Source organism: Corythoichthys intestinalis, chromosome 6, assembly GCF_030265065.1.
Source record: "Corythoichthys intestinalis isolate RoL2023-P3 chromosome 6, ASM3026506v1, whole genome shotgun sequence".
NCBI classification, from domain to species: domain Eukaryota; kingdom Metazoa; phylum Chordata; class Actinopteri; order Syngnathiformes; family Syngnathidae; genus Corythoichthys; species Corythoichthys intestinalis.
Genome location: NC_080400.1, coordinates 41,769,878 through 41,974,849, shown reverse-complemented (window position 1 = coordinate 41,974,849; position 204,972 = coordinate 41,769,878). Strand labels below are relative to the sequence as shown.

The window sequence follows — 204,972 nt, the reverse complement described above, 5'->3', positions numbered from 1 at the left end:
ATTCACATTCACAGCCAGCCTTCCCGGTTTAAATGAATTGGACGTATATCGGCATTAATGACATGCAATGACGTATATAATATGAAACAAAACGGGTGTGTTCATTTTAGTTTCAACATCTGAGTTTTTATCAATATTACATTACATACATACATTATATATATATATATATATATATATATATATATATATATATATATATATATATATATATATATATATATCATTAATGTATATATAAACTAAAATGAACACACCAGTTTTGTTTTCAAAAATACAATAATTCTGAATAGTTAAAAAATATATTTACTTATTTTGAAATAATAACAGTCACTTGCCTTATAAAAGGGTTAAAGATTTTAATTGCCAACTGTCAAATAGCTGTCCACTTTAGTGACCAGCATCCATGAACGTGTTAACTCGTGCGAGGAATCTTCCATTTTCGAGGTACTATGAAGGCAACATTAACAGGCAGACGCGCTGTAGCTTACATACAATTTTGAAATTCCAAATGTTTTGAGGAGAAATGGATGCTGACCCACTAGCTAACATGCAATCTTCTCGAGGAGGTTGCTTTCCCAACGACCGCAACACAGTTTCGACAAAAAATTCTGGATATGTTTTGTAAGTAAGAAATTTACTTTTCAAAGCGCTAATTAGAAGCGGGTAAGCTAGGCATTGACAGTTAGACACAGCATCATTGTCCTTGCTAAACGTTTAGCATACACCAGTAAACCATCATAAAGTGAATATCTTTCATTACTTTACATTAAATATACAAATTTAGTGGTTATAAAAGTGCTTCGGGGTTCACTCTCTAAGCAAGGTTTAGGAATGAGGTTTAGCTTCCAGTCTGACAAGTCAGATTGTGCTAAGGAATTAAAAACAAGCTAAAGTATTCTTTTAATCCTTACAGTAACATGTCACAAGAAGGCCTCAAACACAATACAGGCCCCAAATATACAACAGCCCAGGAGGTAGGTGGCATCCTCAGTTGAATGGATTAAAGTGACATGTACAGTGTTTAAATTTTAGTTTTTATATTTATTTGAAACAGATGGAAATGTGTGGGGATGCAGCTCAAACACCACAACTAAAGAAGAAACATGAATCTAAAACTTCAGTGGATTCTTTTGAAACTACAGCTGCCGGTACACAATCTAAATCTAATATAGTTTACCATATCAAAAGCGATATGTTATTATCAGTGTTGTTAATCTTACTGAAAAAAAGTAATTATAGTTACAAATTACTTCTCCCGAAAAGTAATTGCGTTACTAACTCAATTACCTGAATGTAAGAGTAATCAGTTACTTGGCAAAGTAATTGGTGATAATTACTTTTTTTTTTTTTCCCTCAAAAAAAAAAAAAAAAAAAAAAACATTGGCCACACTATGTGAAGTTTTTTGTGGAGGTTTTTGGTACAATTGGCCCGAGCCCAATTCTTTACCCTAATTTACCCTTTACCCTGAATCAACTGTTAAAAGTTGTTAAAATTGCTCCCATTATTGCATTAGTTCCCTTCTCTCTACTTTCGACATATGAAAGTTTTAAAACTGTTTCATCATTTAAAGATAGATTCAAGTCAAGATTTTGCCGATTTAGAAGTATTTTAGATAAAAAGTTACTTAGATTCTCGAGGAAGGTTCTCTACAACAGAGCCGTCCTAAAAAGCCTACTGCTTTAAGATGGCGGCTGTCATTTTGCATCTAGTTATATCTATATACAGTACATGGATATCTACCATGTCTACCATATCTACCATAACATGCGGGCGTAGTTTGTCAGAGTACACCGGCTATCGGCTACAACATGTATTATTGGAGCTACCTAGCATCGCGTTTGCTCGGCGTCACAACTTTCTTGCCTCCTCCCCGCTCCTGCTCTGCTCTGTCGTCTCGGTGAGTCTGTCTCCCTCAGACTTTTCGACCAATATAGTAACGCATAGTAACGCATGCCTTTCCGTCCTCAGTAACGGTAACGGCGTTGCCAAGATGAGAAAAGTAATTAATTAGATTACCCACTACTGAAAAAAATAACGCCGTTAGTAACGCCGTTATATTGTAACGCCGTTATTAACAACACTGGTTATTATATAATATTATATAAGCCACTGATTCTGAAAATCTCAAGTACAAGATCATTTCAACATGTGACTGCTATATGTCAAAATGACTAAATCCTGGGTCCATTTACCAAATTGGTATGGCATCTCAGCTGGATCCACAATGAAATATTCCTTAATATATAATGGCAAGATACAAGTTCTAAAACTTTTTGTGTTATCTGAGCAGTCTTGCCCCAGTTACTTTGGAAAAGTAAGTTTGGTAGAGCTAATCAATATAGCTTAATAGTAACTATTAGTTGCTTTTTAAAACATATTTTATTGACTTTTTTGTTTACAATTTGTTTTATTTTCAAAAGTGAAATTAGGCACCAAGTTTTGCTTGCTTTGTGATTATTTTTCAACACTATGACTAGAATTTCCGATATTTAATTCTTTTATACCAGTTTATTGATGTAAAATAGTATTTAATTGTAATTGTTTGCAAAGTTATTTGGCACTGCACAACTAATAACAACAAGAAAATCAGGATTTGTATTAATTTTTTGTTGGTTTAAATCCCTACTACACTAAACCTTCAGAGTATGTCATCATGCAAGTTGTGGTATTTAGGCCTTGAGAACAACGCATACTTTTAACAATATCTAACTGTCTTTTAACTCCTCCAAGTACTTTCTACCACCAATAAAAGACTAAATTAATGTTAATTTTAAAGGGGATGTCCTGAAAGCAGTTTACGAGGCCAGATATTTGTGTTAGAAAAGGGTTAACCCAGGATTGTAATGGGGGTTTTTGAATACTGGAACATGAGCATATTCAGGTTTTTGAACATTTTAATGAGCTTTCACCTACTGTAACTACTACTAAATATTAACCCAATAAATGTTATTCATGTCATATTGTGGCCTTGTCTTGTAGGTGCAGGTCGAGACCTCAGCATGCTTTTTTCAAAGTTTGCAGATATGTTCACGTAGGTTGCATTTAAACAACTTTTCCTGCTTCTTTTTTCCCATTTATAGATGTATTTATTTTTTACAGTTACTTCAAAGTAAATTGAGGAATATAGACATCTAAATCCACAACCAGTATGGCTGCCATCCCTTTATCAGATTTCTGATAGGCTGAACAGCCCTTTTTCATGTTGGCGAAGATTTTTTTTATATATTATATATTATCTTTATTCCGGAATCTCACAGTGGGTCCATAGCACACACACACCAACAAAGAAAAAAAAAAAAAAAAAAAAAAAAAAGAATACCGTACATACGGAGACATAATAATAAAGTGACTTGAAAGGAAAAAAAAAAAAACAGAACAACGAGGAAGCACTGGCAATCAGTGCACAACAAACAGGCTTTTGTGCCAATGGCACCACAGGCTCGAACTAAATCTAAAGCTCATTGTAGGGTCTGTTAAATTCATTATAATATTATTTCCAGACTCATTTAGCCGACACATGAAGCTGTACATCAATTTTCTTAAAAGCGCTTTAAATGTGGGTAATCCAGAGCTAACAAATAATTGACTGGCGCTGTACCATCTAGGCACACGCAGTAACAGCCTCAGGGCATCATTGTAGGCTACATTTAGCCTCTGCATTTTTGTCTCTGCATGTCAATGTTTTTCCTCCTATTGACAATGTTCTAATACTTTTCTCTCAAAGGCATACTGCAATTGCTCTGTGTTTCTCAAACTTTTTCTCTTGAGTAAAGGCACATATTTTAGTTTTGAAAAAACTCAAGCTACACCACCAAACAAAAGTGTCTTAATATTACCGGTTACCAGGAAACGTCACGATATGCATCGAGTTTGAAGAAAATGTATGATGATTTACAGACTAGCTGCAATGTTGCAGAAAGGGGAAATTTCACAGCAAAACTAATGCCCAGATTTGAAAAATATACAATAAAATAATCCATTATCAAAACTAGGGCTGTCAAAATTATTGCGTTAACGGGCGTTAATTAATTTTTTAAATTAATCACGTTAAAATATTTGACGCAATTAACGCACATGGCCCGCTCAAACAGATTAAAATGACAGCAGTGTAATGTCCGCTTTTTACTTGTTTTTGGGTGTTTGGCGCCCTCTGCTAGCGCTTGGGTCCAAATGATTTTATGGGTTTAAGCACAATGAGTGAGCATGGTGTAATTATTGACATCAACAATGGCGAACTACTAGTTTATTTTTTGATTGAAAATTTTACAAATTTTAATAAAACGAAAACATTAAGAGGGGTTTTAATATAACATTTCTATAACTTGTACTAACATTTATCTTTTAAGAACTACAAGTGTTTCTTTCCATGGATCGCGTTTAGAGAATGTCAATAATGTTAATGCCATCTTGTTGATTTATTGTTATAATAAACAAATACAGTACTTATGTACCGCATGTTGAATGTATATATCTGTCTTGTGTCTTATCTTTCCATTCCAACAATAATGTACAGAAAAATATGGCATATTTTATAGATGGTTTGAATTGCGATTAATTACGATTAATTAATTTTTAAGCTGTAATTAACTCGATTAAAAATTTTAATCGTTTGACAGCCCTAATCAAAACCTGTTTTGAAATAATAGAGCGCCAAAGATTTTTTCAGTCTCACAGGTCGTCACCGAGAAATAAAAATTCAAATGGCGCGATGGGGTACTTTCGGTAATTTCAGGCGATGTTGTCAACTAGTGGAGACAAATGTCTGCCATTTACGATCAGCATCAATGTGAAAACTGTCCGCTACAAAAAGAAGAACTATTGCGTTGTCGGTGGATTTAGGTATATAAACGTATGGATTTTTCAAAGAATGCACTAAGATGAGGGAGGGTAGGATTTGTGCAGCAAACGCAGATCAATTGTTGTGAACCTGGCTCGGGGGCTGTGGTGAAGCTAGACGAGGGGACATACAGGCGAATGGAGCTTTTCTCTCATCAATGACCACATCTTGAATATTAAGAGTTTTTAGGTGATACTAACCAATTTTCCAGAATGTTGACTGGGATTTCTTCAACTTCTCTCTCCCAGATCTGTCAGCGATCGCGTCATCTGCTAGAGGTTCTGACTCTAATAATATCCATCGTCATCACCATGTATCATATCATCCTCAAAACCATCTTCTGCGTTAACGAAAACATTTTCATCTGACTTAATGTGTGAATTGCTGAAGAAAGATGAGTTGTCCGACCATTGTGCCGTATTAAGTGGGGTTAAAATATCTGTGCGGTGTCGATATAACTTTGGAAATATGCACCTGCCTTTGTCCATTGCTAAGTTTAACAGCGAAGCCAAAAAGCCGGGCACAGCCTGGTCATAGGTGCACTGTATCGTGAGTTTAAGTGTATTGTCCCATCCCTAGTTAAAAGTAGGGGGGATTAGTAGCGATTTACTGTAGCTAAAAAAATTACGGTATATACCTTCTTCGATTTACTGAAAGCGCATCTAATTTAGGGCTGCAGCTATCGAATATTTTAGTAGTCGATTAATCGATTGACTAGTTAGTTCGAATAATCGAGTAATCGGATAAGGAACATGAAAAATAAAATACCTGAGCTGAGCCTCAAACGGTATAATTTTGTTTTTCTCTAAATGAGGATCTGTGTACAACAAAAGAACAATTGGCTAACTTACATAGAAAAAGTTCGCTAGCTTAAATGCTATAAAATGCCAAAGTTTTTTTTACAATGCTCTTAACAAATGGTCAGACACATTCCAACAAAAAAACGGCTAAGTATACCATTAACTAAATTGTGAATGCATTAAAAAACATTAGCTCAAACAAAAACTTAGCTTACATTGGTCTTAACGGGGAGCAGTTGGATTCAGCCATGTGAAAAGAGGCAGACCAGGGGGCAGTGTATCCACCCTAATCAATAAAACTAAATGCAAACACTTTCAAAATAAACCATTACAACGCCACTTTAATTAAACGAATACTCGAAGCAACAAAATTTAATTCTAATATTTTTTTTCCGAATCGAATACTCGAGTTAATCGATTAATAGTTGCAGCAGTAATGTAATTGTTCTGCTTTTGATGATCTGGCACTGGCATAAATAGTTAAACATACATATTATTATGAATCAAAAATCTCCAGACAAATGCAGCAAGTTTGGACGAGAAACACTCTGAAGATGATTATGCTGGCCTTCTATCCATGTTCGACTGCTCATCCTGCTCCTAGCAGGCAACTACTTTCACAGCTCAAAACACAGGATTGTCTGTTACACTTAAGAATAAAAACACACAAAAAAATGTTTAATAATCAAATGCAACAATAAAATGTGTGTTTTTTTTTTTTTTGCTGTGCAATCATTTACTGTATTTTTCAATTCTTTTTTACCACCCAAAGTTGACACTGGCCTTATTTAATCCAGTTCACCTGATGTATGTCTTCTGGTTGTGCTAAATGATCTCAAATGTATTTTGTTAAAGCATAACTGTATTTATAATGCTCCAGGAAGGTGCTGATATCAAACCCACGAGTAATACAACAAAACAAACAATAAATAAAACAATAATTTCAATGTTAACATATAAAGAAAGAATTGCCTCTGCAGTACATTGATGCACTAATGTGCCCTATAATCAGTGTGCCTTATGCATGAAAATAAACTAATTCATTAATGTTGCACCTTATATTCTGGTTTGCCATTATAGTCCGAAAAATATGGTACTAAGCATTTCTACTTGACAGTTGTGTTTTTAATTTCAGTGAGATAACAGCAGTGGATACTGCTCACAGAAAGGAGCTGGAGAACCTTTTGCAAGAAGCTCAAAACCTGCAATCTTCCCTAAAAGAAAAGAAGAATATGCTCAAGCAGACACTGGTTCAAATTTCTGAAACTTTGTAAAGATGTGTTTTTTGCATGAATCGTAATAGATAACATGTTTCATTTAACTGAAAAATTTCGTGATTTCAATGTAATTGTGTGTTCTTGTGTTATGTGTTGGCATGTTTAAGTAGTTAACAATAAACTAAATTCATTCAACCAGTTGTTTAAATCATTACAACGTTACTACCACAAGGTGACGACAAACTCTTGGAGCCGAAGTGTTCATGTGAGTATGTGAACCTGCCTGCGCTTTCAGTCTGAACACTAGAATGAATGCTGTGTAGTTGGCAATATATTTATTTGTTAATTGATTTTAAATACAAGTACACTAGTGCATGTTTATAAACATAACATCAAGTCCAAATTATATATACACGCACTGTATATAACTTGGGTCAAAAGTAAACAATATTGTCATCCATCCATGCTAGATACCAATTAGCCTCACCATGGTTCAGTAAGCTTGAGCCTTCTGACTCGGGCTTCAAGGTGGGGAACACCCTGAACTAGTCACCACACAAATCGCAAGGCACCACTAAACCATTCATTCTGCTTAGATATAATGACATTTTTAAAAAGGGTAAATATTCATATTTGATCAGAGTAAGTAGTTTTTGGACACTAGTATAGTTACACTGTGGCATGAAATGTTCCATGGAAGCCATATGGGATATTAACTGGCACCTCAGCCCTTCCCAACTCTTCGAACGTTTTGGCATCCAAAGCCAAGAGGAATGTACTCTTGTCCTATAAAACACAAAATATATAGAGATGATAAATAATAATTTGGGATTTGCAGACCATTGTGTCACCCTGTGCGTCTCGGTGACTTTCAAGTTCCATTTTTAATATATCAAATTATGTATTATCTCATTTTATGGATAACACAGAGTGTGTGCATTATCATAGTTCCTACTCATTTATTTTATAATGATTATGTATAAATAAACTGACTGTACTTAAAGATCTAATCTACAAAATGACAATGGACCAACCTTATGTGGCGTAATGACCACAGACAAAATAACACCATCATCCTCCTCTATGGCATCAGGAGAGGGTATGAAGACAGGTTCCGAGGGATATAGACCAGGTTTTTCCCAAACCTTTAAGGTAAAAGTGGTGGAAATGTATTAAATTAATAACGGCGGACTGATTTATGGATTTTCACTTGATATCAATATTTATCCAAAGCTGAATTTGCGATTTTTTGCACTGCTACTGTAAAAAAACATTTACCCACCTTCATGTGTTTATCTTTCAGGTCCATCTTGATCAGCGAGTCCCCAACAAGGTGTCTGAAACCGCAGCCGTAGAAGTAGCGGTAGGCGCGGGTGTTGTACTTTCCATAGTTGATCTGAGGAAACTCCAGACCACCGTACTCATGAAGGTCTTCCCCGTGGAGATCCTCATGTGTGCAGAATATCTACACCAATGCAAAAGGTAATTGATTCATAAAACTGAGGAAATAATCTGAAATGCCGTGGCATGTAGGTTATCACTTGAGATCCTGGGGAAAAAAAACTGGAAAGGGAAAACAAGGACAACTTTTTGCGCTGTTAGACAATGAATGCAAACAGGACAAATTTCATCTAGATCAGGTAAATATGCAAGTTTTTGTGGAGAGGCTATTTTTAATGTGGTAAAATGATTGTTTAAGCAGCCTACCTTGTTCTTGCCAATCCTTAACGAAGTGGCTGAGCTGTTGGGCAAGCTGTTCAAGTTGTGGTTGAACGGTGTTTTTTTGTCAACATTGAGCGGTAGAACAAAACGGCGTGGAAATACTCGACACAGTGTGTTATACACCTGAGGAAAAATATGCGTAGTCATGTCATCATCCAGAGAAATATTTTTACTTGTCATTGTAAACAGTAGGACGTCAACTCACTAATGCTCACTGGTGATTTGTTTTTGTACTGTGTTACCAGTTACAACAAATCACTAATACTGCTTGTGCACTCACCCTGCCCCGTCACACCCTGATTTGACCTATCTTTTCTCTACTATCCTATTTGTTACTAGGTGTATCAACTCCCCAAGTCCTTTTGTTAAGAGAGTGGTAAATAGCTTGCAACACTACTTACGGCTGAGTGGCCTATATAGACCCTACTCACCTACGTCACAAAATGGGCGTGTCGCTGTTTCCGGCCGCCATATTGTACCTCTTTTTCAGACCTATTCTCATTGTTTTCAATTAGTCGAGCAAGTTATAGAGCAATTCATGGAAGCCCCGGTGTTATCTGACGCTGTAAACTCATTGGATCCGTTGCATAAAAGGCGTTACGTGGAAAAGCTTCAGTTTATCCATTCGCCAGATCCGTATTTGATGCCTAAATCGATGTTTTTCGACCCGCTGGCTTCGCCTGACATCTGATATCCTGATATTTACAACTATCTTGTCCACACAAAATCAGCCTATTCTCACGAAAGTTTGAAAAACTTTAAGAGCTTGGAGGCTTATAAATGCTACGTTGCTGGTTGGGTGAAACATGTCCTCGTACACGAAAATTCGGCAGGAATCTTGTGCTCGGAAGGTGAGTTACGAAATGTTCAATTCAAAATCTTTTGTTCTTGCTAACATCCACTGTCAAGTCTAATGTATTTCATATCATTTGTCAATGGAGCTAGGGCTTTTAATGTTTATATGGTTTAGCGATAGCACTCTCACTATATACATATATAATACGTAATAAATATGAAGTGCGATAGCACTACTCCAGATTGTCCCTAGTTGAATTTATTTTTTGGCTTTTGACCTCAATAGTGAAATTGTAAATTAATTGTATGACAACTGTCTGATTATCCCCTTATAATTATATATTTTCAGGTAGTTCATTCACAACGTCTGAGTGTATGTTGTCGGCGATTAGCCTAGCAATGATCTTAATTGTGGTTGTCAGCCCAAAACCCTCTAAATATATATTAAATGCATCTTACCAGATATAAAATGACTACTACATAATCTGTGGTAGTCGTTTGGAGCCCAGTTTTCTCGTCGAATTGCAGCAGTCAATCTCTGTCTCCTCTTCGGGTCTCTCGGAATACGGTAAAAATTCAAGTCTCTCCGTCTATCTTCTCTGTTTTTGCAACCGACCGCCACACACGACTTCACCATTTTGATTATTAATGTTAACGAGCAGAAAAACACGCCATAATAGGAGGAATTTACAAATCGCTAATGCATTAACATGACTAGTATCCGGACAACATGGCGCGGGGGCGTGGCTGTGACGTCACGTGAGTAGGGTCTATACGCAATCATGTTTGTGTATAACTATTTCTCTGTTTCAATTAAACTTTCTTCTGTCCAGCTACATTTTCTGAATAAACAACACAAAATAAACAACAAAGGGCATATACCAAACTCCTTTGTGGCACATTAAAACTGTTTCAGCCATTGAAAACACTTTGATATACCATTCTGTGTATCCAAGCAGCTGAATGGGACAGTTAAAAAAAGAAGAAAAAAAATACTTTACCCAGCTTTTGAATTGGTTATATAGCAATGTAGCATCCTGTATTTTTGACACACTTACCTCATCAAGATCCTCTCCAGACTTGCGAAGGTTCTGGACATTGTAGTTTGAAATTGCCTGGCCATCATCTGATGCACACATATCTAAGATTATATAACCATCTTCCTCAAAGGCATTGATTTGATGGAAGACTGACAGTGGTTGAGCAAGGTACTTTATGGCGCTCACCTGGAATTAACAAGGAGTTAAAGAGTGAGAAACCGTATGCTAATTGAAAAGAGTTGATTTAATTTGTTTCAAGCCTACCTTCCCTGTTTTTTTGTGAATCAGATGGAAGATGGTTTTGAGTTTGGGGTCCCAAGAGAAACTGTCGCTAATACTCTTTCCTTTCAACTTGCCTGTAATAATCTTCAACAGGTCCATCTTAATGGGCTGCTCAATGAATACCACGTAGTTCTCCGACATTGCTACAGTGGAAAAATAGGTTTGATTTTAATTTGATCACCAAGACTAGAGCTGCATGAGTTCAGAAAAAAATGGAATAGAGGTTTTGAATATATTGATATTACCGCAATCTGCCCCCAAAGAGATAATAGGCCTACTTTGTATTTTTTTTTTCCTAATCTGAGAAAATATTTACATTTTAACACTGCGATAGAGGCATGATATAAATGAAATAAATAATGAATAATAAATGCCAGTACTGTTCTTTATTGACGTTACCTACCGTCAAAGGTGGGTAGTAAATTATACATTTATTCAGTTACATTTACTTGAGTAACAATTTGAGAAAAATGTACTTCAGGGAGTAGTTTTACTGCACCATACTTTTTACTTTTACTGGAGTAGATTTGTGAAGAAGAAACTATACTCTTACTCCACTACCATGGGTTGTAGTAGAATTGTAAAATTTTTCCTCTTAATTCTACATAATAGATTTTTAACTTTATTTTTGCCATAAATGCCCACAGTGGCTCTACCAGTTTCACCAACGAGACGTCGCAACAATAATCACAGGACTCCATTATACCAATCAGGCGTAACAATACGGTCACATCATCACAAGCTTGCAGTTGGAAGTCATAATTACGCTGGCCTGTTAGATCACATTGTGTCTTTAAAGCAGAGTTCACTAAATCTGGACCTCAGTGCCACTTTTCCTGTCGTGTTTTCCACGTCTCTCTCCCCTAACACACCTGAATCAAAAGACGCAAGCTGTCCAGAAGCCTGATAATGATCCTAATTATTTTGATTCAGGTGTGTTGGAGGAGGGAGACATGGAGAACACGACAGGAAAAGTGGAACCGAGGTCCGGATTTAGTGAACCCTGCTGTAAACTGTCGTAAAACAAACTATTTGTACTGTCATTAACATTACTCAAAAGCGCAGATTTCAATTTCCCTCCCAGTTTTATGTGGCACCGATAGTCTAAGAAAAACAGGCAATATGATTTGAATTTCATTGTAGAAATCTGTTTTCTATGCTAGAGGGCACTCATGGTCTTTGAACGGGTGATGTTTTATTTCTGTAGATTTTTATTGTTGTAATTTGGTTTTTGTGTAATTTTTTTTGGGTTATAGTACAATATTATAATAAAAGACAGTTCATATAGATGACGCTTCGCTGAGCAAAAATGATATACCATATAAAAAATTTTGAAAAAAGGAATCAGACATCATAAGCAGTTGCTCATTAATTGAGTATTCTTTTCACCAAACACGTTTTACTTGAATACATTTTTTGGATGACTACTATTACTTTACTTATTTAGTAATATTATTTTGATGTAATGCATCTCGAGATTTTGTCTACTCTACCCACTTACAGTATGATGCCACACAAATTGACTACAGCAGACCCACTTCACTTAATAAATAGTATAATAATAAACATTCATTAAGGTGACATTATACTGAAGAAAAATAATATACCATTGTTCATCAGAAGATTCCATATCCATTGAACACAAGGTGGCACTGAACAGTAATGGTGGATGATTCAAAGCAGTAGGTTCAATAACTTCTGGGGGCACTAGAAATGTACTTAATCAATGAGGACGCACGTCACATTCTGCCCGCCCATTCGTTATCTTTGTGTCAAAAATCGAAACGACAAAAACGGGGTGTGAGAGAAACCCGTTTCGCAAGCAAAAAGATAGGTAGCACAAGCAAGAAAGCTTGACATCGGCAGCAAAAGTCTGGGCAGCGAGAACAAAAAAGTGAGAATTGTTTTGTAGAAAATTATAAAAACTAATTGTTTAGTTTTACTTTTCAGATGCATTTGTTCGCCTTGGTTCAATTATTTTGTTTAAAGTCTTTAATTTTTCGCTAGCAATTAAGGAGGTTTTGTTTGATGACAGAAGCTTTGTCTGAATCTTTTTTGACACAAATCTAATTCCATATAATTTATGGTAATATAACCTCCGAATATTGTGATGACACATGTGGAATCCCACAGGGATCATTTCTTGGCTGTATATTGTATTGCGTTCCTATGTTGCTGCTAGGCTGTATTGTTCACAAATATGACATTAGCTTTATTTTTTATGCTGATGATACCCAAATATACATGCCCTTAAACCAAAATACCCTGCTCAGCGATATTACAGCGAGGATATACGGATTTTCATTATATTGTGAAGAAGTAACAATGACATTGGTCATTTGTTAACTCAAGATTTTCTTTGAGATATAGCCTCTTCACCATAATGAAAAATATTGTTGCTGTAACAGCAACTTGAATAGAATGATCTTTGAGTTTCGTTAGCATGAAAAGGCGTTATTAAGAATTGACCCCAAGCTCAACTCGAATATTTAGGGAAACCTTTTCTATGTTTAAATGCATACAGTATCTACAGTGGGGCAAATAAGTATTTAGTCAACCACTAATTGTGCAAGTTCTCCCACTTGAAAATATTAGATAGGCCTGTAATTGTCAACATGGGTAAACCTCAACCATGAGAGACAGAATGTGGAAAAAAAAAACAGAAAATCACATTGTTTGAGTTTTAAAGAATTTATTTGCAAATCATGGTGGAAAATAGCTATTTGGTCAATACCAACAAGTTCATCTCAATATGTTCTTATGTACACTTTGTTGGCAATAACGGAGGCCAAACGTTTTCTGTAACTCTTCACAAGCTTTTCACAGACTGTTGCTGGTATTTTGGCCCATTCCTCCATGCAGATCTTTGGGAGAGTTTTAGCAGAGTTTTGAGGCTGTCACAAGTTCACAACACGGGCTTTCAACTCCCTCCACAGATTTTCTATGGGGTTGAGATCTGGAGACTGGCTAGGCCACTCCAGGACCTTGAAATGCTTCTTACGAGGCCACTCCTTTGTTGCCCTGGTTGTGTGTTTGGGATCATCGTCATGCTGAAAGACCCAGCCACGTCTCATCTTCAATGCCCTTGCTGATAGAAGGAGATTCATTCATTCATTCTTTCCTTTACACAGATCAGTCGTCCTGGTCCCTTTGCAGAAAAATAGCCCCAAAGCATGATGTTTCCACCCCCATGTTTCACAGTGGGTATGATGTTGTTCGAATGCAACTGAGTATTCTTTCTCCTCCAAACACGAGAACCTGTGTTTCTACCAAAAAGTTCTATTTTGGTTTCATCTGATCATAACATATTCTCCCAGTCCTCTTCTGGATCATCCAAATGCTCTCTAGCGAACCACAGACTGGCCTGGACGTGTACTGGCTTCAGCAGGGGGACACGTCTGGCAGTGCAGGATTTGAGTCCCTGGTGGCGCATTGTGTTACTGATAGTAGCCTTTGTTACTGTGGTCCCCCAGTGTGGTTCTGGAAATTTTTGCTCATTGTTCTTGTTATCATTTTGACGCCACGGGGTGAGATCTTGCATGGAGCCCCAGATCGAGGGAGATTATCAGTGGCCTTGTATGTCTTCCATTTTCTAATAATTGCTCCCACGATTGATTTCATTACACCAAGCGAAGAGTTACAGAAAACGTTTGGCCTCTGTTATTGCCAACAAAGGGTACATAACAAAGTATTGAGATGAACTTTTGGTATTGACCAAATACGTATTTTCCACCATGATTTGCAAACAAATTCTTTAAAAATCAAACAATGTGATTTTCTGTTTTTTTTTCCACATTCTGTCCCTCATGGTTGAGGTTTACCCATGTTGACAATTACAGGCCTCTCTAATCTTTTCAAGTAGGAGAACTTACACAATTGGTGGTTGACTAAATACTTATTTGCCCCACTGTATTAGGGCTGGGACGATCCGCTTTTGTCACGATCCAGTCCGTATCCCGATACCTGTGAGGCGATTCGATACGTATTGCGAAACTTCAACTATGGCAACATATTACCTTTTAATATTTATAAATACACAGAGACATGTATCTCTGTTTAAACTAGATGCAATTTGACATTATATCTTTCTTTTCTTTTTTTTTTTACATAGAGAAGTGCATGAACTGTTGCAGCAATTGTTCCTGTGCAAAATAGAACAAAAACTATTCAAAACACTTCACATTTTTTACCGAGTTCTGATCCGATACTGAAAAAAATTTCTTCCAATAAATAAATCGTTTTAAACATGTTACTGTCCTACTGAATTATTTTTAAACAACAATAACATTGAAAAATACTTGTCTTTATAAATGCCTCATTGAGTCAGTCAACTCAAATCTGCTCATGCTTTTGAGAACACTTAAGGCCGAGTTATGCTTCAGCGTCAGACCTGCACAGTCAAGGAAGACCCGATTTACGACACAGGGTCGTAAATCGGGTCTTCCTGACATGTGCCTATTGAATTTTCAAACCTTAGCGTCACATCGACGCATATGACGTGGCGGAAATGGACTGCGATTGGTCCGCTCGGGCCGTTGTTTCCGGTTCAGCGCGAAATCTCCGCCATTGTAGAATAGAATCAAACATTATATCTCTACACGCAAAAATGGACCAGGCCGACGGGCGTATTATCGAAGAGCAAGTCTTGTCAAGACATCATAAAGATTGCCAAATGGCAAGTTCAGCGATTGAATAAAAAAATGGAAGAACCACCGAGACGTGTGTGTTCGGAATCGAGTGGCCACACGAAGCGGTGACCCAGTCGCCAAAAACTGCCAGCTTTTTAGCACTTTATGTCAGATTTTTGGTTGGTGCACCTCATCATTTATTGCGTGCATATGTTTGCTGTGAGTCTGTGACTTATTTACGTGTCACACTTCAAGTATCTGAAGAGTAAAGCACACGTTTGGCGCCAAAAGAGTTGTTTTGTTGTGTTATTTTCAACAACAGACAGTTCACGCACGATACATCATCGCTGATTGAGAGTGCTTTTATGATAACGTTAACATCAAGGCTTCCAACGCAGTTTGGGAAGTTCCATAGACGCCAGAAATCTGCTATGGCTTTCCACTGGCTGGTTGTAAAACACGGCAAACAAATCGAGCTGGAGGGCTTTGCAGACCTCGGACAAAACACTGGATTCCATTCTCGATGCCAGTTTGAAGCTAGTAGCCACAGCTACCTGGTTTCCACCCGAGGCTAGAACTTTCTATGGGGCATCAAAAGTTGGACTAACCGCCTCGAAACCGTCTTCTGCGTCGCCTGCTCCTCAACATTTGTAAGATCAACATTTATTCAATGTTGATGAGCTGAAGATCCACATTCAAGCGTTCGATCTTGCATTGTTTATTTTTTTCTCCGTTAAACTAGACAAGAGGAAGTCAACAAGCATGCCCCAAAACCGTACAACCATAACGACACACCCCTCTAGTGGCTTGGCGGTGAATTACAGACCAATGCGTCACCTGGCCGGAGAACCATTGAATGTCGAATGACCCCGTAGTTGCTGCGCCGTCACCACAACGCGGGAGCATAACTCTGGGGCCGTTTACATTGTGACTCTCCGAGAATACGAAAAATTTCAAATTTGCATTTGCATTTGCGTCTCCATTTGAACAATGCCGCAATTCCGCATGAAAATGATGTAGCATTCATGCCAGGCCCTAGGGGGCAGTGCAGATTTACAGGGCAACAGGGAATGATGCACTTTGACCCCACCAAGCTCCCTCAGCCCGGAAAAAAATATGCCCACCCACTCGAAGCAATGGCATTTTTCTTTTGTTCAAAAAGGCACAAAAATTGAAACATTCAACATATTTAATTTAAAAATATTATTAAAAAAGTAAATTAAAGCCGACATTCTGCCATATTTGCTGTTTTTAATGTTTAGTAGCACCGCTGCGCACGCCCAATGTGACGTGTACGAGTGCTGACGTTAACTGCGCGGGCTCACGCCGCGGGAGCCTTTGATACGCATGCCGAGGAAGCCCCCCTTAATCCTCGGCAATCGGATTCTTCCACTTTGGAGGCAGGAGTCAGAATTTTTCGTCTTCGCCGACACCATATGCACGTGAAGCGACTCAGCTACTCAGTTATTGCGTCTTTGTGTCGCAGAGTCGCCATGTAAACTGCTCCTCAGGCTTTAAACAAATAATTAATGTCCACTCACAGTACCGCTAACAAGCTCAACGATGTGTCAATCATCTTCGAGCTTGTTAAACATGCAGCCTCTTTTAAGTATAGCACCCCCAGGCTTCTCTGGCAACATCAAAACCCAAACAGCTGTCACTCATTGTTAACTTTAAAAATCGATCTCACAGCGCACTGCGACAAAGAAAATCTATAGTTTGTTGGCTTGTGGCCGACGCTGCATTGGTGCAGCACATTAGAAGTATCTGAAGTATCGATACTCAAAAAAAAAATGTCGATACTCGGATCGTGACATCGCCAAACAATATTTTTTCCCAGCTCTAGTATTTAATTCTCAAACCTTTTTGTGAAATTTGTTGTGACATGACATGTTATAATTTCAGTTACTTATATGTTGAAGCACAACACTTGGTGGATCAGTTCCTTACCAAAACTGTGGTAGTAGGAGGGTTTGGCACTGTCTGCTGAGGGAATAGAACAGAGCACCTTGGCTCCCTCCAGAGTTTCTTCACTGTTGCCTTTGTTTTGAGGCACTTGGATAATGTTGTAGTATGATCCTGAAAGTACATGCACAAATTATTTTTCAGTTATTTTCACCAAGTCAGGAAGACTTAGTCCAAAAGAAAACACTTATGTATTTGCCTATAAACTGAATTAGTGTACCTTTACAGGAGAATGAATTCCCCATGTTGTATGTTGTGCCATCAAGATCAGTGTGAGGGTGTGCTGTGGCTCCATTAACAGCAATGAAATTGCTCCAGTTCACCTAACCAATACAGATTCAAGAGGGAAAAGGTGTGACGTAACTTTTAAAATCCTCTTGATATTGGAGCTGGATATGTTATAGTTGAACCGTTAATATTTTGTGTAAATTGTATTTTTCTATAAACCCATGCAAAAGTGTAATTTGATAAGATTCACAAATAGCTCAAATTCTTAATAATCATATGAAAGTGTGATTTCAATATGTGATTAGTTAGTTTAAATATTTTTCTCCCAAAAAGATGTAATCACGGAAAAAAATTCTCGCAATATTAAACCTGGCCTCTGGTTAAAAAAAAAAAAATCCTTCTTGTACCAAGAACTTTATTCCCCTAAAATGTCATGTTTTTTAATAGTGTGGCAACTTTATTATAGAAATACAACTTTTATTACTTGTGAAAGTTCTGTGCATGTTTACGGATGAAAATAGCTGCACTCCACTGTTGAACGTTGCATAAATTTGTTATAAAAGTTTTACATTTTTATAAAGACATTCATCAGTACCTTTTGGGTCGTCTCCAGTGTCTCAGGGTCTATCTTGTGCATCATATTTGTTTCAGTGCTTACATAGTAATCGCCTTTGTAGGTCACCACACTCACGTTGGCATTATCTGTGGGCTCTAGCGGAGATACAAGCAGTTTCCAAATTACGACAGATATAATTTCTTAACCGGTAATTTGTGTGAGTTCAATCTTAACTATGTCAAAGTGTGAAATTAAATCAGTTCTTCTGTTCTGCTGTTAGACAGGGTACTTACTTGGTAATTCAAATCTTGAGAGAAAGCGTTGGAAAATGTTTTTGCAAGGGTCTGGTACAGTGACCGTTCCAAATTCAGAAACAGTAATGCGGTTGTTTTCTTTGTTGGCCAGGTAACTGTCACTGGAGAGGAAACGGCTTTTGTATGTCACCTGTCCCTTGGAAATTTTGAACTGGTGAAGTAGAGCCATGCCATCAAACCAGTGGTTGAACCTGTGGAAGAAGACAGTTAAGCCTTGACAGGTGGGTCCTTCATTATCTGCATATTATATATTTTTCGCAAGACATTATACTTACTTATGGTTTCCAATTTCAAACTTCCCAGGGCCATTCCTCAAGAAACTGCCATTGACCCATTCTGGGAATTTGCCTGTGATATTTGTTTGGATTGGGCGTGGAGTGTCCTCCACGGTGCACACAATCTTCTCTATGCAAGGTAGACCGTGCATATCGGTGAAATGGTTGATGTTCTTCTTTGACTTAGGTCTTTTTAGGGCTTGGGAAAGTATTGAACCATAAGTAAGAATTAATACACCAAGTCATGCATTACAAGCAAATCATTTACCTGTCTTGTTGTTTTGATCATCTTGAATGATATTATTCATGGCTGTAGTTTTGTATCTGTCAGTGTCAAGATCCTGCATGCTCTTCTGTCGTGCATTGTTTGGAAGACCACTGTTCTGTTTTATATGGTTGGTACAGTTCCCGCAGTAGTGACGTACTTCAGAACAGATAAGTTAAACACAACAGTGATTGCATGAGGCTCAATAAACCGTTAAAGCATTCATCCAATACATGTGGATAGTCTGCCCCAAAAATATGCACTGGTAAATCAATAACTTGTTCAAATAGTGGCTAAATTTGTGCCATGGTGGTGATTGTATTGTGGTTATCTTATTTCACTGTAACAAGTAAGTCAAAAAAAAGTTATTTTCACATTACATATGAGGTTTAGGGTTCAAACATGGGTTCTGACCTTACTATATGGAGTCAGATCAGATAGGTTGCTGCACCTCCACAGCTGTTGTGAGGATAAGCAGTGCAGGTAACTGATGGATATCATTTTAAGGCTTGTCTGGCATACAGGTGTGGATAAATTCATAGTATTTTTTTCCACCCAGAAACTGTTCTGAAATATTATCAGTGGTTTCTTGTCTTTACAACCTCACTTACGAACATGGCATGAAGTCATGCTCTGACTTTCGCCACAAATTTTGTTTTCTGTTTTGCTCGGTTCTTATCGAAGGAACGGATTGTTTCAGATAAAAGAAGGTGTACTATCAAAATATTTGGTGCAGGGTTTCACCAAGGACATGAATTAATTATTTGAGCTGTGCTAAAGAACATCAGTGAGGAAATTTGGAGAATACCTCTTGAGATGTGTGACAATGTCATCACAAACTTCAATGTGTGTTTCTCACCTGTAATCCTCAGAATACGAGCATGGATTGAATTTGTCATTAATGATTGAACTGTGGCGAAAACAAAAAATAAGTGAGAAACCTTTGGTATCAAATATTAATTTGATATTTATGTTGCAAATCTGTAAAAAAAAATTGTATATGATTAAAATGTGGTAACATTTTAATGCCCCACCCTGTATATTCTATATAAGCAATAAAATTCAAGGAAAACAATGTAATGTATGACCTGCACCTTTCATATCCATAACATTTTATATTTACTGGACATTCCTTTTTTCTGTATTCATCTGGAGTGGTCACTCCTGAAAGACAATTGGCCTGTTTTGAATTTTACAATTCATTGTGGGTCACAGTGGATATTCACCACAATTCGATGAATTCTTTTTTTTTTTTTTTTCTTTTTTTTTTTTTAAGTCGTAAGCTACATTTATCGGGATGTGAAACATTCATTTGTGCATCCACCTTGAGGCAAGGGAAGAACTGCTGTGTCATACAAGGTATCTGACACAAGAAATAATTAATGTATTTCTTGTACAATGGCCTTTATGTGACATGAAATTTAATGATTGACACATTGTTTGATAGAGATAGAAGAATGCGATCTCAACTTTCAATTTAAGGGATTGAAAAAAGAACAAATGAGAAGGGTTTTTTGTTGTCTTTTTTAAAACTTCTCTCTCAAAGTTGCCTCAGAGTTGATCCATGCACTGCTGTGGTTGCTACTTTATCAAGCTTCATACAGTATTTGTTCTCATTTAAGATGAGGATCATCATCTTAGTAGGAGTTGTAGGGGTAAAAATGTCAACAAGTCAATCTTAAATCTGTCTTGACAAAAAGGATGCAAGGTGGGAATTCATTCATGTCATACATATACTTTAAAAAAATCTTACAGTAAAGTAAGATAACTATTTAACCTTAAAAAACCTGAATCGATGTTCCTCACCTCACAATACATCCTAATCAGGTTCATTGTGCAAACTCAAACTTTGAGCTGACATAAATGCAAATGTGTCCTTTAAGAGGCAACCGTCATATGCGGCGATTGAGGGGAGGCAGACGGGTTAATGCTCCCCTAGTGGCCAGAAAATGTGTCTGCATGTAATTGATTTTCCTATACAGTGGTACCTCTACATACGATCACTTCGACACACGATCTTTTCGACATCCGACGTAAAATTTGAGCCGCCATTTGTTTCTACATCCGACGAGTTGCTCGAAATACGACGACATGACAGCACTGCAAACGAACGCACGGTGGATTTTCTTGTGTGAGAAATCAACAAAGTTTTTAAAAAAAAGTTGATACAGTTGGAGAAACAAGGAAAAAAGTGATGCTTACCTTTGGAATGAAGATGCAAGTTATAGAAAAATATGAGCTTGGGGTGCGCGTCCCTGAACTGGCTCAACAATACAGCTCCATGGTCCTCTTCCGACCACCGTTCACCACTATTTATAAGTTAAGGTGACAATTATTATTGTGGTAACATTGTCAAGGAAATCGCCAGCTTCGTCACGTTTTTATCATTTATTTAAGAACTTATCCAACACAAAACGCCCATTGTCTTAAGCAGTTGACCGCTCTCAAGAAAACGAAAGTATTATCTCTACCGCACCGACCTATCTCACTGAGACGTCACCTTCGCGCTGCGTTCAGGGACAGTAAAAAGTGTCCGCCATATTAGAATCCGATTCGTTACATTATTTACAGGAATAATTATTAATTATTCTTATTATTATTATATTCTGAATTATTTATTTATAACTTATTTGTTTTTCTATGTTTAATTGCCATTTGTAACAGTGCCAGCAGTATTTATTAAGAATTTAGTGTATGTTTTTAGGCTTTGGAACGAATTAATGGAATTATAATGTATTCCTATGGGAAAATCCTGCTCGACATACGACCATTTCGACTTACAAACAAGGTCCTGGAACGAATTAAATTCGTATGTAGAGGTACCACTGTATATGAATTTAAATTAAAGACCTAAAATCTTGTCTGTTAAAATTTTAAAGCAATAAAAACAACAAAAATGAATGAAATGAACAAGAATCCTACAGAGTGTTTCATAATGGGTCAAAAAAAAAATCTCGAACAGATAATGTGACTAGCACCTTAGATTGTCCTTTGCTTTGCTTGAACTACACCCGAGGAGGCAAGATAGATATGCGTATTTTTTTCTTTTCATGTGCCTACTGCCCGTAGTTAGCTGGGATAGGCACCTCCGCGACCCTCGTGAGGAAAAAGCGGCATGGAAAATGAATGAATGAATGAATGTTTTGCCTATGGCAGTAGTAGGTCATTGCAGTTATTTTTTGAACATGCTTTCCTGTTTGATGTAATTTTAAATAGATTATTCTGTGGTTACAATTACTGAACCTCATATACAGTAGTTCAAGTTTAGGTTGATACGTGTACTCCTTATGCCATTAAATATGACCTGTTCTTCACTCTGTATTTGCTCTTTTGACATTCTATTGACTGACTTTATGGTTCTTATCACCCGTGACTTAGGTCAAACAGAGTTCCAATAGTGTTAGACAATTCTATTAACATGTTGATATGATTAAGAGAACTGACCACAGCAGAAAAATCTACAGTATGTACAGTAATTCTGTTCATCTTTTATCAGTTATCTTTCTATTACTTCTGAAATTAGGCAACAACAGCAGAAAGATAGCATTGTGTAACAATAAAAATTCATACAGGAATATCAAAGCATGCTTCTTTTATCCTTCAAACAAATAAAAGGTGAAGCGTTTTAATTTTCTTTCTAACTTACTGGTATATGGCGAAAAACACTCAGGTAACTTGAAGTTCCGCTCTGAGACCCCAATTTAGCCAACTTTCAAAATCGTCCGATATGCACGTGTCATTGGAAAGGTTAAAATCTCAATTTTCTGGGGGAAGAACATTTTTGAGCAGGAGGGCATTTAAAATTTTTTTTTTTTTTTTTTTAAACAGCAAAACCCTATCTGGAGGCGAGAGCACGCGAGAGCAGAATTACAGACGCAATGACTTTAACTAGATATTATCGCATACTTACTTTGTTTTGATCCATAAACTCCATGTAGCATGTATCACTGAGTGTCAAGACACAGCTGTGAATGGCCACAGCTGGATTTTTGGGGGGATTTTATGGGTGAAACATGCTAATATAACAAGGGTTGCGATGCAGAAATCGCAGACATCAAGGAGTGGTCGAGATTTTCTTTTTCATATATTTACACTTTTAAACATTTTTTTTTTTTTTTTTACTTTTTTTTGTTTGGATCAATCATTTATCATCTAGCATATCGGATAAAATGCGACAGTAACAAAAAAAATACAATTAAGCGATAGCTGTGAAGTAGATATCTGTGACTTTTTTTTACAGATGCCATTTTTTTCAATGTGACATAATTTGTTTAAAAGTTTAAAATATGTGAGTAAATATTTTTTTTAAGTGTTTTTTTTTTTTTTTTTTTTAACCGAAATATGAGACATCAATGAATGATTCTAAGCTAAAAACGACAGACATTTTGAATAAAAAATATAATTAATTACCTTTGTTTTATGGCTGGGTTGAAACAAACGCGGTTGCGCGACGTCTGTAAACGGGGGTTTTCAGGGTAAAACAGACAAATTAAAAATAGTTCGGGGGCTTCATGTGCCATGAATCTGCTATGGCAGCATATAGACATATTTTTCTATCAAACACAACAGTTGTTTTATCTTAAAATTCAGCAGTTTCTTTTAAAGAGGGGTGCAAGAGCAGAAACTGCTTTTTCAGTCTTGGCTGTGTTTTCCGCCATATCTAACGTCGTCCAATGTTTCTAAGCAGACAGTGAGTGGAGAAATGCGGAAGTATTCATGCATAGAGTCCATTCATTTTTAGTTTTGGACTTGTGTGTAATATTTCCTGTCTAGACACATTTTAAAACAATTTAACCAATAATTTGTCAGTTCATTGTTGGTTACTTTTTCCATAACCAGGTTCAGGACAGATTTCAGTGAAAAGTCTACTGTGGCAATCAAGTACATATAGTGTTTCGCAATAACATTTTACTGATACCTAAAGCTTAGCAGTTGGGATAATTTCTTAGTCACACCTCATCTTACTTTTGTATTAATGATTCTTGACAGTAGTGTAGCCTATGGGTACTGGTTTATTGATGTTTCTTTACCACGCTAGTTATAGCTCGCTACAGTTGCAGACAGAGCTGGGTGAGCTGCGTGAAATGTAGTCCGGTGTTTTTTTTAGCCATTTTCACACTGAGACAGATCCAGTGACATCAGCTGCAAACCTTGTTGCGATTAGTTGATATTGTCCAAGTCTATACATTCCCCAAAATTCATGACATCTCCAGAAAATGACGGAAATCCCATGCACCACAATAGCTGTTGATTTCATCATGTTCCTATAGGAAATTTGTACTTACGTGACCAACTGTAAGGTGCAGAGTGGGCTGACTGTGGACTTTTAATGTCAAACTCCACAATCTGTAAATTTTAAGTAGAGAGATGGTTTGATTTATTAATTTATTTATTTAAACAATCGATGCGTTTGCAACTTTATGGCTCAACTAGCAGTATGGCTTGGGTTTGTGTAACGTGAACGCAATAAAACCGAATGGCAGATGAAACATACTTTCTTTAGGGATCCAGTTGTAATGTAGTAATAGTAAAAGAGCACCATAAAGCGGTTAATGTGCAATCGTTTTTCCCATCACTGTGTACAGTATTGTGGGGAGCGACATGCAGATGAACGTGGGACAGTTTTTCTGTTTCACACTTGCTGCTCTTGTGCCCCATACACCACACAACCCCAAGAGACAGCGCCTTTATTGAACAGAAAATAACAACGGCAACCATTACTCTTAAGTCATGTTTGTCACAACTACCTATGAACCACTGCGACCGTGAAACAAAAATTACTGTCGATGACAGTATGAATGTCCAGCTGAAATGAACCACTTTGTAATATTCTGGAAAACTGGAAAAATCAAATCCAGCGTCTTGTTGTGGAATACTTGAAGCCACAACGTATCATCACAGCACATTTAAATTTGTACATGAAACCGTAAAGTTTGAAAGCCAACTGCGGCATTGCAATCGCAATGAGGAAGACCAAAAGACGGGACTGTCGCCTCCACAATCAGGGATTTTCTATGCCAATTTTTGGAGTTTCGAATTAATTTTCCATACTACAGAGATCAAACCTATCTAAGAACTCACCCAAAAACATAAAGAACAATTGTGTAACATTTCTTCAAATTATGCCAAGCCATTTCAGAGTCCATAGGGAACAAACACACACACTCAAGTAATGTTCCATTTATGTATAAGTATAGATAAATTACACACACTGAAAGTTATGAGACTTTTTGAGACAGAAAGTCTCACAAGTTCCTATTATTCACGATACCGTATGTATATACTGCTTTTGTTGGGACTCAAGCACTGACCATTGTTTGGGAGGCTCCCGCTTACTTTACGTGAACACAGACACCCTGTGATGGTGTAAAATTAGCTATATCCACATTAGTTAACTACATTTTCTACAATTTTACACTTTTTGAAAATTGTAAACAAAATCCCTTATTGGCTAAAAATATCCCTTGCCAAGTCAGCATTATTATTGTAACTTGTTTATTCGGGACACCAACACAGCGCAGTTAAAAATAACTTGTGTGGTTGTCATGATCTGTTTCTGGATTGTTATAGTGAGAATCAATAAAAACTAAACCAAAAAAAAAAAAAAAAAAAAAAAAAGTAAAATCTGTGTTTTTTGGGGGGTTTATTTTTTTCCTGAAATTCCAAGTTCACCCTACTTTTATTTATTATTTTACAGTGCAGATGTGTATCTCCCTACTCAACTGATTATATTCATAACGTAAAATGAAGGGTTATTGAAAAAAGAATGAAGCAATTTCATTACAAAATATATTAAATAGGTAAGGTAATATCCAGGCAAATCACAAATATGATCAACTTTTCAATCAATCGACTTTAATTTTCTGTTTTATAGGTGCTCAGTGTGCCCACAACTTGCAGCATCTGAACCATCAATGCAATGAAAGGCACATATTCAAATTAATATTAGAGGCAGAAGATGATCTTTTTTAATTATAATTTTAAAAAAATATTCAACTGTCAGGTCATAAAGACAGTTTTGACTTGAAACAAAGGGGTTTTTTTTTCCAATCAATGGGACCTTTAAATTATTGCACATTTCTGTGTTCTTTATCTTTAATATTCTGCTTATCTGTTCAGTCTGATATGTTCAGATAGAGTAGGAACTGGTTTCATGAAACTGTTATCTCTGTAGACATGCCACCCGGCAGTTGAACTCTATGTGACTTTTCTCATATGTAACAAAAACATTCATTCCAGTTGGCAAAAAACCAACATGATTTGTTGAAAGAAATGTTGGGAGAAATGTTTTGTATTCATAAATGTGTCCTCAGTTGATGTGGAAATGATGTTCCTATTGCATGGTGTTGTTGTTGACATATTGTATTTTTGCCACAAGTAGCAGGATGGGACTTGGTTGTCTAGAGTGCTACTTGTAATACGTCATTTTTGTTTGACTTTGATTATTTTGATTTGTGGGATTGCCTGTGAAGACAGCATGAGAGATGGATGTAATGGTAAATGGTGTTATACTTATATAGCGCTTTTCCACCTTTATCCGCATGTCGGTGGAAATTAAACACACCGAGTTTTGGCTGAAAGAAAACTTATTCTCCGTCAATTATTCCTACGAATGCAACGTTAAGCTTCAACCACCTCAACATGATTGACAAGTAGTACTAAAAAGAGTTTAACGGAATTATAAACTAATGAGAACAATATACTAGAGCTACCGAAACTTTACCGTTACCGAGATGGTTCACGATGTCCGACGTAATTTTGACCATATCGGAAAATTCGTTTTTTTTTTAATGAAACGAAAAAACAAAAGTATTTTCAGACTGCTTTGATGATGTGTTGTTTGGCTATGCTCATTCCCCTTTAAGAACGGAGCCAGTGTGCTTACTAGAGCTGGGAATCTTTGGGCACCTAACGATTCGATTACGATTACGATTCAGAGGCTCTGATTCGATTATAAAACGATTATTGATGCACCCCCACCCTTTTTTTTTTTTTTTAATGTTTTGTACATTAGTTCCAAAATTATTCAAAAATACTCTCAGTCTAAACCAAACTACTATTTCAGTATCAAGTTAACATATAGCAGTAAACAAATATACAAAAATAACAGTAAATAAAAAACTCCAGTCCCCATTCTGTGTCAGCAGCTTTAAACTACATTCAATTAATTTAATATTGTGAATCAACCATTAAATTTGTTAAAATTGCTCCCGTTATTCCATAATTTCCCTTTTGTCTACTTTCGACATGTGAAAGTTTTAAAACTATTTTAAAGATAGATTCAAGTCAATATTTTACCGATTTAGGAGTATTTTAGATAAAAAGTTCATTAGGTTTGCTTGGAAGGTTCGCTACAACAGCCTTGCAGGGAAGTGTACTGCTTTAAGATGGCGGCCGTTTATAACACCCGCATCTAGCTTTTTGTAGATGTGCTGCTAACACTACCAAAGCTATATTGCAACTAGTCCTATATAAATGATATCCACCGTAACATTATATGGATGTACTTTGGAGCAGCTTTTCGGCAGCAGTCAGGTATGTTGTTGTGTTTTTTTATCTCGTTGCATGAGTTGAGCTAGAGCCGTGAGTTGCACATTGGCATTACCCGAGGGGCCGGGTAATGGGAAGCATGATGTTTCGCTACTCTCGCTCCGTTCCGTCCCGAAGACCGCGCGGCGCGCTGAGTGTTGTGTACTTCCGCTTTACTTCGCATATTTCAATAATCGGAATTTGGATGTTTGTGAATCGTTCTCGAATCTTCAACGGCCGAATCGCAAATAATCTGAGAATCGGAAATTTTGCACACCTCTAGTGCTTACGTGTGAAGTCACGTGGCTGTCAGGAAATCAAACAAACAGATGCCTGGTACGCTATTGCTAGCGGCTAATGCTGAAAGTAAACGTGATAGTCGGATAATAGTGAAACGGCTACTGGTAGCCATGCCACAGGCATTCCGAGTATAGCGTTAGTTGACACTCATAGTGTGGTTTTGGTGCCAAGAAAGAGCTCAACGTCGGATGTCTGAAAAATTTTGGATTCGAAAACGATGAAGTGGCCATAACCACCTATGACAGCGGTTCTAACCTTGTCAAACGGCTGAACTTAATAAGTGGATTGGGCACAGACTGCATCTAGTAATCAGTGTGTGTGTGTGTGTGATTTCCCTGATAGCTGATATGATGGTACAGCATTCAGCATAAAGTATAATCCAAAAGTGTAGCCTATAATATGACCGTTTAATGGCCACAGCTATTTTTTCGGTATGTACTTGCTTTATTTTGTGTCATTACTGCCAGCATAAAATCTTAAATGTTTCACTGGCATAAGAGTTAGAGCAGTATAGCTTAATGTGTCTGTGTGTGGGGGATGGGTGTGTGTGCGTGAGTGTATTTCAGAAAATGCTCTGGGGAAAAAAACCTGAAACCTTGAAGTAAACACTTGTGTTGAGTAATCATGTCACAGCAGCCATTGACAATAAGTTGTCTGATACTTTGTCCTCTGTTTGAAGTGTACTATTCAAGCTGTAAATCATTTGTGTTACAATGACATTTTTGTAAAGTGGCCAATGGCCATATTGATATTTACTAGAGCTGGGAATCTTTGGGCACCTAACGATTCGATTACGATTACGATTCAGAGGCTCTGATTCGATTATAAAACGATTATTGATGCACCCCCCCCCCCTTTTTTTTTTTTTTTTTTTTTTTTAATGTTTTGTACATTAGTTCCAAAATTATTCAAAAATACTCTCAGTCTAAACCAAACTACTATTTCAGTATCAAGTTAACATATAGCAGTAAACAAATATATAAAAATAACAGTAAATAAAAAACTCCAGTCCCCATTCTGTATCAGCAGCTTTAAACTAAGTTCAATTAATTTAATGTTGTGAATCAACCGTTAAAGTTGTTAAAATTGCTCCCGTTATTCCATAATTTCCCTTTTGTCTACTTTCGACATGTGAAAGTTTTAAAACTATTTTAAGATAGATTCAAGTCAATATTTTACCGATTTAGGAGTATTTTAGATAAAAAGTTAATTAGGTTTGCTTGGAAGGTTCACTACAACAGCCTTGCAGGGAAGTGTACTGCTTTAAGATGGTGGCCGTTTACTAACGCCCACATCTAGCTTTTTGTAGATGTGCTGCTAAGGCTACCGAATCTATAATGCATCTAGTCCTGTAGAAATGATATCTACCGTAACATTATGTGGATGTACTTTGTAGCAGCTTTTCGGCAGCAGTCAGGTATGTTGTTGTGTTTTTTTTATCTCGTGGCATGAGTTGAGCTAGAGCCGTGGGTTGAGCATTGGCATTACCCAAGGGGCCGGGTAATGAGAAGCATGATGTTTCGCTACTCTCGCTCCATTCCTTATTCCGAAGACCGCGCGGCACGCTGAGTGTGTTGTACTTCCGCTTTACTTGGCATATTTCAATAATCGGAATTTGGATGTTTGTGAATCGTTGTCGAATCTTCCACGGCCGAATCGCGAATAATCTAAGAATCGGAAATTTTGCACACCTCTAATATTTACTATGTTGTACATTGTTCAAGTCATACAAGGTGTTATCAATGTTCATACGTGAATGCTTCTTGTTTACAAGATATTTTTATATGCTTATATACTTAAAAGTATACATAAGTACTATATACTTATATACTTTTATATTTATTCATGCATTGATTCAGGTTTTCGAATTATATAGCAGTCCGCTTGGGAGAATTTATCGTTGTTTATGGTTTTTGAGGTAAATGTTCTCAATTTACAGTGATACGTACTTAGGGCCATATTGCCCAGCCCAACAATATACTAATTTTTGCAAATGTTACATATATTCTGTGATTTACAATATGACAATATGGTGTTACTGTTCGATATTAGAAAACTGTTTTTTTCCTTTTTTTTTTTTTTATTTTTCAATACATTTTCCATTCCATCCACCACTCATATTCCATCACAGCCAGATATGTGTACAAAGGATAATGCCAGGTGTGCGGATGTGAGTGTCCAGGTAAATCAAAATGGTTATAATACCTGTGATTGGCTAGCAACCAATTTAGCGTGTACCCCGCCTACTGCCCAGGTTCTGGGATAGGCTCCAGCACCCCGCGACCCTCACAAGGATAAGTGGAATGAAAGATGGATGAATGTTTATAACACGAAAATACACTCACCGGCCACTTTATTAGGTACACCATGCTCGTAACGGGTTGGACCCCCTTTTGCCTTCAGAACTGCCTCAATTCTTCGTGGCATAGATTCGACGAGGTGCTGGAAGCATTCCTCAGAGAGTTTGGTCAATATTGACGTGATGGCATCACACAGTTGGTGCAGATTTGTCGGCTGCACATCCATGATGCGAATCTCCTGTTCCACCACATCCCAAAGATGCTCTATTGGATTGAGATCTGGTGACTGTGGAGGCCATTTGGGTACAGTGAACTCATTGTCATGTTCAAGAAACCAGTCTGAGATGATTCCAGCTTTATGACATGGCGCATTATCCTGCTGAAAGTAGCCATCAGAAGTTGGGTACATTGTAGTGATGCCCGATAATACATTTTTCAACCGATATCGATAACCGATAATTTCCTGCCCCTTCCACCCGATAACCGATAATGTCACGCGGATAATTCTATTCAAATATGTATGTAAAATGTTAAAGTATACAAAGATCAAATGTTACTGTGCAAAAATGTAATTTAGTGCTATTTTTTTCCACATCAAATGTGAACAAGTAGTAAATTCCAACATCTAAACAATGGCAAGGACATTGTGTAATGGTAAGCTTTTGGCAACAATTACTTAGAGAGTAAACACCCAAGTTGCACAAAAATGTTTTTAAAAGTAAGCCATTCCTAACATATAACACATTACTACACTGCAAAAACACCTCCTTAAAACTAGCAGAATTGGACAAAACTGTCGATTGCGCACATTTGGAGGCTAAATCAAGTATATAATTATCGGATTGCATTATCGGTTGAATTTCATTTTATCTGGATTATCTGTGTGACTTCATTATTGCCATTATCGGCCGATAATTATCGGTGACCGATATTATCGTGCACCTCTAGTACATTGCGGTCATAAAGGGATGGACATGGTCAGCAACAATACTCAGGTAGGCTGTGGCGTTCCAACGATGCTCAATTGGTACCAAGGGGCTCAAAGAGTGCCAAGACAATATTCCCCACACCATTACACCACCACCACCGGCCTGAACCGTTGATACAAGGCAGGTTGGACCCATGCTTTCATGTTGTTGACGCCAAATTCTGACCCTAGCATCCAAATGTCGCAGCAGAAATCGAGACTCATCAGACCAGGCAACATTTTTCCAATCTTCTATTGTCCAATTTCGATGAGCTTGTGCAAATTGTAGCCTCAGTTTCGGGTTCTTAGCTGAAAGGAGTGGCACCCGGCGTGGTCTTCTGCTGCTGTAGCCCATCTGCCACAAAGTTCGACGTACTGTGCGTTCAGAGATGCTCTTCTGCCTACCTTGGTTGTAACGGGTGGTTATTTGAGTCACGGTTGCCTTTCTATCAGCTCAAACCAGTCTGGCTATTCTCCTCTGACCTCTGGCATCAACAAGGCATTTCCGCCCATAGAACTGGCGCTCACTGGATATTTTTTCTTTTTCGGACCATTCTCTGTAAACCCTAGAGATGGTTGTGTGTGAAAATCCCAGTAGATCAGCAGTTTCTGAAATACTCAGACCAGCCCTTCTAGCACCAACAACCACGCCACGTTCAAAGTCACTCAAATCACCTTTCTTCCCCATACTGATGCTTGGTTTGAACTGCAGGAGATTGTCTTAAACCATGTCTACATGCCTAAATGCACTGAGTTGCCACCATGTGATTGGCTGATTAGAAATTACGTGTGAACGAGCAGTTGGACAGGTGTACCTAATAAAGTGGCCGGTGAGTGTATACTGTACATAGAGTTGCATATGGGAAATATTTTCTTGAACAGCAGGTTGTAATTTGGGCTGAGTTTTATTTGGCCAGGTTTTATGGTGTGATTGGGCTCGAGACTGTCTTTCTGATGTGACGACCTTGTTGAACGCCACTTCTAGGTGGAGTCCTGGTTCTCGGTCAACTTTTTGTTTTTCTATGACCTATTTCTGAAGACTGCTCCATGGAATGAGCTCCAACTCTTTGACGCGTCGTGTTAGTGTTTCAGGGTACAGTGATTGAATGTTTTATTATGAGAGTAAGCATTCACTTTCACGTCACTTTCAGAGTTACTCAGAGAAATTGCGAACTAGTTGGCTAGTAATATAATGCTTTTACCCCAGCCTGAGTGAGGATTTCAGCAGCAGTGTTTTTTTGATTAGATGTGTTCTAGAAGTTTACCTAACAGTTCATGGACGCTACCAAGTGCTAGCACAGCTAGCCAGACTCCACGATCCATCCAGCTAATCACTTAACTGTGATTATGTATGTGATTATCGTGTTATGTATTTAACTGGAAGCACATGCTTCATTGTGCTGGAAAACGACATAATGAAATAAAAAGGCCATTGTGGAAAAAAGACAATGTAGAAAATGACTTTGTGAAAAACGTGTAAAGGTGTACAAAATGACATTTTGAAATAAAAAGGTATTGTGGAAAAAGGCATTATGAAATAAATAAAATACATTGTGAAAAATGTCTTTTATCATCAGTTTTTTTTATATATATTATTACCTCATTTTCCAATTTAAGGCCCATATTGTACAATTTTATTTACAAAAAATAAAAAGGTATTGTGGAAAAAGACTATGAATATGAATAAAAAGCGTTTTTCATAATGTTTTGTTAATGTTACCTCATTTTCCAATTTGAGGCCCATATTACACAATTCGTTATTCATCAAAGGGTATTTATTTCCATTTTTATTTATTTAATTGAAACCCTCTTGGGGTGCCATACCAACCCACCAATGGGGATGGTTATCACGCAGTGTCATAATAATCACTGTAAATAAATAAATAAAATGAAAAATATTTGAAAAACGAAAAGGTTGTCATATCCAAGCCAAGATGTTGAGTTTCTCTTTAAGAAATGAATGACTGCTGTGTTAATTGGAATTTACTCAAAAGAGTGCAACATACCTAACATATAAAGAGGGCTAGATGTCTGATGTGCGGTAAGAGTCAAAGGGGATGGGTGTCGTCGCTTTCTGTGAATTTTCCGTCAGGACCGTTCGACAAAGCAACATTACAGTCATAAGAGCGTCTACTTTAACAAAGCTATTAATTGCACAATTTTCACCCATTCTCAAACGGCTTGGTTAGATCGTAATTGGCAGAGATGCCGCCAGCGACTTACACCGCCGGCTACGCATATAGACTTCCAGCCTTATATGATATCCATATGGCTGCATGCTGTGCCGTCGTGCTGTTTTTCCCCCATTACGTGTGTGCCCTCTTGTGGTAGAAAATATTAACGCGTTGCAAACATGGATGTAAAAGTAAATACAGTAAATTTGTACGAATGTCTAAAAAGAAAATATTCAATCCATCTAGTCCCTAGATTCTAGTGAAAATTTTACTGTGGCTTTAATCCCTCTCAGACAAATTTACATATTTATTTTTTTTGTTTTTTGCGTATTCGGAAGAATAAATGACATTTCCCGCGCTGAACCGTCATGCAGTGTTACGCAATACATCCTGTTTGCCACGGCACGAATTTCGACAGCGAACCTCCATCTTCATTCGACGAAGGTGATCTTAACAAGGTACGGCTCATCGGGTTTCCCTGTAAAATTAACATAAACTATTTTTTTCCCCTTCAGCAACCGGTGGTTTGAGCCATGAGCTGCAGCACAGCATTCATGTCGGTATGTTACGCAATTTATAACTTCGCTTTCAACGTGAACTGGTTTGCTAGTTAAGCCTTTACAGGGCATTTTCCTAAATAATATAAACAAAAAACAATGAAAGTGTCATTGGGGACTTTTACCAGTGCGTGTTCCTGTTTAAAGTAAATTAAAAAATGTTTTTCTTTCCCCTTTTTTTAAATTAACATTTTATACATTTCTAATTACATTAGTTCCTTGAAGAATTATATATAAAAAAATAGTGATTAAATAAAAAAATAAATAAAAAATAAAGTATATACTGTAAGTTTAGAGCTGGCGTACACATACATATACATATCATTTTGGGTGCCCCACTTACACTGAATGTTAATATTGTGGCCACAGTACTTAATTCGTAAATCGTAACGTGCCGGAATGCAAACTTGCAATGTATATATGATATCCCAGGAATGCAAGGTGAGCACAAGTACCGGTGTTCTGCAATTCTTTCCCACGCGGCGAGACGTCTACACAATGCTCAATGCGCTTGCGCAAGCATCCAGATTCCACTCGCATGAGCACATCGGTTAAAAGCAGAGAGTACTCACTATTTTTGTTTTTATTGAGTATTTTATTACCTTTTCATTGCCCCCAAAATACTTTTTGCATGTTGTATGTCCCTCTCATACTTTTAACCATTGTGTTTTCTTATGTTAGCTTATAAGCAGTGCTGTTCCATTAGTCACGTAGCGTATTTAAACCTTCCTTATTTGATATAACTACATTTAAGTATTTTCTTAAGGCAGTTTTTGGTACGTTCTGCCTGTATGCCTCTAAACAAAACAAGTTGAAAGCGTGCGGTAGTACTTTGGGTGTCAAATTCGCGTCATACCATTTTGCCGATGTAGCACATTTTGGCAGAACACCGGAACACATACAGATTGGGCCGTAATTCAACATGCAAATGCCTGCTTGCCTTTAGATAATATACATGGTAAGTGTTGATGACAACCAGTAAGTAACATTTATACAAAATATAAGTGTGAGTTCTGGGACAAAAAATACATTTATTGGCACATGGAACACATACTTGTGAGGAGAATTTCTCATTTAGAGACTAGGATGGGCATCTTGATTCGGTAGTCTTTCTTCACATGAAACACATACTTGTGAGCAGAATTTCTCATTTAGAGACTGAGATGGGCATCTTGATTCGGTAGTCTTTCTTCAACGAACAACACCTCATGCCAGAAGTCAACAAAATCCTGTTCCGGCACGACTCGGCACAAATTGAGCCCTGTGTGCCCTACATGATCCAAATTTGTGATGTCCATCTACAGGTATGTGTACGCCAGGTCTTAATGGGGTTATTCAAAATTTTCTAAATTACTAAAAATAGTCACTTGCCCTATGAAGGGTTAAATAAAGCACTTTAATTCAAACAGAAATACTGACAAGATATTTTCAGGTAGAGATAGACCAATTATCAGCGGGCCATTTATTGATGGCAATATTTGGAAAATGTATGTATATTTTATCGGCCTTTTTTAAAATCCGACCGGCCAATATAGAAAAATCATTTCAAAACTGGTTTATTTTGGCTCAGATGCAGCCACACTCCTCACTCCAGCCTGCTGTCTCCTGCATTAGTGTTCACCCGGTCTGCTGATTGGTTAAGTGGTAACGGTAAATAAAGTTACACTTGTATTGGGCTTTTCCATCTTTTTAAGACCATGAAAGAACTTCACACTATATATCCTCATTTACCTACTGGTGACGCAGCACCACGGGCAACGTGGGGTTGTATGTCTTGCTCAAGGATACTTAGACGAGGTCATTACCAGGGCTTTCTTTTCTGTGGATAATTTTCAGAGAACTATTTAACCTTTAATACAACTTTATAAGAAATGATTCTAGGAGTCTAGGAAATTCAGGCACATCTGGAGCTATTATTTTCTATTTGTGTGACTCAATAAACATGCTTTTTGCATTTCAATGAAGTTCAATGTTTGCATTATTCCTTTTTTTTTAACGCCAATTTTTACACTTACTGCAAATTAATATTGGCTCCAAAAATCGGTTACTGGCCTCTCTAACTCCTAATTATCGATATGGGCCCCGAAAAACCCATTAGGTCGATCTCTAATATACATCTCTACAGTAGAATGAAAAAGTATCTGAACCTTTTGGAATTTCTCACATTTCTGCATAAAATCACCATCAAATTTGATCTGATCTTTGTCAAAATCACACAAATGAAAAAACAGTGTCTGCTTTAACTAAAACCAGCCAAACATTTATAGGTTTTCATATTTTAATGAGGATAGCATGCAAACAATGACAGAAGGGGGAAAAATAAGTATGAGAACCATCACACATCAATATTTTGTGCCCCCCTCCCCTCCTTGTTTCATCAGTCCACAAAATATTTTGGCAAAACCTCTATAGAGTGTCCAAATGCCTTTTTGCGAACATTAAACGAGCAACAATGAGGTTTTTTTTAGACAGCAGTGGTTTCCTCTGTGGAGTCCTCCCATGAACACCATTCTTGGTCATAGTTTTACATATAGTTGATGTGTGCAAAGAGATATTGGACTCTCCCAGTGTTTTCTGTAAGTCTTTAGCAGACACTCTAGGGTTCTTTTTTACCTCTCTGAGTATTCTGCGCTGAACTATTGGCGTCATTTTTTGTGGACGGCCACTCCTTGGGAGAAAAGCAACAGTGCCAAATTCTCTCCATTTGTAGACAACTTCTCTGACTGTCGATTGATGAACTGTCACGAGGTGCGTACCCAAATGCAGGGAAAGTGAGGCGAGGCAGGTAGATGGTGCAAAAACGTTTTAATCAATGCCAACAAAAAACAAAGTATCAACAAAACGACCGGGGAATCCAAAAAGTCTTAACACTGAGGCAAACAAAAGTATCACTAATAAAAGACTGCTTTTCAAAAACTTACACGGAACACGAGGGCTTGGAAGATCTTGGCTTTGACACGGACGTAGACGCTGACATTGACAATGACGCAACAAGGGGTGACAAGAAACTGGATCATTATATACACACGCAGACAAGGGGTAACGAGACGAGGAACAGCTGGGTAACACAGGATGCAGATTGCAGGACACTAGAAGGCACAACAGGTGAAATCAATGGGCAATCACAGAGACAAGTCACACAAGGAGAAAACTAACACAAAACCTAACAGTACCCCCCCCTCAAGGGACGGATCCCAGACGTCCCGAGGAAACAAAAAGTCATAAGGTTGCTCGGAGGAGGGAGCAACACCAGCCCGTTAGGGCCAGTCAGGCGGGCGTCCAGGACGCCAGACATGGGCTGACCGCAAGGGTCGATCTGGAGGGCGTCCAGGGCGCCAGACGTTTGGCGACCGCACGGGCCGATCAGGCGGGCGTCCCAGACGAGGCAGTGTTCGATCCTTCATGCCGCCAAGCCGTGGCAAGAAGCGGGGAGCAGCATCGTCGGGGCGAGGGCCAGGAACTTCGGCGTCTGCTGGCGGGACAGCAGCGGTGTCGTCTGCTGGCGGGACAGCAGCGTGGTCGTCTGCTGGCGGGACAGCAGCGTGGTCGTCTGCTGGCGGGACAGCAGCGTGGTCGTCTGCTGGCGGGACAGCAGCTTGGTCGTCTGCTGGCGGGACAGCACTGCGGGGAGCCGGCGCGGGAGGAACTTGACTGCGGGGAGCTGGCGCGGGAGGAACTTGACTGCGGGGAGCCGGCGCGGGAGGAACTTGACTGCGGGGAGCCGGCGCGGGAGGAACTTGACTGCGGGGAGCCGGCGCGGGAGGAACTTGACTGCGGGGAGCCGGCGCGGGGGGAACTTGACTGCGGGGAGCCGGCGCGGGGGGAACTTGACTGCGTGGAGCCGGCGCGGGGGGAACTTGACTGCGTGGAGCCGGCGCGGGGGGAACTTGACTGCGTGGAACCGGCGCGGGGGGAACTTGACTGCGTGGAGCCGGCGCGGGGGGAACTTGACTGCGTGGAGCCGGCGCGGGAGGAACTTGACTGCGGGGAGCCGGCGCGGGCCCATGCCGTCGGCGCGGACGAGCACGCCGAGGCTTCCATACGGTGTTGGATGGCAGACTGTGTGGCACATTACTTGGTGGGATTGAAGGAGGGGTGAAGGAACTACGGCCCTTACCTGGGCGCCCCCGCTGGCCGCCACGCGGAGGTCCAGGGTAGATGGCCAAACGGGAACCCAGGTAAGGGTCCAGGGAAAAAGGCTGGGAAGGGGACGTGTAATGAGGTAGGCCTGAAAAAAACCGAGAGGGTGAAAAAAAAAGGCATGAACTCAAAATCTGGGTCGGGATCGCTGTCGGAAAGAATGTTAATTAAGTCAGGGCCTTCTTCACAATCGGAGAAATCTGAATCCAGAAACAGGTGAGGAGCAAGGCTGGGGGGTCGGAGGTTTCCCGCTGGGTCCATATTTGGTTGCGTCATTCTGTCACGAGGTGCGTGGGCAGGCAGGGGGTGTGTGGACCCAAATGCAGGGAAAGTGAGGCGAGGCAGGTAGATGGTGCAAAAACGTTTTAATCAATGCCAACAAAAAACAAAGTATCAACAAAACGACCGGGGAATCCAAAAAGTCTTAACACTGAGGCAAACAAAAGTATCACTAACAAAAGACTGCTTTTCAAAAACTTAGACGGAACACGAGGGCTTGGAAGATCTTGGCTTTGACACGGACGTAGACGCTGACATTGACAATGACGCAACAAGGGGTGACAAGAAACTGGGTCATTATATACACACGCAGACAAGGGGTAACGAGACGAGGAACAGCTGGGTAACACAGGATGCAGATTGCAGGACACTAGAAGGCACAACAGGTGAAATCAATGGGCAATCACAGAGACAAGTCACACAAGGAGAAAACTAACACAAAACCTAACATGAACATCCTGATTTTTAGAAAATGGTTTTGTAACCTTTCCCATCTTTATACAAGTCAACAATCGCTGATCGCAGTTCTTCAGACAGCTCTTTTGACCGAGCCATGATGCACATCGGACAATGCTTCTCATCAAGACAATTCTTACCAGGTGTGTGTTTTATAGTGGGCAGGGCAGCTTTAAACCACTCATCAGTGATTGTGCAATGTGCGCACACACCTGACTGTTTGGTAAAAATTGGATTCAATTGCTCTTTAAGTCTCCTTAGGCAGAGGGTTAACTTATTTTTCCCGCTTCTGTCATTGTTTGCATCCTATCCTCATTAAAATATAAAAACTTATAAATGTTTGGGTGGTTTTAGTTAAAGCAGACAGTTTTTTCATCTGTGTGATTTTGACAAAGATTAGATGACATTTGATGTGGATTTTATGCAGAAATGTGAGAAATTACAAAAGGTTCACATACTTTTTCGTACTACTGTAGAATTTACCAACCAAATTTCACTGATCCACAAATAACATATGAGTATCAATTCTAATTGTGCAAATAATTCATCTAATTATTCAGCCCTGAGAAAACAAAATCGCTCCCCTAAGATCAGTGCATAACCATCCTTAAACAATGGAGGAGTAGCAATTTTAGTCAGCCTCCACCTCCACATATTTACAAATAATTAACTGATAAATTTAGTTGTAATTATTTTAAAATTAAAAAGTACAATAATTATTAATAATCCAAAAAATAGAAAATGGTTTTAATTCCATCCACCCAGCCATTATCTGCGGGGTCGGGTCGCACAGAGTAAAGCATAGCATACAATAAAATAGTTTGGTTTAGAGTTTTATAATAGTACATAGTAGTACACATTTTGTGGTAAAAACTGGACATCAATACATCTCCTCTTCCTAAAAATTGAATGACCAATATAAAGTACAAATTTTCACAGTAGCAAATATTTCCGTCAACAGGAAGTGCAGTGTCTCACTCAAGAAACGCCACTGCACATATGTTTTTTTTTTGTTTTGCAACAGCAAAACAGCCTAGTTGTACTGAAAGGGCATTCACAGTTCTTTCTCAAGGTTTCTTATTTTTCCCCCAAATGTTTTTTTTTTTCCCCATTAAAAAAAAAAAAATCATATACAAATATGTTTATTCTTATATTCTTATTTTTCTTAGTATTTATTTAACAATGTAACTACAGATTATAATTAACTAAATAATAAATTATAAATAATTGTGAATGGCTGGCAATCAATTCAGGGTGTACCCCGCCTACTGCCCATCTTTAGCTTGGATGGGCTTCCAGACCTTCTGGGAACCTCGTGAGGATAAGTGGCAGGGAAGATGAATGCATGAATTATTATCAATTTTAATGTCAGCCGTTTGTATTTGAAGCCCTTTGGGATCTCTGTAGCTTTGCAAGCAAGACGGTACTTCCTGATTCATCATGCACTTGAGGTCTTGCAAACCTCAAGTCCCCAGCCATCTGATGTTCGAGCCATTCAAGAGAAAGAGGTGGGAGTTGCAGACGTGACCAATAAGTGACTATCTGCTTGACAACTACTGCGAAATGCAAAGCGATTTTAGTAGATAGATCAATTTCCGAAGTTTTGTCTGAAATACGCTCCATATTCTCATTAAAAGAGGGACATCGATGTCACCAAAAGCTTTTTTTGACAGGAAACAATGTTTTTGTGAGTGTGAGCCATCGTTCAGTCTGAAACTGTATATATTCTAAAAGGTCCTCCCATAAAACAGGTCTCAATTGGATCTTTCCTAGATTAACATGTGGAATATACTTTATTTGTAGCGGATCCATGGAACAATCCATTTTGATCTAGGATCTTTGGTGATTTAGCATGAAATTTTTTTCACCTGACTTGACAAAGCTACTTTTCATGAACAGAAAAGGGGTGCATAAAATGGGAGTTCACAGATTGTTCATCTGAGCATAACTCTTCTGTGATTAGTCATACATTTGAAGTGGGTGTCTCGGGACCCAAATGTGCATTTATTTCAGCCTCCAAGAAGGTATCAATAATTGGTGCCGTGTGATATTTGTGGGTCCAAGTTTTAGGTCAATCGCAGTATACCTTCAAGTTGAGATCAACCGATATGATTTTTTTTTTCAGGACCGATACCGATTATTAGTAGTTAGAGGGGCCGATAACCGATTTTTGAAGCCAATATTCATTTGCAGTAAAGGTGTAAAAATTGCCATAAAAAATATTCAATAGTGCAAGCGCTGAACTTCATTGAAATGCCCGAAGTATGTTTATTGAATCACACAAACAGAAAATAATAGCTCCAGAAGTGCCTGAATTTCCTAGATTCAGAAACATTTCTTATGAAGTCGAATAAAAGGTTAAATAAATAGCTCTCTGAAATTTTTCCACAGAAAAGAAAGCCCTGATGACCTCGTCTCAGTATGCTTGAGCAAGATACCAAACCCCAAATTGCTCCTGGTGCTGCATCACTCGTAGGTGTTTGAGCATACAGTGTGAAGCACTTTGAGGACCTTAAAAAGGTGGAAAGGCACAATTCAAGTGTAACTCAATTTACTATTACCATTTAACCAATCAGAGAACGGGGTGAATACTATTGCAGGAGACAGCAGGCAGGAGAGAGGCGCGGCTGCATCATAGCCGAAATAACCAAGTTTTAAATAGATTTTTTTCATATCAGCCGTTCGGTTAAAAAAAAAATGCCGATACCAATATACGTCAAATTTCTAAATATCGGCGCCGATAACCGGTCTGTCTCTGCTTTTAAGTAACTGCCTATGCTAGCAACCAAATGCAGTCTAGATCAGCTTTGTAAAGCAGTTTTACTATCTTTATTTGTGGGTGTGATTTATGATTTTTTTTTTTTTGCAGGTCAACTTGATGTCTAACAATGAAATATCCTATGTTGAGTTTCTTCATGAATGTGAAGGCAGATTCTATTTTCAAGGTCAAATCAGTCCCTTACATTTTTACTATAAGTTTTTACAGTAGGTGTTCTGCTCACAATTATGGTCATCTAACTTTACAATATGTTCAGTTGCTGCTAGTATTTACTTTTATTAATGAATAGTCAAATGATTACCTTACTGTACAGTTGGATGTGTATGTAAGTATATGCAGTATTGTATAGGCTATATAGCGCACAGTAAACTAAATTTGGTTAACAATGTCATAAAACCTATTCAGTGTTTGTGGAAGGCTGTCCACCAGTATTCTAAACATTATTGAAAAATATTCAGCCTTATTAACTATTGGTTAATTACTTTCCTTTTTATATTTTTTTCCCAGTGAAAAGTCTAAAATCTTACCTTTCTCTCTTGCATTCACAGTTCTCGTGGATGAAACAGGTAATTAAATTGAAAGTGCAATACATATGGCCTTCTATTATGTAAATATTATATCAGGTGTATTAACAAATGAGAATATATAAATATATATATGTATATATTGTATTCCAGATGGGAATCTGAGAACCGACTGTTTCAAAAAGTCTTCAAAATGTCTTACTTCTTTGATCCAAGTTCAGAACCAATACCTGCTTTTAAAAGATGACAACCAATTTGGAATCCAGACGTTAACTATTGCTCAGCAAGACTCGCCAAGTAAGAAATCAATTATGTTTTTGCAAGGATATTTCGATTTCAGGTTTTCAAGTTTTTCTTTTGAAATGGCATTTTACAGTGCAACCTCACAACTGACATTTCATAACCTATTATGATTGGAGAACATCCCTTAAATTTTTTAAATTAACAATCAATAATGTGTAAAATAAAAATAAGAGCAATATTTATTAATCACAAGTGACCATTTATCTTGCTGCTAGACACAGTAGCAGAAGCTTTCAGCATACACATCCAGGCATGAAAATCTCTCACCTTTTGGCGATATTCACCGTTTTGAAGTCAAAAAGGGTGAATTGTGTAGACCCGAGGACAACATTTTTAAAAGGGGGGGGCAGGAGATTTTTAATGTCGGACGCTTGGTATGCAAGCGGGGAAAGCGGCACAAAGCCAAAAAAGCGCACCAGAGTGACCAAAACATTGACTTATTTCAACGAAACAATGAGGGTACACTGTTGTGTCCTGTCTGTTCAATGCCAAGCTTGGATGAACGGCGGCTGTGAATGAACACTTAATGCGCCTTCACCCAGTTGTAATTTTGGAAGACGACAGAAGACAATTACAACCTGGCAGATCGTAAGTCCATTTTAACTAACTAACTAACTAACTAACTAACTAACTAACTAACTAACTAACGACATGTTTTATTAAAGGTGCTAAGCCTGTCACTATTTGCAATGACTCCATTTATCGCACGTTAGATAAAATTGAGGGCGGTAATTTTCACGGCTGCTTTTTATCGCCGTGCGTGCATACATTTGTGCATGCGCGCTGATGGCATATGAGACAACAGTTCCTTTCACAGATGTTTATTGGTCATCAACACGCCGTAGAATTAAAGTTCAGACATCCAAAATAAGGAAACATATCTATATTCAACACTGTAGACGTTAGCATTGCTACATTGAGGCTAATGGGGAAAACAGTAAAAAGTAATTAATTACAGTTACAAATAACTTCTCCCAAAAAGAGTTAGTTACTCATTTACCTGAATGTAAGAGTAATTAGTTACTTGGCAAAGTAACTGGTGTTACTTTTCAAAAAAATAAAATAAAAAACAGGTCACACTATGAGAAGTTGAACGTTTTTGGGACAGTTCTTTACCCTACACTTAACTAGACACAGGGGTATTGCGGATATTGCGATGACTAGATAGTAACATTTACAATGTTTGGAAGTCATTTCTTGTTGTGAATCAACTGTTAAAAGTTGTCAAAATTGCTCCCGTTATTGCATTAGTTCCCTTCTGTCTACTTTCGGCATGTGAAAGTTTTAAAACTGTTTCATCATTTAAAGATAGATTCAAGTCAAAAGTTTGCCGATTTTGGAGTATTTTAGATAAAAAAGTTACTTTGGTTCGCTAGGAAGGTTCTTTACAACAGAGCATTCCTGATAAGTCTACTGCTTTAAGATGGCGGCTGTTTACGAACGCCGGCGAGTCTGTCATTTCGCATCTTGTTCTCTATACATGTGATATTTACCATAGCATCATGTGGGCGTAGTTTGGAGGCTATCTGTCACATAGCGTCGCGTTGGCAACGGCGTCACAACTCCCTTCCCTCCGAGAGAGCTCTCGTCTCGGTGAGTCAGTGTCTCTCAGACTTTTCTCGCGTCATTCAACCAATGTAGTGACGCATAGTAACGCACACCTTTACATCCTCAGTAACGGTAACGGCGTTGCCAAGATGAGAAAATTAATTAGATTACTCACTATAGAAAAAAAATAACGCTGTTATTTACGCCGTTATACTCTCACGCCGTTATTAACAACACTGAAAGTGACACTTCAAAAATGAAAAATTGCTGGTTTACAGCATTTGCAAACGAAAAACATGAAAAAAATGATTACTTAAACCACATGCAATGACAAAAAGAGCTTTTTTTGCGGAGTGTAAAGCTTAGGGTTAGTGGTTTAGCAAACGTACTTCCGGTAACATTTCAAAATAAAAGCACGTCATATAAATAACAATATCTGGATTAATCCCACATACTTCAGAATCCTGATTCTACCTCAGTATTCATTCTACATAACAATAGCTTTAAAATGACACCCTTTATGAAAAATCTGATTGGCAATGAATATTATACTACACGTACTATTATATAGAGTAGTATACTATAATATTAATGCTAGATAAGTATTGTTTTGAATCTTGTTGGAAAGGCGAAGTTCTGAATCTGTTTACATTCCATACTTTTGCACTATTTAATGCTATCAGCATTTGACCTCATTGTTTATTTGTGATTTATTGTTGTTATTTACGTGTTTATTTGTACTTTAATAAAGGATTTAAGTGTTCCAAAAAGTTTTTGGGAATTATTAAGCGTCATCAAAAATGTCATTGCTAAATTAGTAAAATTTAAAAAAAAAAGAGGGGGGGGGGGTATTAGATTAGTCGAGTAATCGTAAAAATAGTTGGCTGACTAATCGTGAGAAAATTAGTCATTTGGGACAGCCCTAGTTATAGTGTACCGGAAAATATTCCCTTCACACCCTTCTCACCTTTTTAACCCCTGACCCATTTTCATGCCTGTCACTTCACTTTTAGCAATACACACATTTCTAGAGTATTGGCTAGTCCTTTTTTTTTTTTTTTTCAAAATGTGTTGCACAATTGACAACAAAAATAACCATGATGTAATGTTTTATAGCCGAGAAGCTGGCTGAGACATCAACCATGACTTGTCGAACACTAAGGTTTTATTTGTTTGTTTTGGGGCAGGGGTGTTAATTATTTACTTTTGAGGTGGTAAATTGTTGAGGCTAAACTGTTCCCTGCTTCTGCACATACAATCTTCATTTATAATTATCAGCAGGACAGTCCAAAAACTGTGGAGCTGCTAGTTATTCCATTTGAAAAGTGCGGTAGTGAGTCATCCTCAACAGTGCAAAAGCGTCCAGCCCTTTTTTGACTGGGCAGTGGATTCCCTTCCCTTTTCCTGCATATGCAACCGAGTAGAAAATGAGATCTCGGTCAGCTGTACAAACAAAGCAAAAAAACATCATTTGTTAGATTTACAGTGCTGCTCAAAAGTTTGTGAACCCCCTCAACATTTTGGAATTTTCTATTATTTCAACCTGATTTCCTAATCAATCAATTCAGTAGTTTTTTTTTGTTTTTTTAACAGTTGTGTTGTCGAGACTAAATTAAAAAGAGTTTTCATCAACTGATGTAGGTGCAAAATTGAACTGTTTGGTCACAACCAAAACCGCCATGTCTGGCGAAAAGTCAACACTGCATACCACCAAAAGAACCTTCTCCCAACAGTGAAGCATGGAGGTGGGAATGTCAAGATCTGGGCTTGCTTTTCATCCTCAGGACCTGGACAACTCCACATAGTCCAGGGAATCATGAATTCTGAGGAATATTGTCAAATCCTAGAACATAACCTGACGCCATCTGTTTTGAAGTTAAAGCTTGGCAGAAGGTGGATCATGCAACATGATAATGATCCAAAGCATTCCAGCAATACAACCAAGGAATGGCTGAAAAAGAAGAAGATTCATGTTCTGGACTGGCCCAGTCAAAGTCCTGACCTAAATCCCATTGAAATGCTGTGGCGGGACCTGAAGCGAGCAGTTCATGCCAGACGCCCATCAAACCTCTCTCAACTGACTGCGTTCTGCAAGGAAGAATGGGCAAAAATCCCCCAAAGTAGATGTGAGAGGCTGATTAGTCACTACAGAAACCGTTTGGTTGAGGTAATCTCTGCAAAAGGAGGCGCAATATCCTATTAACTGAAGGGGTTCACATACTTTTGCACACATGATATCTGAGTTTTTCTTAAATCAACCACTTTTGTTAAATAAAGAATGACAATATAACTATTTCTTTTGTTTCAGTCCATTATTTGGAATGTCAGTATTGTGGATTTGGGTATAACTTAACATTTAATAAGGTTATTTTAGTTTTTTTTTTTACAAAAAATCTGACCATCGCTGTGGGGTTCACAAACTTTCGAGCAGCACTGTATGTTTCATCTCCAATGGGATGTCATAGGGAAATACAATGCAATGTACAAAACAAAACCAAGCAAAAAAAAAAATTTTTTTTTTAAATGTTTCATTCTGTCTGCACAAAAATTTATTTAGTGTGCAATCAAAAATAAATATGGAAACAAATGTTGGATTAAATAAAATATTGAAATGATTAAACATAAATACATAAATGTTGAAATAAATAAGAATATATTAAAATATATCTTACAATAAAAATGGAAATAAGCCTTGAAAAGCAAATGGAAATATAAACACATTTTGATGATACATTAAATTGATTAGTTGTGTATTTATTTAAATTTTGCCCTCCTTTTTCTCCGTATCCCACAGCCCTTGCGGCTTATGTTTACGAAACTGAAATTAATTTTTCAGCCTAATAAAAGGCGCGAATGGCCCCTAGGGTTAAGAATCACTGATATAGTGTAAAATAATTATACCTAAACTAAAAAATAATTTGGTTTTTTCCCCTCTTTTGTCTTCAGATTGCAAATTCAGGATTCACTATTACAATGAATCTGATAAGAAGAAAAGGAAGGGCCGTCCTGTCATGCTGTATGTTAAAAAAAGCAATTGTATCGCAGTGGTTTGCTGTCGTAACGCACAAGAAATTTACACAAAGGAGAAAACTGTAAGTGCTGACAATTTCTCGAAGTATTTTAGGTCTTTACTCTAGAAAAGATTCACCAACCACATTGATTATTATAACCCATTTTGTGTTTTAACCGCAGGCTCTTCCAGAGAATATTGACGAAGACATAGATGAAGCTTTGTTCTACATGAGTCAACTCCCTGACAAAACAAACACATACATGTTAGAGTCCTGTCTTTATCATAGTAATTTCTTGGGTTTTAAGCCTTTAAAGGATAATCCGTGTAAGCTGACTTTGGCCTTGTATCGTAAAGTTGATGAAGTGGATGAAAGCGTCGAAGTGACACTTTTAAGGAAATAGGGAATAAGGTACACAATAGTAGTCTTTTAGCATCCAGTATATCATTGTAAGAATTTTACTAAGTTAGCAGTTGCAAAATTTATTTTTTTATTTTACAACGTTATATGAACTTTGCTCGCTTCATTTCGCTGTCCTCTCACATTGTAGCACCACATAACTGGCAAAAAGGATGCATTTCTCATGGCAGGAGATTACTGACAATATCTAGACCCAACATTGTAAAAGTTGCTAACCTGCTGGTATTCGAACTGTCTTCTTACATGCATTTTTTTTTTCTTAAATTGTTTATTCATTCTAAAGTGCTTGTCCTGTCTCATCTATTCAGGCTTAACATTTTTCCTCATGTATAAATGCAATGTCTTATATTTCATTTGTGTACAAACCCAATCACAAATAGACCAATTTGTTTCTCTATTTACTGATAAACCATTGAATCCCGAATTTAAAAAATAGCTAAATTTGATACTGAAGTTTATACAATAAAAATATAAAGAATAAATTGTCCAATAATTTATGAAAATGTAAGATTTTAAGTAAGGAAAACTGAAATTTTAGAGTTTTCTTCAGTAATTTATTTGGAATATTTGTAACTCATCACGTTAACACACTTGATAAAATGAGTTCAGTTTTGTAAACTTGAATTTCCAATTTTTGGGCAAAACATACACTTCTGAGGAAGCATAACTTCCTAAGACAAATTGTGCTAATTTGAAATGATAAATTGTGTGAACCTAGCCCTAGCCTCACTCCAGATACCTTTAATAGAGTGTGATGGCAAGAGCATAGTCAGCCAGACTGTCTCCGCAGTTTACACATAGTGCTGTCATCGAGGTTTAAATTGCATTTGGATTACCTTGATATATGCGTACTTAAACTTCAATCAAGTTTCAGTACTGCTTATTTAACATAGCTCCAGTGTAGTTAAAATGTTGGGTTTTTATTCACTTAACATGAATCCATCTTAGTTAAAAATGAGATTTTTGGGAAATCATTGCATCTGAGCGAAATAAGTTGACTTGGAATTTCAAGGTCTGATAGGTTTTTATTGTTGCTATGATGCATTGGTAAGAGATGTCCCAATCACGCTATTTTTCCAGAGGATCGGAATCTAAAAACGGTCAGGTTTTTATTATAAGAAATATATTTCTCTGCTTCATGCGCGTACAGCCTTCACTCTCCCTCCTGCTGCTTTTCCTGCTCACTAGTGCACTGCAGTTTGCTTGTTAAAGTTAACAATGAGTGGCAGCCTTTGAAGCTTTGATGTTGCCAGAGAAGCCTGGGGGGCGCTACCTTGAAATACGCCACATGTGTTAATCATGTTTGAACTTGTTAAACACTAGCGGTAGTGTGCTGTGACAACTCATTGTGTAAGTGTTGATGAGCAGTGTGAGAGGATTTAAGTGGACTTAATGAAGCATTTAATAAATTATTTTTTCTTCTATGTTATTCTTGTTTAAAAATAATTCAGTGGGACAGTAACGCATTAAATTTTTTTTTTTTTTTTTTAAACAATTTTTTCCCGGGTGCAGACTGGGACTTGGGATCGGCAGATTTTCAAAATCGGGTGACTTGGACTTGGGTGCAAAAGTACGCGTCTTTGTTAAACTACATTGCATTCAGAAAGTATTCTTAAACGTCACTTTTTCACATTGTTAGATTTCTTAAAATACTGTTGCCCAAAAAAAAAATCTGTGTAGACTTCCATTAATGAAAATGTATCCACTTTGGAAAAAAGTTATGAAATGCCAAAAAGGTGAAATGGTGTGAATATTTTCCAGATACACTGTAGAATTTTTTTTGCAGCAATGACAAATGTTAGTGACAATTTCTGTTGAGAATGCAAGCTGCTAGGTGTGTCTTGGAATGCTCATTCAGCAGATGTTTGTGACATCCAAGATCACTTCTGCTGCGTACCATACACTGAAGCCAAGTTTTCCCACACCAAACAGATTCAGGAATGCGTTTTTGTGTTTGCAATTACACTGCATCTCAAAAAGGGACTTCCCCCAAAGCTTTCCGACAAGTTATACCCTTATTTTAGAGTCGGGTGAATTCATTTATGGTATGTCCTGGTGGTTACTTGTTAATGTAGTGCATTAATTATTCAATATTTGCATTCATTATTCAATATTGTGATTAACATCAGAGCGGCCACTCTGACAAAGACAAAAAAAAAAAAAAAAAAAAAAACAGGGTTCAAATAAAGGCCACTGAACTAAAGGATTGGCCATTTACACAAGACACAAAGGTACATCAGCTATATTTTAAAGCTGCGTGGCTCACAGTAAAAGACAGGTACGAATACAGGCTTTCATCTTTTTAGGTGGCAATAAACCTTCGATCAATATGAGGCATCTCGACTGCACCATTAAAATACAACAATAGCATATCTGAAGGTGGGTTAAAGATCAATTCTTCCGTATGACTGAGTAATCGAAACAAAACATTTTTGAAAATCATCCCCCCCCCCCAAAAAAAAAAAAAATAGCTGTCAAACAAGACTTCTGGTCTGTACAATGTAAAAACGCTTTGTGGAAAAATATGTGGACTAAGTGATATGGCATAGTAAAGACATGGGCCAACTTCTCAACTGCACACAAATTGACAAACTGCCCACACTGATCAGAGACAGGCAATTCCCTTCTATGCAGGTACAAGAATTGGCTAAAAGTCATTTTGCTGTCAAAAGAGAGTAGAACTAATTAACATGAAATACAATTACACACTTGTGAATCACTGGAAATATTGCCAAAGCTGTATATTTATAGGAATTTACATTAAACACATTTGGGTCATTGTTCAGAGCTTGCCAGTTCATGTTAATGTTTATTTGCTCCAAAGCAGTGCGACGGCTTTGCAGATGCCCACGTCATTGTAGTTGAAGTAGCAAAGACCAGCAAATGTGACTGATGACAGAAGGAAGAGACCGGCATTGGCTATCTTGATCTTGGTGTCCCCGTGAACGTAATCTGTTAACACCTGGCCTAAACCCCTAAAAGACAAAAATGTGAAAGAAAAAGTTATAACTGGACTTGAAAAGTTACTGTGTCTCAATCACTTGTCAGTCTTAGGCCCTGTTTACACGGTGATGCTCGACCGAAACAGAAAATGACCCATTACAGGTTTGCAGGCACAAAACAATGATCCCTGTTCGAATAACGCCGTAATTCTGCAAGGGAACGATGCAGTATATGCAGTATTCTTGCTTTACAATAGGGGGCAATATAGTTTTACAACACTACAGTTGTTGCACAAACTTCTTTGACAACATCCTCATCAGCTCAGGTTACGTGCCGAGAACAGACCTTGGCTGCGTTACAATTGCGGTTTAAAATTGCCCTCGCTCATTTGCCCCAGACACTCCCCCCTGGGGGAATCCCCGCCGCCATCTTAAGGGCTGTTCCATTTCCCTAAACAGCGAAGTGAACTTGGTGAAATCGACCCTTAGAGGGCTAATGATCAAGTCAACAACGACGGTCACTGCAGAGCTCCCTATATGCCACAATGCATTGCAGCGGTGCACGGAAAATATGTCCATGTGGTGGTGATAATGAAGCTCAAACACCGTTGGCTAGGAATGTGACAAAACATCGAAATGGTGATATATCGTGATACTTTGTATCCCAAAAGGTTATCGATATGCTTCTGCCAAGAATCAAGAAAGGTTATCGATATATTCCAGCCAAGAATCGAGATGTCGTTTTAAAAAGGTTTCGATGGCTTAAAAAAAAAAAAAAAATCTTCCACCATAATAGTGTCTCAGGTAACTAACGCTGCCATTGACTGTGCTCGACGCCCAATCCATTTAGACTGAGAACGTTCGTTCATTCGAAATAGGGCTGCAGCTATCAATTATTTTAGTAGCCGATTAATCGATGAACTGTTTATTTCGAATAATCGAGTAATCGGATAAGGAACATAAAATTAAAACAGCTGAGCTGAGCCTCACACGGTATATAAAAACAAAAAGATCTATGTAAAACAAAACAATTGGCTAACTTCCATACCAAAAGTCCGCTAGCTTAAATGCTATAAAATGCTAACGGTTTTTACAATGCTCTTAACAAATGGCTCAGACACATATATTCCCACAAAAAAATGGCTAAGTATACCTTTAAACTAAATTACGAATGCATTAAAAAAAATCATTAGCTCAAACAAAAACTTAGCTTATGTTGGTCTTAACAGGGAGCAGATGAGTTCAGCCATGTGAAATGAGGTAGACTAGAGGGCAGTGTATCCACCCAAATCAATGAAATAAAAGCAAACACTTTCAAAACAAACCATTACAACGCCACTTTAATTAAACGAATACTCGAAGCAGCAAAATGTAATTTGAATCTTTTTTTCTAATCGAATACCAGAGTTAATCGATTAATCGTTGCAGCACTAATTCGACACCAGAGCATTCGCAGTCATTCTGTCCGATTTTTCGGGGCATTTACAGGTCACTTGCTGTTCATTTACAGGTCATTTTCTGTTGAGTTTGAGTCACTGCGTATTCATTCGGGTGATACCCAGGTCACTTCTTGTTCTGTAACTCAAAATAAACAGGAAGTGACCCATAAAATACCACCAAATCAACAGGAAGAAACTGATAATCAACAGGTAAATGTCCTTAAATGGCCCAAAATTACCTCGTTGCCTGGCATTGGCTGCAACAACCTTGCCTGGTACGGCCAGACTGTTCTCCCTGTATTTTTCAAACACTGAGAGAAAAGTCTGGGACCCAGCCCATTAACGGCCTCTCGAGCAGGTACAAAATCAATCGACAAATCAGATTCGTTTATTTGCGTGACGTGTTCTTAACGAGCAACGTCACTCTTGCGCGTCGGAAGTCGTCTCCACAACAACACGGATGGTGAACAGGAGAGCCGAGAATATGTTCCAATCCACGGTAAAATCAGTTTTAAATTACCAAAAACACATCGACACGAGTCATTGACAACAGTCTGTCTCGCGCTAGCCATGTTGGATAAACTGCGCTCTCCTCGTATGTTTACGTCTGCGCGCAAGTCCCTCCTCCTGCTCTCGTCGCTTTACTAACGTCACGTCTGCCCGTCGCTGATTGGTCCACTCCGCTGTCTGTTTGCTGTGGCTTGCTCCGCCCTGGAAATTGCATCCACTGAATGGTGGCCAGACTCAATAGCTGGAACAGCGGTGAGTCTGGTGTACTAGGCAAGCAACTACCGGCCATAGATTCATTCATTCACTGACATCCCTCCCACTTGAAATGGATTGGATGTCTACTAGTGATAAACTCATTCCAATTCACAGCAGAAGCTTGTTTTTCTGTTCACTGGTTGTTTGTAGAATATCCTAGAATGATTTCCTGACCAATGTATCGAAAATCGTTGTATCGTCTGATCATCGTTATCGTGAGCTTTGTATCGCAAATCATATCGTATCATGAAGTAACAAGTGGTTCCCACTCCTACTGTTGGCTGCTGTATATATACCACCAAAAAGGAAGAAAATGAATTAAGCTGCCAGCACGGTGTTTGAATGATATACCAAACTGCCTTTCGAATTTATAAAAATTCATCATTTCTGTTAAAAATTTTAAAAAATTAGACTGTACGTGGCAGTTATGACAGAACATATGGAATTTCACTGGAGTACCAAAATTAAAAAACATGAATAAATATAAAAAGAAATGAATAAATAAAAAGTAAAAACTTTTTTATTGACTTTCACTTTTGTCATTAAAAAAAGGAAAAAAACTGACAATTTTTGTCATTGATTTTTATATTTCGCTTGCCTTTTCTATTTTGCTTTTAACGAAAGGAATGGTCTGTCAATCAAATGGCGTTGGGAGGGACTGAAACTAAATTTCAAATAGGTTAAAATGTGTTTAAACAACAAATCTGTCTACAAATTATAAGGTATAGACAAAAAAATAATGAATTGCCCAAATAAAATTTGATACAAAACTAATAATTTAGATAATTCCCAGGTACCGACGTATTGCCATCCAGCGCGGAATACGTCTCCATCTGATTATTATTGACCTGAGTCGCCGTATATTTTGTGTGTTTTAGAACAATGGTGCCACCAGGGGGTGGCCAGGCCTGGCCAAGGCTCCCCCCAATGAATCTTTGAGTTCCGCAGCTTCTACAATCTGACATTATATCGGCGAGTGGGGTGATCAGTGGGGTGGCCAAAAGATTCATTGGGGGGAGCCTTATCTGAGACAGTCCTGGACTGTCTCAGATAATTAGAATATTGTGATAAAGTTCTTATTCTAATTTCCTGAGACAGTCCTGTATACAGGACTGTCTCAGATAATTAGAATATTGTGATAAAGTTCTTATTCTAATTTCCTGAGACAGTCCTGTAATGGTATGCAATATACAATATATAACACAATCAACTAAAGTATATCAGTAGGCGTGTCCTGAAGTCTTCCTGACAGTTTTTTACTGGCTTGTTTATTACTACAACATAGTAAAAACCTCAAATTATGGCTTTTACTTTTTGGTGTGCCACCCCAAGGTTTGAAGTGGCCCCATTTGGCCACCCCTATGAAGAATTTTTGAAGGCGCCACTGATTTGGAATAGACAGTATAGCGCTACTACAACACCTTGTGGTTGTTCCATGATTTTCTTGCCTGTGAGTGAGCGAGGGCAGGTGTGTTCCATTTACGTCTTTCGCTCCCCCTCCGCCCACTTTCCTTCCGCCCTCCAAGTGGCCTCCGTGTGACGTCATAGTAAGTGCTTAGTGCAAGTGAGTGAGGGCAACTCAAACCGCGATCGGAACTCTTGTTTTTCAATACTTCTTGCAGCAAAATGGTGATTGCAGTCTGGCGATCTATTTGGACGGATGCACGGAAAGTTAGAATTACTGCTTCGCGTTACACTGGACTACAAAGCGTCGAAATATTAATGCAACGTAAACTGGGAGCCATGCCAACTTAACTGTACAAATACCCAAGAAGGAAATTGTAGTTGTTTTTTTCTTGCACTAGTTGTAAGAAAAGTGATACTTTTGTCTTTAATGGCATCTAAGAGTGTTTGTGTATGTGTTAAAAGAGAATAAAAGAAACGTAAGATGTGCAACCAAGTTTTTTTTTCAACATACCACAAAACAAAAGTGACAATTAAATGAATATTTTGTATTTGTTGACAAGGCTCCTGAGTAGGAGTGGGAACCTCTTGGTACCTCACGATACAATACAATTTGCAATACAAAGCTCACGAAAACGATGATCTGGCGATACGACAATTATCAATACATTGGTCAGGAAATCATTCTAGGATATTCTACAAACAACTAAAAACAGGAAAACAAGCTTCTGCTGTGAATTGGAATGAGGTTATCATTAGTAGAGGTCTAATCCATTTAAAATGGGCGGGTTCATTCGCTGCCACCCCTCCCACTTCAAACAGATTGAACGTCTATGGCCAGTAGTGGCAGCTAATGTCAGGCAATGAGGTAATTTGGGCCATTTAAGGTCATTTACTTGTTCATTTTCAGTTACTTCCTGTTGATTTTGGGGTATTTTATGGATCTTTTCCTGTTTATTTTGAGTTACAGAACAGGAAATGACCTGGGAATCACCCAAATGAATAGGCAGTGACTCAAACGCAACAGAAAATGACCTGTAAATGCCCTAAAATGAACAGCAAGTGACCTGTAAATGCCCTGAAAATCGGACAGAATGACTGTGAATGCTCTGGTTTCGAATGAACGAACATTCTCAGTCTAAATGGATTGGGCGTCGAACACCGTCAATGTAGCCTTAGAGTTAACTGAGACACAATCATGGTGGAAGATTTTCGTAGCAATTTTTTTTTTTAAGACATTGAAACCTTTTTAAAAGGACATCTCGATTCTTGGCAGGAGCATATCGATAACTTTTTGGGATACAAAGTATCACAATATATCTCCATTTCGATATTTTGTCACACCCTAATCCTGAGTGAGCCACTAAATATCTGTAGACATTCAAAACCTGTCTCCCCTCATCATATTTGATTCAACATTGTTTAACTGCTTGCCATCAGCTTTCAAAAGTGGACATTTTATCAGAAAAGTAGCCGCTTTTTGAAGTAAAAGAGGATGTCTTTGCGTTGCGTTTGCATTGTCACCGCGTAAAGGCGAAGCCAATCCGCAACGCAATCGTTGTGGATGGATGTCGCTATCGCACAGTGTAAACTGGCCATTATACAGCAAAAATAATGTCACCTAGGGCTGTCCCAAACGACTAATTTTCTCCCGATTAGTCAGCCGACTATTTTTACGATTAGTCGACTAATCTAATAATTTAAAAAAAAAAAAAAAAATGTTCGTTTTTGTTTACTAATTTAGCAATGAAATTTTTGTTGACGCTTATCAATTCACAAAAAACATATCGGAACACTTAAATTATTTATTAAAGTACAAATAAACACATAAATAATAATAAATCACAAATAAACAATGAGTTCAAATGCTGACAGAATTAACTAGTGTAGCATCCCGATTGAAAAGGTGGTCTCTTAAACTGATGGTTTACAACTTTTATTCCATCCTTGATGTAATCACACCGTAAGAGCTATGGTGCACACAAATAAAACAACACAATTAGAAATTAACAAAACCTTTTCACCTTTTTCCTTTTAAACCTTGTTTATATCAATGAATTGCCTTTACCTTAATTTATTACCTTATCATTGACAATCTGTCCCTTGAGTGCAATCACTGTATATACTGTATATATTTATGACCTTTTAACCTTATATAATTTTCTTTACCATAAAATAAACCATAACATGAAATAAACCTTTCAGTTAGCATTAAGGACAATACTAATAGCACTTATAGGCCCATTGTCAATGAAACATTATTATTCAGTAAGGCGACAGCACCCTCTGGTGTACAAAACATGAAAAAAAAATTACAAACGGTGACGGCGCTTGAGGTGTTTATTCACGGCCGACGTGCAGCCAAGCTTGGCATTGAAGAGACAGGACAGAAGAGTGAACCCTCCGTTGTTTCTTTGAAATAAGTCAATGTTATGGACACTGGTGCGCTTTTTTTTTTTTGGCTTTGTGCCGCTTTCCACGCTTGCATACAGAGCATCCGACATTCTTAACTTTCCACGCATATATATTTTTTTTAACCCTTCATTAACCGTCGACGGGATGTTGTGCTCGTCGACGGATTTACGTCATCGATGACGTCGACTATGTCGACTAGTCGGGACAGCTCTAATGTCACCCAATGATTAGAGTGGATAAACATCTTTCTGTCAATCTATTTGACACCTATGCCAATTTATATGACAAGTTTCATTGGGTTCACTCAGTGCCCACATTCTTGGAGCTATATAATCCAATCAGGCACAGACTAAATGCGAGAAACTTTCTAGCCTTCATGTTACACCTCGTTGCACCGCTGCCGCCACCAAATGACATCAGGCTATTTGTCTCAATGGTTCTGGTAAAAGAGAACGCAAGCCGGTATCCTAAGATACTCACCTGGCCTAAAAGCCTTGGCTTAGGAGGATTTATCACCACTCATGACTAGGATTTGTGGCCCGCACCTGCCAGGATGTCTCGCTTTTGCACTAAGTGATGGACAGGCACATTGCTCCGACATAAGCTGAAGCCACCTTATGGGTCTGCAACCAGCTGGAACTAAGACTTCGTCCATATCTGCTGACAGCAGTAAGGTGAGTGTGTAGTTTTTTTCCCTTTCTTTCAATCTTTGCTAAAAAGACCTGAGCAAGGCTCAAGGATGCATTTAACCCATTCGCTGCCAGTTGATCACTCAATGCTAAACTTCCAGCTGTTAAAGAGCATTTTGACTGATTTTTGAAGACCTATTGAAAATTGGATTCTATGAACAAATCTGCAAATCTAAAGACTTCTTTAAGATGGAAAAACATTTGACGCTAGCTTTTCCTTTGTAAATAAACTGTAGGATATAAGACAGCCGACATTGCAGCCGCTTCTCACAAAAAAAAAAAAAAGGAGATAATTAGCTTTTTGTGAGTAGAAAAGTGACTGATGCTAATATATCTATTTTTTTGCTTTTGTGACACCTTTCAGGTCTGAACAGTGGTTCATGTCAGGCATGGGCAAGTTTTGTTTTGTAGTCCTATTCTTGTGACGAGCCCCAATTAAAGACGTCTGAGCTGCTTTCAGACATAATGTACCAGATACCGTGAAATGGAATCTACCCGGCTTTCAGACATGAAGATATACCGGTACTTTACCAGCTCGGCTCTGTTTATACTAAAGGTAAATATAGCGGTAGTTACCAGGCACACTGTAGTCACATGAAAGCTACGCCATCAACCTCTGAGCTTTGAAGCGGAACATTACCTGCTGAAATCAGACATAGCGATAGCCAGTAATGTTCCAGATTTGTGACTAGTTTGCCTGGCGGTAATGTTCGAGCTAATGTCTGTGTCAACTCAGCCAGCAAATTGTGTTTACACTTGAAGCGTGCCAGATAAATTCTGGCACATGTCAGGACTTCACCGCATGTCTGAAAGAGGCTACATCTGTTGTGCTACACAACATTTATCACACCCCTTGTCTAACTACCAAACCACATATTCTATGAATACTAGAGATATATTAACACACAAGGTGCCTTCCATGTTCTGATTGACAATGAGCAGTGAAAGTATGACTGTATGTATTGTATAAATTTGTAATGTTAGACAATACATACAGTGGGGCAAATAAGTATTTAGTCAACCACTAATTGTGCAAGCTCTTCCACTTGAAAATATTAGAGAGGCCTGTAATTGTCAACATGGGTAAACCTCAACCATGAGAGACAATGTGGGGGAAAAAAAAAAAAGAAAATCACATTGTTTGATTTTTAAAGAATTTATTTGCAAATCATGGTGGAAAATAAGTATTTGGTCAATACCAAAAGTTCATCTCAATACTTTATGTACACTTGTTGGCAATAACGGAGGCCAAACATCTTCTGTAAGTCTTTACAAGCTTTTCACACACTGTTGCTGGTATTTTGGCCCATTCCTCCATGCAGATCTCCTCCAGCGCAGTGATGTTTTGGGGCTGTCGTTGGGGAACACGGACTTTCAACTACCTCCACAGATTTTCTATGGGGTTGAGATCTGGAGACTGGCTAGACCACTCCAGGACCTTGAAATGCTTCTTACGAAGCCGCTCCTTTGTTGCCCTGGCTGTGTGTTTGGGATCATTGTCATGCTGAAAGACCTTGCCACGTCTCATCTTCAATGCCCTTGCTGATGGAAGGAGATTTTCACTCAAAATCTCTCGATACATGGCCCCATTCATTCTTTCCTTTCCACAGATCAGTCGTCCTGGTCCCTCTGCAAAAAAAACAGCCCCAAAGCATGATGTTTCCACCCCCATGCGTCACAGTGGGTATGGTGTTCTTCGGATGCAATTCAGTATTCTTTCTCCTTTCTTTCTCAGTCCTCTTCTGGATCATAATGCTCTCTAGCGAACCACAGACTGGTCCGTCTGGTAGTGCAGGATTTGAGTCCCTGGCAGCGCATTGTGTTACTGATAGTAAGTAGCATTTGTTACTGTGGTCCCAGCTCTCTGTAGGGCATTCACTAGGTCCCCCGTGTGGTTCTGGGATTTTTGCTCACCGTTCTTGTTATTATTCTGACGCCACGGGGTGAGATTTTGCATGGAGCCCCAGATTGAGGGAGATTATCAGTCATCTTGTATGTCTTCCTTTTTCTAATAATTGCTCAAACAGTTGATTTCTTTACACCAAGCGTTTTACCTATTGCAGATTCAGTCTTCCCAGCCTGGTGCAGGTCTACAATTTTGTCTCTGATGTCCTTCGACAGCTCTATGGTCTTGGCCATAGTGGAGTTTGGAGTGTGACTAGGTGTCTTTTATACCAATATTGAGTAAAACAGGTGCCGTTAATACAGGTAATGAGTGGAGCTTCGTTAGACCTCGTTAGAAGAAGTTAGACCTCTTTGACAGCCAGAAATCTTGTTTGTAGATGACCAAATACTTATTTTCCACTCTAATTTGGAAATCAATTCTTTATAAACCAAACAATGTGATTTTCTGGGTTTTTTTCCCACATTCTGTCTCTCATGGTTGAGGTTTACCCATGTTGACAATTACAGGCCTCTCTAATCTTTTCAAGTAGGAAAACTTGCACAATTTTTTTTTTTGCCCCACTCTATAATGTTTGAATCTTAAGTACACCTGTGTCATAGTCCCAACTTACAGAATGTAGAAGTGCATCAAATCACCAATGACTTGAAATGAACTAATGCACCACTAGTTTGATGAGTTTATATAAAAATTATATGGCAAAATTATATTAACTGCAAGTTAATAATTGTCAGAATCCGCTAAATTTCAACATCTCAAAATGAAAGATTCTCAGATTTTAAGCGGCTTCCATGAAAGCACACTGATACTCTTTGTTTAATCAAAATACAACATTGAAAAAAAATCTGTTTTTCATACTAGAATAACAATGGATACAATTTGTACTTATTTTGTCATGTTACAGAAAACAGTAACTTAATCAGAATTTAACAGCATTTTCTGCACTGTCAATTTCAAATTGATTATGAATCAAGGGATGGAAATTAATGATTTTTTTGTAGCTGATTCATGAGAAAAAAATATTTGACAGAATAATAATTACTCTAATAATTACACTATTTAAACTAGACTAGTCTTATTCATCTGGAACAGTTTTGTAATCAGGACTGCTGGTTAATTCATAATCTTTGTGCTTGTCTTATCTGCAACTACAGGAAATACGGTAATAAGTTGAGGTTGCGCAACGGTGCCCCCACCGTTTCCTCTTCGTGTACTGTGACTATTTGCTTTATTTTCAATAAAATATGAAAACATAATTGTGCAGCATCACCGGTAGCTTAAGTCGACTGTTTATTCTTATGATTTTGAAGATCATACCATACTTTATCCATCAATTCATCATCTACTCACAGAATCTGGATTGGTCTAATGAAATGCAACCAGTAGGAACAAGTTTGTTGCAAAATGAATCGCAACTGTTCGGTTATATTGTTGAATTTACAAGTTAATAGGTAAAATTTATTAGTAAAATGTGTCAAATCCTTCTGCTATTTGAATTTGTAATAAATTTAAGGATGCTATTTCAGCAATGTGTTTGGCCTGAAGCTTTGCTTACCAGTGTCCATGTAGGGTGAGTGCAGCAGCGAGTGAGTAATCTATAGCAGGAACGGGGTGAAAATAGGCAACAGGCCCCATGGCCAAAAGCAGGATGCTCAATACTCGCTCAGCTGTCCAATGCAGAGAGGCGGCTTTGGAGCCAGAGCTCGCTTTAAAAATATAACAAACAAGCATTGTATTCATTCATTTAAACAAAATATCATGTATAACTTGAAACGGTCACAATCATAGGCTAGTTACAGCGAGGCAAACTAAAAACTGTGGAGAAGTACCGAAATTGGACCTTTTCAAGTTAGAAACAGTATGCTCACGAACACTAGCATTTGAACAGGAGTGAGTGGGTGGGTATTTTATGGTCATTGCTAATGCTACGATTACTGCAACTAGGCCTGTCGCCATAACAAATTTTAGTGTGCGATAATTTATTTCATAAATTATTGCGATATGCGATATTATTGCACCCCCCCTCATTTTTAAAACCAATTTACAATAACAGTGAGAATACAGTATATATTAATAGATCAAGTACACCCATTTAAACGCAATAGGAAATCACAACTAAAAACAATAGACCATGTCTCTTAAGTAAAAGACAACAATATTAATACCGCACAGAACCACAGAATAAATGTGTTTTTCAAGAAAAAAATATACAATTGCAGTTAATAATTATTTAGGCAAATGAAAACTTTTCCCCTCATAGCTTCTGCAATGGTGTTCCATAGGGATGCAACGATACAGTTAAGTCACGGTTCGGTATGATTTTCGATGCGGGGGACACGATTTTCGATTTGATTCAATACATTTAATGCTCTGAAGAAAAAAAAAATAACTATTTTTTGTTTAATTTTTTTTTTTTTTTTTTTTTTTTTGCAAACGAGCAAAGATTACCATCATATAAACATGCATTTTAGTCCATAATATCTATGTGCTTCTTACTGATCTGAAGAAATTTAGTATAAAAGTGCTGAGAACAATCTTTACTGTTTGTAAAGTGAGGCGGGGCACACTGTTGATTGCTACAGCTCTCTTAGCAGCTAGGTTTACTACATGAGCAAAACATCCTATTTGTGATCCAAATCCATCTGTGTCACGTACTGAATTAACAATATTTGCAGCATTATCTATAGTCACTGGTATGGATTGATTTGGCCTGCTTGACTACATGTCCTATAATCACTCTGGGCTCACGTAGCCAATGGCATGGGACGTAGCACATCTAGTTTGCTATTTCAATATATCAATTTTGCGCGCATAAAAAAAGTTGGCAAACGACACAGAAGTGACGTCTGCTCATTACTGCACAACGCCAGCATATGACAATCGACTTTCATAAACAGGACGAGTTTGAAGCACAGCGCTCTTAATTTGCCACTCAAATATCCGGTGTTGTGCCGAAAAATAGCCGTCCCGCGTGAAATGTCACCCCTGATGAGAGCCCCCACACGTCAGCAACAACGGCACGCCGGAGATGGTCCGCAGTCAATCCAGAGCACTGACGCGGCCGGTATACGTTGAACAATAGGACATAATGGGAACGACTGTCTCCGGCGCTATTTTTTGCAGGACCTGGAACGAAGATGCATTTTGCGCTGTTGGTAACAAGGAATCCGAACTTTTAACAGCATGTCTGCCGCATGCGCACAGGCACGCACGTGCACGCGAGGCGATAAATCGCAGCGGAAAAATTACCGCCTTCATTTTTATTTATCGTGCGATAAATGGAATTATGCTTGCATTGAACACGGCTTTAAAAAAAAAAAAAAAAAAAAAAAAAAAAGGTTGAGGATAAGCCTGAGAATGATCGGTTTTCTCTCTGCTCAATATGAGCAATATTTCAACACTGCTTACACGGCCGAGAGTCGGGGCAAACTGCCCGTATGTGTGTGACATGCACGGACAGTGCGTGCATGCTATCGATCCATATAAACTTTGAATATAAGCCTAAACGGGGATTATTTATTTCTGTTATTTGGGTCCTCTTTTTGAAAAGCAAAATATGAAATCCCTGGAATGACGGATGACAGCCAGCATGTGGGGTCATTTGTTTTGATGCTTCTGCGCATGCGGGTCTTCTTGCTCAGCGCGTGTCAGACTGCTAATTAGTGTGCATGCGTAATACTTAAACGGTCTCAATGGACAAAGGCAGTCTGAAAGGGCACGCCAAAAAAACCGATATAACAAAAAATTGGATTTGCGCATTAAGACCTGTAGTATGAACCTGGCCAAATTTGCAGAGAACAAAAATAGCATCAGGTTTCTCACCTATTTCATATTCTTAACTAGCTTTCAAATGACTCGTTCTGCATTGTGTGTGTTTTTCATTAAAATATTTATTATTTTTAATATAGTTTGTTTTATTTAAGGATAACAATTTATTGCATTTGAATGGGTGAATTATTAGGATGTATTGTCATTATATTAGTGGTTAAATTAGTTTTTAAAAATTACAACAGTATCGCAGATCGGCAATAATTTATAGGACAATGTATCGCCTTCCAAAATTTGTTATCGCAACAGGCCCACCAACCACAACCATAGAGCTTATATGCTCAAACTGGAGAAGATATAATACAAATTTCCACCCTTGAACAGACAATATCAGTTACAGTTCGCAGGTTTACACTGACCATTTAGAGCGTGGGATGAATGAATCCTTGCAGTGAACAGGGGAGTCTTCTCTTGATGTTTGTGTGATACAACCAAAGGTCTTGCCAGCAAGGTGCTTTGGTAGACCAGAGCTAGGGGAAAACAAAACGGAAAGTCAATAAAAGAAACAGTGTATTAAAATAGGACACAGAGACAAATATTCAGTTAAAGAAGGATAAAACAAACGTAATATATTATAGAATTTAATTCGATTACCATAGTTTCAAGTAATATGTACCTAATTCAGAAGAAAATGTAGATTTGTTAAAACCAGGAAGATGATAATGATTTATCAATATACAACCAAGATAAATGTGTGTAAAATCACACCTTACATTTCCTAGGAATCGTGCCTACTGAATCGAGTTCTTCGTTTATATATGAATAACAATAGTTAAATACCGTTCGTTTATTTAGTTCTAAAGCGAGGTCGTATACCATGTGGCGCAAAATACATTTAAGTAAACTGGCTTGGCAAATGTCGTGATCTTGAGAACAGCGCCACTGTTTTCTACGTAGCACGCCTTACACATAGACAGTAAAAACCTTTTCGAACCTCCACCCTTACAAACGGCATTGCTGACAAAAGATCCGCCTAAATTGCGAGCATATCGAAAACAGACACAACCGATGCAAGATAGATGTAGAATTCTTACGGTGAAATCCTCTGCGACAAACGGAACTCAACCGAACTATAGCCGCCATGATGAGTAACCAACCAAGGTCACACCAGTTCACCCGGAAGTTGATAATGAACATCAGTGTACAAAGATGATTTATCTCAGATAGGATAATTTAAGATAAATGATCACCTAAAATAATTAAAATTGACCCTGTACAGAAGAAAAGATGAAAAAATAGTGTTTAAAAAGATATTTATTTGCCTTAGGTAAAACATTTTACGTTATGAATACGCTCTAAAAAGAAATTTTATTTAATCTGAAAACGTCGGGTTACTTTCTAGAAGGAGTATTTCTTGACACATGTAACAACCTTTGAAAGCGTCAAATTGCGTCATCAGAAATAACCTGATTTACAAACACCAGTGTCCTGGCGCCAGTGTTGTAAGAGATACATCCAGCAGTTTTTATATCTGCGGTTGTCTGGCACCGTACGCACGCACGCGCTGCCAGTATTACGGAAGGTCACTTTTCATCGCTTTCTTATAACAGGCTGGTGAAAGTATAACTGTCTTTTTGGGATCAATTTTTAATAATCGTAATGGACAGTTTTGATAATCTAAGTGCGTCAGAGAAAGCGGAAGCGACAGAGCTCCAAAGGCTGATTGCAATAGAGCAGCAGAAAGCGCAGTTCCAGGCCCAGGTTAGTAATCTGAGACAATGTTCAGTTTATGGGATACCACATGGACTGCATCGGGATCATTTTGACTGAGACAGGTTGGCAGCAAATATTATGTGTAATAATTTTTCCATTCAATTAACACATTTTTATTATTATTTCTTTTTTTTTTTTTTTTTTTTTTTTTTTTTTTATGGTTGCAACATCTCGATCTGAAATCTTACTTTTATAGCGGGAAACATGAAGTTGATGAAAATGTTTTCCTGTCGCAGGCCACAAAAAAATAAAAACGTGGCAAACAAGATCCAGCCCGCAGACCTTATATTTGACGCAAGCAGTAACAATAATAATATTATCCTTGCAATTTAATTTTCAATGAAAATGTCAGTATTTCGTCACCATGCCAACTTCCATCACATGCCATGTTTTTTCTCCTTTCAGGTGCACAACTTCACAGATGTGTGCTGGGACAAGTGTGTGGACAGCCCAGGCTCAAAATTAGACTACAGGACAGAGACTTGCCTTGTGAGCTGCGTGGAGCGATTCATAGACACCACCTTGGCCATCACCAATCGCTTCACGCAGATGGTGCAGAAAGGCACTCATTGAATTATGGACTGCATAGACTGTCTGAGTATATGAATTAATGTTTCGTATTCTTCACATGTGTATGGTCCCTGAACATATGAAGATGGCATTTCTGTGATTTTGTTGCTACACGATGAAGTGAGCATTTCATGTTTGAATGGAGTCACACAGTTTGGGCCCTAGTAAACTGGCTGGAAGAGAATTTTTCTTGTCTGGATTCACTGAAAACACATTTACAGAAGGAGACAAAAGGTAAACATACCTTTACCATCTAAAACATTAGGTACCGGGCATTGAACAAAACCGTGGTTAACCACATTGCATCATCACTTGGGATGTCCCGATCACATATTTTTACCGAAACGAGTCTTTTAAATTTCTTTCATTTCAACTAAAGTTCCAAACATGTTACAGAACTGTACTATTTTTCCAGGAGTGTTAGGAACCATAAAACATAAAGTACTGTGCAAAAGTTTTAGGCAGGACACCTGCCTAAAACTTTTGCACAGTACTGTATATTTTTTATTATATTATGTATATACAGGATATACTGTATGTATATATTTTCCTCAAGTGGAAGCTTCCATGATTCTAATAAATTTAATAATTAAAAAATATATATATACAGTACTGTGCAAAAGTTTTAGGCAGGTGTCCTGCCTAAAACATTTGCACAGTACTGTATATTTTAGTTTATTTTGGCAATGCTATGATATTCCTGGATTATTTTGTTTCTTTATAACCCCTTAAAAAATGTTTTTTTTTTTAATGAAAAATCCGATCCCTTTCACCTGATTCTGATACTCTGGAAAATGGCGCGATTGGCCCAATTTCTGATCTCGTGATCTGATTGGGACATCCCTAAACATCACAGTCTGGATTGTGACCACTAGCATATGATAAGATACATGTGTTATAATCATAAATGCATTGATTTTAGCTCAGAAGCACTGCAAACTGTAACTTGAGTATAATTATAATTATTTTTAAAACACTACCACTGTAACCATCAAATTGATTTACAGTATATTGCCTTAACATAAACCCCCCACATGATTTTATGCCTTTATTTGCTCAAAAAAATATTAACGAATTGATAGGTGCAAATATTACTTTGATACCTTTTCCTAGAAATCTTTAAAGTACAATGGAAATGGAATCACAGTATATCATTTGTTTTAACACAGTCACATAAATGTATCATGTTAAAGAGATAGAGCAAGGACTCTTATTTCTAATTTTTTTTTGCTTATGGGCAAGTCTTAAGCATGACATTGGAAATTTCAGTCTTTGCATTGTACTGTAACGGCACAACATGTATTTAACACACTTATTACAAATACTAGTGTTGACAAAAAGTCAACGATAATGATGAATATTGAGTTATCGTGTTCACGTAATACAAAAATTCCAATAATCTATGACAATGCAAATAAGCCTTTTTTAACACAAAAAAAAAGTTGATTGTGAAACTGATTCATTCTTTGCATAAACTTAATCTTCTCAACCATAGCACATACGTACAGCATAAGTAACCATAGCACTTAGTCAAAATGATTACTGTTGTACAGTATATAAATTAGAACAAACAGGATGTTGTATAAAAATATAAATATTAAAACTTTACAGGCATTAAAACTGACAGCCCTACCCAAACACACACATTTGTTTAGCTGTTGATTTTTTCCTCTCATGAGGAAAGACAACACCTAGGATAAAAGCGTGAATGACCTTCATGTGGAACGCATTGGCTGAAAGTATGCAAGTTGCTTATTTCTTGAAATTCTGTTAATGGAGAAAATTATGTTATAATGCAAAACATGACACCGCTTACGAGCGCAGCGATCATGTGACGACTGTGACGTAGTTAAATGCAGGTTTGGAGAGCACCTGTATCTTGAAAACTTGAACACAGGTATAAAGAAGCATTTAAAAAAAAAATCAGGATACACTCTTTGCTGTCTTTCTCTTTTCTTAGAGAAAGATGAAGCCTATTTCACTGTTTGGGTGTCCCTACATCTTGCAAGCCATTTTCTCAAAAAGTGTCCTTCCTGTTCATACAATGCAAACACTGTTATCCCAAACCATTTATCTAGTTTATAACTATGGTTGTATCAGTCAAATGTCTTTATTTAGTTGACTGAGCTATAACGTTTTGAGCTCTAAAAAAAATACATATTCTATTCTTAATTTGTGTAGTAAAAAATGCAGTAACCATACAATACATCACAAAAATATTTCTGGACAATCGCTAATATGAAGATTTTTTTTTTTTTATATACTTCTGTAAATGTATTGGGGTTTATTGTACTACTGAAAGCCAAACACTATGGCAGGCTGACAAAGGATTTTCCTTATCTTTCTTTCGAACGAAATCCATTAAAAATTATTATTAAAATGATGACTCACAGGTAAACGGTGTCAATTCTGTATATCGGCGCATCGAACATTTCCAGATGTAATGAGTGATGGCAGACAATGTGGGATATTTGGATTTGATTGACTCAAATAGTACAACTGGGATATAAAAACTTCCGCCACCACTTATGAGAAACACTCATTTTAATTGACGTTTTTCTCCACTGCTACAAATAACAAAAATGAAATTAAGTTTTTTTTCCCAATTTATTAAACAAGATTATTTCCGCTGGTATGCACATAATAAAGGTGTTGTCTTTCCCTTTAAGTTGTGAGACTATTGATATTTTTAGCTGCTCTGAGAGCGGATTTCATGGAGGTTTCTATCCATCCATGAGGTAGAGCTGTGTGTTCTCCTGCAAAGTGCACACGTCCTTCACTCTGGAATAGTTCTCTGGCATAGAGGCCTTGATATGGTGTGAACAGGGCAAAGGCTCCCAGGCTGTAAGGGTCCAAGCCCCACTTCTTCACCAGTCCACCAGTAAATGAAGACTTGATATCCTCGCCGTGGATCTTAACCAAATCGTCCAGGACCACAGCCATCAGCTCCTCTTCGCTCACACCTTGAAAGAGTGTGGAGTCATCAGAGCAAGTGTACGATGCGAGCAGGGCCCCTGCATCTGTTCCTGGGAAACTGTGGCTGGGGTAATAAATAAAGCGAGATGGTCGGTCTGTAATGCTCTTCCCTCCCCTGATACCCTCTTTCTCCCAAAAGCGTTCCCTAAAACTGAGTATGACTTTAGTTGAGCTTGCGTAGTGAACTGAGCGCAGGGCTTCCATTTTGTCCCCAGAAAGCGGTGGCTGGAAGTCAATGAAGAGTGTAGCTTTGGCTGTGGCTGTGACCAGAGCATAGTCCACCGTCAGGTTTGTCAGAGAACCTGGAGTACGCTGGTCCTGGTATGTTACTGTCACATTTCTGCCTCCTAGTTGGTTGATGAGTTTTACTTTTGAATTGAGGAAGGTTGTGGCATTCAACATACTGTAGAAAGCTGTTGTGAGACGGTCAAAGCCATCAATCACTTCAAAGTACCTGCAAAAGCATCCAGATTAGAAAAACAAGAACATTTTTGACGTCCTTCTAAATGCTACTGTTTTCATAATCTACAATGGATATAAAAAGTCAGGTTTGTGGTGTTAAGAAACGAGACTTAATCTGCTCTTCTTTTACTATTAATTTGTCCTGTAGCCTCTAGTATATGGAAATTTTACTATTACAGTGGGGCAAATAAGTATTTAGTCAACCACCAATTGTGCAAGTTCTCCTACTTGAAAAGATTGGAGAGGCCTGTAATTGTCAACATGGGTAAACCTCAACCATAAGAGACAGAATGTGGAAAAAGAACAGAAAATCACATTGTTTGATTTTTAATGAATTTATTTCCAAATTAGACTGGAAAATAAGTATTTGGTCCCCTACAAACAAGCAAGATTTCTGGCTGTCAAAGAGGTCTAACTTCTTCTAACGAGGCTCAACTCGTTACTTGGATTAATGGCACCTGTTTTAACTCATTATCGATATAAAAGACACCTGTCCACAAACTCAGTCAGTCACACTCCAAACTCCACTATGGCCAAGACCAAAGAGCTGTCGAAGGACACCAGAGACAAAATTGTAGACCTGCATCAGGCTGGGAAGACTGAATCTGCAATAGGTAAAACGCTTGGTGTAAAGAAATCAACTGTGGGAGCAATTATTAGAAAATGGAAGACATACAAGACCACTGATAAGCTCCCTCGATCTGGGGCTCTATGCAAGATCTCACCCCGTGGCATCAAAATGATAACAAGAACGGTGAGCAAAAATCCCAGAACCACACAGGGGGACCAAGTGAATGACCTACAGAGAGCTGGGACCACAGTAACAAAGGCTACTATCAGTAACACAATGCGCCGCCAGGGACTCAAATCCTGCACTGCCAGACGTGTCCCCCTGCTGAAGAAAGTACACGTCCAGGCCCGTCTGCGGTTCGCTAGAGAGCATTTGGATGATCCAGAAGAGGACTGGGAGAATGTGTTATGCTCAGATGAAACCAAAACAGAATTTTTTGGCAGAAACACAGGTTCTCGTGTTTGGAGGAGAAAGAATACTGAATTGTATCCGAAGAACACCATACCCTCTGTGAAGCATAGGGGTGGAAACATCATGCTTTGGGGCTGTTTTTCTGCAAAGGGACCAGAACGACTGATCTGTGTAAAGGAAAGAATGAATGGGGACATGTATCGAGAGATTTTGAGTGAAAATCTCCTTCCATCAGCAAGGGCATTGAAGATGAGACGTGGCTGGGTCTTTCAGCATGGCAATGATCCCAAACACACAGCCAGGGCAACAAAAGAGTGGCTTCGTAAGAAGCATTTCAAAGTCCTGGAGTGGCCTAGCCAGTCTCCAGATCTCAACCCCATAGAAAATCTGTGGAGGGAGTTGAAAGTCCGTGTTGCCCAACGACAGCCCCAAAATATCACTGCTCTGGAGGAGATCTGCATGGAGGATGGGGGCCAAAATTCCAGCAACAGTGTGTGAAAAGCTTCTGAAGTTTTACAGAAAACGTTTGGCTTCTGTTATTGCCAACAAAGGGTACATAACAAAGTATTGAGATTAACTTTTGGTATTGACCAAATACTTATTTTCCACTCGAATTTGGAAATAAATTCTTTAAAAATCAAACAATGTGATTTTCTGTTTTTTTTTTCCTCCACATTTTGTCTCTCATGGTTGAGGTTTACCCATGTTGACAATTACAACCCTCTCTAATTAATGTTCATGTGGGAGAACTTGCACAATCAGTGGTTGACTAAATACTTATTTGCCCCACTGTAGATATAAATTATTGTCTTACTCAGTGTTGTCATTGATGTCCGACTGAACATATAACATCTCAAGCATGGATGTGTAAAAGAGGCTGTTTTCATTTAGGATGTCTCCGATCATCCGCAGAGCACCACGACTCAGATTACCCTCTTTCACCAAGTATTCCTATTGACAAATGATTATCATAAAAACTAAATAATAATAACAATCATTATATTCAGAATTTTGTTTGTTGACCTAGGTAGCACATATTCCTTACTTTGACTGTGTAGGAGTCATACTTGTCCAACATTGCATTGCAGCCACTTGTCTCAAGATCATCTCGAACCTGGGCAAATATTGTAACATTGGCAACTAAACACAAATTCTCATCTATATATATAATATATTAAATCACGCTTTTGTAGAAAGATATGTGAAGTTCAATTGTTTTTGGTTGGCTATTTCATTGTTTCAGCCTTGTGCTGGAGTGGTGAGCAATCACCCCACATCAAGTTGGGGAGACTCCAGTTTTACGAACATCCTGTGATAGATAAGTGCTATAGAAAAATAAAAATAATGATGGGATTGATTCTAACAGAGCTTGGAAGGTCTACAAACCTTCCACAGAGTCTCACTGAAGAGTTGTGCAGCCGACTTCCCCCTCTCTTTTTCATTCAGTGTGTAGTTGAGCACATCATAGTTGTTTTCCACTGCAAAGTTTTTATGAAGTTTTCCATTTAGCAAAAAATAGGTGTTCAAGTCATCTTGGATAAAACGATTCAAAGGAATTTGTAATTTGGAGGCAAAGGATAGCAGAATCCTGTAGAAAAATACAGCATGTTAAAGTAAAGCAGAATGGTATGTGAATAGATTAAATGTAAATATACATTGTTTTATGTTTTCAGCTTTTCTTAAAATAAAAAGTAAAGTTAAAGCCAATGTTTGAGAAATGTCAATTAATAGTTTATAATGAGCTACAGAATAACAACGACAATCTTAATGACAATTGGACTAAAAATAATGAAAGAACTTTAAAACGGCATGAGTCTTAAGAAAAGACAGTTCTCACTTAGCACTCACTTATGAAAGCTGGGGATCCGCATGGCGCCCACTTCTGCATACCAGCCTTCCCTTGTGTTCCTGAAGGTCTCAACACGTCCTCCTATCCGGTGACTGGCTTCTATTATGGTCACCTTGTAGTGCATCAGGTCATCATCAGTCTTCTCCCAACAGCTTTTGTCCAAAACAGAGCTGAGTCACTTTACCTTATGGCCGGCGTCTTTCAAAAACTTGGCAGCAGTTAGCCCTGCAATGCCCCCACCAATAATTGCAACATGTTGAGGTGTCTTTGCAGCAGGGAGCCCTTTATCCACAATATCTAGGAGCTCGCTGTAGTCTGTGTCTTGAAGGCATTCATACAGCGGGTCACCAGTGATCCCGGTCACTACAAACACCACCACTCCCACGAGAACTAATGGAACTGAACAAAGGCAGAATGCAATTTTTGTTGAAGGTAATACAGTCATACACAATGTTCCCTCTAAGCTGCGCGCGTGCGCAATCGCGCACTGCTGGCACCTACTCTGCGCACAAGAAATTCAATGCTGCGCACAAAAAAAAAAAATCCACAGAAACATATGTTGAACTCGGTGAGTGACAGGTGTCCAGCAAATGATACGATAAGGTTCACTTCCGCTACGCAGCCAATCATAGCATTGACATTGCTTGTGTATTGCCCAGCCTACACGCGTGGTGTAGGTTAGCAAGCTGACAACAGTGCGTGAGTGCGGCGGAGTTGAGAGACGTAAAGGCCAACCCCTTATCATGGCGAAACGGACGGGCAGCGACACATCCACTCACCAAGCCAAAGTAAAAATGAAATGCGGTCCATATAAGAAGGAGCGGCTGTCGGAGCATGTGCAAATAGACGAACAAGCGGTGAAACTGAAGCCAAAGTACCAAGTGAGTTTTCAGAGGGGAAAAATGTGGACTGAATGGAAGTTGGACTACCTCAAGCGTCATATTCAGCAGAAAAGTCATTTGAAAGCTGTTGAAAATTACAAAGACTCAAGATGCGATAGGGGATTGGTACATTATTGCGGGAGAATGCAAAAGACCGACAGAAGAGAAAGGAGCTGTCCCACAAAACAAAATCTGACCCAGAGCAAGTTGAAGTTCTCATTGACAATATTTTACTCACCGTCGAAATGAATGCGTCAATGGTGTCAGTTCAACAAATCCACAATCACATGGCAAAGTTTGTGAGTATACCAGAAAGCTGGCGAAGTAAAAACTATGCCATTGAATTTGTAAACTCTGTAAAACTGTAAAATCAATGATATAGTGGAGAACGAGACTATGTGCAGTGTTAAAAATGCACCCTGGCATACACTGATAGTAGATGAGAGCACTGACATATCAGTACACCAAATGCAAGTCCTATATATTAAGACGTGAAAAATAAGGTACAATTTAAGTCAGATTGGTGTGTATTCCAGTGACATTTATTGAGATATTTTAATCATGGATATTAATCATTAAATGCTCTTACTACTGGATAATTTACGGGCAGTAGAAATGCTAATAGGCGTGAAAAGGCATGATACTGGTGTGTGGCCGCTATGTACCGTATTTTTCGGACTATAAATCGCAGTTTTTTTCTTAGTTTGGCAGAGGGTGCGTCTTATTTTGTGGAGCGACTTACATGTGAACTTATTCACACATTATTATATCATTGTTGCTAGTTAGCATGTTCTTTATGCTATAGTTATCTGAATAACTCTAAATAGCTATGTTACATTGACATACCAGGCATGTTCTCAGTTCGTTGTTTATGAGTCATGTAATGTTATCATACCGTACACTTATTCAGCCTGTTGTTCTCTATTGTATTTTTATTCTAAATTGCCTTTCAAAATGACATGTCTGTTTTTGGTGGTGGGTTATACCAAATAAATTCCCCCTCAAAATGCAACTTATACGCTGGTGCGACATATATGTTTTTAACTTTTCATTGCGCATTTTTTGGCTGGTGCGACCTATAGTCCAAAAAATACGGTACACATCTGATGTTGCTCACCGTGGGCCGCAGTGTGCTCAGGGAGATTATGTGTTTGCTCAGACACATGAAAAATTAGAGGGAACATTGGTCATACATATTGTAGATATGGCACACAATCACAACTAAAAAGGTTAATTTACAGCATTACAAGTATTAATACATCATCCATGTGTAAGTAATGAATTAGATGTTAAAAAAAAAAAAAAAAAAAAAACATACACAGCAATACAAAATGTAACTTTAAAAAAAATAAAATAAAATTGCAGTACTCACTAAATTTGCACAGTGACATATGAGCGATTATCTTGAAAATGGAACTCCACTGTCTGGTCCTTCTAGTTCTTTTGATACTGTCAGAGGAAAATGAAGCCTGTAGATACAAGCACATTTAGTTTACAGGTAAATAACAAATATTCAATGACAGAAAGTTCACAAGTCACCCTTGAAATTCAGAAACACGAGCTAAAGTTGTCATGAAGACAAATTATCATTTAGATTTAGATTTCACTCACCTTTAACAAAGGTACAGTCTCGCAAGATGTCTTCTGCCTAGTCATGACCAAGGGTGCAAGTGTATCTGCTGCGCTTACCTCTTAACGCAATTAAACTTTAAATGAAGGCCAGTTGGAAAACCTAGATGTTTGGCCTGTATGAATTTGCGTAAATTAATGGGAGTCCTTGTGGCTCCAGAGGTCTTCCTGAAAAATGTTCCCACACCAGCTCAAGAGTCAATCACACTGAACAAATAAGATTAGTGAGGTTATACTAGTCGGCACAGCTCATTTCCTCCATCTTCACTCATTTTAATACCTGAAATTGCTCATTTGGTATTAATTAAAATCCTCCACACTGGCAGGTCAAATACCAGTAATTAACTCAGTGCACATAAACCACAAGATTGATTTAATTCAATATTCTATTGTTTTCTTTCAGCAGTCATCGTTATGATTGTTTATGTAATACAAACAATGATAAAATTCCCTGATCCAAACAATACAACTCATCATACAAAAGCAAGAAATTAAAATGATTTACCTTACTAGGAGACCTGCTGAATTTTACGGTCCTATACACCGTGGTTGCTTGTGCAGCAGAAAATCCAAAGAGGCACCTACAGTATCTGTATATGACATGGTTATAGTGTTGTGGACAACAAAGACTTATGAACCTGTCTTGCAAATGTAAGGTAGATCCAGTGCTGAGCAAGCACTGTTTGAGGTCAAAGGCAATGTTTTACTGTACATTTTTTTCAGTAAATGAAGAACACATATTGCAGGGGTTAAATAGTTTGTTAATGTATAATACGGATGCTGTGAGCTGACTTTAACTAAAACTGAGTTCGATAATTCTCTTGGTGATTGGATTTAGAGTGGGTTAGAGTTACTGAGTGCAATAATAAAAGTACACTGATCATAAGATACCCCAGGAATCCGTTGGGCTTGATGCCTGGATGCAGCACCTTATCATAGGCAAGGTACATACCGCAGGTCTTAATGCACAATTCCGATTTTTTGTCATATCTGTTTTTTTGGCATGCCCGTTCAGACTGCCTTTGTCCATTGAGCACGTTGAAGTATTACACATGTGCATTAAGTCGCAGTCCGGCAGGCACTGAGCGAACTGACCCGCATGCGCAGAAGCATCAAGACATCAAAACAAATGACCACACATGCTGGCTGTACATCATTCTTGGGTGATCATATTTTGATTTCCAAAAAGAGGACACAAATAACAGACATAAATATTCATGTTTAGTGTTTGTCCCAGCTGTCTCAGTGTCCTGCTAGCACCCTGGTGCCCTACACTCTGCCCTGCGCTGAGCGGTTGATGGGCCGTCGTGCTCCCGGGTGATCGTTAATCTCTCGCTAGGTCTCAGAGGCCCCAATAGAGACAGCAACACTTATTGTATTTGGTAGAACAGAACACCCTGCGATTTTGCAAGTGCTCCCACTTAGAAATGATGGGCGGGTTTGAAATTTTTATGGTAGGTGCTTGTCAACTGTGAGAGACAATCTAAAAAAAAAATCCTGAAATCACAGTGTATGATTTTTCAATAATTTATTGGTATTATACTACTGCAAATAAGTATTTCAACATCTGAGAAGATCAATGTTAATATTTGGTACAGTAGCTTTCGATTACAATTGCAGAGGTGTTTTCTGTAAATTTTCACCAGGTTTGCACCAAGTGCAGCAGGGATTTTGCACCAGTGCCCCACACAGAGCTTCTCTAGATCAATCAGGTTTCTGGGCCGTCACTGAGAAACACGGTGTTTGAGCTTCCTCCAAAGATCTTCTATTGGGTTTGGGTCTGGAGACTGGCTAGGCCCCTCCAGAACCTTGATATGCTTTTTACGAAGCCACTCCTTGGTAATTGTGGCTGTCTGCTTTGGGCCATTGTCATCTTGGAAGATCCCGTCTCGACCCATTTTCAATGCTCTAACTGAGAGAAGGAGGTTATTTCCCCAAATCTCACGATACATGCCCCTGGTTATCCTCTCCCTAAAATAACGCAGTCCTCCAGTCGCATGTGCAGAAAAATACTCCCAAAGCATGATGCTACCACCCCCATGCTTCACAGTAGGGAGGGTGTTCTTGGGATGGTACTCATCATTCTTATTCCTCCAAACACTATGAGTGAAATTAGGACCAAAATGTTCATTTGTAATCTCACATGACTTTCTCCCATGATTCCTCTGGATCATCCAAATGGTCATTGGCAACCTTAAAATAGGCCTAGACATGTGCTGGTTTAAGCAGGGGAGCCCTTCCTTCCATGCATGATTTTAAAGAATGACATCTTAGTGTATTACCAAAAGTAACCTTAGAAATGGGGGTCCCAGCTACTTTCAGGTCATTGACCAGCTCCTCCTGTACAGTTCTTGGCTGTTTCCTCACCATTCCAAAGATCAGTGAGACTCTACTAGATAGATCTTGCATGGAACCCCAGTCCGAGAGAGATTGACAGTCATGTTTGTATACAATTCTGTCTCCAGTGTCTTTGGAAAGCTCTTTGGTCTTGACCAAGTTAGTAATTGGAGTATTCCTGATTGTATGGGGTGGACAGGTGTTTATATGCAGCTAATTGCCTCAAACAGGTCAAAAAGTCAGACTCAAAAAGTCTACCTCCACTCCACTTATTCGTTGGACTTGTTAAAGGCGACTAACAGGCTCACAATTGTAACCCATAGACAGGCGTTCAACTACTTTTTTTGCAGCAGTATAATACAAATAAATTGTTAAAACATTATACAGTGATTTCTGAATTTTGTTTTTCTATAGATTGTTGCTCACAGTGGACAAGCACCTTCCACGAAAATTTCAAACCCGTCCATCATTTCTAAGTGGGAGAACATGCAAAATCGTTGGATGTTCAAATACTTATTTTCCTCACTGTATATACTGTATATTTAATTATGTTTTCACTATTCTTCTGTCTTTTCTTCCTTCCTCTCTGCCTCCCTGAAACCATTTTCTGTCCAACTGCTTTCTCTGAATAAACAACACAATATAAACAACCACAATGGTAGTACACCAAACTCCCATGTAGCACATTAAAACTGTTCAGTTTATAAAGACACTCAGATTTACATTCTCGGTGTCGAAGTAGCTGAACAGGACAAATTACACACATAAAAAAAAAGACCCTGCATTTTTTAACATGATCATGGAAGACCATTCCTCCATGGAGGATGAACATGATTTGGACTAAGAAATCCATACATTTATTTTCAACATCAGATGTAGGAAAGGGATCCTGCTATTGTTATGGCCAGTCTAGTATCTTTTACCCGTGGAGAACATTTGGTTCATCATAAAGGGAAAGGTGCGACACAGAAGACCCACGACAATTGAACAATTACAGGCCTGATTAAAGACACAAATGGGACAGCGTTTCTATTTATAAACTTGAGAAACTTGTGTTCTTGGTCCCCAGACGTTTGCATACTTGTAAGAGGAGGAGATGCCTCACAATAGTAAAAATACAAACTTGCTTTTGCGTGCATGGTGGAAGCCCTGGCTTTTTCTTTGACTTTTATTACATGAAAAAAAATCTTCTAGTTCAATTATACTGTAGTTCTGTAATTGATCTGGCATATTATAAAAAACAAAAGTCCACTAGAGTAGACTGTCTCAGTGCGGGAGAGGCGTTTCTCCTTTAAAATGACGTCACGATCCCGGAAGTAAACAGCTCACGTGACGTTTTGTTGATAGAAATCTTGAAAAAACTCGGGTGGGAATTGATCGATTTTATTGATGCTACCACTTACCAAGGTAATGTTTCTTTATCCTATTCGGACCCATGAACCTAGGAAACCACATTATTCTCATATCTTTTTACTCCCGACGATGTCGTCGTTTTGACTCCTCGACAACGCGAATATGAATATGAATGTGTATATGAATGAAGTATAAACCTTAGATTTGCAAATTTGCGACGAGTGGATTCGTAATCCAGATTTTTCAATGTAATTTGTAGCAAAACGCGTCGCTGCTTGTACGTTGGACGAAATGTCGCATTTGTATTTGTTATAGGGACACCTCATATTCAAAGTGTCAAATCAATGGAACAACTGTTTTAAAACTGCATGTCAAACATATTCGGTGGTTGAAGAAAAAGACAACCTATTGAATTCAAACAGTTAAAAGGTCAAGACGACTGGTCCGTGGCACTAAATCCTCGGCATTCATCTTGATGGTTGGGGAGTTAAAGATGCACAAAGTACTTGTACTTGTTGACCACATTATGAATTAAACCCTTTCCGTGACAATGAACAGCTATTCAAAGTTGACACTTTCTCAGACCAACACCTATTTTTTGGTGTTTTTTATTTTTATTTTTTTAAATTCAGTCATTAACAATATACATTTGTAAAATTATTAATCATTTTTGTATTTTTCATAGAATTTGGTTTATTATAAATTGACAATTTTTTTTCTCATAGTTCTTAACTCATTGCATGCCATTGATGGCGATAGATAGATAGATAGATAGATAGATAGATAGATAGATAGATAGATAGATAGATAGATAGATAGATAAAATAGATTGATTGATTGATTGATTGATTTTAACCAAGAAAAGTGGCTGTGAAAGCTCATGTGTGAGTGCCATTGAAAGCGCTAGGTCCAATCCATTTAGACCGGGAGGGGTGAATGAACAACTGCGCTTTCAATGAGTTTTAAATGAGTGCCCTGTAAGTGTTAAAAAAAAAAAAAAAATCACATATCGTGCATGAAAGGCCTGAAAATCATGTGTTTTGTGTAAAATCAAGTGCATGAAAATCACTGAGCTGAACGGGACGTGAATATATTCCTATAAAATTTTGACCCACTGGAATCTAAAATACAGCCTTTAATGAACTCACTGTGCCTTTTGCTTTATAGGTCTAATGCATGTGTGACTAGCCCTCTCACAGTGTCATGGCAGAGGTGCTGGGACAGTGGTGTTTATTTGGCCTTGGTGTCTTGTTGGCTTGGCTTGTTCTTTTCCATCTGCTTGTCAACATCTGGCTGTTGTGCGTGTTTACCAGCCTCCTGGTTGTACTTGGGGGCTGGTTGGGCTCACAGGCCATCTTGGAATCCAACAGTGTAATTCACCTGGAGCGATTTATCACTCTGGGACAGGTAAGTCATTGTTTATATTGGCATTTAAAAGTTTAGGTAAACCCAGGGTCCCCAATACTTTGCATATTGCTTACAATATACTAGAATAGGAGACCAATGAGAACAAACTGTTAGGCTTTCAAAACTCTGGTTTTTCCTTCAAAGTGGCCTTTTTAATGTTTACTATGGTGATCTGTGTTTGATGTTTCCATTTGTTTGATTGAAACATTGAAGAGGGGGCAAACTGTCCAAAAACAAAACGATTGAGAAGGGGGTAAATAGTTTATCATGGCACTGAGCAGTTTGACACCAGGTTTAATGATTAGTTTGAGCTCAACTATACTGCACCATCAATGTCATTGTGCTTTTTTTCAGATTTCTTCCTCCATGAAGGATGAACATGATTTGGACCAAGAAATCCACAATTCAGTGAGAAAGATTATCAGGGATTTTGTTTCCTCTTGGTACTCGGCTGTGTCCTCCGAAAGTGGCTTTGAAAAAGAAGTTCAAGAGGCCATGATTTCCATGGGCATGGAGTTAAAGATGCGTGCAAAGCAATTGGACAGAAAGGTACACATTTTGTAAGACATGCAGAATACATACATACATGCACTTTGCATATGTGCAAAAATGTGCATTTTTCATTTATTAAGAGTATGTACTGTATTTCCATTACTTAATTTATGGCTTTTCCCCCCTTGTCCTTAATGTAATCCACAGCAATAGATATATAATATAGACATTGACAACTCTAGTTCCAATTAAGTTGGGATGTTGTGTTACACATAAATGATCTGAACTGTCAAGTCTCCCAAATCTGAATTTATTCAGCTCTTACATCAGCAAAGAGCGAGAGAGCATAGTGTAGAGATGAGCGTTAGCGCCTAGCCTGAACTCTGCTTTTAGGGAAGAGGCGGGCTTGGCAACAGTCATAAAATCGGAGAAAAAAAACATAAAATCGGAGAAAAAAGGATAAGCCTGAGAAGGCTCGGATTTTTTTCTGTGCGCCAAATAATAATTTAAGCAATATCCATATTACATAAATGGCCGAGAGTCGGGGCAAACTGACCGTGTGCGCGCATGCCGTACACACATACAGTCGGTGCATGCGATCTATCAATCCATGTAAACTTTGAATATCAGACTAAGCTAAACGCTGATTATTTTTGTCTGTTATTTGTGTCCGCCTTTTGGAAATCAAACTATGATCACCCCAGAACGACGTAGAGCCACCATGTGTAGTCATTTGTTTCGATGCTTTTTTGTATGCGGGTAAGTTTGCTCAGCGTGTGTCAGACTGCGAATTAGTGTGCATGCGTAATACTTGAACAGGCTCAGTGAACAAAGGCAGTCTGAACGGGCACGCCAAACATCAGATATGACACAAATGGAATTGTGCATTAAGATCTGCGGTCTGAACCTAGCATAATTTTCAAAGTTTGTAGGTGGAATTCTTTCCCAATCTTGTTCGATGTACAGCTTCAGCTATTTTCCATTGCCGTATTTTACCCTTTTTAATGCGCTACACATTTTCCATGGGAGACAGGTCTGCACTATAGCAGATCACTATAGTACCTGCACTCTTTCACTACAAATGTGCAAAATGTAGTTTGGATTTGTGTTGCTGATATAAGCAGGGGCATCCATGAGAAAGACGTTGCTTGGATGGGAGCATACAGTGCTGCTCGAAAGTTTGTGAACCCCACAGCGATGGTCAGATTTTTTGTAAAAAAAACTAAAATAACCTTATTAAATGTTAAGTTATACCCAAATCCACAATACTGACATTCCAAATAATGGACTGAAACAAAAGAAATAGTTATATTGTCATTCTTTATTTAACAAAAGTGGTTGATTTAAGAAAAACTCAGATATCATGTGTGCAAAAGTATGTGAACCCCTTCAGTTAATAGGATATTGCGCCTCCTTTTGCAGAGATTACCTCAACCAAACGGTTTCTGTAGTGACTAATCAGCCTCTCACATCTACTTTGGGGGATTTTTGCCCATTCTTCCTTGCAGAACGCAGTCAGTTGAGAGAGGTTTGATGGGCGTCTGGCATGAACTGCTCGCTTCAGGTCCCGCCACAGCATTTCAATGGGATTTAGGTCAGGACTTTGACTGGGCCAGTCCAGAACACGAATCTTCTTCTTTTTCAGCCATTCCTTGGTTGTATTGCTGGAATGCTTTGGATCATTATCATGTTGCATGATCCACCTTCTGCCAAGCTTTAACTTCAAAACAGATGGCGTCAGGTTATGTTCTAGGATTTGACAATATTCCTCAGAATTCATGATTCCCTGGACTATGTGGAGTTGTCCAGGTCCTGAGGATGAAAAGCAAGCCCAGATCTTGACATTCCCACCTCCATGCTTCACTGTTGGGAGAAGGTTCTTTTGGTGGTATGCAGTGTTGACTTTTCGCCAGACATGGCGGTTTTGGTTGTGACCAAACAGTTCAATTTTGCACCTACATCAGTTGATGAAAACTCTTTTTAATTTAGTCTCGACAACACAACTGTTAAAAAAACAAAAAAAAACTACTGAATTGATTGATTAGGAAATCAGGTTGAAATAATAGAAAATTCCAAAATGTTGAGGGGGTTCACAAACTTTTGAGCAGCACTGTATGTTTCTCCAAAACCTGTATTTATCTTTCAGCATTAATCGTGCCTTCACAGATGTGTAACTTAACCATGCCTTCGACACTAACATAGCCCCATAACATCACATACTGTATGCTGGCTTTTGAACGCTCTTGACAACTTGGGTTGGGTTTTTGTCCTCTTTAATCCAAGTAACATAGCATTGCAGTTTTCCATAAAGAACTTAAAATCCTGATTTGTGTGACGACAAAGCAGTTTTCAGTAGGGTTGTTCCGATCATGTTTTTTTGTTCCCGATCGTTTTGGTTTGAGTATCTGCCGATCCCGATATTTCCCGATCCGATTGCTTTTTTTTTGCTCCCGATTCAATTCCAATCATTCCCAAAAAATGTTCCCGATCATATACATTTTGGCAATGCATTAAGAAAAAAAATGAATAAAACTCAATTCAATTGCTCCGAGTATCTTTTTTTATTGTCCAACATGACATTGTTCCACTGCTTTGGTTCAAAACAAAGCTTATCAGCACTGTGCCATAAAATATGTAAACAATAAACATGTTAAATAAACAGTTTTTTTTCGGTGCCACACTTTGTGAGTGCGACAATAAATGGCAGGGGAGGATGTTTGTTGTTATTATGAATCTTTAAACCAAAACTAAGTATAAGACATTTTGTCTGTAACGTTAAATACAATTAGAAAACGATTTAATTACAAAATATATATATACTAAAAAAAGGCATGTCCGATATTTTTTTGCCGATACCGATACTTTGAAAATGACGTGATCGGACCCGATCGCATCCCGATCGATCGGGACATCTCTAGTTTTCAGTGGTGGATGCCACCAAGGAATGTGTTAGCTGACAATGGTCTTTGGAAGTATTTTTGAGCATGTTCTGTGATTTCCATCACAGTAGCATTGTTCCACAAACGGGTACAGTGCAGTTTTATGGACCTTAAAATCAAGGGCATCCAATATATTTTTTCCAGCCGTGCCGCTTACATGCAGTGATTTATCCAGATTCTTTGAATCTTTTGATAATATTATGGACTCTAGATAAGTAAATTCCTTAATCCATTACAACTGTACGTTGAGGAACATTGACCTTAAACTGTTTGACTATTTTCTCATGCACTTGTTCACAAAGAGGTGAACCTCACCCAGCTTCGCCTGTGAATGACTGAGCAAATCATTGAAGCTCCTTTTACACCGAATCATCGCACCCCCTATTATCAATTATCCTGTTCATCTGTGAGATGTTCCAAATAGGTGTTTGATGAGCATTCCTCAACTTTCTCAGTCTTTTTTGCCACCTGTCCCAGCTCTGTTTGGAATGTGTTGCAGTCATAAAATTCAAAGTTAATGATTATTTGCTAAACACAATACAGTTTTTCAATATGAACATTAAATATCATGCCTTGTAGCATATTCAATTAAGTATAGATTTAACATAAGTTGCTTCTCATTGTACTGTGTTCTTTTTTATGTTTAACAGAGCATCCCAAATTCATTGGAATTGGGGTTGTAGATGGCAATGTTATTGTTGGTTATACTTTTTGGTACATATTATTACTCAATTACTCAAATTGCATTCTGGGTACAACCACAAATTAAAAACAAAACATCAAATTGTGTAAATATTTTTCCGAAAGATTTTTTTTTTTCTAGCAGACAACTTGGCCGATGAATGATGTGGAAGTGTATGGATTAAATTTGCCTCACGCATTTGTTGGCTTTTTGTTGTACTACTGCAGAAACTAACCCAGAGGATCTTGGAAATGTTTGGCTGCCATCTGCAGGACTACCTTCGAGCCAAGGAGCTTGTTGCCCAGCAGCAAATGTCTCCAACTACAAAAGGGAATAATGAGAGGGGAAAGTTGTGGTTGGCATATTCCAGAGTTACTACACCTCACTGTGTTATGACCAGTGAGACAGTGGAAGTCAATTACACTAGATCACTAGTGGACTTATTGCTGCACGTTTTGGTTCCCGCGCCTCACTTAGAAACGGACACCGGGCGATTTGTTGTGAGAGAGCTAATCACCTGCAATGTCCTACTCCCTCTTTTTGATAAAATATCTGACCCTGATTGGCTGAATCTTTTCTTAATAGACATAATTGACAGTTCTAATAAAGCCGACGAACTGAGTGGAGAAGATATTCTGGATTTGTCCTTACCACTTCCCCGTGCGGAACTGGACTTTAGTCTGGCCCAAGAGACCACATTCAAGCACCAAAACAATGCTGACGCCCCTCATCCAACAGCTCAAATAGAAAGAGACAATTATGTTGAGATGGTCACTCCTCAACACTCAACGCAGGATGTGGAACATTCAGAGGTTGACTGTCAACAGAATAATATCGAAGAAGAAACCCTGAAAAATTCTGTACGTGGAATCACCTCGAATCCGTTTTACCAAGAAAATGATTCTGACTTGGACTCTCCATTAGCGGACAACAGAGGGAGTTCCGTTGACTCTCTGGTCATGATAGGACAAGAGGATGATTTGTATGACCAACAGAAAGAATTTGGAACTGAGAGCAGTAATGGTAACGACTTGGAGGGTCTTTGCCCTGATCAACTAGATGCCTTCTGTCCTAGAGTCTTAGTACATTCAGAGACATATGAGCCTACAAATGGCTCACTGGAAAGAACAACAAGGAACATTCCCATCAGGAGCCAGCAGAACTTGGAGAGTGATGTCAGCTTCTCTTCAACAAACCAAGCAAGGGGGCTTCCTTTGGTTGTTGAACCCATCGGGAATGCAAATGATTTGACTGTCATGAGCCCATTGCATGGTTCTTCCCCATTGCCTTCATTCAGTTTTGAGCCACTAAGTAGCCCCGATGGACCAATCATTATCCAAAACCTTCGTATCACCGGCACTATTACAGCTAAGGAACACCGAGGCACCGGCTCACACCCTTACACTCTTTACACAATCAAGGTAAGATCTGTATGCCTTTTTTTTTTTTTGTCAACTTTTTTTTCTCTCAACCATAAATGTTCCTAAGATAAGGAAAAATAATACAGGTAGATGTTCATTATGCTTCAAATATAGCATTAAAAGCTCTGAAGTATCGTTTTGTATGTAATTAAAACAAAAAAAAAAACAAAAAACAAAAAAATATATATATATATACATTTTTTATATATATTTCTCTTTCTATGGCTCATTCAGCTTCCATTCTCATTCTTGTGCATCCAACACATGCTGTGACTATACAAAAATATAAACTTGTGTTTTTTTATTTTCTCAGAATCCAGACACCTTTATTTTACAATTTGTATAAAAAGTGCTGGGAGCACCAAATCCAGACATCGTTATCTTAGAATTCGTATAAAAGTGCTGGGAGCACCAATGTTCCCAACACTATTTTTTTTTAATGAACTCAATGCTAACTGTAGAGGCACTGATGCAGCTAAGCCAAAAATAAATTTCTTAATAAATCTAAAATTAAATCCCTTAGCATCATTTAGCCAAAACCACCGCTTATGTATATATGCATATTTATCAACTCCAAAATACATATACTGTATGTATGTGTAACATTGAGTGCTTATTTGATTTGTGCCTATTTGATTTGAATGTATTAAACGTTGGGTATTTGTGTATGATAAATATTAAAAAAAAAAAAAAAGAAACAAGTATTTTTTTTAGGGTAATGTAATAAAAAACAAAAAGGGAGATCCAGGCCTTGTCGTCAAAATCAGTGTTTCAACTCATATATGCGCTTCTGAAGGAATGAACAAAAGTTCTTATAAACATACTCCTAATCCATGTGAAAAGTTTTCACAGAAGAGTTGAGGTTCTTACAGCTGCAGAAGGTGAACAACTTTTGTAATAAACCCTATGAATTATGTTACTTAAATTCAAAAGTGACTCACGACCTGTGGGTGAAATCTTTAGGCAATATAGTGTATATACAGTAGGGCTGTCCCAAACAATTATTTTTCTCCCGATTAGTCTGCAGACTTTTTTAACGATTAGTCGACTAGTCTAATCATTTTTTTCAGTGATTTTCTTTCTTTCTTTTTTTTTTTTAACTAATCTTGCAATTAATTTTTTGTTGACTATTATTAATGAACAAAAACATTTTGGAACACTTGAATTATTTATTAAAGCACAAATAAACACATAAATAACAATAATAAATCACTAACAATTAGGTGAAATGCTGATGGCATTAACTAGTGCAAAAGAATGTAATGTCAACTCATTTACAATACTGTGACTTCACTTTTCCAACAGTATTCAAAACAATTCTTACTTTCTCTTTTTGTGGTATGTCTATATTGTTCCAAGCATTAGAGTGAGCACGAGCAGAGTAGATAAATAATTGTTACGTATCACTGGAGTGAAGTACGTGAAAAAAAAACTTAATGATGCACGATGACGCTGCAACGGAATATTAGGGCCAAATTTAAAAAAAAAAAAAAAAAAAGTCGTAATATTGCTATGAGAAACAAAAGTCCCATTATTACAATGGTGTAATGTACTGTAGCTGTGAGCTGCTGCGCACTTTACATACATGTCCTTTGCTGGGCGCTACGACGACGCATTGGTATAAATTCTTCTTTGATGTAGATGAAGCAAAATTATAAGGATTTCCTTTTTTGTAAAACCGATTGTAAAACACAAGACGCTTTCAATATTGTTGATTTTAACGGATGTGGCAATGCGCTACGTAAAGTACGTAGCTGCTTATTCAGCTACATTAGCCCAACATTAGCCCCTAATACTCTGTCGTACGACCCACATAATGCATTTCAATAAAAAATGTCGTTATATGGACCTACGATCCGTCAGCTTGTTGTCTCCTGTCGTCTTCCAAAACTATACCTGGGTGATGGCGCTTCAGGTGTTCATTCACGGCCGACGTGCTGTCGTGGTATGCAAGTTTGGTATTATACACACGACAGTGTAGTGTCCTTTGTTTCGTTGAAATAAGTCCATGCTTTGGTCACTTTTGTGCGCTTTTTTGGCTTTGTGTCGCTTTCCCCGTTTGAATCCAGAGTGTCCACCATTCTCAACTTTCCACACATATATTTTTTAACCCTTTATCAACTCATTTGCTCCCAAAAATGTATAAATGTGTTCTATTTTTAATGGCTTCAATGTCCCCAAAACGTATTTATACTCACCTTTTGCGTTTTTTTTTTTTTTTTTTTTTTTTTTTGACGAGGCATCTATAGGTTCCTATGTATCTAAGATACATTGCACACAGCTCAAAACCCAATTTAAAGCAATAAAACTGGCCACTGGAAGTCAGTAGTGCATTTGGTAAGAACTCATCTCGGGCCAAGAAAGGAAGTGAAGAAAAATAGTCGGGAAACGGATGTTGGAGGGATCTTGTGAAGACGTGTGAGAATTTGAGAAAAATGTGGAGAACGATCGGAAAAAAAAGACAAACGACACTGGAGGAGTGTTTTGAAAAGAAAACGAAACCATCGTCAAAGAAGGATTAAAAAAAAATCTATCTTGATGAGACAGACAGTGACGTCCACAAAAGCGTCAGGTTCCACACGCGTTCTGCGGAGCTCACATTGCGTTATTCCTTAGCCCGAGGTTAAAACTAACGATGAAGATGATGAAAAAAGTGAAACCGATCTTGATTCGAACTCATTAGAGCCACCTCATTCAACCGGGAGCAGCCGAGAGCATTCCCCGTTGTTATGTGTGCAAACAGTTCAACAATTCAAAAGTTTAGTTATGTGTAAATAAATGGTTACTTTGCGATCAAAAGCTCTATTTGTCTTGTTGTTTGTTATTTTGTAGAACGAAAACATTATTTAGATGTTTTGGACGTCAAATAAGCGAAAAATAGCGGTGTTAAAGTCAAATTTATGTTTGAAATGTATGCTTTCACAAAAAGCTCAATTTCTCTGTTTTTTGGAAAATTGCTCAAACTAAGCTATTTTCTAATGCTTATTTCTAAAGAATAGAAAAAGATATTAACTAACTTTTTTTCTGGTGAAATAAGAGAGTCTAATCTTTCTTTTGTTGGGTTCCATGTTTATATAGCAATAGAACAGAATTTTTTTGTGGGCCTTGCAAAATCAGTCAAAATCCAGTAAAACGGCCGGGAGCGAAGGACCTTGCTCCGGTGAAAATTGCTGGGAGTGAATGAGTTAACCGTCGACGGGATGGTGTGCTCGTCGACGCATTTACGCCATCGATGACGTCGACAACGTCCACTAGTCGGCCTAAGTCGGGACAGCTCTAATATATAGCATATATACATATATATATATATATATATATATATATACATTTTTTTTTTTTAAAGAAAGGGAGAGTGGATTTACCAAATGTATTTTTGTGATGATAGGCTATTGTAGAATTTTCAGCGGAATGTAATTTACAACAATCCATTGGATCACTTCTGTGATATTAAGTGATAGGAAACGTGTACGAACAACATAAAAACAGTGTAGAGCACCATTTTGTTGAAATGCTATTATTTGTTTATTCTTTTTTTTTTTTTCATGGCTTTCAGTATGAGACCGCAATGAGTTGTGAGAACCCTGGGCGTATTCATCCAAACTCAGAGGATGGGGACACATTGCACTCAGGTTTTGAAAGTCCATCTTCTGTTCAACCAGTTGCCTATCACATGGTCAACAGACGTTACAGTGAATTTCTTAACCTACAAGCACGTGTGGAAGAAAGAACTGAACTAAAGAAACTCATCAAAGGTAGGTTTGGAAGAGTATCCCATAATGAAATTTACAGTATAGCGATGCACGATAATACATTTTTCAACCGACACCGATAACCGATACTTTCGTCCTCGTTCCAACTAATAACCGATAATTTCAAGCCGATAATTACATAGAAAGGTTTATGTAAAAATTTAAAGTATATACAAGAGAAAATATTAATGTGCAAAAATATAATTCTTTGCTCTTTTTTTCAACATCAAATGTGAACATGTAAATTCCATCATCTAAATAAAGACAGACTGTCTGACATTGTGTAATGGTAAACTTTTGGCAACAATTACTTGGAGTAAATACGTAAGTTGCACAAAAATGCCTTTAAAAGTAAGCCTTTCCTAACAAATAACATTACTACACTGCAAAAACACACCTCCTTAAAACCAGTCAGTTTTAAGCGTAAATCTATTGGAAATAAGTGAAATTATCTGCCAGCGCTTCAAGTGTATTTCACTCAGATTTCTTGAAGAAAAATAGCTGGCTGAAAATAAGATGGACAGCCTTATTTTAAGAAAAAAATTATGATACTTAATCCTAAAAAGACTTGTTTGTCAGAAATGTTCTTTATTCAAGAATAGGTATGGTTCAAAACATTATTTGAAAGCAATTTTTTCTTGATTTAGGTGAAAAATTACCTTTTCTTTTTTTAATTTTTTATTTATTTATTTATTTTTAGACGTATGGGTTTAATAACAAATGGCAATATTTTCTTCTAGTAAGTGGAATAATCTGGGGCATTCATCTGTTAACTAGTCTTTACCACTCAAAACAAGATGGGGGGGGAAATTATTTGACTAGATTTAAGAAGAATGATCTGATTAAGACGTAATAAATTTACAGCGTACTGAATGGATTACTGATCGGTCACTTCTTTGTGAGTGTGGTTTGGTGCATGTTGAAATTATCATCTAACCATTGTGCAGTCATGATAAGCATGCTTACTTGACAACTCTTGTCCAAATGTCCGTGGTGAAACTGATGGGATCGGCATGTTTTTCACGAATAATGGTGGTCTTGTGGTGGTCTCATTATTTTTTGATCCGGGGCTTGGGCTCTCGGGTCACTTCGGTAAAAAAAACGTCTCTCGTCCGGCATCCCCTCCTGCCTGTGCCCTTCAGTCCTTCCGGCCGCCAAATTAGCACCCGTGCCAGGCCTCTGTCTGGCTGTAGTGCTCGATGAGTCGAACTGGAGATGAGTGGCGGCGGCAGCTATGTTTGTACCGGATATCCGCCCGACCCGGCCGGCTCGCCGTGGCGTATTCGGGGCCTGCCGCTGCTCCGGACGGAGGCGCGTGCCTCGCGTCTCGCACACTGTGGGGGAACGCTCAAGGAACCGGGGTGTTCCCTGGAGGTCCACTGCCGGGGAACCGGACTTGGCCCGTCTACCCGCCCCGCCTATGGCGAGGCGGCGGTGGCTTGCCGGACCGGCCAGAGCGGCGGGCTCCGTCAGAAGACTGCTACTTGTCGACTATTGGTCTGATGGAGTTTACCACCCGCTTTGGGCTGCATTCCCAAACAACCCGACTCCGGGAAGGCCGCAGCATCTCTCCAAGTTTAGTTTATTTATGTTTTCCTTTAGCATTCGCGATAGCAGCAGCCTCGTATTCGTTCCAAAAATCTTTGTGATGCAGTTTTAAATGGCTGATTGGGTTAGTGGTGTTGAATGAGGATGCTTTCTTTCCGCCTTATGGAACTTCTGCAGTGCATGTTTTGCAGACGGTGAGAGCGTTGTTTGTTTCACACACGGAAATATCAACCCACGCTAGTGACAGAGCCGCCATGATATCGCCTCAAACCTGTTGTGTAACGCCGCCATCTCTATGACGCCGTACTCCTCAATTCCTCCTCCCTCAGGGGCTTCAGAGAGGGGAGGGGTTGAGCAGGCGGCGGTGGAGAATTGGACAAAACTGCTTCAGTTGCGCACATTTGGAGGCTTAATCAAGTATATAATAATCGGATTGCATTATCGGCTAAATTTTTTCAAATCTGGATTATCTGTGCCATTATCGGCGGATAATTATCGGTAACCGATATAATCGGGCATCTTTAGAAATATACCCATGATTTTCAGCAATCATGCACTTGTTGTATTTGAATATGTATGTCACATATAAATTGTACTTTTTTGGCTTGAAGGTGTCAAAGGTCCAAAGAAAATATTCCCAGACATGCCCTTTGGAAACATGGACAGTGAGAAGATAGAGGCCAGAAAAGGAATGCTTGAGACCTTTCTGAAGGTGTGTACCATACTGTATTTGTTAAGTCTTTTTGTGCCCAATATAAAAGTTACTTCTCGAATTAAAGCATTTTTTTTACTCCAACTCTGCAGCATCTTTGTGCTATTCCTGAAATAGCCAACAGTGAACAGATGCAGGAGTTCCTGGCTCTAAATACAGATGCCCGGATTGCCTTTGTCAAGAAACCTTTTATAGTTTCACGCATTGACAAGGTCTGTTGGTGGTCATCTCATTGTGTTAACCATAACTCACAAGTTTACTAGTATATGCTTACTGGCTGGTCTTCAATTTAATTCACAATGGTGAGATTTTTTTGGGGGTGATAAAAAAGTTTTAAATTTGAATCCGTAAATTAGGACATCAATACTCAAATCAATAAAACCATCAAATTTTATTTTTAGGGTTTAGACACAACCACAATGGATTTGAATGAATCAAAGTTTATACGAGGTTTTTTACATCCAAACCAAATGAAATATATAACCATTTTTAGTTGGCACAAGTAACTTTCCATTTTTAAGGGACCAAAAGTAATGGGACAATTGGCTGTTCAGCTTTTCTATTAGGTGGTATGTGTTTTCCTCTCATCCCATTTGCGTGTAGATTAAAGGTCTAGAATTGTCAATGGCCAAGTCAATCAATCCCCTGATATGAATAACATTAAATATTGACTGACTGAATTGAAAGGAAATTGCCTGAAGAACAAGCAGGAGCAGATGACGGTTACAGTAGAGGTCTGTCAAGGCATCACCAGTGATCAAATCTAGCGCCTGACATAGGGGTGAAGCTATCAATTATTTAAGTTAAGTAGCGCCTGACATAGGGATGAAGCTATCAATTATTTAAGTAAATTATTAATCTATCAATTAGTTATTTTGAATAATTGACTACCGTATTTTTCAGACTATAAGTCGCAGTTTTTTTCATAGTTTGGCTGGGGGTGCGATTTATACTCTCGAGCGAGTTATGTGTGAAATTATTAACACATTAATATGTCATTTCTAGAGCTGTGAATCTTTGGGCACCTAACGATTCGTTTACGATTCAGAGGCTCCGATTCGATTATAAAACGATTATTGATGCACCCCCCTCCTTTTTTTTAAAAAAAAAAAAATTTTTTTTTAAATTTTTTGTACATTACTTCCAAAATTGTTCAAAAATCCTCCCAGGCTAAACCAAACTACTATTTCAGCATCAAGTTAACATATAACAGTAAACAAATATACAAAAATAACAGTAAATAAAAAACTCCAGTCCCCATTCTCTATCAGCAGCTTTAAACTACATTCAATTAATTTAATGTTGTGAATCAACTGTTACAGTTGTTAAAATTGCTCCCGTTATGCCATAATTTCCCTTCAGTCTACTTTTGTCAAAGTTTTAAAACTATTTCATCATTTAAAGATAGATTCAAGACAAGATTCTGCCGTTTTAGGAGTATTTTAGATAAAAAGTTAATTAGGTTTGCTACAACAGAGCCTTCTAGAGAGGTCTACTGCTTTAAGATGGCGGCTGTTTACTTACGCCGGAAAGTCTGTCATTTCGCATCTCTGTTCAATAATACATGTTCTAACACCGACGTCGTCTGTCATTTTGCATCTAGTTCTACATATATATGATATCTACTGTAGCCGTATGTTTGTAGCAACTAGCAACTGGGCGTTGTTTGTAGCGGCTGTCAGCCGCAGTCAGGTATGATTGTTTTTTTTATCCAGCGGTATGAGTTGAACATGATATTTACTCTCGGTCCGTTCCTCACTGCGTCCCAAAGACCGCGCTGACTGTGTTTTACTTTCGCTTTACCTGGTATAATCCAATAATCAGAATTCGTATATTTGTGAATCGTTCTCGAATCTTCCACGGCCGAATCGCGAATAATCTAAGAATCGGAAATTTCGCACGCCTCTAGTCATTTCACATGTTATTTAGGAGTTTTGCAGTGACACTGATGGTTTGGTAAACTTATTAGCATGTTCTTTATTCTATAGTTATCTGAATAACTTAATAGCTATGTTACGTTAACATACTGGCCACGTTCGCATTTCGTTTTTCATGTGTCATGTAATATTATCATACTGTACACTTATTCAGCATGTTGTTCTCTATTGTATTTTTATTTTAAATTGCCTTTCAAGATGACATATCTATTCTATGTGTTGGATTTTATCAAGTAAGTTTTCCCCCAAAATGCGACTTATACTCCAGTGCGACTTACTGGTTCTTCTAAAAAAAAATAGTATATTGTGATAAAGTTCATTATTTTCTGTAATGTACTGATAAACATTGGACTTTCATATATATTAGATTTGTTACACAAAACTGAAGTAGTTCAAGCCTTTTATTGTTTTAATATTGATGATTCTGGCAAAAAAGTCAAGAAAAAACAAAAATCCCTATCTAAAAAAATTAGCATATAATGAAAAGGTACTCTAAAGAAGCTACTAACCTAATCATCTGAATCAACGAATTAACTCAAAACCCCCGCGAAAGATTCCTGAGGCTTTTAAAAACTCCCAGCCTGGCTCATTACTCAAAACCGCAATCATGGGTAAGACTGCCGACCTAACTGCTGTCCAGAAGGCCATGATTGACACCCTCAAGCAAGAGGCTAAGACACAGAAATGAATTTCTGAGCGAATAGGCTGTTCCCAGAGTGCTGTATCAAGGCACCTCAGTGGAAAGTCTGTGGAAAGGAAAAAGTGTGGCAGGAAACGCTGCACAACCAGAAGAGGTGACCGCACCCTGAGAAAAATTGTGGAGAAGCCAGGGCCGATTCCAGACCTTGGGGGACCTGCAGAAACAGTGGACTGAGTCTGGAGTAGAAACATCCGAGCCACCGTGCACAGGCGTGTGCTGGAAATGGGCTACAGGTGCCGCATTCCCCAGGTCAAGCCACTTTTGAACCTGAAACAGCGGCACAAGCGCCTGGCCTGGGCTACAGAGAAGCAGCACTGGACTGTTGCTCAGTGGTCCAAAGTACTTTTTTCAGATGAAAGCAAATTTTGCATGTCATTCGGAAATCAAAGTACCAGAGTTTGGAGGAAGACTTGCGAGAGGAAATGCCAAAATGCCTGAAGTCCAGTGTCAAGTACCCACAGTCAGTGATGGTCTCGGGTGCCATGTCAGCTGCTGGTGTTGGTCTACTGTGTTTTATCAAGGCCAGGGTCAATGCAGTTAGCTATCAGGAGCTTTTGGAGCACTTTATGCTTCCATCTGCTGAAAAGCTTTATGGAGATGAAGATTTCATTTTTCAGCACGACCTGGCCACTCCTCACAGTGCCAAAACCACAGGTAAACGGTTTACTGACCATAGCAATACTGTGCTCAATTGGCCTGCCAACTCTCCTGACCTGAACCTCATAGAGAATCTGTGGGGTACTGTATTGTGAAGAGGAAGTTGAGAGACTCCAGACCCAACACTCTGAATGAGCTTAATGCCGCTATCGAAATATCCTGGGCCTCCATAACACCTCAGCAGTGCCACAGGCTGATTGCCTCCGTGCCACGCCGCATTGAAGCAGTCATCTTTGCAAAAGGATTCCCGACCAAGTATTGAGGGACAATGCGTCCCACAGCTTTTAAAAACATCGCAGTGCTTATAGGACTCATAGCAATTTGATTTTATTTATATAATTATTATTTATATCTTTTTTTTTTTTTAATGGTAGTGAGGATGGTTAAGGAGATGCAAGACAAAGAAATAAGTGCAATAACATTTATTTTGGCTCGCTAAGATTGCACTTTCAAAAGAGCATTAAATGTGAATAGAAAATAAAATACCTTAGTTTTCATTAAACTATTCAGAATTGCACTTTGATTTCACAAGAGCAAGAAATGCATTTAAAATAGCTGAGCCTACCCCAACGGCGTAAAAAATATATTAATGTGGATCCAAGTACAGCAAAAGAACAATTGGCTAACTTGCATAGGAAAAGTCCGCTCGCTTAAATGCTATAGTTATATATATACATTTACATATATATATATATATATTTTTTACAATGCTCTTAACAAATCGTTCAAACAGATATTCACACAAAACACTGCTAAATATACCTAGAAACTAAATTACGAATGCATAAACAAACATATTACCTTAAAAAATTACAATCTTATGTTTGTCTTAACAGGGAGCAGCCGGATTAGCCATGCTTGATAGATGAGTTATGTCATATTGACTGTTGCATCTAGAGGGCAGTGCATCTACCCAAATCAATAAAACGAAATGCAACACTTTAAAAAAAAAAAAAAAATCATTACAACACCACTCTAACTAAACAAATAATCGAAGCAGCAAAATTGGATTTAAAGCTTTTTTCTAATTGAATTACTCGATATAATCGATTAATTGCTGCAGCACTAGTCTGACGATACCTATGTATTGCCTATTTTGGACTGTAATTAAGTAACTGTGAAGGATTTACAAACAAGTTTCATGAAGTCAAAGTGTGATACGGTATATCATTTTTAATTTGTCACATTGATGGAGCGGTGTAGTAATTTCAACAGTTTGTCAACCATGGCATGAAAACTTACTTAAAATTTTACTCACTACAGTAGACTCGGGAGACTAATGGGAACATATAGTGGCATGAAAATGATGACAAAGTTTTCATGCTGCTACATACAAACTGTTGTGATTTCTTCACTGGGCACCAGTTAAGTCAGTTAACCTAAGTTGTTTTACTGTTTAGAGCCAAAAAAGAGAATTGTTTTGGTGTCCAAATATTTATAGACCTGACTGTACTTGCACATCTTCAAATTCATCATGTAATGTTCTGTTTTCCAATATAGTTAAAAAGAAAGTACAGTAATTCTGCATATTGTAGTAGGTTGATACAATTGCTAAGCACCTTTATTTTGCCATCAAAATATTCATCACTATGAAATCGTCTTAAATGGATAGTTATGTTTGCATTGCTTGTATGATTGTGTATTTATGCAGATTGTGGTGAATGCAATTGTGGACACACTGAAGACAGCATTTCCTCGTTCAGAGCCTCAGAGCCCAACTGAGGAAAATGAAGGAGAGGTGGATGGGGGAAAACCTATTACTGACAAAAAGAGCAAGTATGTTTGTTATGCAGAGTTAAACATGAAAAAAGAAAATGCCTTGAACATTCTAAATGTAACTTTTGAGAGAAGCTTTACCTGACACCGATGAGAATTTAATAACACTGGCCAGCATTTTTTTTTTTTTAAATTATTACATTTATCTGTTATTTCTTTTGCATTAATCGAGTATAATCTTTCAGGGGTAAGTTTAAATGGACAGAATCTAAATTTAAGAGTCTAGCTATGACCCTCATGTTATTTAGCGATACCATACAAAAACACAATTGAGCTTTTGATGGCAATTTCTGATTTCTTCTGGATCTTAAACCAAATTTTGTGGGTACTAACAATTAAAGCCAAGACCATGAATAAAAACATAATAATAGGACAGGGATTGTCAATTTTCAAAAACTAACAAAACATACAATTAGGTCTATACTAGCTGAATGTTTGCATTATGTTTGCTATTTTTACATCTTTTTCTGTGAACTACTACCAGCCCTTCAAATATAACATTTGCCAAATGTGGTCCAATGTTAAAAGTAGAATTTTTATTGCAACGCATTATTGAGTGTTTGTACTTTACAAAACTAGGTTGTTTGTTGTCTTATTTCAACTCACCAGTCATACAATTTTGAAAATTACATCAATTATGTATTAACGCATTACATACATTGAAGAATGCTTTTCTGTTCAAAAGTCAACATTACGAACAAGGAATTTCTTTGTGCTAACTTCCAGATCCCGTCTGAAATTCTCCAGCAAAAACATCCCATTTTTGAATGGCTCAGATATCGAACAACCTGTGTTGTTTAGCTTGGAGCAAACCCATACTGTAAGTTATTAAACGATCACAATTTGTCCATAGGGGGCTTTGTTTCACCATTGAACGGTTTCATCTACTTTGAAGCTTGTTATCTTTCACTACAGATGTTTAATGGAATGTCTTTGGAGGATCTGCAAAATTTTATATACAAACAAGAGAATCTGTCTATCACTTTAACACCAAATTGTGCGGAAGGTCCAACCATGACACAATACGGACATTGCCAGCAAGACTGTACCATTGGAAAAGAAAGTCAAGGAAATGGTGAGGCAGGAGAGAGTGTGACACTTGATGATTTCGTGGTGTTGCTCTTATGGCTGGTGAATGTGAGTGCATGCAGGTCAATCCCCCTAGCTATAGTTTGAGCATAAGCTGTCAATAAACAACATATATATTTTAATGTGAATGTAGCACATTCCAAAGCAGATTCTTAACGATCTTTAAAATGTATAACATTTAGCAGAAAAAAATACATGATTGTGGCACCCATGTCCCAGTGACAAGATGCAATATTGTGATCTATGCACATGAGGGCAGCGTTGGTCATTGGATGAAGCAGAGAAACCTTAGCTGCATCACTGCATTATAAAATGGCATGCTTACTATCTGAAGCAATATTTTTTTTATATTTGACTTACTAGTATATGGTATTTGATATGGCTCTCAAATTTTCTTTGCAGCTGGCACAGGTGCAGCTGAGATGGAATTGGCTGACGTAGCATTGAACATCCTGTGTCTGCTCATGAGAGAACAGTGGAGCTGGCTGTGCACTGAGAACATTCAAAGGACCATCAGACTGCTATTTGGAACCCTAATTAACAGGTAATATTGATGTACTGTAGTGTTAAGATGCTACCTATAAAGAAAATAGGCTAATAAAGCAAGCATATTTAATACTGTTAAAATGGTCAATCGCCCTTAATCATCAAAAGACGTCAAAACCTTTAAGAAACCATTAACACTAAATTAAATAAGTTTTCATTAGAAGTGAAAAGAAATTGTTGCAGTCAATGGTGACATCGCCTGATCTAACCTTCCTTATGAACAAGGTAAAAAAAAAAACTATAGAGTGTGTCTTTACCAGAGGTGGGTAGAGTAGCCAAAAATTTTACTCAAATAAAAGTAGTCATCCAAAAAATGTTCTCAAGTACAAGTAAAAAAAAGTTTCCAGTGAAAAGAATACTCAAGTAATGAATAACATTTTGAGTAACTGCTTGTTTTTTTTTAATTTTTTTTTTTTTAAACAATGGTAATTTTTTTTCTCTCAGCCAGAGGTTGCGCTAGACTTTTTCGTTGTCTGTCATTTTGACTGACAGGGTCATAAAAATCCGGTCATAATCTATTTTTACCTGTCACTTAATTTTTTAAAACGATAATAATGACATTGTGGTGACCCTTTGTTTAGCATAATTCACTTTCCGTACTTGTGTGTCCATTTGGCCAAGCGCGTTACCGGCTACGACACAGTCATGTGACAGAGACTCTTAAGAGCCGGGCGCGTTCCGGCTTGAATAGACAGTTCACAAAGAGCAGCAGAGCTACAGCGGCTGGACACAGCAATTCCAGCTAACAAGACTCTTAACATTGCATACCGCTTCAACATATTCAATAGTATTTAGTTTTCATTTATTTTCAATTAATTTTCTGTCCGAACAAGCTTAACAGAGAATCCACACCGTGCTATCACACATCAAGCAGATGAGTAAGTAACTTTTTCTCCGCAGTGACAAAAACAGCTGACTGTGGCCCCTGTAGGTAGCCACCGTTTGTCCCTAATAGGAAATGAATGGAAATCGTGTACGAAGGAGATGTTTACAGAGCTAAACCTACCAATTCTCTCCGAAAATGATGTGCCTGGTGCCAAATTCACTGGCAAAGATGTGGAAGAACATAAAAATGTTCAGTTAAAGAGATGGCTATAGTGTCGAAGGCTGAAAAAGACGAAAAAAAAACGAGCCGACCTAAGCATAGCTTTAGCTTTTTTATCGACGCGACTGACAATGACATTCTCCTCTTTCAACAAGCTATCCTTTACCATCAGCCCTGTCTTTCTTATATATCCTCTGGTTGTCCTACGTCTCTTACCGTTCTTGGGGGTAATTTAGTTAGCTTTGTGTAGCGATCGCAAATGCTACTCAGTGACAGCCAACGAACACTTTTAATTTTTTCATTGATAACACATCTTAATTCTATAATTTATTTACACTTCCCCCTTACTAAAGTTGTTTTTTATATATATATATATGACAGAAACGGTAACAGTGGCAGTCAGATACCATTGGTAATTCTTTTCAGGTCATTCATTGTCAGACAGAAGCAGTACAGCACAACGTTACGCTAAAAGAATGTTAAAAATATAAAAATGGCTTACCTCTTTGTCCTCTGAAAGACCATGCCAACCCAACATAATGTTTACAGCTTATGAAACGTGAATGGATTCGCAGAGCTGGTGTTAAAGTCCGCGCAAGTTGATTCGGTCTTCACATTTTTTCCGCTCGAGTTTTTGGTTTCCGGAAACGTATGAAGAAAACATCCTTCATGTGTCGTAATGTCTAGAGTCGTTTCTACAAGTTCCAAAAAAGCTATGCGTGATCGGCATGTTCATTACCGGAGAAAAGTAGCACTTTTTACGTTGGGTCTATGCGAAGGTGGGTCTATAATGTCCCACTTCGGCTTTACTTCCGCTTTACGATGCGAAGTCACGGTCTAAAAATAGCCTGCGTGCGGTACGCCATTGCGTGCCCGCTTGTGCAGTCCCTCTTTTTTCACCTCTTTTATCAACACCATCGTCGTTTTGGGGCTTTTTGAAGAAACTTCGGACACTCAGTTGCCTTGACATTTTTCCGAGTAAGGCCAATGACGTCATGCATCAAGAGAGACAATAGCTAATTAATATGCCCACTCGCCACCCTGTGGTCTGGGGTGTGAATTGCAACCTGTCAAAATGACGGATGGACTTCAATTTTTTCCATCACCGTTTTAAAAAATCGGTCAACGACGGAAAATATTCGGTTAACGCGACCCCTGCTCTCAGCACAAACTTATCTACAGTTGTGGTCAAAAGTTTACATATACTTGTGAAGAACATAATGTCATGGCTCTCTTGAGTTTCCAGTTATTTCTACAACTCTGATTTTTCTCTGATAGAGTGATTGGAACAGATACTTCTTTGTCACTAAAAACATTCATGGAGTTTGGTTCTTTTATGACTTTAATATGGGTGAACAGAATAAAGTGATCAAATCTGCTGGGTCAAAAATATACATACAGCAGCGCTAATATTTGGTAACATGTCCCTTGGCCATTTTCACTTCAATTAGGCGCTTTTGGTAGCCATCCACAAGCTTCTGACAAGCTTCTTGTTGAATCTTTGACCACTCCTCTTGACAGAATTGGTGCAGTTCAGTTAAATTTGATGGCTTTCTGACATGGACTTGTTTCATCAGCATTGTCCACAAGTTCTCAACAGGGTTTAAGTCAGGACTTTGGGAAGGCCATTCGAAAACCTTAATTCTAGCCTGATTTAGCCATTCCATTACCACTTTTGATGTGTGTTTGGGGTCATTGTCCTGTTGGAACACCCAACTGCGCCCAAGACCCAATCTTCGGGCTGATGACGTTAGGTTATCTCGAAGAATTTGAAGGTAATCCTCCTTCTTCATTATCCCATTTACTCTCTGTAAAGCACCAGTTCCATTGGTAGCAAAACAGCCCCACAGCATAATACTACCACCACTGTGCTTGACGGTAGGCATGGTGTACTTGGGGTTAAAGGCCTCACCTTTTCTCCTCCAAACATATTGCTGGGCATTGTGGCCAAACAGCTCGATTTTTGTTTCGTCTGACCACAGAACTTTCCTCCAGAAGGTCTTATCTTTGTCCATGTGATCAGCAGCAAACTTCAGTCAAGCCTTAAGGTGCCGCTTTTGGAGCAAGGGCTTCCTTCTTGCACGGCAGCCTATCAGTCCATGGAGATGCAAAACACGCTTGACTGTGGACACTGACACCTGTGTTCCAGCAGCTTCTAATTCTTGGCAGATCTGCTTTATGGTGATTCTCGGTTGAATCTTCACCCTCCTGACCAATTTCCTCTCAGCAGCAGGTGATAGCTTGCGTTTTCTTCCTGATCGTGGCAGTGCCAAAACAGTGCCATGCACTTTATACTTACAAACAATTGTTTGCACTGTTGCTCTTGGTGTTGTTGTTCTGTTATTGCACTTCTGTGCTCGTCACGGTTTGTCCATAACGAACACCATGTTCAAACATAGGGGTGTCCACAAGTGCACTTGGCACCAGGACACCCTAGGCCGCAGTTCAATGATCGACTTTGTAATCGTGTCATCGGACTTGCGGCCACATGTTTTGGACACTCGAGTGAAGAGAGGGGCGGAGCTGTCAACTGATCACCACCTGGTGGTGTGTTGGCTCCGATGGTGGGAGAGGTTGCTGGCCAGACCTGGCAGGCCCAAACGTATTGTGAGGGTCTGCTGGGAACGTCTGGCAGAATCCCCTGTCAGAAAGAGTTTCAACACCCACCTCCGGCAGAACTTCTCCCTTGTCCCGGGGGAGGTGAGGGACATTGAGTCCGAGTGGGCCATGTTCCGCACCTCCATTGTTGAGGCGGCCGATCGGAGCTGTGGCCGTAAGGTGGTTGGTGCCTGTCGTGGCGGCAATCCCCGAACCCGCTGGTGGACACCAGCGGTAAGGGATGCCGTCAAGCTGAAGAAGGAGGCCTATCAGGCCTTTTTGGCCTGTGGGACTCCGGAGGCAGCTGACAGGTACCGGCTGGCCAAGCGGACTGCGGCTTTGGCGGTCGCCGAGGCAAAAACTCGGACATGGGAGGAGTTCGGCGAGGCCATGGAAAACGACTTCCGGACAGCTTCGAGGAAATTCTGGTCCACCATCCGGCGTCTGAGGAGAGGAAAGCAGTGCACCATTAACACTGTGTATAGTGAAGATGGTGTACTGCTGACCTCGACTCGGGACGTCGTGAGTAGGTGGGGAGAATACTTCGAAGCCCTCCTCAATTCCACCGACACGCCTTCCTTTGAGGGAGCAGAGTCTGGGGACTCTGGGGTGGGCTCTTCGATCTCTGGGGTTGAAGTCACTGAGGCGGTTGGTAAGCTCCTCGGTGGCAAGGCCCCAGGGGTAGATGAGATCCGCCCGGAGTTCCTAAAGGCTCTGGATGTTGTGGGGCTGTCATGGCTGACACGCCTCTACAACATTGCGTGGACATCGGGGACAGTGCCTCTGGATTGGCAGACCGGGGTGGTGGTCCCCCTTTTTAAAAAGGGGGACCGGAGGGTGTGTTCCAATTATAGAGGGATCACACTCCTCAGCCTCCCCGGTAAAGTCTATTCAGGGGTGCTGGAGAGGAGGGTCCGTCGGGAAGTCGAATCTCGGATTCAGGAGGAGCAGTGTGGTTTTCGTCCCGGCCGTGGAACAGTGGACCAGCTCTACACCCTCGGCAGGGTCCTCGAGGGTGAATGGGAGTTCGCCCAACCAGTCCACATGTGTTTTGTGGATTTGGAGAAGGCGTTCGACCGTGTGCCTAGGGGAGTCCTGTGGAGGGTGCTCCGGGAGTACGGGGTACCGAGCCCCCTGGTAAGGGCTGTTCGGTCCCTGTACGAGTCAGAGTCTGGTCCACATTGCCGGCAGTAAGTCGAATTCGTTCCCAGTGAGGATTGGACTCCGCCAAGGCTGCCCTTTGTCACCGATTCTGTTCATAATTTTTATGGACAGAATTTCTAGGTGCAGCCGAAGCGTTGAGAGTGTCCGGTTTGGTGGCCTCAGCATTGCATCTCTGCTTTTTGCAGATGATGTGGTGCTGTTGGCTTCATCAAGCCGTGACCTCCAACTCTCACTGGGGCGGTTCGCGGCCGAGTGTGAAGCGGTTGGGATGAAGATCAGCACCTCCAAATCCGAGACCATGGTCCTCAGCCGGAAAAGGGTGGAGTGCCCTCTCCGGGTCGGGGATGAGATCCTGCCCCAAGTGGAGGAGTTCAAGTATCTTGGGGTCTTGTTCACGAGTGAGGGTAGGAGGGAGCGGGAGATTGACAGGCGGATCGGTGCAGCGTCTGCAGTGATGCGGACTCTGCACCGGTCCGTTGTGGTGAAGAAGGAGCTGAGCCAAAAGGCGAAGCTCTCGATTTACCGGTCGATCTACGTTCCTACCCTCACCTATGGTCACGAGCTGTGGGTCGTGACCGAAAGAACAAGATCCCGGATACAAGCGGCCGAAATGAGTTTCCTCCGCAGGGTGTCCGGGCTCTCCCTTAGAGATAGGGTGAGAAGCTCGGTCATCCGGGAGGGGCTTGGTGTCGAGCCGCTACTCCTCCGCGTTGAGAGGAGCCAGTTGAGGTGGCTCGGGCATTTGGTTCGGATGCCTCCTGGACGCCTCCCTGGAGAGGTGTTCCGGGCATGTCCCACCGGCAGGAGGCCCCGGGGTCGACCCAGGACACGCTGGAGAGACTATGTCGCTCGGCTGGCCTGGGAACACCTTGGAATCCCGCCGGAGGAGCTGGCTGAAGTGGCTGGGGAGAGGGAAGTCTGGGCTTCCCTGCTAAAGCTGCTGCCCCCGCGACCCGACCCCGGACTAAGCGGAAGATAATGGATGGATGGATGGATGGATGGATGGATGTTGCTCTTGGGTCCTGCAGCTGCTTTGAAATGGCTCCAAGGCTACGTTCATACTACAGGTCTTAATGCACGAATCCGATTTTTTGTCATATCCGTTTTTTTGCCGTGCCCGTTCAGACTGACTTTGTCCATTGAGACCGTTCAAGTATTACGCATGCGCACTAATTCGGAGTCCGACACGCGCTGAGCATGAAGACCCGCATGCGCAGAAGCATCAAAACAAATGACACACGTCATCCGTCATTCCAGGGATATCATATTTTGCTTTTCAAAAGGAGGACACAAATAACAGACATAAATAATCCTCGTTTAGGCTTATATTCAAATTTATATGGATCGATAGCATGCACGCACTGTCCCTGCATGTCACACACACATATGCGCAGTTTGCCCCGACTCTCAGCCGTGTAGGCAATGTTGAAATATTGCTCACTCGGAGCAAAGAGAAAACTGAGCATTCTCAGGTTTATCCTCAACCCATTTTTATTTTTTATGACTGTTGTCAAGCCCAGCCCTTCCCCAAAAGCAGTCTTCACTGCAAGCTAGGCGCTAATAATGCTCAGTGGCACCGCTACGGTAAGCGTCTCTCTCGCTATTTGATGACGTAATTGCTGCATGAAATCCGATTTGGGAGAGTGGACAGTACAGACCGCCGCAACAGTCTGGAAAAATGTGGCCCAGATCGGATTTGAACCACATACGAAAGTGACCCAGATCGGATTTGAAATGGTCCAGTTCTATGCGACTTGTCACGTTCAGACCGTCAAGTTAATGCCTCACTCGAGTCGGAAAAACACGAAAAAATCGGATTCGTGCATTAAGACCTGTAGTATGAACGTAGCCCAAGTGACTTTCCTGACCTGTTCAAGTCAATGATTCGCTTTTTCAGATCCATGTATGTATATTTTTGACCCAGCAGATTTGATCACTTTTTCTGTTAACCCATAATAAAGTCATAAAAGAACCAAACTTCATGAATGTTTTTGTTACGTTGCTTTAAAGATGCCACGTGATTGGGCAGGCTAGCGTGATCATAGAAGGGGAAGCTTGTATCTGATTGGTGTAATGGACTCATGTGATTATTGTTGCGATGTCTCATTGGTGAAATTAGTAGCGCTACGCTTGGCAATAGCATATCTAGCAAAAAGTAAAAAATCTAATATGTAAAATAAAGAGGAAAAATGTAGCAATTCTTGTGTAGCCCAAAGTAGTGGAGTAAGAGTAGTGTTTTTCCTTCATGAATGTACTCAAGTAAAATTCAAAGTATGGCTTAGTAAAACTACTCTTAGAAGTACTTTTTTCTCAAAAAGTTACTGAAGTAAATGTAACGGAGTACACGTAACGCGTTACTATCCACCTCTGGTCTTTACCAACAGTTGACTTGCTTAAGAAAGTAGTTTAACGATAACCAGCATCTATGTTTAATACTGGTATTGATAAATGGGCTTAACGTTCACATTGCAAGCCCACTAAATTTACTTTTAGGGCATCAAGAAAATGGAGGCTCAGGATACTCTTCAGTAATATCTCCTCAGGTTTGAATAGTAATTTGGATTTGACGAGAGGAAAAAAAATGCTCAGCAAATAAACAAAACATATTCAGGTTTTTGGGTGATATTTATGTTTTTATCATTTTTTGATAATGTTTTTCCAAAAAAGGCAGTCACTGTAATAAGAGTAAGGAACACATAATGTATACTTCACTACATTTCAACTGTTTAGCTTTAGACACTTTCGGTCCTGTTCTCTTTTGACTGGTTTGAGAAAACTAGTTGATCACTTTTTTGACTACTGTACTTATACAGTGAAGTTATTTCAGCTAGTAATGCTAACCATTAAGGCAGTGACTTTTCTTTGACTCTTGAGTTATATAGGTACTTTTACAAGGTAAGCAGGAAAGGAAGAATTGCTGGAAACATTTTTGGAACTCGATGATAGACTTGGCCTGGCCAGGACATGAAGACACGTTTTTCCTAATGGAGATTCCGCAGGGAGGGAGGGTGTTTACAAGCCAAAGAAGGGGACATCTGCTGGGTGTTGGGAGGGTTGATAAAAATTGAATAAGAGGCTTCTGCAATATTTTTTGCAAAAATAAGCCATGTTAGGGCTTTAATTTCTTCCACTTCATATTTTCTTGTCAAATAAAAAGCTATAAATAAAAATCTACACTGCTGCCACTGCAGAAACACTGTACACGGCAGCGTCATTGACCCCAAAGAAATATCCAATGATAAACTATCCAAACACTTGTTTCTGATACTTATGTCTAATAGCTGTTGGTAAACTAATATGCCGACAGTGATGTCTACTTCTGGCCTTCTAAACTAATGGTGTGTGACCTGATGCTCCCTAGGGTGTCGGTACAAAAATATTGTTACTTCATTTTGATACGGCGTCTGCTATTTTAAAGAGTTCCAACGGCTAAGTGTGACAGGCTGTGTGCTTTTGTTTGACCTTGTCTATATTAGGCAACAGTCTGTCAGCACTGCAGTGAAAGCTCTGTGTAGCAGGTTCTGCTCTCATTTGTCATATCCACAGGAGCATCTTCTCTCCTAGAGTTGGTGGGTAACGATAGTATCAAAGTCAAAAATATAACCATACCCTTTTATAGTAGTTTGAGCAGGTAAACAATGTTCTCGGTTATAGCAACTCGTCTCCTTTGCAATGGAATACTTATCTCAACCCCTTACTTTCCTTGCAAACATTGTTGCAGGCAGCTGTGGAGAAAACCTGCAACATTGACTGTTATGTTCCCAATTTCCAATCAAGACCCAGTCATTGATCTAGTCATTACATAGTGGATTTATTCAGTAGGGATGTAGAGTGCATGAGTTAAATTAGATAAATGAATAAACTTTGCCATGATAGTTTACACCCTAATAGACTGTCCTACACGATCCAAATGGTGCTGCAGTGACCCCCTGGTCCTCTGTTGCACCTGTCACTCAATGAACGAGTGATTATTTATTTTTACTTCCTAAAATGGCATAATAATGTTCCTGTGAATAATTCCAAGGAGACTGTGAGTCCTTGATGACAAGTTGATGTAGGTGAGGGTGAATGCAGGATTCAGAGCCTGACATCAGCTGGGAATGATCTCAGTCCTTCCCTGTGTTTTTTTTCACTGTTTGTGTCGCAGCTCTAGCTTCACTACTCCATGGCTCTTACACTGGCACTGAGATTTTTGAGTTCCAATTCGCGTAAATGAATGGGATATCCTGCTGCATTAGTTTGTTACTGACCATAGTACACTGTATATAATTTAAATCAAAAACCCACAAACTCAGCCATTTTTTCATGGTTTTTCATTATAGTAATTTGATGTGGTTATTTTTGTGTCCTTATGTGAACGGGACTATTTTTTAGAATGGGGTGATTATAATAAGTTAAGACACAACTGGCCCTGTGCTCTTGTTATATGCTGACCAGATCAGTGTGCAGTAACGAGTCCTTTGCTCTGTAGCCAGCTGCAGACTTTGAAAATCTGCGGGGGCAAAAAAAACCCCCACGATTCATCTAATCTACCACAGTAGCAACTTGTCTTTGGTTTGATTACCACTGATTTGGTATCTGTCAGCAGCTAACTGTCTTCCAGATGGAATTGCAATAGCCATTGTTCCTCAAGTTTATTATTTTGGACACTGTTTCAACTGGCACTTCTTTCGGACCATTTTCTTTTTTTTTTTTTTTGTTCCAACTATTATCAGAACATTTGACCCTCTTGACAGTTATATGGTCATTTAAGTTTTTTGCCTCTAAATCTTTTAACTGGTGTTTGTTTGAAATAATTTTGTATTTTTTACTGTAACAATGTGCTACCGGTGTTTGTCTTAGGTATCGACTTCATATATTGTTATTTCACAAGGTTTCAAGTATTAGGACACTGCTGGAACCTTAGTACTACCGTCAGCAGGAATTCACTCCCTGGCAGTTTATGTTAGAGGAGTGGGCCGTACGTGACAGTTTTGCAAAAGATTAGAAAAAGCGAGGAGAGAGTTGGATAAAAAGAAGGTGATTACATAATGAGACTTGTGATATATCAGCTTTGCTTGAGTGGAGGAGGTGTGACATCTCTGCACAGGCTGTTCCTCGGTCATAACCAGACATACTCCTCAAAGTGGAAGCAAGCTGTCTTGGGAGTGTTTCTGTCTAACTGCTTAAGGTCAGAGTTAAAGCAATAATCAAAATAGCATGCTGAGCATTGCTTCACAATATTAGTCACATTGTTGTGCTTTTTCAAATCATACTTTATTAGAAAGTCCTTTTGCAAACAGAAACCATGTGTTTGGTTTAGGTGTTTGAACTAGAGGTCGACCGATATGAGATGTTCAAATGCCGATGCAGATATCAATATCTAAAAAAAATTCAGCCGATCGCCGATATCCAGTCGATTTTGTAAGCCGATATCTGAGGCTGATATACTATTTTTTTTTAAGCATGTAGATTATAAAGAAAAAATTTTAAAAAATAGCTTTGACAGCTTCAAATTTGCAATAATAACCTGAGACTTAAAGGATTAATTCGGTCTAGTGCTACCAAACCAACGAACGCAGCACTTCTTTTTATGATTACACACACTCAACAAGAAAATACATTATTTTTCAAATGATTAAACCCACCTGGACGTAACGACGAGATGCAAACATGTGAGAGTTTAAGAGGATGCTCTCCATGCTAAAGCTAATGAGTGAATGTTACACAAACGCTACAAGTTACATTTAGAGTGTAAGGATCACTCAGTAAACACCTTAAAAGGCTAAAGCGACATTGCATATTATCTCATGAAAGATAAAACATCTTTACTTCATCAGTATTTACAAAACAGGCAAGCCTGAAGCTTCCTGTTGCAGCCTTCACAACAGTGTAGTAGTGTACACAAGAAAGCCCGCAAACAGTGTGCTGAAGACATGTCAACAAAGCACATGGATTACTGGAACCATGTTCTATGGTCTGATGAGACGAGTGGACTTTCTTGTATACCGTCTTCAGAAGAGGCTTCGTCCCGAGGTGACAGCCATGCACACCAATTTTATGTAGAGTGCGGCGTATAGTCTGAGCACTCACAGGCTGACCCCCACCTCTTCAATCTATGCAGCAATGCTGACATCACTCCTGTAACGAGTCACATGACATTTTGGAGGGAAAATGACAAGCAGTACTCAATTTGGACATTTAGGGATGGACGTAGTTTCTAAGGGGTGTACTCACTTTTTTCCCCAGGGGTTTGGATATTATTGGCTATATTTTGAGTTATTTTGTGGGTAAAATCCATTAACTCTATTATATAAGCTGCACACAGGCTACTTTTCATTGTGTCAAAGTGTCATTTTGTCAGTGTTGTCCCATGAAAAGATATACTTAAATATCTGCAGAAATGCGAGGGGTGTACTCACTTTTGTGATACACTGTATTTCAATGTGACGAAACAAACTAGGAAATACCATTTAGAACCTGGAAATAAAATATTTGTTACATGGGGTTATTTGAGGCCATGTGAAAATAATCCACATTTCTTACACATAACCACAACTATAAATACTGTCATGAGGTACACTACAGACTAATTAACATGTCATTAAGTAAAGGTTATGAAATCCATACTGCACTTTGTTATCACAACATTTTATAAAAAGCAAAAGCTAAGCAAGTAGGGGATACTGGAACATTATTTGGATGTTTGAAAAATGATCTTGATGAGGTGTAAACTGTTGTTAAGTAGCCATAGCAGAATGAAATAAGGCAGAAACCCTTTGGACTCTTTGAACACCTCTGGTGTCTGTTTTCACCACTCACCTGAGTCTGGGGCCTGAGATGTGCCTCCAAATGAATGGTTCTGTCTCGAGAGACATACTTGTCTAATTACATCATGTCTGTTGAAAACTTGTAGGCTTATTTTAGCTCAAACGGAACCTTGTTTACCATAAATGACAGCAGAAATCAAAGGCACTTTTTACAGTTGTATACGTTTTCCAAACAGTTGCTCTGATGGAAGTATATTGGGTCTTGTTGATAAGAGAATGAACTTGATTCCTGTTTGATTGTAACGTTCATTTTGGTCTTTGGTGTTTTTAACAGGGCAGATTGGTAGTTGAGTAACCTCTTCTTGTGTTATATTTAAACTATTACCTGTTTTTGCAATATTGCAGGTTAATAGACAAGACACATGACACTGTGGTATTTTCCTCCCCTTTTTGCCGGCTTACAAATATTTATGTGACAGTTGAGCTGCAAAACCACTCTGGTGGGTCTTGTGGTAGCTCTAGTGCAATATAAACTACGACTCCACCGGACCGCAACATCTGATACAGCATTACTTGGCATTTGTTCGCTTTGATTGGCTGAAAACTGTGTTTGGGTTTACTTGAGCCATTGGTAAATCAATCCCCATAATGATTGCCATAAGACTCTAGTGGTGATGACAGCAGAAACTTAATTTGATGAATGTTTTGGTTGTAAAGGCAGAGATCTAGTAGCAGCTAGATATTTAGCATCTATATCATATTCATGTGATATGCTATGAACCAAGACTGTTAATATAAACTTCTTTGTACCGTATGTGATATTCTGGGCAATGGCTCAGATTTTATCTTTTGACCTTCATGCCAATCAAAGCACTACTGCATCCCCCCCAAAAACCTAGGTGTCCATAATTAAACTTGAAAGTAAAAAAAAAAAAAAAAAAAACAGAATATTTATGACGGTCAGACTGCCCCATGTGGTGATTGGTGGTGAAGTGACAATTCTGGGTCAGACTGCTCGTCTAGGGTGTATGCTTCATTGGGAACAGACATATCCCATCAGTGAGATGAAAGTCATTTTGCTCCCTGCTGACATCAACAGTGGTTAGTTATAACTGCCACTTTTACGATACATTGGCTGGTACATTTGGGGGACACTTTATTAGGTACACCTGCTCAACCAATACATATACAAGGAGTAGTATCACTAAATATGATGGAATGTAGTTCTCTACCGCAGGAAGGAATTCAAAGCATTTGTCAAACCAAAAGAATAAGAGTGTATTGAAGGCAGATATTTATGTAGATATATTCAATTTTATTAGATTTACCATCTGTCCCTAATTTTGTCTACAATGAGTATGCATACACTTTAAAAACATTGGTCAAAATCTGAGCCTTATGGATGTATGGAAAGTCTGTCGTACGGTCTTTAGCCATCACTGTTCTAAATGTCTGACTTTTACAGATGTGCAATTAACACTTTGCTATTTTGAGCAAATCTCAAATTATGTTGCTACCTGTCAGTCTGAGTAGAGGTGTTTTAACTCATCACCTGGTGTAAAATCAATCTTCAGCAAGAAAGCAAATATTCAAAGCTGTTTTACTTAATTCCAAAGTGCATGTGTGTCTGATTATTCTGATACTTTCCTTTCTACCCCATTAAGTACAATGTCAGACTTTGTGTATTTTTCGCAGTGCTGGTCTGGGGTAACAGTGTCGATTAGTTTTTCATTTTTCCTCATAATGATTCTCCACATCTTGAAATCGAATAAATCCAACTAAATTGCAGCACATCTGGCTTTTCTGATGTTACTGGGTGCCTTGCAGATATGTTATTCCCATCGGCGAGGGTTTTTGGGAATTCTTTTGTGAAAGTGTTAAGAATGTACGAAACTGTCTTCTCTTCCTTGACAAGTTTAATTGTATTGTCACCAAATGTTAATCCACCGGAAAGATGTGGAAAAACATCTTTAAAATACTTTGTGGTACAAAAGAATTCAAAACCATTATCTACTCAAGAAAATGTGCCCTTTCATTATAATAATTATCAAAATGTCTGACTCTGTACAATCTTCACTGAACATGAGTCTTTCCATTGCAGCCAAGCAATTGTTCTTTAGTCTGACTTCTTACACCAGAGCCATAGGCTTTCTCGTTGACATTTATGTGGTGTGATCAAATGAAGAAACCCAGTAGTGTCCTTTTCTTCAGTCTTGCCACATCCACATAATGTTATTTCTCTGAAGCCATTTCAAGATGTTCTTATTGTGTTTTTCTCACAAGCACCTCTTATGTAATAGTCTGCTAAGTAAGGACGCCCTAATAATGGCTACAACTAAAAGTGTATTCAAAAGAAATTACGTTCAGATGGAGTCACAGCTAAGTATCTTTCTGGTATACCAGTGTCACGAACTTGTCATTTTAGTTTTAATTTGTAAAATAATAACTTTATGTACATAGTGTTATAAGGTTTTACAAGCTTATCTCACACAGTGCCTGTATGCCAGAGACTTTTATTTCAGTTTTTCCTAAAGCTTTTACTCGGTGCTTTAAATAACCTTCTCTTTCAAATCTGGGTGGCAACTGTCTGTGTTTCCACCCCTCACATGGTAAATCTTAGTGTGAAAGAGGTCAGGCCTCATTGAAAGGTCAATGTCCCCCAGCAACATCCAGCCTATTAAATGTACTCATCACAAGACCTTAAATCCAACAGTTATGCAAAAGGCTTGGGGGGGGATGAGCTGAGATCACCTGTAGTGTGAGACCATGCCAAGTGGAATGCTCTGTTACACTTGAAGTTTCAAATCCGTATAGGAATGCAATGAGGCACTGGCTACATTTGTAATGGGTTGGTTGGCTGATCTGACATGATTGTTTAGTTGGTCAAGTCAGGCACAATGATAAGGTCACAAATATTATCCTTTTTGTTAAAGTGGTTTTCCTCGTATGAAACGTGTAGAAAATACATATTATTTCTGTTTGTTTCCAAATCTAATTAGACAAAACACTAGTTATCTTCAATGGTTTAAATATAAAACTGTTGTTTTCCATTTCTAGATGGCTGGATGTGAGTGTGGCCAATCTGACCAGTACTAGATACTGGGTCCATTACCTTCAGGTCATCCAGGAGTCTGTGTGGCCAGGAGGAGTTTTGCCTGCATCGCCTCAAACAGAACGAAGTCGGCAGCAGAAGGACAACACCAAGAAACAAGCCTTGTATTGTCTGATGAGTCTATTGCCAGGTATACAATTTGAGTGACACAACATGGAGAGAGCTCTAAGTTTGAACACTCTAAATTGGCTCTGGTTTACACTTTTACCTCAAGACTGATAAATTCGTTCCGGAGTGGGTTTTGCATCATGATTTTTTCGTATAATATACCGCGTTTTTAAATTGCCTAATTTGTTTCCAGCTCTACTAAAACACTGCATTCAATTTTACCGTAAGGGTAAAAACAAGATAAATAAGACCCAAATACATTTGTATTATTGAAAATACTTAACCTAACAATTAATACCTGTAATTAAGTAGTTAATAATGCACAATGGAAAAAACAACAACAAAACAGGATAAAATTTTTTTTAAAAAAAACAACGAAAATGTGGAACCTTACCTTGCGAGTGAGGCGATGTCCGAAAGTGATGGCAATGTAGCGGACCATGTGTGGGCGGAAAAACAGTTTTTGTGAGACAAAAACGTGAGGAAATCTCTGCTCCTTTGGTGAAGGCGCTTAACACTTCCTTCTTCCAACAACACAGTCACGTCTGTGCAGAGGTTGCGCTAGACTTTTTCTTTGTCTGTCATTTTGACTGACAGGGTCATAAAAATCCGGTCATAATCTATTTTTACCCGTCACTTAATTTTTTAAAATGGTGATAATGACATTGTGGTGACCCTTTGTTTGGCATAATTCACCTTCCATACTTGTGTGCCCATTTGGCCGAGCGCGTTAGCGGCTACGACACAGTCACGTGACAGAGACACTTAAGAGCCGCGCGCGTTCCGGCTTGAATAGAGTTCACAGAGAGCAGCAGAGCTACAGCGGCTGGACACAGCAATTCGAGCTAACAAGACTCTTAACATTGCATACCGCTTCAACATATTCAATTGTATTTAGTTTTCATTCATTTTAAATTAATATTCTGTCCGAACAAGCTTAACAGAGAATCCACACCGTCCCATCACACATCAAGCAGATGAATATGTAACTTTTTCTCCGCAGTGACAAAAACAGCCGACTGTGGCCCCAGTAGGTATGGCTACATATGGAACAATGAAATTAACAGTTCACCTGCTGTGGCCTGAACGGAGTCTTACACCTTCCTCCTGGTGCGCATGGACTTGAATTGCGTGCCCGCTTGTGCAGTCCCTGTTTTTTCACCTCTTTTATCAACACCATCGCCGTTTTGGGGCTTTTTGAAGAAACTTCGGACACTCAGTTGCCTTGACATTTTTCAGAGTAAGGCCAACGACATCATGCATCAAGAGAGACAATAGCTAATTAATATGCCCACTCGCCACCCTGTGGTCTGGGGTGTGAATTGCAACCTGTCAAAATGACAGGTGGACTTCAGTTTTTTCCGTCACCTTTTAAAAAAAATCGGTTATTAATCGGCAAAAAAAGCAATCGGTTATATTCGGTTAACGCGACCCCTGCGTCTGTGCTCGTCACACATCACACTGTAACACACAAATTGAAACGTCATCAAAAGGCCAATAGGAGAGCAGAATTAAGTTAAATGACGGGAAAGACTCTGACCAATAGGGCAGCAGAATCATGGTTAATTCAATTCAATTCAATTTTATTTGTATAGCCCTGGATCACAACAACGTTGTCTCAAAGGGCTTTGCAGTGGCAATATGATACACAATCAGAAACAGCAAATGAAGCAACAAAGATGAATAAATAAATTCAAGTCCTGGGTATCTTCCATCCTTAGACCCTCCATGTCGGCAAGGAAAAACTCCAAAAACTCCAGAGTCTTTGGGAGAAAATGAGAAATCTTGGGGAGTACCACAGTCAGGAGAGATCCACTCCCAGGACGGATAGACAGGAAGCCCCAGGATTGCTAATAGGAATTAGCAGGCGAAGTTACAGTACGTAAAGATGCAGTGAAGTAAAGGAACAAGAAGAGGTCCATCTAGCCAGATGAGACGGGGGTAGCAACGAGGACGTCCATCCAGCCAGGGATCCGGACAGTCAGGAGGCTGCAGCTGAAAAATAGCCCCTCACCAGAGGGGAGGGGGGAAAGGGGACACCGGGTGACGAGTGATGAAGAGACTAGACAACTAGATATTAACATTGGAAAATAGAAATAAAGTTAGATAAGTGGTAGGTAGAGTGAGAAAAAGGAGGTAGAACTCAGTGGCTGTACTTCCCCCAGCTTTATAGCTTCTAGTGCAGCTTAGACTAAACTTTGAGTCTACTCCGACTTCAACTAGCCTGACCATAAGCTTTGTTGAATAGGAACGTTTTTAATCTAATCTTAAATGTGCAGACTGTCTCGGCTTCTTTAATATTAGCTGGAAGCTGATTCCATAAAACAGGGGCTTGGTGGCTAAAGGCTCTAGCTCCGACAGTACTTTTAGAAACCCTGGGAACTATCAGTAGACCTGCATTCTGAGAGCGGAGTGTTGTGTTGGGGCAGTATGGAACCAGAGCATCGGTGAGATAAGATGGCCCCAACCCATTGATGGTCTTAAATGTAAGAAGGAGAATTTTAAATTTAATTCTAAACTCGACTGGAAGCCAGTGAAGGGCCTGGAGCACAGGGGTGATGTGTTCTCCTCTGTTGGTTCCTGTTAAAAGTCTTGCTGCTGCGTTTTGGACAAGCTGAAGACTAGAGCTGTCCCGACTAGTCGACATAGTCGACGTCATCGATAACGTAAATCCGTCGACGAGCACAACATCCCGTCGACGGTTAATGAAGGGTTAAAAAAATATATGCGCGGAAAGTTCAGAATGTCGGATGCTCTGTATGCAAGCAGGGAAAGCGGCACAAAGCCAAAAAAGCGCACCAGAGCGTCCAAAACATTGACTTATTTCAAAGAAACAAAGGAGGGTACACTCTTCTGTCCTGTCTCTTCAATGCCAAGCTTGGCTGCACGTTGGCTGTGAATAAACACCTCAAGCGCCGTCACCATTTGTAATTTTTTTTTTTTTTTTTGTACACCAGAGGGTGCTTTCGCCTTACTAAATAATAATGTTTCATTGACAATGGGCCTATAAGTGCTATTAGTATTGTTCTTAATGCTAACTGAGAGGTTTATTTCATGTTATGGTTTATTTTATGGTATAGAAAATTATATAAGGTTAAAAGGTCATAAATATATACAGTATATACAGTGATTGCACTCAAGGGAGAGATTGTCAATGATAAGGTAATAAATTAAGGTAAAGGCAATTCATAGAGGCAATTCGCTGATATATAAATAAGGTTTAAAAGGAAAAAGGTAAAAAGTTTTCGTTAATTTCTAATTGTGTTGTTTAATTTGTGTGCACCGTAGCTCTTACGGTGTGATTACATCAAGGATGGAATAAGAGTTGTAAACCATCAGTTTAAGAGACCATCTTTTCAATCGGGATGCTACACTAGTTAATTCTATCAGCATTTGAACTCATTGTTTATTTGTGATTTATTATTGTTATTTACGTGTTTATTTGTACTTTAATAAATAATTTAAGTGTTCCAATATGTTTTTTGTGAATTGATAAGCGTCAACAAAAATTTCATTGCTAAATTAGTAAACAACAAAAAAAAAGATAATAATTAAAAAAATTTTTTTTTATATAATTATTAGATTAGTCGACTAATCGTAAAAATAGTCGGCTGACTAATCGGGAGAAAATTAGTCGTTTGGGACAGCCCTACTGAAGACCTTTTAGAGAACTTTTAGGACAAGAGTTACAGTAATCCAATCTCGATGTAACGAACACGTGAATTAATTTTTCTGCTTCGCTTTTAGATAAAATATTTATAATTTTGACTATGTTGCGCAGGTGAAAGAAGGCCGTTCTGCAGGTTTGTTTAATGTGAGCTTAAACGATAAGTCAGGGTCGGATAAAACTCCTAGGTTTTTAACTGTGGTGCTGGAGGCTACACTTACATTGTCCAGAGTGACTATCTGGGCAGCTAGAGAGTCTCTCACACTTTTCGGGCCTATTATAACGACTTCTGTCTTTTCAGGGTTAAGTAGAAGATAGTTTATGCTTATCCAGGTATTTATACCTCTGACGCAGGTGCTTAGTTTGTCCACTTGCCTGATCTGCTCAGGTTTAATTGATAAATACAGTTGTGTGTCGTCAGCCTAACAATGAAAGTTAATGCTATGTTTTCTGATGATATTACCTAGAGGAAGCATATACGGCGTAAACAAGATGGGCCCGAGGACTGATCCTTGCGGCACACCATAACTAACTCTAGAGTACGGTGATGATTGCTGGTTTACATTGACAAACTGGTACCTATTAGAATAGATAAATATGATTTAAGCCAGCAGAGGGCTGCTCCTCTAATGCCTATGTCACATTCTAGTCTCTGCAATAAGATATTATGGTCGATTGTGTCAAAGGCTGCACTCCAATCCAACGTCAGCGGCTAGTAACAAGTCATTAGTTACTTTGACTAATGCAGTTTCAGTGCTATGATGAGCTCGAAAGCCAGACTGGAAATGTTCAAATAAACTATTGTCCTGTATGTGCTGACAGAGCTGTTTAATTACCACTCTTTCAAGGACTTTGGAGAGAAATGGTAAATTAACTGAGCATGATGGGAAAGATTCTGACCAATCGGGCAGCAGGATATGGCGCGGCTTTTAAAATTTTCTGTGAGCAGGAATTCCGTATTTTTGATAATACGTATCACAAGTAGTCCCCGGTGTGCGAACGAGTTCCGTTCCTACGCTGGCGACGTAACCTGAATTTCCGCGCAAATCAGAACTAACCCTTTAAGTACCCTTAAACTCAAAATAACTCTTAACATTGATCACACCATAGTTGTTCTTACAACTGACATTTATTTGTCACTGTCAAACTATGTACACACATTTAGAAAATATGATCATGACAGAGCGTACAGTAATGCTATAAAATAAATCAATAGTGACATATTTGCTTACAAAAACATACCTCAATGGCTGCACAATAATACCAAGGGAAATGAGGTCCAAATGCTGGGCAATTCAACGAGGATAATGGCAGCAATTTGTGGCACCGGTCCAACGGTGAAAACGAACGCTGCTAAATAGACTGGCGGGCATCTGCACTGTTTACCCTTTCTCTGCCTTCTTGTAATGTTAACTGCCGTTCACCCCCGCTTCCCAACATGAAAGCAACATTCGAAACTAACAGAAAAGTAGCACTGGCATGACTGCAACCAAATCCGCGTGCAACAAAGGAAAACTGGCCGCACAAATTGTATAATGAAATGCCAGATATGCATAGCAATTAGAGATCAACCATTTACATTTAATAAATAACAAAATTAAATGACAAATAATACTCTGAACTAACCATCAAAGCTAGGAGGTAGCGAACAGGACACTGTTACACCCCCCTATCCCCCCGCCCCAAAATAAAACAACAAAACAAAACAAAAAAAACTTGACACAAAACGCGGACAAGACTCCGGCGTCGTAAAGTTGAAATTACGTGAGTCGGGTACGTCGTAACCCAGGGGCTACCTGTGGTGAATAATTTTATGTAATTATGAAAAAAAAGCTTGGAAAAACTTTCGTGTACAGAAGCGTTTGTATCTCGAGGTTCTATTATTTGGATTCAGGGGGCAAAAATGGCCTTGGACATTCCAACAATTTGCCAAACGTGTAAAATAGTTAACTAGTGTGAAATAAAAATGTTATCATGCTGAAGTTTTAATGATAACTGACTGATACAGTAAATGAAATTTCCTTTAATAATGACTGCATAGAGGTTGCTCTTTTGCTTTTTGTTGATATTTCATAGTTCTTTTCAACTTGGCCATATTCTACTCAGCAGTTAGGACACAGACATTTGTGCCCTAATGTTACGATAAACTCTAGTTGCATTGTTGTCATCTTTATTGTCAGTCTGTAGACAAAAATTCTGAACACACTTATAAAGTCAATCTGAAAAGGTATCTTGAAGTCTTGTGTTACTTGCTTTTTCTGTTGTGTGGTCCTTTACGACAGCTGTTGTTGCAACTGTGGATTTAGGTATGAATTTGATCTTTTTTTCTGTAGAGGTTCCACTGTACTTAGTGTGCGAGTCAGGAAGCAACGGTTACTTAGCACTCTAACTGGCAGGTAGCAGCAAGGGATAGGACGATAAACTCAAACTCAGGATACCATGCACCTTGATATGCCAGAGTATTGATATGGTACATTACAATACAATCTGAAAAAAAATGTTAAAAAAAAAAAAAAAAAAAAAAAAAAAAAAAGCAAACCAAATATAAAAATTATACAATTAAAACTTTTTTTTCTCTCAGTTGCACATGCAAATGCAGTACAGATTACAGTATTAAGTAACCACAAAATGCAATGGCGATCACCTAGCATCTCACATTTTGTGGATTTTGGGCTGTGAAATGTGACATATTTATGTCACACTGCTGTTGCCATAGTGTGCACTTCCTGTGGGTGTGGTATTACAGTATAAAAAGGAATCTCTGTTATGTCTCTGTGACATATATGCTGAGAAGCACACTGAATAAAGAAGTGTTGTTCCATTCAAGTCTCGGCCTTACATGTACTTAGATCAGGGAAGTACATAACATGAAACAATATTATTGAAAGCTAGTGAAACCCTCCAATAACAGAAAAAACATTTAAAGCAAAACACTGTGGGAAAGCTATTACAAATGCCCCTCTAGCACTTGTTGCATTTTGTTCATCTAGTAATACAGCCACATTCACACTTATTAATCAAATTGCCACAGGATTCTTAACACAGTTGGCCTCTTGGACTTCAAGACCACTTGATATAGCCATAGAGCAAATTAACTACCATGAAGCTTCGAACCAACTTCCCTGGGAGAGACGCACACCCTTTGCTAACACTGTCGGGGTGCAGCATATTGCTACCGTGCCTCATGCGTCCCCGCATGCAATGCTACGCTACAGATTCAAATAAAGTTCAAAGTTCCTGTTTTGTGCTAATTATTGCTTCTGTTATTGATTCAGTCAATAATTGGTAGTGATGATATTTAGTTTGTTGTTATTTGATGATAATTTTAGTTTCATCGTGAAACTGAGTTGGAATGACCTTTGATTTAATGACCTGCTATTACTTGTAATTGCTCATGAAAAGTGTGGAAGCCTGCTCTCTTGCTTAAATAATGTGAATGGAAATTGATCCTGCCTCATGAGCACCACTAAATTGTCAGTGGCTACAAGTGTGGAAAGCTGCTTAGATAACATTTGACTTAAGATATTTATGAGCTATAATGCCCATGTCATGTAGCAGTGCTTCTAGTGTATAAATCACAATCAATTTTTTCTGAACTTGATGCGTTTCGTAACCAAAGGCACACATGCACGTAATCAGATAATCAGATCCCCGTATTATAATCTGTAAAATAATGAGGCAGCTAGTTTATTAAACCAGTTTTGATTATTCTTCTGCCTTTGTGTCCACAGACTTAATCACAGACTTGCTCAACTCAGACAAGTACAAATTCAGTTGGCAGACTGTTCTTGATTCTTTCCAAGACCCCAACATTAACAGGTAAGCCATAGCCCTTTTGAGCATTCTTTAATCTTTACAAATATAAATAAGTTTAGATATACAGTATCCAAAAGAGTGTGACATATTTTGCCTTTGTCTTACCACTCTCATTGTCTCATTCAATCTTCAATCCCTGCAATTTATTTATTTATTTTAAAATGTATAGAAACTAATGTGACATAATACATCATAAACATAAAAATACCAAGCAAATTCTTTCTATTACACCAGCCACAATTCTCCATTATCTTGAGTTATTGCATGGCTCTTGTCTGTTAACAAAGGCCCTGTACTCTCCTAACAACGTGAATGTGCTGCCAGCAGCAGTTAATGTTTTATTGTCCTGGCTGTACTTTCTGGTGGCGAAGGTTTATGTTCTGATTCAGTCATACATTTACGGTAAGTGGAAAAGTATACAGGAACATAAACATTAAATATTGAGAAAAAGTTTATATTTTCTGTCAGACATTTTGGTGAAAACTATTTCATAAAGGTTAGTTCCCAAAAAGTGAAATATTTAATGCTTTTATGTCTAATCATTTCCATTCTATTACAGATAATAAAAGAACATTCAAATTCAGTGACTAGGAAAGTTCGAATATTACATTAGACCAATCAAAAAAATAATGTTAATATTAGCTTCATAAAAGTATGTTTATTTAACCAACATGTGGCACTGTGTCTAGATGTATAGGAAGCCCAGGTTGCTTTTATAACTGCCTTCTGCATTTTTTTTTGGTATTGTGTCTCTTTTCCTCCTCTTGGCAACATTGATTTCAAAAGCAGGTATCATTCAATTGCTGTGTGTGGACAATTAATATGAAGCAATCAAACATTTACAGTGGGGCAAATAAGTATTTAGTCAACCACCAATTGTGCAAGTTCTCCTACATGAAAAGATTAGAGAGGCCTGTAATTGTCAACATGGGTAAACCTCAACCATGAGAGACAGAATGTGGAAAAAAACAGAAAATCACATTGTTTGATTTTTAAAGAATTTATTTCCAAATTGGAGTGGAAAATAAGTATTTGGTCACCTACAAACAAGCAAGATTTCTGGCTGTTAAAGAGATCTAACGAGGCTCCACTCGTTACCTGTATTAATAGCACCTGTTTTAACTCATTATCGGTATAAAAGACACCTGTCCACAATCTCAGTCAGTCACACTCCAAACTCCACTATGGCCAAGACCAAAGAGCTGTCGAAGGACACCAGAGACAAAATTGTAGACCTGCACCAAGCTGGGAAGACTGAATCTGCAATAGGTAAAACGTTTGGTGTAAAGAAATCAACTGTGGGAGCAATTATAAGAAAATGGAAGACATACAAGACCACTGATAATCTCCCTCGATCTGGGGCTCCATGCTCCAATCCCAGAACCACACGGGGGGACCTAGTGAACGACCTACAGAGAGCTGGGACCACAGTAACAAAGGCTACTATCAGTAACACAATGCGCTGCCAGGGACTCAAATCCTGCACTGCCAGACGTGTCCCCCTGCTGAAGCCAGTACATGTCCAGGCCCGACTGCTGTTTGCTATAGAGCATTTGGATGATCCAGAAGAGGACTGGGATAATGTGTTATGGTCAGATGAAATCAAAATAGAACTTTTTGGTAGAAACACAGGTTCTCGTGTTTGGAGGAGAAAGAATACTGAATTGCATTTGAAGAACACCATACCTACTGTGAAGCATGGGGGTGGAAACATCATGCTTTGGGGCTGTTTTTCTGCAAAGGGACCAGGATGACTGATCTGTGTAAAGGAAAGAATGAATGGGGCCATGTATCGAGAGATTTTGAGTGAAAATCTCCTTCCATCAGCAAGGGCATTGAAGATGAGACATGGCAAGGTCTTTCAGCATGACAATGATCCCAAACACACAGCCAGGGCAACAAAGGAGTGGCTTTGTAAGAAGCATTTCAAGGTCCTGGAGTGGCCTAGCCAGTCTTCAGATCTCAACCCCATAGAAAATCTTTGGAGGGAGTTGAACGTCTGTGTTGCCCAACGACAGCCCCAAAACATCACTGCTCTAGAGGAGATCTGCATGGAGGAATGGGCCAAAATACCAGTAACAGTGTGTGAAAAGCTTGTGAAGAGTTACAGAAAACGTTTGGCCTCCATTTTTTTCCCCACATTCTGTCTCTCATGCTTGAGGTTTACCCATGTTGACAATTACAGGCCTCTCTAATATTTTCAAGTGGGAGAACTTGCACAATGAGTGGTTGACTAAATACTTATTTGCCCCACTGTATATGGGTTCACAGTAGGGCTGTCAAAATTATTGCGTTAACGCGCGGTAATTAATTTTTTTAATTAATCACGTTAAAATATTTGACGCAATTAACGCATATGTCCCGCTCAGACAGTATTCTGCCTTATGGTAAGTTTTACAGCAAGGCTTTTTGTGCTGTCTAACAGCGAACTCTTGTGGTCGCTTTGCGACATTTTTTATTGTGTTCTTGCCAGTTCAATATGGCTGCATGACGTCTCGGGCTGAGGCCTACGTTGTAATGTTGTGCTTATATGATCCTTGGACAAGATTTGTCCGTAAGTATGGTTGTTGTAAAGAATGTACATATTATGTTAGTAAGCGAAATGTTATATTTTTAGTATGAGACGCTTTTTGTTTATGTTTAGTGAACCTGTATAGCGTGCTAAGCTAACGTTGTTGCTAATGCAATGCTTGTGTACTTTTTTTTGTAGTTTTACAACGGTTTAAAGAGGACAATGGTTTGAGGCCATTTTATTAATAAATCAGATGAAAAAGGAAGAAGTCTGATTATGAAGGCGTCGTTCACTAGCTGTCTAGCTTTGGAAAAAGTAGACGCTTCGGAGTGAGGACAGCATTGACAGATTTAAATGACAGTAGAGTGAAATGCCCACTACAGTCCTTATGTACCGTATGTTGAATGTATATATCCATCTTGTGTCTTATCTTTCCATTCCAACAATTTATTTTACAGAATATATATATAATTTACAGAAAAATATGGCATATTTTATAGATGGTTTGAATTGCGATTAATTGCGATTAATTACGATTAATTAATTTTTAAGCTGTAATTAACTCGATTAAAAATTTTAATCGTTCGACAGCCCTAGTTCACAGTCATCATGGCCCTCTGAGGAGAAGCATGTGATTATGATATGGCCCGCGACAAGTTTACATGTTATAAAATCATTCTGACTATCTAGACCGATTCTTAACTTATGACGAAGCACTGAGCGAGAACTTCTATTTCAATCACTAATTCCCATGTTCTGTTTTATTAGACACTTGGTTTACTGCATTTGTGACCTTCTATTGGAGTTCCTGGTTCCTGAATTACCTGAGAAAAGCTTTCAAAGGAGTTTACTACAGAGCCTCTCAAAAAACCCAGAAAAACTCTTAGCGTGAGGTAACAACCCAAGCGGAGCATTACACATGATTGCCTCAACAATGTTGACCCAAATTTTTTTTTCAGTATAAGATGCACTCTGGAAATTTGGTTGCGGCGCTGAAACCACTCAGTAAAATCATGTAGTTGTGACATCAACATATTGTACTTAAAACTAATGATAAAAGACCCATCGAATTTAAACAGAAAGACAACACCATGTATGTCCTTTATGTGAAAGACAGTTGCTCAAAGAACCTAAAGATGCTAAATAAATTTAAGCCTCTAATAATGGATTAACGCAGCCATTGCTGTGACAAATGACAACAGTTATACAAAAACGCTGATAGACTTGAACACAGGTAGAAAGAAGGTACCAAGAAAACAGTCACACATTAATTAGTTTTCTCCATCTGAGACAGACAAACCCCAGACACATTTTGTTAACATGTCATTAATATGTCATTAACTTTTTTTTGCGGTTTAAGTCGAGGCCAAAGTCAGTATTGCTTTATAGATAGCAGTGTTATGTCAGGAGAACCCTGAATCACCCTTTAACATTTCCTGATTGAAATCCGTTATCATGTGAAGTAAATGTATAATAAATTAACCACAGAATGTGGATTGTTACTATAATACCATAAAGCACCAATTAATATGGATTACAACCCGCACAAATGGAAAACCAAGTACAAGTGTTATCAGAAAGATGAAGAATGATAACACACTGGTTGAACTAAATCAAGCATGATGATTGTTCATTGTTTTTGTGTTATGTTATTTTTTTCTCTATCTACTATGGGTCAGTGACAAAGATGATATGTGCCAGTAATATCCTCTCTCTGGTGAGGTACTTGTTTCCCCCTTATAAATGCTGTACAGGATCTTAATGAAGTAAAACAAAGTGCCCATATGTGACTAATCATAAAGTAGTATGTTCAATAATAATAATAATGATGATGATAATAATAATTATAATAATAAGAATAATGTGTTAATTAATGTAAGATTGGAATAAATGAATGATTGTCTCGCTAAATATAAACTATATAGTCAAGGAAAATATATTTATTATAGCTTTGCTTTAGGTGCAATGTTTTTGAATGCCAAAATACACTGTATCGTACGTCATTCTAAGATATACAGTATCTAAACCACAATATTGCAACATTTAATGGAAAGTTGCACTCAGTCTACATCCCAACAAAGATATGTACTAGTCACACTGGTCTTAATTTATTGATTTTCAACTTTCATTCACACCATTTTGAGCACTTTAATATCATCACTTATGTGGGTGACATGCCAACTATTTGCTAATATGTTGCTTGCAGCTCATGTTTTTCTGTCTGGTAAAATTGTGTAAATGTATGTTTTGCTTGCTGTGTATTGCTTTAAAATAAATGCTTGTTTCTGAGCATATTTAATTATAAAAAAGAAATAAAGTTATATAAATGGCTTATTGATTCATCATATGTGCTCTGAGTTCGACACCATATCACTGCTCATGTCCAAAAACAGTGTTGATATCTCACGCGGTAATTTCGCCCTCTTCCTTGAAATAATAAAAGTCGCTGCTTTATTTTGCAACAATGAAAAATAAATGCATTTTTGCTTGGGACTTTGTTTCCTGGCCGCGGCAAGGTCTGTCTTTTGCGCAACACGATGGCAATAGATAATTGTGAAAACTGCTATTGAGCTTTCCCTCCACTCCCACCCTGGTCCACGGGAAAATTTTCATTAATTTGTAACCCGTCCACAATGATAAAAAGGCTAGGGACCACTGCACTATGTGACTGGGGTCCCCAAAACTTTTTCTCTGGCAGCCACATTATTGCTCCGTTTGTGATGGAGGGCGGGAGTTGTGTAGGCTGTACGGTATAGAATTGTATGACGCAAACCAAAATGAGCACAGCACCAGCAGGCCTCATTGTGTAGTAGAATTATCCTAGCACAGCAATCCACAATACTCTATGAACCCCTAATTCCATAATTCTGGAGGTAGTGGCACCAGAGGCATTCATGGTAACACTGTAAGTTACGACGACGATTGCCTCATAGGGCCAGTTCAAGAGTTGAGGGGCAAGGGGTGCCGGTCAGAGTCATGGTGGTCAGCCTGGGGGCCAAGTTTAAAATACACTACTATAAGACTTAAAATATATAGTCAATGACTTTTTCACATGACTTACTGAGATGGCTTTGGCTGAAAGCCAAGGTCGATTCCATCATCTCCAAAAAGGATTCTAAATCCCTATATGGTCCTATTGTCTCCAAAATTGTGGTACGCTGTAAATCTGGTGCCAAAGAGCAAGTATGGTGACGAGAAAATGAATTTGTGTGATCCGTTAGTGCTGAATAATGAAAAGAAGCAAAGCAACATTTTGCACTTTAATTTGAATGATTTAGCAGATTCATCACATGTAGGGATGCAGCTATCGAATATTTTAGTAATCGAGTAATCGACTGAAAATTCTATCGATTAATCGAGTAATCGGATAAAACAAATATATTTTTAGGTGAAGAGCAATTATACATATACATGAGAAAACAAGACATCTAATCTTGAACCATTTTCAGTCAATCAATGTCTTTATTTTCGTTGTATATTGTTGAAAACAGCCAACAATTGCATCTCAGGTGTAACTAGAATTAAAAAAAAAAAAAGACTAATTCACTGCTTTCACTCAAAAAACTTTTAGATCTTATTAATATATATATATATATATCTTACCTAAAAATGCCGTTACGCTTGATAACACAAATCACTTAAAAGTTAGGATTTTTTTCCCACGTGTTTCAATTGAATTTCTCTTTGTGTCAAGCCATTTTTAAGTTCTAGTTAAGTTTTAAGTTAGTCTAAACTGTAAGTCCTGATAGGATTTTGAGTTTTTGCAGTGTTCAAAATAAATGTATGATACAGGCTGTATTGGAGCACATTAGGGACCAGTGCTACTTGGTGTTTTATCCAGCAATGACTACTGAGCTAAAATTGATAGTTAGCATGATTAAGTTTTTATTTTACACCCTCATCACTCCACAATGCTATGTTATGTTAAAGCCTGTATGTAAGACACGTTAGCCACGCATCGACAGTGGTCATAATTAATTGAAACCTAGCCCTCCGCAGGGCTAACGTTCCGTGAGCTAGTAGCGACAGTAACGTTAATCTTATTTATTAGCGCTTAGCGCTCTTTATTAGCGCTCTTTATTAGCGCTTAGCGCTGTACTGCTTTAAGATGGTGGCTGTTTACAAACGCTGCCCAGACGCGGCCGAGTATGTCATTTCGCATCTAGTTCAACATACATGTGATCTCTATGACACGCGCCAGACGCTGCCTGTTACCAATGTAGCATTGTGCGGGCTAGTATTTAGCAACGTCGGCGTCGTTTGTGGCGGCTGTCGGCTGCGGTAAGTTTTTTTTTTTTCCCTTTTTCCTCTCCGCACGTGACAGCGTGTTGTCCCGCATTAAAAGTAGTCCTAGCAAAACGTGATGCTTAGAGCTGTCAAAATAAACGATTACTCGAGGTGAATAAAATTACTCGGATCAGTTTTTAAACTCGAGTTACTCGAGTTGCTCGAGTACTCGTTTCAGCTCTAATCACATGTTATCACTGCTTCATCTGCTCCCATGTACCTACAGTACATTAGCAAGTATTGCAAGAGGTCCTAATATAGAAGAGAGCGAGCCGAAAAGAGCAACAGCGCCAGTAAATGTCTCTCTGTGTGCACGTGATGAACTCCCAATTCCAGGAATTGGAAGACTATTCATGGAGTTATGTCTGACAGGTCAGGAGGTCTGTCACCATAAAGTGGTCCACAGGGAATTACTGTTTTCTCTCAGGACTAATGGGACTTACGGTCCTGACTGATGTTACTTACGCCTTATGGTACATTCATTAATATCCTGCCTGGCACACTCGTACTAGTTTTGACAGAGATTGTCTTTTGATAGTTGTTCCAATGTCACACTGTCCATGTCCTCTTTTTATTTGTCTCTAAACTTTATGCTGTGTTTCAGTGCAGTCAGAAAAAAAACTCATAGTAACAAAGAACTAATGAGAAGAACAGATTTGAGATTGATGCAATCATTTATTTTCTGTTCTGCTTATCCCCACGAGGGTCGTGGGCAATGTTCCCTCTAATTTTTCACGTGCCTGAGCAGACACACAAGCTCCCTGAGCACACTGAGGACCACTGTGAGCAACATCATATGTCTACGCTGTGGCCACACACCAGTATTACGCCAGTTCAAAACCTTGGACCATAGCAAGTTACATGTCTTATTAAAAGAATGAAATTAGAGCAGCAATTTTCATTTCCGTATTTTTCGGACTATAAGTCGCAGTTTTTTTCATAGTTTGGCTGGGAGTGCGACTTATACTCAGGAGCGACTTATGTGTGAAATTATCAACACATTACTGTATCATTTCACGTTATTTTAGTGTTTTTGGGTGACACTGATGGTTTGGTAAACTTGTTAGCATGTTCTTCATGCTATAGTTATCTGAATAACTCTTAATAGCTATGTTACGTTAACATACAGGCCACGTTTGCATTTCGTTGTTCATGCATCATGTAACATTATCATACTGTACACTTATTCAGCATGTTGTTCTCTATAGTATTTTTATTTTAAATTGCTTTTCAAGATGACATATCTGTTCTATGTGTTGGATTTTATCAAGTAAATCTCCCCCCAAAGTGCGACTTATACTCCGATGCGACTTATATGTTTTTTTTCCTCTTCATTGCGCATTTTTGGGCTGGTGCAACTTATACTTAGGTGCGACTTATAGTCCAAAAAATACGGTAGTTTACTTTAATTGATTTGGCCCACGTAAAATAAAAAAGACAGTTTCATTGTTCATGAGATGTGTGCTATGTTATATGTGAGCTTCCTGCTTTAACCATGAGAAAAGACCTGCTATGGCCTGGGTAAGTTCCAGTTGTGGCATCGGGTGAATTAATGAATAAAACATAATGAACAACCACAGTGAGAGTATATCAAACTCCTACATTAAAACTGTTCAAATGATAAAGATACTCAAGATTCATTTTCTCTGTCTAAGCTTCAGTATACAGGACAATCAAAAATCTCACTCCGTTTCATTACTTGTTCTCCTATTTGCAGATACTCCGACAGCCATTCCATCTTAAAAGAACCACATTTCAGCAGGAGAGGTGACTTTTGTGGTCTTGGCCCATGAAACGATGTTCTTAACAAGGCAATTATAGGAGAGCATGCCTATCAATAAACAAAAGGCCTCTCAACAACTTGAAATTATAACACTGTAAAATGCAAACATTTGCTAATTCCCATAGTAAGGTTTATCACCCAATGATGGAAAAATACGGCTTCTAGAACAGTAACAAAACTTTGTATACTGGCAAAACAGGAGTGGAAACAAACACACACATCCCAATCCACTGACACCGTGCCCAAAACATTATACAGTATATTATCGTGCCTATTAATACTGTTATTGGATTTATTGGGATGACGTCATAATTCCTATTATTTCCTATTATCAAACCGATAGTTATCATGCACCTCTACAAATCACCAATCACGCAGACACTCATACCTAAGTACAATTTAAATTGGTCAAATAAGCCTACCGTGCATGTTTTTGGGGCTGTGGGAGGAAACCAGAGTACCTGGAGAAAACACACAGGCAAGGGGAAAACATGTAAACTCTACAGAGGAAAGCGGGAGCCAAGATTGAACCCTTGATCTCAGAACTGAGGTGGACGTGCTAACTAATCAGTCACTGTGCTCCCGACTTCAAAAGTTGAGCTCTTAACTCATTTGTGTTAGGGTTCGCGGAACCGGTGGGGGGATCCCAACGCAGGCAACGTGACAAACACAATGAGAGGGATAATTCTTGTTTATTTGGGTCTCTAGCTTCAAGCGAGGCAGGAGGCGGAATGGTCGTGGAGAACACTGTGGCTGCCACGTGTGTAGCTGTCAGCTGGCAGTTTGACAGGCTGGGGTTGACAGAAGTATCCGACGAGGGGCGCGCTGATCAGGTCCTGGAAACAAAAGATATCGTGAGCCGGAGGTCAAAGCCAATAGATACACTAGGGATGCGAGAATCAACTGACGTGGAAAACAGACAAGTTGTTCGGGCGACATGGTGGTGCGTCCGCTGGGCTTTTAAGCTGGCTGATGACGATTGCTTACAGCTGGCCGCTCCACCCGTCTGACGTTCGACCTGTAATCAGGCAAAACTCCCCTCACCTGAGACAGGGCTCAGGAAGGAGGGACGGAGGCCCTAACAGGACCCCCCCTCCCATGGGCGCCACCTGGCGTCTTTTTTCGGCACGAAGAAGAACCCCGCTCCCACCGGGGAAGAGGACGGCCGTATAATGCCCGTTGCCAAGGATTCTCTAACATACTGTTCCATCGCCTCCCTCTCAGGTTGAGAGATGGAAAACAGGCGCCCCCTGGGGAGGGCTGCTCCTGGTAGGAGGTCGATAGCACAGTCATACGGGCGATGTGGAGGGAGCGAAGCGGCGCGTTCCTTACTGAACACTTGCCCAAGTTCATGATAGCACTCCGGGACCTTGGAGAGGTCGGGTGGCTCCACTTCTGGGACTGGGCAGGACGGCATCAATGAAGACTGAAGACAGTGTGCGTGGCAATATGAGCTCCAGGCGGTTATCTTGGGGTGGGACCAGTCAATGGTGGGATTATGTTTCTTCAACCAAGGCAGCCCAAGGACAAGGGGGGAGCGAGGGCTCCTGAAAACGAGGAAGGGGCTCACCTCTCTGTGATTACCTGATACGAGGACGTCGATGGCTTCGGTCTGATGGGTCACTCGGAACAAGATTTGGCCGTCCAATGCCGTGGTCTGCATAGGTGTCGAGAGAACATGCATGACAAGCCCCAACTGATTAGCCAGTTCTTGGTCAACGAAATTTTCATCAGAGCCACAGTCCACCAAAGCAGTGATGGCGCGTGACTGGCCCTTCCTGGAGAGGGTAACTGGGAGTTGGAGTCGGCAAGAGGGGATGTTGCTCATATGGCTCACAAGCAGTCCCTCTTTTACTGGCAAGCCAGAACTTCCCGGGCGTACTGGGCAGTCGCAAAGGAAATGTCCCCCTGTTCCGCAGTAGATGCACAATTTGCTTTTGAATCTTCGCTCCCGTTCTCCTGGTGTTAGTCGTGCTCGACCCAGTTGCACGGGCTCCGGGTCGTCGACAGGGGGCGCGCCCGTGGGCACACACGCAGCGCTGGGTGCCGGGACAGGAGGCGGAAGCGGCCGGGGGGGAGAGACACGGGCGGGCGGAGCCTCCTGCTGCTCTCGGCGCTGTCTCCTTCGTTCCCGCAGCCGATTGTCCAGCTGGATCGAAAGGGCGATCACGTGATCCAGCGAAGAAGCTTCCCTTGTGGCCAGTTCATCCTTGAGGGATTCGTTTAGCGCACGGGTGAATACTTCCTGTAGCGCCTCGTCGTTAAATCGGCTCTCCGTCGCCAGCGTTCGGAATTCTATGGCGAATTCTGCAACGCTGCGGGCTCCCTGGCGCACTGACATGAGCCGCTTAGCGGCTTCCTTTCCCCGAACGGGGTGATCGAAGATCTTCTTCATTTCTTCGGTGAACCTGGCGTACGAATAGCACACGGGGGAATCTTGCTGCCACACTGAAGAAGCTCACTCCAATGCGGTGCCGCGAAGACAGCTAATCAAATATGCTATCCTTGCTCTGTCATTCTGGTAAGTGGATGGCTGTTGTTCGAATACCAGGCTACACTTCACTAGAAATGCCCGGCATGCTCCGAGGTCGCCACCATACGGAGCCGGTGCGGGAACGTGGGGCTCTCGGCCCGAAGCCGATGACGCCGGGTTAGCAGTGGGCGCGAGGCTCGAAACGGCGGCGGGGTGGCCGGGGGGTAACGGGGCCGTATGCGAGTGAGAAAGCGATGTGAGCCGTGCCTGGATGGCCTGGATTGTCCGGGAGACGTCAGTTACCTTATGGAAGAGCACTTCTATGGCCTGGTGATGATCGAGGAGTGACGTAGGAAAGTGGGCGAGGTTGTCTGCGGGATCCATATTTTGGCCCAAACAAACTGTTAGGGTTCGCGGAACCGGTGGGGGGATCCCAACGCAGGCAACGTGACAAACACAATGAGAGGGATAATTCTCGTTTATTTGGGTCTCTAGCTTCAAGCGAGGCAGGAGGCGGAATGGTCGTGGAGAACACTGTGGCTGCCACGTGTGTAGCTGTCAGTGTTGTTAATAACGGCGTTACAATATAACGGCGTTACTAACAGCGTTATTTTTTTCAGTAGTGGGTAATCTAATTAATTACTTTTCTCATCTTGGCAACGCCATTACCGTTACTGAGGACGGAAAGGCATGCGTTACTATGCGTTACTATATTGGTCGAAAAGTCTGAGGGAGATGGACTCACCGAGACAACGGAGCAGGAGTATGGAGGAGGCAAGAAAGTTGTGACGCCGAGCAAACGCGATGCTAGGTAGCTCCAATAATACATGTTGTAGCTGATAGCTAGTACAAACTACGCGCGTATGTTATGGTAGATATGGTAGACATGATAGATATCACATGTACTGTACATAGATATAACTAGATGCAAAATGACAGACATGGCACTAAATGAGTTAGTAGACAGCCGCCATCTTAAAGCAGTACTTTTTAGGACGGCTCTGTTGTAGAGAACCTTCCTAGCGAACCTAAGTAACTTTTTAACTTCTAAATCGGCAAAATCTTGACTTGAATCTATCTTTAAATGATGAAACAGTTTTAAAACTTTCATATGTAGAAAGTAGAGAGAAGGGAACTAATGCAATAATCGGAGCAATTTTAACAACTTTTAACAGCTGATTCAGGGTAAAGGGTAAATTAGGGTAAAGAATTGGGCTCGGGCCAATTGTACCAAAAACCTTCACAAAAAACTTCACATAGTGTGGCCAATGTTTTTTTTTTTTTTTTTTTTTTGGAGGGGAAAAAAAAAAGTAATTATCACCAATTACTTTGCCAAGTAACTAATTACTCTTACATTCAGGTAATTGAGTTACTAACGCAATTACTTTTTGGGAGAAGTAATTTGTAACTATAATTAATTACTTTTTTTCAGTAAGATTAACAACACTGGTAGCTGTCAGCTGGGAGTTTGACAGGCTGGGGTTGACAGAAGTATCCGACGAGGGGCGCGCTGATCAGGTCCTGGAAACAAAAGATATCGTGAGCCGGAGGTCAAAGCCAATAGATACACTAGGGATGCGAGAATCAACTGACGTGGAAAACAGACAAGTTGTTCGGGCGACGTGGTGGTGCGTCCGCTGGGCTTTTAAGCTGGCTGATGACGATTGCTTACAGCTGGCTGCTCCACCCGTCTGACGTTCGACCTGTAATCAGGCAAAACTCCCCTCACCTGAGACAGGGCTCAGGAAGGAGGGACGGAGGCCCTAACAATTTGAACAATTTCAGATGGGAAGCATTGTTGGCCCTCTGAGTCCAAATGAATTGAACGCTTGTCAGCAACAGCAGTTATCTAAATAATGTGTTTTCAGAACACCGGTCAAGACTTGTGTGTCATGTATAATGTAGTAAAGTAATACTGTACAGTGCCAGAATCTCTCTAAATCATCCAGAGACCTGGGTCCTCTCCTCTGTACTCTCCTCTTTAACCCTGGGAACCTTGTTAGGGTGCATGGCATCATGAATGCTTTGAAATACCAGGACATTTTAAATCTAAATCTGTTGCCCTCTGCCCGAAAGCTGAAGATGGGTCGTCACTGGGTCTTTCAGCATGTCAATGACCCTAAACATATGGCCAAATCTACACAGAAATGGTTCACCAGACACAAAATCAAGCTCCTCCCATGGCCATCTCAGTCTCCAGACCTCAACCCCATTGAAAACCTGTGGGGTGAGCTGAAGAGGAGAGTGCAGAGGAGAGGACCCAGGTCTCTGGGAGACTCTGTAAAGAGGAATGGCTGAAGATCCCTCTTTCTGTCTTTTCCCATCTTGTGAAACATTATAGGAGAAGATTAGGTGCCGTTTTGTTGGCAAAAGGGGGTTGTACAAAGTATTAACACCAGGGGTGCTAATAATTGTGACACACATTATTTGATGTCAAATAATTATTTCTTTATGTGGGATTTTTTCCCCCACTGAATAAATGCACTTGTATTGAATATTGGATTTTTCTCTTTTTTTCCATTAAGGTCCCATATTATTTAGGAAAAAAATTAGAAGCTAAAAAACACATAATTATTATAAATCCAATAATTATGGCGGGCACTGTACATAACGCCAAAACGCTGGGAATTTTCATGACTCTCCATAAAGTCCAGGTGAAATGATAGGACTTTGTAAAAACAGTTAAGTCGGCCTGAAGTGTTACACAAATAAAACGACTGTTGTCTATGGAACTATTCTTATGATCAGCCTCATTACATCATTAGCGCAGCGTGTAGTAAATTCTTTCAAAGTCCTGTTTTTGTACACGCACTATCCCTCACCGTGTGATTTATATGGAAACCACATGTTCTTTATCCTCAACGGGTTATGCAACCTCCTCACGTCGCGTCCTCCCCTTTGTGCACACACTGTCTGACATGCCTTGCTGTCTGGTTGTTTTCTAAAGGCTCTCTACACTTTGACTCTGTCATACTTGTGCTTCCCCGGCCTCCAGCTCAGACAGCGTGCGTGTTTCTGCACACTACCCTATGAGGACAAGACTGGGCAGAAAGCCTTCAAAAACGTTTCCTGATGTTTGTAAGAAATGACATGACAAATAAATCGGTGCAAATGGGAGACGCAAGGCGCCGTGTTATTGACGGCAAGCCTCATCATTAAAGATCACAAGCAGATACAAAGCCATGAAAAAGCATATGCATATTATTCAAAATACCTGCTTACATTATATTACAGATTTCAATACATACAAAGCCAAATCTTAAATACAGTGATTTTAGTACTTTGAAAGCCAAAAGGAGTGTGTTCAAAATCCTGGACCACAAGTCCCTCTAGTGGCTGGGGGGGAAAAAGGATTTTACGGAGTGACATAATAGAAAAAGTGATATTCTATATATTTAGGGGAGAGTTCTGTGAATTCTGTGTTCTTTCACAGCCGTACCGACATATATATATATATTTTTTAAATTTTTGATATACCTCGTGTATTGGATTTCACTTAACAGAGAAGGTGAGTACTATATGTTATTTCCCTTTTGTTTGTCAATTTTATAGCGCAAAATCAAAACTACTCAATTCGTTAAGCAAATATACTTGCCCAGTGCCCATGTACAACACGAGCATACGCATAACCATGGTCTTCTGAGAGGTTGTAAATCGTTTCACCTCAAGGTGGCGACATTGCCTAAGTGCTGAATCAAAGCTATTCCTTGCATGACGTTCAGCAAAGTGGAAGCAGTGATGGTACAGTCCCATTCAATCTCATGATTGCACCAAACAGTTAATGGCAGCAATAATAGTCAGGGGCGTAGCGCCAAATTTTGGGCCCTGTACACTCCTACTATCATTGGGCCCCTATCCATGCCAGTGCATGAAATGCGTCAGCATACAAAAATAGAAATAAATTAATAAAAAAACGGGGTTGGGCGGGTGGTGTTTAAAAACAATGTATCATATACATATATATATATATATGGCAGAAAACACAGATAAGACTGAAAAAGCAGTTTCTGCTCTTGCACTCCTTTTTAAAAGTGCTGTATTTTAAGCCAAAACAACTGTTGTGTTTGATAGAACAATATGTCTATATGCTGCCATAGCAGATTCATGGCGCATGAAGCCCCCGAACTATTTTTAATTTGTCCATTTTACCTTGAAAACCCCCGTTTACAGACATCGTGTTATGTACTTCCCTGATCTAAGTACATGTAAGGCCGAGACTTGAATGGAACAACACTTCTTTATTCAGTGTGCTTCTCATCATATATATCACAGAGACATAACAGAGATTCCTTTTTATACTGTAATACCACACCCACAGGAAGTGCACACTATGGCAACAGCAGTGTGACATAAATATGTCACATCGCCTCCCCCCTTACATAACATGTCTCAGAAATAAACACAAAAATACCTCCTGTTTTCCCCTCATTACTTATTAATAATAAATCCAATCTATCAGGCGGTCGCCTGTCGCGTGCAGGATAACGACGTTCAACAGTCACTTCCGATTTCCCACTTGTGGAAACAGGTTCCGATACCGTTTCAGGTTCCGTTTGTGCATTTGTTGAATTAGACACAATTACAGCAGGATTGTTTGGGTTTGACACATCCGGTAAGCTAGACATTTCTGGTATAATTACACTGCTAGCATCATCACAATCAATAGACAGTTCTGGAGTAGTGTCTGATGTTCCCAACAATTGATCCACATGGCGACGCCAAACACCATCAGCTGTCTGAACGGTGTAGGAAACAGGCCCGGTTTGAGCAATGATGGTGGCAGGGGCCCACTTTTCCTTACTCTGGTAACTCCGGGCCATAACAGAGTCACCAGGTGCAAAAACTCGGTTCTTGGAATGCAGGTCTCTGTACTTGACTTGCTTCCGTTGATCCATTTGAACAATCTCACTCAGGGTTGGTGGTTTCAGAAGATCCATGCCAGTTCGTATCTCTCGAGAAAACATGAGGCTCGCTGGCGATACTTTGGTAGTTGCATGCACAGATGTTCGGTATTTGAGGAGAAATTCGTGTCGTCTCTGATGGAGTGTACTTTGCCCTTGTGATGCTTTGAGAGCATGTTTGAGGGTCTGCACAAACCTCTCTGCCAGGCCGTTGGTTGCCGGGTGATAGGGAGCCGACTTAATGTGTTGAACCCCATTGGCTTGCAGGAATTCAACCATTTCTTTTGACACAAATCGGGGGCCATTGTCTGAGACGAGTTGTGCAGGGGCTCCGAAACGACTAAACATCTCCCCTAACTTCTCAATTGCCTTTTCCGATGTGGTTGATTTCATGATAGCTACCTCTGGCCACTTACTATGGGCATCGATAGCAACCAGAAACATTCGATTTTCAAAAGGCCCCGCAAAGTCAATATGAATGCGGTGCCAAGGGTCCTGAGGAAAATCCCAAGGATGAAGTGGGGCTGCAGGTGGATTGTTGCGAATCTTCTGGCAAGATGAACAACTTTTTACCGTCTCTTCGATCTGTTTGTCTAATCCTGGCCACCAAAAATAACTTCTTGCCATTTCTTTCATTTTAACAATACCACTGTGACCTGCATGCAGTTGCGCAAGCATTTTAGCACGCAATGACTGTGGCACAATCACTCTCCTCCCCCACAGCAAACAACCCGATTGAACAGAAAGTTCCCACCTCCTATCCAAAAAAGGTTTGAGAGCGGTGTTCTCACACTTGGTTTGTCCTTTAATTACCATGTCCATGACGACTGACAGGTCGGGGTCGTTCCGAGTTGCACGTTTTACTTGCGACGCTGAAATTGGTGCATGTTCAACATTTCGGAAATAGAATATGTCCACTGAGGTAGGTTCATGTTTTGTGACAGGAAGCGGCAACCTCGAAAGTCCATCAGCATTGCAATGCAAATCAGATTTACGATACTTGATGTCGTATGAGTAAGCTGATAACAACAAAGCCCACCTCTGAAGACGTGCAGCAGCCAGCAAAGGGATTCCTGCATGAGGTCCCAAAATCGTTGTCAGTGGTCTGTGATCCGTTAACAGAGTAAACTTCCTTCCATACAAATATTGGTGGAACTTCCTCACACCAAAAATAATGCTCAATGCTTCTCGTTCCAATTGAGCATAGTTTGACTCTGCTTTGTTAAGTGTTCTCGATGCGAAAGCAATTGATCTTTCATCTCCGTTCGGGAACACATGGGAGATGACAGCACCCACCCCATAGGGTGAAGCATCACATGCCAGCTGTATTGGATATGAAGGGTTGAAATGAGTGAGAACATCTGATGAAATCAGGGCGTTTTTCGCATTTCGAAAAGCTTTGTTACACTCATTCGTCCATTTCCATTTTACATCTTTGCACAACAGCTCATGCAATGGTTTAAGAAGTGATGCCAAATTGGGAATAAACCGTCCATAATAGTTCAATAGACCTAAAAAAGATCTAAGCTGACTCACATTTTCTGGGGCGGGTGCATTCACAATTGCCTTTGTCTTTGATGGAGCCTTGTGTAGTCCTTCGTGGTCTATCACATGCCCGAGATACTCCACCGATGGTCTCAAAAATTCACATTTTTCCTTGCGCACTCGAAGACCATACTGCCTTAGCCTTTTTAAGACAGCATCGAGGTTGCGAAGATGCTCCTCATCGTTGGCACCGGTGCAGAGAATGTCATCCAAGGAACATTGTACTCCTGGCAATCCACTCAAAATTTGATCCATAGCCCGTTGAAACAGAGCAGGAGCAGATGTGATGCCAAAAGGTAATCTGCAATATCTGAAAAGTCCCTTGTGCGTGTTAATTGTCAGCCACTCCCGTGATTCTTCATCCACACGCATCTGCAGATAAGCTTGGTTGAGGTCAATTTTGCTGAATTTTTGACCACCGCTCAGACCTGCAAACAAATCATCGATCAATGGAAGTGGGTACTGCTCCACATAAAGCACCGGATTCAAAGTCACTTTAAAATCGCCACGTGTGCGAATTCCGCCATTATTTTTCGGAATCGGCACAATTGGTGTCGCCCATTCGCTGGTGGTGACTGGTTCCAAAACCCCACTTTTGACCAACGCATCGAGGTCAGCCTCAACTTTGTCACGAATAGCATACGGCACTGTCCTAGCCTTCATAAACACAGGTTTGCTTCCTGGTTTAATGTGCAATTTCACTGTAATGTCCTTCATGCTGCCCAATTCCTCACGGAAAACCTCTTCATTCTTGTCCAGTATGACTTGTAGTTGTGAAGAACCGTCTGACAGCTGCCGAACTTCTAGCCAATTTACACGAAGTGCATTAATCCACAGTCGTCCCATTATGGAAGCAAAATTCCCTTTTGTGACATACACTGGAAGTTTAGCAGTTTGATCCTTGCATTGCACAGTAATGTCAGTCATTCCTTTCATGTGCACTTTGTGTCCAGTGTACGCTTTGTACACAGTGTCTGATGGTCTTAATGGAAGGTGTCTCAAACACTGTTTATAGACTTGGTAAGACACAAGCGATGCCCGTGATCCAGTATCTATTTGCATTTTGACTGGGTGACCCTCTAACTTTGGTGTGACCCAGTAACACCCTGACTTCCCGTCCACGCTCATTACATGCACGGTGTGCACGTCACTTTCATCTTCGGAAGTAGAGGCACTCTCTACCGCTTTGACATATTTCTTTGTTTTCTTCTTGTCATTCATTTCCTTATCTTTGTCTGTGCTTGTTTTTTTCCGACAGGCACGCTCAACATGACCCTTCTTCGCACAATGATGACAGTTCATTTCTTTGCACCAGTAGGTGGAGGAAAGGTGCCCTGTTTTACCGCACCTAAAACAGGGACCAGCAACATTGCTTTGGGTACTTGCCACTTGGTGTATTCTGCTCGTAATGTTCAGTTGTTGAGCCTCCTTTGAAGCCATTTCCATAGCCACGCTTACATCAAAGGCTGTCTTTAATGTCAGTCCACTTTCTGAGAGTAACTTCTTTTGTGTTGCTTCGTTTCTCAGTCCACATACCAATCTGTCTCTTAATGTGTCTTCTAAAACATCACCAAACTCACAATGTTCAGCCAGCTTCCGCAGCTCCGCTACGAACATAGTGACAGATTCCCCCTCTTCCTGATTTCTCTTGTGAAATCAATCTCTCTGCTATCACAAGGGGCTTGGGTGAAAAATGTCCATTAAGAGTTTCCACGATTTCCCTGTACGTTTTACTACCAGGTTTATCGGGTTGAAGCAAGTTTCTCAGTAAATTGAAAGTCTTTGGCCCAATAACGCTCAAAAACGTGGGCACCACTTTCTCTTCCGCTATTTCGTTAGCTTACACGAAATAGCCGAACCGCTCTGTGTACGAGCTCCACTGTTCCACAAGCTCATCAAAAAGACCAACAGAGCCGATAACTACCGCCATAGCGCCTGGTTATACAGCACCTTCAAGCTCCTTTTGAAAGCTCGTCCTCCCCACGAAGTCACGACGTGGAAGCTGAGGTCGGCGCCGTCTGTCCCCAGGAGCACCGCGACCCGCAGTAAACTCCAAAAACAGCACGTCCAAGCTGACGCAGGTCCAGACGTCCTCGTCTCCACTTTTGTTATGTACTTCCCTGATCTAAGTACATGTAAGGCCGAGACTTGAATGGAACAACACTTCTTTATTCAGTGTGCTTCTCATCATACAGTGCTGCTCAAAAGTTTGTGAACCCCCTCAACATTTTGGAATTTTCTATTATTTCAACCTGATATCCTAATCAATCAATTCAGTAGTTTTTTTTTTGTTTTTTTAACAGTTGTGTTGTCGAGACTAAATTAAAAAGAGTTTTCATCAACTGATGTAGGTGCAAAATTGAACTGTTTGGTCACAACCAAAACCGCCATGTCTGGCGAAAAGTCAACACTGCATACCACCAAAAGAACCTTCTCCCAACAGTGAAGCATGGAGGTGGGAATGTCAAGATCTGGGCTTGCTTTTCATCCTCAGGACCTGGACAACTCCACATAGTCCAGGGAATCATGAATTCTGAGGAATATTGTCAAATCCTAGAACATAACCTGACGCCATCTGTTTTGAAGTTAAAGCTTGGCAGAAGGTGGATCATGCAACATGATAATGATCCAAAGCATTCCAGCAATACAACTAAGGAATGGCTGAAAAAGAAGAAGATTCGTGTTCTGGACTGGCCCAGTCAAAGTTCTGACCTAAATCCCATTGAAATGCTGTGGCGGGACCTGAAGCGAGCAGTTCATGCCAGACGCCCATCAAACCTCTCTCAACTGACTGCGTTCTGCAAGGAAGAATGGGCAAAAATCCCCCAAAGTAGATGTGAGAGGCTGATTAGTCACTACAGAAACCGTTTGGTTGAGGTAATCTCTGCAAAAGGAGGCGCAATATCCTATTAACTGAAGGGGTTCACATACTTTTGCACACATGATATCTGAGTTTTTCTTAAATCAACCACTTTTGTTAAATAAAGAATGACAATATAACTATTTCTTTTGTTTCAGTCCATTATTTGGAATGTCAGTATTGTGGATTTGGGTATAACTTAACATTTAATAAGGTTATTTTAGTTTTTTTTACAAAAAATCTGACCATCGCTGTGGGGTTCACAAACTTTTGAGCAGCACTGTATATATCACAGAGACATAACAGAGATTCCTTTTTATACTGTAATACCACACCCACAGGAAGTGCACACTATGGCAACAGCAGTGTGACATAAATATGTCACACATCGCACAACCGCTTTTGTTTTAACCCAGCCATAAAACTAAGGTAATTAGTTATATTTATTATTCAAAAGGTGTCATTTTTAGCTTAGAATCATTAATTGATGTCTAATATTTCATCAAAAAAAAAAAGTAAAAGATTATTCCCTCGCATATTTTAAACTTTTAAACAAATGAAGTCGTAATGAAAAAATGGCGTCTGTAAAAAAGTCATGGATATCTACCTCATAGTCATAACTATCGCTTAGTTGTATTTTTTTTTTTGTTACTGTCGCATTTTCTCTGATATGTTAGATGATAATCAAGCCACACAAAGAAAAATTGGGGGGGAAAAATGTTTAAAGGGGTAATTATATGAAAAAGAAAATCTCGACCACTCTCTGATGTCTGCGATTTCTTTATCGCGACCCTTGTTATATTACCATGTTTCACCCATAAAATCCAGCTGTGGGCATTCTCAACTGTGTCTTGACATTCAGTGATACATGCTACATGGAGTTTTTGGATCGAAACAAGGTAAGTACGCAATAATATCTCGTTAAAGTCATGGCGTCTGTAATTCTGCTCTCGCGTGCTCTCACATCCAAATAGGGTTTTGCTGTTTACAAAACATTAAAAAAAGAAAAAAAAAAGCCCTCCTGTTCAAAAATTTTCTCCCCCCACAAAATATAGATTTTAAGCTTTCCAATGATGCGTCACACATGCATATCGGACAATTTTGAAAGTTGGGTAAATTGGGGGTGTCAGAGCGGAACTTCAAGTCACCTGTACCCTATGTACCCTACATAATTATTGGCACCCCTGGTTAAGATGTGTTTTTTAGCTTCTAATATTTTTTTATTCAAATAATATGGGACCTTAATGGAAAAAAGAGAAAAATCCAACCTTCAATACAAGTGCATTTATTCAGTGGGGAAAAAAATCCCACATAAAGAAATAATTATTTGACATCAAATAATGTGTGTCACAATTATTAGCACCCCTGGTGTTAATACTTTGTACAACCCCCTTTTGCCAACAAAACAAGGTCTGGGGACTGAGATGGCCATGGGCCATGAGCTTGATTTTGTGTCTGGTGAACCATTTCTGTGTAGATTTGGCCATATGTTTAGGGTCATTGTCTTGCTGAAAGACCCAGTGATGACCCATCTTCAGCTTTCGGGCAGAGGGCAACAGATTTTGATTTAAAATGTCCTGGTATTTCAAAGCATTCATGATGCTATGCACCCTAACAAGGTTCCCAGGGCCTTTGGAACCGAAACAGCCCCACAGCATCACTGACCCACCCCCATACTTCACAGTGGGTATGAGGTGCTTTTCAGCATGTGCGTCTTTCGTGGCACGCCAGACCCACTTAGAGTGTTTGTTGCCAAAAAGCTCAATCTTGGTCTCATCTGACCAAAACACACGGTCCCAGGCTTCAACTGAGACTGTTGACATTAATTGATGACAAATAAAAGATGCGCATGCTGAAAAGCACCTCATACCCACCGTGAAGTATGGGTATTGGAAGTATGGGTTCCGCGTTGTCATCTAACTTTAGAAACCCTTTTGAGAAAATGGCAACAAGAAAAAAAGACTAGGAGTATCGTACTTTTCATTCAGCAGCACAAAAGGACAAATGTGGAACCGTTTTTTCTCTCGCTTTGGATGAGTCAACAAATGTAAGCTATTCATCGCAGTTTAGCGTGATTGGAAGGTTTTGACTATAAGAGGGACAACAAGAGGGGAGGATTTATTCAAGTCCTTCACTGAGTTCGGTAAAGAAAAAAATCTAGCGATGGATAAACATGTTTCGGTATGCACTGATGGTGCTCCGTGCATAAGTTTCTCAACGCCTGCATGAAGCTTAACCCCACCAAGTATCAACCAGACTACAAAGCCATCAGCAAAACCATGCAGCACCAGAAGTCGCATTAATGGTAAGAAATAGTGATCATTGATTAGCAACAGCATAACAATGTTATTAAGAAAAAAGAATGTTGTACTTTAAAAGTGTTTAAGAGTGTTGAAATTACACAAAATGCACACATTACTTATTACTGTTTTTTTTTAGTTTTAAACATATTGTGGGGCTCTCACGGAATTACAATTAAAAATATGTGGTGTTCATGGCTCTCTCAGCCAAAAAAGTTCCCGACCCCTGCTCTAAATGCTTCCTATGGCTTCCAATGACGGTCTGGATTTGGGTTGAAGTTACTTTTGACCGTCCTTCGAGCATGGACAGCACACTTCAAAGCAGACCATAGATTTTCAATAATATTCAGGTCTGGGGACTGAGATAACCGTTCACTTGTTCCTCTGCATGAATGCCTGAGTAGATTTGGAGCAGTATTTTGGGCCATTGTCTTGCTGAAATATCCAGCCCCTGCGCAACTTACTTTGTCATTGACTTTGGAACATTGTTTGCAAGAATAAGTTGGTATTGACTGGAATCCAAGCAACCTCAATTTTAACAAGATTGGATAGCAAGTGTTTGTCTTGGAATGCAGTGTCCTTCATTCGCCTTGCATCCCACTCCTTGTTATGGCCAAATTACTCAATTTTCGTTTCATCAGTCCACAGAACCTTTTTCCAAAATGAGGCTGCATGATTTATCCAAATGTGCTTTGGCCTACCTCAAGCGACTCTGTTTGCGGCATATGCGCAGAAAAAGGCTTCTTCTGCGTTACTCTCCCATACAGCATCTTGTGTAACAAATGCTGGATAGTTGATCAAGGCATAGTGACACCATTTGCAGCAAGATCATGTTGTAGATCTTTAGAGCTGGTCTGTGGGTTCAATTTGACTCTCTTCACTATCCTTTGCCTCTGCTTAGCTGAGATTTCTGTCAAGTTTATCCTTAGGGGGAAATTTGTAAACATTACATTAAAAGGAGAGAAGGCACTCAAATTGTTTGAACAGCTTCCAAGGAGAACGGAGGGAAACTATACAATACAATACTAAGACTGCATGGTACGATTCCCTTCTATGTTCCTAACCTAAACCTTCCGTTCCCTTTTTATTTGGTTCAGAAGTCACTAGTTACATGGGGTTGTCTGAAAAGGACAATGTGAGCAAAGCGTTGATTGACACCCACTGTATTTGTTAATCTATTTGTGTGTATGTAGGTGAAAGGTTAATACATACTGTATGTGTTAAACAAGTAGCAATACTGGCAATACATTTTTGCAAGTCATTCATCTGCTGTTGCCTCCACCTTCTGCGAACCGACGTAACAGGCCCGTTTGAGCCGGTCTTAGCATAGCAAAGCATTTCTTCATTGCGAGCAAAGCTTTTCTTTATTGCAGCAATAATCAATTCAAGCACATATATAATAAACTCATTTATAATTATCTCAACAATTTTACTTGGTCTGCCACTCCGGACCTTAACTTGAACTGTGGTTGTGGTCTTCCATTTCCTTACTATGTTCCTAACAGTGGAAACTGACAGCTGAAAGTTCTGCGACAGCTTTTTGTATCCTTCCCCTAAACTATAATGTTGAATAATCTTTTCTTTCAAATCATTTGACAGTCGTTTTGAGGCTCTCATGTTTAATTTAATAATAATTTGTCATTTGCCATCTTAAATACGCTTTCTTATGATAGGATTTTCCTGTGTACAGTGCCTTGCAAAAGTATTCGGCCCCCTTGAATCTTGCAACCTTTCGCCACATTTCAGACTTCAAACATAAAGATATAAAATTTTAATTTTTTGTCAAGAATCAACAACAAGTGGGACACAATCGTGAAGTGGAACAAAATTTATTGGATAATTTAAACTTTTTTAACAAATAAAAAACTGAAAAGTGGGGCGTGCAATATTATTCGGCCCCCTTGCGTTAATACTTTGTAGCGCCACCTTTTGCTCCAATTACAGCTGCAAGTCGCTTGGGGTATGTTTCTATCAGTTTTGCACATCGAGAGACTGACATTCTTGCCCATTCTTCCTTGCAAAACAGCTCGAGCTCAGTGAGGTTGGATGGAGAGTGTTTGTGAACAGCAGTCTTCAGCTCTTTCCACAGATTCTCGATTGGATTCAGGTCTGGGCTTTGACTTGGCCATTCTAACACCTGGATACATTTATTTTTGAACCATTCCATTGTAGATTTGGCTTTATGTTTTGGATCATTGTCCTGTTGGAAGATAAATCTCCGTCCCAGTCTCAGGTCTTGTGCAGATACCAACAGGTTTTCTTCCAGAATGTTCCTGTATTTGGCTGCATCCATCTTCCCGTCAATTTTAACCATCTTCCCTGTCCCTGCTGAAGAAAAGCAGGCCCAAACCATGATGCTGCCACCACCATGTTTGACAGTGGGGATGGTGTGTTCAGGGTGATGAGCTGTGTTGCTTTTACGCCAAACATATCGTTTTGCATTGTGGCCAAAAAGTTCAATTTTGGTTTCATCTGACCAGAGCACCTTCTTCCACATGTTTGGTGTGTCTCCCAGGTGGCTTGTGGCAAACTTTAAACGAGACTTTTTATGGATATCTTTGAGAAATGGCTTTCTTCTTGCCACTCTTCCATAAAGGCCAGATTTGTGCAGTGTACGACTGATTGTTGTCCTATGGACAGACTCTCCCACCTCAGCTGTAGATCTCTGCAGTTCATCCAGAGTGATCATGGGCCTCTTGGCTGCATCTCTGTTGAGTTTTCTCCTTGTTTGAGAAGAAAGTTTGGAAGGACGGCCGGGTCTTGGTAGATTTGCAGTGGTCTGATGCTCCTTCCATTTCAATATGATGGCTTGCACAGTGCTCCTTGAGATGTTTAAAGCTCGGGAAATCTTTTTGTATCCAAATCCGGCTTTAAACTTCTCCACAACAGTATCTCGGACCTGCCTGGTGTGTTCCTTGGTTTTCATAATGCTCTCTGCACTTTAAACAGAACCCTGAGACTATCACAGAGCAGGTGCATTTATACGGAGACTTGATTACACACAGGTGGATTCTATTTATCATCATCGGTCATTTAGGACAACATTGGATCATTCAGAGATCCTCACTGAACTTCTGGAGTGAGTTTGCTGCACTGAAAGGGGCCGAATAATATTGCACGCCCCACTTTTCAGTTTTTTATTTGTTAAAAAAGTTTGAATTATCCAATAAATGTTGTTCCACTTCACGATTGTGTCCCACTTGTTGTTGATTCTTGACAAAAAAATTAAATTTCATATCTTTATATTTGAAGCCTGAAATGTGGCGAAAGGTTGCAAGATTCAAGGGGGCCGAATACTTTTGCAAGGCACTGTATGTAGGTCAATGTCAGTCAGCTTATCAAACAAATTTTGAGTTTAAAAAAAGTAGTATTAAAGATTTTCTAATCAATGAAAATACAAGGCTGCCCAACTTTATGCACCTCCCTATTTTTGTTTAAATAATTATTTCGCACTTTCTGTTTATACTATAAACTTCATTTCACTTCTCAACTACTATTGTGTTCATCTGCTATACAATACATTTAACTGAAATTTATGCTTCAAACAATGAGTGATTTACAACCATTTAAAAATTATCTGGGGTGCCTAAAGTATGCCTAAATATATTTCTGGTCTTCAGTCCATCCACGTGGCAGTCTCAGTTACCATTCAACCAAACCAAAATCGGAGAATTGTGTCAAAAATTGAAAAAAAGCGATTTTGTTCTGTTTTTATTGTGTCTTTGGCCAGCTTTCCAAAACGGATATTTGAAATACGATGAGAATTGGGTGAAGTAATCCCATTGTTTTCCCCCAAGCTTCTAAAATGGTCGATGAAAATGATTTTTTTTTTCTTTCAAAATGTCCCTAGCTACTATGCTTTAATCTAATAAACAGACTTCTGACCATCATTTTGCTCTTTTATGAAAAACTGGGGTATTTTAAACTGATGTTTATGATTGGTCTGCTTACAAAAGCAAGCCCAAACAAAACTTTAAGATAAAAATTTAAACTGTGAAAGTGAAAGTTTTTGGGGTGAGATTTTATACGTAATTTGTTTTGAAACTCTTTCATCTGCCTAAAAATGAATAGAATGTGCACATTTGCCATTTCAATACTTTGAGAAATATCTGCTTTCAGAGGAGCTGCTCATAATTAAAGATTTTTTTAAATTGATTATAGTTTTCTGTATAATACTTTAATTACAAAATTACAGAAGGAGGGAATGCTTTTATTCATATTCGTACGTTATGGACAGCTCACACAGTGAATGTATACATTAGACCAAGTACCTCGTACATCAACAACATGCAGCTGTAACATTTTACATAACATGCATATTAGAGCAGACCACTGGGTGAGGGGTTGCCAGCTGTTGAATGATAGTTTTTCTGAACAACAACAACAAAATCTTTGGTGTGCTTGCTGCTAGGGGTGATGACGCAGTTGACCTGGACTGAGAAAATAGCTATGCTAGCTAGCAAGCGAAGCTAGTATGAAGACTGGCATGATTTTGTCAAATTCTTCTGCTGGTCAGATCGTTTTGTTACAGAGGTGTGGGATGAGTTTCCAACGTCGTACCTGCATCCAATTCTAGCTCATCAGCAGTATCTTTAAACCGATCCTAGGCGGCTTGTATTGACTTGCTGCCTTTTGACAGTTTGTATATCCCTTTGTTAGTGACATCTTTGCATTGTTTTTTTTCATTTGTCTGCCTCTCAAGGCGGATTTTTAATATATATATATATTTTTTTGTTTGATCCCGACCTACTTTCACGGACCCTTTCTGTGTCTCCCTTTTTGCGATTGTATGTTCTTTTGTGTGTTCTTCTTGTTGTCTGCTTGCTGTCTGAAGTGAGCTGTGTTTTTTAATTCTGTGTTCAAGCCAGCCGCACTTTCTTTTCAGTTGTGTTTCCCTTTCAGGTTTTTCCGCACAGACAGACAGCACACCTGGGTTGCGATTGCTTTATAAGGAAATTCATGACTCTAACGTCCCGCGGAAGTATAATCCTGTGGTCTAAGTGCCCGTCTGTCCCCGCGGGTTTGAATCCCCCTGGAGACTTTCCTTTTATTGCTTTTGCTGCATGTTTTGTGAAATATCGACAGTGCTTTCCTGCTCATCACTTTTCTGCTCGGGTTCAAATTGGAAGGGCAGAACTGACTGAGGGCGGCACGGTGGCTGAGTGGTTAGCACGTCTGCCTCACAGTTCTGAGATCAAGGGTTCAATCCTGGGCTTCGGCCTTACTGTGTGGAGTTTGCATGTTCTCCCCGTGCCTGTGTGGGTTTCCTCCGGGAACTCTGGTTTCCTCCCACATCCCAAAAACATGCATGGTAGGCTGATTGGGCACTCTATATTGTCCATAGGTATGCGTGTGTGCGTGAATGGTTGTATGTCTCCTTGTGCCCTGCGATTGGCTGGCAACCAGTTCAGGGTGTCCCCTGCCTATGGCCCATAGTTAGCTGGGATAGGCTCCAGCTCCTCTGCGACCCTCGTGAGGAAAAGCGGCATGGAAAATGGATGAATGAATGAAGAACTGACGACATATTTATGTACAGTAGCTAACGAGTAAAGCCTAAATTATGCTCCTGCGTTGCTGTGACGCGAAGTGACTACGGCGTCAATGAGCATTTGATAGTTCTGCGGTGAGGGAACGCGTTGCTCTGTAATTCACCACCAAGCCACTAGAGGGGTGTGGCATTGTGTTTGTACGGTTTTGGGGCACGCTTTCCGTCTTCCTCTAGTTTAACGGAGAAAAAATAAATAAACAATGCAAGATGGAATGCTTGAATGTTGATCATCAGCTCATCAACATTGAATAAATGTTGATCATACAAATGTTGGGGCGCTGACGACGGTTTCGGGGCGGTCTGTCCGACTTTTGATGCCGCACAGAGAGTTCTAGCCTCGGCTGGAAACCAGCAAGCTGTGACGGCTAGCTTCAAACTGGCATCGAGCACTGTGTCCAGCGTTTTGTCCGAGGTCTGCAAAGCCCTCTAGCCTGATTTTTTTGCCGTGTCTTACAACCAGCCAGTGGGAAGCCATAGCAGATTTCTGGTGGACTTCCCAAACTGCATTGGAAGCCTTGATGTTCCCTGATCTGGCTTGCGAGCCACATGTTCCCAACCCCTGGCCTAAGACAACACTGTTTTTATTCAGGCCTGTTAATAAGCTCTTTCTCGCTTTCAGTGATTTATAATGTACAATTCTTAAAATATTATCCTGCTCGAATACCCAGTGGTGTGGAAAGTGAATTTTCCCCTTTGTGAATGTTGAAATTTGTCATTAATTACAATTGAAAATCCATTTGTCAAGAGCAAAGAAAAATGACGGGGCAACTTCCCAGTTACAGTGTATCACAAAAGTGAGTACACCCCTCGCATTTTTCTGCAGATATTTAAGTATATCTTTTCATGGGACAAAACTGACAAAATGACACTTTGACACAATGAAAAGTAGTCTGTGTGCAGCTTATATAATAGAGTTAATTTATTTCCCCCTCAAAATAACTCAAAATATAGCCATTAATATCCAAACACCTGGCAACAAAAGTGAGTACACTCCTTAGAAACTACGCTCATTCCTAAATGTCCAAATTGAGTACTGCTTGTCATTTTCCCTCCAAAATGTCATGTGACTCATTACAGGAGTGCTGTCAGCATTGCTGAAGAGGTGGGGGGTCAGCCTGATAGTGCTCAGACCATACGCCGCACTCTACATCAAATTGGTGTGCATGGCTCTCACCCCAGGAGGAAGCCTCTTCAGAAGACGGTACACAAGAAAGCCCGCAAACAGTTTGCTGAAGATATGTCAACAAAGCACATGGATTACTGGAACCATGTCCTATGAGAGGGGCGAGCTTTCTTAAAGCTTAAAAAAAATGACATGAGGAGTTTGTCATGGAAATTCTATTACCAGATTTGTTAAATCAACAATCTAGCTCCATTTTATTTTTCTACTAGTCTCTGTCTCCTTTGTATTTTCCATCTGGATGCCCCGTGGCACTGTGCTGCCTCTCACTAGTCAGTCTTGGTACTTTGCCAGACATCTGCTTTGGGAGCACAGACTAGAAGATTGTCTGTGGAGATATCAAGACGTTTGTGATGCGCTGAGTTGGTTATCTGAAGTACACTTTATAAGTATATACTATATATACACTATATTTTCTACAACATTCTACAACTTTTATATAAGCTCTTAGTATAGACTTCATAACCTATTGACATGACACGGGAAACTGCCGATTTGTAGGGGACCTATTTTCAAAAACATCAAATATTTACAAAACCAAAGCTGCTACCGACCTAAAACCAAAACAGGCACCTATCTTAGCCATGTACTGTATGAGTCTCAATGAGCAGCGACATTACAAAATTCATAGTCATTCCCTTATAAAATCCCAATTAATTGTTTTCTATATAAATATAACACAACTTAAAATGGCTATAAAAGTCTCAGATTTTACACAAGATGCACAAAAATCACCAAATGCAGAGACAATCAATGTTTTCAGGATCAATAGGATTCAGGATTTAACATACTGGACTGTCTCAGAAAATTAGAATACACAATATTCTAATTTTTTGAGACAGTCCTGTGTATATATACAGGACTGTCTCAGGAAATTAGAATACACAATATTCTAATTTCCTGAGACAGTCAGGAAATTAGAATATTGTGTATTCTAATTTCCTGAGACAGTCCTGTATATATACCTGTATATATACCTGTATATATACCTGAGACAGTCCTGTATATATACCTGTATATATACCTGTATATATACAGGACTGTCTCAGGAAATTAGAATACACAATATTCTAATTTCCTGACTGTCTCAGGAAATTAGAATATTGTGTATTCTAATTTCCTGAGACAGTCCTGTATATATACACAGGACTGTCTCAAAAAATTAGAATATTGTGTATTCTAATTTCCTGAGACAGTCCTGTATATATACACAGGACTGTCTCAAAAAATTAGAATATTGTGTATTCTAATTTTCTGAGAAATTAGAATACACAATATTCTAATTTCTTGAGACAGTCAGGAAATTAGAATATTGTGTATTCTAATTTCCTGAGACAGTCCTGTATATATACACAGGACTGTCTCAAAAAATTAGAATATTGTGTATTCTAATTTTCTGAGACAGTCCAGTATATACGTTTTTTATATAAGTTTTTGACCATAATAGCAACTTATTTATTATTATTTTTTTTTATATATACAGTGAGTTTTCAACAGCTAGTATAGGCTGGCGGCCGCCTGGCGTAAACAGAGCTTTTCTGGCGAAAATTCTTGTGTATAAATGCTTAAAGTGCATACGATAGGAGAAAAAAATCTTAAATAGGATTAATATGTGAATTAGAATCATATTTTGAGACGATTCGACTATATACAACAATTTAGCAAAGCGCAGATGACGAGAAATTAGTCTTTTAATCTGCTGGTTAGCCACGCCTACCATTATAGGGCTCTAGCGTCCCCAACAGGTGGAAGACATCAGCTGAGTCACGATTTCATCTTATTTAGTATGCATCCCATTGAGGGGGAATTATTCACTACGGGGAAAACGCGACGAAGAGAGCCGCAAAATGTCATTGTTTCAGTCTCTCCAATATTTTAAAGGATATTTTTTTATCCAAGTATTTTTTTCCCCAATAGCTAAATAAATGGCTTGAGAACGACCAGTCAGCCTGTCGAGGGGGAATTATTCAGAACGAGGAAAAAGTGACGAAGACAGCCGCAAAATGTCATTGTTTCAGTCTCTCTACTCCAATATTTTTACAGGATATTATTTTTATCCAAGTATTTTTCCCCAATAGCTAAATGAATGGCATGGTCATGACAAATAACAGTCTTATGCTAAATGGAATATGAAATAATAAAAATGCGTTAATGCCAGACGACATGGGCAAAATTACTCCATAATGATCAAAACTGTCGACTTCACCTTTACTATCGCACCTCCCGAACGATATTTCATGCCACCTAAATCGGGCTTATGTCATTTCCCTTCCCCGACTTTGGAGAATGTAAACAAACCAAGAGGCGTGACAGCTAGCCGACATGCTAACCCGAACCGAGTGATGTTTCAAAGTCTTCGAAGCGGAAAATCACATATAACTAGCCCGGGTCATTTCACATGACGACTGGGTTGTCGATTGCCTTCACCGATCAGCAAACCGCCTGGCGGAGAGCAATTTACAGCTCGTTCCCCTGCTACTACGGACAGGAGAGCTCGCCGGGGAAGCAGCTGGACAATCACCGCTGAACAAACCAGCCGACGTCGGAGGAGTGTGTAGCTGCCAAATGGTCAACACGAATATGGTAAAATAATGTTTTACTGCATGGCGAAGTCGTAAACAGCCAGAGAGAGTCACAGGTGAGTGGCTGCAGTTGTTGTGCAGCTAATGTGTATGAGGAGAGCTTTTTACATCCCCATCCATGATCAAACGTAAGTAGTCCTTTATTTAAAGAAAGTTTGTAGTGTTTACTTTGTAATCGCTATATTCACCGCTATTTTTAACTCAAAGTTGCAATTTCTGATCGGTCGGAAAATTTGACAGAACACCGGGCACATGAAGAGGGGAATAAGCCGAGTATAGTGCTCTCCCGGCGGGGGGATGTGCGACAAGCCGCCGGTCGTCGGCCGAGGGGGCAAGGAGCATATCAGCCACAAAATGCAAGCCACCTACATATTAAAATGATCCCAGTATTTGACGTAATACAAGACACGATGTTTACTCACTTCCTGGTAAGTCCAATGGTCCCACAGTAGTAGGGCTTGTTTTAGCCAATATCCACCGGTGAATGGGAACCTTTTGAAACCCCAAAAAGGCTCACACGCCTCTCCCTCATACAGCAAGATTTTTCTGCAGCCGTTTGGCTGGCGTGATGCGAAAAATAAACGTATTAATATGCAAAATCAGCTGAATCCTTAGTCCTTCTCATAACACAGTATAGTGAAGAGGACTCCTTCCTCCGTACGCGTCACAGCGCCCTCTTTCTCAACTCGGGACTGTTGCCGGAAGTCACTCATTTTCATTGCGCGGGATTCTAAAAACTAAATAAATATAGCGATTGCTTCCACACACGTCCAAGCGGTCCATTTCATTCAGGAGCATAAAATACCACATGTATTATGAAGTAAACATGCTTTTTGTGTCACAGGCACTTTAAATCCCTGAATTCATCATAGATATGGATGTAAAACAGTCTTGATTCTTGGTTAAAAGCAAAGAAACCGTACAGTTAGCGTTTATTTTACGTATATTGACGAAGTATCATGCTACTATGTTCGCGAAAGAGGCTAGCGGCTGCCTGGCGTAAAAGGAGCTTTTCTGGCGAAAATTATTGTGAATAAATGCTTAAATCCCCGAATTCTTTATAGATATGGACGTAAAATAGTCTCGATTCTTGGTTAAAAGCAAATAAATGCTTAAATCCCCGAATTCTTCATAGATATGGACGTAAAACAGTCTCGATTCTTGGTTAAAAGCAAAGAAACCGTGCAATTAGCGTTTATTTTATGTATATTGACGAAATACAATGCTACTATGTTAGCGAATGAGGTTAGCTGCCGCCTGGCGTAAACAGAGCTTTTATGACGAAAATTCTTGTTAATAAATACTTAAATCCCTGAATTCTGGACGTAAAACAGTCTCGATTCTTGGTTAAAAATAAACTATGAGGCTAGTCAGTTACAAAAATTAGTCGCCTCCATGTGTAAATGAAGAAAATTCCTGCGAATAAATGCTTCAATCACGCATGTATAGTACAAAAAAATATATATATTTACCTTGAATCCTCGAACAAATCACTCCTGAGACAATCCTTCCTGTTTGTATGCGGTACAGCTTTCGTAGTTAAATCCAAACGTAAGTAAATCCAAGCTTAAATTCGAATTGAGTGTGTGCCGTCTTCGGCTAGTACTAAATGAAGCTCGGCCCACTCTGATAAGACGTGACACAAAGAATGACGAAGTGACAGGTCAATAGGTTTTCCCAGTTTTAGTTCAGTTGCGACATTGTTCATGTCAGGGTCGATATCTCGTCTGTTTGTGCTTGCACGACCCGTTTCCATGTGCCCCCGTCTTGCCTCATTTCCCTGTGAGTTGAATTGTTAGCCTGACTTTTGTTTGCCCTTGCCTTTTTGATCCTTGGTCATTTTGTTTGTACTTTGCTTTTTTTGGCTTTAATTGAAACATTTTTGCACCATGCCGGTGTGCCTCACCTCCCTGCCATTTCCCTGCATTTAGCTCCACACCGCCTGCCCGTCCGCGATCCCTGACAGAGTAGTGCTTTGCTTTGGTGGGGTTAGGGAGCGATTGGCCCATGAGTTGAGATTTTTCATAGAATTTATAAAATATATTGTTAAAGAAATTTGTAACAACAATTTAATGAGTTTATCCTATTAGTTAGGCAACATTTTGTGCAAGTCCAGCATTTCACGGCACCACCCTTTTCTCCGGTTACTGCGGCTTCCTCCAACTGCCCAAAAACATGCATTTTAGGCTGATTGAAAACTCCAAAATGCCTGTATGTACTGTATATATGTGTGCCTGAATGGTTGATTGTCTTATTGTGCCCTGCGATTACTTGGCAACCGATATGGCCTACTGCTCATGGTTAGCTAGGATAGGCTCCAGCACCCCCGCCAGCCTTGTGAGGATAATTGCCACGAAAGATGAATGAGTGTTTGACCAGCAAGACTCACAAGAAGAAGCTATAATTCAAACGATGTACAGTTGTTTTTTTGTGGGGGTGTTTTTGATTCAATCATGTTATGGCATATGGTTTAGCAAGAGTGATAGGAATACTAAAATCGAGGATGTGGATTACATTAACATTTTGTCAGGGAGTACGAGCTACAGCTGGTTTCAGCCATTTCACCACCACTGATAATAGCAATGAAGATATGTGAGGAATGGACAACAAGACAGAAGAGAGGAAAAATGGAATGGAGAAAGGGGATAGTAGTCATTGGAACTAACACAGAATGAACCTTCCTCCAAATCCTTGATGATGAATGACAGGTCCGAAGGTTAATTTAACAGCCATTTGTATATTCAGGCACCCCACTTGTCTGGTGTTTCCCAGACTCATGCTTATCAGTCGTCATTTACTTGCCTCCATATCCATAACGCAATGTTTAAGGAATGCCATACTGTAATATTTTTCACAATGTGTAAGATTTACTGTTGGTTGCCAGGCACGCTCTGCTCTGTTTTTAAGGGCAGTAAGTATGATGAATATCACTCCAACTTTTCTCTTCTACTAAATGCCTGATCTTTGTCTTTATCGCCTGCTAAAAACTTTCATCGCTCCTTTTCAGGGGGCAAATTGACGCAGAATTGAGTTGCACTTTGCAACTCTATTGTGTCACACAGCAACCTGAATGTGTCTGGTTAGCATTCCAAAGCTTCCATTCATCCATTCTCAACACAGCTTATCTTGTTGGGGGTACTGCAGCCTATCCCAGCTGACTTTGGGCAAGAAGTGGGATCCACCCTGGGCTGGTGGCCAGACAAATTGCAGAGCACATATAGATAAATCATTCACATCCACAGTCAGGACGCACAATGGAAAGATAATTGATGGCCTATATAACAATTGTGATGTCAAACTGATGAATCTGATGATAATAAAATAACACATTTATTTTAATTTTATTAATGATGATGAATATTCAAGAAGGCAAGATCCATATTTGCTAACTGCCGTTTAACAAGCATTAGTGTGCTACAGTACACTACAGGCTGAAGGCTGTGACAAAGAGTGCACTAACTTGGAACCTACAGGGAAATATAAGTCTGCCCGTCCGTCTCTCCGTCCAGCCGTGCATCCATCCTCTCCAGCTTCGGCGCAATTACTTAATCAGCCCTGCAAAAAAAAAATAGGGATCTGTGGATAAATAGTGGCCCGTGCTACTTAGGTAGCGAGTTTACAGTTAGTTTTCAAAAGAAAAAGAAGAACAAAAGCTACTTGAGTAATGGCTTGACAGGCCTTCAGTCAGTCAAAATTACAGCTGTGTGGGTATGTGCACGTTTCTCAATCTCTATCTCTCTCTGCCTCACCACTCAGCATCATCGCCGCTACTGTTTTGGACTTTGGGTAGGCCCATGAGCTATTTTTTGGAGGTCCTGCACAGAGCCGTATAAAGAGAGTCACTCTTTGATGTCGCCGCAGGTGGTCACGTGGTTCCTGTAGGGGAGGGGTGCCCAAGTCCGGTCCTCTAGAACCCCTATCCAACTTGTTTTCCATGTCTCCCTCCTCCAGCACACCTGAATAAAATGATCAGCTCTCGTTGAAGCCATGTTTGGAACTACCCGAGGCTCCACTTCCCGGAAAACCCGGAAGTAAAATCGTTTAATGGTTCCCTATGGGAGTGTCGCGACTCTCTTTATACGGCTCTGGTCCTGCATAGTTAAAATCAGTGGGATTGGCTGATTCACCTGTCACCCTCTAAACCACAGGTGTCAAACCGATTCCAGAAAGGGCCAAGTGGGTGCTGGATTTTGTTCCAACCGATAACGCGCAGAGAGTTTTACCAATGAACATCCTGCTGAAACAAGCAGCACCTGACAAAGTTGAACTGATTACACATGTAAAAGATCTAATTGGTGAAAAGGTGTCCTCTTCATTGGTTGGAAAGCAAACCTGCACCCACTTGGCCCTTTCTGGAATCGGTTTGAAACCTGTGCTCTAAACAAACATACACTGCTTGGCCATCCCTCCAGTTTGTGAAGTCCTAACCAATAAATGAGCTAGGTGACCGGGTCAGGTTTTGTTAGAGGTTTACAAGATTAGATAATTCTTTCAGGATAGTAACCCTGTCGTTGCTGATGTTAACTTGACGACAGACATTTCATCTTAGGCAGAATTTAATTATTTTTTATTGTACTAATTAAATTAAGTGGAAAATTTTGGAATTGATAATATTTATAAAATTCTTAGCTGAAACCGAATATTGGAAAGACGTGTCTGAAAAACCGAAAGAAAAAAAAAAAAAAAAATCGGATGATTGCCCTTTGCCTTGGCATTGGTTCTACAACCCCGGAGGCTCGAGAAATTTAGTTTGATAGGTGCCGATTTTGAAAACCCATGGGAGGGTGAAGTGGTGGTTCTAGGATTTTTCTAAAATGGACCAAGAAGGGGCCCCCTGTAATGCCCCTTGTTTGTTTTGGTCAACAAAGCAATACGCAGAATATCCTGCATGAGGCGGTAACAACATGTGGTAGGAACTACTACTGGTAAATACCAGTCAAGTTTGTAATAATTCGAATTTCATCATAATGTGTGCAAGTAAGGAGACAGTACATGGAACAATGAATTTAATCACTTTTTTGAAAAGCCATTTAAATACAAAAGTAGTAATACTATTTAACATGCTCTAAAAACAACATTATGTCACTCTCTCTGACTTCAGAAAATAAGTTTTCGCTGATTTCCACGCTTTTTAATAAAATGGGAACCGGGGCACTTCAAGGGGCCATTCAAATTAGAGTGGAGGCCAGAGCCCCTGTGGCCCACCCTTTAAAACGGCCACTGGGAAGGTGCGTTCTGAAATATTGTTCACAACAAAATGCTATTCCATTTTCGGTACTGCTTAAAATAAGACCAGAGCCAGGCAAGTTGGTCGAGATCTAGCGGCGACCAAGCCGAGCGAAGTCGCTGGAATAAATGGTGACTCGCAGAGTGGGTGTGGAAGTCGCGGGAAAAAAAGTGATAAAAAGAGAAAGTGGTCGTGCTGTAAACGTATTGTACTAAACCACAGCAAACGCACATGTATGCATCAAAATACTTGTTAATAATGTTTGCTTGATTAAACAACTCACGCACGGTGACAATGAGTTCACTGAACTCAAATGGCCTCCACAGTCACCAGATCCAATAGAGCATCTTTGGGATGTGGTGGAACGGGGGATTCGCATCATGGATGTGCAGCCGACAAATCTGCACCAACTGTGTGATGCCATCATGTCAATATGGACCAAACTCTCTGAGGAATGCTTCCAGCAACTTGTTGAATCTATGCCACGAAGAATTGAGGCAGTTCTGAAGGGAAAAGGGGGTCCAACCCATTACTAGCATGGTGTACCAAATAAAGTGGCCGGTGAGTGTATATCTCTGTACATATCTTACCCAAAATACAACAAGAGACACATAATTGTCACTAAAAGAAAGAAAACTTACAGAAATATGCGTGGAGCACAAATAGCACAATGTAACAGCATAAACGTCTCACAACTACTAATTCTCCCACTAGTGGAAGGAATAACATTAGTATGGAACAGCGCTGCCCCCAAGCGGCTGGTGGCATTCTCTTCACTCTTAATGTCCATAAATGGCGTCATTGTAATCTGTTTGAGGCAATGCGTGAGTGGGTCATTCAGTGCAGGCGTTAATTGCGTCAAATATTTTAACGTGATTAATTTTAAAAAATTAATTGACGCCCGTTAACGCGCTAATTTTGACAGCCCTAATATGTATATGTATATATATAGACACTCACCGGCCACTTTATTAGGTACACCATGCTAATAATGGGTTGGACCCCCTTTTGCCCCTTTTTAATATATATATATATATATATATATATATATATATATATATATATATATATATATATATATATATACTACTTTATTAGGTATCACTTTATTAGGTACACCATGCTAGTAATGGGTTGGACCCCCCCAAATTCTGACCCTACCATCGGAATGTCGCAGCAGTAATCGAGACTCATCAGACCAGGCAACGTTTTTCCAATCTTCTATTGTCCAATTTCGATGAGCTTGTGCAAATTGTAGCCTCAGTTTCCTGTTCTTAGCTGAAAGGAGTGGCACCCGGCGTGGTCTTTTGCTGCTGTAGCCCATCTGCCTCAAAGTTCGACATACTGTGCGTTCAAAGATGTTCTTCTGCCTACCTTGGTTGTAACGGGTGGTTATTTGAGTCACTGTTGCCTTTCTATCAGCTCGAACCATCCGCCCACAGAACTGCCGCTCACTGGATATTTTTTCTCTTTCGGACCATTCTCTGTAAACCCTAGAGATGGTTGTGCGTGAAAATCCCAGTAGATCAGCAGTTTCTGAAATACTCAGACCAGCACTTCTGGCACCAACAACCATGCCACGTTCAAAGTCACTCAAATCACCTTTCTTCCCCATACTGATGCTCGGTTTGAACTGCAGGAGATTGTCTTAAACCATGCACTGAGTTGCCGCCATGTGATTGGCTGATTAGAAATTAAGTGTTAACGAGCAGTTGGACAGGTGTACCTAATAAAGTGGCCGGTGAGTGTATTTATAAATATATATATATATATATATTCAGTCTTTTTGACATGTTTAAATATAAATATTTGTTGACAATGTTTACCACTGAATGTATCCATTAAGTTGTAATCATCTATAATGATCATGATTTAATGCACTCTGTTCATTTATAAAAAAAAAAAAAAAAAAATATGAGCTCTCAATTCTACCTGGACTGTTGCCAAATCGACTAATAACAAATGTTCCTACTGAGAGGGGAGAAGAGAAGAGTTTTTTTTTTTTTTTCCCCTTGCAAAATTCCTTGAAGAGAGGGCCATTTGTTAATCAGTGGCACCTGTTTCAGTTTCTGGGACCGCTTGGTGGGAACACATTCACGTAGGCATTTGCATGCGCGCACACACACACACACCCACCCACACACACATGTGCCCACATACCAAATTGGACAGTGGGAACATCGCCTCTTTGTTTGGTCAGCCTCTGTTCAGGTGGTCAAGGTCAGAGGCGAGTCTAATGTGTTACGTCATCCTTATTTCTTTATACATTTTACCAGAAACAGAAACAGAGGGACTTTCCACTGCGGAGAGCTCCAGCGCAAAAATGGTTTATGCATTGATGATGTCACCTTCCAGTGTGTCACTGCACATTTGGAAGAAGTTAGTGCTTAATCTTTGCTACAGTCCAGTTTCAACACATCCTTACCCTGGCTTCAGTGCATTTTCTAAAAGCTCATGTGGTTCTGAAAAACATTTTTTCAAAATTGCTCAACAAGTATAACCTCAAAAAATCTCCCCACACATTGAAGAGGTGAGTAATGCTTGTGCTCAGGCCACATCACAACAAAGCAGTGGAGGCATATGATTTTGACAATAACATCGCCAAACATTCGTTCATGCTCAAACTGACACAACCAATATAACACAACACTCTCCTGGCCCCTATTAATCCGATTATCTGATTGGTCGTTGTAGTATTACTCACTTCAGCTTAACATTCCTTTTCTGACTCACTTGATTGTCACCACTGATTCTGGTCAATGAGATGTCCAAAGACCAAATAATCATCAAGCTATGATGCTAAAGTCCAAAGCATTAGAAGACTTTGAATCCATACCCAGTTTTCCTGCAATATTTTATATTTTCGTGAACAAACATTATTGCGTAATAGCATCTATGTATGATTTATATTAATCTCTTATGAATTAGTAGTAAGGATATTCATATTGAGCAGCAAAAGTGACTCAACATAATCTCTCCCATTATGTAATACAATGGACAGTATAAGCATCACCGTAATTCTTCTTGCTGTAGAAAATACTGAGCAATGATGTCATTTCATTAGCACAGTGCATTCAACAAGTACTTGTAGTTAAAGCTTGTTCAGGTCATGCACTGGCCTGACTATAACATCTATGTTTGGAAGGCTAGAGACATCAGAGCTGTCGTAGGGATTGAAGTTGACGAAATTAGTCTTTTAGTGACAACGGAGCAAAATGAACACATGGCTGCAGTCCATGTGTGTCGTGTTAGCGTTGCATTACCTGGAACGTGCAGTTCAAGAATTGGATTGGGATGGAAAGAAAAGAATATGGGGAGTGAAAGAAAGGGGATTTTGGGCTACACTGACTTTGGGTGTGGCGGTTGGATGATGGAATATGATCATTAAACTTACTGAAGCAATACAGCTGTTAACGTTGGCCAACATGCTGTGTGGCTAGTAACAAGTGTGTAGGTTCTGGCGTCAAGGGGAGGGGATTTCTCTTGTTCTCTGTCATTCATTTCTCTCTCACTCTGAGACAAAAACACTCCACCCATCACATACAGCTAAACATGCTGTATGGTGAGTAATCTAAAAATGTCTCAGTTCAGGAAAACGATAAACATTGACAACACTTCGATCTTAAAAATGCACGCATGAAAAAATTCAGTCACTACGTGCCAAAAAAAAAATCATACAAAAGGAAGTTTTGAAGTCATAAAATTGCTAAAGATAGCCTACAGTTGACAGGTTTTACATGTGCATAGAAAATGAATTTTAAAGGTGGGATTTATGTACTTTAAGACAGTGGTTTTCATTTTTAGTATTTCAATCAGAAAGCCTCAACCAAATTTACCTGCCTGAAAAATGACCCGTACATTAAAAGGTTACCAATATCTCCATCTAAAATCACAGCTCTCCTCCTTTTATCCAGATGGCTGTAACAATACCAAAATTTACCACAGGGCATTGAGACTGCCAGAAAATATAGTACAAGGATGAAAGTATTCTAGGATCTAGGCTAAGTCGTTATCTTTCATGACACGGTTTACAGTCCATGACTATGCCAGAGTCACTGTTGACTACAAACAAAGAATTTTCGACAGATATTACTAACATGTTCAACCAAGAGATAAAATCAGTGACCAATGTGCTTTTGCTTATTTTGGTCTTAAGGAGAGAACACTATAGGAGAAATCACAAAGTTGTTAATTCATTCGCTGCTAACATACCTTCAACTCTTTTGGGAGTACATTCTACCAGATTTTGGAGTCTGTCTGTGGGAACTTTTGTCCATTCATCCAAAAGAATAATAACCCAGGAGTCACAGATGTTGGAAGAGATTACCTCTCCTAAAATCTCTTTACAAATAATCGTATGTTTCATTTGGCTTGAGTCAAGGCCTGTTAGTGAGCTAATAAAGTTGATCCAATTCATCCAAGCATGCATTTGGACCTGGCATTGCGCACGCACTATGGTGCAGTCATGCATGGGCAGTGAAAGGACCTCTGAAACTTTGTAGCACATTCCTTGCTGAATAATTCATAAATGTGCAGGTATTCCAAAACACATGTGTCTGTATAGTTTGCTTGTACCTGGTCTTACCTGTCAATAATATTTACAAGGTTTTGGTTGCCACTTGATGACAGCAGCCGTGACTCTGACCGTGTAACATCATCGAAAAGACAGCTGGCTGATATTGCCCGATATAAAGCTGCTTTGGGTCTTCACAGCTGGACATGCAGGTGGACACATACAGTGCCTTGCAAAAGTATTCGGCCCCCTTGAACCTTGCAACCTTTCGCCACATTTAAGGCTTCAAACATAAAGATATTAAATTTTAATTTTCTGTCAAGAATCAACAACAAGTGGGACACAATCGTGAAGTGGAAGAAAATTTATTGGATTATTTAAACTTTTTTAACAAATAAAAAACTGAAAAGTGGGGCGTGCAATATTATTCGGCCCCCCTGCGTTAATACTTTGTAGCGCCACCTTTTGCTCCAATTACAGCTGCAAGTCGCTTGGGGTATGTTTCTATCAGTTTTGCACATCGAGAGACTGACATTGTTGCCCATTCTTCCTTGCAAAACAGCTCGAGCTCAGTGAGGTTGGATGGAGAGTGTTTGTGAACAGCAGTCTTCAGCTCTTTCCACAGATTCTCGATTGGATTCAGGTCTGGACTTTATGTTTTGGATCATTGTCCTGTTGGAAGATAAATCTCCGTCCCAGTCTCAGGTCTTGTGCAGATACCAACAGGTTTTCTTCCAGAATGTTCCTGTATTTGGCTGCATCCATCTTCCCGTCAATTTTAACCATCTTCCCTGTCCCTGCTGAAGAAAAGCAGGCCCAAACCATGATGCTGCCACCACCATGTTTGACAGTGGGGATGGTGTGTTCAGGGTGATGAGCTGTGTTGCTTTTACGCCAAACATATCGTTTTGCATTGTGGCCAAAAAGTTCACATTTGGTTTCATCTGACCAGAGCACCTTCTTCCACATGTTTGGTGTGTCTCACAGGTGGCTTGTGGCAAACTTTAAACGAGACTTTTTATGGATATCTTTGAGAAATGGCTTTCTTCTTGCCACTCTTCCATAAAGGCCAGATTTGTGCAGTGTACGACTGATTGTTGTCCTATGGACAGACTCTCCCACCTTAGCTGTAGATCTCTGCAGTTCATCCAGAGTGATCGTGGGCCTCTTGGCTGCATCTCTGTTCAGTTTTCTCCTTGTTTGAGAAGAAAGTTTGGAAGGACGGCCGGGTCTTGGTAGATTTGCAGTGGTCTGATGCGCCTTCCATTTCAATATGATGGCTTGCACAGTGCTCCTTGAGATGTTTAAAGCTTGGGAAATCTTTTTGTATCCAAATCCGGCTTTAAACTTCTCCACAACAGTATCTCGGACCTGCCTGGTGTGTTCCTTGGTTTTCATAATGCTCTCTGCACTTTAAACAGAACCCTGAGACTATCACAGAGCAGGTGCATTTATACGGAGACTTGATTACACACAGGTGGATTCTATTTATCATCATCGGTCATTTAGGACAACATTGGATCATTCAGAGATCCTCACTGAACTTCTGGAGTGAGTTTGCTGCACTGAAAGTAAAGGGGCCGAATAATATTGCATGCCCCACTTTTCAGTTTTTTATTTGTTAAAAAAGTTTAAAATATCCAATAAATGTTGTTCCACTTCACGATTGTGTCCCACTTGTTGTTGATTCTTGACAAAAAAATTCAATTTCATATCTTTATGTTTGAAGCCTGAAATGTGGCGAAAGGTTGCAAGATTCAAGGGGGCCGAATACTTTTGCAAGGCACTGTATGTCATTAGTAACAAACAAAGTACAAGAACATACGTGAAGAAATATTAAGTAAGAATGCAAATAATGTAAAACAAGCTTCATGTTTTAAATTTTGCTTTGGTGCCCGGCACGTCATGATGACGTTACCACTTGGGGTGCATTCATACCATGAATTGTTAAGACATCTTGGCTCTCAATGATGGAAAGACATCTCAGCTGCCACTGTTGCTGACAAACCTTCATTAAAAACTTTTTATAGATGAATAGTGCTCCATCTGATGCTGTGTTCAACTACAAAAGAACAGATATGCAGTGTTTGCTACAACAACAGTATGTTGCTGTAGTGCTGGTTGGCCTTTTTCAGCCAGCACTTAGAGGACTCCATTGCCGATGGCTGCTCCGTCCAATCCTTGATGCCATAACAGAAGAACAGTTTAAGGCTAAGCGAGGGTGTTTTGACGGATATAAAGAGGGCAAATTGCCACAGTGTGCTACAACACAGCTGCTACAGTACACTAGCAATAGACTGGTCTACAGACCACTGGGGGAAGCACGCGGCGTGTTGATGATAATTTGATTACCGGTAATATATCTATTTTTAATCAATAAAATGTTCCTGTGTAACGTATCTGTATGTAATTATCCAATATAATTGACAGCTTGTGTAGTCAAGTGCGGTATATACAGTGGTGAGAACAAGTATTTGATACACTGCCACATTGGCAGTGTATCAAATACTTGTTCTCCCCACTGTATATGGATTCTTATTAAATTTTGCAAAAATTGAATTGTGTGGTTTACAGTCAGGTGTACTCTATAGTGCGGAAATGACGGTATTTAAATCCATACAATACAGAGGCATACCAAATTCCCACATGGAATTATGCCAGATCTATTGCTTTGGAAGATTATATTTTTGACCCTTTCAAATTCATTGGTATTGCGTTCAAATTTTAATAAAATCTTAAATATTCTTTGAAATAATAAAAAGTTAAATGAACAAATGGGTCAATGACAGTGGTTCACTTGCCTGAGTTTTGCACTGGCAACAAATTCCTGCTCAGAGTCCATGTGAATGTGGTTGTCTGTCTGCATATATGCCTTTTGTTTGATGTGACCAGTTGGCTCATTGCCCAAAGTCAGCTCCCTGTGAGTCTGAATAGGATGAATGGTAGAGAAAGTGGATGGATGGATAAGCTGCCAGAAATAAATTGAACAGTGTTCATGGGGATTGCATTTAAGTCACACACATATACATTGGGGCAAATAAGTATTTAGTCAACCACTAATTGTGCAATTTCTCCCACTTGAAAATATTAGAGAGGCCTGTAATTGTCAACATGGGTAAACCTCAACCATGAGAGACAGAATGTGGAAAAAAAAAAAAAACAGAAAATCACATTGTTTGATTTTTAAAGAATTTATTTGCAAATCATGGTGGAAAATAAGTATTTGGTCAATACCAAAAGCTCATCTCAATACTTTGTTATGTACCCTTTGTTGGCAATAACGGAGGCCAAACATTTTCTGTAACTCTTCACAAGCTTTTCACACACTGTTGCTGGTATTTTGGCCCATTCCTCCATGCAGATCTTCTCTGGAGCAGTGATGTTTTGGGGCTGTCGTTGGGCAACACGGACTTTCAACTCCCTCCACAGATTTTCTATGGGGTTGAGATCTGGAGACTGGCTAGGCCACTCCAGGACCTTAAAATGCTTCTTACGAAGCCACTCCTTTGTTGCCCTGGCTGTGTGTTTGGGATCATTGTCATGCTGAAAGACCCAGCCACGTCTCATCTTCAGTGCCCTTGCTGATGGAAGGAGATTTTCACTCACAATCTCTCGACACACGGCCCCATTCATTCTTTCCTTTACACAGATCAGTCGTCCTGGTCCTTTTGCAGAAAAACACCCCAAGCATGATGTTTCCACCCCCATGCTTCACATGGTATGGTGTTCTTCGGATGCAATTCAGTATTCTTTGTCCTCCAAACACGAGAACCTGTGTTTCTACCAAAAAGCTCTATTTTGGTTTCATCTGACCATAACACATTCTCCCAGTCCTCTTCTGGATCATCCAAATTCTCTCTAGCGAACCGCAGATGGGCCTGGACGTGTACTGGCTTCAGCAGGGGGACACGTCTGGCAGCTCAGGATTTGAGTCCCTGGCGGCGCATTGTGTTACTGATAATAGCCTTTGTTACTGTGGTCCCAGCTCTCTGTCGGTCATGCACTAGTCCCCCCGTGTGGTTCTGGGATTTTTGCTCCCCGTTCTTGTTATCATTTTGACGCCACGGGGTGAGGAGAGAGTTGAAAGTCCGTGTTGCCCAACGACAGCCCCAAACCATCACTGCTCTAGAGGAGATCTGCATGGAGGAATGGGCCAAAATACCAGCAACAGTGTGTGAAAAGCTTGAAAAGAGTTACATTTTTGCTCACCGTTCTTGTTATCATTTTGACGCCACGGGGTGAGATCTTGCATGGAGCCCCAGATAGAGGGAGATTATCATTGGTCTTGTAGGTCTTCCATTCTCTAATAATTGCTCCCACAGTTTATTTCTTTACACCAAGCATTTTACCTATTGCAGATTCAGTCTTCCCAGCCTGGTGCAGGTCTACAATTTTGTCTCTGGTGTCCTTCGACAGCTCTTTAGTCTTGGCCAAAGTGGAATTTGGAGTGTGACTGACTGACTGACTGAGATTGTGGACAGGTGTCTTTTATACAGATAATGAGCTAAAACAGGTGCCATTAATACAGGTAATGAGTGGAGCCTCGTTAGACCTCGTTAGAATAAGTTAGACCTCTTTGACAGCCAGAAATCTTGCTTGTTTGTAGGTGACAAAAACTTCTTTTCCACTCTAATTTGGAAATAAATTCTTTAAAATTCAATGTGATTTTATGTTTTTTCCCCCCACATTCTTTCTCTCATGGTTGAGGTTTACCCATGTTGACAATTATAGGCCTCTCTAATCTTTTCAAGTAGGAGAACTTGCACAATTGGTGGTTGACTAAATACTTATTTGCCCCACTGTACAAAAACATACATAAATTCCTTCTGATTTGTGAAGTGGTGTCAATAAAATGTGACTCGTGTTTCTTGCAGTGCCATGTGGATGAGACATGAACGATGCCATAAACTTGTATTTGGACAGCTGACTCAGTTTAGACAGCCTTCTTCCTCCTTGTGCATGACATCATGTTGATGGCTTATTGTGCTCAACACGTTTGAGTGAACTTCTTTGTTGAGCTTGACAGAGGTCTGTTGTATCAAAGGTATCACTGACCTTTCCTTTACAGCTGCAATAACCACACCCTACAATTATGTCCAATTAAGGAGTGTTAGCCGATGGTATGACTCCATAGGAGACATTTTAATTTAGTGTGTGTTTCAAGGCATATTGAACAAATACTAAAACATTTCTGAGGACAACTTTGTTTCCCCAATCTTACTGCAGCCCAACATGTTTTACATTACATCATCCCTTTGATTCATCAGTGGACAAGCTGTACCGCGCTACAGCTGTAGGCACTGTCTCGCATTTTTGTAGCGTATTTACAAAACTAAGCAACTTTAGAAAAACCTGACAATCTACAATTCAATAGCAAGTAGATGAGTGCGTGTGTTTATACAACATTGTTCTAATAAAATTAAAATGAATCATTTATTTATTACCAGTTCAAAGTGTACCCTGCCAACTATTCATAGTCATGGGTTAATTTGTGCCGGATCATGCCAGAACATGTTCCGGTACCTCTTGATTTTGGACTCCACGTGTTCTGGGACTTATTTAGTCCGTTCTGGCACCTTTTGAGTATCAATATTAATGATAATATTATGCCGAGCGACGTGGAGGAGAATGTGGGGCGATGAACTCATCGTCATTTGCTACGCTAGCCCCCTCTTCAATAAATAATGCCACGAATCACTGCGCTTTGCCGAATGGAGCACACATTAGATAACACTGGAAACCACCACTCTAAAGTCATGGTTGCCCAAACTTTTCATCAAGCATTTGGGCTTAACAGAAAACAGTCTATTTAAATTGTAACGCTTGCTAAGTGAAAGCTTGGCAGCAAAAATAACACAGGAACCTTGACGCTTTTTACCCCCTTATTTTATTCTTCTTTCCGCCACCCTAATGCAAAACAAACAACAAGTCACTGGCGGGCGGCTATGCAGTCCACCAATCGGAGCATCACGCTGGTGCACCAATTGGAGCCCCGCGTTGACGCATAAATTACCGTGCCGATGACAGCCCCGGTGATGCTACAACATAAAAATGTTTTTAAAAAATGTCCAGCCATCCATCCATTATCTTCTGCTTGCTCCGGGGTTGGGTCGCGGGGATAAAATAATAAGATGCATAGATTAATTCACAGAACATATCACAAGAATGGCGTACCGCAAGCAACACGTCACTTCCACTCATTAATATTCATGACATTAGCTACTGTTGCTAAGTAGGGACAGGCCACCGTTTGTCCCTCATAGGAAATGAATGGAAATCATGTACGAAGGAGATGTTTACAGAGCTAAACCTACCAATTCTCTCCGAAAATGATGTGCCTGGTGCCAAATTCACTGGCAAAGATGTGGAAGAACATAAAAATGTTCAGTTAAAGCTTGAGTATCGAAGGCTGAAAAAGACGAAAAAAACAAGCCGACCTAAGCATAGGTATAGCTTTTTTATCGACGCGACTGACAATGACATTCTCCTGTTACAACAAGCTATCCTTTACCATCAGCCCTGTCTTTCTTATATATCCTCTGGTTGTCCTACGTCTCTTACCGTTCTTGGGGGTAATTTAGTTAGCTTCGCGTAGCGATCGCAAATGCTACTCAGTGACAACCAACAAACACTTTTAATTTTTTCATTGATAACACATCTTAATTCTATAATATATTTACACTTCCCCCTTACTAAAGTTTTTTATATATATATATATATACAGTGGGGAGAACAAGTATTTGATACACTGCCAACGGGTTTTCCCATTGGCAGTGTATCAAATACTTGTGCTCCCCACTGTATATAACAGAAACGGTAACAGTGGCAGTCAGATACCATTGTAATTCTTTTCAGGTCATTCATTGTCAGACAGAAGCTGTACAGCACAACGTAACGCAAAAAAAATAAGTTAAAAATATAAAAATGGCTTACCTTTTTGTCCTCTGAAAAACCATGCCAACCCAACATAATGTTTACTGCATATGAAATCTGAATGGATTCACCGAGCTGGTGTTAAAGTCCGCGCAAGTTGATTCGGTCTTCACATTTTTTCCTCCCGAGTTTTTGGTTTCCGGAAACGTATGAAGAAAACATCCTTCATGTGTCGTAATGTCTAGAGTCGTTTCTACAAGTTCCAAAAAAGCAATGCGTAATTGGCATGTTCGTTTTTGAAAGATTACCGGAGAAAAGTAGCACAAATTACGTTGTGTCTATGCGAGGGCGGGTCTATAATGTCCCACTTTGGCTTTACTTCCGCTTTACGATGCGACGTCACGGTCTAAAAATAGCCTGCGTGCGGTACGCCATTGCATGTTGTTTCCTCACCGCTGTTCCAGTTATTGAGTCTGGCCACCATTCACGCGGATACAATTTCCAGGGCGGAGCAAGCCACAGCAAACAGACAGCGGAGTGGACCAATCAGCGACGGGCAGACGGGACGTTAGTAAAATGACGAGGGAAGGACAAGGGGCTTGCGCGCGGAAGTAAACATACGAAGAGAGCGGAGTTTATTCAACATGGCTAGCGCGAGACAGACTGTTGTCAATGACTCGTGTCAATGTGTTTTTGGTCATTTAAAACTGATTTTACCGTGGATTGGAACATATTCTCGGCTCTCCCGTTCACCATCTGTGTTGTTGTGGAGACGACTTTCGACGCGCAAGAGTGACGTTGCTCGTTGAGAACACGTCACGCAAATAAACGAATCTGATTTGTCGATTGATTTTGTACCTGCTCGAGAGGCCGTTAATGGGCTGGGTCCCAGACTATACTCTCAGTGTTTGAAAAATACAGGGAGAATAGTCTGGCAGAGACAGGCAACTTTTGGTTAGCGGTGCTTTCAACTCCGAACCATAGTAAAAGTCAACCACCGCCCTTCCTTTCTCTCCCCCATTCGCTCACCCACTTCTTCTTCTATGCCAAATTGGCAATGGCGGTCACACTGAAACGGGACAGCGGCCCCTTGTAGATGTTGGTAAAATTGTTGTTTATAAAAATGTTACGTCATTTGAAAGAGTCAGAGATTTGTTGATTTGCTCAAAAGCTGCACCAACAAATCAGCCCCTGACATAAATTAGAAAAAACTTTAGGATCAAACGGTATTTCAACATGCCTAAAAGACAGACAAATGAGTCAGAAAAGCAACACTGACAACAAGGAATGTTTTGGACAACTAAATAAGGTAACCCTAAATAGGCTGCCATGCCAATCTTTTTTTTGTTTTACAAGTTAGACCTGTTGAGAAACTAATTGCTTACTGTAAGTCCCACTTGTGGTTATGTGGACAATTGCCCATGGTGTGCAGAGCATAGCCTAAATAATTCTAAATTGTTGTCATAACATTCACCATGGATATTATGCTTTTAATTTTTTTTATGATTGTTTTGCTGGTACTATGATTCCATCTCTCTTGTGAAGCGTCTTTGTGTGGCTTGAAAAGCGCTCTAGAAATACAATGTATTATTATTATTATTATTATTATTATTATTATCTGAAATTGAGGCTTATAAGTCACACAGCATGGCAAGTGGGCATTTGCATGTTGTTTCAGCACGATTTCTGCTTATATTCCGGGACCTGTGTCCGTCTCGTCATCACTGCGCTGTCATATGTACTTTGCGTTCCGGCACCTTATGATTTAAAATTAAGCACTGCTCGTAGTTACCTTATTCACTACAAAGACGTATAAACAATGTTGCTTGTCATGTTCAATTGCTCATAACTAAAGAACGAAAAAGAGTAGAAACAAACTTTTTATGATGAAAGGTGTGAATCTAATACAATGGTACCTCGACATACAATCGCTTCGACATACGATCCTTTCAACTTTTGACTGGTCATTTGTAGGGATGGGAATCGAAATCCGATTCCAATTCGGAACCGGTTCCTCGTGTTTCGAGGCCTCGACATCACAATGAAAAAGCCTTAACGATCCCTTTAACGAGTCCTGAAGACGCATATTGCGTCGTGACTGTCTTGTTGTCCAAATGCATCAAACTAGCATGGCGCCAAGAACCAACCGCTCTAAAGTTTGGCTACACTTCACCAGGAAAAAGGGTTTGCATCAATGTAAATCAGCGATGATTAGCTGCTAATTCAGTAATAACAAAACAGTTAGCATGCGTTCGCTAGCATTAGCACATCGTTCAAACCACTACACAACTGGATTTAAGTGTCCGATCGCAAGTGGAAACACACAACAAGAACACAAAAGATGATACATACAGGCGTTGCCTCTGTAGATATTTTACAAGCATTAACAAAGAACGTAGGGTCGTAGCAGTGCTTCCCTCTCTCACTAACTCGCTCACTCGCTTGGATGCGGCATTTCTTCTTTTTCATGTGTAAGCGCGCTCTTCTTCACATGAGCGCGTTCTTCTTCGCGTGAGGAAGCGCAAGGGCGCCCCCACTTGAGCGTTAAAGCACCATAAAAACTAAAAGGCATGCATTTCAATATACTGGTAAATAATACACTTTAACAGGGGTCCCCAAACTACAGCCCGCGGGCCGAATACGGCCCGCCCCAACATTTGGTCTGGCCCCCAGAATAATACCAGAGAGCATTTAGAATTTTTTTTTTTTTCTCAATAGTGTTATTTATTTTCTGGCCTTTTTCTGTGAAGAACTCAGAGAGGGTTATTTGGTTATTATTTATTTCATTAATAGTGTTATTATTACTAATTATGATTATATTATATTATTATTTTTATTTTATTTACTTTTGTTCCGTGAAGAATCCAGAAAGGATTATTTGATTGTGGCTTTCTGAAAAACAATAATTTTTTACATTTAGGCACTCCTGCAATCGTCACACTTTTTCTGTTACAAACTGACCCCGGCCCCTCATCAGAGAAAGGAAAAGTTATGCAGCCCTCACTGGAAAAGGTTTGGGGACCCCTGCAAGTTTAACACATATTGCTAACGGCAGACCAACGACCGATATGCCAATATATACCAATATTTTTTATTTCTATTAGAAAAATGTTTCAATAAAATGTTAAACATTCTTGTGCATTTGCCACTTATTGCCACAGTTAATATTGAAGCTTTGGGCCTCTTTTGACCTTGTTGTGAGTTTGTAAGGTTGTGACTTCTGATTAAACAAACTCGATGCCAATCAAAACGTTTGTTCTTATTTTTCCCCAAATTAGAATCGAGCGAATCGATAAAAAATCGAATCGTTAAGCAATATCGATAATGGAGTCGGAATCGTAAAAATCCTATCAATTCCCATTTCTAGTCATTTGTCTCGACATATGACTACATGCTCGAAATACGACGATTTGTGGTCGTGTTGCAAATACACATCGGCCGATTACCGTTTCAAGGTATATCGTGGTATGAAAACGTCAAGTTTCAAAACCGCAAAAATTTTCTGTCATACCGTCTCTAAGGTATTAGTTATTTTTTTTATGTCCCAGCTGTAAGGCTCAACGCTTGCCACCCGGTTGTTACTCAGTGTTAGTGAGTCAGCTGTGCTACACGATGGCTTGGAGGAGGTGAAACTCCCTAACTTTTACCCCCATCGAAGAAAACGAAATCGCTAGTACGGGAATACTTTGGCTGCAGAAAAGTTACAGATGGCCATGGCTTAAACGAGGAGGGCCAACCGGCATTTTAAGCATGTTTGCTGGGGGTGGCTGCCGAGGAGGCAATACCTCCAAAATAATATCGCATTTACACAAAATTAAAGGTTAGTAAACACTATGATGAACGTTTCCTACCAGCTATTAGAGTTAATGCCATCGTGTTCAGTGTGTCTAGCGATGTTAAAATGTGGTGGGGTTTTTATCTCTCTGGTAGGTAATGTGACGTATTTTTGTCACATTACATTGCCATAGTGTGCACTTCCTGTGGGGGTGGTATTACAGTATAAAAGGAATCTCTGTGATGTGTCGGTGACAAATATGCTGAGAAGCACACTGACTAAAGAAGTGTTGTTTCTTTCAAGTTTCAGCCTTACATGTACTTAGATTAAGGAAGTACATAACAAATTGAGAAAGAGAGTGCACTGTATATAATGTAAACATCATACAAGTCATACACACATGCTTTTGATGGAAAAAAATTCTATTATTTTTGTTCTGATGGTATAATAACATACACACAACAATAACAGTGTTGAGCTGTGGCTGTGGGTTAAGGCTCGCTGAAAGGACTGCATTAATTCTAATTTTATTTAGAATCTATTTTTTTTTCTGTTTATTTTAACATTATACTATTGTTCCAATTGGATCATGTTTTGAAAAATAAAAATCCTGTTCAATGGAAAATGGAATTTTTTTTCTTTCAAACCCAGATATCTCGAAGTAACACATTTTAGAGCTGTAATTTAATACCGTGATACCGTGAAACTGTGATATTTTGGCTTAAGGTTATCACACCATCAGAATACCATACCAGCACATGCCTAGTCACAATATCATTGTTTTCCAACAAGACGGACTCATGGCAGATTTTCTTTTTGTGACAAATCAACATGGGTCCCAAGAAAGTTAGTGCAGTTAGTGAAAAAAGGGAAAAGGTGACACTTACCATTGAAATTAAGAAGGAATTGACAGAAAAACATGAGCGTGGTTTGTGCGTCAGTGAACTGGCTTGACAATACAGCCGAAAAATGTCTACAATCTCGAGGACGACTCATTATTATTATTATTATTATGATTGTAACATCTACAAGGAAGTCGCCAGTTTTGTCAGGTTTGGTATCCTTTTTTTCAGAAATTGTGCAACACAACATGGCTACGCCAACAACAACAGAGCATGAAAAGAGGAAGTAAAATCTTTCCACTCTTCTGCACCTCTCTCACTCTCTTGCCAGTTAAATGGTGCATTCAATAACAGCATGCAAAACACAATCGCCACATTAGAACCCGATTCATTAGATTATTATTATTATTATTATATAATTATTACGATTTGTATTTATTTGTTTTTGTATGTGTATTTGTTTTTTGTAATTGTACCTGCAGTATTTATTATGTATTTAGCGTAGGGTTTGGGCCGTGGAACGAATTAATCGAATTATATTATTTTGGGGGGAAAAAAAATCAAAAACGCTTGACATATGACCATTTCGACTTACAAACCAGTTCCTGGAACAAATTAGATTCATATGTTAAGATTCCACTGTTTTTCTTTTTGTAGGTTTTGCTTTCATATAGCAATAGAACACAATGCTCCGTGGTACTTGAAAAATCAGTCAAAATCATGTGAATGAGTAAACTGGGATAGGCTCCAGCATCTCTGCAACACTGAAGCGTAAGCAGCACTGAAGATTTATTTATTTTTATAAAGACAAAAATATACTGTACTTGGTGATCACCTAAAAATCACTACAGTAAGTATTCTCATAAATAAACATTACAGACAGTTAGTGGCTGGACATTATTTAAGGTATATTATCATTTGTATATCATAACCTGTTTTGTCTGGAGTCCATTGAGTGTCTTGATGAAGGCAAAACTCAATGAAAAACCATTTAGCTTTAGGTGTTCATATGGAAATTTGTGGTTGTCTCTGCAAAATACGTTTTCAGATTGATAATGTTCCTGACAGTCGCTCCAAAGGGGCTCTGGATTTTGACCAGCCGATCATGTCATCGGCAGAACAATTTGATGTGGGTCTGGATTTTATATTAATGAGCCACACTGTTACACAACGATGGGGTGAAAGTGCAGATTAGCTTGGTCATAGAGACATTATCAAAAAGACTTGTTTGGTTGTTTCATTTCTTACTTGGTGGGTGTGTTCAACTACTTTTTTTTCATTTGCAAAAATGTGTTTTCTTTAATCTTACTTTCTAAATGAGCCAACTGATTAATCAAAGTATAGTTGAGTTTTGATTAGCATTTGATGACTTAAAAAAAAATGTAGCACGGCACCCCACAGTTCTGAGATCAAACCTTTAATCCCTGACAAGAAAGCCAAGAAATGTTAGTGCTCGTACAGTAGTGACTACATTTATACCTTACCAAACCAGTATAATATGGATTTTAAAAGGTTATTGATTTGCAGCGCTTTGATTTAATTAAAGAAGTTTTCATTTTTAATTATTTGATTTTACATGGCAAGTACAGTAGGACTCAAGCTGTACTTTTTACTTTATTGAACATTTATCTCTAACAATAGGCTGCTGCAAACAAATCTACTAACGCTAACGTTTATTTTAAAAGGAAAGATAAGGAGGCTGTCATTTTTTTCATCCTGAATATTTGCAGAGGGAGATTACGGTTGCTAACTGCCCCTCTGAGGTGTCCTGTAATAATTTCGCAGCATTCTTTACACACAAAGTACTAAAGATTAGACAGACTGTGTGCAACTCCAGATTAACAAATGTTACACTAAATGCCTCCCAAAATGTCCCCCACGTCAATCTTAGACAGTTTAGCCTCTTGGACTATGCCACTTTAACAGAAATTGTGTCGAAATTAAAGCCCACAACATGCTGCCTTGACATCCTTCCTTCAAACTTTTTCAAAACTGTTTTTCATTGCATAGCCCCAGACATACTTCAGATTATAAATACTTCTCTCCAAACAGGAGAGTTTCCTCAGACTTTAAAAACTGCAGTAATAAAACCTCTCCTAAAAAAACCTAATCTGGATGCCTCAACCATTAGTAATTACAGGCCAATATCAAATCTGACATTCCTGGGGAAAATTATCGAAAGGGTTGTGTTCGAACAGATCCAGAATTATATGATGCAAAACAATCTTTTTAACTCATTTCAGTCTGGATTTCGACCACAACACAGCACCGAGACTGTGCTTATCAAAGTCCTAAATGATATTCGTCGGAATACCGATGCAGGCAAATCATCTGTTCTGCTACTATTGGATCTCAGCGCCGCATTTGACACGGTTGATCACAACATACTACTCAGCAGATTGGAACAGTGGGTAGGGCTTACTGACACTATTCTTCAGTGGTTCACATCCTATCTACATGATAGGGATTTCTTTGTGTCAATCGGAAACCATCAGTCAGAACGAACCAAATTCACGTGTGGAGTCCCTCAAGGGTCAATTCTTGGACCACTCTTATTTAACATCTATATGCTTCCGTTAGCTCAGATAATGGAACAGTATGACATCTCCTATCACGCCTATGCAGATGACACACAACTGTACATTTCTGTGTCCCCACATGATTATAGTCCCTTAGTCACCCTGAGCAAATGCATTCATCAAATCAATGAATGGATGTGCCAGAATTTTCTCCAGTTAAATGTGCAGAAGACAGAGGTGATCATTTTTGGGCCAAAAAAGGAAAGGTCAAAGATAAGCAGCCAACTTAGCACAATGTCACTTACAGCTACAAATCAAGTCAGAAACATTGGCGTAATTATTGACTCAGACCTAAAATTTGATAGCCATTTAAAGTCCGTCACTAAATCCGCTTATTACCACCTAAAAAATATAACCAGAATTAAGGGGCTTCTGACTCAACAAGACATGGAAAAACTTATGCATGCATTCATTTTCAGCAGATTTGACTATTGCAACGGTATATTTACAGGTCTTGATAAAAAATCAGTCAGGAAGTTGCAGCTGGTACAGAATGCTGCAGCCAGAGTCCTCACAAATACAAGGAAGCTGGACCACATTACACCAGTTTTGAAATCGCTACACTGGCTTCCAGTAAGTCAAAGGATAGACTATAAAATACTACTGCTCGTCTACAAAACACTTAATGGCCTTGGACCAAAATACATGCTTGACTTGTTAGAGTCCTATGAGACATCTAGACCCCTAAGGTTGTCTGGAACCGGTCTTCTGCATGTTCCAAGAACAAGAACCAAGCAGGGTGAGGCAGCATTTAGTTATTATGCTCCTCACCTCTGGAACAAGTTACCCGAACGTCTGAAGTATGCTCAAACTGTTAGCTCTTTTAAATCAGGGCTAAAAACGCTTTTGTTTAGCACTGCATATCTATAACTGTCTATATATTTCAATCTACCTGCTTTCTATTCCTCTTGTTTTTATCTCCATTGCTGATTTCAATTATTATTATTTGTAGTAGTTTTTGTTTTATTTTTATTTTATTTATTTTTATTCTGTGATTAAATGCGATCTTTTGTCTTCGTTTCTACGTTGTGTTGTCTTAAATGTGATTTTTATGATCTTCATGTGATGTAAAGCACTTTGAATTGCCTTGTGTTGAATTGTGCTATATAAATAAATTTGCCTTGCCTTGCCTTGCCTTGAAAAACGGAATCGTCCACTATTCAGAAACAAAAGTATGCATCCCTTATCGAACATCAAGAAATGCGCTTTGTCCCTTATTGTTATCAAACTCGAAAATAGAGTCTTATTTGTAGAACGGCCGAATACTTGTATGGTGCTTTACAAAAATATGCAGGGAACCGCATTCCCCTACATATCCTGCTTTTTGACAAATGCGCTGACAAAAAAAGGACAATACAAAATTGTACTCATCTCATTGCTGGAGGTACAGTCGTTAACGGAAGACAACATAAGAGTGTGGTCGATAAGAGGTTTTAATGACGCGAGATTAAAAAGCATGTTAAAAATGATGATCATTTGTTTTCTTGTTTTCCGTATTTTTGTGGTCTGTGAAATTCATTACATTTGGAGTGATCATTTGCAAAAATGTTATTGCTGATGGGACTTTGAAGTCACCTAAATATTAAAAAAATAAAATAAAATAAAATTAACCTGAGAGTTTGTTTGCACTTTCAAAAAAAAAAAAAAAAAAAAAAAAAACGGCCAAAAACATACACACATATGGGCTCAGGACCATAAGCGTTAAATCATACAATTTTAAATTTAGCAGGACAGATTTAATTCTATATACAAATATATAGCAAGTTCTGATTGGTGCAGCCAATACCAATCGGAACAGTTAAACTAAGCTACGCTAAGCTAGTGGAACTATCACTTAGCTGAGCATGATTCAAAACCGTGAGTAAAAGGTTTTGTGCATTCTACAAAAGTTGAAGAAAGCTGACGAAGTGACCATTGTTGTGCTGAAGTGCTGCAACTCAGTAGCTTGTCTAGCTAAAGGGTGATTATGTTAACACGAGCAGCAGCATTGTTATTTGCGTGCAATGTGGCAATACTGTGTTTTGGCAACTACCGGGCATTCAGGTTGAACTGTTCTTCCTTCCATCCATCCATCCATCCATCCATCCATCCATCCATCCATCCATCCATCCATCCATCCATCCATCCATCCATCCATCCATCCATCCATCCATCCATCCATCCATCCATCCATCCATCCATCCATCCATCCATCCATCCATCCATCCATCCATCCATCCATCATCTTCCGTTTAGTCCGGGGTCGGGTCGCGGGGGCAGCAGCTTTAGCAGGGAAGCCCAGACTTCCCTCTCCCCAGCCACTTCAGGCAGCTCCTCCGGCGGGATTCCAAGGCGTTCCCAGGCAAGCCGAGCGACATAGTCTCTCCAGCGTGTCCTGGGTCGACCCCGGGGCCTCCCGCCGGTGGGACATGCCCGGAACACCTCTCCAGGGAGGCGTCCAGGAGGCATCCGAACCAGATGCCCGAGCCACCTCAACTGGCTCCTCTCAACGCGGAGGAGTAGCGGCTCGACACCGAGCCCCTCCCGGATGACCGGGCTTCTCACCCTATCTCTAAGGGAGAGCCCGGACACATTGCGGAGGAAACTCATTTCGGCCGCTTGTATCCGGGATCTTGTTCTTTCGGTCACGACCCACAGCTCGTGACCATAGGTGAGGGTAGGAACGTAGATCTACTGTTCTTTTGTTCCTAAATAATACTAATACTAATGCGCTTGAGCTACTTGGTGACAAATGGTGGAGAGCATCCGGATTTTTCTCCAAAATTTTTAATTATAACCTGGTGTGCCATATCTATGTATTGTTCTTTCATTTTTTTCAGTAATTTGATTTTTAAGGTTAGAGTCCATAGCGATTTATAGTCTGGAAAATACGGTATTCTGCTGCACCCTATGATATAACGCTAATAGTGTTATATTGTCTCCTCCAGGGACATGTTTGCCCTCCGGTTAACATTTCTGCAAAACATTACACAGTGTTTCATTGGGTATGACATGAAGAGAGAATTTCACCCATATGTTGGACTGAGGTGGCCTCTAAAGTTGCATTCATTAAAAACATGCCAGATGGGTGATGTCAGTTATAGAAAGATATGCTTGTGGCTGTGTTTTGTTTTTCACATTATAAAGAAAGAGCACCAGATTTTTACTTCTTTGCAATGATGCACACAATTTTTGCAAGATTAAAATCAGGTCATATTTCACTATTTGAAGTAAATGTATTTGTACAAAAATACATAACAGTTCAGCTGTTCATACTGTTGGAAAGTAACTTGGTTAATGAAAAACATCCCAGATAGGTGCTTGAATCTACAGTAATCTGTAAATACAGATCCAATTGATGTACTGTATCTCACAATAATGCTGAGGTGTTAGGAAACAGTTTATAACTTTGTCTGGAAAAGTAAACATATGTATTCAATGTCCTAAATAGATATATACAATTTAGGGCTATCAAACGATTAAAATTTTTAATCGAGTTAATTACAGCTTAAAAATTAATTAATCGTAATTAATCACAATTAATCGCAATTCAAACCAGCTATAAAATATGCCATATTTTTCAGTAAATTATTATTGTTGGAATGGAAAGATAAGACACAAGATGGATATATACATTCAACATATGGTACATAAGGACTGTATTTGTTTATTATAACAATAAATCAAAAAGATGGCCTTAACATTATTAACATTCTGTTAAAGCGATCCATGGATAGAAAGACTTGTAGTTCTTAAAAGAAAAATGTTAGTACAAGTTATAGAAATTTTATATTAAACCCCCTCTTAATCTGTTCGTTTTAATAAAATTTGTAAAATTTTCAATCAAAAAATAAACTAGTAGCTCGCCATTGTTGATGTCAATAATTAATTACACAATGCTCATGGGCGCTGAAGCCTATAAAATCAGTCGCACCCAAGCGCCAGCAGAGGGCGGCAAAACTCCATAAAACACAACAAGTGAGGGTTTCACTGTACTGTCATTTAAATCTTTCTGAGCGGGGCATCTGCGTTAATTGCGTCAAATATTTTAACGTGATTAATTTAAAAAAATAATTAACGCCCGTTAACGCAATAATTTTGACAGCCCTAATACAATTATAATTTAGTTCAGAGATCCTTATGGGCCTCAGTATATTTAATGGATCGGTGGAACTATATTAAAGGGAACCACGGATAGAAAGACACGTTATTATGAGTTAAAATAATTTGATATTGAAACCCCTCTTGATGTTTTCGTTTTTCTACAATTTGTGTAAATTTGTTTAACTAGTAGGTCGCCATTGTTGTTTACGTCTCAGAGCCTTGACGTCACATGGTTACCCCGCCGGGCTTCCAGAGTAAGACTTTAGCGACATAAACGTAATCTGTTCAGCCCTTTCAATTTGAACCCGACAGGAACATTAATGACCATGACTGCGTTCTCGATATTTCACAAAATAAAAGGCAAACGCAAAATGAACAGGAAACACGGGAAGAGACGAGACGAGAGCTGAACAAAACCGGTGTTCTGCCAAAATGTGCTACACCAACAAAACGTATTAAAAGAGGCGAATATGACACCCAAAGTACTATAGTGCACTTTCAGCTTTGTTTAGATGCATACAGGCAGAACATACTAAAGATGCCTTAAGAAAATACTTAAACGTAGTAATATCAAATAAGGGTGGTTTGAATACGCTCACTAATCAGATCAACAATCTGCTATAAAGCTACCAAGAGAAAACACAATGCTTAACAGTATGCAAAAAGTATTTTGAGGCAATGAAAAGGTAATAAAAGATTTAATAAAAACACAAATAATAAGTACTCGCAGCTTTTAACTGATATGCGCATGTGTTGGATGTCTCAATGCGTAGGAAGGAATTGCAGAACACCTGTGGTGTTCGTCTAGTGACAGTGACAAACTACGTCATCACCCCGAGCGTCCATTGCGCGTGTTTCTAATAACATATTTTAGTAAATAAAAGAGAACAATTGTGGGTTATTAGTGCCTACAAGTCTTTAAATCTGAAGTTCCCTTTAAACTATTTAATTGCCCTGACACATTGAATGACAACACTGGATTTATAGGAGAAGAAAGGTTTGTGTGCAGGCAGAGGAAACACATTGTTGTTTCATTATCCATGAAAAAATTACCCTGCCGGCACCGCCTACAAGGGGCCCAATTTCAGTTTGCTCTTTTCCTCATGCGCACTTGTGAATCTCACAAATGTATGAAAACATCACACACTGGATATAAGTGTGTGTGCGGTAGCTATATTACTGTATAGACAGTGGTATGAAAAAGTATCTGACCCTTTTGGAATTTCTCACATTTCTGCATAAAATCACCATCAAATGGGATCTGATCTTTGTCAAAATCACACAGATGAAAAAAAAAGTCTGCTTTAACTAAAACCACCCAAACATTTATAGGTTTTCATATTTTAATGAGGATAGTATGCAAACAATGACAGAAGGCTGAAGAATAAGTAAGTGAAACATCTCATTTAATATTTTGTGGCCCCCCCCTTTGGCAGCAATAACTTCAACCAAATGCTTTCTGCAGCTGCAAATCAGTCTGGAAAATCGATCAGGACTAATCTTGGCCAATTTTTCTCTACAAAACTGCTGTAGTTCAGTCAGATTCCTGAGATGTCTGGCATGAATCGCTGTCTTTAGGTCATGCCACAATGGAGTTCAAGTCTGCACTTTGACTTGGCCACTCCAGAACGTGTACCGTAAATTCTGGATTACAAGCCGCTTCTTTTTTCCCTCATTTTGAATCCTGTGGCGTATGCAATGATGCGGCCAATTTATCAATTTTTCTAACGACCGCTAGGAGCGCTCGAGCATAAAATGTAAGCGTAAGACACGTGGAATATATGTGCCGAGGAAGACGCAATTTTGCACTCTTACCTGTATTTTAACTTTGTGCTTTGTGCGCGATTAAAAGTAGCAGACCCTCATCTTTGTGCATTAGTAAAATTAGCACACCCGCATCATGGAAAATGCTAGAAGAAATGGATATGACGTGCCAAGTTGAATTAAAGGCTTGGATGGCCAGTGGCGTCAGATCGTTTACAAAAGTGGCCGTATGCGAAGAGCAACTTTTGCAAAAGTCTGACAGCGTTGAGCAGTGTGAAAAAAATCCACCATCACCAACGGGTTACGAAAAGCCGGTCTGCTGCGTGACGAAGAGGACGACACACGCTCAGGAGTGAGCTTGAGGAGTCAGCTAAGTGCCGTGTTGCTGGCGCTGTTTGGAAAGAAAAGTTAAGGTTTTGTAATGATGGCAAAGAGTAACCCACTAAGTTAGGTTGCAATTCTTTATTTTGGAAACTCGTGGAACAACACAAGACTGCTGCCTCTAACAGCTGACGCACACACACAGACACACCCGCAACAGCGTCTCCTTTACCTTAAATCACGCATCTCATAACCCGATTCGTTAAAGTATGGTATTAAAACTTAGAAAACTGTATTTCTTCATAAATATTTCAGATTACTACGTGGGCACATGCGGATTATAGGCAGAAGAGGCTTCTGTATGTACAAAACGCTTTTTCCTTTAAAAATGTACTGGGTGAGGCTTGTAATCAGGTGCGCTCAATAGTCCGGAAATTACGGTATTTTGTTCTTTTCAAACCATTCTGAAGTTGATTTACTTCTGTGTTTTGGATCATTGTCTTGTAGCAGCATCCAACTTCTTTTTAGCTTCAACTGTCTGACAGACAGTCTCAGGTTTTCCTACAACACATCCTGATAAACTTTCGAATCCGTTCTACGATTAATGATTTCAAGTTGTCCAGGCCCTGAGGCAGCAAAACAGCCCCATATCATGATGCTCCCTCCACCATGCTTCACGGTGGGGATAAGGTGTTGATGTTGGTGAGCTGTTCCATTTTTCCTTCACACATGATGTTGTGTGTTACCTTCAAACAATCTAACTTTGGTTTCATCAGTCCACAAAATATTTTGCCAAAACGTCTGTGGAGTGTCCAAGTGCATTTTTGTGAACATTAATTGAGCAACAATTTTTTTTTTTTTAGACATCAGTGGCTCCTCCATGGGCGCCTCCCATGAACACCATTCTTTGCCATAGTTTTACACATTTTTGATGTGCGCACAGAGATATTGGACTGTGCCAGTAAATTCTGTAAGTCAGTCCCTCTATGGTTCTTTTTTACCTCTCTGAGTATTCTGTGCTGAACTCTTGGCGTCATCTTTGGAGAATGGCCAATCCTTGGGAGAGAAGCAACAGTGCCAAACTCTCTCCATCGGTAGACAACTTCTCTGACTGTCAATTGATGAACATCCAGAATTTTAGAGATGGTTTTGTAGCCTTTCCCAGCTTTATACAAATCAATAATCCTTGATCGCTGGTCTTCAGACAGCTCTTTTGACCGAGCCATGATGCACATCAGACTATTGTTCTCATCAAGACAATTCTTACCAGTTGTGTGTTTTATAGTGGGAAGGGCAGCTTCAAAACCACTCATCAGTGATTTGGCACACACCTGACTTAACATGTTTGGTAAAAATTGGTTTCAATTGCTCTTTAAATCTCCTTAGGTAGAGGGTTAACTTACTTATTTTCCCCCTTCTTTCATTGTTTGCATTCTATCCTCATTAAAAATATGAAAACCTATAAATGTTTGGGTGGTTTTAGTTAAAGCAGACACTGTATTTTCATCCGTGTGATTTTGACAAAGATCAGATGACATTTGATGGTGATTTTATGCAGTAATGTGAGAAATTCCAAAAGGTTCAGATACTTTTTCATACCACTGTACATCACAATATACCATTTTACTATGATTTGGGACCCGCAGTAATTTAATCACAGATTCTCCCCAATAACTTACAACACGTCCTGCTCTATTTTAGTTTAGATTATCCCTAAAATTCTATCTGAGAGGAAGAATTCAGCAAATGTATTTTTTTACTGAAGGATATATCGACTTAAAAGATGAACAACTTGCTGTAAGGGTAAGGTCCATTTGCATTGCTTTATCTGTATATTCATTTAAATTTTGTTTGCTGTATCAGATACCAGTATACAGTATAATATGAAAATCAGCATTTGGCTAAATCAATGCATGGCAAAGCTAAGGATGTCTGACTATATTCTACTTCTACTTCTATACTGAAATAATAAAAATAAAATAAAATATGCAATTGGCTGCCCTTGGCTAGCTAGGATGGGCTCCAGCACCCCCCGTGACCCTCATTAGGATTCGCGATTCGGAAGATTAATGAATTAATTAATATTATAAAACAATTACTTGAAGGGTCTTATATTTATCGATACACTCCAAAATTCTACCAAAGGTTTTTCTCAAAAGTGATTGAAACTGTTGTAGCTGCAAAGGGTGAGGGACAATTTTCTCCAATTTACAGTTCCTTTAAATGTGCCAAAACCTTTGTCCATGCATTGAGTGTACCTAAACACACACTAACAACTTTGCTTGACCCTGTGAGAACGTAACACTAACTTGGCATGAAGCAACCCATTTCACAGTCTGCTGAACATAGTTCACAAGAGTCAACGTGGCTCAACGGTCATGAAGATGAGCTAAACTTAAAAAAAAAAAAAAAAAAAGGGGGGGGAGAAAAATTCCTTGTTGATGTCATCACAAGCCACGAGACTGTTTTTTTCTGTCTCCTCCCTCCTCCCCCCTCCCCCCAAAGCACTGAGTAAGTGGGCAGGTGCATGCATGCATGCATACATGTGAGAAGCTGATGCCTTGCACATATTGGATCCCCCTACCTCGTTTGCCAGACAATATCTGTCAGCAGCAGACGGAGACCTGGTTCTATGCCAGGGTTGTAATCTACTTGCCCCATGCAGGCAGTTACCATGGTACTGAGATACACCAACGAGAAACAGTGTAGTTGCCTTCTTGGGTCATGTTTGTACATTCCACATTGCACTTTGTCTCAGGCAGGGAATTAACTGAGTCAATATTGAGCCGAGAGAAAAAGAAAAAAATACCCATCATTTTATGCTCTCACTAAGGTGGATTTGGTTGAAGTCTCAAACAGAGATGAATCTTTGGCAGACAATGCATTCTTCACACTGATACAGCCACGACTTACATGATGAAAAAGCTCTATAGTACAGGGGGATTCTTGCAAAAATCAGGTAAAACATTACATCTTGTGTTTGCAATTTGATTTACAAGAAACCACAGAGTCTGAAGAAAAACAAACAATCATGTAATGAAAGCGTGACTTAAGCGGTGTCAATGAATTTTTGTATACACACTGTTGTGGCCACAGGCTGAACAGTCTTCCTGGTGTCATACTGCGCACCCCTCCTGGCCCGGGGTTGGCTCGGGGGGGCGTGCCTCCATCCCCTTGGTCTGTCTCCGGCCCTCTCCGCCTCTCGGGACTGCGGCGGCTCCTGCTGCCCTCCTGTCGACGGGGTCGTCAGCGGGGCATCTTGGGGCCCTGGGTGGGGCTTGCTGTCCCTTGCCGGGGGCTATGGATATCCCCTGGTCTCCGGCACCTGGCATAGCACTTGTTCAGGGTGAGGGGTGGGTGCTCGTGTGGCGGGGTGGGCGGGTGGTCTGGGGTGGTGGTTGATCGGGGCCCTGGCGCTTCACCCGCCCTGCGGCCTGTGGCGGACGGTGCCACGCCTGCGGGAGCCTGCCTCTTAATTCACGCACTCCTCACTTTGCACTGTAAAAATCTTTCACCCTGGCACCTACATACTCATCCAGGGAGAGTTGGGACAGGGCCATACAGTCCCGGCCTGGCTCCCCCCTGATTTTAATGCATTACACAACAAGGTTGTGGGATGGATAGGACCTATTGGGGGGGGGGGGGGTGCCCACGGTTACCTCCTTACGGCAGGCCCAGCCATTCATGCACTCTTTTAACCCACCACACTCATCATACTCCATGGGGGAGCTCCAGCAAAAGGCGGTGGGACGGGCGCCTGGGCAGAAATTCCATGCAGCGGTCCCACTGCCCCAAGCCGAGCTCTCCTATTTTAATGCATACATTGCACTACCCTCCCCACACAATACCGTCATGGTGCTGGGTAATGGCTGCCAGCCAGGGACCTGGCAGCCACAATAATAGGGTGGTAGGTGGGTCCCACACTTTCTCTCTATGGCATGGCTCCCGGGGCATGGCCTTACCTCTGCCGGGGCTGCCGGCCGCAGGAGCGGGGGGAATCGGGGCTCCGATCTCACGTCGCCCCGTGGCAGCTCCTCGGCTTCCACCTTCCCGTCTCTTCTCTGCCTGGGTATCCACCCTGGGCTCCGTCGCGGGTCAATGGCTGGACGCCGGTGTATTGGCTGGGTGTCGCCTGCTCTGGCGGGGGGACCCTGCCCTGGGCTTGGTAGGCTGTTGGGGGTCCCGTGGCGTACTATGCCGGTTGGGGGGCTGCAGCTGTGACTCGTGGGCCAGGTGGGCGGACGGGGGTGGGGGGGTGGTGTTGGTGGTGCGTCCCCTCTTCCCATCCCTGAAGGCCGGGTGATGGGGGCGCGGGCGGCCCGGGGGACCCCCCTGGATCCCGGGGGGGGTGACAATGGCTGCTTTGCTGGGCTGCGGGAAGAAGGATGGGCTGCGCTGAAGTCTGTTGCCCTCTCTCAGCATGATGGATCATGAAAATGTTGTCACTTTTTCTTTCATTTTCGACATAGGCGGTACTAAGTGAACATATTGTCATGACTGAACGGCTTGCAACATAACAGTGGACAAACATGAAGGACAAAGGGGGGTTTGTGTGTGGGGGCAAAACATGTCTCGGCATGTAGTGTGTCAGTTTCCAGCTAACTCTTAAGTGGACCCTGATTTCCTCTCTCTGACTTTGTCAAAATATGTACCTTTTTTTGCTGTCAGTCTTGAAATATTTTACGCTCGGCTCGAACCTTTTTGTAACACAAACCCAATACATCAAGTTATTTTCAGTGAAGAATGTCTACATGCCTCAGGACAAAAAATTAATAAATTATTCTCGTTTTCTTTGGCACAAAGTTATGCATCATACTTTTCATCTTGTGAGGGATTTTTCTGTTGTTACATTTAACAAGCTAACTAACCCACCGAAAACAGTAAAACAATTCAGTTTCTACTTGTATTGTTGTCTCCTTGTACATATGGTTTTTATTTAAAAAAAAAAAAAAAAAAAAAAAAAACCCACACAAAAAAACATTGACTTTTCTGGCAAATATTTTAAAACACTGCCAATATTAAGAGCTTAGCGAAATATTGTAGACCATGATAATGATGATGAATGTTTTTTTAAATTCATGAGACATGGTGGTCTAGTGGTAAGCCCACAATCAACATGTCATCTGCTCAGTCTCTTGCATGCTAAACAAGCACTAGAGTTTGATATTGACTAAATGAAACATTGTAATAACTATTTAAAATGTTACAAGATGTGTGTGCCACACCTACAGGATTTTAAATTCACAATTAACTTTCGTGATGTGTTGGACCAAATTATGTTTGATGCATGGATATGTTACAAAACACACTGAACACACCCGGAATCTCATTATGTACTATATGACAGTAGCCAATGTTCCCTGCAGGAACATGCAAAAATATTCCATTGCATATTCAGCTTTCATTCATTAATTTACAACTTCTCATCTCACATTGAAGTGATTATCTCTTACTTTCCTTATTTGCCACATTGTTTTTTACCCTTTCAGATGTACAGGGTGTTCCAAAATGTTTGACCCCATTTCGTAGGCCAATAATTTTGACAATTTTCGTTAGAATTACCTCAAATTTTCACAGCTTGTATAAAACTGTTTCAAGTTTTTGTGTGTAACATTTGGCGTTTCTATCTTTTCAGGTTAAGAAATGTCGTTCACTTCAAAAGAATTTTGCGTGTTAGAGTATGCTTGGACTCAGTCACCGAAGACAGTGCAGCGTGCCTTCTTCATAAATTTTGCAAAGAAGGCACCAACTACAAAACAAATTTGGACTTAGGATTGGAAATTTCAATAACTTTCAGCGAGTTTGGCACGAGCTCAAATACCGATTCGATGTGTGCAGTCACAGGCGGCGCTCATATTGAACATTTATGAAAATCTGTCATAGAACCAACACATATTTGTACTTTTCTTTGTAAATTTAATCAATAAAACTTCTGACCTTCAACATAAAGTGTATTTAGTTTCATTAAGATCCATCGAGTAGTTTCTGAGATATGGGCATTTAGAATGAGTCAAACATTTTGGAACACCCTGTATGTAAATCACATTACTCATCTACTTCTTGCCACCTAGCATTCTTCGTTTGAAGATATGAAAGGTTCATAACTTGTGAATTATCATCTTCTGATTTAACAATAATGCCTGTCTGTATGCCTTATGCATGTATCTAGAAGTAAGTGCATTACGGAGAAATGTTTTATATAACAACAGAGAAAGGATTTATTCAATGTGGTGAGAACCGCTCAAAGTTAAGGCCGCTTTGCACATAATAATGATAAGGACACTTTAGAACCTCCACATACTGGATATGAAATCCTAATCTGATTTACTAAAGTCATGTCATATATATGGTTTGACTTTCAAAGCCATACTTATGCAATAACTGTTCCACTGACTCACTGAGCTGGCAGGATTAGTACACAGTATATTAGGAGCGTCTTGGAAAAGACCCTATAACTCAGTACTCAGTTAAATCCTTGGCTGATATATATCTTGCAACTCCCAATCGCCGCCGCAACCATTCCCTCGCAAAATCTATTTAGATCCAATACAAAAGACTTTTATAATCATAAAACATTATTTATGTACTGTATTTAGGTATGTATAGAGCTAGGTTTTGAATTACAGTTATTAAATAAGTGTGATATCTGTCAATTCCGTTTCCAGTCATTTGGTTTTTAAGCAGTATTCCAAGCAATCTCACATGGTGACGTACTGAATGTTTAAGCCAATTTTTTTTTTTTTTTTTTTTTAAATTTGAATTTATTTTTGACAGTTTTAGGGATCATGCTGTGTTTTGATGTGTGGCAGATGATGTAGTTTGAATGAATAAATGATGTGATGGATGTGAGGTTCCCTCAGTTTTCATCTATGGTAGGTTTGTGCATCTTCATGTGCGCCAAGTGAAGTACCTTAAAATTGAACTTATGTTGTTCTGTTTCACTATTAAAAAAAAAAAAAAAAAAAAAATCATCCAAAACACCCATGATGATTTGCAACTTTTGAAATCATTAGTCTCAAGCTGTTCACATCTTATACAAATTTAAATTTTGGTGAAAATGTGCTTCTTTTCTCATTTGCTTGATTTAAACATTCTGAAGTTCAGCCCCGATTGGGATTGACACAAAATTGAGACAGCCAGTTTGAAAGTACCAGTTGAGATCATCAAGGGGTCGAACTATCTGTCGCCACTCAATGCAGTGTTGTCGGACACGAGCGAGCTGATGACCCTCAAGGCTAAAAGTCCAACTCCAAAGACCTGAATGATCCTGTGTCTACCGTGCGCAGTGTCATAAATAAGTGTAAAGCCCATGGCACTGTGGCTAACCCCCCTAGATATGGACAGAAAAGAAAAATTGATGAGAGATTTCAACGAAAGATTGTGCGGATGGGAATAAAGAACTTCGACTAACATCCAAACAAGTTGAAGTCCCGCAGTCCGAGGGTACAACAGTGTCAATCCGTACTATTCGTCGGCCTCTGAATGAAAAGGGACTCTATGGTAGGATACCCAGGAAGACCTTACTTCTGACCCAGAGACATAAAAAAGCAAGGCTGGAGTTTGCCAAAACTTACCTGAGAAAGCCAAACATGTTTTGGAAGAATGTTCTCTGGTCAGATGAGACAAAAGTAGAGCTTTTTGGGAAAAGGCATCAACATAAAGTTTACAGGGAAAAAAAAACAAGGCCTTCGAAGAAAAGAACACGGTCCCCACAGTCAAACATGGCGGAGGTTCCCCAATGTTTTGGGGTTGCTTTACTGCCTCTGGCACTGGACTGCTTGACCGTGTGCATGGCATTATGAAGTCTGAAGACTACCAACAAATTATGCAGCATAATATAGGTCGCAGTGAGCGAAAACTGGGTCTCCCTCAGAAATCATGTGTCTTTCAGAAAGACAATGACCCAAAACACACTTCAAAAAGCACTATAAAATGATGAATAAAATGAATAAAATATAAAATGAAAGCACTGGAGACATTTATCGTGGTCAGCAATGAGTCCAAACCTGAATCCCATAGAACACCTGTGGAGAGATCTGAAAATGGCAGTTTGGAGAAGGCACCCTTTAAATCTCAGAGACGTGGAGCAGTTGGCCAAAGAAGAATGGTCTAAAATTCCAGCAGAGAATATTCAGAAACTCATTGATGAATACCGGAAGCGGTTGTTCTCAATTATTTTGTCTAAAGGTTTTGCTACCAAGTATTAGGCTGAGGGTGCCAATACTTTTGTCGGGCCCATTTTTGGAGTTTTGTGTAAAATGATAATGATTTAATTTGTTTTTCATTCTCTTTTGTGTTTTTTTTTTTCATTGCAAGCAAAATAAATAGCGATATTACTACCAAAGCATTTGTAATTGCAGTCATTTCTGAGAGAAATTGAGCATTATCTGACAGAATCGTATATTCGAAAAAAAAAAAAAATTCACATTTCCCTAATAAAAAAAAAACAATAATATAATATTATAGTATAATAGTAATAATAGTATATTGCTAAACACAGAGTGAACATATTTTGGTAACCCCCCCGCCAAAAAAAAAGTGGCATTTGTGCATATTAATATATATGTATATAATCTTTTTCCTGAAAGAGCAAATGGAGTATTTTAACAAGATGGAATGACTTCTGATGGTGCAGGTTCTGCTAAATGTATTTTTTTCCCCTCCAATTAATCCAAATCTATAGCATTTTGGACAAGAGCTCTTCATATACAGTACGTGTACAGTAGGTGTGCATCAATGTGCGACATTTTCTATAATGAGTACATTCATCTCAACATATAGGCACTATATTGCGTGACATTACAGAAGCATACTACCTCATTTCTCCCTTTTATGGAGTAAAATCAAATGTCTGCCTTGGCAGTACTGAGGCACTGTGCACTGCAGCTGTGGAAACCTCTCCCAACTGCTCTGCAAACCATCAATCATGCAACCCGAGTAAGCCAGCAGCTGACCACGCACCAAGGAGCACCATGGAACTTGTACTCATTACACACACATACACATTAAAAACTGACAAAACAGTGATGTCATTAAATTTGACGGAACAGACTGTAACAGCCAAATTGGCCTAGTGCACTTCTGTGGTTGGTGTTAAGCCCACAAATCTGCTGTGGGTTCTTTAAACATGCAAAGCAATAAGTACAAAACTTAGAATTTAATTTGTGACAGAAATAAAGCATACATCACATACTACATTGGACAATGCTAAAATGCTATCCAAATTGCCGCTACCCATTGTACCCACAAGGAGCACTGCCCAAAAATTTTGTGACCTCATAGAGAAGTGACGTAAACCAGGAATATATAATTCATGTGCGCTTAAATTTTCAAAACACCAGAATGATAACGCACATATGCACGAAACACAGCGAAATAACTTTATGAGTGTATGCCAGAAGAGAGACTTCACTGACCCAGGCAACCATCGGCAATTCAAAAGTCTTTTGCAATGAGACTGGTGACAAGAAGGAAGAAGAGATTAGCCACACATAGTCCTTATTCAGATCTGTAGGTTTTGGCTGCTATGATACATCTCCTTACCAAGCTACATTACAGAAAAAAAACATATAATTGAGGTGATTTGAACCACATAGTATCAATTGGGACTCAGTCAAGCATCCATCTTAGACCAATTACCCTATTCAGGATAATCAAAGACAGATCGTCAGCCGATCATAGAGCAAATGGTACTGGGTTCATTCCACGTCAGCTGCATGAAACTCAGTAAATGAACCACTTCACTGACAACGCCCGCAGCTCGACTAAACCTTGCCTCTTTGACTGACTGTAGCAAGAAAACGGTATGGTTGGAAAATTTTGTATGGATTGCATCGGCAATTGCATTGACGATTGCCTTGACTCACCTCAGAACCAATTTAAAAATTATGTGGAACAAAGGATAACTTACAGTGTTTTACGTTAACTGTAAAACTGTGGACTCATCAGAAATAAACCTACTCAGCTAAGTTGTGTTTTGGCTGTATGATATGAATGGCTTCTCAATCAAAACATGGGAACAACTTGATAAATCCATAACGAAGATGGAGAATGTAAACTAAATTCCGGTCGTGGATATTTCTGCACAAACTCAAATTTAGTTAGAAGATCATCAGTCAGTCAAAAATACAGACAACTATTCACACATAGTGTATATTTACACTAGTAAGCAATTTTAAATCTGCAATTATCATGCATTGTGAAGGACTGTGAGAGAAGCAGGAGCACCCAGACACAGGAAAAGGAGAATACAAACTCCAGACAGAAAGACCTGAATAGAGATTCACAACCTTGAACCTTCCAATTGTAAGGCAGAAGGACAGTATGTACTATTCGCTCAAAGATTAATTATAATTCACTTTTCTTGGGTGGGCTTCAATAGACACAGATACACTTTACAATCTGTTGATTGAACTCAATCAGTATGACTAAAGAACCAATTAAATTGGTTCAGAACAAACTTCTAATGAAGCTTGCGAGGAGAAATGAATGAGGTGACAATGACTCATGACTTACACTTGTACTTAATAATAGAGACTGTGCATATGACATGGAAACCGAGGTATCTGTCAATTTTTTTTTTTTTCAAATTTTTCAATATCCATAGAATTGCGATGTGTTTGCACATTACACCCAAGTTTCTGTGTGGGGTATCGACTATTATACCAGATGTCAGTCTGCAGCAAGGTCTAGCTAGCTGTTCTACACCTTAAGCAACCAGCATTTGTATCATTCTCGAGGGGACGATTGCTATGGATGGCGCTGGTATGTTTTTCATGTGTGAAAGTATTCTCTGGCTAATTTATAATTTATATATATATATATATATATATATATATATATATATATATATATATATATATATATATATATATATATATATATATATATATATATATTTTAAATATATAAGAGGCATTATGGAGAACATTTTGTCCACAATTTAAATTATTTTGTATTTCATTTGTTCCAGAAAAAATAAAAGATTGGTCCTTGTGTACTAACAATTCTTTGTTGTGCTAAGCAATCGGTTCCCTTTAGTATAGTGGTTCTTAACCTTGCTAAAGGTACCGAACCCCACAGGTTTTACAGGTTCATTCACCGAACCCTTCAGAATTCATAATAAAGCCATTTGTTATGAATTCAAAACATAGCAAGCTGACATCTAAGTGAATTCCTGTTCACATTTCTTTCAGATTTCAAATTTACTACAAATAATTTTGCCTTTTGCTGTTGATTTTCACGTTGATAAAAAATGAAATTAAACATTTCATTTTGCACTAACTGTTCCTTTTTTTATTTTCATGTCTACATTCTTATTTTATTGTCGCATCCATGGATCACATACTATTTTCATTACATAAAATGACGCTATTTTCAAATATGCATTTCACACTGTCTGTAGGTCTGTTATACTTCCTCATACCATTGAGGGCAAACAAGTCCAAAACCCTTACGCAGAATTTAAGGGGGGTCTTTTGGAGGCCAGAACCCTTCTCGCCCCTAATGGTCAAAAAGTGTCATTGCATGTAATTGACTTTCCTATATATTAGCTTAAAATGAGGAGTTTTCCGGTAAAATATTGTCTATGAAAGTAAATAACAATAAAACAATAAAACAAACAACAAAAATGAATGAAATGAACAAAAAAATATATTTTCATAATAGGTCAAAATTATTTTTTGAGCAGATAATGTGACTAGCACCTTTAGATGGTCATTTGCTTTGCTTAGCCAAAACCAGCCAAGGTTTTTTCAAACCTAAGCTTTCAAAAGCGACAACTACTGAGGAAGAACCAAGGATTGAAAATGTGGACCAGGAAAGCCCGAGAGCTCTGCCAAAATGGTGAGTGGAGTTTTAATTTGCCCCACTGAAGACGCTAATTGTACAACAGAACCACCACCGGTGTCTTGCCAATGTAGTTACCCCCTTCAAAAATTGTATCCCCTGGTGGCGGGAGCGCACACACACACATTATTTATGAGTTTTTGTTGACTTAAACAGTTAATATAAGCCAGAAAAGAACCACATGTACAGTGGGGAGAACAAGTATTTGATACACTGCCAATGGGAACCCATTGGCAGTGTATCAAATACTTGTTCTCCCCACTGTATATATCTTGGACATCGACGTTTATAAAACCAGAGAAACTCCGTACAGGACTTGAATTACAGTAATAACTGTTATAGGTCATCCTACGAGTAAAACAGTAAAACATTGCCTCTTTTTTTTTTTTTTTACGTTCAGCACGTATGTTACGTTATACGACAGAAAAAAAAAAAGTTAGTTTTTTGATGGATGGGCCATGTTTTGAAACCTTGTAGATAACAACATCACCAAAACACGGAAATCAAGCTAATCTGTGCAGCGCAGTGGCTCCGCCCAGGGGATACAATTTTTGAGGGGTAACTACAGTACATTGGCACGACACTGTTGGGCGTAACATATTCAATGGATGACGATCTTGGTGAAAAGTATGACTGTCCTAAGCAGCCTAATTTAGAATTCCCCTCAAGAATGATGGGAAACAAGAACGCTCATTTTCAATTTATTAATATAAATATTCTTGTAGGTTAATTTTATTGCTAACACATGTTGTGCCCCCTCTGCCCTAATAATCAAACTCTGCCTATGCCAAAATCTGGTCTGAAGCGCCACTTTGCTTAGATTTAGTCCGCGTACAAAATAGGGCTCTGCGTTTCTTAACCTTCACCGAACCCCCGAGGCTTACTCCCTGAACCACTGCTTTATTCGAGCAAGTAACAAGTGCTGTTTATTTAAGTCACATTTTTTGCACTGCAAGAAGTCAAATTCCTTTGTTTTCAGTGTAAATCTACTAGAAATAAGTGAACTTATCAGCCAGTGCTTCAAATAAATTTTACTCAATTAGAATTCTTGAAATAAGAAAAACAGCTAGCTTAAAATAAACTTAACAGTTATTTCAAGCAATAAATTACTATGTTTAATCTTAAAAAAAAACTTCAAGAATAGATATTGTTTAAAACATTTGAAAACATTTTTAGATGTATGGGCTTAATAAGAATAAATAGTAATATTTACTTCAAGTAAGTGGGATAATTTGACGCATTAGTATGTTTACTAGTCTTTAATACTCAAAACAAGATGGAGAAAATTATTAGACTAGATTTATGAAAAATAAACCGATTAAGACGTTATAAATTTACATTGAGGGGCTTAGTTGGTATTTTGACATTCTTAAGTGGCAGTACTCACAAGTTTTCAAGTTCACTGAACAATTAAATACAGTATGAAGTAAATATAGTCTTATGATTTAATTATTGTTTTTTAAGAGCAATTTTATTTAGTTACTTTTTAAATAGTTTTTTTTAGGGCAATTTCTTTCCAAATTATTTTAAGGCCATCCTTTTACATCTTAGAGTGTACTGTAGTTTCAATGTATTCTATCAGTGTTGAGCTGTTTTGCTCAGAGCACAATGACCTCTTATCAATTTATCCCTTGACAGTACTTAATGCAAAACATTTTCACCTGCCTTGCAAAGACCATCTTTCTTATATGTCCCTCTAAGACATCATTTCTCAAGCTACCCTGTCATTTACATTAAGGATAGTTATAGCTTTTCAAAGAGACAAAGTGAAGAACTGAAATGTAGTCTTGACAATACATCCAAACTCAAAAATGGATGTCCTTTTTCCATAGGTCTTACTTAAAAGATATTTGTTGCCTTCAACTAAATTTAATTGATCTTTTCCTTGTCAACAAAGACTTCACGTGATCAAATTAAATCCCATCATTGCCAGCCAGCGTTTGGGTTATTCAACTTCATATACAAACAATATGGCCATTCTTGAAAATGTATGCAAAACAAAATAACAGGTATGTTATCACATATTCTGACATTGTATAAAATAATTGAGAATAGTTTGTAGTCTTGTATTATTTTAGCAGGTAATGGTTGCATTTCTGATTTCGAATCGGTGACATTTTTAGTTTCTGCTCACAACTTCTGTTTTAGAATTTTTCCATCCAAAACAACAGTGGAGCTGGAGTAATATTACTCATCAAAATCCCTTAAAAAAGACAATTTGGAAATACCGCATCCATCTGTCATCATCACGACAGGGGAGGACAACATGTTCATGAAGGCAGATATGGAATCAAACTCGTGCCAACAAAGACCATGTTTGCAGCCATGTTGTCGCTGTGTTACGGAAGGTATGTTCTTCCTGTCCTTGCATTTTCATGTGTCTGGTGCTCAAAAAGTACAAAAGCAAAATATTGCGCATGAAACGACTTGATGGCTTTGAATTGTTATTACGATGATGATTTTAATTATGATGATCTTTAATATTATTTACTATAACTACTGTGCTGATGTGGCTGCTAGCCTGTTGCTAATCAGTACGCGTAGATGGCACAATTATGTCAACGCATAAATGCAAGCGTTACAAGTTTTTTGTTCATTTGTTTACAGGTGGAAAATGTTGTTAGGCAAGGGAAGACAGGTTGATGTGCCTCAATACAACACTTACTGTACTTTGATTGACATATATGGAGACTACGTGCGCTCTACCCGGGGGCTGCCGAGAGCCTGGGACCGTCAGCTCGATCCCGAGATCCAACTACGAGGTTTTTAACTGCACCAACTTTAAGGTACATTATCGGAGCTGAAATAACCGTGGATAGCGGGTGAAAGACCGTCTGGAGGGAGCTGAAATTACCGAGGACAGTGGGAGAAAGCCAGTCTGGAGGCCGCTGATGGTCTCCGTAAAACCAGGTGAAAGTTTGGTGAGGCTCCCTTAAGTTCTGCTGCCTGATAACACATTCCTCATATGCTCAACCTTAATATTTTTATAATAATTTTATCAACTGTAATTTATTGGCCTGTTTTGCACATGCACCAATCGTTTTAAATAAAACAACAAATGGAATCATGTTGTCCAAATGTTTTATTGCAAGCAATATTTGCAATAAAAAGAATGACATATTATTTTTGTTCATAAGTACATACCTTGTAGTATTTCCTTGTAACAACCAAATCCATGTAAGCCCCTTCTGCATTCGGCAAACGTAATATTATTTGTAATTTCACCTCATTTTGGTCACTCAAGTGGCAGGCGTGTTTACACCTCACGTCAACACAAGCTGACAAGTTGTTATAATTTTGTCCACGAATAATCAACGAAGTGATAAGAACAATCGTACAATCCTTTAGGTATATCCTTCTTATCTGCAGCTGGTTTCGATTTAAGGCGTATGGCGAGATAGATTCACACTTGCGCTTTGAAGCTTGTTAGAATTTTGTCCACGAACGATCAATGAAATGATAAGAACAAACGCACAACGCAGAAAGTCTTGGAGCTTCAGCGACGTCGTGGTTTGATTTAGCAGTTTTAACTTAGTCAACACACTGCTTACTTAAACTGCAATTCATGTTGCTATTTCTAAACCGGAAGTTCGGCACAGACATTTTCCAAGATGGCGCCGCCCATGTTTCACTCAAGAAACTTCTTTATTGCAAATGTAATACAGTATATTGAAGAGTTGAAATCTATATTCTTATTGTTTTTACTTTCAAAGATCTGGCCTGTTTTTACTCCGAACACACTGAAATAAAAAAATAAATAATTGAAATGTAATGACCAGTGTTGTTAATAACGGCGTTACAATATAACGGCGTTACTAACGGCGTTATTTTTTTCAGTACTGGGTAATCTAATTAATTACTTTTCTCATCTTGGCAATGCCGTTACCGTTACTGAGGACGGAAAGGCATGCGTTACTATGCGTTACTATATTGGTCGAAAAGTCTGAGGGAGACGGACTCACCGAGACGACAGAGCAGAGCAGGAGCGGGGAGGAGGCAAGAAAGTTGTAACGCCGAGCAAACGCGATGCTAGGTAGCTCCAATAATACATGTTGTAGCCGATAGCTGACAAACTACGCCAGCATGTTATGGTAGATATGGTAGACATAGTAGATATAGACCCTACTCACGTGACGTCACAGCCACGCCCCCGCGCCATGATGTCCGGATACTAGTCATGTTAATGCATTAGCGCTTCGTAAATTCCTCCTATTATGGCGTGTTTTTCTGCTCGTTAACATTAATAATCAAAACGGATCAAAACGGTGAAGTCGTGTGTGGCGGTCAGTTGCAAAAACAGAGAAGATAGACGGAGAGACTTGAATTTTTACCGTATTCCGAGAGACCCGAAGAGGAGACCGACATTGACTGCTGCAATTCGACGAGAAAACTGGGCTCCAAACGACTACCGCAGATTATGTAGTAGTCATTTTATATCTGGTAAGATGCATTTAATATATATTTAGAGGGTTTTGGGCTGACAACCACAATTAAGATCATTGCTAGGCTAATCGCCGACAACATACACGTATGTATGTAGTCAGAGTGCTATCGCTAAACCATATAAACATTAAAAGCCCTAGCTCCATTGACAAATGACATGAAATACATTAGACTTGACAGTGGATGTTAGCAAGAACAAAAGATTTTGAATTGAAAATTTCGTAACTCACCTTCCGAGCACAAGATTCCTGCCGAATTTTCGTGTACGAGGACCTGTTTCACCCAACCAGCAACGTAGCATTTATAAGCCTCCAAGCTCTTAAAGTTTTTCAAACTTTCGTGAGAATAGGCTGATTTTGTGTGGACAAGATAGTTGTAAATATCAGGATATCAGATGTCAGGCGAAGCCAGCGGGTCGAAAAACATCGATTTAGGCATCAAATATGGATCTGGCGAATGGATAAACTGAAGCTTTTCCACGTAACGCCTTTTATGCAACGGATCCAATGAGTTTACAGCGTCAGATAACACCGGGGCTTCCATGAATTGCTCTATAACTTGCTCGACTAATTGAAAACAATGAGAATAGGTCTGAAAAAGAGGTACAATATGGCGGCCGGAAACAGCGACACGCCCATTTTGTGACGTAGGTGAGTAGGGTCTGTTGCATGTACGGTATATAGATATAACTAGATGCAAAATGGCAGACATGGCACTAAATGCGTAGTAGACAGCCGCCATCTTAAAGCAGTAGGCTTTTTAGGACGGCTCTGTTGTAGAGAACCTTCCTAGCGAACTTAAGTAACTTTTTATCTAAAATACTTCTAAATCGGCAAAATCGTGACTTGAATCTATCTTTAAATGATGAAACAGTTTTAAAACTTTCATATGTCGAAAGTAGAGAGAAGGGAACTAATGCAATAATGGGAGCAATTTTAACAACTTTTAACAGTTGATTCAGGGTAAAGGGTAAATTAGGGTAAAGAATTGGGCTCGGGCCAATTGTACCAAAAATCTCCACAAAAAACTTCACATAGTGTGGCCAAAGTTTTATTTATTTTTGTTGTTGTTATTGTTGTTGTTGTTGTTTTTTTTTTTTTTTTAGGGAAAAAAAAAAGTAATTATCACCAATTACTTTGCCAAGTAACTAATTACTCTTACATTCAGGTAATTGAGTTACTAACGCAATTACTTTTTGGGAGAAGTAATTTGTAACTATAATTAATTACTTTTTTTCAGTAAGATTAACAACACTGGTAATGACAGAAAAGCAATTGGAGTGTCTGAAACACACTGCTTAGTATGCAAGAACAATGCTATACATTCTCTGAGGTTATTTTCTTTCAAGATTTTATCTCTTCAGTTTCCTGAAGCCCCTCATGACAAATGGGCCTCTACATGTCTGAGTGCAGTTGTTCCTGGATTTGCTGCATTGTCACCAGTCGAGTCGAGTCATTTAGCAAGTTGAGAGCTGCCTTACATTTGATGGACAGCTAGAAACTGAAGTCATACGTTTTTCATTTCATTCAAAACTGCTTTGTTTTCTCTAAAGTTAGTTCCTACTTGTTAGATTTTAAGGAATTCACAGACCTGCCAGGGGGATCAGTTTTGTAATCGCTTGTATTGTCAATTCTATGAACTGTAGTAATTACTTTGCCCTTGGCTATTCAGTTTATCCAGTTTCTATGTTTCTTGGCTGTATTTAATAACAAATACAATTAAATTTTACTATTAGTGTTTCGGCCAGTAGTTTGTTTGAGTGGTTGGAACATCTGCCTCATAGTCTGAAGATTAAAGGTTCATTCCCAGGCTCTGTGGAGTTTGCATGTTCTCCATGGGTTTTCTCAAAGTACTCTGGCTTCCTCCCACATCACAAAAACATGCATGGAGGGCTGATTGGACTCTGTAAATTCTCCATAGGTGTGATTGTGAAAGGTTGTTATATGTTATATATATATATACTGTACATATATATACTGTACATATGGCGGAAAACACTTAGGTGACTTGAAGTTTCACTCTGAGACCCCCAATTTAGCCAACTTTCAAAATTGTGCAATATGCATGTCATCATTGGAAAGCTTAAAATCTCAATTTTCTGGGGGGAAGAAAAATTTTGAGCAGGAGGGCTTTTTTTTTAAGAAAAATATTTTTTAAACAGCAAAACCCTATCTGGAGGTGAGAAGATGCGAGAACAGAATTACAGACGCCAGGACTTTAACAAGATATTATCGCGTACTTACTTTGTTTCGATCCATAAACTCCATGTAGCATGTATCACCGAGTGTCAAGACACAGCTGTGAATGGCCACAGCTGGATTTTTTGGGGCTTTTATGGGTGAAACATGTTAATAATAACAATAATAATAATAATAACAAGGGTCAAGATGCAGAAATCGCAGACATTAAGGAGTGGTCGAGATTTTCTTTTTCATATAGTTACCCTTTTTAGCGTTTTTTTTTTTTTTTTTTGTTTGGATCAATTATTTATCATCTAACATATCGGAGAACATGCGACAGTAACAAAAAAATACAATTAAGCGATAGTTGTGAGGTAGATATCTGTGACGCCATTTTTTTTTCATTATGACATAATTTGTTTAAAAGTTTAAAATATGTGAGTGAATAATTTTTTAAAGTCGTTTTTTTTTTTTAACAAAAAAAAAAAAAGACATCAATTAATGATTCTAAGCTAAAAACGACAGACATTTTTAATAATAAATATAATTAACAAAAGCGGTTGCGCGACGTCTGTAAACAGGGGTTTCCAGGGTAAAACGGGCAGATTAAAAATAGTTCGAGGGCTTAATGCGCCATGAATCTGCTATGGCAGCATATAGACATATTGTTCTATCAAACACAACAGTTGTTTTGGCTTAAAATACAGCAGTTTCTTTTAAAGAGGGGTGCAAGAGCAGAAACTGCTTTTTGTCAAAATTAATGCGTTAACGGGCGTTAATTAATTTTTTAAATTAATCACGTTAAAATATTTGACGCAATTAACGCATGCACTGAATGAGCCACTCTTGCATTGCCTCAAACAGATTTCAATGACGCCGTTTATGGACATTAAGAGTGAAGAGAATGCCACCGGCCGCTTGGGGGCAGCGCAGCGCCGTTCCATACTAATGTTATTCCTTCTAATAGTGGAAAATTAGTAGTTGTGAGACGTTTACGCTGTTGCTTTGTGCTCCACACATATTTCAGTAAGTTTGCTTTCTTTTAGTGGCAATTATGTGTCTCTTGTTGTATTTTGGGTAAGATATGCACAGAGATATATCTGTTATAAAGGCGAGTGGACACAGGCATTCTTTGGGCTGCGTCGTCTATTGGCATGAGCTTCTGCAACTCCTTCACAACAAACAGAAGTATCATTTAGTGAAAGTACAACAAAAATAATATTGCTATCTCTCAAAAAAAAATAATTTTCACAAAAAGAAAAGCACTTCAGTCTGTAGTAATGAGGCCCTATTCTCACACAGCTAAACAACAATGCAAAGTGAACTGGCATTACTCAGAGTTTGGTCACTCAATTCTTATTATTGTTATTTTTATTCTTATTATTATTATATTAACTCAAATTTTATTAAAACGAAAATATGAAGAGGGGTTTTAATATAAAATTATTATAACTTGTAACTATAACATTTATCTTTTATGAACTACAAGTCTTACTATCTGTGGATCACTTAAACAGAAAGAATGTTAAACAAATACAGCACTTATGTACAGTATGTTGTATGTATATATCCGTCTTGTGTCTTATCTTTCCATTCCAGCAATAATTTACAGAAAAATATGGCATATTTTAGAGATGGTTTGAATTGCGATTAATTAATTTTTAAGCTGTAATTAACTCGATTAAAAATTTTAATCGTTTGACAGCCCTAGTATATATGTATATATATATATAATGTGTGTGTGTATGTGTTATGTATATATATGTTATATGTGCTCTACGATTGGTTCGAAACCAGTTCATGGTGTGCCCTGCTTCCTGCCTATAGTTAGCTGGGATAGGCTCCAGCAACCCTTGCACATTTAGAAAAACAATAGCTCTTGCACACAAGACTGGTAAATACAGGTGGACTCCACAGTATTTCAATGGTCACCTATGACAATTATTTATCTTAGCTAATTTTCGACACATATATACCTACCAGTGTTGTCACAGATTACTTGAAAAGGTAATTTTATTACTGATAACTGATTACACCTCAAAAAAATAAATACTTACATTACTGATGACTTTATTATCAAAGTAACTCAAGTTACTTTAAAAGTAATTTATCAGTTACTTTTTACCAATTTTTCTCACTTTGCTGCCTCAACCTAAGAATGACAACAGAAAAATGTTATCGCATGTAATTGAATGTGATGGCCCTGGCCGTTTAATTATTGCTTTTTGTGACTCTTTCAGTCAGCTGATCGTCGCCTCCATCAGCTGGCTGCCTCCCCTCCTAACGTGACGTGAGCTGATCGACGCCGGGTGGACAGATGACGTCGACGCCGCTGATTGGCCACAAAAAAGGGCACCAAGCTTGAAAAACCAGACGCTGTCAACTGACAGCTGAGGTCGCATTTGACAGCATTCGTGCCGCGGTCCTCCTCGCCAGCTGTTTGCTCGTCATTCACTCTTGTGTGCATTTGATCGCTTTGTTTGTTACACTCCCGCTTTTTCGGTGAGGTCTTTTGTGTTTATTCATTATTGGATCGGTTTTGTTCATCACCGTAAAAAAGAGCACCAAAGCAGTTGGGGTAAGCTGCCATTTCTGTTCAACCCGTTTTCTCCTGTTTTGTTTAGTGTAGGAAGCTAGGGTAGTGGCTGTCTTTTTGTTCTTTACTTTTTACGATCAGGGTTTAGTTAGCGGGTAGGGTTGAAGTGTAGATTCCTTTTGTTTGTTGTTTTGGCCTGGGCTTACCCTGAAGCTGCTCTGTTTCCACATTTTGTATATATTGTTCATTGCGAGTCTGACTGAGTAAATACATTTTTGCCACTTGTAAACTTGTGTGGCTCGTTTTATGTTACGTTTTAAAAAGCCATCCCAAGCCGTCCTTGGGACGTAACTTCGAACTTTTCACATAAGGGTTAATCTTTGAGTTAGCGGGAGTTTAATTAGTCAATAGAGTTGATTTCAACCACCATTGACTCGCGCTAGCTTAGACACTCCGGAGCCCCGAAACTAACAAATAACAGACAGACTGCACGGATTTTTTTCAAATGAACTCCAACTACTAATTAAACCCCCGCTAACTCAAATATTAAGCCTAATGTCAAAAATTGTGAACTTCCCCTTTAAAATAAAGACCTAGCAGTTAAAATGGCATCCATAAAATTTGTAAAGCAATAAAACAAAAACAAAAAAATGAACGAAATGAACAAGAGTCCTACAAAGTATTTCATAATGGGCAAAAATTATTTTTCGAACAGATCATGTGACAAGCACCTTGGATACGGTCCTTTGCTTTGCTTAGCCAAAACTGTACCTGAGGAGGCAAGATGGATATTTAGAGTTTCTCTAAACCTAATCTGTCAAAAGCTGCAACAATGACTGAGCTTGAACCGAGGATTGAAGATGAACAGTGTCAAGGTATATAGTACAGGCCACAAATTTGCAAACACATCATTCAATGTAATACAAATGATGGTCCTAACCCCATTGAAAAGGCAACAAATTCCACTTATTAATCCTGATAAGGCATTCCTGTGAAGTGAAAACCTTTTCAGGTGTCTGCATCTTAAAGCTCATTGAGAGAGTGCCAAAAGTGTGCAAAAACTAATAAGAGCAAATGGGGATACTTTGAAGGAAGTAGAATTTAAAACCTGTTTTCAGTTATTTCACTTTTTTTGCCAATTACATAATTTCACATGTTTGTTCATAGTTTTGATATCTTCAGTGAGGATTCAAAATGTAAATAGGAGTGAAAATATAGAAGGTGCACAAATGATCAGGCGTGTCCAAATTTTAGACTTTTGTTTCAGGGTCATCAACATGTTTTGTCCCCCGCCTCCCACAAAAGTCAAACTCTGCCTATGATTACAAATCGTCACGATAAAATGTACGTGAAGGCTGGCTACAAACTGTAGAAGTGCCAGCTGTTTCGTTACCTGTAGGCTTTGTTTCGACTTTTCTCGCATTGTGCTGTAATTCTAAGTGGTTCCTCGAATTGGATGTGGAGTTTTAATTTGGTGGGGTTTTTGTGTGCGTGGGGGTGGGCGTGTGCAGGTGTGTGTTTTTGTACTGTATATCACCAATCAGCGTACTGTAGTGTACATCTGATCTGTCTGTTTATGCAATATTTGGATTGGCAAACTGACGGAGAGCATCTGACATAGTGGTTTCTACTTGACCCTGTATTTACACACAAGTAAGACTGAATCTAAAGCTAGAATTATTTTATTTCAACAAGATTTTGAAGGATGCAAGACCAAAAGTAACCTCTCTTTTCAAATTAATGACTTGTTGAGCAGTCTACTCTGGCCCATAAGAGGCAGGTGGTAGTTGTAAAAGTCCATTGCTAAGCTCCCTCCTGCAGTTTACTAGCCCAGCAGGTCAGGCCAGACGTGAGTCGCCCATTAATTGTTCATCAATTTTCAAATCTGCATCTAATCTTTACCAGGTGACGTCTCTGTTAAACAAAGACTGCAAGAGAATATGTACACTTGTACAGTATAGCAACTATAAACTGAACTTGTTATATTGCACACAACCATGTATGCACGCTGTGTCTGACTGGATCGGGTCTAGGCTGTTTAATTCAAGGAACTCACACTTGTGGATTAATTGCAAGAGATTTAAAAGCAGCAGTAAAATGTGTTCAATGTGTTTGAGATTAGCTATTCATCAATTCAATTGTCATACCCGTTTTTTGTTAAAATTTTGAGTGAATTCTCTGTAAATAAACTAAGCAAACTAAAACAGGAGCAGTGTTTTAATTTTGAGTGAATTTCCTGTAAATACACTAAAACAGGAGCAGTACAAAGGCTAAAAATACATCATGAAGTGCAGCCCTATCAACTCAAGACAGATGACAGTTTCCATTGAAAGAACCATTGGTGTTGAAAGGTCAAAGGACCATTTAAAGCAGCTTGTTCAGACTTGAAGGTGGATTCGGAGCCTTTCAGCCTTGGAGCAGAAAGGCAAAAGCCTGCTTGATCTTAAGTATCAAAATGAATACAGACTGCGAAAGTGGGGCCTCATAATCCTTTGAAAATTAAACAAAGGCCTTCAGGGCCATTCACTCCCAGTGTAACTCTCTGACATGGAAATTCCAGTACACCCTTGGACAAGTTTTGAGATTGATTCCCATTCAACTGAATGGGAAAAAGTCTCAAAAAATATGGCTCCTGCCAATCAGAACTCTCCTTTCTTATGCTGAGGCACCATAAGAACCTCACTTTCCTGCACTTGGCCAAAAGTCTCAACTCCTGACTGGTTTTCTGGTTGTCATTCCTAATTCATTTTAT

At 39.4% G+C, this 204,972-nt stretch overlaps 6 protein-coding genes across 11 annotated transcripts; 3 read left to right on the top strand and 3 right to left on the bottom strand.

Annotated features, from left to right (window-relative positions):
- Positions 1 to 7,115: 7,115 nt before the first annotated feature.
- bco2b (beta-carotene oxygenase 2b) lies at positions 7,116 to 24,266 on the bottom strand. The gene is made up of 13 exons (XM_057839624.1): positions 24,214 to 24,266; positions 18,932 to 19,087; positions 18,664 to 18,862; positions 18,368 to 18,579; positions 18,114 to 18,229; positions 17,511 to 17,613; positions 17,276 to 17,404; positions 10,680 to 10,840; positions 10,434 to 10,601; positions 8,566 to 8,703; positions 8,141 to 8,323; positions 7,893 to 8,003; positions 7,116 to 7,644 (listed from the first exon to the last, which is right to left on the bottom strand). Exons 2-13 carry the CDS (start codon positions 19,008 to 19,010, stop codon positions 7,528 to 7,530), a joined length of 1,716 nt encoding a protein of 571 aa, XP_057695607.1. The 5' UTR covers positions 19,011 to 19,087; positions 24,214 to 24,266; the 3' UTR covers positions 7,116 to 7,527.
- A 9,297-nt stretch (positions 24,267 to 33,563) lies between these two features.
- Positions 33,564 to 54,690, top strand: LOC130917881 (uncharacterized). Of its 2 annotated transcripts, none has more exons than XM_057839626.1 (7): positions 33,564 to 33,642; positions 33,714 to 33,758; positions 41,500 to 41,575; positions 41,958 to 41,975; positions 42,087 to 42,230; positions 46,731 to 46,876; positions 46,977 to 54,690. In XM_057839626.1, the coding sequence occupies exons 2-7, from the start codon at positions 33,732 to 33,734 to the stop codon at positions 47,196 to 47,198; spliced, it is 633 nt and encodes a 210-aa protein (XP_057695609.1). In that variant the 5' UTR covers positions 33,564 to 33,642; positions 33,714 to 33,731; the 3' UTR covers positions 47,199 to 54,690. The 2 variants fall into 2 exon arrangements, with proteins under 2 accessions (XP_057695609.1, XP_057695610.1); XM_057839627.1 differs by having other exon boundaries at positions 33,617 to 33,656.
- Positions 49,442 to 63,751, bottom strand: LOC130917882 (succinate dehydrogenase [ubiquinone] cytochrome b small subunit B, mitochondrial-like). Its single transcript, XM_057839628.1, has 4 exons — positions 63,635 to 63,751; positions 62,960 to 63,070; positions 60,328 to 60,478; positions 49,442 to 50,190 (listed from the first exon to the last, which is right to left on the bottom strand). The coding sequence occupies exons 1-4, from the start codon at positions 63,735 to 63,737 to the stop codon at positions 50,025 to 50,027; spliced, it is 531 nt and encodes a 176-aa protein (XP_057695611.1). The 5' UTR covers positions 63,738 to 63,751; the 3' UTR covers positions 49,442 to 50,024.
- On the top strand, positions 54,862 to 65,067 carry timm8b (translocase of inner mitochondrial membrane 8 homolog B (yeast)). Of its 2 annotated transcripts, none has more exons than XM_057839630.1 (2): positions 54,862 to 57,425; positions 64,719 to 65,067. In XM_057839630.1, the coding sequence occupies exons 1-2, from the start codon at positions 57,354 to 57,356 to the stop codon at positions 64,884 to 64,886; spliced, it is 240 nt and encodes a 79-aa protein (XP_057695613.1). In that variant the 5' UTR covers positions 54,862 to 57,353; the 3' UTR covers positions 64,887 to 65,067. The 2 variants fall into 2 exon arrangements, with proteins under 2 accessions (XP_057695613.1, XP_057695612.1); XM_057839629.1 differs by lacking the exon at positions 54,862 to 57,425 and adding an exon at positions 63,451 to 64,301.
- Positions 65,068 to 66,196: 1,129 nt separating this feature from the next.
- On the bottom strand, positions 66,197 to 71,597 carry il4i1 (interleukin 4 induced 1). The gene is made up of 6 exons (XM_057838160.1): positions 71,337 to 71,597; positions 71,152 to 71,264; positions 70,690 to 70,891; positions 70,349 to 70,417; positions 70,118 to 70,254; positions 66,197 to 68,313 (listed from the first exon to the last, which is right to left on the bottom strand). The coding sequence occupies exons 1-6, from the start codon at positions 71,595 to 71,597 to the stop codon at positions 67,548 to 67,550; spliced, it is 1,548 nt and encodes a 515-aa protein (XP_057694143.1). The 3' UTR covers positions 66,197 to 67,547.
- Positions 71,598 to 77,304: 5,707 nt separating this feature from the next.
- On the top strand, positions 77,305 to 201,943 carry LOC130917309 (sorting nexin-19-like). 4 transcript variants are annotated; one of them, XM_057838571.1, is made up of 15 exons: positions 77,305 to 77,406; positions 78,520 to 78,759; positions 79,114 to 79,308; positions 83,100 to 84,293; positions 87,847 to 88,045; positions 90,202 to 90,302; positions 90,395 to 90,514; positions 95,248 to 95,372; positions 96,099 to 96,192; positions 96,288 to 96,447; positions 96,864 to 97,005; positions 111,621 to 111,805; positions 119,182 to 119,269; positions 122,547 to 122,671; positions 201,925 to 201,943. In XM_057838571.1, exons 2-14 carry the CDS (start codon positions 78,556 to 78,558, stop codon positions 122,668 to 122,670), a joined length of 2,931 nt encoding a protein of 976 aa, XP_057694554.1. In that variant the 5' UTR covers positions 77,305 to 77,406; positions 78,520 to 78,555; the 3' UTR covers position 122,671; positions 201,925 to 201,943. The 4 variants fall into 4 exon arrangements, with proteins under 4 accessions (XP_057694554.1, XP_057694553.1, XP_057694551.1 ...); XM_057838570.1 differs by lacking the exon at positions 201,925 to 201,943 and adding an exon at positions 127,783 to 129,728; XM_057838568.1 differs by lacking the exon at positions 201,925 to 201,943 and adding an exon at positions 122,738 to 125,185.
- The last annotated feature ends 3,029 nt before the right edge of the window (positions 201,944 to 204,972 follow it).

Coding starts and splice junctions, on each gene's coding strand:
- bco2b (XM_057839624.1), bottom strand. CDS start 19,010: ATGCAGGATCTTGACACTGACAGATACAAAACTACAGCCATGAATAAT. Junction 8,324..8,565: donor TAAGGATTGGCAAGAACAAG/GTAGGCTGCTTA, acceptor GCATTGGTGTAG/ATATTCTGCACACATGAGGA. Junction 7,645..7,892: donor TGGTCATTACGCCACATAAG/GTTGGTCCATTG, acceptor TGTGTTTTATAG/GACAAGAGTACATTCCTCTT.
- LOC130917881 (XM_057839626.1), top strand. CDS start 33,732: ATGAGCTGCAGCACAGCATTCATGTCG. Junction 42,231..46,730: donor TGCTCAGCAAGACTCGCCAA/GTAAGAAATCAA, acceptor TTTTGTCTTCAG/ATTGCAAATTCAGGATTCAC. Junction 46,877..46,976: donor TTTACACAAAGGAGAAAACT/GTAAGTGCTGAC, acceptor TTTTAACCGCAG/GCTCTTCCAGAGAATATTGA.
- LOC130917882 (XM_057839628.1), bottom strand. CDS start 63,737: ATGTTCATTATCAACTTCCGGGTGAACTGGTGTGACCTTGGTTGGTTA. Junction 60,479..62,959: donor TTCATCCCACGCTCTAAATG/GTCAGTGTAAAC, acceptor ATATTTTTAAAG/CGAGCTCTGGCTCCAAAGCC. Junction 50,191..60,327: donor CTCACCCTACATGGACACTG/GTAAGCAAAGCT, acceptor TTTGTCTTTTAG/GGGTTTAGGCCAGGTGTTAA.
- timm8b (XM_057839629.1), top strand. CDS start 64,200: ATGGACAGTTTTGATAATCTAAGTGCGTCAGAGAAAGCGGAAGCGACA. Junction 64,302..64,718: donor AAGCGCAGTTCCAGGCCCAG/GTTAGTAATCTG, acceptor TTCTCCTTTCAG/GTGCACAACTTCACAGATGT.
- il4i1 (XM_057838160.1), bottom strand. CDS start 71,597: ATGACTGTATTACCTTCAACAAAAATTGCATTCTGCCTTTGTTCAGTT. Junction 71,265..71,336: donor TGAAAGACGCCGGCCATAAG/GTAAAGTGACTC, acceptor ATGCACTACAAG/GTGACCATAATAGAAGCCAG. Junction 70,892..71,151: donor CGGATCCCCAGCTTTCATAA/GTGAGTGCTAAG, acceptor ATTTTTCTACAG/GATTCTGCTATCCTTTGCCT.
- LOC130917309 (XM_057838571.1), top strand. CDS start 78,556: ATGGCAGAGGTGCTGGGACAGTGGTGTTTATTTGGCCTTGGTGTCTTG. Junction 84,294..87,846: donor ACACTCTTTACACAATCAAG/GTAAGATCTGTA, acceptor CATGGCTTTCAG/TATGAGACCGCAATGAGTTG. Junction 88,046..90,201: donor ACTAAAGAAACTCATCAAAG/GTAGGTTTGGAA, acceptor TTTGGCTTGAAG/GTGTCAAAGGTCCAAAGAAA.